General features: G+C 43.9%; 1 protein-coding gene and 1 long non-coding RNA gene across 13 annotated transcripts; both read right to left on the bottom strand.

Moving 5' to 3' along the window:
* Positions 1 to 24,375: 24,375 nt before the first annotated feature.
* LOC120995261 lies at positions 24,376 to 27,204 on the bottom strand. Its single transcript, XR_005777556.1, has 2 exons — positions 26,019 to 27,204; positions 24,376 to 25,163 (listed from the first exon to the last, which is right to left on the bottom strand). It is a non-coding gene; the product is annotated as an uncharacterized LOC120995261 (long non-coding RNA).
* A 20,446-nt stretch (positions 27,205 to 47,650) lies between these two features.
* Positions 47,651 to 251,959, bottom strand: LOC120995258 (protein 4.1-like). Of its 12 annotated transcripts, none has more exons than XM_040424342.1 (24): positions 251,808 to 251,959; positions 148,979 to 149,438; positions 147,235 to 147,435; positions 141,299 to 141,403; positions 138,179 to 138,221; positions 118,802 to 118,877; positions 117,552 to 117,770; positions 117,094 to 117,181; positions 113,760 to 113,912; positions 113,354 to 113,451; positions 111,767 to 111,939; positions 102,185 to 102,298; positions 99,415 to 99,417; positions 98,097 to 98,198; positions 94,161 to 94,324; positions 93,995 to 94,054; positions 89,800 to 89,841; positions 88,293 to 88,355; positions 77,102 to 77,281; positions 53,908 to 54,036; positions 53,480 to 53,581; positions 49,472 to 49,552; positions 49,250 to 49,357; positions 47,651 to 48,397 (listed from the first exon to the last, which is right to left on the bottom strand). In XM_040424342.1, the coding sequence occupies exons 1-23, from the start codon at positions 251,942 to 251,944 to the stop codon at positions 49,259 to 49,261; spliced, it is 2,892 nt and encodes a 963-aa protein (XP_040280276.1). In that variant the 5' UTR covers positions 251,945 to 251,959; the 3' UTR covers positions 47,651 to 48,397; positions 49,250 to 49,258. The 12 variants fall into 12 exon arrangements, with proteins under 12 accessions (XP_040280276.1, XP_040280281.1, XP_040280280.1 ...); XM_040424347.1 differs by lacking the exon at positions 251,808 to 251,959 and adding an exon at positions 181,137 to 181,231; XM_040424346.1 differs by lacking the exon at positions 251,808 to 251,959 and adding an exon at positions 181,127 to 181,149.
* Positions 251,960 to 269,499: the final 17,540 nt, after the last annotated feature.

Below are 269,499 nucleotides of genomic sequence, written 5' to 3'. Positions count from 1 at the left end.
TGGACCATTGCATTTACCCTCGTCAATGGCTCCATTTTGCGACCCACAAGTGGAACACAACTGACAAAATGGAAATTGGGCAACCACAAACATTACTGTCATCTTCCACATTATGCCATGTATTCAGATGTACATGCAGAATCCACGCAGTTTTTTTGTATTGGAGGTTTTTGCAAGGTGGACATGGCTATAGCAAAATGGTATCGATGTATTTTAGTCCCATCTGATGATGCAGGACCCTATTCACAGTCTCACTGACTGCACTCTCAGAAAGCATTACTGTGCCACCTCTTCTCATGGTTCTGTAGTGCTTGCAACTAGCAAGGTCTCTAAATGTCTACATCATTCCCTATTATAAATGGAAAGGGATGTAGATTCTGGAGTACCTGGAGATAATATCCTGGCTTCCTTTAGGCAGTCAACTTCAGGTGCCAATTTCCTATGCAATACAGCCACCTAGCAGGTCAAGTTTTCTTCTAAAGCCATGAACCTGTCTGCAGCTGTCAGACGCTCCCTCTGGTTCAAACCTTGAGTGGCTCAAACAATATTTTCAAATTGCATCTTTGTGGTCTCCCATATGTGCCAGGTAGGTTCTTTGGAGATAGTTTGATAGGCTCATTGAAGGTCTTGCGGGCAAAAAAAGGGTAAATCCCTTCTGCAGTCCTTTCAAGGCAGAAAGAAGCAGCGTAGGAGAAATAGATCTCCGTCAAGATCCAACAAGCATCCCGGTTTTACCAGGGATCGTAGTCCCACAAAGAGACTACTCACAGAACCAGATGCAATCGTGAGGAGAGAAAGACTGAATTCTGATGTCAGATGTTCTCACTTAGATCCAGTGCCCAATTAGTTTCTGGTTGGAGGTCGTCTACACTACCTCCTAGATGTATTTAGTAGACTTACGGAAGATTCGGGTATTTAGTAGACTTACGGAAGATTCCTCAGAACAGGTTTGTCTGGACCATCCTCTTTCCACCTGCAGGAGAATCTATTCTAGAGAACTATATAGAGGAAAAGGAAAGAAAATATCACCCCCCCCCCCCCCCCCCCCAATCCCCGGCACCTTTACAAAGCAGCATCTCTGAGGATTTAAAAACTATCTACAGTACCATACATGCAGCCAGCCACTCAGAAAAAGTTTTTGGGGTTGGTTATAGGCCATCTAGACATGTCTCTTTCTTTAACTTCCACAATGCAAGAGAGGATTTTGGCAGCTGCAAGATTTCTGTTGATACCTTGACAGACAACTATGAGAACCCTCAACGTATGTCAGCATCCACAGATGCGGTCCCTTTCAGAAAGAAGTGCACTTGGGACTGCAGCCAGGGAGGGTTACACAGCAGGGGCTCCATTGCTGTCTGTTGCTCTCTCCTATGGTGGTGCCATTTAAGAGATGGGAATTGCTGTGTCCAGCCATTCTGGACTAGATGCATCCCTAGTGGGTTGGGAAGCTCACGTAGATAGAATGCCAGTACAAGGCACTTGGGAGTCTGCAGGACAGAACATTGTCCTCAAATTTGAGGGAACTGTCATCTGTCAAGTCCTAGTACACTTTTCTCCTAAAAGGGGGGAGGCTGTCAGTACCAGGTCAGACAACATGACCTCAGTCTTATTTCTTTTCTGTTAATAAAAAAAACAAAAACAGTGACGTTGTACACTCCTGTTGCATATCATAATGCAAACAAGTATAACAAATCTTTTATCCCGTTACTCTAATCACCCACTGCGAACCCCCTATCTCTGACGGTTTTTGCAATGTATAATACATTCATGTGACCCCATTTAAATCGACTGAACCATGGACCCTTGAGCTGTTGATAACGCTTGCCACAGTCTCGAGGTTGAGTACATCATTGCGGGTGACCCACAGGACAGGCCCCAAACCTTTTCGAATTTTTGAGGTTTATCGCGGTGTTTAAACACCAACACTATATACTGTATGGTAGAATCTGATTTACCTGTGATTTTCACATGGACAAGTTCGGTGTATTGGGGTTGTACCATCTGAAAGCTATACATTTACGTGCCATAAATAGCGACTCCCTCAAAAATATTGTCATGTAATGATCCCGGTTATCTTAGCTCAATATTCCCAGCAGGCACACTTCGGGGGTGCATGCCACCTGGACCGGCAGCAAGCTAGAAAGGAAAGCAGTCACTTCCCCCAGAGTGTGGCAATCGGGCTGCATCTCCACATCATGTGCCAGAAATCTTCCTCCAGTTCCCCACACCGTGGACATGCTGTGGATGACGCTCTGCCCATTCTATATAGTCTGGTTGGTGTGAGATATGTTTGATGGATGATGTATGGTTGAATCATTTTATTATTAACTGCTGGTGATACTTGTAAATGTGATTCCAATAAATCTGTTATGGATTCCTCTGTAAGTGTAGGTATCAGTCTTTTCCATTTATCTATGACTGTGAGGGAATTGGCTCTGATCTTTGCTTGCACTAAATGTGAGTAGATTACTGATACTAGTCCTCTGGGTCCTTGAGTTTTGACGATTCCTATGAGTGGGTACTTAGAGACCGTGGTGTTAGTGGTCGGGAATTTGCTCTGTATGGATTATCTAAGTTGTAAGTATGAAAAGAAGTGAGTACTGGCGATGTTGTATTTCTGAGCTAATGCCTCAAATGTCATTAACACTCCTTGGTCATATATATCTCCAAGGGTTTTGACCTTTGCCGACTGCCGTCTATCCACCCCCATAACCACCTGCATATGCGGCAATGATTGGTTAGCCTACAGAGGTACTTCGGATACTATTGCCGTAAATTGGGTCAATAATTTAGCCTCTTTCCAGACCATTTGTGCCAGTCTATGCAGCGGGAGCAGCGGTTTCTGGAATTTAGGGGGTATTTCCAGGACTGTACATAGTTTGTAGCAATTTAGGTAGCACTTTAAAAAGTACTCGAGGTGGGTAAATCTTCAGATGTATACCAGGTATTGGTGAGCCATACCTCCGCTTAGTTTAACGCGGGATCTGCTCCATATAAAAACTCTAGTGAGGGAATCTATCTCTCTAAATACCAATTTGGGTATGTGCACCTCTGAGTGCTGAAGGGCATACAGAGCCTTGGGAAAAATGATCATTTTAATTAAGTTAATGCTTCCTGCTACTGAGATGGGCAATGTCTTTCAACTTTGAAGCTTGCTCCTGATCTGCTCAGTTAAAGGGTTTCTACCACTTCGTTTCACATAATTAGCTGTCAGACACTAGCGATCCGCTAGTGTCTGCTCTGCCAAACCATCCTAATATAATTGCTTTTGGGGCAGCCGTTTCGCTAAAAAAAATGCGATCCGGAATGCGATCCTCCCTGTGAGCGCCTGTATTCGGCGCATGCGCGGTGAATGTCTGACCGCTTCCCTGCTCAGACATCTCCACTGCGCCTGCGCCGATGACGTCATAGTGCTCCGAGGAACAGGCGCAGTGGAGATGTCTGACCGCTTCCCTGCTCAGACATTCACCGCGCATGCGCCGAATACATACGCTCACAGGGAGGATTGCATTCCAGAGGAGATGGGCGGGCTGGAGGGACGCGCTCGGCGGCGGCAGTTTGTGAAGGTAGACCGAGCCTCTAGGTGCTAATGACGCCCCCATAGCACCTAGAGGCTCATTAGCATATCAATAAAAGTTTTTTTTTTTGCGAAACGGCTGCCCCAAAAGCAATTATATTAGGATGGTTTGGCAGAGCAGACACTAGCGGAAACCCTTTAAGGGATGGATATTGAATGACAGGGCCTGGAAATATTTTTGGGTAATATTTACTCCCAGGTACTTGACTGTATCTACCACATTTAATTGTTTCACGTGGAAGGGACTGGTCCAATCTGCCCTGCCCAATGGCATGTATACTGATTTCTCCCAGTTGATTCGTACACCCGAGAATTCCCCAAACTTGTCTATCAGAGCCATGGTATTATTAAGGGATGTAACTGTTGAAGATAAATATAAAATCATATCATTCTATACGGACTTTTCTCTCTCCCATGGTTACTCCAGTTATATTATTACTGCTTCTATTCCTGATTGATAGTGTCTCAACTGCCAGGGCAAACAAGAGCGGCAACAGGGGGCAGCCCTGTCTCGTTCCTCTATAGAGAGGGAAGTTTTCTGATAGTTCCCCATTTATCAATAGCCTGCTTACTGGGTTGCTGTACAGGATAGCAATCCATCTGAGGAACTGTGGACCAAACCCAAATCCTTTTAGGCAGTTAGTCAAATAGGTCCATTCTATGGAGTAAAATGCCTTGGCTGCATCTGCATTTGGAGAGTATCCCATCTGCGTAACTACCTGAACCCGTCTAATATTTTCAGTAGTAGATTTCCCTGGCACGAATCCTGTCTGGTCCTGGTGGACCAAAGACAGAATTACCTGATTTAGGCGAGTGATTAGAATTCTGGTCAGGAGTTTTTAATCTACATTGAGCAGTGCTATGGGTCTATAGGAGCTGCATTCTAGAGGATTTTTATCTGGTTTAAGTAGAAGTATAATAGTGGTTTCCATAGATGATTCTGGCAGGTGTCCCAATTCCAGTGCCGAACGGAGGGTGGCTAACAATTGAGGGCCTAGTACCTCTGCATACCTGGCATATACCTCTTTTGGGAGGCCATCTGGGCAAGGAGACTTCCCATTGTTAAGGTATGATATGGCTTGCTTTATTTCTTCCAAGCTAATTGGTAGGTCTAGTTGATTTTGTTGAGCTATAGTAAGTTTGGGGAGGGATATGTCCTCTAAGTACGTGGCCATCTCCATTTCAGATACTGTTATGCTGGATCTATATAAGTCTTTGTAGAAGTGTGTAAAAGTGTGAAGAATTGCTTCTTGTGTGCAGAGTTCCTGTCCTGCAGAGTTCTTCATTGCTAAGACTGCCATATCATTTCTTCCGTATGCCTCAAAGCTACTTGAACAACATGTCCATTCAGAACTGTCCTCTCACCTCTCCTCCTGCTCCCTTTTTGACCGGCTACAATCTGGCTTCCTGACTTCCGACCCCACCACTTGACTGAGACTGCCCTAAGTCACCAATGACCTACTAACAGCCAAAACCAAAAAACATTACTCTGTCCTCCTTCTCCTTGACCTGTCCTCTGCCTTCGACACTGTTAACCACCAGTGATGACCAGTTCACATTGTTCGCCCGCGAACATATGCGGGCTGCCATCTTTTTTCACAAGACCGGCGAGGCACAGGTAAGCCCTTACCTGTGCGCGAGCCGGTCTGAAAACAAGTGCGGTCAGCGGAAGTAGGCAGTTCCGAGGACAGCCACCGGGGGCCTTCATCGGGCTGTTCTCAGAACTGCCTGCTCCCGGTGACCGCATTTGTTTTCAGACCGGCTCGCGGCACAAGTAAGGGCTTACCTGTGCCTCGCCGGACTTGTAAAAAAAAGATGGCAGCCCGCATATGTTCGCGGGCGAACAATGCGAACTGGCCATCACTGCTGACCACTCCCTTCTGTTGCAAACTCTCTCATCTCTTGGCATCACTGACCTGGCCCTCTCCTGGATCAGACCGGACGTTTAGCGTCTCCCACTCTCGCACCACCTCCTCGTCTCATTCACTCTCTGTTGGTGTCCCGCAAGGCTCTGTCCTAAGACCCCTGCTCTTCTCTATCTACACTTTTGGCCTGGGACATCTCATAGAGTCCCATGGCTTTCAGTAACACTCTTATGCTGATGACACACAAATCTACCTCTCTGGTCCACACATCACCACCTTACTATCCAGAATCCCACAATGTCTATCTTCTATACCATCCTTCTTCTCCTTTCGCTTTCTAAAACTTAACATGGATAAAACAGAATTCATCATCTTTCCCCCATGTTGCTCAACCCCCCTAACAGACCTATCTATCACTATCAATGGCTGCACACACTCCCCGGTCAACCAAGTCCACTGCCTTGGAGTGACCTTGGATTCTTCCCTCTCCTTCCGACCGCACATCCAAGCCCTTTCCACCACCGGCCGCCTCCAACTCAAAAACATCTCACGCATCCACGCTTTCCTTAACTTTGAATCTGCGAAAATGCTTGTACATGCCCTCATCATCTCCCATCTAGACTACTGCAACATTCTCCTCTGTGGCCTTCCATCTAGCACTTTTGCATCCCTCCAATCTATCCTTAACTCTGCTGCCCGACTAATCCACCTCTCACCCTGTTACTTGTCTGCCTCTCCCCTCTGCCAATCCCTTCACTGGCTCCCCATTGCCCAGCGAATTCACTTCAAAGTACTAACAAATACATACAAGGCCGCCCACAACCTGTCCCCTCCCTACATCTCTGAGCTACTTTCCGAATACATCCCCACACTCAATCTCCGATCCTCACAAGACCTCCTTCTCTCCTCTCCTCTTATCACCTCTTCTCACAATCGCCTCCAAGATTTCTCCCGTGCATCCCCCACACTCTGGAACTCGCTACCCCAACATATCAGACCTACAGTGGAATCCTTCAAAAGAAACCTGAAAACCCACCTCTTCATACAAGCCTACAACCAGTGACCCTGCTGCCTCTATACCGCCATGACCAACTTCACCCGAACCTACTTTGTCCTTCTCCTATACCATGTAGATTGTAAGCCCTCACGGCAGGGCCCTCTCTCCTTCTGTACCAGTTTGTAACTCGTCTTGTTTATGATTAGTGCAATTGTCTGTATTATGTATGTATACCCCTTTTCATATGTACAGTGCTATGTAATGAATGGTGCTTTAATAATAAATAATAATAATTGTTGGAGGGTAAATTATGACTGATTAATTGGGCCAGTAGTTTAGCTGACTGCCCAGCTCAAACGCTGCCTGTTTCATAAAAAAATGTTTCCTATCTGCTTTGTCCTTAAGTATTGCTAGATATTGTCTGCCTACTTTGAGCCAAGCATTCCTATTAGTGTCTGTCGGATGTTGGATATATTGCCGCTCCAGTGTAGTGCATTGAGATTCCAGCTCCAACTCTGAGCGTTTAGTGTCTTTTTTTAAATATAGGATATACTGGAGTGTAGGGAACCGCGAAGAAACGCCTTTAAGGTATCCCATACTAGGGCAAAATTGGGTTCACCTGCATGTATTTTCAAGAACTCGTTTAGCTGGTAAGAAGTCCCATCTGCCGAGCCTAAAAGATTCAGCCAAAATGGATGTATGTTCATTCTATACATTACTTAAGGAGCGCCACGCATTAGGGTACCTAGTATCGGTGAGTGATTTGATATCCCCTTAGGTAAGTATAATATAGATTGGAGATTTAGCATCTATTCGGGTTAGGGAGTTGTGACCTCCGCTGTGGCAAAGGGAGTCTGGGGTATTTAGCTCTCCAGAGATCCAGACATCTAAATTCAGTTAGGAACCTGTTGAGTCGCGAGGGGCTCACTGCATCTGCCGGGTCTGCCGTATCTAGTAAGCGGTCTAGAGAAGAGTTTAACATCATGTTTACTCGGATAAGCATAATACACCGGTAAACCTATACCCCCCAGCCAGGATCGCCTCAAGATGGTGAAAGATGAAGGCAGCCACAGACAGGATGCTTCTGTTCAACTTTCTTTATTCTAATGTATAAAATCCGACTCAACGCGTTTCGGGACCAGGTGTCCCTTCATCAGGAGCAGGCAAACTGCTCCTGATGAACGGACACCTGGTCCCGAAACGCGTTGACTGATTTTATACATTAGATTAACAGTGATGCTCAACCTGCGGCCCTCCAGCTGTTGTAAAACTACAACTCCCACGATGCCCTTCTGTAAGATGATACCTGTAGGCTGTCAAGGAATGAGGGGAGTTGTAGTTTTGCAACAGCTGGAGGGCCGCAGGTTGAGCATGCCTGCATTAGAATAAAGAAAGCTGAACAGAAGCCTCCTGCATCTTGAGGCGATCCTGGCTGGGGGGTATAAGTTTATCGGTGTATTATGCTTATCCGAGTAACCCCTCCCCCATGAAGTGAGTAGAATCTTATTTATATATATATATATATATATATATATATATATATATATATACAGAAGTATATATTTCCCACCACCAGTTGGTGATTTTAACATTGTTTTTACCCCACACCGAATCTTTCATTTTTTAATCTAACCCTTTAATACATTGTTTTATTTGCTTTTATGGTTTATTGTGCAATACTGTACCCAAAGATATTCTCCAGTATTACAGACCACCGTTCTACCTGCTAGTATACTTATTGGACTGGCGCTCTCCCAGGGTCACCTCTGTGGGACATTGGGGGTGCTCCTACACCCAATTCTCCTGCCCCTTCTGTATCAGGAGTAGACCATAGTGCAGTTGGCGTATCAGTGTGTGACAGTGTATCATAAATAACTGTATTAAACCGATAAAACATAGTTATTGTAAAACCAGAAAAACAACCTAGAATTCCTGACCTTGTGCTACTGCAGGTGTAGTGGTATGTCTGGAGTAGTTCTTACTCCAGACTGTAGGCCAGTAAAACCGGGATGCCTCTGCCTACGATGATGATTGGCAGAAGTATGCGGGCTGCATCTACAGTATTAGTGTAACAATTTAAGTAATTGTATATAGACATTAAGGTCCTATATCATTAGCTAGTGTAAGATTAGATGTAATCAAGAAACTGCAGTGAAGTATATCTGAACTTATCAAGTAAACCAAACCAGTCTGTTGATGTCGTCTGAACAGACCCTAGATAATGCCGAGAGTCTCAGCGTCTTGGGGATCTTCTCCGTAAGGCCAGCCATTCAGAGACTTCTCCAGGAGAGGTACAGAAGACCGCTCTGTTGTCGTCCACCACTCTGAGTCTTGCCGGGTAGCCCATGGAGTACGGGATGTTGGCTTCTCTCAGGCGCTTCTTGACATCCATGAAAGTGGCACATTGTTTCTGTAATTCCATGGAAAAATCTGGAAAGATGGATACCCTGGCGTTGTCATATATATTTTTTTTAACTCGTTTTATTGAAGTATAACAAGTAAGACATGCAACAGATACAAATAAAGCCTCATTGCATCAAAAAGTATATTATGTGCATAGAATAATATCCATTATGTGTTTTCTGTTACAATGTGTTATTTATACATACAAGTACATTTATACCGGCGTTGTCATATTTAATTTCTTGCTGTCTTCTGGCTAAGGCCAGTATCCTGTCCCTATCTTTGCAGTTGAGAAACCTGGCAAGCATGGGACGAGGTGGGGGAGGTTTTGCTGGTACTTTGTGGGCCCTTTCTACCGCATATGCTGAGGAGAAATCTGCATCCGAAAAAAGTTCCTTCATCCATTTTTCTATAAACTCATCTGGTGCGCGACCTTCTGCTCTTTCAAGCAAACCGATGATATTAGTGTTTCTACGGAGCCTGTTTTCTAGATCATCTGCTTTCTGTTTCCAGAGCTCCGCTTTGGTATTTAGGTCAGATATGGATCTTGGAACAGTAGCAGTACCATCTTCAATGTGTGATATACGCTCCTCAGTGTGTTGGACTGTTTGTCTCAGGTTATGCAGATCTTGGCGTAGCAGTTCCAGATCAATTTTAACTTTGTCTTACATGCAGTAATGACTTCCAGGACTTGTGCGGATACTTGTTTGAGAGTGGGTTCTTCATGGTCTTCCTCATGGGAAGTTATAGTAGTTGGCAATTCCGATGCTGTGCTTGCCCTGGTGTGCACATTCCGCTGCGGTAGTGGTGACCGCGCACCTTCATCTGGTTGTCTAGCGAATTCACACAGTTTTTCAGTGGCGCGCTGTGTTTTTTGTGGCCCCATTGTTATATCAAAATAGTAACCGGCAAGCAATAGAAGAGGCAGATTCCAGGGCTCTAGATAGTGCAGTGTAGTTCACTATAGTAAATCTGCTGGCAAATTCAGGGTATGCACCCTGGAGTTGTCTTGTGCTGTTGTATGCAAAGCAGCAATCTGGTTTTCTTGTCAGGCAGTCTATATTCACTTCTTTAATGATTTGTGCAATAGAGTGTATCTGCGTTATATAGTGAGGGGGGGTGCTGTGCACTTTGCTGAAGTAGGAGCCTGAGTCTGCCGGGGTTCCTTCCCCCTCCCCCCAGCGATGCGGAGGTGCTGTTAAAATGGCTGACTGGCGGGAAACTGAGAAGGCCTGCATGTGTGGCCGGTATTCTCTCCTTTACCTCAGATATCATGCCCACTGCCTCCCGATATTCCCCCCTTTGCTTCTCACTGGTCCGGTGCATCTGGGTGCACTGCAGGTCCTCCACCTAGAGCTCCGATGCGGCTCACTGTCCCCTGCTCTCAGCGCAGCTCCCTCCGTGCCTCCATCAGATAATTCCGTTCTGCACTGGGTTCTATGTACTGCAGGGCACGATCAGGGGTCTGTGTCGGCTGTAATGGCTATATATTGGCCAGGATTTCTCCGGTTCTGCAGTGCTGGCCGCGGAGCTCCTTTTACATGCGTCGTGCCATCTTGGCTGCTGCCCCCCATTTGTGAAAGTTATTGTTTTACAGAGCATGTATTTATTATTATTCATTATGGATTAATAATTTATACTGAACTTCCCTCCCATGTGGGCTGGATTGGTATTTATATGACAATTGTTGGTCTCTTTCATATCAGCGTTCATAATTTCCATCCTTCTGCTCTGTTATAGGAGCAGAACAACTAAAATCGGAAGTGCCAGATTCGGCACATAACTGACAGGAATGAAGCAAAACAGATCCCATTGTCTATAATGGGATCCATTCACTTTCAGTTTGGGAGAATGCTATTTTTTATTCTTAATTTAAAGAGAAAAAAAGGCCTACATGCAGCCAATTCTCTATTATTTGGATCTATTTTGATTTGCTTTTAGTCATCCGCTTCATTTTTTGACCAAAAAGTGGGAGACAGTAGGTGACAAAGTAGAAATTAAGCTCCCACAATTGTTGCTAATATTTCAAAACGCAGGAAGAGTAGGAATAGTCCAGAAGCTTGCTCTTGCAGCATCTGCTGTTCATTACTTTCCTACTCCGGTGTATCACTTTATAGGCTGCTCAGATGCAACTCATTGTCTTGAACAGGTAGGTTGTGGGAGGAGGAAGAAGAAGAGGTCTGGCAACAGATACGGAAGGCAGGAAATATATCTATACACAATATCTTGTTGTAAAAAAAGAAAATATTTTTCAGTGCCTAACACCTTCCCAACATGTTGTGCATTGAATTCTACACTTATTGCACCCAGATAGAAATGCTGGATTACTGCAAAACTGGGCATGCACCTATGTCTCAGGCACATAGGTAAATTATTACAGGTGAGGTCTGACTGGGTCTTGTAGCAAAATGGTGTAAAAGTGCTTCCCCTGATGCCCTATAAAAAGTATCTCAGAGGCTACTTTTGGGTAGTGTACTTCTTGGTGAAAGAATGTTTACTGCTAGATACTCCTCTACAACGCACTTGAAGACATTTTGCTCAGTTGACAGACTTTGAGAAGGGGCACATCATTAGACTGATGGAAGCAAGATAGTTATTTTGACGAATTGCCTGCCATCTAGGCCATTCTGACCTTTCTGTTGAGAGGTGTTGATAGCAGTGGTTACATGAGGGCATACACACTTAGCGAAGAGGCTAGACAGACCACCACTAGAGAGTATCGTTTGATCCACTCACAAGCACAAGCAGCTCCCACAGTTTCATTGTCCAACATCCAGACACAGGTAGCACCTTTATTATACCACCCTTGTCTCTGACCAGACCGGTTTTAGGTGCTTAGCAGAAGGCACTTCAGTGTCCTGCCATTGACAGCCAGCCACTTTTGTTTGCAGTGGTGTCATGAACGGGAAACCTGGACTCCTATGGACTGGAACCGTATCATCTTTAGTGACGAATCCAGCTCAGTGATATGTGGATGCGGCTCACAACTTTATCCTACCTCACAGTGCATTGGTGATACCACTATGGAGGCATGTGAGAGTCTGGCTGTGAGTTGATTTCTAGCACTGATTCAGACCCTGTTCACACACCACGGGCAGTTGAGTGGTAGGACCCTATGCGTGCTGAGACACCGTGACGTGGTGCATGAGGGGCTCCGATATGTTCCTGACTGGAAGATATTGGCAAAGTTCTCCGTTTTTTCAATCGGCCTGAGGAATTAGCTAGTATTGTCAGTTGCGTATAATTTTGGTGCATTTTTTGCAGTGATTTTTGTATGTATATTTTTTCATCTGTACAATGTATCATTTTGCATAAGATGTTCTTGTGGTGCATGCGGTCCACCCTGGCATCCTCCATTGTATGCATTTTTTTTGCTGGGGATTGCCGTTGTCTGTGGACCGCATGCGGAGGAATTGCTCCCCCGGTTATAGACACGCTACAGTGTCTGGGTTTGGAGCGTTTTCACCCGTTTATGCCACTTTATTTTGTTGGTAACGTTCTTTTGCACCTGGTAGCTTCTGTGTCACATGGTCTGTTGTGGGTGCAGCTCACAGCTTTATTTTACCTCACAATGTATTGGTGATACCACTATGGAGGCATGTGAGAGCCTGGCTGTGAGTTGGTTTCTAGCACTGATTCAGACCCTGTTCACACACCACGGGCAGTTGAATGGTAAGACCCCATGCATGCTGAGACACCGTGACGTGGTGCATGAGGGGCTCCGATATGTTCCTGACTGGAAGATATTGGCAGAGTTCTCAGTTTTTAACATCGGCCTGAGGAATTAGCGAGTATTGTCAGTTGCGTATAATTTTGGTGCATTTTTTGCAGTGATTTTTGTGAGCACATCCTGCAGCCACATGTGTTGCGCCTCATAGCAGGGCTTCCAACTGGCATTTTCCAGCAAGATAATGCTTACTCACACACAGCAAGGGTTTCTCAGGAATGTCTCCACCAGATTGCAACACTTCCTTGGCCTTCCTGGTCTCCAGGTTTATCGGCAATTATGCATTTATGGGATGAACTGGGACCCAGCTTCAGCAATCTACGAGTGTGCAGGATATACAAGACCAGCTGCAACATCTGTAGGCAAATGTGCTGCAAGATACCACACAGAAGATGTATCTCTCCATGCCCAACCATATGTCATCTTGTATCCAAGCTAGAGGCGGCTCAACGGGGTGCTAGAGCCTTCTTTCAATTGAAAAGTTTTCCCCAATAAACCTAATCTATCATTCTAATATTGTAATCACTTACATACTGTATATTATCATTACATTCACACTTATGAAGTTTAATTCAATTCCAACAACTCCTTGTTGGTGCATTATTTATTTTTTGTCAATGAGTGTATTTCCATGCTATAGATGATGCACACCCTTGGTTTGCTGTGTGCATATGCCCTCCCCGTCCCTCCTCACAGCATGGCTTATCTGCCATGTATGGCTACAGTCATGGCCATAAATGTTGGCACCCCTGCTGTGATCTTGGTTAGATTTGGCCCACTGAAGTGCAAACAAACGTATTTTATTTTTTATCACTACATAACCGTTTTGGCGATGCTCATTCACCATGTCTGCTACATGTTTTTCGAGTTCTGGCCAATGTGGGGTGCCTCTTCTTACTGCACACTTAGCCCTTAGCATACTCTTTAATGCTTTTTCATTTGCTTTCCAGTCCCGAACCATCTTTTCTGTTACTCCATATTGTCTTGCAGCAGCGCAGTTATTATGTTCCATGGCAAAGTTTACAACTTTGTTTGAAACTGGCTCCATATTTCTTTCTTCTTGCAGGTAGAGCCATGATGTGGTCTTGACTGTTAGCCATTTGTATACTGTACTGTATGTACTGGTGCTGTACTGTATGAACCAGTACAGATACTGGTGCTGTATTGTATTCACCACCGCATGTATCTGCTCCCCAGATAGACACAGATAAGATGCACACCAAACTTCATTAGAGATCCGCCGTTCCAACATTAGAATTGGCTGAAGTGCAGATGCTCCTGCTTCCCCCTGCCTTCCCTCAGAATCACCAATCCAACCCAGTATACAATAACCAGCCAACCACGGCAAGCGATGTACCTGTATTTTCTGTGCACACTGCATACAAAGCCTGCTTGGATTGGGTGGGTCAGTTCTCCCTCCTTGCCAAGCCCTCCCTGTCCTCAAGACGATCTGAGCGGTAGTACGCAATGTGATACTGTCAGAATGAGAAAACCACTGAGAGCAGGGAAAGGGGGCTGCTTCAGGAGCGGCTGGCCGGGATGCAGCACACAGTGGCTCATCTAGAGGGCACCTGTCCCTGAAGCTGGAGAAGGACATCTTCTCCAGTCCGGCTAAGAAGTAAGTTTTAGCACGCCGTATACAGGCATATAAGACGAAACCCGGCGTATAAGACAACCCCCGACTTTTGAGAAGATTTTCTTGTGTTAAAAAGTAGTCTTATACGCAGGAAAATACAGTATTTCTCACAGAAAAGTATTGCAGTAACACATGTTTTGCTATACACATGTTTATTCCCTTTGTGTGTATTGGAACAAAACCAAAAAGGGAGGAAAAAAAGCAAATTGGACATAATGTCACACCAAACTCCAAAAATGGGCTGGACACAATTATTGTCACCCTTTGAAAATTGTGGATAAATAAGATTGTTTCAAAAATGTGATGCTTCTTTAAACTCACCTAGGGCAAGTAACAGGTGTGGACAATATAAAAATCACACATGAAAGCAGATAAAAAGGAGAGAAGTTCACTTAGTCTTTGCATTGTGTGTCTGTGTGCGCCACATTAAGCACGGACAACAGAAAGAGGAGAAGAGAACTGTCTGAGGACTTGAGAACCAAAATTGTGGAAAAATATCAACAATCTCAAGGTTACAAGTCCATCTCCAGATACAGTGGGATGCGAAAGTTTGGGCAACCTTGTTAATCGTCATGATTTTCCTGTATAAATCGTTGTTTGTTTACGATAAAAAATGTCAGTTAAATATATCATATAGGAGACACACACAGTGATATTTGAGAAGTGAAATGAGGTTTATTGGATTTACAGAAAGTGTGCTATAATTGTTTAAACAAAATTAGGCAGGTACATAAATTTGGGCACTGTTGTCATTTTATTGATTTCAAAACCTTTAGAACAAATTATTGGAACTCAAATTGGCTTGGTAAGCTCAGTGACCCCTAACCTACATACACAGGTGAATTATGAGAAAGAGTATTTAAGGGGGTCAATTGTAAGTTTCCCTCCTCTTTTAATTTTCTCTGAAGAGTAGCAACATGGGGGTCTCAAAACAACTCTCAAATGACCTGAAGACAAAGATTGTTCACCATCATGGTTTAGGGGAACGATACAGAAAGCTGTCTCAGAGATTTCAGCTGTCTGTTTCCACAGTTAGGAACATATTGAGGAAATGGAAGACCACAGGCTCAGTTCAAGTTAAGGCTCGAAGTGGCAGACCAAGAAAAATCTCGGATAGATAGAAGCGGCGAATGGTGAGAACAGTCAGAGTCAACCCACAGACCAGCACCAAAGACCTACAACATCATCTTGCTGCAGATGGAGTCACTGTGCATTGTTCAACCATTCAGCGCACTTTACACAAGGAGATGCTGTATGTGAGAGTGATGCAGAGGAAGCCTTTTCTCCGCCCACAGCACAAAAAGTGCCGCTTGAGGTGGGCTAAAGCACATTTGGACAAGCCAGCTTAATTTTGGAATAAGGTGCTGTGGACTTATGAAACTAAAATTGAGTTATTTGGCCATAACAAGGGGCGTTATGCATGGAGGAAAAAGAACACAGCATTCCAAGAAAAACACCTGCTACCTACAGTAAAATATGGTGGTGGTTCCATCATGCTGTGGGGCTGTGTGGCCAGTGCAGGGACTGGGAATCTTGTCAAAGTTGAGGGACGCATGGATTCCACTCAGTATCAGCAGATTCTGGAGACCAATGTCCAGGAATCAGTGACAAAGCTGAAGCTGCGTCGGGGCTGGATCTTTCAACAAAACAACGACCCTAAACACTGCTCAAAATCCACTAAGGCATTTATGCAGAGGAACAAGTACAACGTTATGGAATGGCCATCTCAGTCCCCAGACCTGAATATAATTGAAAATCTGTGGTGTGACTTAAAGAGAGCTTTCCATGCTCGGAAGCCATCAAACCTGAATGAACTAAAGATGTTTTGTAAAGAGGAATGGTCCAAAATACCTTCAACCAGAATCCAGACTCTCATTGGAACCTACAGGAAGCGTTTAGAGGCTGTAATTTCTGTAAAAGGAGGATCTACTAAATATTGATTTCATTTCTTTTTTGTGGTGCCCAAATGTATGCACCTGCCTAATTTGTTTAAACAATTATAGCACACTTTCTGTAAATCCAATAAACTGCATTTCACTTCTCAAATATCACTGTGTGTGTCTCCTATATGATATATTTAACTGACATCATTTATCGTAACAACCAACGATTTATACAGGAAAATCATGACGATTAACAAGGTTGCCCAAACTTTAGCATCCCACTGTATCTAGATTTGCCTTTGTCCACAGTGCGCAACATTATCAAGAAGTTTGCAACCCATGACACTGTAGCTAATCCCCCTGGGCATGGACGGAAGGTGTCAAATTTATGAAAGGTGTCAACGCAGGATAGTCCGGATGGTGGATAAGCATCCCTAAACAAGTTCCAAAGATATTCAAGCTGTCCTACAGGCTCAGGGAGCATCAGTGTCAGCGCGAACTATCCGTCGACATTTAAATTAAATTAAACACTATGGTAGGAGACCCAGGAGGACCCCACTGCTGACACAGAGACATAAAAAAGCAGGACTACATTTTGCAAAAATGAACTTGAGTAAGCCAAAATCTTTCTGGGAAAACGTCTTGTGGACAGCTTTTTGGTAGAGCACATCATTCTACTGTTTACCGAAAATGGAATAAGGCCTACAAAAGAACACAGTACCTACAGTGAAATATGGTGGAGGTTCATTAATGTTTTGGGGTTGTTTTGCTGCCTCTGGCACTGGGTGCCTTGAATGTGTGCAAGGCATCATGAAATCTGAGGATTACCAACGGATTTTGGGTCGCACTGTAGAGCCCAGTGTCAGAAAGCTGGGTTTGCGTCCGAGATCTTGGGTCTTCCAGCAGGACAATGATCCCAAACATAGGTCAAAAAGCACCCAGAAATGGATAGCAACAAAGCGCTGGAGAGTTCTGAAGTGGCCAGCAATGAGTCCAGATCTAAATCCCATTGAACACCTGTGGAGAGATCTTAAAATTGCTGTTGGGAAAAGGCACCCTTCCAATAAGAGAGACCTGGAGCAGTTTGCTAAGGAAGAGTGGTCCAAAATTCCAGTTGAGAGGTGTCAGAAGCTTATTGATGGTTATAGGAAGCGACTTATTTCAGTTATTTGTTTCCAAAGGGTGTGCAACCAAATATTAAGTTAAGGGTGGCAATAATTTTGTCCAGCCAATTTTTGGAGTTTGTTGTAATATTATGTCCAATTTGCTTTTTTTCCTCGCTATTTTGGTTTTGTTCCAATACACACAAAGGGAATAAACATGTGTATAGCAAAACATGTGTTACTGCAATACTTTTCTGTAAGAAATACTTCATTTTCTTGAAAAATTTCAGGGGTGCCAACATTTACGGCCATGACTGTATATAGCTAGCTGATTGACCAATTTAATTGTGTGATGGCTGCTCAGCACAGATGTTGCTGAGGAGCTTCATTGTGAATGTCAATCCCCACTTTGATGTGGACTAGGGCAGGGGGACAGAACAGCTTAAAAAATTAAGCAATTATACGTAATTGTTGAAATCTTCTACAATATGCTACTGTATGTGTCTTGGTGTGCATGCAGCATCCATGTAGTTTCTTTGCATTCAAGGTTCTTACAAGGTGGGTACATGTTGCTTTAAAATGCAGGAAGGGTAGGGATTAGTGTTGGTGCTCTAGTAGAACACCTCGGGATGCTCGGTGGAGGTCAATGGGAGAACCCGAGCATTAAACTGGTCTGGTTCATAGGAAAAGGTCAGGAATTGATGGAAACACCACTGAAATGGTTCGGGAACAGCATGGGTTGGATGTCAGGATGCATCTTGGACTCCCAGGTCGCTGCAGGGAACGATGTTGTCTGAGTAGTACGCCACTTTTACAGACTGACAATAATACCGAAGATAAAATCGATTTTAGAGGACAAATTGTTAGGAAACATTCTTTCCTGTATATTTACTTGTAAATAAAGTGCAAGTGCTGCCAAAAATTACAAGGAAGAGGCACTCCGATACAACCTGTATATCACATAAAGGAGGGCCTCATTCATATTGTGGTACAATTGTTCAGGTAGTGGGACTCATACACTCAAAGTCTATGCACTAAGGGAAAGGGCTGCCAAAAATTACAAGGAACATGCACTCCAATACACCCTTTATTACACATAAAGGAGCGTATCATACACACCCTTGAAAAATTATGATTGATGGCCTGCTGGTGACCCCCAAAAACATTAGGAGCGGCCTGTTGGTGACCCTCTAAAACATTAGGGGCGAGGGCCTGCTGCTGATCTGACCATGTAAAACATTAGTGGTGAGGGCCTGCTGCCAAACTGACCATCTAAAAAATTTTGTGGGGGAGGGCCTGCTGCCGAGCTGACCATCTAAAATTTTTTGTGGGCGAGGGCCTGCTGCCGAGCTAACCATCTAAAAAGTTTTGTTGGTGAGGGCCTGCTGCCGAGCTGACCATCTAAAACATTATGGACGAGGGCCTGCTGCTGATCTGACCATCTAAAACATAAGTGGTGAGGGCCTGCTGCCAAACTGACCACCCAAAAAAATTTGTGGGCGAGGGCCTGCTGCCGAGCTAACCATCTAAAAAAATTTGTGGGTGAAGGCCTGCTGCCGAGCTGACCATCTAAAAAATGTTGTGGGCAAGGGCCTGCTGCCGAGCCGACCTTCTAAAACATTATGGACAAGGGCCTGCTGCCGAGCTGACCATCTAAAAATTTAGGGATAAGGTTCTGCTGCTGAGCTGACCCTCTAAAACATTATGGTTGAGGGCCTGCTGGTGACCCTCAAAAACATTATGGGTGAGGACCTGCTGCTGAGCTGACCCTCTAAAACATTAGGAGCGAGGGCAGCCTAATAAGCATTTTGATAAGATGGAGGAGGAGGACAAGAAAAGGGAGATTGAACCATATACCCTTTTTAGTGGTGGAAGGGGTGCATGGGAATACAGTGTATTCAATACACCATAAAAGCCACATTTAGAGTGCCTTTATGTTCAGCCGCTTTCCTCCGATGGAGTAGAGAAGTCAGGGGCAATCCAGGCCTTGATCATTTTTATAAGAGTCAATCAGTCAGCATTTTCAGTGGACAGGCGGATCCGCTTATCAGTTATTATGCCCCCAGCAGCACTAAATACACGCTCTGACAAAACGCCAGCACCTCTGAGGCGTAGAGCGCAAGTTGGTGCCACGTGTCCAGTTTGGACACCCAATAGTTGTAAGGCACACAGGGATCACTGAGGACGCTGACACGGTCTGCTACGTACTCCTTCACCATCTTCCAAAATCTTTCCTTCCTTGTGACACTAGGCCGCACATCAGGTTGAGGGTGCTGGCGGGGTGTCATAAAACTGTCCCAGGCCTTGGGGAATGTTGCCCTGCCTCTGTTGGAACTGCTGTGTGTTCCCCTCGTCCCCCCTCCTAGGTTGGCCAAGGAACTACGTACTCTGCAGCCAGCGTTGTCAGCTGCAAATTTTTGGAGCAATTTTTCCACAAGGACCTTCTTGCACCATTTTGCTCGTCCTCTCCACCACAGGAATGAGAGATGAGAAGTTCTCTTTGTAGCGGGGGTCGAGAAGGGTGAACAACCAGTAATCAGTGTTGGTCAAAATGCGTACAACGCGAGGGTCATGGGAAAGGCAGCCTAACATAAAGTTAGCCATGTGTGCCAGAGTCCAAACAGACAAGACTTCGCTGTCCTCATCAGGAGGATGACTCTCAATCTCCTCTTCTACCCATCCACGCTGAACAGATGGAATAAAACTTCCATGGGTATTACTACCCTTTGTAGCAGAGGCAACTGTCTCCTGCTCCTCCTCCTCCTCATCATACAATTTGCACTGAGAAGACAACTGAGGGTGATCTGGCTATCACCCTGTGTACTGTCTTCCCCCATTTCCACCTCTTCCACATGCAAAGCGTCTGCCTTAATTGTGAGCAGTGAGCGTTTGAGTAGACACAGAAGTGGGATGGTTACGCTGATAATAGCGTTATCGCCACTCACCATCTGTTTTGATTTCTCAAAGTTGCATACCTCACAGAGGTCAGACATCAATCCCCAACCGTCGCTTGTGAAGAGTGGAAGCTGACTGGAAAGGTGATGACCATGTTGCAGCTGGTATTCCACTACTGCCCTCCGCTGCTCACAAAGCCGGGCCAACATGTGGAACGTGGAGTTCAAGCGCATGCTCACGTCGCACAACAGTCGGTGAGCTGGCAATTGCAAGCGCTGCTGCAGTGTTTCCAGACCGGTGGAATCTGTCCATGACTTGCGGAAATGGGTACACACGTGGTGCACCTTCACCAGTAGCTCAGGCAAATTGGGGTAGGTTTTGAGAAACCGCTGAACCACTAGGTTGAACACATGGGCTAGGCATGGTATGTGTATGAGCTTGCCGAGCTCCAAAGCCGCGACCAAGTTACAGCCATTATCAGACACAACCATGCCTGGTTGTAGGTTGAGTGGCGAGAGTCACAGCTCAGTCTGGTCCCTTATCCCCTGCCACAGCTCTGTGGCGGTGTGCTGTTTGTTACCTAAGAAGATCAGTTTAAGCACGGCCTGTTGCCGCTTCCCCACTGCAGTGCTACATTGCTTCCAGCTACTGACTGATGGCTGACTGGTGCTACAAGATGATAATTCAGAGGCGGAAGTGGAGGAGGATGCGGAAGAGGAGAAATGGGGGTTGCAGCTACTAACGTAGGTGGTGGCGGAAACCCTGATGGAAGTAGGGCCCGCAATTCTTGGCGTCGGTAGCACCTGTGCCATCCCAGGGTACGACTCGCTCCCGGCCTCCACAACGTTCACGCAGTGTGCCGTCAGGGAAATGTAGTGTCCCTGGCCAAAAGCACTTGTCCATGTGTCAGTCGTTAAGTGGACCTACCCAATAACTGCGTTGGTCAGGGCACGGGTGATGTTACGGGACACATGCTGGTGTAAAGCTGGGACTGCACACCGTGAAAAATATTGGCGGCTGGGGACAGAGTACCGCGGGACAGCCGCCGCCATCAGGCTGCAGAAAGCCTCAGTATCCACAAGCCTAAATGGCAACATTTCCAGGGACAGCAATTTGGAAAGGTGCGCATTTAGTGCTATGGTCTGTGGGTGGGTGGGTGGTTGGGTATTTGTGCTGTCGTTTAAAGGCCTGGGGAATAGACATCTGTACGCTGTGCTGGGACACAGAAGTGGATGTGCTAGTTGATGATGCTTGCGAAGGTCCAGGTACATGGAGGGAGGCATCCGGGCCTGTGTCTTGGATAGGGGATTGGCAAGCACGTAACACAGGGGAAGAGGAGGCAGTGGTGTGACCCGCAGACACTGGTTGTGGACCCAGGCGTTTCGGCCCACATATTAGGGTGCTTTGATGCCATTTGGCGGATCATGCTGGTGGTGGTAAGGTTTTTAGTGTTCATGTCCCTGCTCATTTTGGTACGGCACGGGTTGCAAATGACAATTCTTTTCTCGTCCGCACTTTCCTCAAAAAAGCGACAGACTGCGGAACACCTACCCCTTGGCAAGGGAGATTGCCACAAGGGGGTGCTCCGGGGAACAGTTGCGGGCCTGTTTGGTGTGGCCCGCCTTCTCCCTTTTGCCACCCCACTGCCTCTTCCAGCCTGTTGCGGTGCTGCGGATCCCTCCCCCTCTGTACTGCTGTACTCGCTCAGCTTGCCACCTTACCAGGTTGGGTCAGTGACTTCATCATCCAGAACCTCCTCTTCCACTCCTCACTCTGGTCATCCTCCTGACTTGTTGACCTAACAACAACCTCAGTTATTGACAACTGTGTCTCATCCTCATCATGAACCTCTTGAGACACTAATTGCGGTTGACTAATTGGCAACTGTGTCTCATGATCATCCACCTCGTGAAACACTAATTGCCGTTCCCCACCATCATCTTCTTCTGACTGTGGATGCTCCAGAGTTTGGGAATCAGGGCACAAGATCTCCTCATGTCCCTCTTCAAGTGGGCTTGGTGAGAGGCCCAAATTAATGAATGGCGATGAAAACAGCTCCTCGGAATATCCGAGTGCGGGATCACTTGTTTGCCAAGACTCTCCATGCTGGGTGGAAGGAGTATCAGGGTGAGGATTCTGTTGACCGGACTCTTGGCTACTGAGACTGGACTTTCTGGAAGACAGGGTGGTGCTTAACTGACTGGAAGCTTTATCTGCTGCAATCCAACCGACCACCTGGTCGCACTGGTCTGACTTCGAGAGTGGTGTCCTGCGCCGCCCTGCAAACTGGGACATGAAGCTAGGTATCGTGGATGAGTGTTTCTTGTGCTCTAGCAGCAGGCACAGTTTCACCGCGCCCAGGGCCCCGGCCTCTGCGTGCACCATCAGCAGCATGGCCATTTCCCCCGTCCCTTACTGCTCACCTTGCGCATATTAAATGGTATATATGCTTGCAAGTATGTCACACGTACAGTAGCGCAGGTTTTAAAAGTGTATGCGCAAATAAAGTACACAGAATGTCACAGATATTTTTAGGATGCGCACACGTTAAACAGGAGGTATAGCGCAAGTAATGTCGCTGTCACCACCGCCTAATAAAAAATTACACTGAATGAATGTCACTGATATTTAGGATGCACAAACGTTATACAGGAGGTATAGCGCAAGTAATGTCGCTGTCACCAGCGGCTGATAAAAAATTACACTGAATGAATGTCACTGATATTTAGGATGGGCAAACATTATACAGGAGATGTAGCGCAGGTAATGTCGCTGCCACCAGCAGCAAAAAAGTTAGACTGAATGTCACTGATATTTCGAATACGGAAACGTTATACCGGAGATGTAGCGCAGGTAATGTAACTGTCTGCCACGGACACAGTCTACGGAAAAAGTACACTGGATGTCACAGATATTTTTAGGCTGCGCACACGTTAGACAGGAGATGTAGCGCAGATAATGTTGCTGTCTGCAGCTGCCAAACAATTGCAAGCTATTTAGTGCAGGTTGCGCTAAAAATATATATTGCTACCAGATACAACTATAGTCCTTAAAAGGACTTTTAGGTCTCTAACAAGTTTTAGCAATTTAGTGCAGGTTGTACTAAAAATATATATTGCTGCCACACAATAGTCCTTAAAAGGACTTTTGGGTCTATAACAAGTATTAAAACGAAAATATTGCTATTTCAATAAACGAGTGGGGAGGAGACTCAAGCATCGCTCTCGAGCACATGCGGTATTTGGCCGAACACCGCAATGTGCCGAGCATGCTCTCCCAACACTAGTAGGGATGGTCCATGCAGTTTCAAAGGGACAGATACTAACTTGCTTTACCTGCAGCCCCAGTATATTGCTAACATTACCTCTCCATCCAGGTATATCAGGTAGTGGGCTGATCTGATCATTACTTACGACACCATTCTTTCACACTATTGATAAAATGTTATCAGCATGCCCATGGTGGCCATAGTGTGGCTTTAGAGACTGATATAGATAACTGTCCTTTTTCATATAGCTTTTGGCTACAACTGCATGCCAGTGTTCAACTAGGCAGTAATGTCATATTTGTAGCCCTTTGTACCTACGGTAAATTGTCTTCTTCAGAGTTGACCTCTAACAGTAGATTGGTAGAGGAAGAGATTACTACATTCAGGGGCTGCTAATTGGTTCATGGCAAGTTCCTGTTGGACACGTAAGGACAATGCAGGACCATGGAGGAGGCTAGTGTGTTATAGAAGCACGTTAGATGGTATCAATGGTTAGTAACTTCTTAGCTGTATAACAGCCATTTGAAAACAGCCCAATCTGACATAATGACTGGAAAAATTGTGATAGCTCCGCACTTATTCAGAAACAGAGCAGCAGGATTTATAGCCGAGACTCCTCATTTTTTTTTTTTTTAAGCTATCATTGTGAGGTTCACTACCCTTACAAAAAAAGTATACACCTTTTTGTAGAATTTGACAGCTCATAATCTATCAGTCCTTTTCAAGCCAGAATTCAGTGTAAAGCTTTTTGTGAAGACTGTAGCACAGAATTAGTGGCACTGAGTAATTTACAACACAGAGGAAAACCATATGTGTTTCTGTCTCTTTAACACTGCCCTCCTCCCTTCTTCCCCATGTCTTGCCTCCTCCCAGTTCCAGAAACTTTGATTCTTAACCCAAACTGTTAGTCCTGGAACAGTTGCAAAAAGAGTACGGATACAGTATAAAAAGAAGATGAAAGTAATGTTTTTTGCTGTCTGGATATGAAGACTATACCTGGGAAAGAAGTAACCTTATGCAGAATTTTTAAATAATATTTAGTGTAGTACTTTACAGGAGAACCAGCTGCTGGCACACAATCTGGAATAGATTCATGTAGCGCACACAAAAGGTATGTACAAGTTTGTGTATTTGCATGTTTCTGAATATGTAGACAGTAACAGAAGCGTGCTCTGCCAAGACTAAATGTTCCTTCCTTAAGTTGGTGGCTATTAATTATTCAGGACTATAAAGCAGTGATATATGACGGGTATAGAAATGGGCATTTTCTTACGGTTATCAATCACAGGTTTGGGTTCTTCCTCTGAGTATATAAATGATTGTTACACAATCATTCAAGAGAGCAAACAATAGAGGGACATACAGCACTGTCCATCTAGTGTAATACACTTAGTTTGGTTTTCTGAGATTACAGTATTGCTGTCTCAGGCCATATGTATGTGGCCTGACACTGTTTCTGACTGTGATCCCACAGCATTGGTAGCTCTCAATTCCAGCTTCACATTCTTCCATATTGAAGCTTCAATCCACATGCATCTATGTCATTCAAATGCCAGTTCTGAAATCCTCTCTCTCCATAACGCCATATAAGGTCCTTTTTATGGCATTTCCCTGGACACAGCTGACCCACATATGTGGGAATGTTCTATTCCTAAAGATAAATGGCTGGTGGTTAGACAGTGTGTTTGGTTTCCATTACTATTCCAATTTTAACTTCCAAGTTGGTCTATATAGAGCAATATCTGTTCTTTATTGAGGTGTTTCAACCAAATTGGATTGGCACCAACTACATATTAATATAAGACGCACCTGTCCAAATGTGGAAAAATAAAAAAACAAAGCAAAAAATAACCATAATTAGTAGGTAACCTCTAGTGGTGCTATAGTTTAACAAAGTGAGCACTGCAGCAGAAGAACAACTTTCTGATTTTAGAAATATACAGAAATTGTCACTGTACATTTGAAGTGTGTCCACCATCAGAAATATGGATGGTGAGCTTCAAAAGCAGAGCACAAACTGAGGCCAAGCATGCCAGTTTAATAGGACACTTCCTAGACTGTGGTGTATGTAACATTAAATGAAGTATGTATATTAGTCAATGACAACTCTAGTGTTAGAATAGGCAAATTATTGCCTGGCATGGTAAGAATTTTGAAAAAACATACAATTACAAGATTTTATGTAGTTTTGAATGATATATTATTTAATGTAGTTTTGACTGTACTGTCTTGCCACTTGGGATTAAAAGGAACATTTTTTCCTCAGTAGAGATGCCTTGTGGATTTATTTTCCTTTCTCTGAGACAATAGTTGTAAAATTGACCTCTTCGTTCCCTTCATCCATGTCCACTCCCTCGATTGAACATGATGGACATGTGTCTTTTGCAAGAGTACTAAGTATCTGCGCAAATACATTTTTTTTTGTCATGTTAACCCATAAAAAGGGTTTTTGCATCACAGAGAACAGCCAACATAAATTAGTGTTAAATTAAGAAATTACCAAGACACTGGACTGTGTAGAGTGGAGTGTCAGTGAGACTATGACTAGCTACGATTGGAACTGGATATATACAAATCTCTTGTCCTCGTATTCCTAAAGTTGGGAATCTCTATTTCTTTGTCTCCAAACAGCCCTGTTTAATCATGAAACGTTTAACGACTCACCATCTGGAAATGCCCTTCTTCCCTCGGTTTTTAAGTCTGTTTAGAAGATGCCGATCTTCTCCTCAACCACTTGACACACCTCCTACAGGGAAACTACGTCTTCGCTCACTTCCTGGAGCTTTTGTATTTGTAGGTATATTTATTGTACTAACTGGCCTAACTGTGGCTGTCATTGGCTACTGGCCTCACAAATCCAACAGCCAATTGCCATCAATGCCTTCTTCACAATCCCAGCAATCTGTAGAGAGACTGAAGCTGATTGGTCCTGTCATCATGGGATTTGGTCTGTTTGTATTCATATGTGCTAATACCCTTCTCTATGAAAACCGGGACATGGAAACAAGACGGCTCCTCCAAATCAGTACAGTCACACAGGGACACGGTAACATGGGTATATCTCCTAATAGTAGGATGAAAGTTCAAGCCCAGAATACATGGAGTGATAGTTCTGGAGAGCTGGACAACAGAAGGAATATATTAATAAGGGCACAGCTTTTGTGTCCACCCATTAATGACCTCTCTCTTTCTCTTGTGAGCATACATTCTGATCCCTGTATTTCATCCTTACCCCAAATGGGAGAGAGAATAAACCTCAGGGAAGAAACAGAGAGGTGTTACAGCTCTGATGTCAAATTAAATATGAGTATGAGACCAGTAAAAGAAGGTATTATGGAGGTTCCTCATAGAGGTCAAAAGTGTCGCAGTTGGCCAAGACTGGAAATTGTTGATGATTGTTGCACAAAAGTACAAAAAGCCTCAGAGGAAGTGTTAAAGGAGAGCAGAGAGAGTAGCCAAGAGACTGTACCTGAAATGGCATGAAATTTTACAATACATACGAAGATAATGGAGAACTTGGGCTATATTCCCTTGCCTTTCCTATAAACTATCCCTGCTCATGATGCCAAAAAGAAACCACTGAATGAAACACTATTTAAAAACATGACTTTGTTATATTTTTTCTACAGTATGTATAGTCTTTATAGACCCGCAGCAGTCCCATGTTCACAATGTTAGGCATCATGAGATCTGCAGCATGCACACAGCCAAAGGCACTTCATTGACTGTAGTATGGAGCCATATTATGGAGGTGTACTCCCTTAAAAGCAATGCTTCCAAGGTAGAATATGTCTGTAACACGGCATGCATGCCATGATTTCCTAATGGAGTCTGTAAATTGTGTTTGTGTGTGTGTATATATATATATATATATATATATATATATATAGCAATTCCCTAACATGAGTGGCTCATAAGTGCAGAATGAATTAAATCCTAACAGACCATCTGGCTCCAATTTCCTCTATACAATGGGTCATCATCCTAGACATTCACATACTTTTCACCTTATTGGATTAAACCATTTGTTCAATAAAGATATTAAACTCTAATGTGTGCTGTTAAATTAGGCTGCGTTTCATTATGAAGATGTAGGCCCATTACCACAATGATGCTATATCCTGTTCATTGTGCTTCCCAGAAGATATGTCCCCAACTATATTACTAAGAAGGGGATTATCATATCTGACAAGACTGTTTAGAGTACAATATAGCTATAGGCAAATTAGCTCTAATTCATTAGGAAGAAAACTATAGGCAGGGTCGACCTTAGGTTATGTGGCGGCCTGTGCGAGAAGTCTTTTTGACCCCTCCCCACACACACATAATGCACAGCTGGTTATCCCATCTGGGACATTTATGATACATCTATAGGATAGGCAATACATGTCAGACAGGTGGGGGACCCTCTCCTATCTCAATAATGGGGCCCCAAAGTGAATAGAGAGCAAGTGACACATGTGTGACCACCCCTGAATTCACCGCTTTGTGACTTTTTGAAAATAGCTGAATGCTGGCTCAGCTATATTCTGAAGTCCCACAGAAGTAAATGGAGAGGACGCAGTGCAAGATATACTGTAGTAATAGTGGTGTCATACAGTATGAAAAACAAGTATAGTACATAAATACAGCACTAGAACCAAGCCAATTATATAAATAGAGCACCAGAACCAAGCACGGTACATATATACAGCACAACAACCAAGCTTGTTACTTATATACAGCATCATAACCAAGCTCATTACATAAATACAGAACCAGAAACAAGCTCATTACATAAGTAAAGCATCATAACCAAGCTCATTATATAAATACAGAACCAGAACCAAGCTCATTACATAAGTACAGCATCATAACCAAGCTCATTACATAAGTACAGCATCATAACCAAGCTCATTACATAAGTACAGCATCATAACCAAGCTCATTACATAAATGCAGAACCAGAACAATAAAAGCACACAGAGCTATGGGGACTGGGTATTGCAGATGTGCTAGCGGCCATCTAGCAACCCATGTCCTCAGCTCTATACACAAAATCCTGGTGACAGGTTCCCTTTAATAAAGTGTGTTGAAATTGCTATCAACATCCTAACACATCAGTCAGCATTTCCATACTTTTAACTCATTTTTTACATTTTGGTTATTTTTTAGCATGTCGGGTGGAATATGGGGGTTGGTTGAACTGGATTAATTATCTGCAGACAGCTTTTTTTTTTTTGCTCTTCATCATTACAGAAGCTGGTTTCAGGCTGGCTGGGTGGGTGAGACATTTATATCTTTCTATGAGACAATTACAAACGGAGAATAAAAAAAATTGCGTCACTGTGACTAAGGCTTTGAAAAAGAAATTGTGTTTATTATGCCTATTCTGTGAATTATTTGCCAAAACATTGTATTCCATGGTTCAGGTCATAGGTTTTAAACAAGTGATATTCCTTTAACACAGATTGTGAAGTGAAAAAAACTGGATATGAACAATGTAAGCTTTTATTTTTTGAGCATTAGCTTGCACTGTAAGGTAGTCTATGGGTACTGTACAGCACTGGTTAAATGGCATAAGCAGTCAGTGCTGGAAGATTTAGGAACATTTCATAGGCGCCCCATCTGGGAGGAAGTGATTGGATCCAGATGTGGAATCTATGCTTCCCAGTTACATAGGCCTACATTTGTGGAGTTTTAGAGGTTTTCTTAACTATGTCAGTTCTGGTCTACACCATTAAATAAGCCAAATTTTTATGACAATACTGTATCCCCTATTTAAAAAATGTGCTTTAAAACTTTAGTTACACCAGCTACTGCAATATGCATTTTGGTAGAAGTAGAATATATATTATATTATATATTTATACCATATTTTTCGCCCCATAAGATGGGGGAAGTGGGGGAAAAATGCCCCTGCATCTTATAGGGCGAATACTAATGAAACGCTTCCATTTTGGAAGCGCTCATTAGTACCTGAGAACCGGTGAAGGTTATGTACTCACCGCTTCCTGGTCCTTGGCTGTCAGCTGTGAAGGCTGCACACAGTGTGAGGGCGCGCTGGGTCACAGCACAGCCGACAGCAGGAAGAAGACAGCGCGCGCTGGAGGTGAGGAGCGGCGGCGTCCAGGAGCAGGAGAGGTAAGTGGGTTTTTTATTTTATTTTATTTGCTCTGTGGCACTGGGGCTCATACTTGTGGCATAATAAATGGCACTGGAGGCACATAATGGGGGCTCATAAATGGCATAGGGGCTGATCTGAGGTCTTATTAACATTGGGGGTCTGATATGAGGTCTGATTAAGGGGCTTATTAACATTGGGGTCTTATTGGGGCTGTCCGAATAGGTCTGATTAACATTGGGGGTCTGATTGCTGGCCTGATCTGAGATCTAATGAAAAATATTTCTTATTCTAAAACCTAGGTGCGTCTTATAGGGCGAAACAAACCTTGTATAGATATATATTTGTATCTATCTATACATATCTAGCTATATATATATATATATTTTCTTCTGTTAGAACTATGAATATATATATATATATATATATATATATATATATTTTCTTCTATCTATATCCCATGCATTATAATTCCCCCATGGCTATTACAACCAGTTTGCAGCCACAGCAACTGCGATTAGTCCCAGTAGATGAGGAGCCCTAGAACAGGAACCTCAGAGAACAGGTACAATAAGTAAACACTGTGGATGGTACAGGGTAAGGCTACTTTCACACCAGTGTTAGGAGACATCCAGCACAATGTTTCAGCATATATGCCAGGATTCAGCTAGACAAAAACCATGGTGTGCAGCAACTTTTGTCTGTCCGAAACCCGACATATATACTGATGGTTCTCATTATAGTCAAAGGGGTCCAGTAGGCAGGTGGCACTTTCCGGCTATGCCATATCTAGAGACCTCCGGCCAGCTATTATCTGCTAGAACAGCCTGACTGGTTTCTCTAACACTGGTGTGAAACTAGCCTTAGGGTACTTTCACACTTGCGGCAGAGGATTCCGGCAGGCAGTTCCGTCGCCGGAAACTGCCTGCCGTATCCGTCAAAACGTATGCAAACTGATGGCATTTGTCAGACGGATCAGAATCCTGATCCGTATGACAAATGCATTGAAATGCCAGATCCGTCTCTCCAGTGTCATCCGGAAAAACGAATCAGTTTTGCCGGAACTAATGCATTTCAATGTGAAAAAATGCCGGATCCGGCATGTGTTCCGGAATTCTGGACGGAGATAAAACCGCAGCATGCTGCGGTATTATCTCCGTCCTGAAAAGGCAAAAAGACTGAATTGAAAATATCCTGATGCATCCTGAATGGATTGCTCTCCATTCAGAATGCATTAGGATAAAACTGATCAGTTATTTTCCGGTATTGAGCCCTTAGGACGGAACTCAATGCTGGAAAAGAATAATGCTAGTGTGAAAGTACCCGAAGAGAATATCAGCAGGATATTGAATTGAGATGTCCGAGAAGACAATGAAGGAGGAGGAAGACACACTGCGTAATGTAAAGACCAAAATAAGGCCTCATGCACACGACCGTTGTTGGTTTCCGCATCTGTTCCGCCGATTTTAGCGGTTTAGATGCGGACCCATTCATTTCTATGGAGCCATTGAAAATGTGGATAGTCCACCGATTGCCATCCGTGTCCGTGGTCTGTGGTTCCAGTCCGTCAAAAAAATATAACCTGTCCTATTCTTGTCTGCAAAAAACGGTTTGCGGACCCATTCAAGTCAATGGGACCGCTAAAAAATGCGGAGGCACACCTGATTGTCATCCGCGTCTGCGTCCGTTTTATTCCTATCATTTGCATGGCAAACCTTACTTTTTTTTCCCTTCCTTTTTTTCTGGTGGTCCTCCAAAAAAAACGGAAGACACACGGAAAGACAATGGAAACAAAAATAGAGACAGAACAACGGAACCCCAATTTGCGGAATGGAAAACAACAACGGTCGTGTGCATGAAGCCTAAATCCGTGCTTTTCATAGCTTGACCTCATCTGCTGCTGTTGTTGGTGTCATAGTTAAGGTCATTTTCACACAGTATTTGGTCAATTTTTTGCATCAGTATCTATGTTCTCCCTCAACAGATTATGTCAGGGGAGAACAGGATTGTGTGCAGTGGATTTACATTAAGAGAAGGGTATACACGACGTGCGCTTCATGCCGCCGCTGCTGTACAGTGATACACTCGTATGATCTATACGAGTGTATTACTGTACAGCAGCGGCGGCATGAAGCTCACTGCGTCATAGCAACCAATGACACCGTGCGCTCCTGCTGTCAGCAGGAATCCCGGCCGGGTTACCACGGACCGCTCTCGGCCGCGGAACACGGCCGTGTGCATGAGGCCTAACAGTGAACGTGGAATACAGATGACACACAGAGAGCAAAAGGTGGACACACGGATCCTTCACGAACATCTTCTCTGATCAACCACTGACCATCTTACGGATCCTTCATGGACATCTTCTCTGATCAACCACTGACCATCTTGTCAAGGATGTCTTCATAGACACGGACCTGTGAATAAGGCCTTAGGCAATGAGGAGAGGCCCTATAGCACACTAGGGAACAAGGATAGGTAAATATAGTGTACAGTTCACTATCTATTGGGGCACTTTGGGGGGCACATACAGTATATTGTTTCCCCTCATGAGTTCGTCAAATATTCCCAGGGAACACAGAACAAAAAGCGTGACTCCCTAGATTTCTGCTAAAGTTATGTTTAAGTGTTCTTAAATAATTTTAAAAAAACTCCCACCGTATAACCGACTTTATCCGACTTCTATAGCAGAACAAGTGGAACAGCCGCCTCATAAATATGGAGTTTATTGTGACCACCAATTTTCAAATATACAGCAGATGTCTGGCATAAATACAATGATTCATCTCCTTCACACAGCATATTATTAAACTGTCTGCCTGCAGCCACCACTAGGGGAGCTCAGTGCATGGGAATTTATACAGTTACAATTTATATCAATGGAAGCTGTAAATAATCTCTTTGAACTAAACTTCTTCTAATGTTGGCTACCAGAAAATGGCATGAATCTCTGTCAGGCACAGGAGAAGCACTTCAGTGCTGTGCCCTCCCTCCGCCTGGCCACAAAGTAGTCACGTAGTATACCTCCACGATGGGGTTGTCAGGAATGTATTGGCTCCGCTGAGGCAATCTTCTTATTGCCACCAGAAACACGAGACTTGTTTAGTCTCATGCCTGGACCATTACAGTAAGTTTCTGCGAATACATAACCATTTCAAAATATGAACCGGGACTTAGGTTTGTGGCTCATTAACAAACCTGAGTTCAGATTTTGAAATAGTTTCTGCGCATACATTAATAACTGTAACAGACAAGGCACAAGACTAAACAGGTCTTGCGTTACTGGTGGCAATAAGAAGATTGCCTCAGTGGAGCCAATACATTCCTGACAGCTCATACACACTAATTATAGCTCAATTAACCGATAGCAAATTTGTATATTGTGTTTATGGGCTGTGATAAGTTCAGAGATAAGAGTTTCACATGAGGCGTAAGGGCTTCTATCTGTTGGGACTGTAAACAGAAATCTTGCTACTCTGCAAATACACAGAGACTGACATCTGTACTGAGAAAAGGGCTGAAAATACTTTATAAAGACAAACTGAAAAAATTATTTGTAGCCCAAATAGAGTAGAGAATAATGGTAGAAAATTGCCCCCAAAGGTGTCAATAGTTTTTAACCATTTGTGTACTGCCCACAGCCTTTAAGTGGTTCTCCAAGCATTTCATTTAATTAGTACTTCGTACTAACCTGTGGAAGGAGACTCTTTCAGAAACGGTACCTGTCTCTCGCACCCCTGATGCCGCTGTCTTCACTGCACTGCACAGGCTCTTTCACCCAGTTTCCTACCTGGTGTGTGTGCTTATTTTCCTGTCTAGCCGTATTATAGTAAATGCAGCTAAACAGTAAAAGGAGCGCACACATTCAGTTGGCACCCGGAGAGTCAGCAGCTTGCGTCAGTGTAGTGGAGATGGCAGTGTTCTAGCAACCACTATGGCATACTTTGCAACCTATAAGCCACTTTGAATATGTAAATAGAAAGGCGCTTCTCTGGCTATTAGTGGTACTAGGTTACTCGTTTTACTGGTGTGTGTTTCTCAGTACAACAGTTTTCAAAGATCACTGTAAAGTTAGTAAGTGTCTAAGTACAATAGCAGTATCTTTGCTCCCTTTTTTGTTTCACAGTCCCCTGATGAGTCTAGATATTGAAGACAGAAATGTGGCACATTGGGCAGGGTAAGAGGGTTCTATCAGGGTCAAGGCCGTCCTAGGGACAGGTTCAGGACGGCGTTGCCCCTGTCGGGGCGGACGCTCCGTATAGATAGGAAGGGTATTCTAGGGACTAGGGACAGCTTGACTGCAGCTACTGCCTGCTTACGGATGTACCTGTACCACATGGTCCTCATCTATTCACCCGCCGGGACCATGACATCGGTATCCTATTTGACAACCTCTTTCCTTGGATCCATTAAGCCAATTTATTTTATCCTATTTTTTGGTCACTCAGGATAGACTGTCAGACAAGTGACTAAACGTGCCTGTTGTAACATTTTTTGCACTAGTGTTATACTGGGAAATATTCACTTATGCTGAGAATGCTTTACCATTAGACAATGACCCTCAACTACTATAATGTGTGGAAAGCTGAGGAAACAAAGATTCCAACAACGTAATTACCACCTGTAAACCCACTGTATTCCCCCGCAGAAAGCCAGCAAACGGTCCTTGCTGTGCACTGTAAAGCATCCAGCACTCCAGAGCTCCGACAAACTGCACAGTGCACTCCTGAACACTTCATCAGCGCGATGGCTCCCCTCACTACAGAGGACAGAGTCGAGACAGGTCCATAGACCTGATCAAGATCAAGCCCATCTCGTGCCGAAAGGGGAGAGATCACGCTATGCATGTGCTTCTCTTCCCCCGTTCTAAGAATCGATGGCGCTCAGATTCCCACACATCTTATCTTATGATTTGATGTCTCTATGACATATCAAAAGTTTATCAAAAAAGTTAGTGACCCTTTAAGGAATTGTGTAGATCAGTTATGTGATGTATTGAGCATGATATTTAAATGGAGTTTAAACATGCAAAAAGTGCTGGTTAAGTGGAAAACATTGTGTTGTGCCTGTTTCTAAGGTAACTGCACCGACAAGTGTAAGGACAGCAGAGACACGGAGCACTAACATGATTGATAATGCTCTGTGCCTCTCTGTGACCTTTTTACTACAAAATCACAGTGAGATAAAGTTGTCACCTTGATTTTGTAGTAAAAATTTCACAGAGAGGCACAGAGCCTTACCAATCATGTTATTGCTCCGTGTCTCTGCTGTTCGGAACGGGGCTTGGCTCTTTCACGCAGCAGATTACCCCCACAGGATCCGCTCATGTGAAAGAGCCCTAAGGCTGCTGGCAGACAGTACAGCTCTGACATGCACTCAGGATGCAGTTTTCAATTTAGCCAGTTTAGCAGCCTCATTAACCCCTGGTGTTCTGCATTGTGGGAATGATTTAGGCTACTTTCACACCTGCGTTTAGGTGCAGATCCGTCTGGTATCTGCACAGACGGATCCGCACCTATAATGCAAACGCTTGTATCCGTTCAGAACGGATCCGTTTGCATTACCATGAACAAAAAAATAAAAATGTTCATGATCCGTTTTGACTTTCAATGTAAGTCAATGGGAGGCGGATCAGTTTTCAATTGCACTATATTGTGTCAGTAAAAACGGATCCGTCCCCATTGACTTACATTGTGTGTCAGGACGGATCAGTTTGGCTCAGTTTCGTCAGACGGACATCAAAACGATGCAAGCAGCGTTTTGGTGTCCGCCTCCAGAGCGGGATGGAGGCTGAACGGAGGCAAACTGATACATTCTGAACGGATCCTTATCCATTCAGAATGCATTGGGGCTGAACTGATCCGTTTTGGGCCGCTTGTGAGAGCCTTGAAATGGATCTCACAAACTGAATTCAAAACGCCAGAGGGAAAGTAGCCTTAATTAATTTCAGCTAGCTACAATAAAAAAAAGTGCATCCTGAATGCATGTCAAAACAGCGCTGTGTGCCAGCACCCTAAGGCTACTTTCACACTGGCGTTTTGGCTTTCCGTTTGTGAGATCCGTTCAGGGCTCTCACAAGCGGTCCAAAACGGATCAGTTTTGCCCTAATGCATTCTTATTGATAAAGGGTCCGCTCAGAATTCATCAGTTTGCCTCCGTTCTGTCTCCATTCCGCTTTGGAGGCGGACACCAAAACGCTGCTTGCAGCGTCCATCTGACGAAACTGAGCCAAACGGATCAGTTTCTACACACAATGTAAGTCAATGGGGACTGATCCGTTTTCTATGACACAATCTAACACAATAGAAAACGGATTCGTCCTCCATTGACTTTCAATGGTGTTCAAGAGGGATCCATCTTGGCTATGTTACAGATAATACAAACTGATCCGTTCTGAACGGATGCAGACGGTTGTATTATCTGAACGGATCAGTCTGTGCAGATCCATGACGGATCCGCACCAAACGCGAGTGTGAAAGTAGCCTAAGTAAATACAGACTTTGAGCTAACCCCACACGTTATGGAAGTGTTTGAAAGAATAGTGTTGGGTCAGCTGGTAGATGTGGTGGGATGAAATGTGGATAATCTGCATGGATGTTAAGGACACAGTTATTTATCTGTTACAGAGTGTGTACTGCTATTTGGAGGGAAGAGGCAATGAGTATGGCCCCTTTCACACGGGCAAGTATTCCGAGCGGGTGCAATGCGTGAGGTGAACGCATTGCACCCGCACTGAATCCGGACCCATTCATTTCTATGGGGCTGTGCACATGAGCGGTGATTTTCACGCATCACTTGTGCGTTGCGTGAAAATCGCAGCAAGCTCTATATTCTGCGTTTTTCACACGATGCAAGCCCCATAGAAGTGAATGGGGCCGCGTGAAAATCGCAAGCATCCGCAAGCAAGTGCGGATGTGGTGCGATTTTCACGCATGGTTGCTAGGTGACGATCGGGCTGGGGACCCGATCTGTATTATTTTCCCTTATAACATGGTTATAAGGGAAAATAATAGCATTCTGAATACAGAAGGCAAAGTAAAAAGAAAAAAAAATTAACTCACGAGTGCACGTGATCGCGTAGTTGCGGATCTCTGTCTTCTTCTGTAATGTTGAGCTGCCGGCTAAGGACCTGTGGTGACGTCACATCACATGATCCAATCACATGGTCCCTCACCATGGTGATGAACCATGTGATTGGGCCATGTGATGAGCACAGTGACGTCATCAAAGGTCCTATTCCTGTGCACAGCAAAGAAGAAGACAGAAGAGATGCCGGCTGCGCGATCAAGTGGATTAAGGTGAGTTAAATTATTATTATTTTTTAACCCCTCCAGCCCTATTGTACTATGCATTCTGTATTAAGAATGCTATTATTTTCCCTTATAACCATGTTATAAGGAAAAATAATACAATCTACAGAACACCTAACCCAAACCCGAACTTCTGTGAAGAAGTTCGGGTTTGGGTACCAAACATGCAGATTTTTCTCACGTGCGTACAAAACGCATTAAAATGTTTTGCACTCGCGTGGAAAAATCGCGCATTTTCCCGCAACGCACCCGCATCTTATCCGGGCAAAAAACATGACGCCCGTGTGAAAGAGGCCTATAAAAGGTCTCATGCACATGATCCGGGTCTGCAAACCACAGATTTACAATACACGGATCCTGGCCATGCCCATGCCAACAATTTTCTTTACTCCTGTAGAAATGTCCCATCTATGTCCTCAAAACAGACAAGAATAGGACATTCTAACTTTTTGAACAGTGTGCTGTCTGCATCTTTTAGAGCCCCATTGAAATGAATTGTGTGCATGAGCCCTAAAATTGGAGATTTAGATATACGTAAATCAATGATAAATTGGATTTTTGGATTATCTTCTGGATAGACCACAGGCTAGGTCAGTGTACACTGCGTGCAGAATTATTAGGCAAATGAGTATTTTGACCACATCATCCTCTTTATGCATGTTGTCTTACTCCAAGCTGTATAGGCTCGAAAGCCTACTACCAATTAAGCATATTAGGTGATGTGCATCTCTGTAATGAGAAGGGGTGTGGTCTAATGACATCAACACCCTATATTAGGTGTGCATAATTATTAGGCAACTTCCTTTCCTTTGGCAAAATGGGTCAAAAGAAGGACTTGACAGGCTCAGAAAAGTCAAAAATAGTGAGATATCTTGCAGAGGGATGCAGCACTCTTAAAATTGCAAAGCTTCTGAAGCGTGATCATCGAACAATCAAGCGTTTCATTCAAAAGAGTCAACAGGGTCGCAAGAAGCGTGTGGAAAAACCAAGGCGCAAAATAACTGCCCATGAACTGAGAAAAGTCAAGCGTGCAGCTGCCAAGATGCCACTTGCCACCAGTTTGGCCATATTTCAGAGCTGCAACATCACTGGAGTGCCCAAAAGCACAAGGTGTGCAATACTCACAGACATGGCCAAGGTAAGAAAGACTGAAAGACGACCACCACTGAACAAAACACACAAGCTGAAACGTCAAGACTGGGCCAAGAAATATCTCAAGACTGATTTTTCTAAGGTTTTATGGACTGATGAAATGAGAGTGAGTCTTGATGGGCCCGTGGCTGGATTGGTAAAGGGCAGAGAGCTCCAGTCCGACTCAGACGCCAGCAAGGTGGAGGTGGAGTACTGGTTTGGGCTGGTATCATCAAAGATGAGCTTGTGGGGCCTTTTCGGGTTGAGGATGGAGTCAAGCTCAACTCCCAGTCCTACTGCCAGTTTCTGGAAGACACCTTCTTCAAGCAGTGGTACAGGAAGAAGTCTGCATCCTTCAAGAAAAACATGATTTTCATGCAGGACAATGCTCCATCACACGCGTCCAAGTACTCCACAGCGTGGCTGGCAAGAAAGGGTATAAAAGAAGAAAATCTAATGACATGGCCTCCTTGTTCACCTGATCTGAACCCCATTGAGAACCTGTGGTCCATCATCAAATGTGAGATTTACAAGGAGGGAAAACAGTACACCTCTCTGAACAGTGTCTGGGAGGCTGTGGTTGCTGCTGCACGCAATGTTGATGGTGAACAGATCAAAACACTGACAGAATCCATGGATGGCAGGCTTTTGAGTGTCCTTGCAAAGAAAGGTGGCTATATTGGTCACTGATTTGTTTTTGTTTTGATTTTGAATGTCAGAAATGTATATTTGTGAATGTTGAGATGTTATATTGGTTTCACTGGTAAAAATAAATAATTGAAATGGGTATATATTTGTTTTTTGTTAAGTTGCCTAATAATTATGCACAGTAATAGTCACCTGCACACACAGATATCCCCCTAAAATAGCTAAAACTTAAAACAAACTAAAAACTACTTCCAAAAATATTCAGCTTTGATATTAATGAGTTTTTTAGGTTCATTGAGAACATGGTTGTTGTTCAATAATAAAATTAATCCTCAAAAATACAACTTGCCTAATAATTCTGCACTCCCTGTATTTTGGAAACCCAGGTCTGCAGCATTGGTGTTCCTCAAGGAAGAGTTTTGTCGTCAATACTTTTTTCCTTGTACACTTTTTACTTTATACACAACTTTGACCAGTGTTGCCTACAAATATTCTCTAATGACTCGGTTATGGTTGGGTGTATTAAAGATGGAGAAGAGAAGGAGTATAGGCAATTGGTGCACAAGTTCGTTGATTGGTATACAGAAAATCATTTGGTGCTTGTAGCAAAGATGAAGGAGATGATCGTGAACTCTGGTAAGAAGGAATCAGTGCAGTTGGTTATTAGTAGTTATAAATATTTGAGGGTTTATTTGGATAAAAAGCTGATGGGTGGATGAATGTGGATAAGATTTATGAAAAGGGGCGAGTAGGTTGTACTTTTTGAGGAAGTTGAGATCCTTCAACGTTTGCAGTAAGATGTTGGAGATATTTTATCATTTAGTGATCAGCAAGTGCTATATTTTTTGCAGCAGTGTGTTGTTGGGGTAGTAGTGTTAGGCTGAGTTCACACGGGCGTGACTAATTTGTTCAGGATGCGTCCCGGGTGTACTGCGGCAAACCCGCGCGAGTAGGTACCCAATTGCAGTCAGTTTTGACTGCGATTGCGTTCCGTTGTTCAGTTTTTATCGCGCGGGTTCAATGTGTTTTGCACGCGCGTGATAAAAAACTGACTGTGGTACCCAGACCCGAACTTCTTCACTGAAGTTCAGGTTTGGGTTCGGTGTTGTGTAGATGTTATTATTATAACATGGTTATAAGGGAAAATAATAGCATTCTTTAATACAGAATGCTTAGTAGGTGGTCAATTGAGGGTTAAAAAATAAAAAATAATTAACTCACCTTCTCCTCTTGATCGCGTAGCTGCCGGTCTCTTCTTACTTCTTTAATCATGAGCTGCCGGCTAAAGGACCTATGGTGACGTCAGATCACATGGTCCAATAACATGGTCCATCACCACGGTGATGGACCATGTGATGTGATGTCACCACAGGTCCTTTAGCCGGCAGCTCATGATTAAAGAAGTAAAAAGAGACCGGCAGCTACGCGATCAAGAGGAGAAGGAGAGTTAATTATTTTTTAACCCTCAATTGACCACCTACTAGGCATTCTGTTTTAAAGAATGCTATTATTTTCCCTTATAACCATGTTATAAGGGAAAATAATACAGTGAATAGACTGTCATCTTAGCAACCATGCGTGAAAATCGCACCGCATCCGCACTTGATTGCGGATGCTTGCAATTTTCACTCGGCCCCATTCACTGCCATGGGGCCTGCGTTGCGTGATAAACGCACAATATAGAGCATGCTGCGATTTTTACGCAACGCATAAGTGATGCGTGAAAATCACCGCTCATGTGCACAGCCCCATAGAAGTGAATGGGTCCGGATTCAGTGCGGGTGCAATGCGTTCACCTCACGCATTGAACCCGCGCGGAAATCTTGCCCGTGTGAACTCAGCCTTAGAGGGACAGAAGGGAATAAGATTTGCTAACTGATTAAGAAAGCTGGAAGTGTAGGGGGTATTCAATTGCCACAGTTTGAGTTAGCGTTGGAGAGAAGGATCTCAGAGAGGTCTAGGAGTATTAATAATCAGTGCCATCCCTTACATTTATTGGTGCTGAGTCACTGGAGTAGTTTTAGTTAGAGGTTTATCTAGATAAAGCATGAAATGGATAGGTTTAGGAAGTCCTTTGTGCCAATGGTTATTGCCCTTTATAGTAGGCAGCTGCGGTGAGTTATTGACTGGTATTGGGAATGGGTTAAAGTATTGGGATTAATGTGTTGATACTGGTTATATTGATAACGGTTTTTTATAGCTAATTGTATTGTTTCATGTGTATTGGGCTGTTATTTTATATGATTATACACTGCTCAAAAAAATAAAGGGAACACAAAAATAACACATCCTAGATCTGAATTAATAAAATATTCTTCTGAAATACTTTGTTCTTTACATAGTTGAATGTGCTGACAATAAAATCACACAAAAATTAAAAATGGAAATCAAAATTTTTCAACCCATGGAGGTCTGGATTTGGAGTCACACTCAAAATTAAAGTGGAAAAACACACTACAGGCTGATCCAACTTTGATGTAATGTCCTTAAAAGTCAAAATGAGGCTCAGTAGTGTGTGTCGCCTCCACTTGCCTGTATGACCTGCCTACAACGCCTGTGCATGCTCCTGATGAGGTGGCGGACGGTCTCCTGAGGGATCTCCTCCCAGACCTGGACTAAAGCATCTGCCAACTCCTGGACAGTCTGTGGTGGATAGAGCGAGACATGATGTCCCAGATGTGCTCAATTGGATTCAGGTCTGGGGAACAGGCGGGCCAGTCCATAGCATCAATGCCTTCGTCTTGCAGGAACTGCTGACACACTTCAGCCACATGAGGTCTAGCATTGTCTTGCATTAGGAGGAACCCAGGGCCAACCGCACCAGCATATGGTCTCACAAGGGGTCTGAGGATCTCATCTCGGTACCTAATGGCAGTCAGGCTACCTCTGGCGAGTACATGGAGGGCTGTGCGGCCCTCCAAAGAAATGCCACCCCACACCATTACTGACCCAATGCCAAACCGGTCATGCTGGAGGATGTTGCAGGCAGCAGAACGTTCTCTGTGGCGTCTCAAGACTCTGTCACGTCTGTCACATGTGCTCAGTGTGAACCTGCTTTCATCTGTGAAGAGCACAGGGCGCCAGTGGCGAATTTGCCAATCTTGGTGTTCTCTGGCAAATGCCAAACGTCCTGCACGGTGTTGGGCTGTAAGCACAACCCCCACCTGTGGACGTCGGGCCCTCATATCACCCTCATGGAGTCTGTTTCTGACCGTTTGAGCAGACACATGCACATTTGTGGCCTGCTGGAGGTCATTTTGCAGGGCTCTGGCAGTGCTCCTCCTGTTCCTCCTTGCACATAGGCGGAGGTAGAGGTCCTGCTGCTGGTTTGTTGCCCTCCTACGGCCTCCTCCACGTCTCCTGATGTACTGACCTGTCTCCTGGTAGCGCCTCCATGCTCTGGATACTACGCTGACAGACACAGCAAACCTTCTTGCCACAACTCGCATTGATGTGCCATCCTGGATAAGCTGCCCTACCTGAGCCACTTGTGTGGGTTGTAGACTCCGTCTCATGCTACCACTAGAGTGAAAGCACCGCCAGCATTCAAAAGTGCCCAAAACATCACCCATTAAGCATAGGAGCTGAGAAGTGGTCTGTGGTAACCACCTGCAGAACCACTCCTTTATTGGGGTTGTCTTGCTAATTGCCTATAATTTCCACCTGTTGTCTATACCATTTGCACAGCAGCATGTGAAATTGATTGTCACTTAGTATTGCTTCCTAAGTGGACAGTTTGATTTCACAGAAGTGTGATTGACTTGGAGTTACATTGTGTTGTTTAAGTGTTCCCTTTATTTTTTTGAGCAGTGTATATTTACTGATCTATATCTCTATCTACATATATATTATCTCATCAGCCCTCATATGAACCCACATGCCTCTCATCAGAAAAAAAAATCTATATTTTCTTTTACATTTTCTGAGAGCCATAGGTTTTCAATTTTTCTGTTAAAATGTATTATGTGGGGGCTTGCTTTTTGGCGGGCAGAGGTGACTTTTCCTCTGGTACTATTTTGTGGTAAGACTTTTTGGTTGCTTGGTGTTACTCTGTTTGTGGTGGATGGTGACCCAAAATTGGCTTTTTATTTTTTTTAAAGTTCATCTGATGGGGTACATCATGTGATATTTTTAAAGAGTTAGTTGTTACGGATGTGGCAAATTATTATATTTTTCCCAATTTTTTACAATAGGAATACATGTTGTTACGTCAGCTGTCGCGGATCGAGTGGGCGCAGCTCCTGCAACCACCTGATTACAGCACCCTACTGCGCTGGGCGGCAAGTTACATCCCGCTGCTCCATACACGTATGGCTCTGGCCTGGAAGGGGTTAAATAGAGGACAAACTTGTGATCCTAAGGGCCCATTCACACAAACGTATGGCTGTGGTGACTGTATTGCAGAACCCAAGTAGTGGTCCGCAAAACACGGTCACCAAACATGTGAACTGCATGTCACGGATGGAGATGCAATGACTTGAATTGCTCCATGATGTACAAGATATGGCAAAACATAGGGTATGTCTTATCTTTTTGCGTATTTTGTGGATTGCAGACCCATTCAAGTCAACGGGTCTGCATCCGTGAAAAGGGATTCACACAGCTGGTGCATGTGTATATTGCAGACCGCTATTTGCAGTTCGCAACACGGGAACAGCGACCATATGGTTGTATGAATGAGCTCTTAGAAGTAACATATAATGCAGGTAAACCTGGATTCTTATTTTTTTTACACCATTTACAGTGGTTGCCATAGCATTGCACTACCATTGCACACAGTGCTGCTACACATCCACTACACAAATTTGCTGAGCGCATTACACACGCAGCTCTGCTACACAAACACATGCATTATCAGCACTGCACGCACAACACATACAGATTTAGTGCACACATACACAGCTCTGCAACACAACCACTATATATAGATTTGTAGCACACATACAGCTCTGCTACACAACCACTGCACAGATTTGCTGCACATGTTACACACAACCACTATACATACAATTGGTGCACACATTACACACAGCTCTGGTACACAAACACATGCATGCAATCAGCACTGCACAGACAACACTACACATATATATAATGCACACATTACACACACAGCCCTACTACACAACCACTGCACAGATTTGATGCACGTTACAAACACTACACATGGATTTGCTGTACAGATTACACACACAGCTCTGCTACAAAACTAGACAAAGATATGCTGCACACATGCCACTACACATAGGCTTCTTTCACACCACGTGACACACATAGATTTGCTGCACACATTACAAAACCAGCTCTGCATGCATCAGCAACCTTATGCACACGCTCACACACACCACTACTGCAGTCACGACACACAAAGCTCTGCTGCATGAACAAGTCACTCCCCCATTTATCCACACCAAGCGTCCTACCAAATGGCCCTCCCTCAAGTCATGTGACTGATCACATGACCGTGACGTCACCGAAGGCCCTCTCTCCCCCATGTGGGGATCATTGGTTTCCAGCTCTAGGATTGGCTGCTGAAACTCCTGCAGGTCAGGTATAGGGACTACGACTCCCACCATTCTGTGCCAATGCATGCTGGGGCTTGTAGTCTCATCTCAGTTCTGGTTCTAGTCACTGATGGGCATAGATTTACTTTTGTCTGGTTGTTGGGGGTGGCTTTGATGGCAGGGGATCGGCTGTGTCTCACTGCCGAAATGATTTCACACTGCTGCCGGCACTGGTAGGGATCGCGCATGCGCGATCCCTCACAAAAGCCGGCCGGTAGCCAGATGAGAGAGAGGGGGCCGGGCACACATGCTCTGTCTTTTCGTGTACAGAGCCGGGCCACTCCCTAAGGCAGGAATAAAGTCTGTACACGAAACGTCACCACAGGAGCCTGGTGGATGACGTTGGGGGTCACGTGACTCGCATCGTCCGTGCAGAAACATGGCATAATACAAGAAGTGAGTAAATTAGAAATGTATTTTTAGGAATATTATAAGCCACATTAACATATATACATACTGTATAACTCTGACAACCCCTTTAAGTGTACCTAGAAAAACAAATGCTGTTTTGAAGGCAAAGAGTGGTCACACCAAATATTGACTTCATTTACATTTCTCCTTTGTTCATTCACATAGCATTTTGTTAATTGATAAATTTAACCTATTAACACTTCTATTTTTTTTTAAAGCAGTCTTACTTTGCAGCATTTTTTCCACCACCTGACAATATAGTGTAGGGGCCCTTAGTGTCAACAGAACACCTCTGACCCGTTGGATCATGGACTCCACAAGACCTCTGAAGGTGTTTTGTGATAGGTTAACACCTTGATGCAAGCTATTACACGGAGTGATTTTCGTGCCAATTATTGGGGGGGGGGGAAATACATGGGAATGCTCATTCCAGATAATTGGCGGGTAGAATCATGCTGCCGACCAGACGATAAGTTTATTTGCATCAGAATGCAAGAGGTCCAGTTATCAACAGAACATCTTGAAAAATGGCAAAAAAATCATATTTTACATTGTTGGATCTTAACAAGGTTCCAAGTAGAGCTTCAACATGCAACAAGAAGAAATGAGAGTGAGACAAAACATTTTTTGAGCATTCAATTAATTGAAAATAACAATTAAACTGAAACAGGCTGTTTTTCAGCTGATCCAAATTTTAGGACCATATGCCTTTAAAAGGCCAAATCTATGCAAAGATGTGGATTCATTGTCATTTTCTGTCAGGTAGTCACACGTTGTGATGGCAAAGGCAAAAAAACTCTCCCTTTTTGAACGTGGTCGGGTTGTTGAACTGCATAAGCAGGGTCTCTCACAGCGCGCCATCGCTGCTGAGGTGGGACGCAGTAAGACAGTCATTTGGAATTTCTTAAATGATCCTGAGGGTTATGGAACAAAAAAGTCAAGTGGAAGACCCAAAAAATGTCATCAGCACTGAGCCGGAGGATCCAATTGGCTGTCCGTGAAGACACTGGAAGATCCTCGACCCAAATTAAGGCCCTTACTGGTGCTGACTGCAGCCCCATAACCATCAGACGGCATCTGAGACTGAAGGGCTTCAAAAACAAAAAACGTCTTCAAAGACCTTGTCTCCTTGAACACCACAGAACTGCTTGTTTGGACTTTGCAAGAGAGCACCAAACATGGGACATTTAAAAGGTGGAAGAAATTTTTATTCTCAGATGAGATTTTTTTTTACCTTGATGGTCCTGATGGTTTCCAACGTTACTGGCATGACAAGCAGATCCCACCTGAGATGTTTTCTACGCGCCACAGTGGAGCAGGCGCCATAATAGTCTGGGATGCTTTTTCCTTCAGTGGAACAATGGAGCTTCAGGAAGTGCAGGGGCGTCAAACGGTCGCTGGCTATGTCCAGATGTTGCAGAGAGCATTCCTCATGACTGAGGGCCCTCGTCTGTGTGGTAACGACTGGGTTTTTCAACAGGAAAACGCTACAGTACACAATGACCGCAGGACAAGGGACTTCTTCCAGGAGAATAACATCACTCTTTTGGCCCATCCTGCGTGTTCCCCTGATCTAAATCCAATTGAGAACCTTTGGGGATTGATGGCAAGGGAAGTTTACAAAAATGGACAACAGTTCCAGACAGTAGATGGCCTTCGTGCGGCCGTCTTCACCACTTGGAGAAATGTTCCCACTCACCTCATGGAAACGCTTGCATCAAGCATGCCAAAACAAATTTTTGAAGTGATAAACAATAACGGCGGAGCTACTCATTACCGAGTTCATGTTTGGAAGTGTTCTGTTTTGGGGGGTTTAGTTTTTTTTTGGGAGGTGTGGTCCTAAACTTTTCATCAGCTGAAAAATAGCCTGTTTCAGTTTATTTGTTGTTTTCATTAAATTGAATGCTCAAAAAATGTTTTGTCTCACTCCCATTTCTTCTTGTTGCATGTTGAAGCTCTACTTGGAACCTTGTTAAGATCCAGCCATGCTAAATAGGATTTTTTGCCATTTTTTAAGTGGTCTTAAACTTTTGATCAGGACTGTATATGCTAGATGGGGGATGAACTACTGTAGCAGCTGTTCCTCTCCCATATACTTTCCATCTGCTGCATAATGGGTCGACACAATCACGTTTATTGTCAATCTGAACAAGAGGCAGTGTTACAAGCCCCTTAGCAGCAGATCCTGTGAGTAGCTATTCTATGTGATCACACCAGATGCGCCAGTCTTTGCACTACTTGCACATCAATGACTTTTTCTCTGGCTGTCCTTTAATCAATTTTGGTTAGACCAAGTGTTTTATAGAATAAAATCAAAAAGTAGAAAAGGCACACACATTTCAGAAGCTACAAATATTTACTTCAATGTGCAATCCTGCAACAACATGATGAGAACTTTACTTGTCACACCTCAAAAGCCAATAAAATGTGCTAAAATACGACCTATCACACCTTATTATATATAAAAATTGAATTAAACCACATTTACAAATATCCTTCATTATTTAAAAGTAGAAAATAATACATCATGAGTGGTTTTATTTGTAAATTCCTCTGAATGAGATTCAGTTATTGTAAATATATCTGAAAATGTTTAAAAAAAAAAGCTGATTTCGCACACATTTGTTTCATTACAAGGAACCTCACCCCTGTATCCTCCTTACCATGTAAATCGAGATCAAGATGGTTTATGAAACATTCATGAATCCCATGGTCTCAGAATACAAAGAGGAGAAGATGAGCTACACCAATGATACTGTGAAGTATGCCTGTAGCTGAAATCTTGGACTAAGGCCTCATGCACACGACCGTTGCTTTATTCCGTGTCCGTTGCGCCGTTTTTCGTGATTTTCTGCGGATCCATTGATTTTCAATGGGTCGTTGAAAACTCGGCTAATGCACCGTTTGCCATCCGCGTCCGTGATCCATGGTTCTAGTCCGTCAAAAAAATATAACCTGTCCAAATATTTTCGCGAAAAACGGTTCCCGGACCCATTCAAGTCAATGGGACCGCTAAAAAACGCGGAGGCACACAAGATTGTTATCCGCGTATCCGTTTTTTTCCTATAATTTGCATGGCAAACCTGTCAGACTTTTTTTTACATTCCTTTATGTCTGGTGATCCTCCAAAAATAAAGGAAGATACACGGAAACAAAAACGTAAAACGGATCACGGAACAACGGAACCCCATTTTGCGGAACGGAACACAACAATGGTCGTGTGCATGAGGCCTAAAACTGATACAGCGACTTATGGAACGTGTTAGACCAGTAATGTGACAGATGCAGGGAGATGATCTAGAACATTAAGCAGTAATACAGGTGACACACTAAATTTGAACTATTGTGAATCATTATTTGTCACCAAACACAGAGTGTTAAATTAATGGTATATCACTTACAAGGATGATAAATACAATTACTTCTCTATACCAGTCGTGGACCCCTACAGAAGTATTTTAATATCCAATATCTGTACTGCAAGCAATAGCACCTGTGTTTCCTACAGATAACATTTCTGTCAAGTCCTCAGACACCGCAACTCCATGAACGGTCTCTAAAGCTACATATCCAGTGTTTTCAGTGTAATAGTCACATTCATTATTCACAGTACACAAATAACTTCCAGGTGAGTTAGAAATCTTCAAGAACTCTCCAGATATGTGGAGAGGCCTCCCATTCACGTCATTTCTATTCCATTATAAAAACGTGGGTGTACAAAACTGGTGGTTCTGTTAAAGCAATGGTCAAGTGTCTGAAAAGTTATCTTTGCCAGGGCTCTGGGGAGACAGTCCAGGGGCGGGGGCATCTTTGCTGGTTTTCTGTGAAAAAAAAAGTCTTTGTCCATGGTCCCAATTAAAGGCTTGTAATAAAAACCTGAAAAGAGAAGCATTCGGTAGTTTTCTTGTTTGCCAAGTGTGCAGAATAATACCAGTGTTGATGCCATAATAGCAATTAAAAGCAATGACCTTTATCCAAGACAGTACTGCATTACTCTACTCATCTTTATAGGGGCACTCTGACGCTCCACTGATGGCAGATGTCGGGGAAATGAAGAAACTAAATGAAAACATGGCAGAATCTTCCTTTCCCCAAAAGCCAATCCTTTCGTTTTTCCAGGAGTTAAAGAGGACCTGTCACCACGAAACACAATGCAATCTGCAGGCAGCATGTTATAGAGCAGGAGAAGCTGAGCAGACTGATAATATTGTGGGACGTTATTTAGTAATTTATACATTTAAATCTCTGCCATTTCATTCATCAGTGACTGACATACACACACAGAATGCCATCACACTCTGGTAACACCTCCCGCATGCACAGCTGAGGTCAGAAAGAGGATAGATCTTTCTGACTGTAATCTATAAATTACAAGTTTTACTGAATCTTTTCCCATAAAACTGTATAACAACCTGCTCAGCTCCTCCTGCTCTATAACATTCTGCCTGCAGGCTGCGCTGCATTTTGTGGTTACAGATCTTCTTTAAGTAGCAATAAGAGTTGTCTACATGCATCCAGCCAAGCAACCATGCTTGTGGTGAAGTCAAGAGACATGGAAATATTACAGTTTCTAAATCTTCCGAACTGCTTTGTAGCTCGTCAGTAGTGAAGCGATTAAGCAGGTTTGTGGAATTTATGGAAATAACATACAATGGTAAAATCAATATGCAAAACACTGGGTGAGACCGTTCACTCATCTGCACCTATGATTTGTGAATTGATCCCTACCTTTTATATTTATTCCTCTGCAATTTCCGTCTCCTGATGAACTACCACCTTGGTCACCGACATGTCTGGATGTTGCTCCTTTGCTTCTTTGATAGCTTGCACCAGGACCTAAGGACAGGAGAAACACTTAGAGATAACTACGAAATAACTTTTGAATTCTAAAATATATGCCATTTCCTCAGTTAAACCAGTAAACAACCCACTGGTAGTGGACTATATTACCTGGTCATGATCCAAGTCTCCGTCACCTGTAATAACTATCCTCTTTTCTATTCGAGTTTCTGAGATGCCCCCTTTCACTGTCTGGAGGAGAAGAATTAAAGCAGATTTAGACAAGAAAGTAGAGTAACCTATTGCGATTAGAAATATAATATCCATTAACTAACATGTCATTTAATTTAATAAAGGATATGTATAAATTTCTGATTGCTGTGCCTATGTCAAGAACGAGGAGGCCTGCCTGATGAGGTGACTTCCGACCACTGCATCCAGGTGGAGAATGAAAGGAGAGGTGGTCGTGCATGTGCACGGCTCTCCATTCACTTCTATGGGAGTCTCAAAAAAAAACAAGCATGCTTCCAGCTTGCTGGAAGAATAATAAAAAAAAAAAAATGATAACATGCAGGATTTAGTTTTCAGTTTACCAAAGTGTTCATTTTCAAGTTACCAAGTGTTCAGATATCAGCATAAAAAAAAGATTGGAAGTCATTGGCTTTTTTTCCATGGTCATGGCCCCTTCATGCTGAAGCTAACATTCATGTACAATATGTAGCCTGCTGTTTGATTGCATGTTGCTAACTAGTGTTCCCTGCTTCATGTTTTACTTAAATTTTAACAAAATACATAATGAACCATTATACTTCTGCTATATATTAGAAGGTCTCAAACTCTCAATTAAAGCGAGTTTGTTAGCAGTATGAACCCCTTAAAACTGCTGACAAAACTGCATAGAAGATAGAAAGCGGTGCAGACATAACTCGTGATAGTCATGCAGATTACATAACAGAAATCTGAGCCTTAATCACCCCAGCACTGCTACCACAAGTACTATTTCGTTACAGTGGCTCTACCATCCCAAATCTACACACCAGGTGCACTCTCCACGGCACACCCACTGCCGATAAAATCACAGTAAGGGTCCATTCACACGTCCGCAAATGGGTCACCATCCGTTCCGCAATATCGGGAACGGGTGCGGACCCATTCATTCTCAATGGGGCAGAACGGGATGCATCCGCATTTCCGGAGCGCGACCCCGAATTTGCGGGACGCAGCTCCGCAAAGAAATAGAACATGTCCTATTCTTGTCCGCAATTGCGGACAAGAATAGGCAGTTCTATGGGGGGTGCCGGCCGGGTGTATTGTGGATCCGCAATTTGCGGATCTGCAATACACCACGGATGTGTGAATGGACCCTAATAAATATCAATAGTTTGGAGGGCACTCAACTATCTGGTCTTGCAAGGAACCGTCAAATACATAAATGCACATAAACCATTTATTCCAATATATACATAAAAAAATAAGTGAACATTTATAAAATAAAAAAATAAATAAAAATATCAGTGATATCAATGATTGATAAAGTACAATATGGTAAAAAGTAAAATAAAAAGTACAATCGCAATAGTGACAATATCGATGGGATAATATATATACTGTATATACTGGCGTATAAGACTACTTTTGAGCCCTAGAAAATATTTTCTAGAATGGGGGGTCGTCTTATACACCGGGTATGGCGGGCGCTGCAGTGCCGGGACGCCCGAATTATCAACAGAGAGAGCCCGGGCTATTGCCTTGTATCCCCAGCAGCTGAGAGCTGCGATGTAACCCACGGCATATGCCCCCCCTGCTCTGTACCTTGTATGCTCCTTGTACCGCCATCCTCCCGGCCGCTCGCATCTCGCTCCTGCGCATGTGCGAGATCTCTGTGCGGCGTATCTAAGTGCGGCGCAGATGTGCATATGTGAATGTGAATATGAAGAATAACATAACAAAAACATGTTCAGGGTATAGGTGGCACATGTTTAGGGTCTGGAAGGCAGGGAGGGAGGACAAGGAAGGTGGTGGGATGCAGGGATGGTGGTGATACCATTGGATGGCGGTGGTACCTAGGGATGGTGGTGGGATGCAGGGATGGCAGTGGTACCCAGGGATGGTGGTGGGATGCCGGGATGGCAGTGGTACCCAGGGATGGTGGTGGGATTCAGGGATGGCAGAGGTACCCAGGGATGGTGGTGGGATGCAGTAATGTACTGCTGTGTGTTGAAAAAGGGGTAGTCTTATACGGCGAGTATATCCCAAACTCTATATTTTCTGTGTAAAAGTTGGGGGTCGTCTTACACGCCGGCATATACGGTACCTTATTAAACCATTAGACCTATATTAAAAAATGTTTATCAAATTAAAAAACACGATTGTTGCATTTATAAATACATAATAAATATGCTCATAAATCCCATGATTTGCAATTTCATGATTCCATGGTATAATTAATAATTCGTATTATCATGTGATATAAGTAATATCTGAAAAAGCAAATCGGTGATATTCTCAAATAAAATAAATCAAGTTACAGTGATTATTCAAACGGCGCTATCAACATAAATGACTCAATATGTGATATGTTTTAGTTGGTTTTCATGTAATTGGCCAGCTGGTATTGAAATGTAATAATATGTAAGGTCACAGTTTCTGTATATGTAAGATTATATGTTCATGTTTCCTCTCAATCTGAAGATTGACATACGAGGCATTAAATTATCATCTATACAACTAAGAAAATCCAGTCCACACTTTCACATGAACATGGACTACAACAAATACCTCCCCCAAATAAGGAATCACCTTTAAAAATGACCCATTAGGATGTTCACTGCTGACCACTGAGGGAGCACGTGGCTCCGAAACGCATTTGATGTATATTGCGCTGACAGTGAACAGGAGAGTGGCTATAACTTGCTTGTAGACTATTATATCACGGAGACGGACTGGTTGTTCTTTTACAACTGAACTTTTTACAATTAAACTTTCCATAGTAAGAGGAGCAACCCACGTCAACTACTTACTTGCTGGTTTCTTGCGGCCGATCAAACTAACCGCCTCCAAACACGTGGGAAGCCATAAGAGCCGAGCCAGCACAGCTCCACTCCGGACGCATAGTCTCCTCACTATACAAAGGATTGGTAACGTAATTGCAAGTTTATGTTATACTAACCACAATTAACAATTAATAATTTGATCAAATGACAGTTATCCAAAGAATACTAATATACTGACGTCAGCGAAACTGAGAATTATACAAGGGGAGTTATACGAGATAAACTGTGACCTTACATATTATTAAATTTCAATACCAGCTGGCCAATTACATGAAAACCAACTAAAACATATCACATATTGAGTCATTTATGTTGATAGCGCCGTTTGAATAATCACTGTAACTTGATTTATTTTATTTGAGAATATCACCGATTTGCTTTTTCAGATATTACTTATATCACATGATAATACGAATTATTAATTATACCATGGAATCATTAAATTGCAAATCATGCGATTTATGAGCATATTTAGAATGTATTTATAAATGCAACAATCATGTTTTTTAATTTGATAAACATTTTTTTATAGGTCTAATAAGGTATATATATTATCCCATCGATATTGTCACTACTGCGATTGTACTTTTTATTTAACTTTTTACCATATTGTACTTTATCAATCCATTGATATCACTGATATATTTTTTTATTGGATCTGTTCACTTATTTTTTCTGTATATATTGGAATAAATGGTTTATGTGCATTTATGTATTTGACGGTTCCTTGCAACAGCAGATAGTTGAGTGCCCTCCAAACTATTGATATTTATTATTCTGCTACCACAAGTGCCTAGGAGGTGGCCCCTTCACATTCAGTGTCCGAGGTTCTCTGCACTGAATACTTTCCTGCCCCGTTCCTCTGAGTGACAATTCTAGAGATACAATTGGATACTAGGTTTGTGATACAGAGGAGGAGCTGGGAAGCGTTCAGCGCAGAGAGTCAAGGCACTGTACACTTCCACGAATCTGGAGCATCAAAACCTCAACTTCTCTAACATGTATCCTGTTGAACCATCACAAGAGCCATCTGTGCTCTCCCGGTCACTTCTATGGTGCTGTCAGCAGTTTTGAGACGTTAAAACTGCTGATGGACTACCTTTAAGCTGATAATGTATTACGTTACCTTGGTGATTTGGGTTGTTGTGGTGCTGCTGGTTGTTTCAGAGGTAATGGTGTGTGCAGCAAGCAGGATGCCAGGTTCTTGGTCAAAGTTAACATCTTCATTCTATAGATTTAAACGTTTGCATTTATAAAACTTAAAAGGCACATTGAAGCCTAATCTCTAATAGGGCAAGTACTGTTACTGGAACACGTTCCTTCCATTATATGGATCATGCGCCCATTACACTTCTTGCACAAGGCAGTGTAGCAAGGCTGTGAAATGATGTAATAGCAGCACTTTATTGGATAAATTTAGGAGAACCTCTGGTTGTTGTACTTTCTCTAGTTGAGGTATGATGAAGCTTTACTCTTCCAATGGGAAAAAAAGAACCTTAAAATATGTCGTGAATTACATATACACATAATTTTAGGCCGAAGCAGAATACTTACTTTTGCTGCTTCATAAGTGATAGTCTTGGTCTCTGTGTGTACCAAGGGGACTTCTTTAGTGGGGATTTGTCCCTTTTCACTGGTTGAAGCGTTGGAGATGGTTACGGTCTGTGTTTTCACCAAAGGTGGCTATGAGGAAAAGTCAGAATTAATGAAAACATGTTCAGTCGACTGCACTGTAACAGGCCAATTGTTGGGTAACCTAACCTTTGTATTTTCTTGTAGTAGTAATCTAGGTTATTGAGGTATTACATGTCTTTAGTGTTGTCAGACTGCAAAAATGAGCCGATACCATACACACTATTCTCCAGCTTAAGCATTGCTTCTTAAAGAGCCCAACCAGAAGAAAAGAAAATGGTCTATTAAAAAGGCAAAACCATTTGTAATATCCAATTTCTATGTGGTGATACAGACCGAAACCCTACAGATGCACTGCTAAGAGAAACCAGGAGGGTCATGTTGTCATAAGACTCTATTAACCCCTTAAGGACACAGCCTTTTTACACCTTAGGACCAGGCCATTTTTTGAAAATCTGACCAGAGTCCCTTTAAGTGCTGATAACTTTAAAACGCTTTGACTTATCCAGGCCGTTCTGAGATAGTTTTTTCGTCACATATTGTACTTCATGACACTGGTAAAATGGAGTCAAAAAAAAAATTTTTTTTGCACCAAAAAATACCTAATTTAACAAAAATTTGGAAAAATTTGGAAAAATTAGCAAATTTCAAAGTTTCAGTTTCTCTACTTCTGTAATACATAGTAATAACCCCAAAAATTGTGATGACTTTACATTCCCCATATGTCTACTTCATGTTTGAATTGTTTTGGGAATGATATTTTATTTTTTGGGGATGTTACAAGGCTTAGAAGTTTAGAAGCAAATCTTGAAATTTTTCAGAAATTTACAAAAACTCAATTTTTAGAGACCAGTTCAGGTCTCAAGTCACTTTGCGAGGCTTACATTATAGAAACCACCCAAAAATGACCCCATCTAAGAAACTACACCCCTCAAGGTATTCAAAACTGATTTTGCATACGTTGTTAACCCTTTAGGTGTTGCACAAGAGTTATTGGCAAATGGGGAGGAAATTTGAGAATTTCATTTTTTTGTCAAATTTTCATTTTAACCCATTTTTTCCACTAACAAACCAAGGGTTAACATCCAAACAAGACTGTATCTTTATTGCCCTGACTCTGCCGTTTACAGAAACACCCAATATGTGGCCGTAAACTACTGTACGGCCACACAGCGGGGCGTAGAGTGAAAGGTGCGCCGTTTGGTTTTTGGAAGGCTGATTTTTATGGACTGGTTTATTTACACCATGTCCCATTTGAAGCCCCCTGATGCACCCCTAGAGGAGAAACTCCCTAAAAGTGACCCCATCTAAGAAACTACACCCCTCAAGGTATTCAAAACTGATTTTACATACGTCGTTAACCCTTTAGGTGTTGCACAAGAGTTATTGGCAAATGGGGATGAAATTTGAGAATTTCATTTTTTTGTCTAAATTTCCATTTTAACCCATTTTTTCCACTAACAAAGCAAGGGTTAACAGCCAAACAAGACTGTATCTTTATTGCCCTGACTCTGCCGTTTACAGAAACACCCAATATGTGGCCGTAAACTACTGTACGGCCACACAGCGGGGCGTAGAGTGAAAGGTGCGCCGTTTGGTTTTTGGAAGGCTGATTTTTATGGACTGGTTTATTTACACCATGTCCCATTTGAAGCCCCCTGATGCACCCCTAGAGGAGAAACTCCCTAAAAGTGACCCCATCTAAGAAACTACACCCCTCAAGGTATTCAAAACTGATTTTACATACGTCGTTAACCCTTTAGGTGTTGCACAAGAGTTATTGGCAAATGGCGATGAAATTTGAGAATTTCATTGTTTTGCCTAATTTTCCATTTTAACCCATTTTTTCCACTAACAAAGCAAGGGTTAACAGCCAAACAAGACTGTATCTTTATTGCCCTGACTCTGCTGTTTACAGAAACACCCCATATGTGGCCGTAAACTACTATACGGGCACACAGCGGGGCGTAGAGTGAAAGGTGCGCCGTTTGGTTTTTGGAGGGCTGATTTTGCTGGACTGTTTTTTTGGCACCATGTCCCATTTGAAGCCCCCCTGATGCACCCCTAGATTATAAACTCCATAAAAGTGACCCCATCTAAGAAACTACACCCCTCAAGGTATTCAAAACTGATTTTACAAACTTTGTTAACCCTTTAGGTGTTGCACAAGATTTAATGGAAAATAGAGATACAATTTCAAAATTTCACTTTTTTGGAAGATTTTCCATTTTAATATTTTTTTTCCAGTTACAAAGCAAGGGTTAACAGCCAAACAAAACTCATTATTTATGGCCCTAATTCTGTAGTTTACAGAAACACCCCAGATGTGGCCGTAAACTACTGTACGGGCACACGGCAGGGCGCAGAAGGAAAGGAATGCCATACGGTTTTTGGAAGGCAGGTTTTGCTGGACAGTTTTTTTTTTACACCATGTCCCATTTGAAGCCCCCCTGATGCACCCCTAGAGTAGAAACTCCAAAAAAGTGACCCCATTTTAGAAACTACGGGATAGGGTGGCAGTTTTGTTGGTACTAGTTTAGGGTACATATGATTTTTGGTTGCTCTATATTACACTTTTTGTGCGGCAAGGTAACAAGAAATAGCTTTTTTGGCACCGTTTTTTTTTTTTTTTGTTATTTACAACATTCATCTGACAGGTTAGATCATGTGGTAATTTTATAGAGCAGGTTGTCACGGACGTGGCGATACCTAATATGTATACAATTTTTTTTATTTATGTAAGTTTTACACAATGATTTCATTTTTAAAACAAAAAAAATGTTTTAGTGTCTCCATAGTCTAAGAGCCATAGTTTTTTCAGTTTTTGGGCGATTATCTTAAGTAGGGTCTCATTTTTTGCGGGATGAGATGACGGTTTTATTGGCATCTATTTTGGGGTGCGTATGACTTTTTGATTGCTTGCTATTACACTTTTTGTGACGTAAGATGACAAAAAATTGCTTTTTTTTACACCGTTTTTATTTTTATTTTTTTACGGTGGTCATCTGAGGGGTTAGATCATGTGATATTTTTATAGAGCCGGGCGATACGGACACGGCGATACCTAATATGTATACTTTTTTTTTATTTATGTAAGTTTTACACAATGATTTCATTTTTGAAACAAAAAAAAATCATGTTTTAGTGTTTCCATAGTCTAAGAGCCATAGTTTTTTTAGTTTTTGGGCGATTATCTTGGGTAGGGTATGATTTTTGCGGGATGAGATGACGGTTTGATTGTTACAATTTTGGCGTACATGCGACTTTTTTGATCACTTTTATTACCTTTTTTGGGAAGTAAGGTGGGCAAAATTTCAATTTCATCATAGTTTTTTATTTTTTATTTTTATGGCGTTCACCGTTCGGGTAAAGTAACATGACCGTTTTATAGATCAGGTCGTTACGGACGCGGCGATACCAAACATGTGTAGGGAATTTTATTTTTTCATTTTTTATCAGTGATAAATGTGTTTTTTGATTTTTACTTTTTTTTCACTTTTATTCACTTTTTTTTGACCCAGACCCACTTGGTTCTCGAAGATCCAGTGGGTCTGATGTCTGTATAATACAGTACAGAACAATATATATTGTACTGCACTGTATTTTACTTACACTGAACAGATCTATGCCTTCAGCACAGATCTGTTCAGCACCATGGACAGCAGGATGCCTGAGAGGCGTCCTGTTGCCATGGGAACCTTCCCCGTCTGCTCAGTTCTGGTCAGAACTTCGCAGACGGGGAAGGGTAAGGAGGGGATCTGTCGGGGGGCTGTCTGGGGGCTCTCTCCCTCCCCATCGGGGGGCTGCAAAGGCACAGCAGCCCCCCGATGGGAGAGGGAGGGAGCTCCCTGCGCTGTTAACCTTTTCCATACAGCGGTCCGTACGGACCGCTGTATGGAAAGGGTTAAACGGCTGACATCGCATCGCAGATGTCAGCCGTTTATACCAGGGTGCCAGCAATGTGCTGGCACCCTGGTATACCCACTAGAAACCAACGATTATACCAGGCGAGGCGGGCGGGGGATCGCGATCCCGCCTGCCGCACCGCCCGCCTCCCGCAACCCTCCCCCTGCACCTCCCGCCAGCATAAAATCATTCGGGGGTGCAGGGGGGGGGGGGGGGGGGGTGAATAAAACGTTTTTTTAGGCATATAAAGTTTCTGATCCCCGCGGTCCAGAAACTGCAGAAATTGCAGGTCTGAATTGACCTGCGGTTTGCCGCGATCGCCGACATGGGGGGGGTCAAGGGACCGCCCCGCGCATTTAGCCTAGGTGCCTGCTCAATGATTTGAGCAGGCACCGGGTTCCGATCACTGCCAGCCGCACGGCAGTGATCGAAAATACACAGGGCGTACATGTACGCCCTGTGTCCTTAAGTACCAGGGCACAAGGGCGTACCTGTACGCCCTATGTCCTTAAGAGGTTAAGGGTACTTTCACACTTGCGTTGTTGGATTCCGGCAGGTAGTTCCCTCGCCGGAACTGCCTGCCGGATCCAGCAATCTGTATGCAAATTGATAACATTTGTAGACGGATCCGGATGCGGATCCGTCTCACAAATGCATTGTAATACCGGATCTGTTTCCAAACGGATCTGGTATTTATCTTTATCACATTTTTAAAGATCTGCGCATGCGCAGACTGCAAAAACCAGATCCGTTTTTCCGGAACACTTGGGGACGGATCCGGCATTAATGCATTTCAATGGAAAATAATGCAAGTGTTACCGAATTTTGGACAGAGAAAATACCACAGCATGCTGCATCCTGATTAGAGTTGAGCGAACCCGAACTGTAAAGTTCGGGTTCGTACCGAACTTTAGGCTTTTCGGCACCCGGACCTGAACATTTAAGTAAAAGTTCGGGTTCGGTGCTCGGCGCTTTCTTGGTGCTTTTTGAAAGGCTGCACAGCAGCCAATCAACAAGCGTCATACTACTTGCCCGAAAAGGCCATCACAGCCATGCCTACTATTGGCATGGCTGTGATTGGCCAACTGCAGCATGTGACCCAGCCTCTATGTAAGCTGGAGTCACGTAGCGCCGCCCGTGACTCTGCTCGGATTAGTGTAGGGAGAGGCTGCAGCTGCTGTGAGGGAGAGATCAGGGAGAAATCTTACCAAGAACTGCTTTTTTTACTCAGCAATCTACAGCAAATGTGTTTTGTGGGTGCAGTGCACAATTTTTTTAAACCTGCCCTGAGCCAACTACTGCTGAAAACGAACTTTTTTTTACTTCAGTTTGTCAATATCAATACATAATCAGCAGCCATTTTATGCAACGATAGTGCACCAGCACAGGCTATCTGCATGTCTGCAAGTCCAGAAATACAGCTTTTTGCTTACTGGGGTAAAAATTATTATTTTTTTTCATATACTGCACATCTGGGATTAGATGTGCATAAGTGACTGTCACATTTAGGCCAGAAATACATCTTTTTGCTTACTGGGGTGGAAAAAACCCTCTAATATACTGCATATCTGGGATTAGACGTGCATAAGTTACTGTGAAATTTAGGCCACAAATACCGCTGTCATATAGAGTTAAAAAAAAATAATTTAGTGCAATAACCTACATCAGGGTTTTTATTGGCGGTTAATTATTTTTAACAGACTTAACCACTTTTTACTTTGCTTTGTGAACGCCAACTATGAGGCAAACATGTAGTAAGGGACGCGGTCGTGGAGCCTCTGGTGCAGGGAGAGGACGTGGCCGTTCTGCCACAGCTATACGTCCTACTGAAACTACTACCTCAGGTCCCAGTAGCCGCCAGAATCTACAGCGATATTTGGTCGGGCCTAATGCTGCAGATGTTAAGGCCTGAGCAAGTACAGGCGCTAGTCAATTGGGTGGCCGACAGTGAATCCAGCACGTTCACATCATCTCCCACCCAGTCTTCTGCAGAAAGCGCACAGGTGGCGCCTGAAACCCATGCCCATCAGTCTGTCACATCACCCCCGTGCATATCGGGGAACCTGTCTGAGCCTCAAGTCATGCAGCAGTCTCTTATGCTGTTTGAAGCCTCTGCTGGCAGGGTTTCCCAAGGGCATTCACCTAGCCCTTCCCCAGGGGTGGAAGACATAGAATGCACTGACGCACAACCACTTATGTTTCCTGATGAGGACATGGGAATACCACCTCAGCACGTCTCTGATGATGACGAAACACAGGTGCCAACTGCTGCGTCTTTCTGCAGTGTGCAGACCGAAAAGGAGGTCAGGGAGGAAGACTGGGTGGAAGACGATGCAGGGGACGATGAGGTCCTAGACCCCACATGGAATGAAGGTCGTGCCACTGACTTACAGAGTTCGGAGGAAGAGGCAGTGGTGAGACCGAGCCAACAGCGTAGCAAAATCGGGAGCAGGGTGCAAAAGCAGAGCAGCAGTCGCCAAAACAGTTCGCCTGCTACTGGCCACCGTCACCAGGGACCGAGCACACCAAAGGCAGGTTCAAGGAGTACCCTGGCATGGCACTTTTTCACACAATGTGCTGACGACAAGACCCGAGTGGTTTGCACGCTGTGCCATCAAAGCCTGAAGCGGGGCATTAACGTTCTGAACCTTAGCACAACCTGCATGACCAGGCATCTACATGCGAGACACGGCTGCAGTGGAGTAAGCACCTTCAAAACCAAGAAAGGGCTCAGGCCCCTCCTGCTCCCTTTTCTGCTGCTGCCTCGGCCTCTTCCTCCGCCTCTGGAGGAATGTTGGCACCTGCCGCCCAGCAAACAGAGGATGTGCCACCAACAACACCACCTCTGTCACCAAGCATCTCCACCATGTCACACGGAAGCATTCAGCTCTCCATCTCACAAACCTTTGAGAGAAAGCGTAAATTCCCACCTAGCCACCCTCGATCCCTGGCCCTGAATGCCAGCAGTTCTAAACTACTGGCCTTTGAAATGCGGTCATTCAGGCTGGTGGAGACGGACAGCTTCAAACAGCTCATGTCGCTTGCTGTCCCACAGTACGTCGTTCCCAGCCGCCACTACTTCTCCAGGAGAGCCGTGCCCTCCCTGCACAACCAAGTATCGGATAAAATCAAGCGTGCACTGCGCAACGCCATCTGTGGAAAGGTCCACCTAACCACAGATACGTGGACCAGTAAGCACGGCCAGGGACACTATATCTCCCCAACTGCACACTGGGTAAATGTAGTGGCGGCTGGGCCCCAGGCGGAGAGCTGTTTGGCGCACGTCCTTCCTCCGCCAAGGATCGCAGGGCATCATTCTTTGCCTCCTCTTCCTACTCCGCTTCCTCCTCCTCCTCTTCTACCACCTCTTCATCCGGTCAGCGACAGACCTTCACCACCAACTTCAGCACAGCCAGGGGTAAACGTCAGCAGGCCGTTCTGAAACTGATGTGTTTGGGGGACAGGCCCCACACCGCGCGGGAGTTGTGGCGGGGTATAGAACAAGAGACCGACGAGTGGTTGCTGCCAGTGAGCCTCAAGCCTGGCCTGGTGGTGTGCGATAATGGGCGAAATCTCGTTGCAGCTCTGGGACTAGCCGGTTTGACGCACATCCCTTGCCTGGCGCACGTGCTGAATTTGGTGGTGCAGAAATTAATTCACAACTACCCCGACATGTCAGAGCTGCTGCGTAAAGTGCAGGCCGTCTGTGCGCGCTCTCGGCGTTCTCATCCTGCTGCCGCTTGGCTGTCTGCTCTACAGCGTAACTTCGGCCTTCCCGCTCACTGCCTCATATGCGACGTGCCTACCAGGTGGAACTCCACCTTGCACATGCTGGAGAGACTGTGCGAGCAGCAGCAGGCCATAGTGGAGTTTCAGCTGCAGAACGCACGGGTGAGTCGCACTGCGGAACAGCACCACTTCACCACCAATGACTGGGCCTCCATGCGGGACCTGTGTGCCCTGTTTCGAGTACTCCACCAACATGGCCAGTGGCGATGACGCCGTTATCAGCGTTACAATACCACTTCTATGTCTCCTTGAGAAAACACTTAGGGCGATGATGGAAGAGGATGTGGCCCAGGACGAGGGGTCACCTCTAACACTTTCAGGCCAGTCTTTTAGAAGTGGCTCAGAAAGAGGATTTTTGAGGAGGAGGAGGAGGATTTTTGAGGAGGAGGAGGATTTTTGAGGTGTCCGCTCAACTCTAATCCTCATGCATCCTGAATAGATCACTCTCCATTCAGAATGCATTAGGATAAAACTGATCCGTTTTTTTCCGGTATTGAGCCCTTAGGACGAAACTCAATGCCGGAAAAGAAAAACGCTAGTGTGAAAGTACCCTAAGGACTGGCTTCAATAGTTAGCATTAAAGGCTCATTCACACTTTTATATTACCAATCTGTATTAATAAAAAAAAATTACCACTAAAAAAGTGATGCAGATACAGTTACTGTATATGTTTTTTTTCAAATATCCATTTTTTTAAATACACACTGCTTTTATGCACGTCTTTTTTCAACATGCAGCATGTTCCAATGAATCCATACTGGTACTGTTTTTAGCCTATTAAAGTCATAGGTTGAATTTAAAAATGAAAGTTCCGTAATTCTATACTTCGCATTTGTGTATGTGTTCTCGTTTATTTCATCCACACTTCAGTATTATAAAAATATATATAATTCCTTAAAAAAAAAAGTAAATGAAAACACAGACGAAAAACTGACAAATTTATGGTATAAAAAACAGATGCAATACAGAACAAAATGGTTAAGAAAATTGTAGAAGGAGCCCTTATATGTGTAAATGTGCAAACACTGTATGCTGTATTTCATTTACTAATTTATGCCAGTGATTGCCTGCAGTGGTCACGTGTGGTTGATGTGACTTCAGTGCTGCAGATGGTAAAACAAAGCAACAGAGCAGCAGCACTGGAATAGAAGAGTAATTTCCCAGGTGAATACTGCAACTTTTATTATTTTAGCATCCCCACCCCCCACAGACAGATTTATCCATTCCTGGAATATCCCTTTAAATGGAATCCGTCAAGTCCTAATAAGTGCCTTATAAAACACCTGCCACTTACTTCATATTAGTAATATGTATGTGAACAGTCACCTCCATTCCCCCACTACAGGCCTGCAAACCAGCCAAGGAATGCATTGAGGGATCTGCTGTGCATGCGCATATAATGGACAGGACTCCAGGAGAAGACCTCGTTATGCATTTCATGGCCGTTTTATGGGAACATAGCAGAGGAATGTGGGTGGGTATTGACAAATTACTGATCTGGAGTCAACGGCAGGTGTTACTGTACTTAATAGGGCTTAAAAGATTCCCTTTAATCTATGACAATTTATTAGTGGAATTTCAGTGTGGTGAATTTTGCTCAGTAAATTTCCACCTTAAGGCCTAGTTCACACGACCGTATGGCTTTTATTGTTTTTTGCGGTCCGTTTTTCACGGATCCGTTGTTCCGTTTTTGAGTTCCGTGGTGTTTCCGTTTCCTTTCCGTTTTTCCGTTCCGTTTTTCCGTATGGCATATACAGTATACAGTAATTACATAGAAAAAATTGGGCTGGCCATAACATTTTCAATAGATGGTTCAGAAAAAACGGAACAGAAACGGAAGACATACGGATGCATTTCCGTATGTGTTCCGTTTTTTTTGCGGACCCATTGACTTGAATGGAGCCACGACCCGTGATTTACGGCCAAATATAGGACAAGCTCTATCTTTCAACGGAACGGAAAAACGGAAACGGAATGCATACGGAACACATTCCGTTTTTTTTTGCGGAACCATTGAAATGAATGGTTCCGTATACGGAACACAAAAAAAATGGCCCGTACACCCGCAAAAAAAACGTTCATGTGAACTAGGCCTAAGTTTGTTTTCCTCAAAGGGTTCGGGCTCAATTACAACACCCAGCCAGTGGCTATGAGTTTCAAATTTTTCTATATAATGAAGAATTATGCAAACTCCTACATCGGTGGGACATGAAAGTTATAAGATATTCTAGATCACTGATGGTGAACCTTTTACAGACCGAGTGCCAAAAGTGTAACCCAAAATCCCACAACTTTATCGCAAAGTGCCAACGCGGCAATGTAACCTGAATACTACAGCCCAATACAGTATATCTTCCATGTACTTTATCATTTAGCTATAATAGCCTGCCTGCATTCAGTGCGCTGCCTGTGCCGTTCATAGTGTGCCCTGCGCTGATGAAAGGCATATTGGTACACCATAGACTATTTCCAGGGTGCGGGTGCCCACAGAGAGGGCTCTGAGTGCCGCCTCTGGCACCAGTGCCATAGGTTTGCCACCACTGTTCTAGATTATTGTATATACTAATCACTTGTAATAGATTTTATCAGACTTTCTGAATTATTGGATGCTCGACTAAAGGGATTTTGTCCTACAATGAATAAGCTTTATTTAGATACAGGATATTTAGATATCAGGGGCGGACTAGAAACAAAGTGGAAAAAACACAAAAATTGGCCCCATGTAGGCAGTTCCAAATTGACAGAAGGTTGGGCAACACAAGTAGATAGGGACAGCATAAGCAGGAAGGGCAAGCAATACCACAGTCCTGCACAAAACACCCCCTTCAGCAGAACCAAATACCATAGTGCAGCACAAAATACTGCAGACCTCCCCACAATATTCAATTAATGCTGAGACCATCAGATCATTATGCACCCAGCCAGTGGCTATGAGGAGGGCTCTTGGTGATGGCCCACCATAAAATTTCCTTGTAGGGTCTATGGCCAGTCCGCCCATGTAAACAATTCAAGGTCAGATACATACGTAAAGAAGTGCTCAGAGGTCTGGTTGATGCTTTGGAATTAGCTCAATGGCCCACTCTCACGTATCCCCTATGGCTCGTATGTCCCCAATACTTTCTGCTTCCTCGTTGGTACTCAACGTCGAGAAATGTCTGCTCAGCCAGTCCCTAGCTGAGGCAGGTCACGGCTTTGATCGGTCGTCGGCATCTCCTGTGTCTTGTGAATGGACCAGGAAGCAGAGCGTATAGGGGACCCAGGAGCATCATAGGATCAGTATCCTTTATTCCACTATCACGTATCCCCTATGGCTCGTATGTCCCCAATACTTTCTGCTTCCTCGTTGGTACTCAACGTCGAGAAATGTCTGCTCAGCCAGTCCCTAGCTGAGGCAGGTCACGGCTTTGATCGGTCGTCGGCATCTCCTGTGTCTTGTGAATGGACCAGGAAGCAGAGCGTATAGGGGACCCAGGAGCATCATAGGATCAGTATCCTTTATTCCACTATCACGTATCCCCTATGGCTCGTATGTCCCCAATACTTTCTGGTTCCTCGTTGGTACTCAACGTCGAGAAATGTCTGCTCAGCCAGTCCCTAGCTGAGGCAGGTCACGGCTTTGATCGGTCATCGGCAGAGTAGGCATCTCCTGTGTCTTGTGAATGGACCAGGAAGCAGAGAGTATAGGGGACCCAGGAGCATCATAGTATCAGTGAGGAGGTGTATTCTTTATTCCACTCTGAGCCCTTTCTGCACCTCCGCCACTGGACAACCCCTGTAATCAACCAGCCTCATAGATTTCCAATCACAATTCAGATTCTTAACACATCATTTCACTCACTGACTAATCAATAAATGATTGCACAAACAACTAGAATATCAAAACACTATTTATTTCCTGTCAGCATAAATACAATGACATTTCAGTTTTTTCCGCCGCATTGTCGTGTATGAAAGTTAGTGATATAAACACATAATATCTTACATCTGGAATTGATGAAAGGACAGTAAAAAAAAAACTAACATCTGGGCACCGTAAGTACTGAAATAAAGTAGATATACAAAAAGCAATAAAAATGACATTAAAAGGCTAGTATCATTAAAAAGTTAAAACATACCAAAAATAAAAAAAGAATAAAAGCAAACAAACTGAAAATACCGTCTCAAAATACTGAGCAGCTTGTGGAAATTCTGTAAACAGTTACAGGACAGAAAAGATAGAGATCGGACACCAATTTTTACTCGACCATAGAAATTTGGCAGGACCAATAAGAAACAAGTTGTGGCTAGGCCAGTAAACAACGACAAACTACCTGAGGAATACTCTACCCACGGACAAGGTATAACCAGTAAGGAACTAGGCTAACATTAAGTTCAAGCAGCAGGCAACTAAGTAAATACGTCATGGCTTGTAAATTAGACCCATAAATATGCCATGTGGGGTTTCTTTCAGATAATCCATTTTTACTGATATGTCAATCCAAGATCACTAAAGATAATCCAATAAATCAAAAGATTATGAAAATGTTCCCGTTTCCAATAAGGCTACTTTCACACTCGCGTCTGGTGCAGATCTGTCATGGATCTGCACAGACGGATCCATTCAGATGATACAACCGCATGCATCCGTCATGAACGTATATCCGTTTGTATTATCTTTATCATAGCCAAGACGGATCCGTCTTGAACACCACTGAAAGTCAATGGAGGACGGATCCGTTTTCTATTGTGCTTGTGTCATAGAAAACGGATCCGTCCCCATTGACTTACATTGTGTGTCAGAACAGATCCGTTTGGCTCAGTTTCGTCAGACTGACACCAAAATGCTGCAAGCAGCGCTTTCGTGTCTGCCTCCAAAGTGGAATGGAGACGGAACGGAGGCAAACTGATGCATTCTGAGCGGATCCTTTTCCATTCAGAATACATTAGGGCAAAATTGATCCGTTTTGGACCGCTTGTGAGAGCCCTGAACAGATCACACAAACGGAAAGCCAAAACGGCAGTGTGAACATAGGCTTATATTGTATCCTAAAGCTTCCTACTGCTGTAGAGGCAATTTGCAAATACCAAAAGCATCACTTTATGTTATAATATATTTTTTACTTATTTAAACACCTTATAAAGGATCACACAAAAAATAAATACAGCAAAATTCGCCTTCACTTGATCGCTCTCATTACAAATCTGCAAAAAGGCACTATAATTTATTACATAAAGTGTCCTCCTGAAAGCCATTTTTCACTGTTAATAATTACACTTTATAGAAGATATATGTCAAAATCTCAAATGTTGTATTCCATACAAGTAGACGATAAAACGTCCCGTACTTTTAAGCCACAAGAATAAATACCAGTGCACATCATACTAGGCAGCTTCAAGTCTGATGTGTGAAGACATACAGTAGTACAGGAGCAACAAGCGATATCCAGTACAGAGCGGACACATTTGGTTTATACGGGCTCTCTGTTTTAGGTCTGCTAAACTGCAGGAAAATAAGCAAGTCATCAATCTATTTTCAGCAAATATACTTCAGTAGCCATAAATACCATTAAAGCACTTGCAGTCTTTTCAGAGATGGGGGAGAGTACGCAGTCCATTGTGTATGAGAGTCCTATATTATCAGAGGAGTTTCTAGGCCTTGGAAACATGGGGACACGTAGGCATGCGGTAATGAAGAGGCGCAGAACTAATATATATATATATATATATATATATACACACACACACACACACACAACACACCTATTCTTCTCTTCTGGAAAAGTCCTCATTTAGAAAATGAAACAAATTGGAAGCACACGAAACATTAGAAATACATCACAAGGAAGAAGAAGAAAAAAGCTATAAAAGCAAAAAAGGATACAGAGGCAAGTATTTGAAAGGTAGAATCTTCTTAGCAGCCCGCACATAAAGGGATGTTGGAAACAATTCCATTGCATTTGTGTAAAGGGGTGTTTTTATACAGCAAAAGGGCCGCAGGAATACTCAGCCATACGTACAATGAATGAGATGGAACTCCCGCGGTATGAGCGCTCATAAGAACACTAGCCACCAGAGCGTCACTGCCAAGAATAGTACAAAAGACATGAGGAAAGGGATGGGAGAGTTTGGTAGTAAAAGTGATTGCAGACGACACTTTTCCATAGACTTCTCCTCTGGCATAGGGATGGAGACTTTCGGGAGGTTTCCCCGATGGTCTGTCCCAGGCGGTTTTACAAAGTCTTCGTCCTGCCCTGGAGGCTCATGTTGAGTCTGCCCACAGAGGGACGGCAGAAGAGAAAGAGACAGGTGAAACCGAAAAAAAAAAATACAGATGGCAAATGGAACAGGAGAATAGAAGTATTTGTTAGGTATGTGCAAAGTACTTGGCTGGTTATGTGTGAAAATGGGATCTGGCCTATAAAAGTATATTAGGGCCACTGACAAACTGCAGTGAGATTTAAGTGGTAACTATTAATAAGAAAATCTGCCAGTGGCAGTAGTATTTATCCTGTCTCCTCAATTAATAGCAGAGACAGGGAATTTAATGTCTATAAAGTCATGTTTTACAGAATAAAAGGGTTGTGTCACGTCAAATATTAGTGAATTATCGCTAGGAAATGCGGCCTCTGGGACCCACACCTATCTCTAGAGCTCCCAAAGTGCACAGATCCCAAAATAAATCAAGGACACGCATGCGCTCTCCTTCACTTTGAGCACTCCGTTCTAGAGTTAGGTGGGACCTGTACCCATCTGTTGATGGTGGCATATCCTAGCATTATGCCACTAATGTTTGAGGTGAGACAGCCCCTATAAGTCAAAATGATGAAAGGCAAGAAGTGGGGAATGGCTACTTTCACACTTGGGTTTTTGCTGGATCCGGCAGGGTTTAGTAACAACGCTTCTGTTACTGACAATACAACCATCTGCATCCATTATGAACAGATCCAGTCAGAGAAAACGTCTGTCTCTGTTGACTTGCATTGTGGGTCATGACGGATCTGTCTTGCTCCGCATCCCAGGACGGAAAGCAAACCACAACATGGTATGAGAACGGAACAGAATGCATTTTGGAGCATTCCGTTCTGTTCAGTTACGTTTTGTCCCCATTGACAATGAATGGGGACAAAACTGAAGCATTTTTTTCCCGGTATTGAGACCCAATGACAGATCTCAATACCGGAAAATAGAAATGCTAGTGTGAAAGTAGCCCAAGAGCTTAGAGCTTTTGCTCCCAGTATATTCTGACCATTTACAAAGCCTTGCATAGTCTCTAAGATAAAAAGAACTGTGATCTCAATTCCCTCAGGGGGACGGCTTTAGGAGGGTTAATTTGTGGACTTTCGGTTGGATCTTTGCACATCCCTGAATAACATTTCTCTGCAACATTACGGCCAGATGGCTGAGCAGCGCCAACAAACAGAGATTAGAATTAAAACATAAAAAAGAAGCAAATGAAAAACATTTAAAAAGTTGGTGTCAAAAAAAAAAAAAAAAAGAATAATAAAGATGGCAGGAAACAGAGTGAAAGAAAAAGAAAAGAGAAGGGAACAGTTATAGTCAGCATCGCAAGGTGTGAAAACATAGGAGATCCTTTAAGTGATGTAGAAGATGGTTTACCATTACCAAACCAAGAAAAAGCCTCAAGACCTGGACTAGGTGGTAACCCATCTCCTGCAGTCCTAAATGTGATCGGGATTTTTTGCGCGGCAGGAATTGTCAGAGTAAAATGCTGCAGAAGCCCAAAGCACACAGCTAAATGATAGCGCTGGAGTGCCCCAAGCATACAATCCGAATTCCCAATCTGCTACTTTCTTGCGCAGGAGCCTTGTCAATACATCCATAAACTAATACAGATTTACAAAAGTTTTTCCACATCATATCCAATAATGAAACAGGTGTAAACAAAAAAAAGGCTCTAATTGGCTTTTTATGAGAATGTTAACTAAACAGTTTCTTGGGAGGCATATCTGCTTCTCAGGCCTGTCAACGCATTACTGAAATCTGGCACAGGGATTTGAACCACTGTTTAAAGGCTCGTTCACACGAACGTATTTTGCGTTCCAATTTTCTGCGTTACGCATACGGTCCGTATACGGAACCATTCATTTCAATAGATCCGCAAAAGATGCGGACAGCACTCTGTGTGCTGTCCGCATCCGTTGCTCTGTTCCATGGCCCCGCAAAAATTATGAATGCTGTCCTATTCTTGTCCGTTTTGCGGACAAGAATAGGCATTTCTATAATGGCCTCCTGTTCCGTTCCACAAATTGCAGAAGGCACACGGGCGGCATCCACTTTTTGTGGACAGCAAAAAACGGAACGGTCGTGTGAACGAGCCCTAAAGGACATCTGTCAGCAGATTTGTACGTGGCTGACCTATTACATGTGCACTTGGCAGCTGAAGGCATCTGTGTTGGTTCCATATTCATATGTGATGTTTTAACCGTTTGCCTCTGCAGACAGTTTTGGCTTTAATGACCAAGCCCTATTTTTCGAATCCGACGTGTCACTTTATGTGGTAATAACTTTGGAATGCTTTTACTTATCTAAGCCAGTGGTGCCCAACCATTTTTCGTCTGAGGGCCACACTAGACTTGGTATAAATTTCGCGGGCCGGAAGCAGGTAGCTTTGCCAGAAAAAAATACAAACGCTATGAGGGGGCACGGGTGAGCATTACTACTGTGAAGAGGGCACATATCTGGCATAACTACTGTGAGGGGGCACATATCTGAGCATAACTACTGTGAGGAGGGCACATATCAGGGTATAACTACTGTGAGGAGGGTACATATCAGGGCATAACTACTGTGAGGGGGCACGAGTGAGCATTACTACTGTGAAGAGGGCACATATCTGGCATAACTACTGTGAGGGGGCACATATCTAGGCATAACTACTGTGAGGAGGCACATATCAGGGCATAACTACTGTGAGGAGGCACATATCAGGGCATAACTACTGTGAGGAGGCACATATCAGGGCATAACTACTGTGAGGAGGGCACATATCAGGGCATAACTACTGTGAGGAGGGCACATATCTGGGCATAACTACTGTGAGGGGGCACATATCTGGGCATAATTACTGTGAGGGGGCACATATCTGGGCATAACTACTGTGAGTGGGCACATATCTGGGCATAACTACTGTGAGGGGGCATGTGTGAGCATTACATCTGTGAAGAGGGCACATATCTTGGCATTATTACTGTGAGGGGGCATGTGATGTATACATGTGTGTAATGTATGTAGTGCAGTATGTGATGATCACACACTGCACTACATACATTACACACATGTATACATCACATACTGCGCTGTCACCTTCTTCTTCAGGTCTACCTTGATGTCTGGTCTTTAGGCTTCAGTCAGATCCTCCACCGCCATGCTTGCGCCGTGTGCCCGACACCACCAGGAGCTGGCCCCTCCTCCTTTCATCTCCCGCCGGCTTCTCCTACAGCAGGGCGCTCTACCGCTCCAGTGCCCGCCCAATCTTAACAATCAGGGGCGTAGCTAGAAATGACTGGGCCCCATAGCAAAATAAATTATGGGGCCCCCCACCTCCCGGATCTCCCACCCCCACATACCTATCGGACCTCCCACCCCTTCCAGAGCTCCCACCCAAACGCCGCTCCAGGAGGTGTTCCACAGGAATTAAAGGGAAAATTTCATTTTTTTGTGTGCAGGTTTTCCATTTTAATCCATTTTTCCTGTAGCACAGAAAGGGTTAACAGCAAAACAAATCTACTTATTACCCCGATTCTGCAGTTTACAGTAACAACCCTTATGTGGTCGCAAACTGCTGTATGGGCACATGGCAGGACGCAGGCCATTTTTGCTGGAATGGTTTTCAGGCACCATGTTGCATTTGAAGAGACCCTGAGATACCCCAACAGTGGAAACTCCAAAATAGTGACCCAATTTGGAAACTACACCCCTCAAGGAAATTATTGAGGGGAGCAGTGAGTGATATGACTTGGCAAGCGTTTCAAAGAATTTAGAAACTTTATAATGTCACAGCCCTGGTTAACAGTTCGGCGTCTGATTGCAGCATACAATCAAGACGCACCACTACGTCCATTTGCAGCAAGGGTTTAATAAAAGCAAATGAGCCTCTAGGAACAACCGGAGTGTTGCCATTACACCTGGAGGCTCCGCTCTCTCTGCTACTGCCATACCCTCTCCACTTAGATTGACAAGGCCAGTCGTGATGATGTTTTCACCTATCAAAAGTACAGAGGAAGCGAGTAATCCAGAGAGAGCTGAGCCTCTAGGTATACTTGCAATGCCCTTCTTGCTCCTAGAGGTTAATTTGCATTTATTAAAAAGTAATTTTTCTCAGCAGTGCGGACACATATGAACATGGGACCAACACAGAGGTCTTCAGCTGCCAAGTGCACATGTAACAGGTCAGCCAGGTTCAGAGGCACAAATCTGCTGACGGATGCCCTTTATAGACTGATATTTGTAACTTTATATCCAAAACTGCTCAATGTTGGAAATTCCATTGAGGCAAATGATTCTCAACTTCCTCTAGCACAGGGGTGGCTAACCCGTGGCTCTTGAGCCGCATGCGGCTCTTTGCTTCTTCAAGTGCGGCTCTAGCTGTGGAGCCGGGAAGCAGTCAGGTCGCCTCACTCTCCACCCCATGCTCAGATCTCTTTTCCTGATCGGGCACTGTTGCTACTTTGCAGCTCCAGCTCACTCTCCACTACGTCCTGATGCACAGTGCGAGAACGTAGTACGTGGAGACACGCAGTATGACCTGACGTTGTGCTCATCAGGTCACAGTGGAGAGCGTGTCAGACCTGCAGAGTAGCAGGTAAATTATAGAAGTGAGCATGGGGCTCTGATCTAAGCATGGGAGGTTCTGATGTGAGCATGGTGGGGGGTCCTGATCTGGGCAATGGGGTTCTAATCTGAGCAATGGGGGCTTGGGGGGGATCTGAGCATGGGGGTTTAGAGCTGAGCATGGGGGGCAGATCTGAGCATGGGTTTGTCAGGTCTGAGCATAGGGGGGCAGATCTGAGAAGGGGGGGGGGAGATCTGAGCACTGAGGGTCTGACACTGGGAGTCTGATTTATGTTGACTGATCTGAGCATTGGGGGTCTGATGAGGTTTGGGGATCTTATTTTAGGTCAGATGAGGATTGGGGATCTGATTTAGGAGTCCGACCTGAGGTCTGATAAAAAATATAATTTTTTTCTCTGCTAATGAAAAATAAGAAAAAAATATTTTTATCAGACCTCAGATCAGATGAAAAATATTTTTTTCTCTTATTTTTCTTTGTTAAAACCTAGGTGCATCTTGTAGGGCGAAAAATACGGTGACTCGTGTGTAAATGTATAGCTTGTGGCTCCTGGTAGTCATAGTTTTTTTTTTTTGGTTCTTTGTGTCTGTAAGGTTGGCCACCTGAAAAGACTATACTGACATTTGAGAATTTGACTCTATATTTTATCATATCACCACAATAGTCATTATATTTTATCATATCACCACAATAGTCACAAATGATATACTACTATCAGATATAATACCAAATATACCCTTCGGCATGAAATACAGGCTCCTGCGAAAAAGCATCATCGGTTTGGGTCCCATTAGCATTTTGCAGGTGCTGAAACCAAACATGCAACCCATCTGTCAGCAGCAAAGAGCTTACAGCCCATAGAAGCCAACCTCCCCTCCGCAGTCCTTGATATATGCCATGCAAATATTCAATTTTTACACACTTATGTGAAATGGCAGCAACAGCGCACTAATGCAGCCTTTACAATCCCTGCTTCTATTGGACAAAAAAAAGCTAGGAATGGATTGCACAATGCCAGCCTGGCCAGCACATGATCTTAGCATGGGCTTTACCTCTGACCCACATACTTTCCGCTCAGTGGGTAAAACAAGAGCGCGTTTAACCTAGATCCATAGGAACAATAAAAGCAAATATGAATATAATAGTATGAACAGTTAAATTAACAATGCAATCATGTCACAAACACGTCTACCACGAATAAGAAGTAAAGCACAATGGAATTATCACTCCGCATTTTAGTCTAAAGTCCTTTATAAAGGAAATGTATTACTACAATAACTAGCCATGAAGTGAGACATGCAGAGGTCATTGGTGGGAACCTGCGATCATAGAACCCCACCCTCATGATCGTTAAAAGGGCCACGGTTAGTGGACTCCCACCTCAACATCTCTCAGTGACATGACAAACATGGGCACAGGCAAAGAGATATGCAGTGCACATGCGCCTTGCATATCTCTTTGCCTGTGTCCGCAGTGGGCAGAACACATGCCAAGGCCTGTTGGTGATGCACAAAGGGGCTACAGGGAAATATCTTGTCACAAAGACACAGGGCTGGCTGGAGCTTACCGAGGGGCGGAGGTAGGCGCGAATAAGGCAGGGGAACCTGAGCACCTGCGATGGCTCATTAGCATATCATAAACATTTCTTTTTTGGGCAATTTGGAGATTCTGAAAAACTAAACACAGGTATCACACTAGTGTTAAAGTTTTCCGGTATTGAGTTCCGTCATAGGGGCTCAATACCGGGAAAGAAAAAAAAAAATCGCTTCAGTTTTGTCCCAATGCATTCTGAATGGAAAGCAATCCGTTCAGTATGCATCAAGATGTCTTCAGTTCAGTCCCTCTTACGGTATTTGGCTGCATTTTCTCTGGGCAAAATTCCGAAACACTTGCCAGAATGCCGGATTTGGCATTAATTTCCATTGGAATGTATTAATGCCGGATCCGGTACCTAGTGTTCCGGAAAGACGGATCCGGTTTCCTGGACTGCGCATGTGCAGACCTTTAAATCTGTAAAAAATTAAAATAAACAACGGATCCGGTTTTCTGGATGACACCAGAGAGACACCGGTATTGCAATGCATTTGTTAGACGGATCCGGAAACAAATGATATCCATTTGTATACAGATTTCCGGATCCGGCAGGCAATTCCGGCAACGGAACTGCCTGCCAGATTCTTCTGACGCGAGTGTGAAAGTACCCTTATGTCTTTGTGCCCCACTGAACTATGTGCTCAGTTTAAAACCGGTCAGGTTGGTGACAGACGCCCTTTTAAAAGGAACCTGTGAGCTCCCATGTCACTTCAAAACAATGCTTGGTAAGGTTGTCTCCCTTATTATACTTTTAGATTCCAAATTTTATGCTGCAACGTTGAGAAATTCAAGTTTTAATCCTTATGCAAAAAAAGGAATAGAGTACACCCTAGATGGGCCTGAGCCGCTCGGTGCACCATTGCTCCCCTGCTTTCGCCTCCCACACTGGTTTGATTGACAGACCCCAGCATAATTGCTCCTAGCCCTTAAATCCCACAACTGCGTGATAGTTCAAAATTCAGTACAGGAGCAGATCAATCATATGTCCTAGTCTGACCTCAATAGACTGTACTGCATACTCTTTAACGTTTGCACAGTTTCAGGCCCATGTGCAATAATGCTGGAGGAATTGTTGCCCTGTCAATTAAGCGGGAGCAGGAGGCCCTGGCAGGCAAAACATGCAGAGCTATGACGCACCAAGTGGCTTGGGCCTGCCCGGGTGCCCATGATGCCTAATTTGTAAGCATAAAAACATTCATTTCTCCACACTGCAAGATCACTTCTGAGAGCTAAAGGTGTGGGTACAATATGGGAGACAGCGCTACCACACATTGGCCCAGATTTACTAATGCTAAAGATGGCGCAAGCTTAGACAGGCTGTCTAGACCGGCACCACAATTATGACTGGGGCTCAGGCTGGATAATACTAGTGCAGGGGCAGAGACTTTTCACATACTTTATACCATATTGGCTTATTTTGTGACAGATTTTTACATCAGAATTGCCCCAAACTTTGGTACAATATGGCACATTTTAGGTCCCATCCCATCCCTGTGAAGCCCCGCGCAGTTTGCTCCCCATCTTCAAACATGATGGAAAAAAATGTGGCAACCCTAGATGCGCCAAATTGCACCACTTTTTAGACAGACTTTTGATGCATATACATTATTAAATCCAGGCCATTGTTCTTGGTTTTAAAGTGATCTGTCAGCTGACAGACCCGCTTTAAAGTGTACACCAATCACAGTGTACAGTGACAGCCACGGACCCCAAGGAGAAGACGAATTATTACCACTTCTGTCTACTTCTTTCTTCTGTACATAGCACTCAATGAGCGCTATGCAGTGAACAGAGATATATTAGGCCTGGCAATTGCCTGGTGTCTCAGGCAGAGCAGAGCTGCTGGGTCTTAGCATGCCCTGACCAGCTCTGCCTGTATATAAATGCATCCGCAGGGAGATGTTTCCCCCTATAACTGGGGCTCCTTTAGATGCCCTAGTGCCTAAATACACTGAAAAACTGCAAAATACATATTTGCCAAAACATATTAAAAAAATTAAAATAAAATACAAATAAAAGAAAAAAATACCCACAATAACCAAAACAGTTGCCATGGTTGCCCCGTGCATGCAAAACTATGCATATATCAAAAAGACCAACATAAAATAGGGAACCCATTTCAGTTTGCATATTTAAAAGGGGTTTTCTGAGATATTTTTAGTAGGGGTCCAACATCTGGGACACTCGCTGATTAGCTTTTTGAGAAGACACTGAAGCAAATGGGGCTGAGCGCGATACCAAGCACATCCGCTATTCTATGTAAAGCGTTGGACTTGATAAGCGTCGAGAAGGAGGACCACCGGTGCCTTCTTAAACAGCTGATGGGGGTACCAGATGTTGGACCCCCACTGATCAGATATTGATGACCTATCCAGAGAATAGGTCATCAGTATTAAAGTCTTGGAAAACCCTTTTAAACAATACGAAGCTACAGTTCGGAATAAAACTAAGAAAATCTCTAAAAAAACATTAATAAAAAGCCCTAGGTGTCACATGAAAAATGTAGCCAAACTTATTTGGTTAGTCTAACCAATAATAACGTTAGGACAGTTTTACCACGACGTGCGCTAAATCACGAAAAAGTGTCTGGTCATTAAAGCCTTTGCAGGCCTGGCAATTAAAGGGATAATAATCAAATACATATGTAAGTGGACACCAAATAATGGGAAGCTTTGACCAATTCCATAATAAATACTGTTACTGAGACCTGGTCTTGTTACAGATAAGACTGTAAAAAACCATAACACTATGAATTGTAACAAGACACAGACACATATATCCCAGTCTATCGGTGAAAAAAACAAAGACGAAAATGGCTGTCACACTTAATAGATGAAATACAATTGTTTTGTAAGCATATTAGATCCCATCTGCACCAGTCACTGTGGTGAAATCACTCCGATCTGCTAATATTATGGTAACTATTCTTATTTAGTGACAAACCAAAGTTTAAAAATGAAAACACTTGTTTAAAAACTACTAAATAAACTTTACATTTTACTAAACCATAATTGATTGGATGTCTGTATTCAGACTTACCCCATCACTGCCTGTTTGGACCTGTCCATTGAAACTGAAAGTACGGAAAGGAGAGTGGGAAGAAAGGCGTTTATCCCACTCACTGGGGCGTGGTGCGGGAACAGACTCCATGAAACTTTTCTTCAGCTCACGGATACTGGCATGGTGGCGAATTATTTCGTCTTGCGTCTTCTCCAAGTCCTAACAGAATTTGATGGTATAGTGGATAGTAAGATCAATGGGATAAGAAATGCAAAGAGTCGAGATGCCCATCACAACAAAAAAGAGTCAGAAAAAGGGAAGCAAAGAAAAGGAGACTGTTAAGCTTTTAAGAGCTTGAGGCCACAGAACCCAGGAACATGAGTATACTGCAGTAAAAGCAAGGTTAAATCACCTGTAACATTATATGGCCACTGCCCAGAAAATGGCAAATGCGCTAAGCAAGTTATATTGTGCCAAACACACGGGTAAGAAAGCAACATAAAGCAACATGTAACTCTTAAGGGCAGTCACACAATCTTGGGGCCGCCGTGCCCATGTTGCGGACTGTGGCACTGGCCATCTGTGCTCTGCATAGTGGAGCAGACCCACCGACGACAATGGGTACACGATCCACAGGTTGCGGTAAAAGATAAAACATGTCCTATCTTTTGCAGTGCAGGGCACGAATCGGGAAGCCAACAGAAAACAAGGAGGCCCTTCCGTGGGCTTCCGGGTCCGTGCCGCAAAAGATATAACATGTCTTATCTTTTGACACCTCTTGCAGATGGTTGACCCATTGAAGTCATCATAGTATGGCAGCCCCGCGATCGTGTTAATGCCCCATTATAAAGTTCCCAGTGAAAGCAGAGGTTGAAGATTTACCTACATATAATTCATCACTTAACTGCACTGTCTGCCGAGTAAATAGGTAAATTTCTATTTTTAAAGCAGTTGTCTGAAGAAGAGAGGGCAACACTGACCTATTATATACATGAACACTCTAGAGCTTCTGGTTTTCTTAAGGACATATACACACAAGGGGTCATTTACTAAAAAAAAACTATGCCAGTTTTTGACGTAAAAAAATTAAGGACCCAATTTTGAGACTTTTTAAATGCCTGCGCAGAGTTTTGGTGAGTGGTGGGGGCCAGGACATCAACCCTGAAAAATTCACCAACATTAGCGTCTGGAAATGACCGAAAACTATTCCAGTTAGGGACTGGAGTAGGTTTCCATCTAGGAAAATGGACTGCTGGAGGAGGTGCGTCTCGTCATAAATTAGGCGCATCCTTCAGCAGCGTCGAAGCCATCAAAGGCCAGCCTTGGTCTTTGATAAATGACCCCCAATATCCATTTGCAGTTCTAGGCACAAGATGAAACTGTTCTTATGATGACACATACTGGAGTTCAGAGGCAAGCCTTTATAAATTATGTTCAGTCCTGCCACATTTGTTACAATTCTCGTCTGTATGAAATGACTACTTCTCTACAATGTTTCGTCCTTTCTTTGGGTTGTCACACATTATAGCTTTATAGTAAATACTTTAGTCTTTTTTTTTAATAGTTCCAAACCAAAAGCCGCCTAATAAGAGAATATGGGATGTAATAGAAGAGAGTTCTCTATTTTAACACTAATCCAAAAAGAATACTCTAGATAGTTTCCAGCTGCATATAATAGCTACTAAGTGAATATATCTGCTATCTATTTCCCAGTGTATAAACCAGTAAGTTGTGCTGCTATATCTTGCTATATTGGAACTGCACTGGTGTTGGCTGAGCATACTTTTAAATGCAGGCTAGCTGAAAGAGTTTCACAAAACGTGAGCGATAAGTAGGTTTTATTTCCTCACCACAGAGAAACAAAGTGAAAAATGTAGAAATTCAGAAAACTGATTAACTCTTTACCGTTATCAAGTGTAATCCGAACTGTAAGCTCTAACCAGTAGCCAAATGATGGCTGGTGTGGGCGGCTGCCATTGACTGGACAATGCATCACAGTAGGTGTATCTCTACTTCTGAACATTAACAATTGTATTGTAAGGATATGTTTAAAGGGAATCTGTCACCTGGTTTGAGCATATTAACCACCTCAGCCCCTATAGCTTAAACACCCTGAAAGACCAGGCCACTTTTTACACTTCTGACCTACCCTACTTTCACCGTTTATTGCTCGGTCATGCAACTTACCACCCAAATGAATTTTACCTCCTTTTCTTCTCACTAATAGAGCTTTCATTTGGTGGTATTTCATTGCTGCTGACATTTTTACTTTTTTTGTTATTAATCGAAATTTAACGATTTTTTTGCAAAAAAATGACATTTTTCACTTTCAGTTGTAAAATTTCGCAAAAAAAAACGACATCCATATATAAATTTTTCTCTAAATTTATTGTTCTACATGTCTTTGATAAAAAAAAAAATGGTTGGGTAAAAAAAAAAATGGTTTGGGCAAAAGTTATAGCGTTTACAAACTATGGTACAAAAATGTGAATTTCCGCTTTTTGAAGCAGCTCTGACTTTCTGAGCACCTGTCATGTTTCCTGAGGTTCTACAATGGCCAGACAGTACAAACACCCCACAAATGACCCTATTTCGGAAAGTAGACACCCTAAGGTATTCGCTGATGGGCATAGTGAGTTCATAGAACTTTTTATTTTTTGTCACAAGTCAGCGGAAAATGATGATTTTTATTTATTTTTTCTTACAAAGTCTCATATTCCATTAACTTGTGACAAAAAATAAAAACTTCTATGAACTCACTATGCCCATCAGCAAATACCTTGGGGTGTCTTCTTTCCAAAATGGGGTCACTTGTGGGGTAGTTATACTGCCCTGGCATTCTAGGGGCCCAAATGTGTGGTAAGTAATTTGAAATCAAAATCTGTAAAAAATGGCCGGTGAAATCCGAAAGGTGCTCTTTGGAATGTGGGCCCCTTCGCCCACCTAGGCTGCAAAAAAGTGTCACACATGTGGTATCCCCGTACTCAGGAGAAGTTGGGCAATGTGTTTTGGGGTGTCATTTTACATATACCCATGCTGGGTGAGATAAATATCTTGGTCAAATGCCAACTTTGTATAAAAAAATGGGAAAAGTTGTCTTTTGCCAAGATATTTCTCTCACCCAGCATGGGTATATGTAAAATGACACCCCAAAACACATTGCCCAACTTCTCCTGAGTACAGCGATACCACATGTGTGACACTTTTTTGCAGCCTAGGTGGGCAAAGGAGCCCAGATTCCAAAGAGCACCTTTCGGATTTCACCGGCCATTTTTTACAGATTTTGATTTCAAACCACTTCTCACGCATTTGGCCCCTAAAATGCCAGGGCAGTATACCTACCCCACAAGTGACCCCATTTTGGAAAGAAGACACTCCAAGGTATTTCGTGATGGGCATAGTGAGTTCATGGAAGTTTTTATTTTTTGTCACAAGTTAGTGGAATATGAGACTTTGTAAGAAAAAAAAAAAAATCATCATTTTCCGCTAACTTGTGACAAAAAATATAAAATTCTAGGAACTCGCCATGCCCCTCACGGAATACCTTGGGGTGTCTTCTTTCCAAAATGGGGTCACTTGTGGGGTAGTTATACTGCCCTGGCATTTTCCAGGGGCCCTAATGTGTGGTAAGTAGGTAAATGACCTGTGAAATCCTAAAGGTGCTCTTTGGAATGTGGACCCCTTTGCCCACCTAGGCTGCAAAAAAGTGTCACACATGTGGTATCTCCGTACTCAGGAGAAGTTGGGCAATGTGTTTTGGGGTGTCATTTTACATATACCCATGCTGGGTGAGATAAATATCTTGGTCAAATGCCAACTTTGTATAAAAAAAAAAAATGGGAAAAGTTGTCTTTTGCCAAGATATTTCTCTCACCCAGCATGGGTATATGTAAAATGACACCCCAAAACACATTGCCCAACTTCTCCTGAGTACGGAGATACCACATGTGTGACACTTTTTTGCAGCCTAGATGCGCAAAGGGGCCCACATTCATTTTATGAGGGCATTTTTAGACATTTGGATCCCAGACTTCTTCTCACGCTTTAGGGCCCCTAGAATGCCAGGGCAGTATAAATACCCCACATGTGACCCCATTTTGGAAAGAAGACACCCCAAGGTATTCAATGAGGGGCATGGCGAGTTCATAGAATTTTTTTTTTTTTTGAACAAGTTAGCGGAAATTGATATTTTTTTTTTTTCTCACAAAGTCTCCCTTTCCGCTAACTTGGGACAAAAATTTCAATCTTTCATGGACTCGATATGCCCCTCACGGAATACCTTGGGGTGTCTTCTTTCCGAAATGGGGTCACATGTGGGGTATTTATACTGCCCTGGCATTCTAGGGGCCCTAAAGCGTGAGAAGAAGTCTGGAATATAAATGTCTAAAAATTTTTACGCATTTGGATTCCGTGAGGGGTATGGCGAGTTCATGTGAGATTTTATTTTTTGACACGCCTGTGTGCGCGCGTTCACAGGAAATCTCGCGTCTCGCGAGATGACGCATATATGCGTGACTGCGCAGGGCTGCCGCCTCGGGAACGCGATCCTGCCTTAGGCGGTCCGGAGGCGGTTAATGTGTTACTACTGCCATGTACAATAAGATACCTTATTTATTGCTGTAGTCTTCATTTGTTGTTTCATCATTAGCGATAAAAATCCACTTTTTATGTTATTCAAATAAGTGTCCAAGGCCGAGCCCAGTGACAAATGTAAAGCTATTGCCCTCAGGAGCTTCTACATCGCGCAGGCAGTTTGCGGTACTGCGCCTGCGTGAGATTTCACATAGCGGACGGGGGCGGCGCAAAGAGTTTGGGTGTGGGCAGTTACTTATGCTGGAAGAGGCGTGCTTTGGCTCTAAAAGAAGGCGGGCTGGGCACTGTACGGGGGAGTTCCTGGGCTCCAGATTAGGATAATAAAGCCCCTCTGGGCACCTTGGACACTCATTTGCATAACATAAAAAGGATTTTATCGCTAATGAAACCACAAAACACAAAATGAAGACTACAGCAAGAAATAAGGTATTTTATTGTACATGGCAGTAGTAACACCTTAACCGCTTCACGTCCGCCCATAGGATATAAACGTCCTATGGGTGGACGTCTATTTCTGAAAGCACGTTCTAAAACGTCCTTTCAGAAATAGCAGCTGCACGCTAATCGTGCAGCTGCTGATCGGGTTGCCCGCTGTCAGTGACAGCAGGGCAACCCTAAGACAAGGCAGGGACAGTGCCCAGGTGTCCCTGCCTTCTAGATCGCTGCAGACACAGCGCTCACCGAGCGCTGTGTCTGCAGAGAAGGAAGCGTTGTGCGCTTCCTGTTCCGGCCCGGCGGTCATGTGACCGCCGTGACCGGAGTGTGCAGGGGCTGTGTGAGGTCTCTCAGAGACCTCGATCAGCCCTGCTGTGAGGCTGTACAGCGCAGAATTATGCTGTACAGCCTCTATAGGGGTGTATTTGTCCTGTAACTGGGGCTACTATGTCAGCCCCAGTTACAGGAGAAATCAACAGTGGAAAAAAAAAAAAAAAAAAGTGAAGTAAATGTCCCCCAGAGGTCTTGTATGACCTTATGGGGGACGAAAAGTGTAAAATAAAAAAAATAAAAATAAAAATAAAAGGTTGAAAATAAAAAAAATAAAAAAAGTTTCACATGTAAAAAAAAAAAAAAGTCCCCAAGTAAGGAATGAAAAAAAAAAAATTAAAAATAGAAAAAATAAAAAAAGTATACATATTAGGTATTGCCGCGTCCGTAAAAACCAGCTCTATAAAAATATCACATGACCTAACCCCTCGGATGAACACCGTAAAAAAAAAAAAAAAAAAACTGTGTCAAAACAAGCAATTTTTGTCACCTTGCATCACAAAAAGTGCAACACCAAGTGATCAAAAACGCGTATGTCCCACAAAATAGTACCAATAAAACCTTCACCTCATCCCGCAAAAAATGAGCCCCTACATAAGAAAATCTCTCAAAAATGAAAAAAAAACTATAGCTCTTAGAACATGGACACTAAAACATCATTTTTTTGTGTTTCAAAAATGCTATTATTGTGTTAAAGTGAAACAAATAAAAAAAAGTATACATATTAGGTATTGCCGCGTCCGTAAAAACCAGCTCTATAAAAATATCACATCACCTAACCCCTCGGGTGAACGCCGGAAAAAAATAAAAAAAAACTGGCAAAACAAGCAATTTTTGTCACCTTGCATCACAAAAGGTGCAACACCAAGTGATCAAAAACGCGTATGTCCCACAAAATAGTACCAATAAAACCATCACCTCATCCCGCAAAAAATGAGCCCCTACATAAGAAAATCTCTCAAAAAATAAAAAAACTATAGCTCTCAGAACATGGATACATTAAAACATAATTTTTTTGTTTCAAAAATGCTATTATTGTGTAAAACTTTAATAAATGAGAAAAAGTATACATATTAGGTATCGCCACGTCCGTAACGATCTGCTCTATAAAAATGTCACTTGACTGAACCCCTCAGGTGAACGCTGTAAAAATAAATAAATAGAAACTGTGCTAAAACAACCAATTTTTTGGTTACCTTGCCCCATAAAGTGTTATAATGAATGATCAAAAAATCATATGTACCCAAAAATAGTACTAATAAAACTGGCACCTTATCCCCTAGTTTCCAAAATGGGGTCACTTCTTGGGAGTTTCTACTGTAAGGGTGCATCAGGGGGCTTCAAATGGGACATGGCATCTAAAAACCATGTGGAGTTCCTTTTCTTCTGCGCCCTGCTGTGTGCCCATACAGCAGTTTATGACCACATGTGGGGTGTTTCTGTAAACCGCAGAATCTGGGTAATAAATATTGAGTTTTGTTTGGCTGTTAACCATCGATGTGTTAAAGAAAAAAATTGATTAAAATGGAAAATCTGCCAAAAAAGTGAAATTTAAAAATTTGATCTCCATTTTCCTTTAATTCTTGTGGAACGCCTAAAGGGTTAACAAAGTTTGTAAAATCGGTTTTGAATACCTTGAGGGGTGTAGTTTCTACAATGGGGTCGTTTATGGGGGTATCCACTATGTAGGCCCCACAAAGTGACTTCAGACCTGAACTGGTCCTTATAAAGTGGGTTTTGGCAATTTTCTTATAAATTTGAAGAATTGCTTCTAAACTTCTAAGCCTTCTAACGTTCTAAAAAAATAAAATGACATTTCCAAAATGATGCCAACATAAAGTAGACATATGGGGAATGTTAAATAATAAATATTTTATGAGGTATCACTTTCTGTTTTAAAAGCAGAGAAATTGAAATTTAGAAAACTGCGAATTTTTTAAATTTTTGGGTAAATTTGGGATTTTTTCATAAATAAAGGTGAAATATTTTGACTCAAATTTATGATTATCATGAAGTACAATGTGTCACGAGAAAACAATCTCTGAATGACTTGGATAAATAAAGGCGTTCCAAAGTTATTACCACATAAAGTGAGATATGTCAGTTTTTCAAAATTTGGCCTGGTCAGGAAGGGGGCAAATGGCCCAGATGGGAAGTGGTTAATATGCTCAAACCAGGTGACAGATTCCCTTTAAAGGGAGTCTGTCACCTCCATATGGCCATATACAGTGCTTACAATGTCCTATAGCACACCTATACATGAATGCTATGGTACCTTTCTCTTTGTCTTTACACTTTCAGAAGGTGGAAAAACGAACTTTGATTGATATGCAATGAGCACTGGCAAGTGCCCAGGGGCGGCGTTCACTGTGTTGGTGCCCAGGCTGCCCTGCTTTTTTTCATTGTTCCCCCGCCCCAGCCTCTGCATATGCCCGCCCTCCTATTCCCTTGCGTCATCCCAAGGTCTGGCCGAGATCCCGCGACTGTGCACTGCCTCGCCGGACCGGAGCATGCGCACTGCGATGCCCATTGTGGGCATTGCATCGCTTTAACTACTGCACATGCGCCGGAAAACACAACATTGCCGCTGGTTTTGCGCCGTTCGCTGGAGCATGCGCAGTAGTTAAAGCGATGCCGTGCCAACAATGGGGATCGCAGTGCGCATGCTCCGGCCCGGCGAGGCAGTGCACAGTCGCGGGATCTCGGCCAGACCTTGGGATGACTTAAGGGAATAGGAGGGCGGGCATATGCAGAGGCTGGGGCGTTTTTTCCACCTTCTGCAAGTGTAAAGACAATGAGAAAGGTACCATAACATTCATGTATAGGTGTGCTATAGGGCAATGTAAGCACTGTATATGGCCATATGGAGGTGACAGACTCCCTTTAAGTACTGATTGGTTCTCCCCTTTAATTCTATTTAATACTCTGTGTAATAATTTATAAGTTTCCTTGTAATGAAGTGGGTTAGAGATAGTACCCATCCCCAATTGTGCTGATAAAACCACATTCCTGAGTGATCTCAGAGACATGTGTGCTGCACACTGGAGGAGGGGCTAACAGGTTTAAAACTGTGACACACATTCCCTCAGGAAACTCCATTTGAAGACTTTACCCTAGGTAGGATGTAGGTATGACTTGCCCTATCTCTTGTCCACCCTTGGGTGTCGGTCATATGTTATAACGTGGTAAACAGCCATGGGTTATAGCATGATCGACAGAGTCCCCACCCCATTTAGGCTAGTGATATTTATTTACTTTTTATCTGTATGTGATTTGTGTTATTGTATATTTAATCACACTTAGTAGATATATTTATTCACTAAGCCTGCGTAAGCTCATTCAGTCTCAAATCTTTAGAATTCACGTTACGTTACAACAATATCTACAAAGAATGATGTAAACCCTAAATCTCTGTCACGTGAAAAACAACAGGGTGCACACTATGCTTTCAATATACATTGGTTAAGGTAACATGACACCAGAACTGTGAATGCAGACTTGTATAGGATAACTATAGGGCATACTGAATAAGGGTCCATTCCCACGTCCGCAAGTGTTTTGCGGTCCGCAAATTGCGGATCTGCAAAACACCGACACTGGCGGACCGCACATGCCAGGCACTTTAATAGAAATGCCTTTTCTTGTCCGTGTCTGTGGACAAGAATAGGACATGTTCTATTTTTTTGCGGAACGGAACTGCGGATGCGGACAGCTCACTGTGTGCTGTCCGCATCTTTTCCGGCCCCACTGAAAATGAATGGGTCCACCCCTGTTCCGCAAAATTGTGGAACGGATGCAGACGTGTAAATGGACCCTAAGAGTAGTAAAGTAAAGTTCATTTTTTTTTATGCAGTTTCTATGTAAAAGTTAACATTCAATATAGCAATTGCGTATTTGGTGGATGGATCTTTCCAATAGCCGCGAAGGTCAATCATATTGAGGTCACGCATATTGTAATGATACCAATCTTTTACTACATTTCTTTCCACTACTACCAATTACACAATGGTATAACTTCAGTTCAAATATTTCCTGAGGCTTAAAAAACCACAATGCTATAATATATATTTTAAAGGACAGGTAACAGATAAAAGTTGTTTCAAATTATTACAATGCTGTTACAAAAGCCCAGGTACAGGTTATGTATTATTAGCATGCGTTAGCTTGACATCACAAGATTACCGGCTGGAACACATGTATCCTGTTATATAACATGTAGAAGCACAGAAATGCTAAACACAAAGTTATGACCAGCTTCACAACAGCAATCAAACACAAAGCAACCCATAAAATAGAAACAAAGCAGCAGAGGTCCAACAGAAAAACACAATGTATTACATCCCTATAAAAATTTGCCTGCTCCAGAACTTGGCCCCAAATGTCTGCCAAAAGTGGACAGAGATATAGCTCAGGCCCATCATCCTTCAACACACAAAAGGTCAAAAAGGAAACATTCACGAAGCTTTTTAAAAAGGGTAAGGCCTCATGCACATGAACGTGTGCCGGCTGGGCCCGTGCTGCGGACCACAAATTGCGCTCCGCAATGCACAGGCACAGTCTGTAGGGCTGCTGCATGCAGACGTGGACCCATTCACTTGTATTGAGGGCTGTTGGAAAAAAAAAAAAGCAAGGGGTCTCACATTTTTACATCATTGTTTCAGTGAGTTTTCCAGTAGGAAAACACCTGGAAGAAAACACAAAGACCATACCCAGAACAAGCTGCACAAGAAAAAACAAACAAACATGAAATGCGAGAAAAATAAAGTCCATAAAAAAAAAAACACACAGTTTGTAGTGCATTCCACAATTCCCTATTGCTTTGTAGCATAAACATGTCCTTTTTATTTATTTTTTGCAGCAAGAGCGCAGTTTTTCCTAAAACTGCTATTTTATGGTCTTATCCTTACTCTTGTCGTCTGTTTCCATTCTTACTTTAAAAGAAATATAAAAAAAAACTGGCAGAAGGGAGAATGGGCCACTAAATAGGCTTAAAGAGAACCTGACACCAATAAAAAGCAGTGCAATATGCAGGCAACTGGTTACAGAGCAGAGCGATATATAGTCTTGATTCAGTATAACTTGGATTTTATTCATCAAAAACATTGCTCTTTCTATGCATAGTCAGTGATTGACAACCATCTCTGTATACACAGTCATATAGGTAATGCCATCAATCACTAAGTTAGGACCATCCATATAACTCCTAGGCATAGGAAGACCAGGCATTCTGTGTATCAATCTGCTCAGCTCCTCCTGCTCTATAACCTGCTACTAGCTGTTCATGCTACATTTCCATGGTGACAAGTTCCCTTTAAAGGGAACTAAACAGCTTAGCAACAGCATTTTTCACTGCCCCAATGCAATTAAAATGAAAAAATACAGCAACGTAAAAGCTCTATTCTTTCGGTTCAGTTCGTGTAAATCTATGTCTCCATGGTAAAAGACAAGAAATAAACCCTGTGTAGTCTGCTTCTGCAGTCATACACTTTTCCCTACCCCCTACTTCTTTCTAACCTACCAAATGTATTTCAGAGTAAAATGCTGGAAACAGATGGAATGAATCAGACTACACAAAGCTTGTTTGTTGTCTGTTACCATAGCAATGGATAGGTTTGCATAAGATCTGTAAAAACCTAGCCGTAGATTTTTTATTTTTTATTGTAGTGCTGGGAACAATTGAAAACTAAGCTCAGGAGCAGTCAAATATTTACTGGATAAAATTAGTCACATGGAACGCTCTGCTTTGGAAACATGCAACAAAGATTCAAAACTAAGTGTGAAAAACATGCAAAAATGAACAAACATGCAGACAAGGTCTGCACAAACAAAAAATAAGATGAAAAAAAAGTAAGCTGCATGATTTAATACCAACCTCCAACATTAAATTGCTATGCCTGATATATATGTTTTCACCCTCTAGTTTCTTTGCTCTTTTCTGTGAACGTGAACAAAAATAAAATAGAAAAACATTTAAATTAAAGCTAGTTAAGCCTACAGTGGGGAACGTGACAGAAATGAAAGCCAAATCATTTTTTCTTTATTTCCCTCCATACACTAGAAAATGTAATGCCGCAAAAAATGTCTCCACTAAACGGTCATATAAAAAGGAAAGAGTAACTGTGTTAAAATATTTTTATTTATTTATTTTACAACATATCCGGTCACTCCTATTTTTATGTTTTTAGGTCTCGGACAACCCCTTTAATATTATATTTGCATTCATATATGAGAGACCTTTCCCAGAGCCATCGGATTCCAGCTTTCCAGTACAGACCACCTAGGTCCTGTGGACAAATCCTCCCTTTTTGTCTTCACAAGATGCTGACATTTAAACATCTTAATCCATAAAATATAAAAAGGAGGGACTTACAGGAACACTTCACCTGATTCAAACACAGGGTCACTTACCTTTTTTGTCCAGTCATTTTCTTTAGCAGCTCCAGTGGAGTCCATTCAATGATGTGCACATGCAGCGGAGTCCTTGTATTCGGAAGCTCCTGGCTCCCCAGCCATTGAATGGAAAAGGCTGCTTTTACCATGTACATAGCATGGGAAGAAAGCTGTCAATCATCCATGTCAGGGCAGGTGGAGCTGTGGCTCATGGATACAAGGACCTCACCGCTCAGGTCCTGCTCAACAACATTTTTTAACGTAACCCTGCGTTTGAATCCACCACTAGTTCATACTCGTGAAAGATTCCCTTTAAATAATCTGGTTTGGAAAGACCTGTGTTTCCCTAGAATATATTATAGAATCCTCTCCCCTTTATCGCACTGCATTTATTTAATATTTTAATAAATAAATATGTTAAGAAGCTAATTAACTGGATCAATTTAACTGCTCAAGCAAAAGCTGCTTAAAAAATTGAAAATAATAAAACAAAAAAACAAAACGTAGGCACATGCAAAGTTATCTTTGAGAATTTTGCATGTCATGTAAATGTAGAATGAGAATACAGGAGTATAAGAATATATAAAGTAGGCTTTGTGTTTTTTTTGCAATATCTATGCTTTAGTGTGGCTATCAACAGGTAAATATTGACCCTCAGTTATCAAAACTGTAAGGCTGGCCATATATATTCCATGTACTGCCAATTTCAGTGGGACTAGCCGACCATCTAATGTGTATGAGGGCCTCCCAACTCTAGCAGACATCTGGATTTCAATAAGCCCAATCCTTCAGGAAGATAAGGTGCTGTTAGAGATGTCTGGCAGCACTTTCTCCCATCTCCCCATTCAGAAGACAAGCATGCTTAGAGGATCCAAGTGTGTTGTGAAGGGGGTGGGGTTCAAGGATAGCTTGCCTTGTTGCCCATAGAAACCAATCACCAAGACTGAGTCATAAACACATTGTAATTTTAAAACCAACATTTTGCTAACCTTCCTCATGCGAATTATCTCTTCCTCTTTCTCAGCTGGTTGCTGTAAAGACCATGGGAGAAATGAAAAAGACAAATTAAGACTTGTACACATCAATAAAATATATAAATATAGTAGAAAGGGTTAAAGTAATGGTGATTACCAATGTATAACACCTCAGGCTTACAGCAGCCTCCAGGTAGGGAATGGTCTGATCTGTAGCCATTTCCATCTTTTGATATTAAGGCTACATTAACACGACCATATCAGAAATCTAATATATAAAGCCGAGTGTGTGTGTGTGTGTGTGTGTCCGCTAAAGAAATCGGCACGGTCGCATTCACAATCATAAAATTTGGCACACCGGTACATACATCATGTGTCCGGAAAGGTTTTAGACAGGGTCTCAGCTCTCTAGCACATATCATTCCTGAGATATTCCCAAAAAATGCAAATATGGCACATCACATGACCTACATTAGCTAATAGAAGCCTCCAGGTCCTTAGTCTCCACATACACACAGTTTTACTCCAGGTTTCCATAACAACCCAGCCATTTTTCTTCACTGCTGTAGGTCAGCTTTAAAGGGGCAGGGAGCTCTGGATGACACTGTTAAGGGAGCAGAGTGCTGTGGAGGTCACAGTTTAGAGGGCAAGTAGGTTGGCCATTTAGGCCACCCACAAAAGAACTTAAAAACAACGCCCCTAGGTCCCGCCAAGCCACACCCGACCGGTTAGGCCACGCCTCCTCCCACTCCACAATCGACGGAGATTGAAAAAAATGAAGGTAAAAATCAACTTCTGTCAGCTGCAGGGGTGGGAGCGACGGTGACTTTCTCCCTGCAGCTCACGCTCAGACAGCACAGTGCTGCTGTCTGAGAGTGAGCAGTTCAAAAAGACATCCCTGTGTCCGTCCAGGCCCTGCACTGGACGGAGGACAGGGAGTCTGAAAGCCAGACTGTCTGGCCTAAAACCGGACCTCTGGCTACCCTAGGGGCAGGCTGCTGTGGAGGTCACAGATAAGGGGAAGGTCTGCTATAGAGGTCAGTGTTAAGGGGCATATTGCTGTAGAGGCCACTGTTAAGGGGACGTGGTGTTGTGGAAATCACTGTTAAGGAGATGGGGTACTGTGGAGGTCACTAATAAAGGGGCGGCCGCTGTGGAGGTCACTGTTAAGGGGGTGGGACGCTGTGGAGGTCACTGTTAAGGGGGCAGGGAACGGTGGGGGTAACAGTTAAGGGGACGTTCCACTATAGAGTTCAGTGTTATGGGGCGGGCTGTTGTGGAAGTCACATTTTACGTGAACGGAGCTCTGTGGAGGTCACTGTTAAAGGGGTGGGTTATTGTGGAAATCAATATTAACGAGACAGGGTACTGTGGAGGTCACTAATAAAGGGGCACCACTGTGAAGGTTACTGTTAAAGGGGAGGGCTCTGTGGATGTTACTGTTAAGGGGGAAGGCCGTTGTGGAGGTCACTGTTAAGGGAGGAGGGGACTGTGGAGGCCACTATTAAAGGGGCAGCGGGGTACTGTAAGGTCACTGTTAAGGCAGCGGGGTACTGTGAGGTCACTGTTAAGGCAGCGGGGTACTGTTACAGTCAATGTTAAAGGGGCAGTCTCTGTGGAGGTCTCTGTTAAGGGGGCCAGGAATGGTGGAAGTAAGTTAAGGGGACTGTAACCTATGGTCAGTGTTAAGTGGTAGGTGCTGTAGAGGTCACTGTTAAGGGGGCGGGCCCCTGTGGAGGTCACTGTCAAGGGGGTGGGGTGCTGTGGAACTCACTGTTAAAGGGGCAGGCTGCTGTGGAGGTCCCATTTTAAGGAGACGGAGCACTGGGGGGGGGGGTGTCGTCAGTGTTAAGGGGCGGGGGCTGTGGAGGTCACCGTTATAGTGGATACTGTCGATATCTTTTCACGACACACACTAACATTAAATCAAATAGATTAAATATACCTGTGCGAAGCAAAATATGGATATGGATGCAGGCCCCATTGTAAAAAGGTCTATTCTTGTCTGGAAAATGGACAAGAATAGGACATGCTCTATAATTTGAGGCAAGGCAACGTGGATGCGGCCAGCACACGGGTGATATCCGTGTGCTGTCCGCATTTTTGCAGCCCCACAGAAATGAATGGGTTGGCATGCGATCCGCAAAAGATGTGGATTGGATGTGGACCAAAAATACGGTCATGGGAATGTAGCTTTAGTGTCCCTTTAAAGTGCATGTATACATGTATACATTTATAACAACTGACATGCTTAGTGAAGACACAGCTATACAAGTGAATGGGAGCTGAGCTGCTGTAAACTTGCGCGGCCATTACACTATGAAAACAGCTGATTGACGTGGTGCTGAGTGTTGGACCCCCACCAATCTGTTATTGATGGCTTCTCCTGACGAGAGGTCAAAAAAATATGTAGGAGCAGCACACGAAGGTCTCAACAACCGCACCAGAATGCACCAGCCACACCACAACCGCAGATCCTCAGCAGTCCGGTAAATAAGTAAAAGGCGACGGCAGAATCTCCGGTATCTTCTGTATTGATAGTACTTCAATAAATGTGCACACACAGCGACAAATGCAATGTTTCGGCTACATTGTAGCCTATGTCAAGCATAATAAACACATCTAAATGCCCAATCTAATATAGTGCAAAAAGAACCTCCCTCACTTGTAAGGTAACCAATCCGTTAAACAACACAACACCCACTTCATTTAAACTAACCAATATACAACCAGGTATACTCGTCCTTATTTACATGGCATTATATATCATTAAAAATACCTGTGTTGTCGTGCAAAAGAAGGGTGAAACTTGCGATTGTGAACACATCGATTACCTGGACTCCATGATCACGTCTCCTGGTGTTCACTGCGCATGTCCATATTGTTAGTAATTGGCCAGAATGCGGATGACGCCACAGTCACCTGATAATCACACGATTGTTTAACCCCGCCTTATCGAGCTAACCTATACACCAGTAAAACATCCTGTTGTCATAGATACCGACTATCACAGGAGATGAATCTCCATATCACACATTACCTATGCACTTCCCCAAATCATATATAGTGTGCAAGGAGTAATTTCATTAAAATAAAGATATCCTGCACCACCCTGCAATATCATACCATATATTCAATGCGGGCATAACATATGGGGAGCGTGCGTCAAAAAGTATATAATGGCTGGAGTAAATTAACCACCACTATACAATCACGGCAATCGGCCACAAAATCCTACCAAATGGTCAGTCAGCAGTGGAGTCCAGGTATCTCAGTCCACACCGTCGCATTATACCCAGAATCTATAAAAAGGAGGGAGAGAGAAAAAGTGACATTTTTGGACGCACTGTCCCCATATGTTATGCCCGCATTGAATATATGGTATGATATTGCGAGGCGGTGCAGGATATCTTTATTTTAATAGAATTACTCCTTGCACGCTATATAGGATTTTGGGAAGTGCATAGGTAATGTGTGATTTGGAGATTCATCTCCTGTGATAGCGTCGGTATCTATGACAACAGGATGTTTTCCTGGTGTATAGGTTAGCTCGATAAGGCGGAGTTAAACAATCATGTGATTATCAGGTGACTGTGGCGTCATCCGCATTCTGGCCAATTACTAACAATATGGACATGCGCAGTGAACACCGGGAGACGCGATCATGGAGTCCAGGTAATCGATGTGTTCACCATTTTGCACGACAACACAGGTATTTTTAATGATATATAATGCCATGTAAATAAGGACGAGTATACCTGGTTGTACATTGGTTAGTTTAAAGGAAGTGGGTGTTGTGTTGTTTAATGGATTGGTTACCTTACAAGTGAGGCTCTAGGCATTTAGATGTGTTATTATGCTTGACATAGGCTACGATGTAGCGGAAACGTTGCATTTGTCGCTGTGTGTGCACATTCATTGAAGTACTATCAATACAGAAGATACCGGAGATGCTGCCGTCGCCTTTTACTTATTATCCTGAGGAGAGGTCATAACTATCGTGAGCCTGGAAGGCCTCTCAAACAATGCATTCAGCACGCAGCTTTAATGACATTGACATGCTGGTGTCAATAAAGGGTTTCTGGGTGACAAAAAAAGGGAACTGTTGCGATAAAGGTTTGCAGAGGTTACAGATCTTCAATGGCTGTATTACACATTTCAAGACAAATATCATTCTATACCATTTAAAATATGCATTACATAAACTAACCTGCGCTTGATCTCCATTGACTGTGGGAGAGGAATTCTTCTGTGGTGGAGTTTTTGCCTCCTAGGTGAAGAAGCATAATACAATTACAAAGCATAAAAGACAGGCATAAAATGAGCTCACACTGAAACCATCTACAATAATGGATGCTAGGAAATGTGTCAGTCACCTTAGGGGAGCTCCTTGGCTCCTTGACTTGGTCCTGTGGTTTCTTCTCCTCATTCTTCGTTGAGGATTCCTCTCTGGATCGTGCAGGTTGTATAACAATTTGACTCTGAGTGATGACAGGAGCAGAGACTGGACGGGCATTGCGTTCAGGTGTTGCCACTGCAGCTATCAAATGCAAGAAAGAAGATTAGGGTGGCAATAAGCCATATTCCGGACACCAACAGCCATTGGCTATAATGGGGTGGGTCAGATTTCCATAATACCATTGCATTTACTGGCATTTCATCCCGCTTTCCCACTGGAATCTGCGACAGAGGCTTCTAACATAACCTCCTCCACAGATGTGCAGAATATTCAGTTTTCTAGTCTTAAGTGTTTTAAACAAATGTGACTCGAACTAGATGTATGGAAGAAAATCTTTATGCCAATGAATACAATTATAGCGTAGCAAAAATAAATAAAAAAGCAAAATGGCTTGCAATGCATCTGTATGGATCTTTAGGCTGTAGGCTGGGTTAACTGAACAGCATGGATAATGGACTGGCTGCACATGAAAGCACAGTAGATTATGCGTTTAGGATTATGTCATATTCATACAGCGTTTTTAGGGGTGGTGCTAAGGCCTCATGCTCACGGCCGTGCCCGTATTGTGGCCAGCAAACAGCGGGTGCACAATATACAGGCATCGGCCGCTTGTGCACCGCACTTGAATGGGTCCGCAATCTGAAAGGTGCGGTGCTGAACGGAGTACATCTCCGTGCCCCCGCACCGCAAAAAAACAGAACTTGTTCTATTTTTTTGCAGCGCAGGCAGATCACAGACAATGGGTCTGGATTTGTCTGCGGCAGCCGCATGGATGTTGCCCGGACATTGGGGACCGCAAATTGTGGTCCCCGATGCACAGAACAGCCGAGCAACGGCCGTGTGCATGAGGCCTAAAGCAACATTTCCCCCTGTTTGTAATCAGAAATGCGGAAGGAGACCTATAATGACATGTAATTAGAAATGTGTACCCATTGTGATCTAGCAGGCACCCCCAAATGCTGTACACTGCACAGAGCTCACGTGAATAACAGATCTGCTGCTGCTCTTCAAAAATTTCCCAAACAGACCCAATGCACAAGTCTATACTGCCTCAATTCTCCATGTGAAGGCATGTTAGCTTCATGGCTTAAAGGGGTTTCCCGGGAAGCATCAAGATCCTTTAAAATAATCGGGTAGCTGTAATTTTCTATCTTCTGTTCTGGGCTGTGGTCACATGACTATGTCCATGCAGAAGAGTGTCTATGTAACTAGCTGGGAGGGAGGAGGTATAAACTAGCTGGGCGTTAATAGGGGCGGTGCTGATACAGGATTCAGATAAATCCTGGAAACCCCTTTAAAACCATGCCCAATTTGGTTTGAAAGAATGCAGTAAAATTATTCACACTAACGTACAGTGAGAAAAAGGAGTTTGTCTTCACAGCATTCATAATATCTAAAGTAATTCTGTTTAGTGAAAGCCAGCATAAATCTAGTCATGTAAAATGTATTTCCGGTAGTTGTGGTAATAATTTACAGAGGACTGGAAGGTGTCACCATGTGATCGTCTTCAAGAGCAGCAGTCAACAAAAGGAGTCCTGCACCTCTCATTTTGGAATGATATAATAAATATCTTAATGACATTGGCTGCATAGATTCATTAGGGGCTCTTTGAATATGAAATTTAGCAGATTCCTTTACAAGGATTTGGCTGATTTCACATTTACTGCTAAGCAACACTGAATAAAACTGGCCAAAGCCTACAAAGACATTTCCCAGCCTTTTCCCTCTCAGAGGCAGGATCCACCCATTCATACGCTGCTTAGTAAAAGGTGACCATACACTTTTGGCCTACCACCCCAATCCTCCATATAAGTGCACGATGGGTTCAGCCCAGCATGCACATGTTTCCAGTGGAAAGAGGGGAACAAGCAGCAGACAAGCTTCTCTAGCAGCAGCCTCTCTCCTACAGGAACAAAGTATACTGCATGCTGAAATCCAAGGTCTATACTAGGCCAGTCCTGCAAAATTTGATGGATTCAGCAAACTGAGCATACCCTTAAAAGGGATGAACCAGTATTTTATTATCCCACACACACGCGCCGATCAACTGTTCCAGAGAAGCTCTGCATCTACACACATCTGTCCATTGCACGGTGGATGGAGCAGGTAACTACACAAATGCCTCTGCGTGCTGTTATATTAGCAGGACAACGAAAATAATAGAAGTGCTAGATACATAATTTGAGGGACACCAAGTGCACCTTACAGACCTCCGATTGTAATGGGGCCCGCCAGGTTTCCATCATTTTCATGGACTAATTAGTGCAACATGCTCCTGCATGTTCAATGGAGCCTCCAATGCATATGTGAACTAGCCCTTACCCGATAACCATTACAAAAGGGGGAAGAGCTACACATTTTTCTGGGAACGGTGTATTACATCATAATATACTTATAAGGTCATAAAATAGTTGCTGTATGTAATCATGACTGCACATAATACATCTAAAGACTATGTACACATCCCGGAATAATTTTTTTATGATTGCATTTTACTCATTTTGGGTTAAAAATAATTTTTTCAATTGGTCTTTTAAAACAAATATTCAGCCGTTCCGTCACAAAGGGTTAAGTGTTTTGCTGTGTGCTTTGTGTCAGTCATCTAATAACCCTCATCTCTAAACTAATAAAAGCCACATTCTTATCAGAAAGATAAGCATTGGGCTATAATGAGCATTTAGGCCTGTGATGGCTAACCTCCAACACTCCAGCTGTGGTAAAACTACGACTCCCAAGATGCCCCCTTGCTTGGCTGCTCTCAGAACTCCACAGAAATGAATGGAGCATGCTGGGAGTCATAGTTTCAGGATAAGGAGCCCTCAGCTGAGCTGACTGACGAAACAGAGTGAAAACAGACAGCATGCTACCAGAGAATCTCAAGGCTGTACACTGAAAAGGGCTCAAAATTTTTAATAGATACCAAGTGAAAAATGATTAGCTCAAAAGGAATACAATGTAATAAAAAAAAATGGTCCCCAAAGGGATCCATAGCCTTTAAAGCGTATGAACACAGTGGGAACAAATTTTTTTAATATTGAATTCTCATTTTGGTTTAAAAATCATTTTTCAAAAGTATTCTTTATTAAAAATTTTCAATAGTTGTTCTGACACCTTTCACGTAAAGTGCATCTGTAAACTCTTAGGTTGTTTCACAGTGACTCCTCAGAGAGCTGCTCTGACGGCTCCATGTTTAGCCATTATCTTTGATCTCCTGACAGCTTATAAACACTCCCTTGCTAAATTATTATGATCAGCTTTGAAACTCTGTAAATCTGTTCCTACAGAAGAACAGACTACCGGAGGTACCGTATCCACCATTGCCGGACACAACCGGATCCTTATTTACTATAATGGGATCTGATGGATTTCCTGCACAAACATAGCCTTCTGTCTGACATGGGAATAACCCTTTAAAAGTGGATGCGATCAGAAAAACTGTTGACATTTTTTATAAAGACTAATTGAAAAAAATTATTTTTAGACCAAAATAAAAAATAAATAAATATAATTGTTCCCGAGGACGTCCATATTTTTTTAAGCTTGGATGCAAAACAGGATGGCAAAAGAGGTTCCTCACAGGACAGCCATAAAGCACTTATTTCATGCATGTGCTTAGTACACTTCAGCTCATACCAAGTGACCAGCTACAGCAGCAGAGCAATGTAAGTAACACCTAAAACAACACTTATGCGATTCTGTTATTGACGTGAAGTCCATCTATTTAATAGACGTTGGTATATTTTAAAAGACGGACAATGGCGTGAATTTACTTTAGGAAAATGCATGGCTTTCTAGTATAGCAGGGGCTAATGTTAGTAGACAGCCACAAGGATCAGTCTTCACACACTGGTACCTTTCTGCTCAGTCTCTACATATATTTTGCGGGTCTGCTCAACCACACTCATCTCCTCCGGCTTCTTGAGACCAGCCTTGTCAATGTTTTCCAATTCGATCTCTGGAAGCAATTTGATGACATTACAATAGTGGGACGCAGAAATTTCCTTATGTCACACCCTACTAGATGTGATAACTAAAGAAGCAATCCCAGACCCACAGCCTTGGCACGATGGAAAAACTAATAATAATTATGGCACAAGCAGATTATATTGCAAGTGGAGACTGCTTAATACTAAGTACTGAATCCAATGCAACACTTCAGAAGGCAGTTTAATATTTTGTGTAACACACACAGAATTAGAGCAAAACGCAACAATCAATTTCAGCCTGTTTTGGGCCTTATTCACGCAGGAATTGGGACATGTTGTAGTTTTTATTTGGCACAATTTGTGGGTACACATAACTTCTGGAGGGGGGGATGGGAAAAAACAGCAACACTGCCATTGAGTTTTTATGTTATAAATTTTGAAGCGTACATTTTTTTGGCTTAAATAACAATGTTATTCTCTGCATAAGTACGATTGCAGCAATACCAAATTCATGCATTTTTTTTGTATTACTAGTTTTGCACAATAAAACCTCTTTAAAAAAATATTATATATTTTTTCTTATTTTTGCATCGCTGCCAACTCAGAACGTTTATATTTTTTCCTTCTACGGAGCTGTATGACAGCTTGATTTTCGCAGGACGATTCGTAATAGCTTTCATTGGTATCATTTTGGGGCACAACACTTTTCAATTTGTTTGGTTGGTGAATAAGCAAAAAACAGCAATTTGGGCAATTTTTTAAAGTGCATTTACTGTGTGGGGGAAAAACTGGCATTCCTTTTTTAACTTGAATATTTTTATTATTTGCTAAAACTTCATTTGACTTTTTACAATTATTATCATTTAAACTTTTCACAATTTATCAGTCCACGAGGGGACTTTGACTAGTGATCTTCTGAACACTTCCATAACATACTGTACTGCTAAAGCAGTACAGTGTATTATAGTGTCAATACTATACAGACAGGCACTGCACCTCTGCCACATCCTGATAAGGAATACACTGCAGGCAGACCTGGGGGGCCTTCATTAGACCCCTGGTCCCATGCTAAGACATTGGAGGCAGAGATTGCATTTGCAGGTTGCTGATACCTCACAGGGGGAGCTCTCGTCCTCTAAACCACTTAGCTGCCTCAGTAGTTACTGACCACGGCATCCAAGAGGTTAAACAACACTGCCATTCCAGACCATTAAAGCAGGGGCCTAGCTCTAATATGAGAGCGGCCCTCTTGCCCTGCACGGCAGGCCTGCGCAAAAAGGCAGTGGCCTAGCCCAAGGCCCATTAGTGACCGCCGTAAAAAGGCCTATCGGTTGTCACTAACATTTGGTTATATGAACAGGGGACTCCAGAATTTGACGCAATTAGGGCATATAGCCATGAAAAAGGCGGTTCCCTCGCTCACAACCCTCCTCTATGAGCTTGAATGTGTCCCGTTCTGGCAAACTTGATGTGTTTTTGTTACAAAGCCCGCCATTTACTTGATTGGCTTCATTGAGCTCACCTCAGCAAAATCAGTTCATTGCCCCAGGGGCTACATTCTGAGAGGTGTTGTCTCTGATGTGACAACCCCTTTAAAACTTGAAGCCAAGGTCTATAAAATGTATGACCCTTCCTGCTCTGTAGGCAAGTTTACTGTTCAGTAGATATCCCTTATGAGCAGTCATCTCATTGTTATCACAGGCAAGATCACAATGGTAAGACCTCCACTACAATACTAGAGAAAGATAAAGGGTCCACTGCTGACAATTGTTGATGGGGACAACTGACAGAGCATGCCCATAAAACTCTCCTACCGATGTCAATGAGTCAACTCTAGACACCAGTTTCCTATGTCCATGTGGCTTCTAAAAAAACAAATATTTGAACTGTTGACCCAGCAGGGCAGCAGCTCAGGCAAGATGGCTGCTCCTGTATTCATGCCCAAAAATAAAATACACAGATCTACTACAAGAAATAAATACAGATTAGAAAAAAGTACGGTATGTAAAAGTAGCAGATTTTAATTAGTAGAAAAAATGTGATCCCTTCAACCTAATCAACTCCTTAGCCTACATGCAACAGGTAGCCTACCATCATATACACTCACCTAAAGAATTATTAGGAACACCATATTAATATGGTGTTGGACCCCCTTTTGCCTTCAGAACTGCCTTAATTCTATGTGGCATTGATTCAACAAGGTGCTGATTGCATTCTTTAGAAATGTTGGCCCATATTGATAGGATAGCATCTTGCAGTTGATGGAGATTTGAGGGATGCACATCCAGGGCACGAAGCTCCCGTTCCATCACATCCCAAAGATGCTCTATTGGGTTGAGATCTGGTGACTGTGGGGGCCATTTTAGTACAGTGAACTCATTGTCATGTTCAAGAAACCAATTTGAAATGATTCGAGCTTTGTGACATGGTGCATTATCCTGCTGGAAGTAGCCATCAGAGGATGGATACATGTTCTCATTCTGTTTACGCCAAATTCGGACTCTACCATTTGAATGTCTCAACAGAAATCGAGACTTATCAGACCAGGCAACATTTTTCCAGTCTTCAACAGTCCAATTTTGGTGAGCTCGTGCAAATTGTAGCCTCTTTTTCCTATTTGTAGTGGAGATGAGTGGTACCCGGTGGGGTCTTCTGCTGTTGAAGACCATCCGCCTCAAGGTTGTGCGTGTTGTGGCTTCACAAATGCTTTGCTGCATACCTCGGTTGTAACGAGTGGTTATTTCAGTCAACGTTGCTCTTCTATCAGCTTGAATCAGTCGGCCCATTCTCCTCTGACCTCTAGCATCCACAAGGCATTTTTGCCCACAGGACTGCCGCATACTGGATGTTTTTCCCTTTTCACACCATTCTTTGTAAACCCTAGAAATGGTTGTGCGTGAAAATCCCAGTAACTGAGCAGATTGTGAAATACTCAGACCGGCCCGTCTGGCACCAACAACCATGCCACGCTCAAAATTGCTTAAATCACCTTTCTTTCCCATTCTGACATTCAGTTTGGAGTTCAGGAGACTGTCTTGACCAGGACCACCCCCCTAAATGCATTGAAGCAACTGTCATGTGATTGGTTGACTAGATATTTGCATTAATGAGAAATAGAACAGGTGTTCCTAATAATTCTTTAGGTGAGTGTATGTGCAGTGCAGTGATGGTGTGGACTCGGGAGCAAAAAATTAAACCCAAAGTGAAACCAAGGAAAGCTTCAACTTATCTCGTCAAAAAAATAAAAATAAAAAAAGCTCTCCTACAGCTCAGTTTATGGAAAAATAAAAAAAAGTTGTGGCCCTCAAAAGCAAAATAATTATTCTCACCCACCATGCCCTACATTTGAGGTAAAAGTGGGTGAGAAGGTCAAGGCTGGGATTGCTGTTTTTTTTCTGACTTGATTTCCGATTTCCAAGTTAACGGTGTATAAGAATTTTTTGTTGTTTTTTGTTAAAGGCGTGGTCTGGGATTTTGATATTAATGGCCTATTCTCAGGAAAGGTCATCAATACCTGATCAGTGGGGGTCCGGCTTCCATTAACCCCACTGGATAGGGGTTTTAAGAGGCTGCTACACCCAAGTAAGCGCTGTGGTCTCCTCACAGCTTACCAAGCACAGTGCCGTACACCATATAGAAGCTGTGTTTGGGATTGTCGCTCAGGTTCATTCACTTGAAAGGGACTGAGCTGTGCCCAGGCCATGTGACCAATGAACGTGAAGTCACTGGCCTGCGAAGCAGTTGCAGCGCTATTGCTGATCCGTGGGGATGCCAGACCCGCACTGATCAGTGACATCAAGGAGCAGTGACATTATTTCAGCCGATAAGCAAAACTACAAAACAAAAGAAGAACATACATTGGCTTAAAAAATATTAGCTTAGCCGCCTGTACAGTAAGAGCAGCCGCACAGTAGGAAATGCACAAAATGTAGCAAAGAGAAAACGTGCAGAAAAATAGGAAAAGCAGCATGTGCAAAAAAAATAAAAAAAAGATACCCAAAAATGTCTATTATACCTTTGTGCGACACGGTTGCTGGCACAGCATGAATTGGTATCTTTAATTCAATCACTTCAACATCATTATCCTCTTCGGAGGCAATGAATTTATATGCTGGGCGCCCTTTTTTAACTAAGGCAAAAAAAATTGTTGGAAGTTGTACAAATTATTAACACTTGTGTGGGAATGGTGTATTAGGCAGGAAAAACTACACAGGGACTACACTATACACTATAGGATATGGATACAATCAACTGTCACTATAATATGCCCTTTTGGGCTACATGCATACATTGGTGTGGGAAAAAAGCCTGTAGCAGTGTGCAATACAACAAACTGCATACAAATCCACATTTAGGCCTCTTTCACACGGGCGTTGCGGGAAAAGGTGCGGGTGCGTTACAGGAACACCCGCGATTTTTTCACGCAAATGCAAAAGATTGTAATGCGTTTTGCACTCGCGTGAGAAAAATCGCGCATGTTTGGTACCCAAACCCAAACTTCTTCACAGAAGTTCGGGCTTGGGATCGGTGTTCTGTAGATTGTATTATTTTCCCTTATAACATGGTTATAAGGGAAAATAATAGCATTCTGAATACAGAATGCATAGTAAAATAGCGCTGGAGGGGTAAAAAATAAATATTTAACTCACCTTAATCCACTTGATCGCGAAGCCCGGCTTCTCGTCTGTCTCCTTTGTTGAACAGGACCTGTGGTGAGCATTAATTACAGGAAAAGGACCTGTGATGACGTCACACCGGTCATCACATGATCCATCCCCATGGTAAAAGATCATGTGATGACCGGAGTGACGTCATCACAGGTCCTTTTCCTGTAATTAATGCTCACCACAGGTCCTGTTCAACAAAGGAGACAGACGAGAAGCCGGACTTCGCGTTTAAGTGGATTAAGGTGAGTTAAATTATTTTTATTTATTTTTTTAACCCCTCCAGCGCTATTTTACTATGCATTCTGTATTAAGAATGCTATTATTTTCCCTTATAACCATGTTATAAGAGGAAATAATAATGATCGGGTCTCCATCCTGATCGTCTCCTAGCAACCGTGCGTGAAAATCGCACCGCATCCGCACTTGCTTGCGGATGCATGCGATTTTAACACAAAACACATTCACTTCTATGGGGCCTGCGTTGCGTGAAAAACGCAGAATATAGAGCATGCTGCGATTTTCACGCAACGCACAAGTGATGCGTGAAAATCACCGCTCATGTGAACAGCCCCATAGAAATGAATGGGTCGGTATTCTGTGCGGGTGCAATGCGTTCAACTCACGCATCGCATCCGCGCGGAATACTCGCCCGTGTTAAAGGGGCCTTAAGGATATCCTATATGTGCACAGGAAACTGCATTGTGCACCTGCAGAGGAATAACACACCTGTGCTCAGCACCCTCCCAGCCCTCACTGCAACACAAGGAATAGTACTGTCACGCTGGGACCAGAGCTGGAAAAGTGCCCAGGGAAGGCTAGTTATTGCTCTTCTCTAAGAAAAGTTATGTGATCATGGGAACTACGCCATGACAAAAAAATGCCAAAAATAAGCCTGGGAAAGAAAAATGAACAGCAATAAGAGTCATCAGCAAGAAACCCACGTCAGATAGATCCTCCTAATGATCTACATTTCTGCACGCACAACTAAATATATCACTTCTATTCCATAGTGTGTGAATAGCATTCTGAAAAGACTCATTCCCTTGAATTGAAAGCATTTTTATTCTAGGTTTCCAGTGTGCGAGTCCAGAATATCCTCAATCTTAACTTTGGTAAGAAGTTAAACATGGTGTCCAAGCATGCCATACCAGTGTTTTTCACTTGCTGCATGCATCAGGGAGTATGCAGTGTTGAGTTAGACTATTTCCACATGTGATGGCTTAAAGGGATTTTCTGGGGGTTCAATATAGATGGCCTATCCTGAGAAAAGGTGATCAATATTTGGGCGTGGGGGTCCGGCGCCGACATCCTGTTCGTTGGTCACATGCCCTATTTGCAGCTCAGTCCCATTCATTGCCATACTGAGCACAGGTGTCGGTCCCCCACCAATTAGATGTTGAAGACCTGCCCTGAGGATAGGCCTTCGATATCAAGCTCCCAGAAAAAACACTTTGATTTATGGCTTTAGGGTCCATTCAAACGTCCGCAAATGGGTCCGCATCCGTTTAGCAATATCAGGAACGGGTGTGGACCCATTCATTCTCTATGGGGCCGGAAGAGATGCGGAGAGCACACTATGTGCTCTCCACATCCGCATTTCCGGAGGGTGGCCCCGAACTTCCGGGCTTCAGCCCCGAACTTTCGGGCCACGGCACCGCAAAAAAATAGAACATGTCCTATTCTTGTCCGCAATTGCGGACAAGAATAGGCAGTTCTATGGGGGGTGCGGGCCGGGTGTATTGCGGATCCGTAATACACCACGGACGTGTGAATGGACCCTTTTAAAGTGATTTTTGCAAAATCCCAGCATCATGTTTGAAGACCGGATGAGTAGTCCACATAGGTCCACGTCTTCTGATTAAGAAAATGGCTTTATGCTCCAACATCCTGACCTACAGAGGAAGGAACATGCAAGTATGGCTACATGCACACGACCGTGGTGTGTTTTGCGATCCGCAAAACACGGATGGCGTCCGTGCGCGTTCTGCAATTTGCGGAACGGCACGGACAGCCTTTAATATAACTGCCTATTCTTGTCCGCAAAGCACAGACAAGAATAGGACATTGCGGGGCCACGGAACGGACCAACGGATGCGGACAGCACACGGAGTGCTGTCCGCATCTTTTGCGGCCCCATTTTAGTGAATGGGTCCACATCCGAGCCACCAAAACGGCGGCTCGGATGCGGACCAAAACAACGGCCGTGTGCATGAGGCCTATACCTGTGTGTATGTATACCTGAACATTTTGATATGCCTAGTAAAAATTGATATTAGGACTTACTTCAACATTGAAGTTTTGTCTATTTTTTTTTAGACAATTTTTTAGTAAAACTGCTGCCAAAAATGTGACAAAACCCCAGCATTTCAATAAGCTCAACAACAATTTTATAAGGCATATCTACCAAGTCGGATGACTAGGACCTCCACCGACTCTGGGAACAGGGGTCCACTGACATCCATTGTTGGATCTGAACCAGCAAGAAAGGGACAAAGAGGCCATTATTTTTGTCACATGAATTAATAGGGAGTGACAGTTTCCATAACTCCTCATTGACTTCAAACAGATTAGCATTCATGGCAAAAATATCAACGGACTCCCAAGACCAGCGGTCAGAACCTAGCTATTCAAACAATTACTACATTTCATGTGGATTTATTTGATTTCAATTGTACTAGATGAAGCAACATTAAGGCCTCTTTCACACGGGCGTCATGTTTTTGGCCCGGATAAGATGCGGGTGCGTCGCGGGAAAATGCGTGATTTTTCCGCGCGAGTGCAAAACATTGTAATGCGTTTTGCTCGCGCGTGAGAAAAATCGGCATGTTTGGTACCCAAACCCGAACTTCTTCACAGAAGTTTTGGTTAGGTGTTGTGTGGATTGTATTATTTTCCCTTAAAACATGGTTATAAGGGAAAATAATAGCATTCTGAATACAGAATGCATAGTACAATAGGGCTGGAGGGGTTAAAAATAATTTAACTCCCCTTAATCCACTTGTTCATGCAGCCCGGCTTCTCTTCTGTCTTCTTCTTTGAGGAATAGGACCTTTGATGACGTCACTGCGCTAATCACATGGTCCATAACATGATCTTTTACCATGGTGATGGATCATGTGACGGACCATGTGATGAGCGTAGTGACGTCACCACAGGTTCTTTTCCTACTGCACAGCAAAGATAAAGACAGAAGAGAAGCTGAGCTGCGCGAACAAGTGGATTAAGGGGAGTTAAATTATTATTTTTTTTAACCCCTCCAGCCCTATTGTACTATGCATTCTGTATTAAGAATGCTATTATTTTCCCTTATAACCATGTTATAAGAGAAAATAATAATAATCGGGTCCCCATCCCGATCGTCTCCTAGCAACCGTGCGTGAAAATCGCACCACATCCGCACTTGCTTGCGGATGTTTGCGATTTTCACGCAGCCCCATTCACTTCTATAGGGCCTGCGTTGTGTGGAAAACGCACAAAGAGGAGCATGCTGCGATTTTCACGCAACGCACAAGTGATGCGTGAAAATCACCGCTCATGTGCATAGCCCCATAGAAATGAATGGGTCCGGATTCAGTGTGGGTGCAATGCGTTCACCTCACGCATCGCACCCGCGCGGAAATCTCGCCCGTGTGAAAGAGGCCTAACTGCATTATTTGTGCTGCTGGTGGTACTATTAATTGTGGGTGGGGGATTTAACTGCATTTAAGCGCGTAGTTTTGATATTAGGCTACTTTTACACTCTCGTTTGGTGCGGATCAGTCATGGATCTGCACAGATGGATCCATTCAGATGATACAACCGTCTGCATTTGTTCTGAACTGATCCGTTTGTATTATCTTTAACATAGCCAAGACTGATCCGTCTTGAACACCATTGAAAGTCAATAGAGGAAGGATCCGTTTTCTATTGTGCCAGATTGTGTCATAGAAAATGGATCCGTCGTCATTGACTTACATTGTGTGTCAGAACAGATCCGTTTGGCTCAGTTTCGCTGCAAGCAGCGTTTTGGTGTCCGTCTCCAGAGCAGAATGGTGACTGAACGGAGACAAACTGATGCATTCTGAGCGGATCCTTTTCCATTCAGAATGCATTAGGGCAAAACTGATCCAAAACGCCAGTGTGAAAGTAGCCTTAGTTGTAATGTAGTCAGCAAAATAATTGTTCTGGATTCATTTTGGAGTGGATGGCGGTGTTCATTGACCACTAGATAGCTGCATTTATTGTATTGAGCATACTAGCATTAAATGTGGAATGAACGGAATAAATATTGAGCATTGTACTGGGTACTATGAAGACAATGTATGGCGGTTGTAATGAGAAGAGGCACATGACTGTATATTGTATACGCTTGTGGCTAATTTTGTACTAAAATGCAAATGTGATCGCACACTACATCCAGCACTCTGCCCTCCATGCTGGATGAGACATTGGTTTATATTTTGGCCAAAGCATAGTAAGCCACTCACCGCGTCAAGGTCGTCTCATGAGTGGTCCCTAACTCTTGTTCCTACCTGTTCATGGGCCATGACAGCCACATAAAATCCAGGGAATGCAGGTCAGCATGCAAGCCAAGTACACTTTGCTTGTAACCCCGTCCGGTGCCATTACAGCTTTCATCGGATCCAGGGATGCAAGTACCAACATGCATGCTGAACCCACCATATACTTCTCCTGGAGCCAGATGGCTAATGGTAGTTTCTATACAAGCAGACTCAGTTTTATACTGACTTTAAAACCAGCCTCAAGGACAGATTAACTGGTCAGGTGTGCTTGACTCCAAGGAGATCGCCACGCCTCCAATATATGCTACAAAGAAAAAAGAGAATTGGACACTATAGTACTATTTATCTGGAAGCTATGTGGCTTATGTATAGCTAGATTAGATGCCGTTGAGGATTGGTTGAATTGTGGCCAAATCGAATTGTGTGGTTTGTGACCAAAAATCCTTCAAAGTTGGATTTTTTTTGTGACTGTTGCATTACAGTCAACCCCACACTGTGATCTTTTCATGACACTGTGCAGCCTTAGGACTTGTTCACACGAACGTAAGGGCTCCGTGCCCGTGCTGTGGACCGCAAATTGTGGTCCACAATGCACCAGCACCGACCGTGGGGCAGCCGCATTTGGATTGCAGACCCATTCACTTGAATGGGGTCCGCGATCTGTCCGTTCCGCAAAAAGATAGAACAAGTTCTATCTTTTTGCGGAACGGAAGCATGGAACGGAACACCCCAGAAGCATTCCGTAGTGCTTCCGTGGGGTTCCGTTCCGCACCTCCAGATTCGTGGACCCATTCAAATAAATGGGTCCGCAACCGTGATGCAGAATGCACACGGCTGGTGACCTGTGTATTGCGGAAACGCCGTGTGAGGCCTGCAACACGGGCACAGAGCCCTTACATTCGTGTGAACAAGCCCTTATCCTGTGCAACAAAATGGCCATGGGATAGGCACAAGGCCATCCTTCATATAAGATAGGGCCAGGGGCTATTCATAGTATTCAGTATATTGGGCAGACTAGATGGGCCAAATGGTTCTTATCTGCCGACACATTCTATGTTTCTATTCCCCTTAGACAAGCTTGGTGCACTGGATTTTTCAAAAACTAGGTTGGCACACTTTACAACAAGGTCTAGCTGCAATCACATTAGTAAATGTGAGCCAATTTCTTTGTTGCCTACATGTTGAAGCATTTATGTTTCATGCATTTCCACAGTTTTTCCAGATGTTTTATTGAGTTAGGGCTCATTCACAAGACCGTAATTTTGCGGAACGGATGCGGACTCATTCATTTAAATGGGGCTGCAAAATATGCAGGCACCATACACCATGTGCTGTCCGCATCCGTAATTCCGTTCCATGGCCCTGCAAAAAATATAGAGCATGTCCTATTCTTGCCCACAATTGCAAGAATAGGCATTACTATCATAGGGCTGGATGGTATCCGTGTTTTCTGGACCGCAAAACACATACAGTCGTCTGAATGAGCCCTTATACTGGGAAGCCTATGGGGAAAAGTCTGAAATAACAAAATATCTCCCGCAAGTTAAAGGGATTATCCCATGACTAGTACATGACAGCCTCTTTCTAACATAGCTAGAACCAGCCCTGTACCTCACATGGATCCAGATATATCCCCATTCATTGCTCTGCTAGATTTATATCAGGCTGACAGCTCAAGGGGAGTGTCTTTTCTGCTGCAGCTCTGGTGGTGAGCAGGTGAAGGTATACAGATATATTTTGTTGAATAACTCAGGTCCAGGGTGCTGGTTTGAAAACTGTAGAATATTATTCATGGGACAACCCCTTTAAATTTCATTAAACACTGCAAACTACAAAGTTATGTATGTCGCCATTTTTATATTTTACTATACACTTTCAGCTGGCTGCAGCATTTTAAGAAAAAAAAAATGCCAAAAGCTGCAGGTGAACCTGACCACAAACTCGTGATGAAGAGTGGCGATGGCATGACCAAAAACTGTCTGTACAGCTCTACACTTTCTTGTGCTTTGTTTTACTAAGATCTTCATGTTTTCACATCCTTTAGCCTCATCAGCTGACCTGACATGTTCGTTTTACTGCGTACATGTATCTAATCATAAAAAATAACAATTGTGGTGCAGCGTTTCGGAAATCTACCTTGTGTCTGAATTAAATGACCATTATAATTCCTTTTGTCAAACTGTTGATAGTGCCATGGGGCTGCCACACATTCACTGCATCAAAAAGCCTGAATGTGTGGCGGAACACTGTTAAATTTACCTTTAAAGGGGTTCTCTGGATTTTTTTTTTTTTAAACTGTCATTTCTTCTAAATCATGGAAGAAAGACAGTTTGGTTAATCCTTAACACTGGATTTACACGGCCTGAATATCGGGAACTAACGTTCTACTAAAGGTGCCGCAGATACAGCACTTCAGCTCCTCTTAATAAGCAGCCAACTGCCGGGAAGGAACGCTTCCTTCCTGACAATCTGCTTTTCCTCGCCCGATACAAATGCAACTTTAATCTTCCCTCGTTTTGCCAATGCCACCCGTCCCCACTCTTTTGCCCGGGTCCCGACCAGATGTGTGCACTTCTTTTCCTGTTCAGCTGCATTTACTATTATGCAGGTACACAGGAAGAGAAGGGCACAAATGCGACCAGGACCCGAGCAGAAGAGCCCGCAGCCTGTGTGAGTGAGGTGGGCACATCAGAGAAAGGATGAGTAAGGGTACTTTCACACTAGTGTTTTTCTTTTCCGGCACCGAGTTCCGTCAAAAGGGCTCAATGCCAGAAAAGAACTGATCAGGTATATCCCCATGCATTATGAATGGAGAGTAATCCGTTCAGGATGCATCAGGATGTCTTCAGTTCAGTCATTTTGACTGATCAGGCAAAAGAGAAAACCGTAGCAAGTTACGGTTTTATCTCCGGCGAAAAAAAACTGAAGACTTGCTTCAAAATACCAGGCAGTTCCGGCGACTTGGTCGGATCACTCTGCCGCAAGTGTGAAAGTAGAAAGTATTAACCAAACTGTCTTTTCTTCCACAGGTTAGAAGAAAGGCAGTTTTTATAAGAAGCCCAGAGAACACCTTTAAAGGGGTTCTCCAGGAATACAGATTTTTTAGCAAGTGCCTGCATTCCGCCTCTGTAAACAGAAGATTCATACTTATCTGCTCCATGCCGCTCCTTTACTGTGTTCATGTTCCAGTTTGTGGCTTATTTTTTGCTGGTTCTGCATGGTCATCGTCATATGAATTGCTGCAGCCAATGATTGCCTTCAGCGGTGACATAGCCAGAAGCCAGTCATCTGCAGCAGTGAAGCATGTGAACATGCCCATGCATCAGCAACAGCAGAATACAAGCCACGGACTGGAACATAGACACAGCGGAGGATCAAAGTGGCGAGGAGCAGGTAAGTATGAATCTCCTATTTTTGGAGGTCGGCTGCGGGCTGAAAAATCAGTATGTACAACCCCTTTAATGCAATACTTCTTCATAATTTATTTTTTGCCGTTTTCACATATTGTGTGCTTTGTTAATATTAGGTGCCATACATGGAAAAATGTCTTGTGACTATCGTCAGGGCTGATCAATCACGTTAATGTGATAGTGTTAGATCACTATATGATTTTGCATGCAATGTATCCCTATGAAATTGTAGGTGTACATTGGATAACATTCACTTGAGAAAAAAAAAAATAAACTATGTTGGATTACTTTGTGATAACTGGAAACATACAATTCCACCCCCACATACAATTTTCTGCAGTGCAATATTACATAATATCACACATGATTTTATGGTGTCATCTCTGACGAGATTGTGTTGTAAATGAAACGGCAAGGTGATACTTCACATCTAGTGCAGTGCGATACAGATCTGTAAGAACTGGCCTGCTTAATGAGGGTTACAAGGAGTCAAAGAAACAAATCTAAATGAAAATAGCAAAGACAGTAATGAGGGCATATTACAAAATAGATAGAAACGGGGGGTTACAAACTCACTCCAGGAAGGGGGTGGAGTACAAAAAATACAAAAATTCTAGACAAAAGTGTTAGAGTCAAAGATGCACCAAATTTACCAAGCAGTGCGCAATATTTAATAAATCTGGGGAAAAGTTCTCCAGTTCAGCCTCAATTAATATTACCTTCATGATAAATGTCCCCCATTATCTTTTATTGTATAAGCCAATGTTAACTAAAAAACTTAATATAAAGTGCCGAAGGAGAAATATTTATGTTAAAAGCATCCTAAAGGACATCTAAAATAAGTAGGGTCTTCAGATAAAGAGGGTTGGAAGGACAATCCTTTCAGCCAATTACATCTCTGAAATCAGAGTCAATTTTAAAGCAAATGCACAATAAACACCATATATTGCAGTGGTTGATCAGGAACAAAAGGTAGGACATAAGAGACAACCAATATGAATGCCTTGGGTGAAGTTACCTCCATCCAGGCTGCGTGTGGCTCTCTTGCTAGCAGTTCGCTCAAACTGGGGAGCAGGTCGGTCAATGAGGGCACTGGCATGCCTTGTCTGGGCCTGTGTCCGCCCACTGTAACGAAATTTGGAACCCAGTGACAGGAGCCTGTTTTTAGGAATGGTCTCTGTAGATGTTAACCTAAAAAACAAAGAATATAAGTTTAATATTTAATGGATAGTAAAAAAGAACAACGCAGGGGGTGCACAACGGTTTCTGGTCTGAAGGCCATATTGTCAGATAGCACCACTCCCTAAGGCTGCGACAGAAGGCTAAAGAGGTACTTTCATCGGAAACATTTATGGCATAACCACAGGGTGTCAGAAATATCTAATGGGTGTGATTTTTCTATCGGGAAGATGGGAGTCTCCTGAACTCTTATTCAGCATGTCAGAGGAGGAGATGAGGTGGAGAAGTGACTGTATTTGGTATATAGAAGTATCTATGTTCTCTGGGTACATTCATAGAATACACCATCAATATTTCAGAAATGCTACAAATGGATATACCACTTTAAAGTATGCACCAGATTTATCACAGGGCCTCAGGCTGGATGAGAAATGTGGTGCAGGCATAGACACTTTCTATGACTCTATACCAACCATTGACTGGCTTACTTGGAGACAGAATTCTACCTCTAGTTGTGCCAAAATGAGCTAACATTGATCCAATTTGCACCATTTGGGCCACTGTGTTGCAAGGATAGACAGGTGGTTTTTGACACACAGATTCAGAGAGCGCCAAAGAGAACATTTTTCATCGACTGCCCTCAAGGCCTGCAATAGGCATAACATATTAACAGTTTAGTGAGGATTGTTCTTAAAGGGGTTCTGCAGTTCTTTTAACCTGATGATCTATCCTCTGGATAGATCATCAGCATCTGATCGGTGGGGGTCCGACACCCACGACCCCTGCTGATCAGCTGTTTGAGAAGGTAGCGGCGCTGGCAGTAGCATGGCAGCCTTCTCGCTGTTTACCGCAGGCCCAGTGACGTCACGACTATTATCACTGGCCTGGGCGGGGCTAAGCTCTGTTCAGTTTAAAAGAACTGCAGAACACCTTTAAGTTGCTTAAAACAGAATTCACACAGCACCTAACAGTGCCCTCTCAGTAATGCCAGCCATGCACAACCACTACCCAAAACAGTGACCGCCAGACAGTGCCCTCACCCGAACCACCACCATACTGTGCCTCTGAAACAGTGCCCGTCACAGTGTCCACCATAAGTGCCAGTCTGTGCCCTTCCATTACTGCCAGCCACATACCTCAGCTCCACCTACCGGTACCTGCTTCTGTGCAGCTCCACTTTCCTCTGACATTAAAGATACATGTGAGAAGTGTTAACCGCCATCTGCTCTCTGATATTTTGGGCTATCTAGGGAAGAAAGAACTGAGCACCCCATTTTCTACATATGGAGGATGCAGATTACCTTTGACAGTTGTTTCTTTCTGAACTACTAATGACTGACTATCCCACAGAATGGCATCACAGGCTGCATGTGGCCTCAGGTTCTCAGGCTGTGCACCCCTTACTACAACTTAAATTCTAACTTACCTGAAAAACGTATGATGTTCAACACAGACTTTCCAAAGTTTCTTTGCTGCTCTGTAACTTGGTAACTTAAATCCTATTGTACTTTCATATTGCTCCTGCTACAAAGGAAAAACGAATTGGGGTAAGTTTGGCAAACCTGGTGGACATATTTCAAAAAAAAAAAAAAAAAAAAAAAAGGCTCACAACCGTTCCATCAAAAATAATCAGTAATTTCTGTCATGATTCCTGTAAACGATGCAAATGGAAACCATGACATCAGTTTGAAAACAGCCTTGAGTAATACAGAGAATTTACTTTGTATATACAAACTTTAGAGTTCTTTCTTTGCTCAGCTATTTCATGAAAATGTGAAGCAAAAAAGTTAGCTTCAAGTATAAATCATAACAAGCAAGCGCAATTTTCATACCTCACCAGGGCGAATCTTAATGAAAAAGCTGCTTCTTTTATATGAGATTTTCAAGACTTTAGGCCAAGGGAAACGGTTGATCCTCAGGTTATCTTTGAAGACCATGAGACCACCAGAACAGACTCCAAGTTTTATGTCTACTCCCTCCAAGTCCTGGATAAACATTAGATAACACCATTTAGAATATATACCACAGTTAGGCAGAAATGACACATACTAACATTTTCAGCTGCATGCTTGACAGGTACAGAACAAAAAAAAAAGCAGTCCTTGTATTACTCATGAATCCTAACATAATTTCACCCAGGCAGCCCCCCTGATGTTAGCATCAGGGCATTTCATGATCTGATGCTCTCCTTTGCCCTGCGCTAGATCGCGCAGGACAAGGGCTCTTATTTACAATAACAGCAGTGTGTTCAGTGACGTCACCGGCTCTGATGGACGGGCTTTAGCGCTGCCCTAGCCGTTTTACAGGCTAGGGTACCAATAAAGCCCGCCCATCAGTGCCGGTGACGTCACCGGGCTCAATGCTGGGCGGAAGCCTCCGCCTGGCAGCCCCATGGAAAGCTCGGTACGTCACAGGGACTCCAGAAAATGCCTTTTTTGCGCAGGGCAAAGGAGAGCATCAAAGCATGAACTCCTCCGATGCTCAAGTCAGGGGGGCTGCCTGGGTGAAAATGGGGATATGTCCGGGTTCAGCTCTGAACCCAGACAACCCCTTTAAGTGTAGCCCCATTTAGACAGTGCCACTGAGTTGGAAGGGGACCTCACCAAAAATAGCATTACAAGTAGTCCGACTGAAGGAATCCCAGCTATGAGATGTAAACTGGGGAGGAACCCGCAGCTGGCACAACTCCCAAACCACTCAGCCTTATCGGCGGCACATCATTCCGGCAGGCTAATCCGGCAGAGAACAGCACTTGCCGGATGCTACCGGAATGCCTGCCAGCCCCATTATCTATAATCGGATCCGGTGGAAATCCGGCCGCAACCCAGCAAAAATGCCAAGAGCTGTCTGGACAGAAAGCGCTTTTTGTCCAGCCGATTCCCGGCATCCCACACTGGAAGAGCCTGCCGGAAGGCTGTAGCGCATATGTGAAAGTATCCTTGGACAGCTAGACCTGTAGTTCCACACTGTCTGTTCACAGGTGCTGCTCAGTGCTAAATAGGTTTCTAAGTGACAGATGAAGAAATACCCAGCATTCACTGGTATGAGCCACTACAGTCGGCATTTTCAGTGTTACAGACATATGAATCTGTCATCGCCCATTTCACATCTATGGACACTTTGTCAAGGCCTTGAAGAAATGTCAGTATCCTATGTGTCTGCATTCTTATGCGTCTGTATCCTATATAGCACTAGAAATACAGACTGCCGTGGCCCATACCAGGGAATTCTTTGGATTGCTTCGCCTATAAACTCCTTCTGCATCACCACCAAAGAGAAAATTAAAAATTACATAGTTCGCAATGAAATCCATAGGCTGTCCAAGTAACACTTGAACATGATGGGTTCCTCAGAGAATGAGGCCCTTTTTGTAGCCACTCTGCAATGGCTAACAGACAGAGACCTCTTTCAGGTGCCTCATCTAAGGCTTCATGCACACGACCGTTGTTGTTGTCGTCCGCATCTGAGCCGCATTTTTTGCGGCTCGGGTGTGACCCATTCACTTCAATGTGCTGTCCACATCCGTTGCTCCGTTCTGTGGCCCCACGAAAAAAATATAGCATGTCCTATTCTTTTCAGTTTTGCGGACAAGAATAGGCATTTCTACAATGGGCCGCCCGTTCCGCAAATTGCACACGGGCGGCTGGTCCGCAAAAAACAGAACGGTCGTGTGCATGTAGCCTAAGGCCTAGTTCACATGTCAGTGTTTTGGTCAGTGGTCTCCATCAGGGATTGTGACCCAAAACCAGGAGCGCAGCCTACAAAAACATATGGTATAATGGGCAGACATATTGCACATCTTCTCTATTTTGACCCACACCTGTTTCTGGCTCACAATAACTGACAGAAATCACTGACCAAACACTGACATATGAACTAGGTCAAACTCAAACTTTCAAGTTTACACTCTCTTCACATGCCTTTTTCCTGCACGTTTCAGTGGGGTTGGCATAAAACAGCACTCTTCAGTCTTTAGAAGGAACACAGATTTGCTCACTTCTATAACCTTTAGGCAGAAACATGGAGGATATTTTTTTTATTTTAAACTAAAGAATGTGTAACCTACAGGTATAGGGAGTGATGTCCAGACAGCCCTTTTAGTAATTAGTGAGGGAGTCCCAGTGATCGGACCTTCACCAATAAGATTTCTTGTGTATCCTATTAAATGTGCCATAAATCTACCAGGTAAGGCTTTTAAACCCTATACACCTAGAGGCTCTGATTTCTCAGCAACTGCCGTGCCCTCTGCATTGTGATTGACAGGGCCAGCCAATGAAAATATTATCACACCTGCCTGGCCTTGTCAAAGTGTAGAGGAAACAACAGTTGCAGAGAGAGCAGAGCCTCTAGGTGTAATGACAACGCCCCCGTTGCTCCTAGAGGCTCATTTGCATGTATTAAAACATTTTTCTCAGCAGTGCGGACACATATGAACATGGGACCAACACAGATGCCTTCAGCTGCCAAGAGCACATGTAACAGGTCAGCCAGTGTCATAGGTACAAATCTGCTGACAGATGCCCTTTGAAGGAAATCTGTCAGCTCTGGAACACCCCCCAAACTAGAGTAAGTGGTAAATAGTGTAGGTGCTGCAGAGTCTGTTTATGTAATTTTTATCTTCATACTTGCCTTCTGATGCTATGTTCCTACAAACAGCAGTAATATGCATTGAGAGGACTCCCGAGCTCACGCACATAATGGAGAAGACTCAAAGAGGAGTCCTACCAATACATTTTACTGCTGGTAAGTGGGAGCACAGTGTCAGAATGACACAGTATGAAAAAAACAAAAACAAAGCACCAATTACACTATACATAACTTACTCTAGTTTGGGGGGGGGGGGGGTGGAGCTGACAGATTCCCCTTATCAAAAGTTTACATCGGTGGTGGTCTGAGCGGAGATTCCTAGAACAAGGAGAGGAGTGCGCACATAGTGCTCTCTCTCTCCTCGCAGGTGAGGACAAAATAGACTTCAATGCAGCTTGTCTTGTGCAGTGAGGAGAGATGGTGCCATGCTTCTACGTCTACGTCCAGGGATCAGTGGGTATCTCAGCGCTCACACCCACCGATCTAAACTTCTGATATGGCTTTACGACAAAGTTTTTTTTTGAAAAGCTCTTTAAATTAGAATATCTAATAGGAAAACAGTTGAACATATGAACACACCTTGGCTTGGTGAATATCCACACCATACATGGTCAGCTTTTTGGCATTTTCCAGAAACTCCAAGTCAGCTTGCGCTGGAGTCATTGACCTGATCAATACAAATAATAGAAATTACTAAAAAATAAGGCCTCCTCTTAGTGATATTACAAAGACACAAATCGTAGCTTTTAAAGTCAATCTCCTCACCTGTTCTTCAGCACCAGACTACAATCTACCGCTTAGTGCATGCAGTATTGAATGTTGACTGACTTGATTCCATATCAGGCCTTTAGCTTATGCCTCTATAGGCATACTATACCAAGCAATACAAATGAATATCATTGATTACTACCTTGTGTCATAATTCAATGAGTAAAAACCATTCAGTGATGAGCAAGGCAGAGACATATTTTGCTGATGATTTTGTAATAAAGATAAAAAAAGCTAATTAGACTGTGACAATTGCTATGCATGTTTACCTGTAGGACTTATGTAGCTCTGCAACTTTGGCTTCAAGATCCTTTGTCTGATTGGGACTCAGTTTAAACTCGCTCACATAATCTGTGCCATGAAGATCTTCATCATAATCTCCCACTTCTGACTGGACAGTGTACGAACCCAAAAGGGCAAGAGTGGCAAAGGAGCATGGCAGGCGGCCACTGAGGATGTCCTGACGTAGCTGGAGGCACAGGTAATATCTGTGAAAGCATAAGAACCACAGTAAGCAACTACCACTTGTATGACACTTAAAACAGACAATTCCTGCCCCATACCTACAGAGATCATATTATAAGACTGTATAAGAAATATAAACTGACAAATAAGATGCAAATCACTACTGCGGAGCTGTGGATCAGTCATGAATCTGCAAATATGCTTCTGTTACAATAATACAACCGCATGCATCCGTCATGAACACTACTAAAAACGGATCCGTCCCCATTGACTTACATTGTGTGCGAGTCTTGCAGGGTTTTCTGTCCGCGATGGGGAGGAAACCAAGCAGAACGGAATGCATTCCGTTTCGTTCAGTTCAGTCCCCATTGACAATGAATTGGGACAAAACTGAAGAGTTTTCTTCCGCTATTGAGACCCTATGACGAATCTCAATAGCGGAATTGAAAACGCTAATGTGAAAGTAGCCCAATATCCTTTATGTACATTTCTTAGAAAACACACTTGCAACTATTTTTTTTTGCTCCAGATTACATAAAAAAATAAAAATAAATTGACTTTCATTTTAAATACCCTACCATGTCATATCCACCCTTCCTAGGCATATCTAAGTGTCTCCAAGGTTACAGAGCAGAAACAAACCCTGTATCATCCGATTCTGAAGTCAAACTCCCTCCTATCTGTTCACAATTCTTGCTAACCTTGTAAATCTTAGATCAAGCTTTATCCGCAGTGCCTTATGGGGCTTCATTAGGATCTCAATGAAGCAGTGTGCAGTCAAAATCTCGTCATCAAGAGTCAATGTGGTCTGTTAGAGTCCATCTGGATATTGCGGAAAAATCCATCATGACTCCAATTTTAACAAAAGTAGGACATTAGTGTGATAAGGGGTTTACCACAAAGGGCATTTGTCACTAAAACACAGCACTTAGATGTTTGTCAGTCTAGCAGCCTTTGAATGGAAAGGCAGCATACAAGGTAGACCGCTGCTCCGCTCCTCACCTCAAAACATGTGCAGTCAGACATTTAGAAAAAAGGACGCAGTAAATATTACCTTGTTATGTCTTCTGTAAGCTGAGCAGGGTCTGGTGGATAAAATTTTACATTGAAGGTGAAATCCCATGGGGCCCCTGTGAATAAATAAACATTTACATATGTTAAATTAAAACAAAAACAAAAAACTAAACACAAAAAAACCCCCACAAAAACAGATAGTAAATAAACCTACGCTGCTCTGATGCTAGCAAAGTGATAGAAAGTAACAAATATAAACAAAAATTATTTTTTTTTAAACTCGCTTTATTGAAAAATAGCAAGCAAAGTGTGATACAAAGCAATCAGCAAAGTATGCAATGGTGTACATAACCCTCGAGACATATCAGAATATTACATCGTGGCCATTGAGAATAAAGATACATCAGTAGTCTAGTATGTTAATAACGCATCTATATCAACAGTTTCATAGTAAATGGTGATTCCCATAGTGAGTAGATTCCTAAATTCTGAAATGAGGGGTAGGAAGATAAAAAGGTGTCTAAGCAATAGAGTAAGTGGGCCGTCGTAACAGTCAGCAGAGAGGCACACCACGGTCCCCATATCTTTTGGAATTTTTGAGGACATCCCCTGCGGGAATAAATAATCTTCTCCAAGGGAATAATGTTGTTAACGAAGACCTTCCATTGGCCAACCGTGGGGGGCCTGTCCGCCATCTACCTGAAAGCTATCGCCTTTCTGGCAAGAAAAAGAGTTTCCCTAATAAAGGTGAGTGTATAGTGTGAACGTGAGTCGTCCTCAAGTATCCCCAGGAGACAAGCTTTGGGGCATACCTCTAGGGTATCCGGGATCATGGTAGACATAACATCCACCACTGCCCCGCAGAATGGGCGAATGTGGCTGCAGTCCCATATGAGGTGCCAGAAATCCGCATTCAGCTGCGCACACCTGTGGCATCCCGTATGGGGCCTCCTGCCCATTTTAAAAAGTCTGGTCGGAGTGAGGTAGCATCTATGTAAAATAAAGAGTTGAGTCAGCCTATTAGTGAGAGATGGTGACACAGCTACCGGGGCATCTAGAGTCTCACTCCATTCCTCAGCTGATAAATTGGGTATGTTACTTTTCCACTTGCCCTCCGCTCCCAAGGGAGAGATAGAGATCCTGAGATTGAGCAAATGAGTATAAAGGGCAGCAATTAGACCTCTTGGCCCCTGAGTTCTGAAAACCCCGATGAGTGGGTAGGCTGAGACTGACCTTTTGAGAGCCCGTAATTGGGCCTGAAGGGCATGTCTCAGCTGCAAATATCTAAAGAAATGTGGACACAAAATTCCAACCTTGGTCTGCAGCTGAGAAAAGGAGAATAGAATACCATTTTCATATAGATCTTTCAGATAGTGTACCCCATATCCTTTCCAAACATTCTCCCCTTCACAATGTAACAGATGGGACATCATCTGGTAGGTCACTGTACTGTTGCAGTTTTGCAGCCCTTCAAACCTGATGCGCAAGTCTATGGATCTGCAGGAGTGAGCCCGATATAGGACGGGCCAGAGATTGGAGAGCAGCAAATGTGCTTGTAGATAGTATTCAGAGTTAGGAAGCACATCCCAGGTCACCCATGGCACCAAATATCGCAACTGACCAGCAAGGAAGTACAAATATAGGTCTGGCAAGGCCGCCCCCCCTTTATCCCAGCTCCTCTGCAGAGACTGTATAGCCAGTTTCCGTCTATTCTTGCCCCATATGAACGTCGCCATAATTGAGTGCAATTTATCAAAAAAATGTGCGGGGGATCGGGACACAGGCGTGTTCTATCAAGTATAGGGCTTTAGGTTGGAGAATCATTTTGATTAGGTTTAGCCGTCCCATAGTGGACAACGGTAGGGTGTTCCAGGATTTGAATTTATCCGTGAAATAGGACACCAGGGGGATTGTGTTTAGTTCATGTGACATAAGTGGTTCTTTTGTGATAATAACACCCAGGTACTTGAATCTGTCTACTACTATCAAGTTACAATAAAAGGATGGCCAATCTGAGGACCATAAAAGGCATGATGGCCGATTTTGCCCAATTTATGTGAAGTCCAGAAAAGGATCCGAACTGTTCAATAAGGGTTATTGCCCTTGGGCAATGTAGACTACAGTGTCCATGTATAAAATGAGGTCATCAGCATACAAGCCTAGCCGATCCTCTCTGTTCCCCAGAGAAATTCCTTTAAATGTATCGTCCTGGCAGATCCTTAGTGCTAGGTGCTCAATAGCCACCGCAAATAAAAGGGGAGACAGGGGGCATCCCTGCCTGGTTCCTCTATATAGCTTAAATGTTGTTGACAGGGAGCCATTTATCATGATATTCGCGGATGGAGATTTGAACAGGATATTAATCCAGCTGATGAATGCAGGGCCGAAGCCAAAGTACCTGAGGACCTTTACTAAGTAAGGCCATTCTACTGAATCGAACACCTTGGCCGTGTCTAGCGCAGCCAAAGCCCATTGTTTTCAGTCCGCACATCCAAGCTGAGCAATAACCTGAGCCCTTCTTATGTTACTAGAAGTGGAACGACCGGGAATAAAGCCGGATTGGTTATCGTGTATTATGGATGATATCACCTTATTTAAAACTATTCGCTAAAATCTTAGCCAGTATTTTATAGTCCAGATTTAACAGTGATATAGGGCGATATGACCCACATTCCAGAGGGTCTTTGTCAGGTTTTAACAGAACCACAATGGAGGCCTCATACATTGATTCCGGGAGCACCCCACTATCCAGGGACGCCCAATACATACGCAGAAGCTGCGGTCCCAGAATCTACACATATTTAGAATAAACTTCCAGCAGTATCCCATCCGGCCCCGGGGCCTTTCCCAAATTTAACCCCTTGATCGCCTCGGTCACCTCCTCCAATGTGATCTCCCTGTCCAACAGCTCTCTATCCAGGGTAGATAACTGCGGATGAGAAACCTCTTAGAGGTATTCCTCCAATGCAGGAGCAGAGTATTGAGCAAGAGATCTATATAAGTCCTGATAAAATTCCCCCAAAGCGGTCTAATATTTCCTCGGGTTCAGTTATCACTACCCCACTATTATCCGCAATACGTAGTATCGGTGGAGTCATATTGTTCCTACGAACTACCTGCGCCAGCACCCTTCCCACTATGCTACCTTGCTCAAAGGTCTGTTGTTGCAGGAATAGCATTTTACGGTCACTCTTTTCTTGCATGAGAGTCATGTATTGTCTGCCCTTCAACATTCAGTCCACCCTATTCTCTTCCGTAGGATTAGTGACATACGTGAGTTCTGCATTCTTGCACTGTATGCCTAGGTCCTCCTCCCTGCGGCGGGAGAATTTCTTGATATAAGAGATGGAAGACCGAAGGCAGCCGCGCAGAAAGGCCTTCAGAGTCTCCCACAGTAGGGCCGGGTCAGGGTCAGCTAAATTAATTGCGAGGAAAGTTTGGAGCTGGTCAGGTACCCTATCGTTTAGGGACATTAAAGACAACCAGAACGGGTGAATGCGTTGCTTGGGGATTCGAGCAGCAGTGTCAGGGTTAGCGACCGAGGCCATTATAGGTGCGTGGTCAGATGGACCCTGGGATCCATAATGTACGTCCCGTATTGCCATAAAGGTGCCAGGGGTGCCCAGGAGGTAATCAACCCTAGATAGAGCTCCCCTAGAGGGAGTGAAGCAAGAAAATTCAATTCGGTCCAGAAACCTCTCCCTCCAAATGTCAATCCATCCCAGCTCAGACAGTAGGAGCGCCAGAGCAGTACTAGGCGACAGACAGATAGAGCTGTTGGATGGGTTGCGGAACCTGTCCCTTAATTCGTCCAACGGCAGGTTAAGATTTCCCATGCCGAGAATCCTGGCTGATGGGAATTGTGCCGCAAACTCCGCCGATGTCTGAAGCAGCGAGAGATTAGCTGGAGGAGGGTTATACATATTTAGTAGTACGTACGGCATCCCATTAATATGAGCATATACAAAAACATATTTCCCCTCTGGGTCAGTACTCGTGTGATGTGGTTCCCAACGGACTGCTCGGTGTATCAAAAGGGAGACACCTTTAGAGTATGAGTTACCATAAGCACTCTCCACCCACTGTGCCCAAGGTTTCTTGACTCTCCCTCCAGTTTCCATGGTAAGATGAGTTTCCTGCGACCCTAGAATATGCGGAGCATAACCACGGACATGTGTGAATACTGCCATTCGCTTCCTGGGCCCCCAAACCCCTCACATTCCATGACATTACTCTAAGATCCGCCATAGTGGAATCCAGGCCATTTAGTGAGAATAGGCACCTAGCCACTGGAGTTCACAATGGCGGGAAAGGTACATGATAGCTTGAACACTCATTGCTTGATTACAATATACTCCAGCTGTAGCATATAACATGAGAAGTACTCTGAACATCCCAAACATTGGGTTAACTATTAGAACATAAGCATAACCAAGATAACAAATGGCCATGTGCGCGGGGGACCTGCACGGTGTAGGAAGATGGAGTTCCAGTGCAGGTAAAGTAGCTGGCTCCCCACAATAACAGTGACACTTGCAAGTTTCATAGGTGCGTTCAGTGTTGAACGGCAAGTAGGTAAACCTCAGTGTCCCCGAGTCCACACATATATTTAGTGCTATACATTACCGAACCATGAACCAAGAAAAACAAGGATCAGTAGTCCCAGCACAGACCTTGCAGGATTCTTTTCATCCCCCTTTCAACATATCAATGGAGACCATATCTTCAGAAAGGATTACTTGGGAGGAGAACTGCAAGGCCTCCTGGATAGCCAGTCCTCCGCCTCTACAGGGTTGGAGAAAAAGAGTGACTTGTCGCCGTCCATGACACGCAGGCGTGCTGGATATGCCATTGAATACTTGAGATGGAGCTCTCCAAGACGTCGTTTAATGGAGACAAAAGGTAGCGTGCCTTTTCTGTAGGTCAGTAGAGAAATCCGGATACAGGGAAACCTTCGCTGACCCCAGCGTGATGGTCTGTGTGATCCTAGCTTGCGCCAGAATAAGATCTCTGTCGCGCCAATTCAACATGCAGGTGTCACGACTGTGACTGATCCAGACAGGTCTGGGAGGAGAAGGTCGCAGCGACTTGCTACTCGCGATAGCTTGTGAGTTTGCTCCGTGGTTCAGGGTATGTCATCTGGGTTTTGCCTTGTGAACCTTTTTGTCCTGACTGGAAGTTTGTAGGCATCCTTCTCAGGTGAGTCCTGTCTGCCACTCCCAGCTACTATATTAGTTTCACTTTCACTTGCAGTCATTGCCAGATATAGTCTTTACTTCCAGTTCTATTCTGACCTTTGAAGGAGATCGTTTGATGGTGTTGCTGTGGAGCTCTTGTCCGGCGTGGACTGTCGTGATTGGGATCGCCTTCTCTGCTCGTGACTGGATAAGTCTATCTCTGATATAGTTTGTTTGTTGCTGTCTTCCCCTGCTGTTCTCCTAGACATGAGTGATGGTGACTAGTGCTCCCATCGGCCTTTCCCCACTCTAGGCTTTTTAGGGTGACTGAGGGTTTAGGCATCCTGCTCGCCGCACGGGTTCACACCCCGTCTAGGGTATCAGGGCAGACAGGTGCCAGCTTAGGGTTAGTCAGGGGTGGCCATACTATTCCCATCCGTAGATAAGGGTCCCCCTTCCCCTCCGTCTGGTGCGACACGACTGCTGCTGGGGTAGCGGTCGTGACAGCGGGCTAGGAGAGGCCTTGGAGGGGCGTCGGGAGGAAGTGATCTGGCTGGAACACTGTGCGCCCTTTCCACTGTATATGCGGATGAAAAAACTGCGTTAAGGAACACCGATTTGAACCACCCCTCCAAGAAGGCCGCTGGGTCTGAGCCCTCTGCCCGCTCCGGCATGCCGATAATGCGCACGTTATTGCACCGTGCGCGGTTTTCAAGATAGTCACATTTTTGACAGCACAAATCCATAGACGCCTCCAGAGCAGCGAGTCTTGCCGGCATGGGGCCAGTCAGGACTTCCAGGTCCGACACACGCGTCTCTAAGTCTGACTCTCTCGCGCAGCTGTTGTACGTCCTGGCGTAGGAGACCCAGGTCCACTCTGACCTCTTCTATCTTCCCAGTTAGGGAGACTTGACATCTGGTAATAGCTGCCATTAGTTGTTGGTGCGAGGCTTGCAAAGTGAGCTCTGGCTCAGGCTCATCATCAGGATGTGGCTGCTGTGCCGCTTGACTTCTGGTGCTGTTCGCATGTGTCGGCGAGGAGGCTGCAGCACCATGTTGGGAGTCTTGTCTGGCGTATTCCTTAAGACGCTCCACCGCCAACTGAGCTTTGCTGGGGCTCATGATTCTACTCCAGCACTCCTGGGGACCCAGGAACACCTCTCGGGTAAAAAATTTAGCAAGTGTGCAGGTCAGAATGGCTCAGGATTGAGGATGGGAGCCGGAGCTGCTCTCAGATGCGTCCAGCTATAACGGCAGTTGGCCACGCCCCAAACAAAAATATTCTTAACCATCAATAAATACGAATTCTGGGTTGATCAAAAAAAGGGCCTCCTAATCAATCCCCCGCCGCTACTATTCTCCACTTCATCTTCACTGGCTCAACATGATGGATTGGCCTGCCTGCTCAACCAATCACTGGCCACATCAGTGACCAGCATCAAACAGTGATTGCCTAAGCGGGAAGTCCAAGCATTTTCCGGTGTGTTGAGCCAAATAAAAGCAGGTGCAGAGGAGGGAGAGTAGAGCGGGCAAATGGGGGATAGATAAGTGCTCCAAATTATATGTATGTAATACATTGCAATAATTTACCAGAGACACTACATCTTTCTGCTCTGCTTCCAAACAAAAAGGTGACCAAAAAAAAATAAAAAAATTTAAAAAAAATGCAGATAAACGAATGAAACTAACCATAAGACTGTGTTTTTAATACTTTTTGTCTAATCTAATCACCTCTACAGCCTAATCAAGTCACTTGTCATATGAATTGTAGTGATTCTTTTTACCTTCAAAATTGTGATTTGTTTATAATGTGACACAGTGAGAGGTTTTGTCTGGGAAGTCAGGTATCTTCCTCCCAGCATGTGCCTCTGGGCTGGTTTCCAGCCAGGTGAGGTCAAATACCGGACTTAAAGTGCCGGTCCGGGTTTTGGCAGTACCTGGCTGTCCTTAAATAGGCAGCTGGGCCCAGAAGACAGGTCTCTGTTTTTGTGCCGTGCTGGAGGGCTGAGAGCCGCATGCTGGGGAAACAGGCCCCCTAAAGCCTGCTGTGGACTACTGGAGGCAGAACTGCCAGCAAGGTGACTTGTGTTATATGAACTTTCCATTGTGTGTGAATCAACACCAAGACTGCAAAGTTACGTGCTGTTTTGTGCAATTGCCTCAAGTGTGAATAAACACTGAAGTTTTGAGTTAACCCCTTCCCGACACGACGTACTATTACGTCATGGAAGCCACTGCGTTCCCGCAATTTGACGTAATAGTACGTCATGGTGATCGGGCGGGCACCGGATTTGTGCGCGCGCGATCACTGCAGGGGCCCGGCCGTGCCTGGTAGCTGGGCCCTTGTTGAATCTGCCAGCATTGCTGTAAAAGCCGATGTCGGCGGATTAACCCCTTCTATGCCGCGGTCCGCGCTGACCGCAACATAGAAGGGGTTTGTGTCGGGTAAGGGAAACGCATAGAGTCCCCACGCTGCTGAGGCGGGGACTCAATGTGTCAGAAGGCAGCCCGATGCCATGCAGAGGCTGCCCAATGCCTTGCACATCATCAGGACCTGTCTTCTATGGGTGCAGAGGAGATCCAGCCTCAGGCTGGGTCTCCTAGGCAACCTGTTAGTGTACTACTCACTGTAGTACACGCACAGGCAATGCATTACGATACAGATGTATTGTAATACATTGCAGAGGGGATCAGACCCTTAAAAGTGAACATCAGAAATAAAAGTAAAGTAAAGAAAAAAAAAAACAAAGAAAAAAAAAAAAACACGCCCCTTTCCCCTTATTTTATAGTAAAAAAATATTATTTTTGTTTCAAAATTGCTATTATTGTGCTAAAGTGAAATACATAAAATAATAATAATATATATATTATTGGAATAAAGTTTGGGGTCCTCACCCGTCCACCTAAAGCTGGAAGTGCTGCCTCGTCATTTTGCTAAGTATACATCGTGGAGGAAGGGCCGACCTCTGTGGGGAATTGCACCCAGTTCACTAATTCTGACTGTGCTGCTGCACTATTTGTGTTATATATATATATATATATTTATATTTATTAGGTATCGCCACGTCCGTAACAACCAGCTCTATAAAAATACCACATGACTTAACCCCTCAGAAGAACACCGTAGGGAAAAAATTTTTTTTAAAAAAAAGCTGTAAAAAAGCAATTTTTGTCACCTTACATCACAAAAATTGCAACACCAAGTGATCAAAAAGGCATATACCCCCCCCCCCCCAAAAAATATTACCAATTAAACAGTCACCTCATCCCGCAATAAAGGAGTCCATACCCAAGACAATTAATCAAAAAAAAAAAAGCTATGGCTCTCAGACTATGGATACACTAAAATATCATTATTTCTGTTTTAAAAATGCTATTATTGTGTAAAACTTAAATAAATAAGAAAAAGTAGACATATTAGGTATTGCCACGTCCGTAACGATCTGCTCTATAAAAAAAAGTCACATGACCTAATCCCTCAGGTAAACCCTGTAAAAATAAATAAATAAATAAATAAATAAAAACTGTGCCAAAACAACCAACTTTTTGGTCACCTTGCCCCATAAATTGTAATCATGAATATTGTACCCAAAAATAGTACCAATACCAACGTCAACTCTTCCTGCAAAAAACGAGCCCCTGCACAAGACGATCGGCAGAAAAATAAAAAATATAGGGCGTTCAGAAAATGGAGATCTAAAAAACAAATTTTTCGTTTTCAAAAATGCTTTATTATGTAAAACTGAAACAAACATCATGGAAAGTAGACATATTTGATATAATTGCGTCCGTAACAACCTGCTCTATAAAAATAGCGCATGATCTAACCTGTCAGATGAATGCTGTTAAAAATAAAAACGGTGCCAAAACATAAATTTTTTGGTTACCTTGCCTCACAAAAAACTTAATATAGAGCAATTAAAAATCATATGTACCCCCAAAATAGTACCAATAAAACTGGCAACTTATCCCGTAGTTTCCAAACTGCGGTCACTTTTTTGAGTTTCTACTGTAAGGCCTCTTTCACACGGGCGTCATGGATTTGGTCCGGATAAGATGCGGGTGCGTCGCAGGAAAATGCGAGATTTTTCCGCGCGAGTGCAAAACATTTTAATGCGTGGTTATAAGGGAAAATAATAGCATTCTTAATACAGAATGCTTAGTAAAATAGGGCACTCGCGCGGAAAAATCTCGCATTGTCCTGCGACGCACCCACATGCGTGAAAATCATGTGCACAGCCCCATAGAAATGAATGGGTCCGGATTCAGTGCGGGTGCAATGCGTTGACTTCACGCATTGCAGCCGCGCGGAACTCTCGGCCGTGTGAAAAAGAGGCCTAAGGGTGCATCAAGTGGGCTTCAAATGAGACATGGCATCTAAAAACCAGTTCAGCTAAATCTACCTTCCAAAAACCATATGGCGTTCCTTTCCTACTGCACCCCGGCGTGTGGCCATATAGCAGTTTTTGACCACATGTGGGGTGTTTCTCTAAACCGAAGAATCAGGGTAATAAATATTGAGTTTTGTTTGGCTGTTAACCCTTGCTTTGCTACTGGAGAAAAATTGATTAAAATGTAAAATTTGCCAAAAAAGTGAAATTCTGAAATTTCATCTCCGTTTTTCATTAATTCTTCTGGAACACCTAAAGGGTTAACAAAGTTTGTTAAATCAGTTTTGAATACCTTGAGGGGTGTAGTTTCTAAAATTGGGTCATTTTTGGGTGTTTTCTATTATGTAAGCCTCACAAAGTGACTTAAGACCTGAACTGGTCCTTAAAAAGTGGGCTTTGGAAATTTTCCCAACAATTTCAAGATTTGCTTCCAAACTTCAAAAAATAAAATGTCATTTTTAAAATGATCCAAACATGAAGTAGACATATGGGAAATGTAAAGTAATAACTATTATATGAGGTATCACTATCTATTATAAAAGTAGAGAAATTGAAATGTGAAAATTTGGGAATTTTTCAAAATTTTGGGTAAATTTGAGATTTTTTTCACAAATAAAAAAATGGAATATATTGACTCAAATTTATGACTATCATGAAGTACAAGGTGTACCAAGAAAACAATCTCAGAATGGCTTGGATAAGTAAAAGTGTTCCAAAGCTATTACCACATAAAGTGACACGTCAGATTTGCAAAAAATAACCTGGGCAGAAGAGCGAAAACTGGCCCGGGGTAGAAGGGGTTAAGAACTTGTAATTTTGCCTCTGTACTGCGCCCGCTTACCCTATATACCAGAGCGAAACCCCATAATATGCATGTAGACAGCAGCATGATCCTGAATGTCTTATAAGCTAATTGATAGTTTATACCAAAATGTATCTCTAGTACAAACCTGTATTTGTGATTTCTATTTCCTATTCCTGCCTGACCGTGGGTTTACTGTACTTCACTCATATAATGCTGTGAGTACAATACACAAGTGAGGCAGGAACTCACAGCACCAAGTCATTATGATGCTGTGAGTTTGAGTCACAGGAACAGTGCTCGGACTGGGAAATGCAGCCATCACGTGGATTGTGTTCCCAGACTAAATAGGTCTTGAAATTGGCTTAAGGGCTCATGCACACAAACATTTTTTTCTGGCCCGAATGAAGATCTTTTCACTTCAATGGGTCAGCATAAAAAAAATATATACTCCGTGTGCATTACATTTCCAATGGCCGTTCTGCAGAAAAATGGAACATGTTCTATTATTGTCTGTATTACGGACAAGGATAGGACTGTTCTATTATGCAAAATGCACACGGCCGGTATCTGTGTTTTGTCGGTCGCAAAACAAGCAACAGTCGTGTGCATGAGCCCTTAGGCTACTTTCACACTCACGTTTGGTGCGGATCCGTCATGGATCTGCACAGATGGATCAGTTCAGATAATACAACCGCATGCATCCGTTCAGAACGGATCTGTTTGTATTATCTTTAACATAGCCAAGACGGATCCATTTTCTATTGTGCCAGATTGTGTCATAGAAAGCGGATCCGTCCCCATTAACTTACAGACGGACACCAAAATGCTGCAAGCAGTGTTTTGGTGTCCGCCTCCAAAGCAGAATGGAGACGGAACGGAGGCAAACTGATACATTCTGAGCAGATCCTTTTCTATTCAGAATGCATTAGGTCAAACTGATCCGTTTTGAATCGCTTGTGAGAGCCCTGAATGGATCTCACAAATGGAAAGCCAAAACGCCAGTGTGAAAGTAGCCCTTAGGCCTCATGCACACGACCGTGACGTTCTTTGCGGTCCGCAAACCGCGGATCGCAAAAAACGGAACCCGATCGTGTGCCTTCTGCAATTTGCGGAACGGAACGGGCGGCCCATTGTAGAAATGCCTATTCTTGTCCGCAAAACGGACAAGAATAGGACATGCTATATTTTTTTTGCGGGGCCACGGAACATAGCAAAGGATGCAGACAGCACACAGAGTGCTGTCCGCATCTTTTGCGACCCCATTGAAGTGAATGGGTCCACACCCGAGCTGCCAAAACTGCGGCTCAGATGCGGACCCGAACTACGGTCGTGTGCATGAAGCCTTAGGCTGATTTTCCATCTTTTTTTTTTGTATTTTGTTTTTGCCAAGGCCAAAAGGAAAGACTGAGTTTGACAGTTTTTAAACAACTCCTGGTTTTGAGTTAAAGTCATAAAAAAAAACTGAGCATGGAAACATACTCTAAGGCCACTTTCACATAGTCCGTATTTGGTCAGTATTTTGCATCAGTATTTATAAGCCAAAAACAGGCACAGATCTATTATACTTTTCTCTGTAGGATCCACTCCTGGCTTTGGTTTACAAGTACTGATGAAAAATACAGACCATGTGAAAGTGGCCAAAAGCAGACACTGCAATGCTCACAGCTGACTAATGCCGCAGAGATCCAGAATGTTGCCAGAGAGGTCAATACTTCCAAAAGCCATTGGATATTCAAAACCTAAAGTTTTCTTTAGAACTGCCAAGTGCTTTAAATCAAGGTCCTATTTTTAAAAAAGAGAGCGCATACTGAGTAATCTCATATTTTTGCTTATAGACAAAACAGAAATATACCTGCTTTGCAGCATTTAGTTTTAATTTTATAAGAAAGGATGTAAACAAATGATCATCCGTTTCAATCTGTCTGTACATCAAGTAAGAAAAAAAAGGAGATAGGAGATCAAAGACTACAACTACACACTGTTACTCAGAACATGTTACAAGACTGGAGGAACACTACGAAGGCAGCATCAAAATAATGTCCATTAAATCAATTGATGCATCTGGTTTAGGTCAAAACATTTAAACTCCTCAAGGGTACATCCACAAGTGGCAGATATGCTGGAGGTGCAGAATATCAGCAGCATCAAGGTGGATGTGATTTTAAAAAGCTGGAAAACTGCCCATCATCATGACCTGTATGGAGCTTGCAAAGAGAAACGGTACACTTGGAGTAAAGCCCTCTGTAAATGGTGTTTAGTCCACTAGGTGTCACCATAATCTTCCTGTAGAATCCGTTGGAACCGATGCATTAAAGCAGGCCTCCTCAAACTGCGGCCCTCCAGCTGTTGCAAAACTACAACTCCCAGCATGCCCGAACAGCCTACAGGTATCAGCCTACAGCAGGGCATGGTGGGAGTTGTAGTTTTACAACAGCTGGAGGGCCGCAGTTTGAGGATGCCTGCATTAAAACCTGATCGTGTGAGCATCAGGGTCAACATTATCCAACAGAAAGCGTAGATAGTAAAAATGGTGAGGAGACAAAACAAAAGTACTTTAGGTCTCGTCCACACATCAGAGTTTGATCAGTATTTTGCATTTGGTTTTAAAGCCTAAAGAATACGTAAATGGAGGGGCATAGAGAAAACACATTCAAAAATAAGACAAACAAGTTGTTACATGCAGTGCTGCAATTACAGTTTTACACCGAAGCAATCATTTATTTAGAAAATTACTTACTTAATGGGGTATTTCCACCATAGACATTTATGGCTCATCTCCAGAGACGGGACCCGTACCAATCTCCAGTACAGGGGTCCCCTAACCCCATCCTTTCTCTTGACGTGTCCACCACGCCCAATGGAGAGTTGATCCCACGTGTATGCGGCTCTCTCCATTAATTTCTATGGCAGTCACAGAAACAGCAGGGCACCAGCCATTCATCGTCTGCTGGGATGAGGTGGCTGCCTTGCCAGGTGGAACAGGGCTTGTATGTGTGAGTCGTGTATATCCGACATATATCCTATTTTTATGCCATAAACAGCTAAGGTTTGAATATCCCCTTAAGATGACACTCTCCTCAAACTGTGTTAGGAAGCTAAAGTCTGGGCTTAGACCAGTGAAATTTCCTGGTGTCAAACGTGATGCCTTGATGTACACCACCATATACAGCAACCAATGGTTGCCATAAAAAAAATAAAAAAAATATTTGGGATGACAGCTGCATATGAAAATGCAGCGAGATTAAGCTTTTCTATACATCATTAAGAGATCAAGTATGCTGACCTTTACCTGCCTAGTGAATGTCAAAAGGACCCTGGACCCTCCTAACATCTTCGAGGTCTATGGACCTGTCAATGCAGACGCTGAATGGATACATAGAACAAAGTTTAGAGCACTGACGGCCACAACCTAACCCTAATTATGTAATGTGGCTTCAGTGTCCAATGGCTGCTGTAGCAGTGCTGAATTTTAACAGTCAAAAAATACAACTTGGATTACAGAACAGAGTTTGTGCAAAAAGGAAATTGCATGCTCCGTGTTGAAATCCTCACAAGATCAGATGGCTGATTTTTCATGCTGACAAACCAGATGCTTATTTGAAAGAAACTCTGCTGCAGAAATCCAAGGCTAAGGCTTCATGCACACGACCGTGTGTCGGTCTTACCTGTGCTGCGGACGTAACTACAGTGCGCGATGTATGGGCCCCCGACTGGCCAGCGTCTGCAGACACAGACTCATTCACTTGAATCGGGTCCACGATCCGCACTTCTAAAAAGTAATGCATACACTATTTTTATGCGTTGCGGAGGAATGGACAGAAAAACCCACGGAAGCACTTCCGATCCATGCCTCTGTTCTGCAACGCATCTCCCTGATTGCGAACCCATTTAAGCAAAGGGGTCTGCATTCATGGTAAGATGCGCACATGGCTGGTGCTCATATAATGTGGACCCGAGGTTTGCGGGCCACAATAGGAGCACGGCTGGGCAACGGCCTTGTGCATGAGGCCTAACCCTTGGATTTCTGCTGTTGGTGTTAATGGGGCTCCTCCATGTATGGCTACTAGTTTCTGTAAAAACTAATGCAAGTGTGTTTTTTTTTTTTTTTTGTGACATGGAGTTGCAATCTGCAGGCAGAAAAATCGAAGCCATAAAAAACCAACACTGCTTTGAACTAAACACTATTAACAGCATTGAAATTCACGTGGAAAATCAGCCAAGTGAACATACCCCTAAGGCTTCTTGCACGCGGCAGTTCCGTGGTGCATTGGGGACCGCAATTTGTGGCCCCCAACGCACAAGCACCATACGTGCGGCTGCCGTGAAGGATCCAGGCTCAATGAACTTGAATGCGTCCATGAACAAGTTCTATTTTTTGCGGTGCGGAGGCACAGACAGAAACCCTACGGAAGCACTCCATAGTTCCTCCATTCAAGTGAATGAATGGGGCCACATCCGTGATGCGGTGAGCACATGGCCAGTGCTGCATATTGCAGACCGCATAAAACCTAAAACCTAAGGGTGCCTGCACATGGTGCAATGTGTGTACAGAAAAGCTGTAGCAAACCTGCACACAAAAAAAACCACACACACACCAAAATCTTTTTTTTTGTTTTTATGCGTTTTTGGTGCGGATTTTTGTCAACCTCATTGAAGTCTATGGGGAAAAGCACTCTACAGAAGGTGCGGAATCGCACAAATAATGGACATGCTGCAGATTTTAAAATCCACACAACAGGTCAATTTCCGCACAGAAGGAAAAAGCAAAGTGTACATGAGATTTGTCAAATCTCATTCACTTTGCTGGTACTGTATTATGCAGAGTTTTTTGGGCTGTGTGCAGGAACCTTAAAAGTAAATGTGAACAGTGATGGTCAGTTCGCAGTGTTCGCCAGCGAACACATGCGGGCTGCCATCTTTACTAAGGTAGACTCACCCGTCCGGCGATGCACCGGTAAGCCCTTACCTGTGTCGGGAGCCGGTCTGAAATCAAATGCAGTCACAGGGAGCAGGCAGTTCCGAGAACAGCCGCCGGGGGCTCTTAATGATGTATAGAAAAGCTTAATCTCGCTGCATTTTCATATGCAGTTGTCATCCCAAATATGTTTTTGCTATTTTTTTTATGGCAACCATTGGTTGCTGTATATGGTGGTGTACATCAAGGCATCACGTTTGACACTAGGAAATTTCGCTGGTCTAAGCCCAGACTTTAGCTTCCTAACACAGTTTAAAGAGAGTGTCATCTTAAGGGGATATTCAAACCATAGCTGTTTATGGCATAAAAATAGGATATATGTCGGATATACGCGAGTCACACATACAAGCCCTGTTCCACCTGGCAAGGCAGCCACCTCATCCCAGCAGACGATGAAAGGCTGGTGCGCTGCTGTTTCTGTGACTGCCATAGAAATTAATGGAGAGAGCCGCATACACGTGGGATCAACTCTCCATTGGGCGTGGTGGACACGTCAAGAGAAAGGATGGGGTTAGGGGACCCCTGTACTGGAGATTGGTACGGGTCCTGTCTCTGGGGATAAGCCATAAATGTCACCGGGAGCAGGCAGTTCCGAGAACAGCCCGATGAAGGCCCCCGGCAGCTGTTCTCGGAACTGCCTGCTCCCGGTGACTGCATTTGATTTCAGACTGGCTCCAGGCACAGGTAAAGGCTTACCTGTGCATTGCCGGACGGGTGAGTCTACCTTACTAAAGATGGCAGCCCGCATGTGTTCGCTGGCGAACACACCATCACTGAATGTGAACAGTTAACCAATAAGCAAGTGGGTAATGAAAGTTTACACTAGGTGTGGGGGGTTTATGCCACATATTACGACAGACATTGCACAAGCTTCACACTATTTCTTGGAACACCTTCTGGAATAAGTTGCGTCTACCAAAAGCAGCAGAACGGCATTTATTTATGTGGGTATGCAGTGTTTTTGGTGTGGCTTTGGGAATGATTTGTATAAAGACCAGGGCAACTATGAGAAAAATGAATTCCCGATTTCAGTCTTTGGATCCTGTTAACCAACTATAGAACGTTATGGGTTGCTTTCTGTTAAAATCACTCCTGCTTCATGTACATTTTAATGCAGAGTATGATTAGGATACAGTATTAGCAAATGGAACTTACTGTGAAATATGAAAAACCACTAAATATAAAAGGCCTAGAGGTTCAGTATGGAGTTGAACTACAGTCCAATGATTGCTCACTAAACAATGATAAATGGATCAGGATTATGAGCACCAACTCAGCCAAAATATATAGGAAATAATTAGGGGTGACTGGGCTGCTAGCTTCCTCACCACCACTTATGTACTCCGTATGGGGTACGGACCGTCAGAACACACTATGCAGAATATTAAATGAGTCTTTAAAGGCCTTTCTCAAAAGCACCGCTCATAAATGTAAAATCATCACTAGAAAATGCAAATCATTTAAGCCACCCTGGCTAAAAACTCGCATTATGATTACAATGTAAGCTAGCATATCTTTTAAAATCAGAAAGGGACACGAGTATAAGAAAATACCACACTGTACTGTGGCAGAAAAGGGGGCATAGATAAAGGGAAAGGAGGCCAGCTTATGGTGCAAACTCATCTTGAAACAACACGGGCGACTGATCAGCTAAAGAGGCTTAAACCTCGAGGCCGTTGAGCCATCTGGAAAGGGATCAGTGTTGTCCGCTCCCTCCCAGCCAACCATTTTCCACAGAGATCTGTGCCAAAGGTTTAAGCAACCCCTCCCATCCCATCATCACTAAGCTGCATCATGCTGATTACAAAGCCCCAAAAATGAGAGCACAACTGCAAAGTTAAAACTAGTTTTATTATCGTATAATGTGGGCACGTGCTCCTAGAGCATAAGGACACGACTAGAAAGCACATGACACACATCAATCTAGCTAAAAGCTTTTCATACGCTCTGCAGTAACAAGAAACGCTAAATAATGTGGTCATATAAGATACATACACACCATCTTAAAGATCTCTGCTTGCTGTGAGGTGCCTAAGGCCCTCCAGTAAAATCCATTTTGGGGGCCCACTGTAAAAGTCTACCTGCTAACACTGCAGCCACTTCAAGAAGGCAGGTCCCTTGGGGAAAGAGAATACTGTCTGGCCTGCCTCTGTACCTAGAGGTCATCTCAGATCCCCAATGCATCAATAATAATCTACAGTTTTTATATGAACATAGACTGGTTGAGATGCTGCATGCTACCTATCTATATGTAGTGCAGTCTACTGTGCCATGTGCTATTTGCACAGAGCGTTGAGGACTAGTGGTCAGCCAAGGGATTCACCTGTTCCCCTGTGGGCCAGTCTGACTAAAGCACCATAAATGTAGGGCACATGGTGAGCGCAGGTACAGGAGCTGAAAGCAATGAAAGCTACAATAAAACAAACCCTCAAAGCTTTGTCGATGGTAAATTTGAAAGGAGGAAAAAGAAGAAGAAGAAAAAAAAAAAAAAAAAAAGCTATAGGGGTCAGTACAGAGATCTATCCCATCAGCTATTTATCCCCAGGACTGTGACTGTGAAGATGGGACATCCTCTGCGTCTGGAGGAAAGAAGGTTTGTACACAAACATAGAAGAGGATTCTTTACGGTAAGAGCAGTGAGACTATGGAACTCTCTGCCTGAGGAGGTGGTGATGGTGAGTACAATAAAGGAATTCAAGAAGGGCCTGGATGTATTTCTGGAGTGTAATAATATTACAGGCTATAGCTACTAGAGAGGGGTCGTTGATCCAGGGAGTTAGTCTGATTGCCTGATTGGAGTCGGGAAGAAATTTTTTATTCCCCTAAAGTGGGGGAAATTAGCTTCTACCTCACAGGAGTTTTTTGCCTTCCTCTGGATCAACTTAACCGGATAACAGGCCGAACTGGATGGACAGATGTCTTTTTTCAGCCTTATAAACTATGTTACTATGTAGATCTCAAAATGTTATGGCAAATATTTTTGAAGATATGCTTTTTTTCTATGCTAATAAACTTGGTAAGAAGTCATCTTAAGGACCCACATGTCACTTACAGCGCATGGCAAGCGTGTATCGGGGAATCGAGAGCAATAGCTGCTGGACGAGCCAGCTACTGAAGAGGTCTAGACATCTCGTACAAAGTCCAGCAGAAGGTACCTTGGTGTGACACCAATAATGCTCGTGTTAAAGAGACACTGACAGGCCCAATAAACATAAATATACATATATATATATATACACACACATATATATATATATATATATATACACACACACACATATATACATGCACAGGTCTTCTAATGTGTATTAAAAACATATAAGTATATTCCCTGTCCACCTTATGGATATTGCAAACTCATGTTTTATAACCTGAAGAAATCGCTTTTCTTTCAGCCCAAGGGGCGGCGTTTCAGATTCACTTCTGCCCAGCCAGCCGCCCTCCAACCGCCGTTTTGAAGTGCCGCCTAGCTCATCAATATTCCCTTCGCTGGGCAGCTTCTGCTGTCCCCGACGTTCCGAGATCCCGCGCATGCCCAATAGAAAGCTATGGGCATCGGACTCACTTTCAGCTTCTGCGCATGCACCCGGCACCCTCACTCGCCAGGATCACATCGCGCCTGCGTCCCCTCTGCTTCTTTGAGGCCGCTTCAGCCTCTCCGTTCTGCGCCGGGCACAAATGGCCAGCACACAGAAGCCGCTCAGCGAAGTGAATATTGATGAGCTAAGCGGCGCTTCAAAACGGCGGTTGGGGCGCGGCTGGCTGGGCAGAAGTGAAGCTGAAACGCCGCCCCTTGGGCAGAAAGAAGAGCGATTACATCAGGTTATAAAACATGAGTTTGCTGTATTTATAAGGTGGACAGGGGTTATACTTATATGTTTTTAATACACATTAGAAGACCTGTGCATGTGTATATATATATATATATATATATATATATAGATAATTATGCTTATTGGGCCTGTCAGTGTCCCTTTAAAACTAAGTCTGTTTGGTACTTGATTGCTCGAATCAGTACTCACTCCTAACCCAAACCAACCTTTAACAAGAGGCCACAAAATATACTCACCATGCACCTGTTTCCTGATGTCCTTCACCACGTCGATCCAGATCTAAAATGGGAGAAATCATTATTTTCATTCATTCATTTTTTTATTTCATACAAAGAGGACCATAAACTTCATGGAGTCAGAATGTACTGCAAGAATGCAAATATTTTTCCTTACCATTTAAATACCAATTTTTAATCTGTCCTCCCACCACATTATGAGATACAACACAGTACTCTACATGCTCTGAGCCTTTGAAACATTTCCTGCCAATACTCTGGTTCAGGTGTAGCAGGCCAGAACAATGGAGACCGACACCAATACTGTTTATCAGTGACGATTATACCCGTACACATATGAAATCTTTTTATCTAAGGGGTAAAAGAAGAATGGAAAAATAACTAGATTTGTAGTTCTGTACACTCTAATAGAATGCCGGCCTGATGCAGATATGCAGGGATAAAAACAGCCTGACGTGTGATGCCCTTACTGAACTTCATCTTTTAGGTTTTTGACAGTTTCTTTGGAAAAAATAATAGAGAAATCTTCCTCCTGATTTCTGCTCCACCTGTAGGAGGAAACAGGTAGAACGAAGAAGACTCTCGGGGTTATGTGTCATGTGCTTAGCTGTTTCAGTCACTCTCATAGAGTTTGGATGGAGCAGCAGAATACAACAAGCTCATCTGCAATTCCATGAAAACGCCATTTTAGTTTCAGACGTAGGCAAGGGTTGTGGCGGCGTTTTATTCAAGGGAAGGGTGCATAGAGGATCAGGGTCCTCCAGTCTCTGGTTTAGTGGTGGTGTCACCGGACAGGTGATAAATGTCTGTGGTGGTAATATCTCCAAGTGGCACACCAAGTCACATCGGTGCAGCTAATCACTGGTATTTTGTCTTCTATGTAGGGTTCGGCTCGTTCCTGATAAAAGTGATAGGAATTGTATACCTCAGAACAATTCAGCTATAGTCTCTTTTATTGGACAGGAAACCTACATAATCGCTTTGCCCAGATATTGTTTGGTATTCCATAAAAGCAAGTACCGGTAATTCACACTGGTACAAACAGCTGTATTTACACCGCCTCACCAGTACAAAGTACATGGCGTGCAGGTAAACACTGAAGACAACGCAGCGCTCGCATGAGTGGCGCGGCCCCTTAAAACAGCTGATCGGTGGCAGTGCAGAGAGTCGGACCACCACTGATTGGATATTGATCACTTATGCTGAGCAAAGGTAACCAATATCATGAAGTCAGACAATCCCTTTGAAGAGAGCCTAGTAACTACCTGCATCCCCATATAATAAAATATATGGAGCATCTATTCCTATGATTATGTTGTGCAGTACCTCTATTCCTTGTACATACTGATTAATCACCCAGCTGGACCTTTATTGAGAGATTCATTCGTAAACTTCTAGAAGGAATAATAAAGGAATGGCACAACATAGAGTGATCTAAAAGATGCTCCAGAATTGGTATTACACGGGGAATGCAAGTAGCTACTAAAACAGACATGTCAGGAGCGGTGAAAGTTCTCTTTAACTATAAATATAAAACTGTTCTGCCGCCATAAACTGCAAAGAGATAAACATACAATTAAAGTGCCGTTATACTTTTTGGTAACCCACATATTCCTTATTCTCCATAAGAAAAATCTGTTTATTTTCCCATTTACTTAAAATCCACACTTTCTTTTTAAAGAAGTTTAGCTTTTTTTTCCCTTTGGTGCACTTTTTTTTTTTTTCTTTCATCGACACAGTAATGTCGACAAATATTTCTTCTCTTCTGGTTTTACATCTGATACTTCTTGGAACGAAAAACATCTAGTTTAAAAAAATAAAACCTCTCTCATTCCCAATACACATATACCTCCCCCCCCCCCCCCCCTCTTTACGGTACACTATTTTTGCATTTAGTTTTTTATAGAAACAATACCGTTCAGGTCCATTACCGCTTTGCCTTATTTCAGGCAATAGTGAAATCAATGCTACATCTGCAATGTTTATCACACAATTATTTTTTTTAAATAAATAAAAAGAGGACCTGTCATCTCTCCTGACATGTCCGTTTTAGTAAATACTCTCATTCCCCATGTAATAACCATTCTGGAGCATTTAAAGTATCTATTGTGCCATTCCTGTATTATTCCTACTAGAGGTTTACATATAAATTGCAGTCAAGGTACTGCTGGGTATTACCAGTAGCTGGTGTGTCTGAATTGGTCTAAGCAGTGCTGCTAATGTCAGACTGTGCAGGGACACAGCCTCAACTGGTAACACCCATCTGTACCTTTAAAAAAAAAAAAAATAATCTTTCTACTGCATTCTGAACAAAAGAGCCAAGTGAAACATTATTAAATGCCACTCGGTGATTAACTCTTTGGGAATGTTTACTTAAAGCCAAAACTCTTAACAAAGCAATTTTTCAGCATTGCATTGAGCTACAGCCTTTAAACAAGATGTCTGTATCTGTTAATCAAAGTCTACTGAATGATGCTGAGCAGAGCTGTACAGACAGAAGGGGTCTCTGTGCCTGCTGCAGAAGTGCGGTCAACCATGCGCAAGCTCATCCTGTATAGATTAATCTGGTGGACAATGAGGTCTGAAAGGAAGGACTGGTGGGAGCTAATTAAAGGACACTGGCTCTCTGCAAAACCAGACAATGAATGAACAATGAAAATGCAACTCAGAGCATCACAGTTTACACAAGAGAGTAACTGAATTTGACCCGAAAAGACTTAAATGGGTTGTCCAGGAGAAAAAACAACTTATTAATATGTCTACGCTTTGGGAAAATAGATAAAGACAGGCACAATCGCCTCAGAGAGGATGCCTGGTTTCCCACCATTCTCATCCCAACAAAAGACACCTGTGATCACACCAATGACTGGCTGCAGCGGTCACATGTCTCTATTGCGATGACAATGTCCCGACATAGTAAGTAGCAAATGGTGGTGGTGGTGGTGGTGGTTGTGGATCAGTCATCTTCAGAAGGGAATTGATAAAGAGAGTACTTTTTTATTTTTTAAGTGTATTTTCACCATGCTGAGAAGTTTTAAATATCTTTCCCGGATAATCCTTTAACTGATGTTTAACTGTTTTGCACCATAGAACGATCTGCTATGCTGACCCCTCGCTTACCTTGTTAGAAGGGGACTCCCATATGGCAAGACCAAAATAATCCTCCTCGAGAATATTCAAGTGGCTACACACTTTCTTAAAAAGATCCTGCCCCTTAGCATGTTTCTACAAGAGAAAACAAAAAGAAATCATCTTGTGAATTGAACGTAATATGTTGTTGTGTGTGAACACTGCACAAAACCGTTTGCTGAATTCACAATAAGTTGCTGACACTGGTTCAGGACACTTTACCAATGCCCTAACGCCAACATTCTTGGAGTACAGTCAGCAGGGAAACGGTGGCTTTCTGTGGATTTACTTTATATCCTTTTCTGTTCTGTCCGGAAGTGCACTAAAGAAAAAGCTGACATGGCAATCCAACCCAGCATTAATGTACCAAGCTCCTGACATGGGTATTTGTAGTCTAGGAGCTGGCATCAGCTTGTGTTCTAAGCCATGAATGTCAGAGTCCATATCTCTGATGGCTAACCTCCGGCACTCCAGCTGTGGTACAACTCCCAAGATGCCCCCTTGCTTGCTGTTCTCAGAACTCCACAGAAATGAATGAAGCATGCTGGGAGTTGTAGTTTCACCACAGCTGGAGTGCCGGAGGTTAGCCATCACTGCTCTATAGTCTTTAACTCTCCTTCTTGAAAGTCTTAACCCTTTTGAGACCAGGTAAATTCTTTATTATATTATCTTTTTTTTTTTTCACTTTTCCATTCACATTGCCATTTGACGGCTTGTTTTTGCAGGCCAAATTGTATTTATTTCAATGGCATGATTTGCGATATCTTGTAGTGCATCACCAGAGCATCGCAGTTTCTTCAAACTACTGGACCACGAATATCAAAATGTCAGAAAACCCTTTAGAAGCTGAATAAAATTGATGAATCAAGTGTACTTTTGAAAAACAAATAAATGTATCCTTTCACAAGTGCAAAGTGTAACAACCTCTGGGCCTCTGCCTTAGACCTTTAGCATACAGAAACAGAGAAGAATGATGGCAGAGAAAGATCATAAGGTCCATCTACTTTGCCCTCATACTATTTCCTTTTAAATTAAGTTACTATAGGATTTTCCAACCACATTTACTAGAAGTTAGTTCAAAGCATCTACTACGCATCAATACTTAGTAGCACATATAATAGCAGACCATTGAGACTGTGTGCATGATGGTCAACTGTGATACACATTACCCTTCGCCATTAATTTCTGCTTCAAAAAGTGTTAGCGTAGTAAGAAAATGCTAAACTGTCTATATTCCCATAACCTGCATCACAGTACTCTTTATAAAGACACAGGGGGTCCTTCACTAAGACCAGCTTTTTACGCCGATCTTAGATTCCCCCTATACTCTGTCAGAAAATTTAGGCGCCTTGTTGTAAATTAGGCCCCTGACTTGAGTGATTTTTTGACAATATTTACACTCGTTTCCAGGTGTAAATGTTAGTAAAACTAGCAATTTCTATCAGCACAAGCCTAAAAGAAATGCCTATTCCTATCTGCAATTGCGGACAAGAATAGGACATACTCTACCTTTTTTGCAGGTGCCGTGGAACGGATATATGGATGCTGACAGTACACAGTGTGCTGTCCGCATCTTTTGCTGCCCAAATGAAATTAATGGGTCCGCATCCGCTCTGCGATGCAGCCACATAAATACGGTCGCCTGAATGAGCCCTAAAACAGTCAGTCCAACTAAATATTGTTGCACGGTTGGTAAAAAAATTGAAAGTCCCATTTATTTAAGACTAAAACAATCACAAATGCCTTAATAAGTGACCCACACAAAGTAGCTCACTTTCCTAATTTCCTAGCAGCCATGTATCCATTGTGCCTCAAACTGTACATGAATTCCCCATTTTATTGCATTTTCAGTAACACTAGAAATGTAAACTAATCTAGGATATGTATCCCTGAAGGAACGCACAACAAAATGGCACAGCTAGAGAGAAAAAAATGATGACTTGACAAATCGACATACAAATTCAAAATGCATTTATACGCTCCAAACTGAAATAGCTAAATGTCTTCATTTAATATACATTTTTAATATAAGATGAGCAGCAAATCTGCCTAGTTATGCATCAATACAGAAATAAGATGTGTTACTGAATAGACAGACTAACAGACCCGCCAAGGGCTGACTACTTCTATGGGAGCTGTAATACTGCTCCATATTATTTGTTACCAGATTATCCAGAAACAGATATAAAAGGGGTCTAAGACCTAAGGGGACATTTGCATAAGTCTATTTTACGCAGTATTTCTCATAAACCTATATCTATCCATCCAATAACAAGTAGTGGGGCACACTTACCAATAATGGTGGGCATGAAAGTAAATATGTCAATCTGAATATGCATTAGCTTCAGACACCCCCCACTCCCCCCGATAAAATACATGGATTCTGGGAAAGAAGGCGTAAAATACTGGACTGGGATGAACAAAGCTACTTTTCTGCAGAAGGCAGTGATGGCCAAACTCTCTTTTTACTAGGCAGAAAGCAAAATTATTTTCCTTCTGTTGACATTTACATAGATATGTAGAACATTCTTTATCAACGTGTTTATTTTCATCATACTCACGGCAAATGACCACACCTATCAGATTGCCTTTGTGCCCAAACATACTGTTCTTCTTTTACATAGAGACAAATCAGCATTTTCTATAATGAGAAATCTAGACTCTGCTCCCTAACAGTGAAAGGAAGCACCTGCCCTCTCCATCTGCCTGAGGGGGAGCAGCTGGATGGCCAGGGGATATTAGGGACTAAATAGCTTGCCTTTTTATTTAACCTCTCTCATTTCCCACCTCTTGGCGACTGAAATTAATTGAGGCGGTCGGAATTCTGAGAGGTTAAAGACACAAAACCCCAGCAAGAAACAAAGAGCAAAAATAATCAGTGTGAGGGGACACAAAAATTATATACATATAAAAGAGTCAAAATAAATCAACAGATTAGCAAACCGAGGGACAGCTGTTGCCTGACTTAAAGGGATTTGCAGCCTCAACAAGCCAGGACAAAACAAATCATTTGGACATCAGAAATGCTTAGACGTGAGATTTATCAGAGCAGGATGCAGCACCTAGCTCTTCCGTAGAGGCCAAGAAAAATCGGATTTTCAAGCGGTAATGACATGTTCGGAAGGAGATGTAAATGTGAGGGTGTGAGGAGCACATCAAGACATGAGGAAAACAGAAGAGCCGGTGGTTTGTAGTACAAAAGGTCATGGAAATCTCAAATATAAACTCTGCAGGAAATATTTATTTACTGGTGCCCTCCCTTCTGGAGATACCAGAGGCAAATGTGTATTTTACTTGTTTCCTCTAAGATCAGGTCTGATTTTTTTGGGAATACAATAAGGGAGAAGATATGTTTTCTGTCTCACTGGCTTCAACACCAGAGACCTCTGCTACAAATTGAAAGTGCATAAATAATGAAACTTTGAGACAAGACCTATTCTAGCCAAAATAATGACATGGAAATGATATGTATGGGAAAATAAGAAAGCTCCAGTAATAGTCACACATAGTTCACCTCCGTTATGATGATCTGTAATCAATGATTAAAAGATACTTGGAAGAGGAAAAAAGAGCTGACAAAAATCCTGAAGTTGCCATAACCAACCAGCATTTACAGAACTTATGTTAACCCTATTTTCATATATATATTACTGGAAAAGGGGCAACCTTGACATGGAAAAAATAACCTTTACACATGTCAGTGGTTATTTTAAGTTAAAACATGTAATTCTGCAATCTCCCTTCATTTATTTGTAGGCACCATGATATTCAGTTGTCCAGGATGCTGCTGCCTTCCCTAGCTCTCATGCGTCAGCATAGATTCATTCCTGCACTTATGCCTCTTTCTACATCTCATCTCTTCTGCACGGACAGTTATTGATGCTGAGGAATGTGTGATTCCTCTTCCCCGGCAATGTTTGCCAGTGGTGCTCTGCTTTCTTTTCACACGTGCATACAAAGTCTATGTAATTCTCATCCTTCACTATGGGGAGAGCAGAGTGTAGATATAGCAGGAGTAGCATGCAGTTGGATATACACTGAGCAAAAATATAAACGCAACACTTTCGGTTTTCCTCCCATTTTGCATGAGCTGAACTCAAAGATCTGAAACATTATCTACACACACAAAAGACTCATTACTCTCAAATATTGTTCACAAATCTGTCTAAGTCTGTGTTAGTGAGCACTTCTCCTTTGCCGAGATAATCCATCCCACCTCACAGGTGTGGCATTATCAAGGTGCTGATTAGACAGCATGAATATTGCACAGGTGTGCCTTAGACTGCCCACAATAAAAGGGGGGGGGGGGGGGGGGGGGGGGGGTCAGAAAACCAGCCAGTATCTGGTGTGGCCACCATTTGCCTCACGCACTGCAACACATCTCCGTCGCATACAGTTGATCAGGTTGCTGATTGTGGCCTGTGGAATGTTGGTCCACTCCTCTTCAATAGCTGTGCGAAGTTGCAGAATATTGGCAGGAACTGGAACATGCTGTCGTATACGCCGATCCAGAGCATCCCAAACCTGCTCAATGGGTGACATATCCGGTGAGTATGCTAGCCATGCAAGAACTAGGATGATTTCAGCTTCCAGGAATTGTGTACAGATCCTTGCAATATGGGGCCGTGCATTATCATGCTGCAACATGAGGTGATGGTCGTGGATGAATGGCACAACAATGGGCCTCAGGATCTAGTCACGGTATCTCTGTGCATTCAAAATGGCATCATGCACCTGTGTTCATTGTCCATAACATACTCCTGCCCATACCATAACCCCACCGCCACCATGGGCCACTCGATCCACAACGTTGACGTCAGCAAACCGCTCACCCACACAACGCCACACACGCTGTCTGCCATCTGCCCTGAACGGTGAAAATCGGGACTCATCCGTGAACAGAACGCCTCTCCAACGTGCCATACGCCATCAAATGTAAGCATTTGCCCACTCAAGTCAGTTACTACGACGTACTGCAGTCAGGTCCAGACCCCGATGAGGACGACGAGCATGCAGATGAGCTTCTCCAAAACGGCTTCTGACAGTTTGTGCAGAAATTCTTTGGTTATGCAAACAGATTGTTGCTGCAGCTGTCCGGGTGGCTGGTCTCAGACTATCATGGAGGTGAACATGCTGAATGTGGAAGTCCTGGGCTGGTGTGGTTACACATGGTCTGCGGTTGTGAGGCCGGTTGGATGTACTGCCAAATTCTCTGAAACGGCTGATGGTAGAGAAATGAACATTCATTGCACGGGCAAGATCTCTGGTAGACATACCTGGAGTCAGCATGCCAATTGCACGTTCCCTCAAACGTTGCGACATCTGTGGCATTGTGCTATGTGATCAAACTGCACATTTCAGAGTGGCCTTTTATTGTGGGCAGTCTAAAGCACCTTGATATGCCACACCTGTCAGGTGGGATGGATTATCTCGGCAAAGGAGAAGTGCTCATTAACACAGATTTAGACAGATTTGTGAACAATATTTGAGAGTAATGGGTCTTTTGTGTATGTAGAAAATGTTTCAGATCTTTGAGTTCAGCTCATGCAAAATGGGAGCAAAACCGAAAGTGTTGCGTTTATATTTTTGCTCAGTGTATATCAGATTCAGCGCCAGCACTAGCTAGATGAAGGACTTACACATGCATACATTATGCAGCATCTAAATGGTAGTACATCATTAGTTTAACAATTCTTTTGCATTACTCAAAGGAATCTCAAATACATAATAAAGCAACTTTGCAAACAGTCTTCCCCAGAAACCCCTAAGTTTTGTGTCTACAGGTATAATGAATACCTAGGATACATAGTTGTGTGTGTGTGTGTGTTCATGATTACAGATCACATTTTGTTGATGGACTGAATAAAAAAAAGGCTTGCACCTTAGCCTTTAACATGTGAAAACAATCAACATGCAAGTGCTCTTACCTCCAGTTCACATTCATACACTGTGTCATCAAGAAGGGTAACTTTGCAACGCATGTTGGCGGACCTCCTAACCACTTTTTGACTACTCTTTGCGTCTTCGGTTTTTGTGAGCTTCTGTTCTGAGTTAACTTCAACAGTGTCCTCCTCGTCCTCAGGATTTGCTTCAGGGTCTTGATCGTCTTTTCTATCCTCCTGTGCGGGCTAAAAATTATTTTTTTTAAATGGAGTAATACAACCTTATTAGTACCATACCAGGCAAACTCAATAGTACCACTTAAAGTGGTTATGCCATTATTGATGTAAAAATTTTAATCAAAAATCACAAAGTACATGATAATCTCTTTCTAACAAAGCTAGAATCAGCCCTGTACCTCACATGGATCCAAAGCTCTCCCAATTCATTGGCCCAACTGCTCTGAGACATTCTTTTCAGGCCGGCAACTCAAAAAGTGTATGATTCTGCTGCAGCACTCTTCCCATCACAGCTCAGGGGCATGACCTTTCTGCTGCAGCGCTCTCCCTAACTGTCACAGCTTTTAACTGTAGATACAGCTAGCATAGTTGAAGGATGGAATTGAGCATGTGCAACCACCTCAGTAGGTGGACGTGCACCTTACTATACAGATTAAACACCATGGGGCATCATTATAATGAAGAGAATATCTCATAAGTTACAAAAGTAACTAGGTTTTCAGGCTGGATTATATTAAAATAGAATTTTAATAGTGGTATAACCCCTTTAATGGGAAAATGGTGGCTAGTCTTTCATTCTGCATTTCCTTATTAGTATATTTTTGTGTATTTTACACAAATCAGGCTAAGAGTAAAATATTTTTGCTTCATATCTACACATCATGCTTTAGGCCTCTTTCACACTTGCGTTGTCCGGATCAGTCGTGTACTCCATTTGCCGAAGGTGCCCGCCGGATCCGTAACAACGCAAGTGAACTGAAAGCATTTGAAGACGGATCCGTAACAACGCAAGTGAACTGAAAGCATTTGAAGACGGAACCGTCTTCCAAATGCTTTCAGTGTTACTATGGCACCCAGGACGCTATTAAAGTCCTGGTTGCCATAGTAGTAGTGGGGAGCGGGGGAGCAGTATACTTACAGTCAGTGCGGCTCCCGGGGCGCTCCAGAATGACGTCAGAGCGCCCCATGCGCATGGATGACGTGTTCCATGCGATCACGTCTTCCATGCGCGTGGGGCGCCCTGACGTCACTCTGAAGCGCCCCGGGAGCCGCACGGACGGTAAGTATACTGCTCCCCCGCTCCCCACTACACTTTACCATGGCAAACAGGACTTTAGCGTCCTTGCAGCCATGGTAACCATTCAGAAAAAGCTAAACGTCGGATCCGGTAATGCGCCGAAACGAAGTTTAACTTAAGGCCTGATCCGGATTAATGCCTTTCAATGGGCATTAATTCCGGATCCGGCCTTGCGGCAAGTGTTCAGGATTTTTGGCCGGAGCAAAAAGTGCAGCATGCTGCGGTATTTTCTCCGGCCAAAAAAGCGTTCCGTTCCGGTCCAGAACTGAAGACATCCTGATTCATCCTGAACGGATTTCTCTCCATTCAGAATGCATAGGGATAATCCTGATCAGGATTCTTCCGGCATAGAGCCCCGAAGACGGAACTCTATGCTGAAACAAAACAACGCAAGTGTGAAAGAGCCCTTACTTATAAAAGCAGTTTAACCTTAGGGCAGATGCTAGCAGTAGCTGTTTGAACAATACACATCACCTGGGTTTCTGCACTGCTCAGAGAATGTAGGTCAAGAGATGGGTCAGTTCGCAGTTCAGGTTCTGGAGCTGCTATAGGAGCCTTCAAAAAAACTTCATCATCCAACTGCTCTCCCAACCCTTCATCCAACTCCTTTTGTTCTGCTGCTCCTTTTTCTGAAGACGATTGAACGTCTTTGTCTTCTTCGGTCACCTGAGATTTTGGTCTTTTAAGAAAGGAAGAGAAAAGTCTTGACAAACGCTTGCCTTCAGAATTCCGGTCTTTACTCCTACGGGTGCTGGGTGAATCTGTGGAAGGAGAACCCTGGGTTTCTACAGTCTCCGGTTTATCCCCTGTGACAATTTCCTCCGGGACACTTTTGCATGCCCCTTCTTCCTCTTGTTCCTTCCCTTCCTGCTTTTGGTCCTGGGGAGGACTTTCTGCCTCAGCAACAACACTCTTCTCTGTTGTCATTTTTAAACTGTAAAAAGAAGTGAGAGCAATGCATTAGCAGATAAAATAGTTCAAGACTTAGCAGTTTGTGCTAAAAAACATTTCAATATGGCATAATAAGCACATTCCTTTCCAGACGAGCATTTATCAAAAACAGAGAAAAATGATCTACTCAGCATTTTAGCACCACGAGAAAAGGTTGAAGGACCAACCTCATCTGACATCAGTATTTTTCTGTAAATAGGATGAACAAATGATGATTAAGTGATCGTTCCAAGCCTTTAATGAAGGGCACACGTCAGGAAGTTATTTTTCTTTAAGTTAAAATTCAAAGAAAACTCTTTTTTTTAGAATTTTTCTTCTTTTAAATTTAGGCAATACTCTACCACTGAAAATGATATCCTTCTGTAACTGTCAGCACAGAGAGATAAAACTGTAGACAAGATAGGAAATCCATCATCAGTTTACTGCTGCTGTGAAGGAACGATGCTATCTGCTAGTATAATCACACATGTAGAATTATGCTCTCTTAATTAGGGATAAGCGAACTTCAAGTTTTGAAGTTTGAGTTCGGTCACATGCTGAATTGTGTTATGGATTCCACTACCACGGCCCATAACGCAATTCCATGACGGAATGCAGTCCTTCATAACAGAAGTCTATGGCCAGAATAACGGATCTGTCCGGTTTCCGTTATGCAGGAGTCCTCTCTTGCATTGCCTCGCTAGTCCTCCTGGATGGGCTCTATTTGCCCGACTACCGCGATGACACCACGTCGACAGCCTGTAACTGCTGCATTCAATCACTGGCCCCAAAACCTGTAATCCCACTGTATTATTACCCCTTTATGAATTCTGTGCAGGTTCACAACTCAAAACCAAGGCACATTTATTACATGTGGAGGAAAGGTGATTTAGATATCAATATAGGAAAGGGATTTTTTTAAAAAGTTAGAGCAGTCAAACGATGGACTGAACCTTTTTTTTAACCAATAGAACTAGGGTACAGTGCGGGGGGGGACAAACCCACAACAAATCTCAATGCTTATGACTACTACAATGAACGCAATAATACATCAGTTTTAAAAGCAAGCTACTCCTTAGTGAAATTAAACAGTTATGGGCAACTGGCAGCTCATGGATGCTCACCTTACAGCCCTAGCCCCTCTTCCAGAGTTCTGCAGCTTAGCATCATTACTAAAAGGGATTTTTCGTTACAAAAGTGGCCACATGTTAAAGGTTTTCTGATGCAGTTTTTAAATTCAAAACCAGGAGTGGATTAAAACACATCTGTGCCCACCTACCCGTGCCACTGTTGTCTCAGTCAGGCAGGTCCTACTCTAAACCTACCTATGCCATTGGGCATCTACTAGGAGAGCAGACCCTGCACATATAGTGTGCTGCTCCTAGTAACCTCTGTGTGCACCAAGCAACCAATGAGAGGAGGAGCACACACAGCTATATGTACCACCTTAATCGAGGTTGCCTATTAGGTAGGTGGGGCAACTGCATAGATAGGTTTAGTGTAGGACCTGCCTGACTGAGACCACCGTGGTGTGGGTAGGTGGGCACAGATGTGTTTTGTTCAAAATATATTGGCTAAGAGTCTCAGATTTTATCATTAGTCAGGGCTTAGTCCATATATAATGTTTGCATCTATTGTTTTAGTGCATTATTTTCCACGACTTTATAAATTTAGCCATGCACATCCGCATATTTACTATCATATCGTGCAGGATGTTTTGTATCTTTTTCAGTAATATTTATGTGACAGATGTACAGTGACGTCACATAGCCTAGGAAGAGGCCATGGTGCTTACAGAGCGCCAGCCTCTTCTAACAGCTGACCGACAGGGGTTCCAGGTCTCGGACCCCCACTGATCTGATATTTATAACCTATCCAGAGGTCATCAGTAGAAATTCCTGGTTAAACCCCTTATACTTTCTCTAATTTTATGATCCACTCCTGACTTTGGCTTTAAAAACTGCACCAAAAAACCTGAACATGTGGCAGCAAGTTGACAGTTTAAAAGCGTTAACGACGATTTATACTGCCCGATTGTCGGGAACAAATGTTACTATGAATGCTCATTCCTTATAACAGGTCCATGTACAGTAAATGTGCTGCCGGTCTCCGGATGAACGTACGTTTAAATGAGCTTTCGTGAAGCACATTAAATCATTTCTGGGTGAACAGCAATCTGCTGCCCAGAAACAATGAACCTGTATGAGGAAAAGTAATGGAAGTAGCCATCCCTTATCCCCATACATATCAATATCAGATTTACCTCCAATAAGGAGCAGGCAGTTAGTTGGGAAGCAATGGTCACTTCTCGATAATTGACAACCAGTTGGGCAGATAGATTGCTGGATGTTTATGCCCACGCCCTGACAAAGTAATGACCAGTCTTCCTGTAAATAATATTTTTATCCCTGTTTATTAAATTATCCTCATTATACAAGGATGCCTGATGTCATTTTAGCTCACAGGGGCACATTTATTAATATCCTGCTCTTTTAAAAGGATCTGTCAGCTGCACCATCTGAAGTCAACAACCAGTAAAGTGCTGGAAAGAAGCAAACACTGCAAATACGCACAATAGTCACACTCCAGCACTCCTTTATTTGAAAAGCCAGACCTTGACCACAGATTTCATAAAAGCACATTGTCAACTATTAAATTGGTTTGTAGGAATGCTCTAAACTCTAATGCTGGACGTACATATAAAATCATCACTGGCTGTAATGCGGCCGATTGATCTCGCATGGAATCGTCATACGAATGTTCGACAGACACAGGCGAGACTGATCTGGCCAACCAGGGAGTCCATCATAAAAAGAAACTGACTCCCTATGACTAGTGCAGTGTCAAAAGGTTGACCCCGAAACTCTGGCAATTAAGCCACGCGCTTGTAGCTTTGGCCAGGCACGGTGTTATTTTTGGTGGGAGAAAGTTCTGTGAGGAGGACTTTTTCTCCCATTAAAACCAGATCTCTGATGGAACTGACTAAAACAGATGCACAAGGAATGCTCAAAATAAGGGATCTGCTTATCGTAAATGTTTCTGTTCTTCTGCAGGATCAGCAGAAAAGAAAATGAAATGGTGATAGGAACACTGCCTAAGGCACAATCGTATGTCCACAAGCATGGGTCAGTCTTGTTATTTCATAGAAGTTTCATTTTCTATTTTTCAGAAGAATGAAAAATGAAATGGTGACGTCAACACGGCTTTAAGTTTACTGTAGCATCATAATAAAAAAAAAGTACACACTTCTCTGAATTCTGTGGTTTAGGTATCAGGACTTAAAGGGGTTGTCTCACTTCAGCAAATGCCATTTATTATGTAGAGAAAGTGAATACAAGGCACTTACTAATGTATTGTTATTATCCAATACCCATATTGCCTCCTTTCCTGGCTGGATTCCTTTTTCCATCACATTATACACTGCTCGTTTCCATAGTTACGACCACCCTGCAATCCATCAGTGGAGGCCGTACTTGCACACAATAGGAAAAAGTGCCGACATATTCGTCCACTTAGGGTCCCAGCCACCAAAAAGGCCAGCCGCCTTTTCCTATATTGTGCAAGCACGGCCACCACTGATAGATTGTAGGGTGGTCGTAACCATGGAAACGAGCAGTGTATAATGTGGTGGAAAAATGAATCCAGCCAGAAAAGGAAGCAATATGGATAATAACAATACATTAGTAAGTGCCTTGTATCAAATTTCTCTATATAATAAATGCCATTTACTGAAGTGAGACAGCCCCTTTAATTAAAATAACACAGTAGTAGTATCTATCGTTACCAATTTCTCTACTTCTGTGATTCACACCTAATTTAGTCTTAAAAAGCATGAACATGTGGCTGCCCCCTCATTGCTTCTATAGGAATTGAGAGGGTAAGTAACATCCAGGTGCTGCTAATCAAATGCTCTTGACTAAAAGAAGAAGTTTTGGCAGTCTGCTGGTCTGGAGTATTCAAATGTGTGTTAACACAGTGCCAAGTACGAAAAAAAAATCAGCGTCTCTAAAGGAGATCATACACCTTAGGCTACTTTCACACTGGCGTTTTGAATTCCGTTTGTGAGATCCGTTTTAGGGCTCTCACAAACGGTTCAAAACGGATCAGTTCAGCCCCAATGCATTCTGAATGGATAAGGATCCGTTCAGAATGCATCAGTTTCACTCCGTTCCGCCTCCATTCCGCTCTGGAGGCGGACACCAAAACACTGCTTGCAGCGTTTTGGTGTCCGCCTTGTGATGCGGAGCCAAACGGATCTGTCCTCACTTACAATGTAAGTCAATGGGGATGGATCCGTTTTCACTGACACAATATGGTGCAATTGAAAACGGATCCGTCCCTCATTGACTTTCAATGTAAGTCAGGACGGATCCGTTTTGACTTAGACTTTTTTTTAAAAAGAATAATGCAAACGGATTCGTTCTGAACGGATACAAGTGTTTGCATTATAGGTGCGGATCAGTCTGTGCAGATACCAGACGGATCCGCACCTAACGCAGGTGTGAAAGTAGCCTTAGGTATGTGCCAGCCAATGCAGGCCTTTTATTTCAGCTCATCTCCCTTGAGAATAAAGGATCGGGTATGTTAAAATCCGACATGCCTTAACCTCACGGGGAAAGCTGGGACACTACCATATGCATAAAACGGTCGTCTGATGTTTGACTAATATGTATGGCCAACTTAAAGGGTTTTCGCACAAAAACACCTATCTTCAAGAGCTGTATAGTTCTACTGCAGTCCTATAGAGCTAAACGGTACCATAGCGGACATGTCGGACCGCCACTCCATTCAAAGAGGCAAGAATGAGACCCCATTCTTTTAAAATCTCTGGGACCCCTCAGACCCTTGCCAATCTGTGTTTTATTGGGGAAAAAAAACCTTTAAAGGCTAGGGCTCCGTAGAGTCACCTATCACCTTCTCACATGAAACTTATTGGGAGTGAACCCTTTCTGAATTTAACCCTTGTGATGCCCTGATCAACAGCAATCACAGCATCATATGGGGCCTTGCCTCAGATAGTCCCTGGTATAGTGATAGCCAGGATTAGCGGTTTTGGAGTACATCCCTGGGCCTACCAAAGTCCTATGCATTTTACAGTAATACACTGGAATACATGGAAATGCTAAAGTATCATCATTAAAAATAAAATCCCTATCTGGGCAAAGAAAGAACACAAAACACACAAATAAAAGTCCAAACTAATGGATGAAAATCCCACAAAAAAAAGGATTTGAATGGTATGGATGTGCTAAAAATAGCTGCAGACAGAAGCAAATCTAGGAAGCGTAGTACATAATTTATGAGCACACAAATATGCCACAGCGCCAGCCGTGAGCACAGCCAGCTGCAAGGAGCAGAATTTCTTATTTTCAGCACGGATAATATAAATGTAAATAACCGGTTTATAACATGAAGGGACATAAGTGACAGCTAGTCTGGTGACACCCAACCCATCCGCATAGGCAACAAGAATCCATGTGCAGATGCATTTTCTATAAGATTTTCATGTAGAAGGTGGCCTAGAAATAACACTACATGGACTGCTTGGGTGTTACAGTGAATGTATGCCGAGGGGATGAGTCTGGATCACCCGCAGCATTTCATTTGTCATAGAAAACATTTTTTTAACGCTGTTCTGTAAGGCCAGGTCCACATGCAGCGGATATGGCTATTGATTACACCCCTCTATGTTGAAAGGGGTAAGGCCTGCATGAAAAGCCATAGCAGATATTGACACTAAGAACTGGCGGGCTATGCAAGGAGATCTAGCACCTCCAGAGAGCCATATCAAAGGCTTCACACCTGACCAACCAGCGACGAGGGGATGGACCCCAGAATACCAGTCTATAGAAGGCAGTCTCTTCCTTTAGGGATAAGACTCTGCCTTTATTTTATTTGTTAAATAGAATCTTTATTATTATATAAATACCAAACATGTGGTTACAGTCATATAATCAATCATGTCCCCAAATCCCTTCCAAAGTCCAACTCTGCAGCAGAGAGGTAGAAAAATTATAAATAAATAAAAACCAGAGTGGACTTTTCTTCATCATCTAAGGCTACTTTCACACTTGCGGCAGAGTGATCCGGCAAGCAGTTCCGTCGCCGGAACTGCCTGCCAGATCCGGCAAAACCTATGCCAACTGATGGCATTTGTAAGTCTGATCAGGATCCTGATCAGTCTTAAAAATGCCAGCAAAAACTTTCCAGTGTCATCCGGCAAAACGGATCCAAAACGGATTTATTTTTTTCACCTTTTTTCGGTCTGCGCATGCCGAATGCCGGATCCGGCACTAATACATTCCTATGGAATCCGGCATTCAGGCAAGTCTTCCGTTTTTTTGGCCGGAGATAAAACCGTAGCATGCTGCGGTTTTATCTTTGTCATGATCAGGCAAAAAGACTGAACTGAAGACATCCTGAACAGATTGCTCTCCATTCAGAATGCAGGGGGGTAAAACTGATAAATTTTTATTTATTTTTTTAAACACTTTTAAAAGAAATTTGCTGTCAGAAAATGACCAATTGTTTAAAGGAGTAACGCCAAAATGAAATATTACTTTTAGATCCGATTTTCAACAGAAATCATTTTTATAAACTGTCCCCGAGTGTGGATATTGCTGTTACACCCCTGGTGTGTTAATTCCCTGGCAGAATCTGCAGGTGAGAAGCAGTTTGTAGTCTGCACATTCTTACTGGCTGCAGGAATGACTCTTCTGCACATGTACAAGTGAACACAGGGGGAAGATATCAGCGACTGAGCATGTATGTCCACTAGCAGATTATTAAAACAATTTCAATTAACAAAAAAATCTTAAATTTTGCAAAACAGAGAAATTAAAGATTGAATCATCTGGCAACCCATCTAGAAATCAAGCTTTCATGCAGGCCCCAAAATTCAACATAACATGAAAGGCAACATGTTTATTACAAATCTGGCAAGAGAGAACACTGAAAAGCACCAATCAGTATTGGGGCCATCTCACCTCCACCGATAGCCCCCCTTAGGCCTGAACAGTGACCACAACAATCTCCCTTACAGGTGACTTCACACACAGCAGATGTTGTAGCACAAAATTTCTGCAACTGAAAATCCGTGCCATTCATCTGAAAGGGCTTGCTCTGGCTGGAACCCGCATCCAGGGCATTTGCAATAAAAAAAATGATAATCAAGGGAGCAAAAATGCAAAGAAAGAGTCTTAAAACACTACCATATAAAATTGCAGTATTTGCAGGTCGTTTATAATATCATATTGGCCAGCATGTAACATCTGGCCATGGCTAATTTGGCTCAAAAATGTAAAAAAAAAAAAAAAAACATGAAGCATGAACCCAAGTGACAATTTTTTCACGTGTTCCTGAAATACCTTCTTTCCAAAGGCTAATAAAAGCTAAATGAAACAACAAAGAGGTGTATATATGAAAATAATTAAAACATTTGAGATTATTGCACTGAAATTGCTTAAATGGGTTTTCCAAGACTATTAAATGCCCCCATATGTCCGGGCCCTTCACAATGAATTTACTTACCTTGCTCCCTGCTCTGCTCCTGATCCCCGCACAGATGAAAACATCCGGTGTTGGGGGACGAGCAGCCAATGGCAGACAGGGACGAGCCTCCCTAGCGTCACCTGTGATGCTAGGGAGGCTCGTCCGTCCCCCTTTCCTGACACCGGATGTTTTCATCTACGCACGGGGAGAAGCAGCGGCGGCGGTGCGGGGACCAGAAGCAGCGCAGGGAGCAAGGTAAGTATATTCATTGTGAGGGGTATTTAATAGTCTTGGATAACCCCTTTAAACTGAACTGCCAAAATTGAACCTCTTAAAAGAAACTAAACATAAAATCCTGTGTGTCTAAATTCTCACCAGATGATGCCAACAAAGCAGTACATTTGTTCTGATGCTGCCAGAGCTTGCTGTGGGTGGAATCCCCAATGTAAAGAAAACTACAGTTACCATGATTCCCATCCCCTCTCACACACACTGCCTCCATTTACAGCTGCCTGCATACACCTCTATTACAAGATGTAATGGGGCATTTCAGTTACAGAAAGTCTCCTGTCTCTCAAACATCTCAGATGCCATGGTTGCTACTGACATAGCAGTTAAGGGGTTAAACAAGTGCCCTGATGCACAAAGCTGTTAGAAGCAGCTTAGGCATTGAGATTGCACATTGCATAGTGACGCAACATTCATCTGAAGAACCACCCTAAGAAGGCAGTGCATCAGAAGTCTTTGAACAGCCACCATAAAAACACTACAGTGCAATTGCTAAGGAGTTAAAAACTAAAAGGAACTGAAAGACAGTATATAAAAATTTTTACTATTTTTTTAATATACAATGAATAACATTTGTGCAAACAAAAATCCCTCTAATTCAAGTCAGGGGAAAATAAAAAATAAAAAATAGCAATATTTTGTAGGTAAAACAAAAAAAATTGGAAATTCAATCTAATCAAACTTTAAAAGGACTGTTAAAAAAGGCAAAAGACAAGTTCAATAGGTGGGCGTTCTGTTGATATAACTTAATTTCCTTCAAGATGCTTTACACATCTTCCTCCTTGCCAAATGTTAGAATATACTTTGCAAGTACTCATTTAAAATAGGATACAACATCAACTACTGAATAGTGTGGATCTGAATGCAAAAAGGAATATAAAAAAAGAAGTAAAAATAAAATGATGTGACTGCATATGGTGGCACAAAAAAAAAAATTCATGCTTTTTTTTTTTAAATGAGACTTTTAATTATTTAAAAGTAATGAAACAAAAACTACAAAAATGTTGGTACTGTCATTTATGGAACTCTCTGCCTGAGGAGGTGGTGATGGTGAGTACAATAAAGGAATTCAAGAGGGGCCTGGATGTGTTTCTGGAGTGTAATAATATTACAGGCTATAGCTACTAGAGAGGGGTCGTTGATCCAGGGAGTTATCTGACTGTCTAATTGGAGTCGGGAAGGAATTTTTCTTCCTCTGGATCAGCTTGCAAGATAACAGGCCGAACTGGATGGACAAATGTCTAAGGGTACTTTCACACTAGCGTTTTTGTTTTCCGGTATTGAGTTCCGTCACAGGGGCTCAATACTGGAAAAAAACTGTTTTATCCTAATGCATTCTGAATAGAGAGTATTTTGTTCAGGATGCATCAGGATGTCTTCAGTTCAGTCCCTTTAAAAAAATTTGGACAGAAAATACTGCAGCATGCTGCGGTTTTATCTCCGGCCAAAAATACTGAACACTTGCCGGAATGCCGAATTCATTTACATTGAAGTGTATTAGTGCCGGCATTAAGGCCCCTTTCACACGGGCGAGTATTCCGCGCGGATGCGCGAGGTGAACGCATTGCACCCGCACTGAATACCGACCCATTCATTTCTATGGGGCTGTTCACATGAGCGGTGATTTTCACGCATCACTTATGCGTTGCGTGAAAATCGCAGCATGCTCTATATTCTGCGTTTTTCACGCAACGCAGGCCCCATAGAAGTGAATGGGGTTGCGTGAAAATCGCAAGCATCCGCAAGCAAGTGCGGATGCGGTGCGATTTTCACGCACGGTTGCTATGAGACGATCGGGATGGAGACCCAATCATTATTATTTTCCCTTATAACATGGTTATAAGGGAAAATAAATGCATTCTGAATACAGAATGCATAGTAAAACAGCGCTGGTGGGGTTAAAAAAATAATAATAATAATTTAACTCGCCTTAATCCACTTGATCGCGTAGCCCGGCATCTCCTTCTGTCTCCTTTGTTGAATAGGAACTGTGGTGAGCATTAAATACAAGAACAGGACCTTTGATGACGTCACTCCGGTCATCACATGGTACGTCACATGATCTTTTACCATGGTGATGGATCATGTGATGACAGGAGTGACGTCATCAAAGGTCCTGTTCCTGTAATTAATGCTCACCACAGGTCCTATTCAACAAAGGAGACAGAAGGAGATGGCGGGCTACGCGATCAAGTGGACTTAGGTGAGTTAAATTATTTTTTATTTTTTTTAACCCCTCTAGTGCTGTTTTACTATGCATTCTGTATTCAGAATGCTATTATTTTCCCTTATAACCATGTTATAAGGGAAAATAATACAATCTACAGAACACCGATCCCAAGCCCGAACGTCAGAAGTTTGGGTACCAAACATGCGCGATTTTTCTCACGTGAGTGCAAAACGCATTACAATGTTTTGCACTCGCGGGTGTTCCCGCAACGCACCCGCACATTTTCCCGCAAAGCCCGTGTGAAAGAGGCCTAAGTGTTTTCGGCAAAACGGATCCGACTTTTTAAAAAAATGCCCCCAAAAAATAATTTATACCGGATCCGTTTTTTCCAGATGACACGGGAGAGACAGATCCGGTATTGCAATGCAGATCCGGTATTGGATGCAGATCCGTCTGACAAATGCCATAAGTTTGCGTCCGGATTGCCGGATCTGGTAGGCAGTTCCGGCGACGGAACTGCCTGCCGGAATCCTCTGCGCAAGTGTGAAAGTACCCTTATTTTCAGCCTTATTAACTATGTTATTTTTATTGAACCATAAACACTGTAAAAGCGAAAACCCAAAAACAAATGTGGAATTGCAAGAATTTTTTCCCCTTATTTCAACCCCACAAATTCCTGTTATTTTTTTTAACAATTTTTGAATACAATAAATCATTTTTCCACAAAAAAAATACAACTCGCCCCAGAAATAAATTTCTCCTATATGTATATTGACGGAAAAACAAAATTATAACACTAAAGGCAGTGAGGGAAAAATGAAAATGTTACCCCCAAAATGTGCTTGATCCTTAAGGTGATAAACTATTTTCTCATTCACAGACAGAAAGAATATTGCAGAAGTTTCCATAAATGATTAAACAGAACCCACCATCACATCCCCAAGTGCCCACAATACCTCACAGCTATAGTCATGTCTCCAACTAGGTCTTGTCCATTTCACTACTTGGAAAACTTTGCCAAAATACAACTTTATGAAAATTGTCATCTTCAGGTCAAGAGAGTAGCATTCTTGATGCTCCAATTCACGCTAAGCACACCCCCATCTTGCCTCTTTCCCCTTTTGAGGGCTTAGTGCTTTTTATCTTCAGACATGATGTGCCCGAGATTGTTAGAGGCATGAGGACTATATCTATGAGGAACTGTGGGTGGTTTGGGAGGCATTATGGTAATGTTATTTTTCCTTTAAATGATTTGCCAAGAATCTGTGTAAGCTCCTTTGCCCAACTAGCTGCCTGGTCAAATGTGGACCCACTGTGTGTCACGAGGGTGTCAAGAGTCACGCCTGACTCCGTTATACCCGGGGTCAGGAAGTCGCAGCGGGTGGCTGCGCGCTCTATGTATAAAGATAGGGCTGATTCTTAATGGTAGCTTTCTGGGTTTGCCTTGCAACCCTTTTTGGCTCATTCAGGTATCCGTAGCATCTTCTCCTCAGCTGTTTCTTGTCCAGCAATCCCAACCTCCTTATATTCCCCTCTCCCACCTTCTCTGGTTGCCAGATATAGAGCTTCCTGCCTGGACTTCTATACTGACCCACTGGAGCTGTGTAGCTGTGTTCCCTGGTTGTTGTTCCAGAGCGTTACCCTCTGGATCCCTGTTGGACTTATGTTGTCCGCTGTTGTCGCCCACCTGGGATTATATGTTTGTCTGTATTGTCTGTCCTCTCCTTGGTGTTTCCCTTTAGTGTTAGTGGTGCGGACTAGTGTTCCCACCGCCCCGTTCACTACAAAGGGCTCATCTTAGGGAAAGCCAGGGTTTAGGCACGTGATCGGCGTACGGGTGAGGAACCCGTCTAGGGACGTCAGGGCAGTCAGGTGCCAGCCTCAAGGTGAGTCAGGGGTCACCACCTTTCCCTCTCCCTTAGACAGGGCCTTCCCATTTCCCTCCCTTTGCGTCATGACACTGTGCCAACTAACTGGTTTAGATTTGGGCTAAACCCAATGGCGTTGTCCTGGCAATCCCCTGGCATTTACCCTTTAACCCCTATACAGAGATCTGGGCTCTGCTGCAGGGAACCAACCAGGCCGCTGGAATAGTCAGAGTGTAGTTGGCAGCAGACTCATGGGGTCAGAGAAACCATTGCGAAGCAGCAAAGGTTCAGCCAATACTCGTAGTCAGAAATAGGCTGAGGTCGGGGCAGGCAGAGTTTGTGCCTATCCTTGAAACTGGTCTAAGGTCAGGGCAGGCAGCATAGATTCAATACAGCAGTTAGGCTATAGTTAAGGACATGCAGCGGATACAGTACAATACAGTACACAGGAACACAAGGATAACCACACATTCATCCTAGAAATCTAGGAACCTAAAGCTCAAGCACCTTCTGCCTGGGAAAGGTGCCTCAAATTGACATAAGTGACTAGCCATTAGCTGGAAGCAACTAGGGTACATGTGCTCTGGCCCTTTAAGAACCAAGAAGACATGCCTTAAAGACAGGCATGGAGGACTTTACAGAGAAGTGCAGGCCACAGCCTGAAGATCAAAAGGAACGCCAGTGGACTAGACTGCCACTGGCGAGTAGCAGGGGGGAATGGATTATATGTGAAACTCCCTTTTACCATGTCAAAGATGCACAAGGCAATGTATACCTAAGGCAATGTATACCACCTTCAGGCTTCTGCTAGAAAGCTGAACATGAAGAGGAACTTCATCTTTCAGCATGACAACTACCCAAAGCATACATCCAAATCAACAAAGGAATGGCTTCACCAGGAGATTAAAGTTTTGGAATGGTCCAGCCAGAGCCCAGACCTGAATCCAATTGAAAATCTGTTGGGTGATCTGAAGAGGGCCGTGCACAGGAGATGCCCTCGCAATCTGACAGATTTGGAGTGTTTCTGAAACAAGAGTGGGCAAATCTTGGCAAGTCAAAATGTGCCATGCTGATAGACTCATACCCAAAAAGACTGAGTACTGTAATAAAATCAAAAGGTGCTTCAACAAAGTATTAGGGGTGTGCACACTTATGCAACCATATTTAATTTTTTTTCTTCCCTCTACCTAAGGCTACTTTCACATTAGCGTTTTTCTTTTCCGGCATAGAGTTCCGTCACAGGGGCTCTATACCGGAAAAGAACTGATCAGGCATATCCCCATGCATTCTGAATGGAGAGCAATCCGTTCAGGATGCATCAGGATGTCTTCAGTTCAGTCATTTTGACTGATCAGGCAAAAGAGAAAACCGTAACATGCTACGGTTTTATCTCCGGCAAAAAAAACTGAAGATTTGCCTGTCTGCCGAATCCAACATTTTTTTTCCATAGGAATGTATTAGTGCCGGATCCGGCATTCAAAATACCGGAATGCCGGATCCGTCCTGCGCATGCGCAGACCTTTAAAAATGAGAAGAAGAAAATATACCGGATCCGTTTTGCCTGATGACACCGGAAAAACGGATCCGGTATTGCAATGCATTTTTCTGACTGATCAGGATCCTGAGCAGTCTAAAAAATGCCTGAGCAGTCTAAAAAATGCCTGATCAGTCTGAAAAATGTCTGATCAGTCTGAAAAAATGCCGGAATCAAACAACGCAAGTGTGAAAGTACCCTAAAAGATTTCAGTTTGTTTTTCAATTGAGTTGTACAGTTTATAGGTCACATTAAGGCCTCTTTCACACGACCGTTGTGTGCACCCGTGGCCGTTGTGCCGTTTTCCGTTTTTTTTCGCGGACCCCATGACTTTCAATGGGTCCGTGGAAAAAACGGAAAATGCCACGTTTTGCAGCCGCATCCGAGATCCGTGTTTCCTGGCCGTGAAATAAATATGACCTGTCCTATTTTTTTCACGGCCAACGGTTCACGGACCCATTCAAGTCAATGGGTCCGTGAAAGAACACGGATGCACACAAGATTGGCATCCATGTCCGTGATCCGTAGGTTAATTTTTATACAGACGGATCCGAAGATCCGTCTGCATAAAAGCTTTTTCATAGCTGAGTTTTCACTTCGTGAAAACTCAGAACCGACAGTATATTCTAACACAGAGGCGTCCCCATGGTGATGGGGACGCTTCTAGTTAGAATACACTACAAACTGTGTACAAGACTGCCCCCTGCTGCCTGGCAGCACCCGATCTCTTACAGGGGGCCGTGATCAGCACAATTAACCCCTTCAGGTGCAGCACATGAAGGGGTTAATTGTACTATCATATCCCCCTGTAAGAGATCAGGGCTGCCAGGCAGCAGACCCTCCCCAGTTTGAATATCATTGGTGGCCAGTGCGGCCCCCCCCCCCTCTATTGTAATAATAGGTTGGTGGCCAGTGCGGCCCCCCCCCTCCCTTTATTGTAATTATTCGTTGGTGGCACAGTGTGCGCCCCCCTCTATTGTAATAATTCGTTGGTGGCACAGTGTGCGCCCCCCATCGGCCCCCCCTCCCTCTATAGCATTAACAACATTGGTGGCCAGTGTGCGGCCTCCCATCTCCCCCCCCCCCCCCCATCATTGGTGGCAGTGGAGTTCCGATCGGAGTCCCAGTTTAATCTCTGGGGCTCCGATCGGTAACCATGGCAACCAGGACGCTACTACAGTCCTGGTTGCCATGGTTACTTAGCAATAGTACAATAGTAGAAGATGTTTCATGTTTTTTTCACGTGGACGTGTCATGGCTCAGTCTTACAGGCCAGCACAGCGCCCCCTGCTGGTGATTTCACAGGAGCAGTCACCATCCCTTCCTTATGTGATTATTCTTTTTCTCCATCACCACAGGGACCTTGTTCTGGATCCAGTGGACATCACGCCGATGCCAGTGACACCCTGGATGCGGTAGGACCAAATTTTATTAGGACTGGGTGAGTGTAGCCATGCATTGGGCTTAGGGCTCTTTCACATGAGCGGATGCCGTGCGGGTAATCTGCTGCGTGAAAGAGAGCCAAGCCACGCTCTGGACAGCAGAGACACCGAGCAGTAACATGATTGATAATGCTCCGTGCCTCTCTGTGATCTTTTTACTACAAAATCACAGTGACACTGTATGTTTTGTATTGCTATAAGTAATGTTAGGATGGAATTGGTTATGTTGAGAACTTGGCTTGGAGGGGAGGGGGCCCAGGCACATTCTTTGCACAGGGGCCCTCTGCTGTCTGTGTCCGCCCCTGGCCCCATCCAAGGTGTAACCAAAATTTTCTCATGATTAAAGGGGTCAAATGTTTAAAACATGCCCCCCAATCCCCAGGCCCTTCATATAGATTATGCTCACCCCACAATGCATGGATCAAAACATCCGGTGACGAGGGAGCAGCCAATATCAGGCCACGACGAGGATGAGCCTCCACAATGGTAGGGAGGCTCGTCCCCGTTGCAGCCTGCTATTGGCTGCTCCCCCTGTCGCCAGATGTTTTGATCCGCGTGACAAGGAGATGCAGTGGCAGCAGTGTGGGGATCAGGAGTGGGTAAGTATAATCTATATGAGGGGCATGTTTTAGGCTTTGGATAACCTCTTTAAAAGGACTGGATTTTTACAAGGTAAAGCTACCTGGAAGTGTAGTGGTGAATGCACAACTCTCGGCTGCTCAAAAAATAGTAGAGTATAATACAAATCTATGGAATTCTTCAAATGCAATCTACATGCTGCAAATTTTTCATGCTGATCAGGCTTTCATATGTGCAGCATGCCCATTGTCTTTAGTATTGTTCATAGACTAATTCCATTACCTACAGTAGAGTTTAACTCTGCTATACAAAAAAAAAATATGTGTTTACAGCATATAATACAGACCACCAACACCATACAGTAAGGACTATAGGCACACATATTCAAATCCTGCTTAAAACTTGCAACCAGTTATCAAAAGCCTATAATTTGTGTGTAATATATATATATATATATATATATATATATATATATATATACACACATACATACACACACACACACATGCATACACACACACACACACACACACACATATACACACACAGATTATTTTCTCTTGAAGTGCCAGTTCTCCCGACATTGTCCTGCTTTATATTGTAAAGATGTCATCACTCTCAGTGGACTTGTGACACAAAATACCATCTGCCTGATGGAGAGAAGTCTCAAAGCTGTCACGTCTGTGTCTCAGGTGCATGATCTGCCTAAACATTCAAGTATCTTATTAGGAGATGTACACTCCAGCTGCGAGAAGTCTAAGAAAGATTTCTGTCCTAGGAAGACAAATGGACTAGTACACAAAGGAGGGTGACAATAACTCTGCTGGACAAATGTGGGAGGGTGGACATTGATGCCAGATAAAGATTATATCACTTTGCCTGTGTCATTTCAAGTTTTTAACATGAATGAGATATAGGTTACCCAGTCTCTGTACTAAAGAGAACACTACCATAGGATTAAAAAGAAAATTTTAAAATAAAAAATAAAAAATTATCATTCCACAACCCAGAATTAAAGGGTGCATATCAGAAACATAATATAATTTTTAATGCACAAAGAAATCTGAAAAAAACTTTTATACAATGAAAATATTAAGTAGTCGTGGACATGACATTTTTCTACTGTACTATGCAAGTTTAAGATGGAATAACAGATCTCCTTTGGGAGATAACACAACACTGAATTATTTTTCGGCTGCAAACAGCAGCAGCCTACATTTCTATACAAAGCCTTTGAAAATATGTAAACTAACACCACTTTCTTTTGGTGGCGTCATTGCATGTGCTAAGCAGACAGATAGTATGACAGTCTTATAAAAATTATATTTAAGTGATTACACACTAAGCTTACCAGTAAGTGATATTCCCTCTGGGGCCACAATTCTATGCATGCACTGAAAAGTGCAACCAGGCAATGAGGAGACAGCAATAATCTTTGCTAAACCCACACCCAGGAAAAGCCCTCCCTGAACAATAGCTCACCCACATTGCAAAAAGCCTTCTCAAGCAAATATTCTATCCAGTCACCTCCGGTGCAGACACTTCCTATTTCTCTCCTCTCTTTCAGTACGCACTCAAAAGCTAAAACAACTATATATAAACCATATCTTCTAGACATCACTTCTTCTGACAGCAGTCAGGTGCCTGAAGAGCGTACCACCACTGATGCACTGAACAAAGGGGCAAACACTCAAAATGTTGACCAACAGTGAACTAGAAGAAAACGGAGTTAAAGAGGACCTTTCATCGATCCTGACATTGTGAACTAAGTATCATGACATATACAGCGGCGCCCAGGGATCTCACTGCACTTACTATTATCCCTGGGCGCCGCTCCGTTCTCCCGTTATGTCCTCTGGTATGTTCGGGGACTTGGTTATTGTAGGCGGAGTCTGCCGATGTTCTGCTGGGCGTCTCCTTCTCCCAGGCTGTAGCACTGGCCAATCGCATCGCAGAGCTCACAGCCTGGGAGAAAAAACCTTGGGATCGGTGTTCTGTAGATTGTATTATTTCCCCTTATAACATAGTTATAAGGGAAAATAATAGCATTCTGAATACAGAATGCATAGTAAAATAGCACTGGAGGGGTTAAAAAAAAAAATATAATAATTTAACTCACCTTAGTCCACTTGATCGCGATGCCCGGCATCTCCTTCTGTCTCCTTTACTGAACAGGACCTGTGGTGAACATTCATTACAGGTCAAGGACCTGTGGTGACGTCACTCCGGTCATCACATGATCCATCACCATGGTAAAAGATCATGTGATGGATCATGTGATGGATCATGTGATGACCGGAGTGACGTCACCACAGGTCCTTGACCTGTAATTAATGCTCACTACAGGTCCTGTTCAGTAAAGGAGACAGAAGGAGATGCCGGGCATCGCGATCAAGTGGATCAAGGTGAGTTAAATTTTTTATTTTTATTTTTTTTAACCCCTCCAGCGCTATTTTACTATGCATTCTGTATTCAGAATGCTATTATTTTCCCTTATAACCATGTTATAAGGGAAAATAATAATGATCGGATCCCCATCCCGATAGTCTCTTAGCAACCGTGCGTGAAAATCGCACCGCATCCGCTTGCGGATGCTTGCGATTTTCACGCAACCCCATTCACTTCTATGGGGCCTGCGTTGTGTGAAAAACGCTGAATATAGAGCATGCTGCGATTTTCACGCAACGCACAAGTGATGCGTGAAAATCACCGCTCGTGAACAGCCCCATAGAAATGAATGGGTCGGTATTCAGTGCGGGTGCAATGCATTCAACTCACGCATCGCATCCGCGCGGAATACTCGCCCATGTGAAAGGGGCCTTAATGCTGCATGGATTTCTTCCCCAGCGTGTCGAAGGGGTTTCATCGCACTGTAATGTGTTGCATACTTTCTGCAGCAAAGACTCTTATGTGAAGTTGAAGCCTTCAAGTTAGGCTATGGTGACAGTAGCGTTGTGATCCGACAGGCTGTTCCTGCATAAATGCCGTCTGTCAGCCAGACAAAAATTTCTGCATGCAGTTAGTTGTATTTGTCCGGCCCAGACCCGGCATATATGCTGGAAAAGCGTCTGGATCCCAAGGTACATGGTTGTAGCCGGCATTGCCAGATACAGTGAGCTCCAGTACATTGATCCTCAGCCACATCAGGCTAGCGGAATTCAAGCCTAACTGAACGGGGCCTAAGAGACACAAGATTGTTCTCATGGTGTATACTGGTAAAGTGGCTTTCCCTAAAACTGAAATGGTTAGTGCAATAGAAAGAACAAGCAAGAATATTAAAAAGTCACACGGTCAGTGAAAACCTTCAGCTGGGGAAATAGGGGTGTACATACAACCTCACCCATGATTGACTGCAGTTATTTTAAGCAATGACTGGACTACAAAATAATCAAACTAGACCTTCATTTTGCCAAGGCCATATCCTTTTAAATGAGAAAAGGATAACAAGAACGTGCAATTTACAAGAACACTACAGTAAAACTTGCCAAGTAGAATCCTTAGATAAGCTTGTTTCTCTGCACTTCCAAAAGCACAAACACGATAATACGTTCTAACATTGAAACACTTTTTAGGCTGGGTATGGTGCCATTTGCCCACTGTGGTTTTAAGTATTTTACACCGGAATGGTTAGGAAGTCTTAAAAAAACCCACAAACAATCACAACACTGAGACATCCTACTGGCACCCCTGCTCAGTCACACTAACAGCAGAGGCCACAAAATGGCTGCAGCAGTCACATTCTAGTATGGTACATCATTGCTGGCAGCCGGTAAACAAACACTGGCCAGGAGGCTCTGGAGCATGTGCACTGACCTGGCAGGGTATTAAAGTGGTAATTACCGTTTCCTTTTCCCCAGACAACCCTTTTAAAAAAGCAGGTTATGAACCTCGGGGTTGTCCACCTTGGGTTGTCCACCTTTTATTAGGTGGTGGTGTCTACTTTGTAGTGAACTGAGCTATTCAATGAAGAGCTATTCCTATAGAAATGAATGAAAGCGTAGGATAGCTGAAAAGCTGATCTGCAGAGGTGCGGGGTGTCAGACCCCCACGGATCAGCTAGTGATGCCCTATCCTGAGTATAAACTGTAACTTAATAAACCAGACCATATACTTTTATGCCAAATCCAGGCATTTCAGAGCTATCAAAACAGTAGAGCAGGGGGAAAAGAATCAGGAATGTTAGATTTCAATGGTATCTGGCAGCAACCTATCCCCCCCTCCCCATTAGAATATCCATGCTTCTTGTGAAGTCGCAAGAATAACAGTTTCTAACACCTATCCCAAGTATATGGCTGGCATTAAAGTTCTGTAACTGCAGCTCAACAAGTTCTGCATTGACATGATTCATCAGACTTGGGTCAGAATTTTGTTTCTGTTCTAACAATCTTTAGTCTTATTTGTCACTCAGCATAATAGGCGTTTTATATAACTCCAGCATAACAGATCTGCCCCATAGTTTCGGCACTTAATATGTACACTATTTACAGCAGCCTCTAATCTATATTCGTTATGCCATACATCCGTATACATCACACTACCACTTATCCCCGCTGCACATCAGAAGACCTCCAGGTGCCCATCAGTAGGTTATAGCGGTCATTCAGCGGCGTGCACACGGCCACTCCTTTTATATTGATGGCCTAACCTCAGAACTGGCCATCAATAGTTGTATGGTGGAGGTCTGACACCCTGAACCCCGGTCAATCAGCTGTTCAGGAGTCGTTTTGAGGCTGGAACTATGCAGCTCTGTCTATTGTGTAGCGGACAGAGCTGGAGACTGTCAATCAGTATAGGATACGCCAGCAATATAAAATGAGTAAACAACCCTTTTTAAAGGGGTTTTCTGGTAATAATAATTTTAAGCAAGTGCCCACAGTCTCCTGCTTTCTCCATCTTCCATCCCTGCACGGTTTACATCCGGCAGTGCATGGGTATGGTCACATGCACGGCTCCAGTGGCGACATGCTGCTTGTGGCCACATCACTAGTCATTGACTGGAGTGATAAGTGTGACCATGCAGACACACTACCAGATGTACAAAGTGCGCGGACTGGAAGATGGTCGAAATGTCACCCCATTAGCTTTATTAGCTATCTAAGGCCCAACAGCCATAGCCGGAGCCTAAAAATGCTGCAAACTATTTGCAGCATAAAGCATAACACAACTGTGCCAGGCTGGTCCATGCCCCACTGAAGAGGAGTCTGAATATATAAATATATAAAATACACACAAATAGGAATATGGCCCAAAACAGAAATAACAGTTTGTGGAGTTCAAATGCCTTGGCATTCCACCGTAGGCCGGATTACATCCTTAAAGTAACCCAAGACATCTGGAATGGCTGATAACATGCCCGATTCAAGATAAAGCAGATTGTAGAACATGTAAACAAGAGGCGGCTTTTAACTGCCACAGCTAAACATTGCCTGAAGCAAATGGCCAGTATCAAGATTCAGGAAGCCTCTGTTCACATCATGCCAGTGGAATATGTCGGGGGTATTCTACTCTATAACCGTTGGTCATCCAAATCTGCTTTGGGTTGTTACTTTGAGAATGGTGTTTAGATGAGGTCTACTGACATGCCTGACACAAACACATCAAATGCTCCTGACCTTAAAACGTGCATCTCCCATACTCCGGAACTCGCTACCCCAGCACATCAGACTCTCCCCCAAAATCAACTGAAAACCCACCTCTTCAGGAAAGCCTACCACCTGAAATAAGCATGCGTCCACAGCACAGCCAGATGGGCAGCATTTCCCCCTTCCCTTGTCGATTGGAAGCCCTTGTGGGCAGGTTCCGCTCCCCCTCTGTACCAGTTTATTAGTTTTACATTTATCGTATTTGTATTTTTTTTTTATTATGTATGTGTAATTCTTTTGATGTACAGTGCCATGGAACTAATGACGCTTTCAAATAATAATAATAAAATGCTCACAGTCAGTATTAGTAAGCCAAATCCCGGAGTGGTCCAAATCTCAGAAGAGGAACAAATCTTTCCATTAGATTTTTCTCTTTTACTGGCTTTAGTATAATACTGACCAAACACTTCCATTCTACAATAAACCTTGACAGCACCTTATGTATAAGCCCTACTCCCTATACTAATGTCTCTCTTTACATGTACACAACAAACCCACACGTACGGGTGGGCGATATGCACGATATTAATCTGTGCAACGATATAGATTTTGTCCATATCGCCGGACCGTGATATGACCACGGAGCGGTAGTGAATTGAAGAAGCTTCTCACCGCTCCGTGGCTCCGGCTCCCGACTCCGCAGTCTGCACCGCGCTGTACTGGAGTGGCCAGGGCCTGGCGTGCACACAGCGTCAGCTCACCCAATGCATGCTGGGAAGAAGACTCAACACCTGCGGACTGCTGAGCACCCTGCAGGAAAGGTAAGTATAGCGATTATTCTGGGGGGGGGATCTATTTGCAAAGGATGGCCATGGGGCTTGGGCACTGACTCTGGGGGACAAGGACATGTCTGATGGCAGATGATGGCAAATGCCTTGGGGCTGATGGCACTGGCTCTGGGGGACATGTCTGATGGCAGTTTTGTCATTTGTATTTTTTGTATACATACAGAAGAAAATAATATATCACAATATAGATTTTAGGCCATATCGCCCTCCCCTAAAGTATACTTAGTATTTTGCTAATTTGATCTACTATTTCTGAGTACACGGGGGAGGTGTTCAGTCATTGATCGCATTCTCTCTGTAAAGATGGCCACTTTAGTCAAAAAGTTGATCAAAACAGACAATTTCAACCAAAAACAATCATTTGTCAGGTGAAATTTAACAATTTATGTTTAACTACCAGCCAACATGTATACCACCTTTGGTGTGCACACAAGGGTTGCTACAGTCACTGATAACACCTCCCCTGTGAAAAATGAAATCAGGAATAGCAGGGATTAAATTAAATAAATGACAACTTTTACTGAATCTTTTCCCACCAATATATATCAATCTGCTCAGCTCGTCCTGCTCTATAACATGGTGCCTGCAGATTGCCCTGCGTTTCGTGGTGACAGGTCCTCTTCAACCTCAGGGAGGATCATTTAACCTCTGTAACACAGAACATTTTATCTGTTCTCCACTCCAATTTACTAATTACTTCCCATTAAAAAATAAGTGTAAAACACTGACTCATCAATAGGTCTATAGAGGGAAGGATTGTGTCCTTTTGCATCATTTTCCCAACAAGTAGGAATATTTCTGGGTGCCATCAGAAATACAATATTATATTAAATATACATAAAGCCTACTCCTCCTCGAGCACTAGATCAAGTTGTACAACTTGTATATGTAGAGTATGTTAAGGCCTCCTGCACACGACCATATGGTTTTGCGGTCTGTTTTAAACTGATCTGTTTTTCCGTTTCAGTAGTGTTTCAGTTTCGCCGTTCCATTTTTCCGTTTGTGATCTGTTTTCTTGCGGATCGCAAACTGAAACATACAATAATGGTTAATCAGTAAGTACATTAAAAAATTGGGCTGGGCGTAAAATTTTCAATAGAGGGTGTCGCAAAAACAGAACGGATACGGAAGACATACGGATGCATTCCATTTTTTTTGCGGACCCATTGACTTGAATGGAGCCACGGAACGTGATTTGCGGGCAATAATAAGACATGTCCTATGTTTGCACGGAACGGAAATACGGAAACGAAAGGCATATGGAGTACCTTCCGCGTTTTTTTGCGGATCTATTGAAATAAATGGTTCCGTATACGGTCCGCAAAAAACTGAACGTTCGTGTGCAGGAGGCCTAAGAGTGCATTTACACCAACAGATTATCTGACCAATAGTTGGGGTGTAAAAAAAGATGTGTGTAAATGGCCATCTGACCAATGATTGGTCAGAAAATCTGTTGGTGTAAATGCTCCCTTAGGCCTCTTGCACACCAACTTTTTTTTTTTCCGTTTCCGTTCTTGCAAATTCCGTTTGCGGAACCTTTCATTTCAATGGTTCCGCAAAAAAAAAAAAAAAAAAAAAAATTATGAACTCCGTATGCATTCCATTTCCGTATATCCGTTCTGCTCCATTCAAGTCAATGGGTCTGCAAAAAATAAGGAATGCATACGGAACACATCCATATGTCATCCGTTTTTTGCGGATCCATGCCCACTTTGCCCTTGTGTATACTGTTAAAACACATTACATTAAAGATTTAAAATGTCATGTTTCAGTTTGCGATCCGCATACGGAAACCATCTGGATATTTTTGCGGAACTACGGAACAGAGACAGAAACACAACAGAAACAAAAAACTGAACAACGGATCCGTGAAAAACGGACCACTAAATACAGAAAAAGCCATACGGTTGTGTGCAAGAGGCCTTGCCACTGATCAAGTTTGACTGACTTTTTTATGTTATGGACTATAAAGTGATGAACTATATAAAATAACAGCAGCACTGCATGATCACAGAGGCACAAAAGCTGGCTTTTTTCTGTCAATGCTAGAAAAACAACAAGCGGCTAAGAAATAAAACTATATTAAGTCAAATACACATCCAAATTAGCGAATAGCTTCCAAGCAGCGGCGATACAACCCGTACATAATACTAATAAAAATAGCTATCACCTATGAAGGATCATATAGTAAGATGAGAGTGCTGCGTACACTGAAAGTGTCAGCGTGAGCGCAGATCCAAACATTCCCCAAAGCCAACACATGGCTCAAAAGGCTGCATTGTTTAAATGGAGAAATGTCCCTGTGACCGAGGATCAGCTATTCCCCTTCAAAGGGCACCAGCTTTTGTTTGAGATAATTCCAGCATTACTAGATCGGAGACAACTGAACTCTCAAACAGGGATGCAATGCAACCGAAAGTGCTACAGTAAGGGGACTACGATGGAGATGCAACCATATATACAAAAGAAACGTACACAACAAGTGGGCTGGCAGCTACCATACTTAGAAGTCATAAACCATTTATAGGTGGACAAAACAGAAGATAGACTTGTGACTGCATTTCCAATGACGGTACAAGACATCTGGAAATAACACCAGAGAACGTGACACCAACCTTCAAGCGCAGAGCATCAGCAATGGGTATCTTCTCCTCTTGCCAGCTACACCCCAGCTGCTAAACCAGTTAATAGGTTATCATACCTCTACCAACGCCTCCTCTCCACCTCTCTGGATTGAATTTCTTGATGCCCCCAGGAAAGCAGAGGGGAGGAGATGAATTTATTCCTGAAACCTTGCGTCTCCTGCATGCACTCTCTGGAGTCTTCACACTATTTAGCTGCAATCCAGTCCCTTCCCAGCTATTGTCCTGCTGCTTTATCTTCCACACTATGGGAATATTTTACCGGAATACAAAAGAGGATCTAGCGCGAGACAGTGTTATGGAGGAGTAAGGGGCGTATCAAAGTGGGGGAGGTGGCTGAGGAGGCTTTGTTTACCATGGATAAAGGAGGGTTTATTTATTTGGATGGAGTTCAGGCTCAGCTGTAACCTGCAGTCCCCAGAGAGGTGGAAGAGGCATAGAATAACCCTGCCATGCAGCACCATGATGGATTGGTGGCAGACGGCACATGGCGGCGACAGGCAAATCCATCACATATTAATACATGACATATTCCAGGGTCTTCATCTTTTCAGAAACTTGCAGTAGCTTCAGTATGTAAGGATAAAACACTAGTGTCACAATGAGTGTGGCACAAACCGCAGACCAGTAAAATACGAATACGGCCACGAGCATCCCGCACTTTCCACAGGTCACATTGTGGAAATGCCTTTCCTGGTCTGCAAAACGGACAAGAACAGGACATGTTTTATAATCTGCGGAACGGCTGCACGCACACGAAAGAACATGGATCACATCCGAGTTATGTATGCATTCTTTGTGGGCACGTGGATCTGTATACGATCTGCTATGTTTGTCCACATCCTAAGATCTGAAAATGACCTGGAAATACATTCAGGACTTTTCCTATGGTGTATTCCTCCAGGACTCCAATATTAATTACCCATCTTCAGTTCAGGTCATCAATATCAGTTCGCCAGGTCCAACGCTGGAAACTATACAGTGGACAGGGTGCTCCATCCGGTGTGCTGGTGTATTACAGTTCACTTGGTGGGGTAAAAATGCTAATAAAGAAATGAATTACAATTTTTGCCACAAAAAAGTACTTGCACCAAAACTTGCCACTTTTGTACACCAGAAATCTGACATCGAAAAATGACACACTTCCCAGAGTCTTCTCTGTTACAATCCACTCTGGGCTTTGCTTTAAAAAAAACCTGAACAAGAAAACCCAGCCTTACCGGTCAGTGGTTTTAATGGTTAAAGGGGTTAGCCATCCATTGGGGTTTTTTGGCAACACCTCACCCCTTTCCTGGGCAGACCTGCAAAGGGAAGCATACTTACCTGCTCCCCAACGCGGGTTCCTTCGCCTCGGCTGCCTCACTTAGGTCCCCTGCTGTCCGCTTTGATACTGCTGCAGCCAATTTCTGGTTGCAGCTGTGACCTCCTCATCCCCCCACATCACGTAACCAATGGACAAGACGCAAGAGGAGCAGTGATTAACTGCAGCGGGTCAAAGCGGATGTTGACAGTAGGGGACCTGAGTGAAACAGGAGTGAAGGAGCTGGGCCCTAGTGTTGGGGAGCAGGCAAGTAGGCTTCCCTTTTCCAGTCTGCCCAGGAAGTGTTGCAAAAAAAAAGAAAAAAAATGCTAAAAAAGGTGGCCAACCCCTTTAGGGCTGATCAGAGTATATTAAGACGCAGTCACATGTGGCCATTTCATTCAATAAAAAATCCCTACACAACAAAGTTAGATGTTCAATCTTTCCCAGCAACCTACTGTAGCTCCACTACTGTCACATGAAGGGTTGACATGAGGTGACATCCCACAATGTGACATGTGGAAAGACCAAACAAATCCTAAGCATATTGGAGAGATTTAGACAGAACCTTGGCTAATAAATGTATGTTCTGTCAGGGGCTTCAGTCACAGACTCCCGTAAAATAGCCAGACAAAATATCACAGAACAGAAAGAATTGGTGTAGGCCACAGCCTCTGTAAAGCCATATCTAAGGCTATTTTCACACTAGCGGCAGGACGTTCACCCTGTCGGATCCATTCTGCCGCTATTTCGCCGTGCCGCCGCTCCGTCCCCCATTGACTATAATGGGGACGGGGGCGGAGCCCCGGCGCAACACGGCGAAAGGCCGCCGGACTAAAAGTACTGTATGTCCGACTTTTTTGTCCGGCGGCCTCTCACCACGAACTGCCGTGCTGCGCCGGAGCTCCGCCCCCATTATAGTCAATGGGAAAGGAGTAGCGGTCCGGCGAAATAGCGGAAGGACGGATCCGACAGGGTGAACAGCCTGTCGGACCCGTCCTGCCGCTAGTGTGAAAGTACCCTAACATGTCTTCCTTATTGTACATTAAGGCCCTGTTCCATCTTGGCTAAATTCATACAGTGCACGCAACAAACCTATGGAACTATATACACTTCGGCCATCAACTCCTATTCTACCAAAGATATATTGTAATTATATACACACACACACATATATATATAGACACACAGAGACACCATTGATGGATCCGTTTACCACAGGCTCATGCAGGTTTCCAATAAAATAAAAAAGAAAGTACATTTCTTCAGAGCTGATGTATGAGGCTTATCCGGCAGTAGGGACAAGTGGCATGATGTACAAGAGCAGGGTTGAATTGTTGCACTTTTCCTGGACCTGTGGATTTGGCTAGCACGGCCTATACATGCATCTGCAGCAGCGCCATCTCTGAACCTGCTCCTCCGGGTACATCGCTTCCTCAACAGGAAATAAACTGTTGCACGATGTGTGTAATCTTGTGACATCAACTTCTGTGACACCGTCCGGATACTTCAAAGCATCTATAAAGATCCTAGGTTTCTCCTAGAGCAGGGATGGAAAACCACAACTCCCACCATGCCCTGCTGTAGGCAGTCTGGGCATGCTGGGAGTTGTAGTTTTGCAACAGCTGGAGGGCCACAGGTTAGCCATCCCTGCACTAAAGGATTAAACCAGCATGGACCGCGAGCAGTCCTCATGGAAACAGCATACAGGTGATACACTAGGAGGAGAAGGTCACAGTAAGGCTACTTTCACACTTGCGCTGTTAATTCCGGTATTGAGATCCGGCAGAGGATCTCAGTACCAGAATTAAACGGATCAGTTTTGATTCTGCACATCAGGATGCATCCGTTCCGTTAGAATGTGGTTGTACGAAATCAAAACTAAAAAAAACAGATCCGTCACGAAATACCTTGAAAGTCAAATGGGTGACAAATCGTTTTTTTTAGGCTCCTTAAAAAAATATGTAAAAAAATAAAAACACGGTCACCGTTGACTTACATTGTTTTCAGTGCCGGTCCGTTTTTGTAACCGGACACAAAACTGCAGCTCCGATCGGTTACCATGGCAGCCAGGATGTTACTGAAGCCCTGGCTGCCATGGTAACCTCCCTGCTGCTGTGTGCACTATGCACAGGGCAGCAGGGAGAGTGTGAAGTCCTGTTCACCATAATAGAGCTCTATCAGGGTGAGGCCTCATGCACAGCGCGGTTCCTGGCATTATGGACCGCAATTTGCAGGCCCCAATGCACGGGCAATGTCAGTGTGCAGGCCAGGACGGATCGAGACCAATTCAACTTGAATAGGTCCATGATCTGTCTGCACCGCAAAATAAAAACACTTTTTTTTGCAGTTCGGAGGCACAGACAGAAACACCACGTGAATGGGGCAATATGGCCACGGCCGGGCAACGGCCTGAATAGGACAAGGGTTCTAGCCCCTAAGGAGGCTAATAGCTAGTAAATAAAAAGCAAAATGAAAAGTAGAAAAAATTTATATTAAGTTTAAATCACCCCCTTTCCCAATTTCACATATAAATAATAAACAAACATATTACATATCTCCACGTCAGAAAAGTCCAAACTATTAAAATATATCTCCTATGCGATAAACTCTGTAACAGAAAAAAAATGATAATAAAAACCGGGTGATTTGCAATTTTTTTGTCACCTTGTCCCCCCAAAAAATAGGACAGGACTGTTCTATTATGGGCCGGACGTACCATAAAATGCGGAATGCACGCAGCTTTTTTGGTGTTTTATTTTTTTCGTGTGGTATCAAGTATCGCCATACTTTTTTATGGTAAAATCGAATCAAAATTTTAGTATGGTAACAATCCTACACACATGGACATTTTCCATACGGGAGAGGTTACCATGGCAACCAATCAGCTTTCTATTTCCCAAAGTGTCTCTGCAAGGCCTCTTTCAGACGGGCGTTGCAGGAAAATGTGCGGGTGCGTTGTGCATTGTAATGCATTTTGCACTCACGTGAGAAAAATGGCGCATGTTTGGTACCCAAACCCGAACGTCTTCACAGAAGTTCGGGCTTGTGATCGGTGTTCTGTAGATTGTATTATTTTCCCTTATAACATGGTTATAAGTGAAAAAAATAGCATTCTGAATACAGAATGCATAGTAAAATAGCGCTGGAGGGGTTAAAAAAATATATATATAAAATTTAACTCACCTTAGTCCACTTGATCGCGCTGCCCAGCTTCTCGTCTGTCTCCTTTGTTGAACAGGATCTGTGGTGAGCATTAATTACAGGAACAGGACCTGTGGTGACGTCACTCCGGTCATCACATGATCCATCACCATGGTAAAAGATCATGTGATGGATCATGTGATGACCGGAGTGACGTCATCAAAGGTCCTGTAACTGTAATTAATGCTCATCACAGGTCCTGTTCAACAAAGGAGACAGAAGGAGATGCCGGCTGCGCGATCAAGTGGACTAAGGGGAGTTAAAATAATTTTTTTTAACCCCTCCAGCGCTATTTTACTATGCATTCTGTATTCAGAATGCTATTATTTTCCCTTATAACCATTTTATAAGGGAAAATAATAATGATCGGGGCTCCATCCCGATCGTCTCCTAGCAACCGTGCGTGAAAATCGCACCGCATCCGCACTTGCTTGCGATTTTCACACAACCACATTCGCTTCTATGGGGCCTGCGTTGCGTGAAAAACGCAGAATATAGAGCATGCTGCGATTTTCACGCAACGCACAAGTGATGCGTGAAAATCACCGCTGATGTGAACAGCCCCATAGAAATGAATGGGTCGGTATTCAGTGCGGGTGCAATGCATTCAACTCACGCATCGCATCCGCGCGGAATACTCGCCCGTGTGAAAGGGGCCTAAGGGTACTTTCACACTTGCGGCAGAGGATTCCAGCAGGCAGTTCTGTCACCGGCAATCCGGACGCAAACGGATGCATTTGTGAGAAGGATTCGGATGCGGATCCGTCCGACAAATGCATTGCAATACCGGATCCGTCTTTCCGGTGTCATCCGGAAAAACGGATCCGGTATAAAAAGAATTATTCACGCAGACCGGAAAGCCAGATCCGTTTTGCCGGGAACACTTAATGCCGGATCCGGCACTAATACACTTCAATGTAAATTAATGCCAGATCCGGCATTGCGGCAAGTGTTCAGTATTTTTGGCCGGAGAGAAAACTGCAGCATGCTGCGTTATTTTCTCCGTCCAAAAAACGTGAGAGGGACTGAACTGATGCATCCTGAACGGATTGCTCTCCATTCAGAATGCAATAGGATAAAACTGATCAGTTCTTTTCCGGTATTGAGCCCCTAGGACGGAACTCAATACCGGAAAACTTTAACACTAGTGTGAAAGTAAGAAAAGGGGTAAAAGCCAGCTCACCCATATTAATCCTGTGGAGCGGTGCACGGAACGGACCCAAGCCAGTCCTGGAGTATATCCACATGAAAAGAAAAAAAAGAGGCTCCAGCACCAATTGTAGACGTTTTTCCGGTCCCAAACTTTATTCACCAAATTTGTTCAGAGTATATACAGCATACAGTGGCACTGATTCCCACTCTTCCCCAGTTGATTTACGCGTTTCGAACGATGATGTGCTTAGGGAATCAGTGCCACTGTATGCTGTATATACTCTGAACAAATTTGGTGAATAAAGTTAGGGATCGGAAAAACGTCTACAATTGGTGCTGAGCCTCTTTTTTTTCTTTTAGTGTGAAAGTACCCTAACATGAGAGATGGAATCTGATTGGTTACTACATGTGGGAAATACACGCATACCGAATTTTATTGGGGTTTTACGCTCTTTAGAAATTCGATAGATCATCAATATCAGATTGGGAGCTGAACTGCAGTACCCCAGCATGGCCACCAGTGGACGGACCTTCTGTCTCCAATGCTGTCGGCTGCTGAAAAGAGCAGATCACTGATCGGATATTCATCAATATCTGAAGGGTGGAAACCCCCTTTAACTTTGCTCATCTCTAATTTGAAAAATTGCTAATCAAAATGATACAAAATCTATCTCCTGGAGCACCAAGGGGCTGGCCCCACTACTCAGGACACTGCCCTAAGACCCCCAGACATCTGGACTGGCCCTGTCGATCTCTGGGTACACCTGGAGGTGGAGGAGGCGCTCCGACCTGAACAAATTCGATTTGATAGAATCCATTCACTCATCTCCATTTTTGATAAATCTCTCAGTCTTTGGCCTCATGCACATGACCGTTGTTTGTTTCCGCGTCCGTTCCGACGATTTTAGCGTTTCAGATGCGGACCCATTCATTTCTATGGAGCCGTTGAAAATGCAGATAGTCCACCGTTATCCGCGTCCGTGGTTTCAGTCCGCCTCAAAAAATATAACCTCTCCTATTCTTGTCCGCAAAAAACTATTAACGGACCCATTCAAGTCAATGGGACCGCAAAAAAAAAAATGCAGATGCACAACTGTATGTCATCGCGTCTGGTTTTTGTAGAAACAGTTGCCTGGCAACCTGTCTGCCAGACCTTGGGGCAATAAAATTCAAATCCTGGGTGGAGATATTAAAATGACACTTTTTTTTTACCTTCCTTTTTTTGGGGGCGGTCCGCAACGGAAACACAACAGAAACAAAAACAGCAACAGACAACGGATCCCCAATTTGTGGACCGCAAAGAAACTGACGTGTGCTGGCCTTTCGCAAATGAGAACTGCAAATGGCAACGCAGCTTATTGTGTGAACATAGCCTATAAATAAAGCATTCTTCCACTGATTTTTTCTGAATCCTGTCCACTTGTTGGTGCGCAGTGTGACAGCCTTAGTACCACACGGCTCCACATAAGCCTAGCCGGTCTTTATTACTGGGCTCAGTAGCCATATTACGGCAGGTCTAGCGATAACACACAAGGGGCGGGAAATCAGCAGCAGCGGCAACAGCACACCGAACAGCATCACCTCACACACACCAGTACATACGGGTCTCAGAAGTGGGCCCCGGTTTGCCGCGCTTCGCTGTAGCCCACGTGATCTCCGCACCTCTACCTCCGCCGCCAAGCAACAAGCGATTCGCGCCCCCGGCCAGTAAACACTGGAGTAGACGCTTATTGGCCGGGGGTCTGCTCATTACTAGAGGGGCGTCACTACCGAGCCATTGTGTGAAGCGAAGGCGTGCATAACAGCGGAGGGGTGCGAGAGTACCTGCAACAGCCATGTTTATGTGGGGGGGGACCTATACAGAGAGACATTGGCTTGTGTGAAGGGGGACTTTATGCTATCAGCCATATTGAGAAACATTCACTCCCACGTAAACATGTCAGTGTTCAGGTGGCTGCATGAGCAGCAGGTTAATCTCCGCCAGCCCGGAGTTTGTCCTCTACTGCCGCCACTCGGAGACTCTAGGAACTGCACCGCCTATTGCGTTATCTATCGGATCTGGCGCCATTATACAGTCAGCTGGTAAATCGTCACGCGATATGACCATTGTGTACGTGTAATGAGCAAAGATGAATTGAAGTACTCACCAGCAGCAGCAGGGCACAGGATATTGGGTCAGGACAGGTGCATGAAAAGACAAAAATATATGGTTAATCCAAATATTCCTCACAAAGATGTAACAACATTGATGCAGCAAACATGATTATCAGTCAAAAGTGCATATGAGTGTCCTTACATACATGATGTTTTTATTTTTTTGTGGTAAAAAAAAACTCCAAACACATTTTTACCCACTGGTGTTTGGGGGTAATTTACTAAGTACCAGTTCACGCTTAAAAATCAGCACATGTCTTTTTACACAACCAATAGAAATATATGGATCCACAGAGTATCACCAAAAATACAAGTACAAAAAATTGAATAATTAAATAATTTACTCTGGATCCATATATTTCTATTGGTTGTGTGGTTTATAATATATAGGTTTAATACTATTGGACAGGAAATATTTTGGGTAGCCCCACATGTCTTTTTAACCGCTTTTTATTTTTTTTTACCAATGGGTTTAATACTAAGCTGAATTTTCTGCATCAGAATTTTAAGCAGATCTGTGCCAAAAACACGTGGACTTACACAGAGCTGTTTTTTTCTGCTTCCCATTTTTTGCAATGGGAGATTCAGCGCAGATTCCGCCCCAAGATAGGGCGTACTGCATCTTTTTTACATGTGTAAAAAATTAAATAAAATGCCACTTCCCATTAAAATGAATGGGAGGCTGTTTTGTTGTTCAATCATTTTATTAAGGTTGGATATGTAACAACATGTACAAGTACAATGTGGAAATCAAATCACACAAATATTATCAATAATAGGGTTACACAATCTGAACATAGGTGATCGTACATTTACTAAACCCTCGACAGAGTATTTCCTGAAACCTATGCGTGAACATGTAAACGAGACATACGGGTCAGACAAACTCAAACAACACACATAAGGGTAAAGACAGACAACAAGGTATCTTCCCTAAAAACAAACAGCATCATTCTGAGATAACCGGAGATGAACTGGTCCGTTCCAGCCAATCAGAAAACTCCTGGGACCCTTTGAACAAAAGCCATGGCGTCCATAATTTCACATATTTCTGATCTAGTCCTGCATCTTCAGCAATCAATTCCTCCATTCTACGCATATTCTCGAACGTCTCTAGCCATTCCTTCATCTTTGGGACATCCTGAGATTTCCAATGTCTCGGCAACACCAAACGAGCTGCCTGCACAAAAAAATCTCAGGAGGCCCTTCCTAGCTACCTGAATGGAGCCGGCAAACATTGATAGCAAAGCTTCCTCCGGAGTCCATACAGTTGTCGAGCCCGACACATAGTTGTACAACTCGTTTAGAGCAGACCAGAAGGGAACAATTTTCTTACACTGCCACCATATATGGAACATTGTACCAACCTCCTCCAAACATCTCCAACACAAGTCAGAGCACTCCGGAAAAAAGGAATGTAGAATAGCGGGAGTCCTATACCACCTAGAAAGGACCTTAAAATTCTTTTCTTGCCCCCCACAGCATATGGAGGACTTGTGAGACAACATAAATGATTTCGCCCATTGATCAGTAGAGAATACTTTTCCAAGTTCACTCTCCCAGGCCCGAACGTAAGGCAAGGAAGAGGGAGGTCCAACATTCTCCTGAAGCAGCCCGTACACCAGAGACACTAAATGGGTAGGTGGAGAAGATTGTAAGCATACTGCCTCAAAAGGGATTCAGATCCCTAGCAAGAGCTTCCAACGATCCTAAGGATAGTATGAAATTCCTCAGCCCATTATACAGAATCCACGCCCCTTTATTCCCACAACCTGGCAAGTCATCTAAAGTACGGATAGAGGTCCCCGAGATCAGTTGACGTACTCTAATACCTTCCTCCTTGCGAAAACTCAGTATTTCCCTCCTACCCCTACCCAACGGGAAAGCTGGGTTATCAAAAATTGGCGTCATAGGACTCGGGAAGGTCGAGCAACCTAATGCAGCCGCACACCTATCCCAAACTTGCAGCACACCAGCCGTGATAAACGGGAGTCCACCACTACGTGAATTTTTGGGTACCCACAGAAGATTTTGAGGGGGGACTTCTATCTCACTTCTCTCAAACCCAACCCACCTCTTGTTGGAACCGTTATGAAACCAATCTAATATGTACGCAAGAATTGCCGCTCTATGATAAAGCTTAATATCAGGGACACCAACTCCACCCCTGTCCTTAGCTCTGAAGAGGAACCTGATCCCCAGCCTAGGTGACGCCCCAGCCCATATAAAATCTAAAAACATAGATCTCATGGTTTTGAAGAACACACACGGTAGCGGGATGGGGATGGTCCTAAGGAGATATAGAATCCTAGGGAGTACATTTTTATTGCGTGTATTCTACCAAACCACGACAAGGGCAAATGCTTCCATACAGCAAGATCTTTTTTAATCTCCTCTATTATTGCAGAAAAATTCAGCTGATATAGATTCTCTAAACGGGCAGGGATGGACACCCCCAGGTATGATATGTGATCCGTCTTCCATTGAAACGGAAAAGCCTGTTTCAAGGCTTGCACAGTGGTGTGTGGAACCGTGACATTCAATATCTCGGATTTGTGGAAGTTCACTTTGAAGTTGCTTAAGTCCCCAAATGAAGAGAATTTCATGATTTTCCTATTTTATGACGTAAAGTCATGATTTTATTAAAGACACGGAGGCGAGTATTGCTTTCAACTTCCTTTACTGTTACCATAGCAGCAAAGAATGAATATGTCAATCAAAAGAAAAACCATAGTAACCAACTCCTCCCCACTATCCCAGCATATAATGACTCCACACTCTGGGATCATCCTCTTTCTTTGAGCAGCTATTCCAACTGCAGAACTCTTCCGGAAAGTAAGCATCCCGGACTGCAACCGACAACTTGAACCTTCAAACCAAACTCTTCAACAGAAGGAGCAACGGTCTTCGACGGTGTAACGGAATCAACCCCGTACTCTGAACCGGAACTGTAGAGAAAACGACGTCTCAGCCTGTAGGGTGAAAAAATCGAGATAGACTCACAAGGCAATGGAATGAAAATTCAAACCTAAATCTCAAATCAGAAATAAATAAATAATACAGAAAATATGTCAGAACAAGCGATGGAAAAAATAAATCCACATTCAATACAATCCAGGAAGGGGTGGGAAGGGTGGGCAATACTCGCCTCCGTGTCTTTAATAAAATCATGACTTTACGTCATAAAATAGGAAAATCATGAAATTTTATCACAAGACACGGAGGCTTCGTATTGCTAGTTTAAAGCTGAGAAATGACAGAATCAAAAGCATGTGAAGCGGGACGAAAATAAAATTCACGAAAAGTGGAAACCCTAGACCAGTCCGCCAAGCGCATAACGTCCTCCAGACGGGCCCCTGAGGTCGACATGGAGGTTGCAGAGGCACTGCGGACAGAATGAGCCGTGAAGATATTGGTGTCAATACCTGCCTGACTCATGATTTCTTTAACCCAGCGCGACAGGGTCACACTGGAGACTGGAGCATAGGGTCTCCTAAAAGAGATAAATAGATTAGGAAAAGTAGGGGTACGTAGAGAAGCAGTACGAAATTCATACTCCTGTAGGCATGCAACCGGACAAAGTTGCGGGGACTGCCGGAAAGCAGGATAAGAGACTGAACGAATGCCCGTCTTGGTACGTCTGGAAATGTTAAAGAGAACCCCATCCGGGGTAAAAGACCGCGCATCGTAGTCCAGGGCCCGGACATCGGAAACCCTCTTACAAGAGATGAGACATAACAGTGTCACTAACTTCGCTGAAAGCTGGCGAAGGGACAACTGGTCATTAGGAGACCATGAGGATAAAAAATTTAAAACTAACCCCACATCCCAAGTTGTAGAGAACCGAGGTCTGGGAGGTCGAGCCAGACGAGAGCCTTTCAACAAACGACACACTAGAGGATGTTGACCCGCAGGACAACCCTCAAAACCCTCGTGTCTAGAGGATATCGCCGACCTGTAGAGGTTTATCGTACGATAAGCCTTACCGGAATCATACAAGGAAGACAAGAATGACAAGACTGAAACTACAGGGGCTCGAAGGGGATCCAGATCGCGTTCTCCGCACCAACGAGCCCAAGCGTCCCAGGCGGCTCGATAAGCCCGTCTGGTACCGGGAGCCCATGCGTTCTCCAATAAGAAAACAGTTGTGTTCGAAACTCCAGACAGCGAGCCGGAACACCCGAGATCCTGCAAGCGAGAAGGCGAAGTAAACCTGTTTGAATGAGGGGGTGGGCCTCCCCCGACGGGTCCCGCAGCAGAAAAGGGAGATTCGGAAGGAGGAGAGGAGGTTGCACCAACAGGTCCAGGACCAAAGGGAACCAGGGCTGGGATCGCCACAGAGGTAGAACTAGGACCAACTCCGCAGCTTGGTGTTGCACTTGGAGGAGAACCCGGGGAATCAAGGCAAATGGGGGAAAGGCATACATCAATGCTCCCCTCCACTGTTGTAGGAATGCATCTACTGCTTCTGCCAGAGGATCCGGCCGCCAGCTGAAGAACCTGGATATCTGGGCGTTCAAACGATTGGCAAATAAATCCACCGAAGGAGGACCCCAGCGAGATGATATAGCTAGGAATACCTCCTCGTCTAACTTCCAATCGCTGGAATCCGTGAAGTAACGCGAATTCCAGTCTGCCAACGTATTGTGGAGGCCGGGAAGATGTTCCGCTATCACTACAATGCCCTTGGCGAGGCAGAATTCCCAAAAATCCTGAGCTAGGTAGGTGAGAACTGAGGAACGAGTTCCGCCCATCCCGTTGACGTATCGGACCGCGGACACGTTGTCCATCCGCAGTCTGATACAGGTAGTGAGCGTGCCATTGGCGAAACTGCGAATCGCCAGAGACCCTGCCAGCAGTTCTAGGCCGTTGATATGGAGACGAGATTCCTCGGAGGACCAGGGGCCTCCGGTGGAAATCCCATTGCAGTGGGCTCCCCAACCGCGCAGGCTGGCGTCCGACTCTATGATCAAGTCCGGGACCGGACCGAATAAGGCCTTGCCATTCCAGACCGATAGGTTCTGGATCCACCACTGTAGTTCGTCCCTCGTCTCTGAGTCCAGAGTGATCATGTCCGAGTACGTGGCCCCAGTCCGGAGATGGGCAATCTTGAGCCTCTGAAGGGCTCGGTAGTGTAAGGGTGCTGGAAATATGGCCTGGATAGATGCCGCTAGAAGTCCTATTAGACGTGCCAGGTGTCGTAGTGACAATTGAGGTAGGAGTAGTGCATGTCGCAACTCTTTGCGAATGGATCGGACTTTGGACAGAGGGAGGTGAAGGGTCATGGAAACGGAATCTATTCGGAAACCCAGGAATTCCATTGACGTTGATGGTGTGAGGCAAGATTTCTCCTGGTTTATGATAAAACCTAGCCCTGAGAGGAGCCTGGTGGCCATGGAAAGGTGTTTGCGGAGAAGGGACGGATTCTGTGCCATGATAAGAATATCGTCCAGATAAATTATCATGCGTACCCCTCTGCAGCGGAGCCAAGATACCACAGGTTTCATCACCTTGGTGAAACACCAAGGGGCGGACGAGAGGCCGAATGGTAGGCAGGTGAAGCGCCAAATTTGGTCTCCCCAGAGGAAGCGAAGAAGATCCCTGGAGGAAGGGGCCACCGGGACCGTGAGATATGCATCCTTGAGGTCGAGTTTGACCATCCAGTCGCCTGGAAGGAGCATGTCCCTCAAAAGATGGATGCCTTCCATCTTGAAATGGCGATACTGTACCAGTGAGTTGAGGGATTTTAAATTGATAACTGGGCGCATTTGACCGCCTTTTTTCTGTACCAGAAACATATTGCTGATCACGCCTGTGGTGTGAGGGGTAGTACGTTCTATCGCCTGCTTGTGGACTAAGTCCTCTAGTTCCCTGTGTAAGAGCTGTCGGAGCGGCTCGGAGAGGTGAATGGGGTGGGGGGCGGGAAGGAGGTTTGGGGAGGCAACCAAGTCTATGGTGAAACCCTTTATGGTGTCCAGCACCCACCGGTCTGAGGTGATCTCTGACCAGGCATTGAAAAAGAGACGGAGTCTGCCCCCGACATAATCTGTTGAAAAACACATCGTTAGAGCAATTGGAGCACTTACCAACTGGTCGTCGATAGGAGGGAGCTCCACGGAAACCTCTGGAACGTCCTGAAGCGCCCCGGGAGGGGAAAAAGGAAGGCTGGTGCCTGGGATCCTGGAGTGAGGATCTGTAGTTGAAGGAGCCTCTTCCCGTGCCTCGGGAATGAAAGTCGGACCGGCCGGACAGACGGCCCCTAGAACTGCCGGCCCTATTGGAGAAACGGGTGTTAAATACCCTCTTCATGGATGTTTGGGCTTTATCTAGGGCCGTGAATGCTCCAACATATCTACCCAACTCCTTTATGAAGGAGTCTCCAAATAGAAGGCCCTGGGCATTCTTGCCCGCCTCTGATAATGCAAGGTTGGAGAGCTTTGGCTCCACCTTCATCAGAATGGCTTTACGCCGTTCTATGGCTAATGAGGTATTTACATTGCCAGCAATGCATATGGCCCTCTGGACCCATCCCCCCAATTCAATGGGGTCTACAGATCTGCCTTCTGTCTTGGCGGATTCCGCCATGTCAAAGATCCTGGCTAGGGGTCCCGTAATATCCAGGAGTTTATCTTGTACGGCCCGCAAGGCCGAATCTAGCCCTTTTTTAGGGTTAAATCTTGTTTTAGTTAGGAATTGGACCATCTTCGGGTCCACCGTAGGAGTCTCACACACCTTATTGGGAATAAGGGGGCGAGGGCATTCCGCTCGCAACTTGTTGCGTGATTCCTTACTTAAAGGATTGCGGATTTTTGCTTCCAAGTATTGAGCAACGTGAGTGGCGGGGAGCCATTCAGCGGAGCGGGGATGATGGAGCTCGTCAGGATTGAATAGTGGGGTGCCCAGGGAATCAACTAGAATATCATCCAGAGAGGACTGACCCTCTTGTCTAGTAGCCACGGGTGTGGATGGCTTGGGATCGGGCATTAAATCTAAAGGATCAACCGCCACATCCTCAAGCTCGTCTATAGAGTCATAGTGAGACTCAATCAATGCCTCCTCAATCGATTCCTTATCTGAATCAGACAGTGGCTCAGGAAGAGTCCTGGCCGTTTTCCATGCGCGAGATCTTTCTGCCTGTCGCGTGCAGGCTCTTTTTCGCGGGACAACCGCGTGGTCATGTGATGGGTTACCATCGGTCACAGAGGTTCTGGAGGCAGATGGCCTGTTCAGGTCAGCAGAAGACTGAGCGCATATGGCCTGGGATATAGATTGTGAAAGTGCTGAGGACATAGAGCCCATAGCAGCCATGATTGCACAGGATATAGATTGCTGTAGTGCAGCGTTTTGTGCCTCCTGTGAGGTCTCATCCCTGTGGCTGATTACCGCAGATGGAATAGGGGGGGTAATGGGGGCCCCCTGTCTAGGGGTGGAAGGGGCACTGTGGCGAGACATGAGGGTGAAAGGTACAATGAGGCTAACAGTGATGGCAGGAGTAATTCACCCCAGACCACCAGACCTAGCAAGAACCTGGAAAGGAAAGAGAAGCATAATGAGGGTCTGAGACAGAAGGAGAGATAATGGGCGCCGTGGGTGTTTACTTACCTACAAAAAACCGGCACAGAAGGAGGCAGGAGAAGTGTGGTGAAGGCGCGACACGTACCGGTGCAAGGTGCCGAGATCCCGCGAGAACTCAGCGAGATGACGTCAGGGGAACGAGTGGCGCGAAAAGCGGCACAAGAAGCGTCTGAAATCTCGTGTATCGCGAGATTTCGGAAGGGTGGACGGCTCTGTGGATATGAATGGCGGCCGAAGTCTCAGGTGTCGCGAGACTACGGCCGAACAACTGTGATGGGAAAAATTAACAGCCCAGGGAAACGGTAAGCGCCGAGAAAACCAACAAAAAACCTGACCGATGGGGATGGTAGGGAAGGGAGGAATATAAATAATCCCACAAGCTGGTGGCAAAAAAATGACCGGAGGGGGGGGACCTCAGCAAGCAATGCTAGGGAGAGAAAACCTGGATACAGTGCAAACAAGCTAAACAAAGAAGGCTTGTAAAGCAATATAGAAATACATAAAAATGCATAAAACGACACTCATCATAGAGGGTACTTATCTGCCATGGTAGCAGCAAAGAAAGAGGATGATCCCAGAGTGTGGAGTCATTATATGCTGGGATAGTGGGGAGGAGTTGGTTACTATGGTTTTTCTTTTGATTGACATATTCATTCTTTGCTGCTATGGTAACAGTAAAGGAAGTTGAAAGCAATACGAAGCCTCCGTGTCTTGTGATAAAATTCCTTTGTAATATTCGGTAAACTAACCACCGGGTCGGTACAATATATCAATAGGTCATCCGCATATATGCCTATTTTGGATTCCAATGTTCCAAAATAGAGGCCTCTAATGGACTCATTAGCTCTAAGTGCCCTTGCCAGAAACTCCATGACCAAAATGTACAGTAATGGCGATAACGGACACCCCTGACGGGTCCCATTGTGAATCTCAAATGAGGAAGATAAAGCACCATTCACTCTCACCTGAGCCCTTGGTTTATTGTAAAGAGCCATTATCCTAAGTAGCATATTAGGGGCTAATCCAAATGCCAGCAAGGTCTCCCTGAGAAAATCCCAGTCAACGCGGTCAAACGCCTTTTCCGCGTCAACTGAGAGGGAGGCTGTTTTGGAGCAGATTTTGAGGCAAAAACACTCCAAAATCAATGCCCAAAAAAACTAAGTGTAAACTGGCCCTGACTGACTTTTTACACTAGTTTTAAATTCTCGCTAAATTGCCGTAAGATTCAGCTAATTAGGCGCATGTATGACAATGTGCCTGCCATAAAAACTACTCCAGCCCCTGACTAGACCTTCCAGGAGTAAGGGTCCATTCACACGTCCGTGGAATCGGTCCACATCCGTTCCACAATATCCGGAACGGGTGCGGACCCATTCATTCATTCTCAATGGGGCAGGAATGGATGCGGAGAGCACACTATGTGCTCTCCGCATCCGCATTTCCGGAGCACGGCCCCGATCTTACAGCCCCAGAAAAAAAATAGAACATGTCCTAATAGGCAGTTCTATGGGGGTGTCGGCCAGGTGTATTGCGGACTAAATGTTAGTACGTTTTTCAGATCCCCCGACTTGTCCCAATTCCGCCCAACTGTCGAACCCAGGGTAAAACTGTCCATGCCACTAAATATTGTCGCATGGCCAGTCAAAAAATAAGAGAGACTTTATGACTAAGTTCCTTAAAGGGGTTCTCTAGGAATTAAGAAAAATTAAAATAATAAAATATTACTTTATTATAAATGTATTCCCAAATATTAGTACACACAAAACCTGTCCTAATCACACAGCAGGACAAGTTACTTCACAACACTGAGGTAAAGAGTTGCCTTATCCTCCTCTCCTACTTGTCAGGGATGATGATTCTGAATACAGCCGATAAGATCTTCAGCTCAATCTCTGTAGGAATGGAGTTCATGAAGTACAGTGTTGTGAAGTAACTTGTCCTCCTGTGTGATTAGGACAGGTTTTATGTGTACTAATAGGACGGCTGCCATTTTATTTCTCCTAATGATTGCTCCCCAGACAAAACAAGCCATTCTAACTAATGAAAGGTATTTCGGAATATTTATAATAAAGTAATATTTAAGTATTTTTTGTAATTTGGTTTTCTTAATTCCCGGAGAACCCCTTTAACAAATGACCCACAGTGTGTTTTTCCCCCCTATAGAGATGATAGCAAAACATTTGGATAAAAAAAACAAAAAAAAAAACACATGGGCTCCAGCATGCTGCATTTTTGAAAAAAAGCCAGGAAGACGAAAAACTCCACACAAAAATACAAACTTGTGTATCCTGCTTTTCAAATTTCCCATACAAACACAAGTACACAAAAGAGACTTTGTTTGTGTTAACAATTTACTAATGACCCATAATATTTATTTTTTACAAAAACTAGATCAGAGATATACACCTTTCCCAATCCCATAACTCAGTCACATAGGCCGTTCTATCGCTCTGCGAATGAAAGCCAGGGCTGTGCTCAAACACTGCGTCGAATGTCTGCCACACATTACCACAATATCCGCATTATAAAGCCACAAGCAGCTTTACAATGAATACCGAACATACTTGCAGTAAATCCTAAAGTCTGGCAGATTTTTTTCTGGAATGTGTGAATAGCATGTCAAAAACAACATTCACATGCATGGCGGTATTTGCCACGTGAACCAACTTTCAGTAACAGCTTCGTAAAGTAAAGCAATAATTGATTTGTAGGGAACTTTATAATTTCTGACTGATCAACATGTAACATCTGGCTGTGGCAATTCTTGGTCCCCCCCCCCCCCCCCCCCCAAAAAATACAGATTCACTAATGCTGAAGATGGTGTATGGGGCCACAAAAAAATGCAGACAGCACACCATGTACTGTCCACATCCATATGTCTGTCCCACACATACACAAACACACAAAAAAAAAAGGTTTCTACGACCTTTTCTGATTTGTTCAAAAGTGATATGGAAAGAGCCAGGGCCTAAGATGTATTCCACTTCTGGCATAAAATTCTGTCTCAAAGTGATGGTCCTTTTACACAGGTAGATGTTTTAGGAAATCATTGAGAATAAGGCCTCATGCACACAACCGTTGTTTGGGTCCGCATCCGAGCCGCCGTTTCAGCGGTTCGGATGCGGACCCATTCACTTCAATGGGGCCGCAAAAGATGCGGACAGCACTCCGCGTGCTGTCCGCATCCGTGGCTCCGTTCCGCAGCCCCGCAAAAAAAATATAACATGTCCTATTCTTGTACGTGCTTTGCGGACAAGAATAGGCATTTACATTGCCGGCCCCCTTTACGCTCCGCAAATTGCGGAAGGCAACAGGGGCGGCTTCCGTTTTTTGCGGACCGCAAAAAACAGCACAGTCATGTGCATGAGGCCTAAACCAAACATTCCTGATAATTGCTAGCGGGATGAAGCTTTATATACTGTACATGTGGCAATCATCTCCACTCTATGGGGACGAGCGATCACTTGTCTCCATAGAAAACGAGGCAGCAAATTCCTGTTTATACAGGATGTTGTGCTGCCCAGAAACAATGATTTTGGTGCGGGACAAGAGACGCGATCAACTGATAAACTATTGTTTGCTCATCCATCGGGTGGCACCTTTTACGCAGGCCAATAATCGGGAACAAGCCTTTCTACAAACTCACATCCCCAATAAGTGGCCCAATGATTGGTCTGTGTAAAAAGGACCTTCAGCCGACCAATTAGTATAGAGTCAAATGGGGTCATTTAGTAAGACTTAAAGTATAACTAAACTAAAGTATTTTTTTTTTTTTGGAGTATTGGATTGTGGTGATTAATATAACCTTGGTGGCCCCATTTCAACTTTTCACTGTGTATTCAATTACCCCTTAATTCCACAGTTTTGTTCCCTGTACTGCCTACTTTTACCTGTGCTTAAAATAGAGTTGCTAAGCATGGTTCGTCCTTCATAGAAGGAGGAGGACGCTGTGTGCAAGGTCAGATTACTGACAGCCAGGGACTGTAAGTAAATGATTAAAGCCATGTCCTCCCCAGCAGCTGATAACAGTGCCTGGGCTGTGTGCACTTCTCCCTGTCCCTGCGCTTGGCAGACGCTCCCTCACTCAGCAGAGCTGGAGAAGTAGAGTCGAAGCAGAGCAGGGAAGGGAGATCTGCCATCTGCTCAGTGTATAAATGAAAGCAACATGTGGTAAGAGGACCCCTTTGTGCTGCAGGAGATTAACCCTTTAGGGGGGAGGGCTCTGGTTACTGACACTTTTGGGGGGCTATTGTTACTGGCTAGTGAGGGCAGGCGGGATTAGCCTCAGCGAGAATCGGACATCACTGGGCTCGCCGCATGCCCAGTGACGACGATGAAGCTCCTGCCCTCAGTCTCCAGCAAATCGCACTGGCGCAGCCCTCAGTGGGTACTGCGTCTGCGTGAGACTTCGCTCGGCCGTTAGGGAGGGGGAGGAGAGGGATGAGATGCTGTGGGCGGTTAGGGATTCTGGAGGAAGGCGTTTTGGGCACTGTAAGAGGGGCGTTACTGGGCACACAAAGGGGAACATAACACCCCTCTGGGCACCTTCAGGGTTAATTTGCATAAGTCATTTTTCTGCAAAACTACTGGACGGATTACAATATAGAACAGCACAGCCGATTCAAGGTAAGCTGTGGAGCATGACTGGTTTAAAATCAGAATTTGTGTTATGAGAGGTGACAGAATCCCTTTAATTGATTTCACTAGCAAGAAAGAAAGTACCTAGTGTGAGCTACAGAGATTCACTTTCCCCGCCTTCACACAAAAACATTCCTGAGATAAGAGGAGCGGGCAAAAGGAAGAGGGGGGAGGGACTCATGCAGACGAAGAATTGTTCAATAATTTTCTTTCTTCTTTCCCAAGCAGTGTAATGTGGGAATCCAGCTTTTAACAAAATGACTGTATGATTATAACATGTATAGTGTCTTCTTATAAGATTTGATTAATCACAGAGTGAAGACCAGAAGACATTGGAAAACAGCACAACAGCGACAGACCATCAGCAATTCTGGGTGTGGCTTGGCTATCTGTTTCCAGGAAAGCTGTGTTTGTGCTGCAAGTTTTGGGATGAAACAAAAGTAACTATGTGGCTGGCTTGGAAGACATAAATGATTCAGTGGAATGTGAATGGGTGTGGCTTTGAGTTGTAGTTGAGTCGAAAATGTGTGTAGACTGATGGATGTTTTCAGAAGAGCTGTGAATGCAATTCATATTTTATGTATAAGGGCGTGGTTATGAGCTGTTTGTGAAAATGAGTACATGAAAATGTGAATGTGTACGGAGTACGATATTTGTTTTTTAAATAATATGCGCATTGAGGATTTTATTTTATTTTTCTTGGAAGATTTTTGGTTTTTTATTGGTGCCAGTTTTGATTGAGCTGTACATTTTTTTAAATTGAAGTCAATGAAAAGTTTCTTATGGGCCCTTTGTGTGTTCATGTCTGTATTGTCAGATCTGTTTGTTTCAATGTTTGAAGTTACGTGTTACATGTTAAGTGTTGTGATAAACATCAGAGCTCTGTTCTAATGGACAGCTGGCACATTACTGACGGACAAAAGGAGGACCACAGCGTCCGACTGAAAGGGGTGGACTTAGATGACTCAGAGCGGAGGGAGGAGGATAGGGGTGGACGTTCCAGACAACGACAGCCCTTGTGACCATCCCCTAGTTATAAGACACTCCCATGGAAGATGAGAAGTCCTGTTTTCCAGTCTATTAATTCCGCGATATGAAAAGTTGGATACTTCTGTAAGCCAAAATGCAGAGTAACATCAAGCAGCATTGGGTGGTTCAGTGGTGCCAACCATAGGTAGTGTTCCTTTGGCATTGCTTCAGCCCTGATGTCAAACGCCTCATTGAAGTGAGGAAAAAGTAAGTCTGCCACCCTATGATGGGCCTGCAGAGTCTGTGGGACCCAGATTCCAGAAGAAAGAGTGTTGTGCTGTGTGTGGTACTCCTCGTCCACACCACACGAGAGGATTGTATTCTATGTTGACCATGCCCGGATCACTGTCCGTCCCCACAGACACCCATGTTTTTTTGTCATAAGGAGAACACAAAGACAGGTAAGGGGGAGTTAGATCAAGATTAGGAAACAGGAAATCCAGTATCGGCTCTACTTTTAAACATTTTTAGCAGATTCAGTCTGGCCGAATGATATCCCTCACTCTGGGTGATAAAGAAGTAGTCCCGTTTTTGATTGATACTGGAGCAGCCAAGACAGTTGTTCACAGCAAACATGGCCTCCCCTGATTTACTCCCCAAGGACACCAGTCTTTGGGTAGAAATGGATGGGAAAGTAGTACGCTCCCTTTTCAACAGAAACCATCCATATTAGATTTGCCCCTAACCAAGATGCGCTTGCCCGTTTGCTGGTCAGTGGTAACGCCCCTTGTTGCCTCCTGGATGCAGATTTGCTTGCAAAAGTACATGCTGGTATCTCATATCAGGAGGACGGCACTGTGAAGCTTACAGGTGCCCTCAACGACCAGGAACTTTGTTGGCCATTAGTGATAAAATTCCCTGGTCCATGTTTGTATCAGTACTCCTAGAAGCTGAGAAAAGCAAAACCACTCACCATTAGATGGTACATGACCTACATGCCGTTAATGAAGCCACAGTTTCTAACACCCACATCGTGCCCAATACACACACACACCTTGTTGGCTCAGGTTCCCATTACCTCTACTCACTCCACTGTGATTTGTCCTTTAGTCCCTACCGCCTCACAGATGAGGTGGTAGAAGCTTTTTATGCCTAGAACTGGCAATTTTGTGTTCCCCCACACTGGGCCTATCAGATTATTACATTTAGATTGTATTGTTATGAAGTGAGTGGCCATGACTCAGCTGTCCTCACCCAACTGCATGGCCAGCAATAACGCCCCGTAGCATATTATTCAGCCAGACTTGATCCCGTGGCCAGAGGTGCCCCTTTCTGCATCAGAGCTGTAGTAGTCGTACTAGCTATGCTTGATGAAAGCTCTGAGATAGTTCTGAACCACAAAGTGATGGTGATATTACATCTATCCTCATGAACGTACAATCCAAATGATTGTTTTTTTTGCCTGTTATTTGAGACTGCAGTGTTACATTTTGTTGCCTGACAATGTTGCTCTCCAAAAAGGTTTAATACTTTGGACCCAGCCACCCTGTTGCCTCTGGATCAAGGGGGGAGGGAAGAGTTAGAGCACCGCACTTTAACCTTTTCTTCCAGATTCAAAGGAAGAGGCTCCTGACTGTTTGCAGATGATGTCACAAGAGGTAGTGGGATTTGGTAAATGAGCCATTAGGTAATGTAGATCATGTGCTCTTTGTGGATGGATTCAGGTATGGCCATGATGGCAGGTACTACACAGGTTGGCAGTGGTGATTAAACGTGAACTACCACACATCTGCTCAAGAAGTGGAGCTAAAAGACTCTGAAGATGGCTTGCAGATATGCAGATGGAAAAACAGCCAACATTTACACTGATTCCAGGTGTGCTTTTGGGATAGCCCATGACTATGGGCCCATATGGAAAGCCAGAGACTCCTTGATCGCTTCAGGTAAACCCATCGAAAATGGGGAAGCAGTGAGGTCTCTGATGGAAGCCCTCTTGTCACTAACATGAGAGGTGATGATAGCAACGAAAGGCCAGTGTAAACAGATGCAGAGGAGGCAAAGGGGAAAGCCACGGCAGATCAGGCAGCAAAGATGGCTGCCAAATTACCTAAGCAGACCCCTGTCTTAAGTGGCCACAGTTCAGGTCCCTGAAATAACTCCTCCTGTCTCCCGAAAGTTCTTAAGACCTTACAAAACCAGATGGGGAAGGAGACAAGGGACTGGTGGATGGAAAAGGGGGACTACAAATAAGAAGGGAAACTTTACCTTCCCAGGTCCCTCTACTCCACGATGGCACAGGCAACCCATGGAGTGATGCACCAGACAAAAACTGCTATGTGTGATTTAGTACGTAGCATATGGTACGCCCCAGGGTTCAGCACTGTAACAGTCAGACATACTCAAGGATAAATGATTTGTGCCCAGAACAACGTGGGCAAGGTGGTTAAGGTACCCAAGAAACACGTCTTGCTTTTTGTATCTGTTTCAATGTTTGCAGACTACCTTCAACTACCCAAGGTGGGCATGTATGAGTATGTATTGATATGTGATGACTTGTTTTCAGGATGGCCAAATTCGTACCCAAAGAAGTAAAGAAGATTATGGCCGAAGTTGTGTGCAGGTATGGGGTACCTTAGATCATTGAAAGTGACACAGGTGTTGGGTGTAGGACAGGCCTTACATGCTTCGTACCATCCACAAAGCAGCAGTAGAGTAGGGAAAAGGAACTGAACAGGACACTAAAGTTAAAAGATTCAAAAGCCTTAATAGTGCCTGCTGGTAGCCCTCTTTTAGTAAGGTACACGCCTAACTGTGAGACAGGTCTTTGTCCCTATAAGGTCCTTTTTGGGTCAGCCCCTAGGATAGGATTTTATTTCCCACAGCAGCTTCAGATGCAACATGGTTGTCTGGCAGATTATGTGATCAGTTTTGTACAAGCATTTGACTAAAGTACATTTTCGAGTTTTTGCTTCACTTCCAGGTTTTGATAAAGTACCAGGAACCCACCCACTTGTGTCTGGAGATTGGGTGGTAGTAAAGACACGTTAGAAAAGTCCTAAAACCCTGGTTTGATGGTCCATTCCGAGTGTTGTTGACCACAAGCACAGTGAAGCTCAAAGAAAAGCATAATTGGATTGATTTCAAGGAAGTGTTGAGACTGGTTTTCCCTTGTGTGACTGTTGATCATGACTCAAAAGAATATGGAAAAATTGTATGAAAACATCGATCCAGAAAATCAGGAGCATTGATGACCTCCAGTCCCCCCATATAATGTCAACGCCAGTTAGGGAAAGATCATCTGACTTCCCTGTGCTCAAATCCAGTGTCACGGGAGGCTGTTCGCTAGGTATGGCTTGTCATGGAAGCTGGTGAAGAGGATGTCGGAGTATTGGGACAGATGTTTAGGGAGAGAATGAAATTCAAGGGGGACTGTTAAAGATGTGTGAATTTTATTCTATATATTTTGTATCTCTAGGACTGTAATGAGTTAACTTTTTCTTTTTCAAGTGCTTCCCCACCCCCCTCTTTGTTTCAAGGCTGGAGGAGAGGGGGGGGGGGGGGTCAAAGAGCTGTGCTGTGAGAAGTGTCTGTTTTCTCATCCTTGTACAGGTGTCCCAAGGGAGGTATATAGAGTGTGAAGGAGTGCATAAGCCAATCATATGGCTCGATGATATGTATATACACTGCTCAAAAAAATAAAGGGAACACTTAAACAACACAATGTAACTCCAAGTCAATCACACTTCTGTGAAATCAAACTGTCCACTTAGGAAGCAACACTGAGTGACAATCAATTTCACATGCTGTTGTGCAAATGGGATAGACAACAGGTGGAAATTATAGGCAATTAGCAAGACACCCCCAATAAAGGAGTGGTTCTGCAGGTGGTGACCACAGACCAATTCTCAGTTCCTATGCTTCCTGGCTGATGTTTTGGTCACTTTTGAATGCTGGCGGTGCTTTCACTCTAGTGGTAGCATGAGACGGAGTCTACAACCCACACAAGTGGCTCAGGTAGTGCAGCTTATCCAGGATGGCACATCAATGTGAGCTGTGGCAAGAAGGTTTGCTGTGTCTGTCAGCGTAGTGTCCAGAGCATGGAGGCGCTACCAGGAGACAGGCCAGTACATCAGGAGACGTGGAGGAGGCCGTAGGAGGGCAACAACCCAGCAGCAGGACCGCTACCTCCGCCTTTGTGCAAGGAGGAACAGGAGGAGCACTGCCAGAGCCCTGCAAAATGAACTCCAGCAGGCCACAAATGTGCATGTGTCTGCTGAAACGGTCAGAAACAGACTCCATGAGGGCCTGACGTCCACAGGTGGGGGTTGTGCTTACAGCCTAACACTGTGCAGGACGTTTGGCATTTTCCAAAGAACACTGTAACGAGGTTCCGAAGGTGCACTCGGTCTCCTATTAGCCGCAGACCTGCTGCTTAGCTTCGGGAGTGAGGATCTGTGTTTGACCTCGTTCCCAGGGCGGCTTTGCTAGCTGGGAGGCACCCTGCTCCTAAGTCTGCCTTGAGCGCCGAGCTGATCACTCGGTGCTCGACTGGTTGGTCTGTCGGTCATGTGACGCAGGCCACGTCACATGACCCTCACTCCCCACTATAAATACAGGCAGCCTGCTGGCCACAGGTTGCCTGTTAATTTAGGTTCCACCTGTGATTTTCTCTTTCCTGGCGTACTTACCTCCTGCTGAATTCCTGACGATCCTCTGCCTGCTCCTTGTGTACTTTGCTGCTCTCCTGGTATTCTGACCCCGGCCTCCTCCTGACGATCCTCTGCTGACTCCTTTGGTACTTCACGACTCTCCTGGTATTTATGACCCCGGCTTCTCCTGACAATTCTCTGCTTGCTCCATTTGTACTTTGTAGCTTTCCTGGTATTGACTCGGTCCGTTCACGTTCTGTTTGTCTGTCTGTCATCCCTGCACTTATTCTAAGCTAGGGATTGCCGTCCAGTTGTCCCCTGTCATTAGGACTCGCGAGGCAAGTAGGCAGGGCCAGGGGTAAGGGTTCACACTGAGCACATGTGACAGACGTGACAGAGTCTGGAGACGCCGTGGAGAACGTTCTGCTGCCTGCAACATCCTCCAGCATGACCGATTTGGCATTGGGTCAGTAATGGTGTGGGGTGGCATTTCTTTGGAGGGCCGCACTGACCTCCACGTGCTCGCCAGAGGTAGCCTGACTGCCATTAGGTACTGAGATGAGATCCTCAGACCCCTTGTGAGACCATATGCTGGTGCGGTTGGCCCTGGGTTCCTCCTAATGCAGGACAATGCTAGACCTCATGTGGCTGAAGTGTGTCAGCAGTTCCTGCAAGACGAAGGCATTGATGCTATGGACTGGCCCGCCCGTTCCCCAGACCTGAATCCAATTGAGTACATCTGGGACATCATGTCTCGCTCTATCCACCACAGACTGTCCAGGAGTTGGCAGATGCTTTAGTCCAGGTATGGGAGGAGATCCCTCAGGAGACCGTCCGCCACCTCATCAGGAGCATGCACAGGCATTGTAGGGAGGTCATACAGGCACGTGGAGGCCACACACACTACTGAGCCTCATTTTGACTTGTTTTAAGGACATTACATCAAAGTTGGATCAGCCTGTAGTGTTTTTTTCACTTTAATTTTGAGTGTGACTCCAAATCCAGACCTCCATGGTCATGGAAAAATTTGATTTCCATTTTTTTATTTTTGTGTGATTTTGTTGTCAGTACATTCAGCCATGTAAAGAACAAATTATTTCAGAAGAATATTTAATTAACTCAGATCTAGGATGTGTTATTTTTGTGTTCCCTTTATTTTTTTAAGCATTAACACCGAACAGGACAGTATACTACTACAGAGGGATCTGGATAGATTGGAGGCTTGGGCAGATAAGTGGCAGATGAGGTTTAACACTGACAAATGTAAAGTTATGCACATGGGAAGGAATAATGCAAGTCACCCGTACATACTAAATGATAAAACACTCGGCAACACTGACATGGAAAAGGATCTAGGAATTTTAATAAACAGCAAACTAAGTTGCAAAAAACAGTGTCAGGCAGCTGCTGCCAAGGCCAATAAGATAATGGGTTGCATCAAAAGGGGCATAGATGCCCGTGATGAGAACATAGTCCTACTACTTTACAAATCATTAGTCAGACCACACATGGAGTACTGTGTACGTTCTGGGCTCCAGTGAACAAGGCAGACATAGCAGAGCTGGAGAGGGTCCAGAGGAGGGCAACTAAAGTAATAACTGGAATGGGGCAACTACAGTACCCTGAAAGATTATCAAAATTAGGGTTATTCACTTTATAAAAAAGACGACTGAGGGGAGATCTAATTACTATGTATAAATATATCAGGGGGCAGTACAGAGATCTATCCCATCATCTATTTATCCCCAGGACTGTGACTGTGACGAGGGGACATCCTCTGCGTTTGGAGGAAAGAAGGTTTGTACACAAACATAGAAAAGGATTCTTTACGGTAAGAGCAGTGAGACTATGGAACTCTCTGCCTGAGGAGGTGGTGATGGTGAGTACAATAAAGAAATTCAAGAGGGGCCTGGATGTGTTTCTGGAGCGTAATAATATTACAGGCTATAGCTACTAGAGAGGGGTCGTTGATCCAGGGAGTTATTCTAATTGCCTGATTGGAGTCGGGAAGGAATTTGTTATTCCCCTAAAGTGAGGAAAATTGGCTTCTACCTCACAGTTTTTTTTTGCCTTCCTCTGGATCAACTTGCAGGATAACAGGCCGAACTGGATGGACAAATGTCTTTTTTCGGCCTTATGTACTATGTTACTATGTTACAGTGTATTATTCACTGCCTATAGAGAAGCACCTCTTTGAAGTGTCACATATGACGTATGCAGTATTATTGTTAGAATAGAAGCCATTACAAAATGGCGACGGTAACCAGATGTTTACATTAGTTCACATTCCAAAGTAGGGCCCAGTGCGCAGATGCCAGGGTGTTATCTCCTCTCTCTTATTCCTTTTGAGCCAATGGAATAATGCCTGGGTCTCAGAAAGTACTGCCCTTTTCTGAAGATACATATACCACTTACTTTCTGTAATAAATTCGAGATTGCTTTGACCAGCTCCTGTGTCAGTGTCTAGTCTCTCAACCACGCGTAGAGATTAACCCCCTGGGGGTACATTGATTTGGAGCACCAGAGTGTATCTCAAATGCTCTAATTTAGGGAGTCTTCATCAACGTTGACACAATATGGTGCAATTGCAAACGGATCCGTCCCCCATTGACTTTCAAATTAAAGTCAGGAGTTAATATACCATAGGATCGGAGTTTTCTCCAATCCGATGGTATATTTTAACTTGAAGCGTCCCCATCACCATGGGAACACCTCTATGTTAGAATATACCATCGGATTTGAGTTAGATCGTCAAAACTCAGATCCGACAGTATATTCTAACACTGAGGCGTTCCCATAGTGATGGGGATGCTTCAAGTTAGAATATACTAAGAACTGTGTACATGACTGCCCCCTGCTGCCTGGTAGCACCCGATCTCTTACAGGGGGCTGTGATCAGCACAATTAACCCCTCAGGTGCCGCACCTGAGGGGGTAATTGTGCGTATCATAGCCCCCTGTAAGAGATCAGGTGCTGCCAGGCAGCAGACCCCCCTCCCCTGTATTTAACTCAATGGTGGCCAGTGCAGCCCCCCTCCCTCCCCTGTATTTAACTCATTAGTGGCCAGTGCGGCCCCCCTCCCTCCCCAGTATTGTATTTATTGGTGGCCAGTGCGGCCTACCCTTTCCCCACCCCCCACCTAATTAAAATCACCTTCCCCCATCATTGGTGGCAGCGGAGCGTTCTGATCGGAGTCCCAGTTTAATCGCTGGGCTCCGATCGGTAACCATGGCAACCAGGACGCTACTGCAGTCCTGGTTGCCATGGTTACTTAGCAATTTTAGAAGCATTATACTTACCTGCGATGTCTGTGACCGGCCGGGCGCTCCTCCTACTGGTAAGCGAAAGGTCTGTGCGGCGCATTGCCTATAGCACAGACCTGTCACTGGTGGCCAGTGTGGAGGGGAGGCCGCACTGGCCACCAATGATGGGGGAAGGTGATTTTAATTAGGTGGGGGGGGTAGGCCGCACTGGCCACCAATGAATATAATACTGGGGAGGGAGGGGGGCCGCACTGGTCACCAATGAGTTAAATACAGTGGAGGGAGGGGGGCCGCACTGGCCACCAATGAGTTAAATACAGGGGAGGGGGGTCTGCCCCCTCCTGCCTGGCAGCACCTGATCTCTTACAGGGGGCTATGATACGCACAATTAACCTCTCAGGTGCGGCACCTGAGGGGTTAATTGTGCTGATCACAGCCCCCTGTAAGAGATCGGGTGCTGCCAGGCAGCAGGGGGCAGTCATGTACAAAGTTCTTAGTATATTCTAACTTGAAGCGTCCCCATCACCATGGGAACGCCTCTGTGTTAGAATATACTGTCGGATTTGAGTTTTCACGAAGTGAAAACTCAGCTCTGAAAAAGCTTTTGTGCAGACGGATCTGCGATCAGTCTGTGGGAAAGTAGCCTACGGCCACGGACACGGATGCCAATCTTGTGTGCATCCGTGTTTTTTCACGGACCCATTGACTTGAATGGGTCCGTGAACCATTGTCCGTCAAAAAAATAGGACAGGTCATATTATTTTGACGTACAGGAAACACGGATCACGGCCGCGGATGAACAACGGTGCATTTTCCGAGTTTTCAACTGACCCATTGAAAGTCAATGGGTCTGCAGAAAATCACGGAAAACGGAACAACGGTCGTGTGCATGAGGCCTAATAGTAACTGATTCTGGAATATCATGTTATTAGTAACTACATATATGAAAATTGAAATTAGGGTCTAAGTGTGACAGTTATCTTTTAATACCCCTTGCACTGGCGCATGATACACCCAAGTTATGTAGAGGCACCTCTACATAACTCAGGCGCATCCACCGCCAGCCTAAATCTACACCAGCAAGAGAGGCGTAGAAGATGATAAATGACCCCTTCCCCACTCACGCCACACCGTTTATAACTGGTGTACGTGACGTGGATGAAGAAGATGCCGCAGATTCGGTTGCAAATAAATAACCCCCAAAGTTTCTATTCCTTCATCAGATCTATCATCCAGTCCGAACCACTATACTGCAGGTCTAGACAGCCTAAGCCGTCTACAGGCTTAATAAATCAGCCCCAGTGTGTAAAAAATAAAAAATCTGCAAAATGCAGGTAACAACGTCAATGAGGAGCCCTACGCTAAAAGGTAAGGAAAAGATGTACAAGCAAAAATTTTATACCGCTCATCCCTTTTACTTTAAAAAAATATATATGTTGGAAAAAAGGGAAAGCTGCTTCAAGTGCTATGTGCATTATGGACTGCTAAACAATGGCATACTGCAATCCGAAAGGTGCAATTCCGCCAGTTTTCCCTATGCGGTAAAACTGATCTGTGCCCTTCATTCTCTGTCAGTATGATTAAACGATACCACGTTTAGATTAGTTTTTCTTGTGTTTTATTACTGGGGGAAAAAAGAAAAAAAAAAAACTTTGGAAAAATTTATTTTCCATTCCATCCACCTTGACGGCCATAATGAGCGATAATACTTGACCTCTGTAGGGGTGAAGTATAGCAAGTATTTACCTTCATCCCCTGCTGCCTTCCCGCGGCAGGAACTAAGGCTGGGCAGCAGTGGGCAACGTGTACACTCGCCCCGGCTTAAGCTGGGACCTGTGCTACTTTCTGTTTCACTGTCTCCCTTCCACTTTGTGTCGGAAGCAGACCGCTGATGCCGAATCCATGTGGGATGCGCGCGCGAGCTGGTGAGCGCGGTGTCCCTCTGATCTTAAGGCCAGCAGGCGGGGTGAGGCGGAGCCTGGGCGCAGAGTTGATGACGCGCCAAGATGACGTCATAAACCGGGAAGTGTTTAAAAAGAGGCGCTCATACAGCATGGAGCTGTGCATCACCCCACTATGTCCACTCCTGAGACTCCAGCATCCCGTCAGGAGGGTTCTGACCCCTCTCCGGCTGCTCCTACTGCGAGTTACCCTAAAGGGGAGTATGGTTATTCTTATTTTTACATATATTATGTTATAAATATGCTTATATTTGGTTGCTCTCCTTTAGGCCTCATGCACACGGCCGTTGTTCTGGTCCGCATCCGAGCCGCCTCTCCGTGTGCTTTCCGCATCCGTTGCTCCGTTCCATGGCCCCGCTAAAAAAATATAACATGTCCTATTCTTGTCCGGGCTTTGCGGACAAGAATAGGCATTTATATTGAAGGCTGTCCGTGCCGTTCCGCAAATTGCGGAACGCGCACGGACGCCATCCGTGTTTTGCGGATCTGCGATTTGCGGACTGCAAAACACACCACGGTCGTGTGCATGCGGCCTTACTCATTAGGGAACAAGAGATACTAAATCTAAGTCTAAATCCCTAAAGTGCGCAACCTGTACCAGGAGACTTCCTGATAACTATAAAAAGAAGTTGTGCAAACAATGCATTTCTGACGTCTTAAAAGAGGAGCAACCATCTATCCTGTCTGAGATTAAATAGTTTATCCAGGATGAGATTAAATCTTCCCTAGCATCTCTGACTACTTCTAGTACGCCTATCCCGCCTGCCAAAAAACCTAGATTATCCATTCAATCCTCCTCTGAGGCCGAGGACATTGATGAGGATACCTCTGCCTCTCGACGAGTACTTGAGGAAGAACTTTTCTCAGAGGGTGAAATTATAGAGGATGATAAAAAATAAAAAAATTTCCCCCTCGGATGAAATGGAAGGTTTACTGAAAGCAGTTAGGTCTACCATGGGCATAGAGGATATGCCCAAACCTCATACGGTACAGGACGAGATATTCGGGGGTTTACGTACAAAAAGAACAAAAGTATTTCCCATCAATGAAAATATCAAAGAAATTATATTGGATGAGTAGATTGATCCTGAAAAAAGACTAGGGGTGTCCAAAGAATTCAGGAACAGACTACGATTCGATCAAGCTGAATGTAAGGTCTTTGATGAAATACCTAAAATTGATATTCAGGTGGCAAAGGTAGTCAAAAAGACAGCCTTACCATTCGAAGATGTATCACAACTTAGCGATCCAATGAAGCACAAAGCAGATTTGTTACTAAGGAAGGCTTGGGAGGCATCTATGGGGTAAAAACCAACATTGCTGCTACATCCGTGGCAAGGGCCATGTACTTCTGGTTATCAGAATTATAAGATCACCTAAAGCACAAAACCCCCAGAGAAGATTAATTCCTTGTGGGGGATTGGGTCAGCACAACCCGTATGTAGGTGCACATCACTATGGCGAAATACATATACAAACGGAAAATGCAAATGTGATCGCACACTACATCCAGCACTCTGCCCTGCCTCCATGCTGGATGAGACATTGGTGTACATTTTGGCCAAAGCGTATTAAGCCACTCACCGCGTCAAGGTCGTCTCATTTGAGTGGTCCCTATCACTAGTTCCTACCTGTTCATGGGCCATGACAGCCACACAAAGTCCAGGGAATGCAGGTCAGCATGCAAGCCAAGCACACTCTGCTTTTAACCCCGTCCGGTGCCATTACAGCTTTCATCGGATCCAGGGATGCAAGTACCAACATGCATGCTGAGCCCACCATATACTTCTCCTGGAGCCAAATGGCTACTGGTAGGTTCTATATAAGCAGACTCAGTTTTATACTGACTTTAAAACCAGCCTCCAGGACAGATTGACTGTGCATGACTCAAAGGAGATCGCCACGCCTCCAATATATGCTACAAAGAAAAAATGTGGGGGATTGGGTCAGCACAACCCGTATGTAGGTGCACATCACTATGGCGAAATACATATACAAACGGAAAATGGCAGGGCAGAGTGCTGGATGTAGTGTGCGATCACATTTGCATTTTCCGTAAGATTAATTCCTTACCATTGTTAAAATCAGCAACGGCTTTTTTATCAGATGCCTCAGCTGAATTGGTACGCTTTGCCGCAAGGATGTAGCCCTTTCCAATGCAGCTAGAAGAGCTTTATGGATGAAGGCATGGTCAGGGGATAAAACGTCCAAGTCTAAACTATGCTCTATTCCCTTCTCAGGGGAATTTGTTTTTGGGCCAGTGTTAGATAAAATACTGGAAAAAGCGGCTGATAAAAAGGAGTTTCCGGAGGAAAAAGAAATAAAGAAAAGGCCCTTTCGTCAATTCCCTTTACAATCCAGGCCTTACAGGGGTAAAGGTAAAACGGGTCGCTGGAGCTACCCAAAAGGTGGATTCTTTCTTAATCCCCAAAACAAACAGAACAATAAACAATGACGCCAAAGTGGGAGGCAGGTTGAAGAGTTTTCTAACCCAGTGGAATCAGGTTACGTCAAACCCATGGGCACTAAATATCATAGCTCAGGGATACAAAATAGAATTCTCAAAAAACCAGACGACACATTCCGCACAATAATAAACCTATAGCCATTAAACAGATCCATAATATACAGAAGATTCAAGATGGAGTCAATCGCATCTACGATTCCGCTGATTCCAAAGGGTGCCTGTAACGGCATACAAGGGAATGCTCCAAACTCCGAACGGAACCTCACGAATAGCTGCTAGCAGACGAATAGGAAACGCACCCAAGCGGCTTACACTCCTAGCAATCAGTCTCTAACAGCATACAGTGAATCCCCCCCAAGAACGAGACGAGGCTCCGTGTTGAGGGTCAAGCAGTGGTCACACAGAGCTGTGGGTTTATTGTTCTTATATAACATTGGTACACATCAGTACCACCCACAGGGTTTTGTAAAAACAACCAATAAACACGTACAATACAGTAAAACACTCCCACACAAAATCCTCCCCTCTGCCTGTGATACAATTACCTTACACAATGGGTTGATGTAATTATCACAGGCAGGAGAATACACAATGTCTTCTGTCCTGCAGACAACCGAGGAGTAATTCAATTATCTCTCAGGACAAAAGGAAATTGCCAATACACACGTGGGGACAATTGGACAGACATCACTATTTAAATATACAATGTCCCAACCATTACAGTAACATAGACATTTAACATATCCCCAGATGGCTTGGATCTGAGCGCTCAAAATATCCAAACAGCACTCAGATGCCACAAACACAGTCAAATCGCCATGGGGTTTTAGCTTAGCATGGGCTGATGAGAGGGCCCATAATCCTGGGGCAAGAGGCTGGCAACCAGGCCCCTCCAAAACACAGTGGTGAGGTTAGTTTTGCCACAGTGCCTTTATGACATCAGTAGAGCTAAAAGACGCCTACTATCACGTACTGATTCATCAGGCCTCCCAGAAATATCTAAGATTTGCAATAAGAGATCCTGGGGGACTCCATCACTTTCAGTACGTAGCCCTCCCCTTTGGTATCTCATCAGCTCCCAGAACATTTACCAAACTGGTGGTGGAAATTATCGCTTTTCTGCGCAGAAAGGGAACCAATATCATCCCCTACCTAGACGATTTCCTAATAATTGGCAATTCAAAAGAAGAAACCTTCAGGACTACAGAAAAAGTTATAAGTACCCTTTCAGATTTAGGATGGATGATAAAAAATAAAAATAAATAATAATAGGAAAAAAAATCAATACTCAACCCATCTACAAAAATAAGGTTCCTGGGCGTAGAGTTAGATTCTGTATCCCGAACAACCTATCTACCCCAGGACAAAGTAAGATCTCTCAAAAACAAAATAAGTCGCTTTCAAAAATCCCACAGGTGTTCCATTCGGGGGGCAATGATGAGCCTGTTAGGAAACCTAACCGCATGCATAAACTCGGTTCCATGGAGTCAGGCCCATACAAGAATCATGCAGTCATGGATCTTGAAAGAATGGGACAGGAAGCAGACGTCCTTAGACAGGATAATACAGGTACCATCAACAGTCAAAATAGATCTGGACTGGTGGAAGGAAGAGAAAAAGCTGCTCCAAGGCATAAAATGGCTCAAGATCCCAGAGGCTCAGGTCATAACAGATGCCAGCTCTTCAGGCTGGAATGCAAAGATAGGCAACCATTTTTTCCAGGGAGACTGGCCAAACAGCCTAAAAGGAAGATCCTCAAACTTCAGAGAACTGAATGCAGTCCTTATGACACTCACAGAAGCAGTAGACCTATTAAAGAACAGGCATCTGAAGGTCCTCTCGGACAACATCACTACAGTGGCGTACCTAAAACACCAAAGGGGCACAAGGTCCGATTCACTGGGGGGGGGGGGGGGGGGGGGGAGTAGCAAAAAGAAAATTTTCCTGGGCAGAAACAAATAATCTCTCCTTAACAGCAGTCCAGGGTCAGAGAACCTAGAGGCGGACTTCTTAAGTCGTAAAAAAATAGATCCAGGAGAATGGACATTAAACAACGACATATTTCACGAGATCACTGCCAGGTGGGGACTACCAAAGATAGACCTGTTTGCCTCCAGGGAAGATGCCCAGATCCGACGCTTCTATTCAATAAATCCAAGAGACAGACCATGGGCAATAGATGCTTTATCAATAAGATGGGAGTGGGACCTAGTCTATGCGTTTCCACCCTTTCCGCTGATTACAGAAAGAAACAACGATGATCTAGCTCCCCACTGGCCAAAAAGAAGCTGGTTCTCAATCCTGAGACAGTGGGCATTAGAAGAACCATGGAAAATACCCTACAGGGAAAACCTGCTCTATCAGGGCCCGATAAACCACCCAAACCCCCAAATCTACAATTTGGCGGTCTGGATCCTGAGAGTGAATCACTAAGAAGACAAGGCCTTTCAGACAAAGTAATCCTTACCCTTAAAGCTAGTAGGAAGAAAATTACATCAGCCATTTATCTCAAAGTCTGGAAAAGATTTTGCAGTTGGCTAGGGGAGGAGCACCCGAACACTTCTCCGCCAATTAATAAAATACTAGATTTTCTGCAAAATGGGCTAGAAATAGGCCTGAGGCCAAGTATCCTTAAAGTCCAAATATCGGCCTTAAGCACCTTTTACGATACTAGTCTCGCAGAGGACAGATGGATAAGGAGATTTATTAGAGCAGCTTCTAGGTTAAGGCCAACCTTAAGATCTAGGATTCCTCAGTGGGACTTTAATACAGTATTAGAGGGGCTAACTAATTCTCCTTTCTCTCCCTTATCTGAAATCTCTATAAAACATCTGTCGTTCAAAACGGCTTTCCTGATGGCCATCACTTCTGCAATACGTCTAAGTGAGATACAAGCACTCTCCTGTAAAGAACCATATCTTAGAATTTTCGAGGATCAAATTGTGCTAAGACCAGATACAGGTTTTCTCCCCAAGGTGGTTTCAAATTTTCATTGTGAACAAGAGATAGTATTACCATCTGTCACCAGCCACCCAGGAGAGGAGATAGAAGAGAAGATGCAACTCCTAGATGTTAGAAACACCATAAGGCCTATTGCACACGACCGTATGGCTTTTTCAGTGTTTTGCGGTACGTTTTTCACGGATCCGTTGTTCAGTTTCCGTTGTGTTTCCGTTTCTGTTTCGTTTTTCCGTTCCGTTTTTCCGTATGGCATATACAGTATACAGTAATTACATAGATAAAATTGGGCTGGGCATAACATTTTCAATAGATGGTTCAGCAAAAAACGGAACGGAAACGGAAGACATACGGATGCATTTCCGTATGTGTTCAGTTTTTTTTGCGGACCCATTGACTTGAATGGAGCCACGGAACGTGATTTGCGGGCAATAATAGGACATGTTCTATGCAAAAACACAAATGCAATAGCACTCTGCAACCAGCACTCTGCCCTGCCTCTATGCTGGATGTTGAATGAGGCATTACAGGTAGGAACTAGTGTTAGGGACCACTCATAGAGGCGACCTTGACGTGGTGAGTGGCTTATTACGCTTTGGCCAAAATGTACACCAATGCCTCATTCAACATCCAGCATAGAGGCAGGGCAGAGTGGTGGTTGCAGAGTGCTATTGCATTTGTGTTTTTGCGTTTGTATGTGTATTTCACCATAGCGATGTGCACCTGCATACAGGGTTGTGCTGACTGAATCCCCCACAGGACATGTTCTATGTTAGAACGGAATGGAAAAACGGAAATACGGAATGCATACGGAGTACATTCCGTTTTTTTTGCGGAACCATTGAAATGAATGGTTCCGTATACGTAACGCAAAAAACGGCCGTGTGCAGGAGGCCTAATACTGTATCTAGACGCAACAAAAAAAATTCAGAATAGATGATAATCTCCTAATCCAGTTTGGTGGCCGAAATAAGGGGGAAAAAACTTTCCAAAGCTTCGAGAGCTAGGTGGATCAGATCCACTATAGAATGTAGCTACTCGCTTCAGAACAAACCTTGTCCGGAAGGTATAAAAGCCCATTCTACCAGGGCTACTGCCTCTTCTTGGGCAGAAAGAGCTGGTGTCTCACTAGACTAGATTTGCAATGCGGCTACCTGGTCAAGTCTAAACACCTTTGTAAAATATTATCGCCTTAATCTTACTGCATCTGCAGATTTAGTTTTTGGCCGAAAGATTCTGCAGGCGGCTTTCCACCCTATTTAAAGTATTTGTTAGTTTTCATTGTGGCAGTCATGGTGGATGTAATGGAAAACCGTAATTATACTTACCGGTAACTGTTTCCTTGAATCCACCATGACGGCCCATATATTCCCTTCCCAAAAAAAAATATTATTATTTTTTGCATATATATTATCCAATAGAAGTCTCTATTTTTGTATGAAGTAATACTCAAAGGGGACACACATAATATTGCTCACCTACTTGGTAAGTTTATAAAAGCACTGAGGGGGAGGAGGGGTGGGGGCAATTTAAACTCTCTCTGTGTATTCCTGCCCCCTTCAGAGGTCAAGGGTTATCTCTCATTGTGGCCGTCATGGTGGATTCAAGGAAACAGAATTACCGGTAAGTCTAATTATGTTTTTTTTTTCTTTTCGCCATATTCTGACCCCCATAAACAACTTTTTTATAATTACATCAAGGGAGCTATGTAAGGGCTCCTTTTTTGAGGGACGATCTGTAGTTTTTATTGATACCATTTTAGAATGTGAATGACTTCTTGATCACCTTCCCCAAAAAATTGGAGAATCAGCCATTTTTATTTTTTCCCCATTACGCTGTATGGGATAAATATTTTTATATTTTAATATTACGGGCATTTATTTTCATTTTAAACACTATAATTAGATTAGATTTGCTATTTCTGTTCAGTAATAGAATTCAATCCATTACTGAATAGAAGATTTAGTATATTCCAATGCAGTGCTGCCACCTGCAGGCCTGTATTGGAATATACCAGTAACAGTACAGATTCAGGCCTATTCCTAGTAAGGACCTCCTTCCCCGATCTCAGCCAGGAGAAGGCGTCCCAGCCCAATGTTTGACCACAGCATCTGAGGGGTTAATTGTCTGCGATCGGCTAATATTAGCCATGGGTGTCTGCTGTTTAAACAGGAGCTAACACTTCAGCTATGGCACCCTCTGCACTTAAACCCTGCACTTCCGCCGTACATGTATGGCGGCGGTACTGAAGGTATTAAACACTCAACAACCCCTTTAATTAAAAAAAAATATATATAAAAAAATAATAATAATAGAGGAAGACAGACCAACTTTATTAAAAGGTGCAGGTCTCAGAAGAAAAGAAATTGCAACAGAGACACACAGAGTAGGAAGGGAGAATGCTGCTGTAGGAAAAACAATACGTTTTCTCTGAAAAGATATATTGCTGAGTTTCTTGTACTCGCCTGTATTAATGAGCGCTCTTTTGGGCAGTCAGTTTACACACAGATCTGCTGCACAGAAATGATGATTCTTGGTGCTGGACGAAATACACACTCGTTCATCAGGTGATTGCTAGCATCTTTACATGGACCAATAAGCCGTGTTTCTACAAATGTTAATGGTCTGTGCAAAAAGACATTGGGGGAGATTTCTCAAAAGTGGTGCAAAGGAAAATGGAAGCATCGATCTGACTGGTTGCTATGGACGACAAAGCCAGTTTTCCTTTGCTCTCCTATAAAGTCACATCCTTTACAGGTTAAAGCTCCATTCACACGTCCGCAAAATGGGTCCGCATCCATTCCGCAATTTTGCGGAACGGGTGCGGACCTATTCATTCTCTATGGGGACGGAATGGATGCGGACTGCACACAGTGTGCTGTCTGCAGCCGCAATTGCGGAGCGCGGCCCCGATTTTGGGTCCGCAGCTCCGCAAAAAGATAGAGCATGTCCTATTCTTGTCCGCAGCTTGCTGACAAGAATAGGCATTTCTATGGGGGTGACGGGCTGGTGTGTTGCGGACCCGCAATTTGCAGGTCCGCAACACACCACGGACGTGTGAATGTAGCCTAGCACTGGCTCAATAAACACAATCGTATTGCTGATGCATAATACAGCGCTGTACATGGTGCCTAGAACTTGATTGTTTTCTTCTTGCTATTTTGGTTGGTTACATTTCACAAAGTCTGAATGTGGCACCTACAATTAGTAGTTACATGGACAGGTAGTAATTTGAAAATACAAGCTTAGCAACAATGACCCAAATATTAGGAATAGGAATGTACTGCAGATAAATTTGGAAAATCCATTAGAGCAACTCCTTGGTGGCCGTGATCAGGTACCTGCAAATCGACTGACTGAATAGCAAGATTTGAAATATAAGGCTACTTTCACATCAGCGTTTTTGCTGGATCCGTCATGGATCAGCAAAAACACATCCATTCTGAACGGATCCGGTTGTATTATCTGTAACATAGCCAAGACGGATCCGTCATGAATTCCATTGAAAGTCAATGGGGGACGGATCCGTTTTCTATTGTGTCAGACGGATCCATCATGACACACAATGTAGGTCAATGGGGATGGATCCGTCTTGCTCCGCATCACATCGCAGACAAAAAAATGCTGCTTGCAGCGTTATTCTGTCCGCAATGGGGACGCAACCAAACGGAACGGAATGCATTCTGGGGCATTCAGTTTTGTCACCATTGATAATGAATAGGGACAAAACAGAGATCCTATGACGGATCTCAATAGCGGAAAGGGAAAGCGCGAGAAAGTAGCCTTAGTAGAATAATAGCAGAAAACATTTTTCATCTAGTATTGTCTTCAGCTTTTTTTGGAAGATTTCCCCTTTCTCCAGACCTCCCAGACATTTTCGGAGACACATAACTGATTACACTGATGAAGAACTCACTATAGATTTTCCTCTAAATGCAAAAAAAAAAAAAGCAAGCCTTCAATGTGCGTGTCAAACATTTTACTGGGAAAAATACCGGAATAGTAAAATATACTATGAAAAACCTCCTGGGGAATGGCTATAGGGAACTCATTGGGTTCTCCAACGGATTTTGTTTTCACAGTAGAGAGAGCATTATGATTTGACAAGTCAGAGTTTGTTCAGGTTTAGGCCTCATGCACACGATCGTGTGCCGGCTGTGCACGTGCTGCGAACCAGAAATGTGCGGTCCGCAATGCACGGGGCGCAGACCCATTCACTTGAATGGGGTCCGCAATCCGTATCCAACGGTCCGCACTGCAAAAAAAATGCATGCACTGCTTTTTTGCAGTGCGGAGGCATGGACAGAAAACCCACGGAAGGATACCATAGTGCTTCTGATCTGTGCCTCCATTCCACACCGTATTTACCGGATTGTGGACCCATTCAAGTAAATAGGTCCACATCCATGATGCAGTGCGCACAAGGGCACTGCAATACGGGCACCAACTTGCTGTGGTCGTGTGCATGACGCCTCAATTGTTGACTTTTCCCTTCCCCACCCAGCCCTCTCCCTTTACTTGTCTGCAAGTAAATCATCGAGCTGTCTAAACAGCATTCTGCTGCCCAGAGACAATGTAGTTGAATGAAAAGTGCTTGTTTTGTACAATGGTCCAGCCATCTTTACAAAATAGTACATATAAAGCTGCATGAGCCAGTTGAATGGTGAAGCAGGGAGCTGTCAACTCAACTGTCTATGCTTCCTTTGGAGTTGAGAGTGGGACATGACACAGCTGTCCTAGGACCGTGGGACAGCCATCAAAATCAGAGACTGTCCTGCCGGACCCGGGACAATTGGGAGGTGTGGTCTAATGACAGACAACTTTTGAATCTATGGTGAAAAAGTATTCATAACCCTTTTCCATGTTACATCCTCAAACTTAGGCCTCATGCACATGGTCGTTGTTTTGGTCCGCATCCAAGCCGCAGTTTTGGCGGCTCGGATGCGGATCTATTCACTTCAATGGGGCCGCAAAAGATGCAGACAGCACTCTGTGTGCTGTCCACATCCGTTGCTCCATTCCATGGTCCGCAAGAAAAATATAACCTGTCCTATTCTTGTCCGCGTTTTGCGACTAATAGTTGTCCTGTGGAGAGATTCTCCCACTTGAGCTGTGGATCTCTGCATCTCCTCCAGAGTGACTATGGGCCTCTTGGCTGCTTCTCTAATTAGTGCTCTTCTTGAGGTGGACAGCCATTTCTCGGTAGGTTTGCAGTTCTAACATACGCCTTCCATTTTCGGATTATGGATTGAACAGTGCTCCATGACATGTTAAGAGCTTGGGATATATATTTTTTTTTAATAGCCTTACCCTACTTTACACTTACAACTTTATCCCTGACCTGCCTGTTGTGTTCCTTGGTTTTCAGGATGCTGTTTGATCATTAATGTTCTCTAACAAACATCTGAGGCCTTAACAGAACAGCTGTAGTTATACTGAGAATACATTACACACATGTGGACTCTGTTTACTAATTAGGTGACTACTGAAGGCAATTGGTCACACTGCATTTTATTCAGTGGTAGAGTACAGGGGGCTGAAAATAAATGCACGCCACACTTTCCAGATGTTTAAATTTATGAAATATTTTGAAAATCATGTATCATTTTCTTTTTACTTCACACATACTTGCTACTTTGTATTGGTCTATCACATAAAATACATTTAAGTTTGTGGGTGTAACATGAAAAAAAAAAAAGAGAGGAACAGTTCAAGGGGTGTGATTACTTTTTTCAAGGTACTGTATATCTAAATTCATAATCACAACTGATTTGCCACTATAAGGCTATTTTCACACATGTGGCTGGGTGTTTGTCATAGCTGTGTCATGGTCTGGTGGCAGTGGACCGTGACACTTTAGCCGTGCATGCTTGTTGCCGGTGGCAACATGTAGGGTTTAGCATGTTTTTTAGGCAGGAGAAAGACAGGGCGATATGTATAGGTCTCTGGTGTAAGAGATTCTATACCACTGACTGATAAAAAACAATTAGGCAAGTCCTAGTATATTGGATACAAGTTGTACACATGAATACTGGCCACTGACCCTGGAATTGTCACTCCTGAAGGTTTTAACCTTTTTTGTTCCCAAGTAATATGTTGGTTTTAAAGGATTATAATAAAATTGAGTTGTTTTATATTATTAGTCGGAGGAGTTGCAAAAATACGCTTGGTCCTAGTGACCGTTAAAAATTAAAAATTTGGTAAATATTTGCGTAGCAACTCCTTTGAGGGATTTCTTTGTTTGTCATATTTGATAGCATGTTTTAACACTTCACCTTTAACCACCTCCGGACCGCCTAACGCAGGATCGCGTTCCGGAGGTGGCAGCGCTGCGCACAGTCACGCATATACGCGTCATCTCGCGAGACGCGAGACTTCCTGTGAACGCGCGCACACAGGCGCGCGCGCTCACAGGAACGGAAGGTAAGAGAGTTGATCTCCAGCCTGCCAGCGGCGATCGTTCGCTGGCAGGCTGGAGATGTGTTTTTTTTAACCCCTAACAGGTATATTAGACGCTGTTTTGATAACAGCGTCTAATATACCTGCTACCTGGTCCTCTGGTGGTCCCCTTTGTTTGGATCGACCACCAGAGGACACAGGCAGCTCAGTAAAGTAGCACCAAGCACCACTACACTACACTACACACCCCCCCCCCGTCACTTATTAACCCCTTATTAGCCCCTGATCACCCCTAATCACCCCTGATCACCCCATATAGACTCCCTGATCACCCCCCTGTCATTGATTACCCCCCTGTCATTGATCAACCCCCTGTAAAGCTCCATTCAGACGTCCGCATGATTTTTACGGATCCACTGAGAGATGGATCGGATCCGCAAAACGCATCCGGACGTCTGAATGAAGCCTTACAGGGGCGTGATCAATGACTGTGGTGATCACCCCATATAGACTCCCTGATCACCCCCCTGTCATTGATTACCCCCCTGTCATTGATTACCCCCCTGTAAAGCTCCATTCAGATGTCCGCATGATTTTTACGGATGCACTGATACATGGATCGGATCCGCAAAACGCATCCGGTCGTCTGAATGAAGCCTTACAGGGGCATGATCAATGACTGTGGTGATCACCCCCCTGTCATTGATTACCCCCCTGTAAAGCTCCATTCAGATGTCCGCATGATTTTTACGGATGCACTGATAGATGGATCGGATCCGCAAAACGCATCCGGACGTCTGAATGAAGCCTTACAGGGGCATGATCCATGACTGTGGTGATCACCCCATATAGACTCCCTGATCACCCCCCTGTCATTGATTACCCCCCTGTCATTGATTACCCCCCTGTAAAGCTCCATTCAGATGTCCGCATGATTTTTACGGATGCACTGATACATGGATCGGATCCGCAAAACGCATCCGGTCGTCTGAATGAAGCCTTACAGGGGCATGATCAATGACTGTGGTGATCACCCCCCTGTCATTGATTACCCCCCTGTAAAGCTCCATTCAGATGTCCGCATGATTTTTACGGATGCACTGATAGATGGATCGGATCCGCAAAACGCATCCGGACGTCTGAATGAAGCCTTACAGGGGCATGATCAATGACTGTGGTGATCACCCCATATAGACTCCCTGATCACCCCCCTGTAAAGCTCCATTCAGATGTCCGCATGATTTTTACGGATGCACTGATACATGGATCGGATCCGCAAAACGCATCCGGTCGTCTGAATGAAGCCTTACAGGGGCATGATCAATGACTGTGGTGATCACCCCCCTGTCATTGATTACCCCCCTGTAAAGCTCCATTCAGATGTCCGCATGATTTTTACGGATGCACTGATACATGGATCGGATCCGCAAAACGCATCCGGTCGTCTGAATGAAGCCTTACAGGGGCATGATCAATGACTGTGGTGATCACCCCATATAGACTCCCTGATCACCCCCCTGTCATTGATTACCCCCCTGTAAAGCTCCATTCAGATGTCCGCATGATTTTTACGGATGCACTGATAGATGGATCGGATCCGCAAAACGCATCCGGACTTCTGAATGAAGCCTTACACGGGCGTGATCAATGACTGTGGTTATCACCCCATATAGACTCCCTGATCACCCCCCTGTCATTGATCACCCCCCTGTCATTGATCACCCCTCTGTAAGGCTCCATTCAGATATTTTTTTGGCCCAAGTTAGCGGAATTTTTTTTTTTTTTTCTTACAAAGTCTCATATTCCACTAACTTGTGTCAAAAAATAAAATCTCACATGAACTCACCATACCCCTCACGGAATCCAAATGCGTAAAATTTTTTAGACATTTATATTCCAGACTTCTTCTCACGCTTTAGGGCCCCTAGAATGCCAGGGCAGTATAAATACCCCACATGTGACCCCATTTCGGAAAGAAGACACCCCCAGGTATTCCGTGAGGGGCATATTGAGTCCATGAAAGATTGAAATTTTTGTCCCAAGTTAGCGGAACGGGAGACTTTGTGAGAAAAAAATTAAAAATATCAATTTCTGCTAACTTGTGCCAAAAAAAAAAAATTTCTATGAACTCGCCATGCCCCTCATTGAATACCTTGGGGTGTCTTCTTTCCAAAATGGGGTCACATGTGGGGTATTTATACTGCCCTGGCATTCTAGGGGCCCCAAAGCGTGAGAAGAAGTCTGGTATCCAAATGTCTAAAAATGCCCTCCTAAAAGGAATTTGGGCACCTTTGCGCATCTAGGCTGCAAAAAAGTGTCACACATCTGGTATCGCCGTACTCAGGAGAAGTTGGGGAATGTGTTTTGGGGTGTCATTTTACATATACCCATGCTGGGTGAGAGAAATATCTTGGTCAAATGCCAACTTTGTATAAAAAAATGGGAAAAGTTGTCTTTTGCCAAGATATTTCTCTCACCCAGCATGGGTATATGTAAAATGACACCCCAAAACACATTCCCCAACTTCTCCTAAATACGGCGATACCACATGTGTGACACTTTTTTGCAGCCTAGGTGGGCAAAGGGGCCCATATTCCAAAGAGCACCTTTAGGATTTCACAGGTCATTTACCTACTTACCACACATTAGGGCCCCTGGAAAATGCCAGGGCAGTATAACTACCCCACAAGTGACCCCATTTTGGAAAGAAGACACCCCAAGGTATTCCGTGAGGGGCATGGCGAGTTCCTAGAATTTTTTATTTTTTGTCACAAGTTAGTGGAAAATGCTTATTTTTTTTTTTTTTTTCATACAAAGTCTCATATTCCACTAACTTGTGACAAAAAATAAAAACTTCCATGAACTCACTATGCCCATCAGCGAATACCTTGGGGTCTCTTCTTTCCAAAATGGGGTCACTTGTGGGGTAGTTATACTGCCCTGGCATTCTAGGGGCCCAAATGTGTGGTAAGGAGTTTGAAATCAAATTCTGTAAAAAATGACCTGTGAAATCCGAAAGGTGCTCTTTTGAATATGGGCCCCTTTGCCCACCTCGGCTGCAAAAAAGTGTCACACATCTGGTATCTCCGTAATCGGGAGAAGTTGGGGAATGTGTTTTGGGGTGTCATTTTACATATACCCATGCTGGGTGAGAGAAATATCTTGGCAAAAGACAACTTTTCCCATTTTTTTATACAAAGTTGGCATTTGACCAAGATATTTATCTCACCCAGCATGGGTATATGTAAAAAGACACCCCAAAACACATTCCCCAACTTCTCCCGAGTACGGAGATACCAGATGTGTGACACTTTTTTGCAGCCTAGGTGGGCAAAGGGGCCCACATTCCAAAGAGCACCTTTCGGATTTCACAGGTCATTTACCTACTTACCACACATTTGGGCCCCTAGAATGCCAGGGCAGTATAACTACCCCACAAGTGACCCCATTTTGGAAAGAAGAGACCCCAAGGTATTCGCTGATGGGCATAGTGAGTTCATGGAAGTTTTTATTTTTTGTCACAAGTTTGTGGAATATGAGACTTTGTATGAAAAAAAAAAAAAAAAATCATCATTTTCCACTAACTTGTGACAAAAAATAAAAAATTCTAGGAACTCGCCATGCCCCTCACGGAATACCTTGGGGTGTCTTCTTTCCAAAATGGGGTCACTTGTGGGGTAGTTATACTGCCCTGGTATTCTAGGGGCCCAAATGTGTGGTAAGGAGTTTGAAATCAAATTCAGGAAAAAATGAGGAGTGAAATCCGAAAGGTGCTCTTTGGAATATGGGCCCCTTTGCCCACCTAGGCTGCAAAAAAGTGTCACACATCTGGTATCCCCGTACTCAGGAGAAGTTGAGGAATGTGTTTTGGGGTGTCTTTTTACATATACCCATGCTGGGTGAGATAAATATCTTGGTCAAATGACAACTTTGTATAAAAAAAAATGGGAAAAGTTGTCTTTTGCCAAGATATTTCTCTCACCCAGCATGGGTATATATAAAATGACACCCCAAAACACATTCCCCACCTTCTCCTGAGTACGGAGATACCAGATGTGTGACACTTTTTTGCAGCCTAGGTGGGCAAAGGGGCCAATATTACAAAGAGCACCTTTCGGATTTCACAGGTAATTTTTTACAGAATTTGATTTCAAACTCCTTACCACACATTTGGGCCCCTAGAATGCCAGGGCAGTATAACTACCCCACAAGTGACCCCATTTTGGAAAGAAGAGACCCCAAGGTATTCGCTGATGGGAATAGTGAGTTCATAGAACTTTTTATTTTTTGTCACAAGTTAGTGGAATATGAGACTTTGTAAGAAAAAAAAAAAAAAAAAATCATCATTTTCCGCTAACTTGTGACAAAAAATAAAAAGTTCTATGAACTCACTATGCCCATCAGCGAATACCTTAGGGTGTGTACTTTCAGAAATGGGGTCATTTGTGGGGTGTTTGTACTGTCTGGGCATTGTAGAACCTCAGGAAACATGACAGGTGCTCAGAAAGTCAGAGCTGCTTCAAAAAGCGGAAATTCACATTTTTGTACCATAGTTTGTAAACGCTATAACTTTTACCCAAACCATTTTTTTTTTACCCAAACATTTTTTTTTTATCAAAGACATGTAGAACTATAAATTTAGAGCAAAATTTCTATATGGATGTCGTTTTTTTTTGCAAAATTTTACAACTGAAAGTGAAAAATGTCATTTTTTTGCAAAAAAATCGTTAAATTTCGATTAATAACAAAAAAAGTAAAAATGTCAGCAGCAATGAAATACCACCAAATGAAAGCTCTATTAGTGAGAAGAAAAGGAGGTAAAATTCATTTGGGTGGTAAGTTGCATGACCGAGCAATAAACGGTGAAAGTAGTGTAGGTCAGAAGTGTAAAAAGTGGCCTGGTCTTTCAGGGTGTTTAAGCTATGGGGGCTGAGGTGGTTAAGGTTGTTGTCCCTTCCCATTCTGGTGGGTTTAAGTGTGAGCAAGGAGGAGCTGGGTGTGGGTTCTTATAGTACTTGGGCTTCGAACCTGAGGTTTGTGGGACTTTAGCTTCTTGTGGAGCTGGAGTTATGCTGCCATCCTGGACCTTACCATCTGTCCAGTTTGAGGGCCACCTTGTTGGACATAGATTGTCATCCCTTATGTATCCTCCATGATCCCTACCTTACTTGTGTTGATGTTTGGTGTAGGTTTATGTTCAGGGTGTGGTGTACATCTTTTTGTAGTTTCAGGTCTGGTCTTTTGGTGTTGTTCGTCCAGCATGTATGCAAGGTGTTTCCCTGTGCGTTGTGCCTGCGGAAGTGGGCTCCAGGTTTTCCGGGGGGGGGGGGGGGTATTGGACCACTTTATTCCTGTTTCGAGGCCTAGTGGCATATGCTGCCAACCTACATTGTACGGTGTGGAGTTTTCCCCCACTCCCCACCGTGACAGTATGCCAGCCAGCAGGTCTGACAGAGTCTCTGCATATTTGCAGGGTAATGGCCGAATCTCTGCCAGACCCCATTACAATCAATGGGGTCCGACGGGAAGGTGGTAGTATCCAGCATGCCAGGACCGGAGTTCCCTGGCGCAGGTGTGAAACTAACCTAATTCCATCAAAGTCAATATTTATTCGTAATCCTTCGGTTTAGTATTCAGCGCAGGGAGTGAAGGACGCTTTCCTGCTGCCGGCTTCACTCACTGCGCCGAATACTAAACGGAACGACGCAGGATTTTACGGGCACAGAGGAGAACTAGCACATCAATCAACTGGACATGGGCGTGCCAAAGGGTGAGAAGACGGAGCCTCTGGGTGCTGAAGCAACGCCCCACTAACACCCAGAGGCTCATTAGCATATTATAAGTCTTTATTTTGAGGGAACGGCGGGAGGCAGGGAGTTAAAAAGCATACTGTTATGTATTGCTGACATAAGCACATCGCTAATGTCAGTCAGCTACATAACGATTTTTCTGATGACAGAAACCCTTTAAGCATACATTTTGCTCAGTTATGCACATTTTGGATCCGTTTTAGACATTTCCGTCAGATCTATTATTTTAGACAGAAAAAAAAAGTGCAGCATGTATAACTGAGCACGATGCTTAAAATACAAGATCCGTTTTTGCTGTTTATTTTTCTGTTCTTCTGATGGATCAGACAAACAGAAAACTAAATGCTGATGTGAACACGGCATAAAGATCCATGCAGAATACCCATATAATAGTGTCAAGCAAAAATGAAAATTACAACCCCTACCCCACCTTGCATGGAAATACCAGGCACAGTGCCCATAAAATGGAAAGAATGAAGAGTATACAACAAGCATATCCCTTTTTTAGAGTTACGTTTACGCTACAGCTCTGCAAAAGGTTCCCATCCCCCTTTCCCACACCTCATTCATGATTGTATAGTCTGACATGTAGTTTGAGCCTCTAGCAGGATATGACTGGCTCAGTATAACATATAAAAATGAGTGGTTCAGGTACTGTATATGACGCCATCACACTGGACAGGAGCAAGAACCACACCCAGGCCCATGACACAAAGGGACACTTCGATCAAAAAATTATCATATATTAAACAGCCAATATGGGAATATTCTGTGTATTGCTTTGGTGGATGGTTTTCTGGTTATGTAGAACAAATTTGTTCACACCGGGTTTTCTCCGCTGTGTATAGGGTTCCCACCCCAGAGTGTAGTATAACAAAAATCACAGCAGTGAGAGGTATTCTTTGATTTGCAATTTATTTTTGCAGGTAATATGCGACATTCATGTGAACGCGTTTTCGGCTGTATTAGCCTTCATCAGACACACCGCAAACCACTGGTGCTGACAGCACCTGATCTACACCTGTGTGTCCTCCATTCTCTCCCTCAATCTTCAGCGGCAATGTGTCTGATGAAGGCTAATACAGCCGAAAACGCGTTCACATGAATGTCGCATATTACCTGCAAAAATAAATTGCAAATCAAAGAATACCTCTCACTGCTGTGATTTTTGTTATACTGGTTTTCTGGTTATACAGTCATTTTATTAATTCACTCCATGTATTCTACTTCCTGATCTGGCTCTTTGGGCTTTTAGCACAGCAGGCAGTCTCGCATAACTTTGTCAGTCAGGCCATGACTGGGACCAGGAAGGGAAAGAGGATGAGTGACTCAATTAAACCATCACACATTACACTAAGTGCAATGCTCTTCTGTGGGCATCTTTATTTATCAAGAGAGCAATAGGTACTGTTATCCCAATTCTAAACCTACTATTATAATTATTACTTTGCAGATAACGTCTTCCCCTCACAGCAACAGTAATATATATATTGGCCCTGTAGGGCCAGTGGGGACATATGGGTCCCCTGTATGTGGGCCCAGTATATATGGGTATATATGTGGGCTTATATTTGCCCATTTATGCCCCAGGTTTCATATATATATATATATATATATATATATATATATATATATATATATATATATATATATACACACACACACACACACACACACATATACCCCAAGTGTGTGTGTGTGTGTGTGTATGTGTATGTGTATATATATATATATATATATATATATATATATATATATATACACACACACACACACACACACACACATACATACATACATACATATACACACACACACACACTCACCTAAAGAATTATTAGGAACACCTGTTCTATTTCTCATTAATGCAATTATCTAGTCAACCAATCACATGGCAGTTGCTTCAATGCATTTAGGGGTGTGGTACTGGTCAAGACAATCTCCTGAACTCCAAACTGAATGTCAGAATGGGAAAGAAAGGTGATTTAAGCAATTTTAAGCGTGGCATGGTTATTGGTGCCAGACGGGCCGGTCTGAGTATTTCACAATCTGCTCAGTTACCGGGATTTTCACGCACAACCATTTCTAGGGTTTACAAAGAATGGTGTGAAAAGGGAAAAACATCCAGTATGCGGCAGTCCTGTGGGCAAAAATGCCTTGTGGATGCTAGAGGTCAGAGGAAAATGGGCCGACTGATTCAAGCTGATAGAAGAGCAACGTTGACTGAAATAACCACTCGTTACAACCGAGGTATGCAGCAAAGTATTTGTGAAGCCACAACACGCACAACCTTGAGGCGGATGGGCTACAACAGCAGAAGACCCCACCGGGTACCACTCATCTCCACTACAAATAGGAAAAAGAGGCTACAATTTGCACGAGCTCACCAAAATTGGACTGTTGAAGACTGGAAAATCGTTGCCTGGTCTGAGGAGTCTCGATTTCTGTTGAGACATTCAAATGGTAGAGTCTGAATTTGGCGTAAACAGAATGAGAACATGTATCCATCATGCCTTGTTACCACTGTGCAGGCTGGTTGTGGTGGTGGTGTAATGGTGTGGGGGATGTTTTCTGGGCACACTTTAGGCCCCTTAGTGCCAATTGGGCATCGTTTAAATGCCACGGGCTACCTGAGCATTGTTTCTGACCATGTCCATCCCTTCATGACCACCATGTACCCATCCTCTGATGGCTACTTCCAGCAGGATAATGCACCATGTCACAAAGCTTGAATCATTTCAAATTAGTTTCTTGAACATGACAATGAGTTCACTGTACTAAAATGGCCCCCACAGTCACCAGATCTCAACCCAATATAGCATCTTTGGGATGTGGTGGAACGGGAGCTTCGTGCCCTGGATGTGCATCCCTCAAATCTCCATCAACTGCAAGATGCTATCCTATCAATATGGGCCAACATTTCTAAAGAATGCTATCAGCACCTTGTTGAATCAATGCCACATAGAATTAAGGCAGTTCTGAAGGCAAAAGGGGGTCCAACACCGTATTAGTATGGTGTTCCTAATAATTCTTTAGGTGAGTGTATATATATATATATATATATATATATATATATTTTTTTTATGTTATGTTATGTGGCCAATATTCCCCCCAGTCACGGGTGCCCCCCCCCCTCTAGTATGTGCCTGCAGGAGAGAGAGGCCGACAACTGGACAATTAAGTCCAGTTTCGGCCACTTCAAAAGGACAGAGGATCCTCTGCCCGCCCCTTTGATAACATTTCCGGCAGCGCATAACAGGGACAAGGGAACAAAGAGCTCCCCTGACCCTGTATGCCACGTACCTCCGGCGCCAGAGGAATGCAATATCTTCAACAGGCGGGAGGATCAAAGGATTCCCCCCTCCTGGAAGCGCACGTCCAGGACACGCGGGCTGGTGCGGTGAGGTCATATTACCACGCCAGCCCACGTGGACTTGGCTGCAGGCGTGCGTGTGCACGCCTGCAGCGAGGGAAGATGGAAGCGAGCACGTCAGGGTTTAAATACCCCGACCATGCGGCGCTCAAGAGAGAAGTCCGGACACGGCCCATAAGAGAGCGCAGGCAGCGCTCAGGAAGCAGCCCCCAGCCCCAGGAGGAAACCGCAGGCTGCGTTGTGCTGGAGGAGAGCGGAGGAACGAGGAGGCAGCATTTAACCCAGGATAGCTGAGTATATCATCCCCCTATACCACTAATATTCCCCCAACCATTCTCCCCTGCAGTGCTATTATGCCCTGCCATTGCCCACAGACCCTATATAACCATTAACCCTTCCATCCCTGCCATGATCCCACTGCCCACAGACCCTATCTACCCCTGCAGATTAACTCCTGCAATCCCTGAACCACAGCTATACTTCTGCACTGCTACCTTGATGGAGCCTCAGCATTAACCCCTGCTGAACCTCTGTACCCTGTAGCAGCCTTCAGCTGGGGTTATCCGTGTCCTGCATTAACCCTTGCAGTGCCACCATCAACCCGGATTTACCCCTGGCTTGCATGTGTTAACCTTGGCAGTGCCTATAGGGACAGTGTACATAGCCAAGTTGGGTGGGCTGCTGCGCACGTGTGTAAGTGAGTGTAATGTTTAGGTAGATTTGTGGGGTGGAATTGTGTATTGTACTTTGTGTAGAGTAGTGATATATCACTAATTAGACTGTAAACTTGTTGTTGTGTTAATAAATTCCTTTATTATTCATAACGCAGTGTATAGTCATTTATAGTCCCCGCCGCAGTAGTCACATATAGTTCAGTGTAGAGTGAGGCAATAAAGGTAGTTTCTTTTAAGGTATAAATAGGCGGAGTCATGAATAGATGATTCTACGCCTATTTATGAATATTAATTATTGATCTTAACCAAAATTTTAATAATTTATATTTCCTTTTACACATTCTCCTTCTTCAAACAGCTCTTGTAGTGCGATATTCTGACACCGGCGCAATGTCTGTTGGGGCGTCCTGCAGTGTAGATCACGGGGAACGCGTGACTATGAGGCACCAGAGAGATCTGAAGCTGGATATTTCAGGAGCGCAGGCAAACATGGGCTGTTTGGAGTAGAAGAAATTAGGAGGACCTGCCTTCTTCTACCCTAATTTCTCCTAACGCCTATTTTCTTCTACCCCAATTATCCTACACAAGCGGACACATTTGACAAACCCTTGAGCAGCCTATGTACTATTCTATCTCCTCCACACCACTCCTATAAACCCCTGGCGCCTCAAGTTTTTCAGATCCAGTGGAGTCTATTCCATCAGATCTGACTAACCCTCAAACCTTCTTTTATACCAAACATGGGTTGTGCCAAGCACTATACAGGACGATTTGGAAAGAGGGAGCCAAGAGCAGAAAAGTCAGCTGTAAGTGAGGGGAAATCAGAAGAGATTTGTACCAGTTCAAGCATCCGATTTAAAAAATATAAAAATAACAAAGCAACCAGCTGTCTTCCTATTATCCATACTTTACATTAACATTTCATGGTGGATTTGCTGCCGTGGCATTGGCAGAATTATGCAGGATGTACTTATAGCCACAGAAACATTTATGGACCCACTGGGAAGAGGAAGATATCATATCCTTGGCAGTCGGATTGTCAGGAACAACCATTTACATGTCGCTGAATAGGTGCCTTTTCAACCTTCATTCAATTAATCGGATTTTTCAAAATCTCATTCACATTTTGTCGAAAACTCTGCACAGTTTTGGACGTGCTGTGTCATTTTCTAATCCACAGCATGTTCTATTTATTCAGTGCTTAATTTGCATGGCTATTTCTGAAGATTTCACCTATTTAAAACTGGATGGAAAAAGCTGTAAATCCTTATTAAAAAAAAATGCTCTGGGAACTTACTCCCTACAAGCTCTGTACAACCCAAATTCCCAGAAATTTGGGAAGCTGTGTAAAATGTGAATAAGGCCTCATGCACACAGCCGTTGTTTTGGTCCGCATCCGAGCTGAGTTTTGGCGGCTCGGATGTGGACCCATTCACTTCAATGGGGCCGCAAAAGATGCGGATAGCACTCAGTGTGCTGTCCGCATCCATTGCTCCGTTCCGTGGCCCCGCAAAAAAACTATAACCTGTCCTATTCCGGTCCGCGTTTTGCAGACAAGAATAGGCAGTTATATTAACGGCTGTCCGTGCCGTTCCGCAAATTGCAGAACGCACACGGACACCATCCGTGTTTTGCGGACCGCAAAACACACAGCGGTTGTGTACATGAGGCCTAAATGTGAATAAAAACAGAATGCCACGATTTGTAAATTTCAGAGCCCTGTTTTATTCACAATAGATCATAGAACACATATCAGATGTTGGAAGGGAGACATTTTACCATTTCATGATAAAAAAAATAAACTCTTTTAGAACTTGATGGCAGCAACACATCTCAAAAAAGTTAAGATACGGCCATGTCTACCATTGTGTAGCATCCCCTAGTGTCACCCGCGATGCTAGGGAGGCTCGTCCCCGTCCGCCATTGGCTGCTCCCCCCCCCCCCCCTCCCAACACTGGATGTTTTCACATGGGGAGAAGCAGCAGCGGTGGTGTGGGGACCAGGAGCGGCACAGGGAGTGGGGCAAGTATATTCCCTCTGAGGGGCCCAGCCCATGGCGGGGCTGGTTATGATATTGGATAACCCCTTTAATAATAAAAAAGCATGAAGGGCCATGGTTTTCCGGTGAGCACTGCAGCCTCTTCACAGCCACTACAGACCATACAGCACTGTTACTGGTAACGCAGAGACCACACCGCTTGCTTAAGTGCTTTGGCCCCATCAAAGAGCTAATCAGCAGAGGCCCCAAGAGTCAGACCACCCACCTATCTAATATTGATTCCCTATCCTAATGGTCCCTTTACACGGGACGACGGTCTAGCAGATTGTCGTGAAGGAAGCGTTCCTTCCCAACAATCTGCTGATCGCTAGCAGAGGAGACCGGTACATTTACATGCACCGATCTCCTCCAGAGTATGGAGAGGAGTGATGGCTAATGCCATCGCTGTTCCCCATGCTGTCTAGTTCTTTCCCAGCAGCAGATTGTGTTCGCACCTAGCCTTTCTGGTGCCTAAGGCGAAAACTGAAACAGCACCCCAATCCCCCAATGCCAATTTACTAACCTAACCCCTTCCTCCCAGCCCTACTATTAAAGACATACTTGGAAAACATTACATACAGCGCTACAAAACATACAGGGTAATACAGCACCACATACTGTGCTACTCAATATTACACTGCCTCATTGGTGGTGCACCCCTGTATGAAAAGTCCCGCAGATCATCCGATGAACTAGCAAAACGCGCGGTAATTGAGTGAAGTGATCTTTCATGCACCTCAATCATCGTTTATGGGCAGCAGATTGTGCTGTTTTGGTCAGTGATCTTCTTCCCTGAAACAATGCTTCTGTATGGGGACGAGCGATAGCAATAGTCATTGCTCATTCCCATACAGTGGAGGGGATCGCTGCATGTGAATTTAACACTTCACCTCCACTCACGAGCAGGCAATTGTCTGGAAGGAACACTGCTCGTTAGTGGAGATGAAGCGCTGCATTTACATGGCTACGGCCATCGCTCTTCCTCATACAGCTGCACTGTTTCTGGGCAGCAGATCGCTGTTTAGACAGCACGAACCCGTGCCCAGAAATAATAATTTAGGTGTCCACATGAACACATCTTTTACCCAATAAACAAGCGTTTTGCTGGTTTATTAGGTGACCTGAGGAACTTTTAGACGGGAAGATTATGGGGAATAAGCATTCCTAGGAATGTTTGTCCCCAATAATCTGCCTTAATCCTCATGTAGATCAATAAAAATGCAATAAATAAATAAATAAATAAATACAATGCAATGTGCAATAAATATGAGTAAATGGATCTCAATAAGGAGAAGTTAAATGGAGTCTGTCACCAGTTTTGACCATGCTGTATAGCAGCTCACTGCAGTGAGAACTTCAGTTATGCACTGCCCCAGGCACTTCCAAGAGCAGAATAAAACTGCATATTTACACTATTCCTGATGATAAAAGCTTCACAAAAAAGAGGTGTTTGCACTGCTCTCCCCAGGCCATACTTAATGGTAAAAACTGCAGACTCCTTTTAAAAGGCGTTCTCCAGGAATAATGAGTTTCAACAAATGCCTGCAGCAGTCCTCTTTAAAAACAGAAGATTCAAACTTATCTGCTCCCCACCGTTCTGGTCCTCTGCTCTTCCACCACTATGTCCATGTTCCGGTCCCCGCAGTGTTGACATCTGGCACAGCATGGTCACATGCTCCACTGCAGCAGGTGAATGGCTTCAGCATTGATTTACTGCTTTTGGCCACACCGCTGAATCCAGTCATTGGCTGCAGGAGAGCATGTGACCATGCTGCGCCGGATGTCAACACAGTGTGGACCGGAACATAGACAAAACTGACGCAGCACAGTGGACCATGGCGGTGGAGAGCATGAATCTTCTGTTTAGAGATGCAGGTACTTGCTTAAAAACTCATTATCCCCAGAGAACCCCTTTAAGTAAGCACAAGTAACACAAACTTACTGGCTCATAAGGCACATTATGAGTAGCAAAGAGCTCAGACATCACATCTTCAGTACTACGACTCAATATATGTTCTCCTATTTCAGGCCCCATTTTGTGGTTATTCCGCATCAAGGCCAAATATATTAGGCAAGAGTTCTATGACCAGTGGTTCTTGGGCTGCCTGCATGTAGGTCCTCAGCTGATGGCAATTCTAAATACTACTGGGCTGTAGGGGCACCAGTAGGGCTTAAACGATTACTCTATTGACTCAAGTAATTCGACACAAAAAAAATCCTCTATGCAAATTTTTTTCATCGAGGATTCGTTTGTGTCATGTGATCACTGAGCGGGAGTGAAGCTCTTGCTATTACTTGCCGCTCTGTGGTCATCTGCTGGCCGTATCCGGGGGGACAGCCGGCAATGGATGGCATGGAGGGGCAGATGGGAGTGGGGGACATGAAGGGGCTAACTGATGGCACTGGGGGAGTAGGAGACATGGAGAGGCTGATCTCATGGCATAGGAGGAGTGGGGGACATGGAGGGGCTGATCTGATGGCACTGGGGGACATGGCAATGGATGGCATGGAGGGGCTGATAGAACTGAGGGAGTGGAGCTGAAGGCACTGGGGGAACTGTTGCACTTGGGCTGATCGCACCAGGGGGAACGAAGGGTGTTTGGGACTGATGGCAGGGGGTCTGATGAGTTTTTATAAAGGAAAACAGTCTATTAATTCATTTTTTCTTATTAGAGTACTCGATTAATCATAAAAAAATAAAATCTATAGAATACTCAATTACTGAAATAATCGTTTACTGCAGCCCTAGGCACCAGTGAAGTTATACTACTGAAACTTGGCACAAGGGTTAAAACCATATCAATGTCAGTTGATACTAGAGCAAGTTCCAAGTGACTGTCATATCTTTAACAGACTTTTCCTTTTAATATCCATATTTGATAGTGGTTTATAAATCATTTTTGTTTTTTCACACAATGTGGCATAATGTATTTTTCACCCCATAAGACACATTTCCCCCCTGGCTGTGCACTCTGTGACGTCAAGCTGTGCGCAGCCTTCACAGCACAGCTGACAGCAGGATGATGCAGATTGCGCTGGAGGAGAGGCGGATGGACATTTCTGGGGGCTGGTGAGAGGCACTGGGGGCTGATGGAGACGCTACTGGGGGCTGCTATGAGAGGCATGGGGCTCTTATCTGAGGTCTGATTGGGGGTCATTTATATTGGGGTCTGAGCTGAGGTCTGATTGGGGGTCTGATTAACATTGGGGATCTTATTGGGGCTGTTAGCTGAGGTCTGACCTGAGGTATAATGAAAAAAATTTTTTTTTCTTATTGACCCCCTCTAAAACTTAGGTGCATCTTATAGGGCGAAAAATACGGTATATAGCTACAGCTTTTCTAGGACATGATGCGGTTTTTCACAGTGCAGCATGCCAGCTCCTTCTTGATTACTGCGGATTCCCCAGTTTCCACTAAGGCCCCTAACTTCCCCAATCGTCAAGACATAACTCTCTCCTCCAGCCCCTGAAGTAGTCACAGCAGGCATGAAAGAGTAGGATTTATTACTAAGTGCATTCATACTATTTAATCAAATTACAATATGCCATGTCCATTTTTAGTTTTTTCCTTGTGTATTTGGCACAAGGAGTAAGCAAGCACAGCAATAAATTTAGCACAATCCATGTGCTTCATTTTTGGGCACATTTTGGTTAAAAAACCTCCCTAGTATATATTTTGTAATGTAAAAACCTGCACTTCTTTTAGGCTACTTTCACACTTGCGGCAGAGGATTCCGGCAGACAGTTCCGTCGCCGAAACTGTCCGGCAATCCAGACGCAAATGGATGCATTTTTTCACATTTTTAAAGGTCTGCGCATGCGCGGACCGGAAGAACGGATCCGTCAATTTTAATGCTGGATTCAGCACTAATACATTTCAATGGAAATTAATGCCGGATCCGGCATTCAAGCAAGTGTTCAGGATTTTTGGCCGGAGAAAAAAATGCAGCATGCTTTTCTCCGGCCAAAAAATGTAAGAGGGACTGAACTGATGCATCCTGAACGGATTGCTCTCCATTCAGAATGCATTGGGATAAAACTGATCAGTTTTTTTCCGGTATTGAGCCCCTAGGATGGAACTCAATACTGGAAAAGAAAAACGCTAGTGTGAAAGTACCCTCACAATCCAAGGTCATCTGAGTCTTGCCAAAACTAGCTCTGAAAAGTTAGACTATTAGTATCTCATGATCTGTCAAGTGATCCCTGGGATGTCAATAGGATTTGGGAGGGAGCACAGGGAGAGAACCCTGCTTCTGCATTCTGTATCCCTCTGTACAATTCCTTGTGAAAGTGTGCCATACATATTCAATGCCATGGGTTTATAGCCCAGTATATTTACAGCATGTAGTCATTCATAGGTTAAACATATTGTATTGTACTGCACTGTAATGTCCTGAATCTGATTTCTGTTCAGTCAAAGAATAGGTATTTTTAAACTTAGGCCTCATGCACACAGCCGTACCCTGTTTTGTGGTCCGCAAATCGTGGATCCGTAAAACACGGAGACCATAGATCAGTCCTATTCTTGTCCGTAATATGGACAAAAATAGGACACATTCTATTTTTTTTTTGCAGGGCTATGGAAAGGAGGAACAAATGCAGATGGCACCATTTGTAGCCCCATTGAAGTGGACATGTCTGCATCAGAGCCATAAAAAACCCGGCTCGGATGCAGACCCAAACTAAAATTGTGTGCATGAGGCCTTATACTGAGGAAACATGACCTATCTACAGTACTGTGCAAAGGTTTAGGGAAAGTGTTAGGCCCCTTTCACACGAGCGAGTATTCCGCGCAGGTGTAATGCATGATGCGAACGAATTGCACCCGCACTGAATCCAGACACATTCATTTCAATGGGTCTGTGTACATGAGCGTTGGTTTTCACACATCACTTGCGCGATGCGTCAAAATCTCAGCATGTTCTATATTCTGCTATTTTCACGCAACGCTGACCCCATAGAAGTGAATGGGGCTGGGTGAGAAATCGCATCCGCAAGTTGTTTGTATACCTTCAGTTTTTTTATCACGCGTGTGCAAAAAGCATTAAATTGCATTGCACCCACGCGATAAAAACTGAACAGCTGAACGTGATCGCATACAAAACTGAATGAACTTGCTTGCGAAATAGCGCATTTTTCACTGAACGCATCCAGACCTATTCCGCTCACGCTCGTCTGCAAGGGGCCTTAGAAAAATGCTTTCAAAAATTGAAGTCATAATAGTTTATTTTTAACAATTACCAAAATGCAAAGTGAATGAACTAAAAGTAAGTGGTTGCCAAGAACCAACATCATAATCATTGGAGCCCAGGTCTTGAAAAGAGTCAGATCTACCTGAGAAGAGTCATGGTTATTCATAATCTCCTGTTCTCCCGACCATCTGCTGAAGATTGGCAGTTCTCTCCTAGAGAGAAAACGAGGTAGAAGACTGTGATTTATCAGCAGGTGGGCAGGAGAGCAGGAAGTCATGAATAACCATGACTCTTCTCAGGTGGCCATGACTCTTTTCAAGGCCTGGGCTCCAATGATTATGATGCTGGTTCTTGGCCACCAGTGATGGCCAGTTCACAGTGTTCGCTGACGAACACATGCGATCTGCCATCTTCACTCACAAGTCTGGCGATGCAGAGGCAAGTCCTTACCTGAGCCTGTTCGTGAGCCGGTCTGAAACACATGCGGTCACCGGGAGCAAGCAGTTCCGAGAACAGCCACCGGGGGACTTACCTCTGCATCGCCGGACTTGGGAGTGAAGATGGCAGATCACATGTGTTTGTCGGCGAACACTGCGAACTGGCCATCACTGTTGGCAACCACTTACTTTTAGCTGATGAGTGCCAACATCCACAGAAGAGCTGGGTTTAATTCTCCAAGATGTTTGGAAAACCTTTAGCACAGTACTGTACATAATAGGCACAACAACTGGGGGGACCATCAAGAAAAGTTTATAATATTTTTCCCATATTAGGCTCTTCTCGCATTGCATCTACAGTGTCTGCCTGAGGAAAAACTGCTACAAGAGGACATAGTTTGAAATTAGAGGGGCAAAGGTTTAAAAGTAATATCAGGAAGTATTACTTTACTGAGAGAGTAGTGGATGCATGGAATAGCCTTCCTGCAGAAGTGGTAGCTGCAAATACAGTGGAGGAGTTTAAGCATGCATGGGATAGGCATAAGGCCATCCTTCATATAAGATAGGGCCAGGGGCTATCCATAGTATTTAGTATATTGGGCAGACTGGATGGGCCAAATGGTTCTTATCTGCCGACACATTCTATGTTTCTATGTTTCTATGTTTCTATGTTTCCATTGGGAGTATTTCCTAATCGAAACCTCACATGTATTTGTTCAGACGCTACTTAGTGGCACCCATAAGAGCTAGTTTAAAAGAATAGGAACGATATATATAGATGTCTGTGGTGGAGCGAATCAACTTGGGACGTGCACCCACAAAAGCCATTAGTGGATGAGTGCTGTGGTCTTTGATTCACAAGATACAGTTCGAGGGGGATATTTTTCAGAAAGGCACCCGTGAAAAATGGACCATTTTACCGTTTTTAACTGACTGTTGTGTGAATGAGGCCTTTAATCATATGCATCAGCAGCTTTCATGGTGCAGACGCAGCATAGATAGAGCTAAAGGCAGGGCATCACAGAAGATAGCAAGAACTGTCACTTCACAGCAGGCAGGCAAATGCAGCCTGAACATAGAGGCTGGGTATAGGTACAAGGAAAGCAATCAATAAATCCAGACAATAATATAAAATTATTTTCCTCCAATACACAAACAGGAACAAAAATATTTTTAAAGGGTTCCCATACATCATACGGTTGGAAATTACTAACCAGAATATAGCAGGTTACCTGAAAAATAGAGAATGACTAAGATCCTACAGCTTTCCTGAGGTAGATATCAGTAGAGACATATTTATCATGAGGGGAATTTGAAATTTGAAAGTCAGTTTTGCTTTTAGTCTGTGTTGCCATAATTTGCGCCAAATTGAATCAAATGGCACATGTTTTTGACAGACTTGGCAAACCCTTTTGTCTCAGGCCTCAAGCACATGAGCGTCTCTATTTTGCAGTCTGTAAGCCGCAGATCTGCAGAATACAGATACTGGCAGTAGGGATCGACCGATTATCGGTTTGGCCGATATTATCGGCCGATATTGAGGATTTTGAACGTTATCGGTATCGGCATCTATTTTGCCGATATGCCGATAACGTATTGGGAACACAGATCGCGCTGCTCTCAGCGCTCTGTGTTCCCTCCGCAGCACAGGGAAGAAGGAAGCAGTGTCTCCCTCCCCCTGTGCTGCTGCTGCCGCTGCCGCCAATGACAGGAGAGAAGATAAGAGGAGGGTAGGGGCTGTGGCCGCTGTGCCACCAATGAAGAGGAGTCTTTCATTCATTCATATACAGGAGGCGGGAGCTGGCTGCAGAATCACATAGCCGGCTCCCGACCTCTATGAGTGTTAGCTGCGATCCGCGGTAGTTAACTACTCAGGTGCCGAGGATCGGAGCTACCGCTCATAGAGGTCGGGAGCCGGCTATGTGATTCTGCAGCCAGCTCCTGCCTCCTGTATATGAATGATTGAGAGACTTATCTTCATTGGTGGCGCAGTGCGCCCCCCCCCAAGCCCCCCAGTATTAATCATTGGTGGCGCAGTGCGCCCCCCCCCCACCCAGTATTACTCATTGGTGGCAGTGGCCACAGGATCCCCTCTCCCCTGCTCCTCCGATCGGAGCCCCAGCAGTGTAAGCCTGGGGCTCCGATCAGTTACCATGGCAGCCAGGACGCTATTGAAGCCCTGGCTGCCATGGTAAGATCCATGCTGCTGTGTGCACAAAGCACAGAGCAGCAGGGACAGTGTGAGCTCCTATTCACCCTGATAGAGATCTATCAGGGGGAATAGGACAAGGGTTCTAGTCCCTAAGGGGGCTAAAAGTTAGTAAAAAAAAAAAAAAAACACAAAAATATTAAGTATAAATGAAAAAGATTTCTAAAAAAAAAATACACATTAACAATAAACAAAAAAATACACATTAACAATAAACATATTAATTTTCAGCAGATTTGTGTAGGAATTTTTTTTTTTTCCAAAAATGAAAATTCCCAGAATATCGGTATAAATTATCGGCTATCGGCCTGAAAGTTCACAAATTATCGGTATCGGTATCGGCCCTAAAAAATCAATATCGGTCGATCCCTAACTGGCAGTCTGCATGCCGTATTTTCCTAACAGAACTGCCTATTCTTCTCCGCAAAATGGTCAAGAATAGGGTATGTTCTATAATTTGCGGAACTGCCACACAGATCCATAGAAATGAACGAGTCCATGTGCAAACCGCAAAAAATGCGGACTGGATGCAGACCCAAACGACTGTAGTGTGCATGAGGCCTGTGTGTACCATCAGGTTGTGTACAATCCTCCTACCGGACTAAGAGTTTGCATTTTTTCAACTTTTAGACACCTAATTAACATAGTTAAAAATGCCCAATTTTGGGGCGTGGCTTGGCTGCCGAAGCTCTCAGCTCCGCACATAGCGGTTCAATAAGCGAGGTCCCTCGTCTCAATCAAGTCGAAATTCCCCCAAAAGTACCCTGACAGGCCCTCACAAGATGCCTAGAGGGAAAAGAATCCTGCCAAAGCAAGGCAAGTTGGCGCACAACCGCCATCTTGCCGACAAGCTCCGGCGACTCCGTATCCCTCTCCTACAAAGGCTCTCTCTCCCAACAGAGACCTCGGCTCATCGCCATCAGTGAACTCCCCTACCTCGGCTCAACGGGGAACGGCAGACTCCTCATCACCCAACAAAGCGTGTAGGAGTACAGATATTCTAAATTCCCTACTGGGGTTATCTCTACAACAAGTGGTTGAGGAGCCAACCCGGAGGGAGGCCATTTTGGATTTGGTATTCACAAACGGGGATTCGGTATATGATGTCATTGTAGGCGAAACCTTGGGATCTAGTGATCACCAGTCAGTGTGGTTTAATATAAGAACTGTGAAAGAGTCCCACCACACAAAAACAAAAGTTTTAGATTTTAGAAAAACAGACTTTTCAAAAATGAAATTAGTCATAAATGAGTCCTTATCAGACTGGAACGGATTACATGGAGTCCAGGAGAAATGGGACTACTTAAAAGGTGCATTATTGAAGGCAACAGAAAATTGCATTAGACTCGTCAGTAAAAGCAAAAAAAGGAGGAGACCAATGTGGTACTCAGCAGAAGTGGCCCAAATCATTAAAAATAAAAAGCTAGCATTTTGTAATTATAAAAAAACCCAGAGAAATGAAGATAAGGAAATCTACAAGATTAGGCAGAGAGAGGCCAAGCAAGTTATAAGAACTTCTAAAGCGCAGGCAGAAGAAAAACTAGCTCAGTCTATGAAAAAAGGGGATAAGACATTCTTCAGATATATAAATGAAAAAAGGAAATTAAAACAAGGAATAACTAAATTAAAAACAAAGGACGGAAGGTATGTAGAAGAGAATAAAGGGCTAGCCGACTGCCTTAATGAATACTTCTGTTCAGTTTTTACAAAAGAAAAAGGAGAAGGACCTCCACTAGAAAGAATGACTATTAAATTGTTTGATGCATGTATCTTTACAGAGGAAGATGTTCTAAGTTTGCTGTCTAAGGTGAAGACAGATAAGTCACAGGGGCCTGATGAGATACACCCAAAATTATTAAAAGAGCTTAGTGGTGAGCTGGCAAAACCGTTAACAGATTTATTTAACCAATCATTAGTAACAGGAGTCGTCCCGGAAGATTGGAAATTGGCAAATGTCGTGCCCATTCACAAGAAAGGTAGTAGGGAGGAATCGAGCAACTATAGACCAGTGAGTCTGACATCAATAGTAGGCAAATTAATGGAAACCCTATTAAAGGATAGGATTGTGGAACATCTAAAATCCCATGGATTGCAAGATGAAAAACAACATGGGTTTACTTCAGGGAGATCATGTCAAACAAATCTTATAGATTTTTTTGACTGGGTGAATAAAATAATAGACGGTGGAGGTGCAGTAGACATCGCATATCTAGATTTTAGTAAGGCTTTTGACACTGTCCCACATAGAAGACTTATCAATAAACTGCAGTCATTGAGCATGGACTCCCATATTGTTGAGTGGATTAGGCAGTGGCTGAGTGACAGACAACAGAGGGTTGTAGTCAATGGAGAACATTCAAAACAAGGTAATGTTACCAGTGGGGTTCCACAGGGATCTGTACTGGGACCGATTTTGTTTAATATCTTCATAAGTGATATTGCAAAAGGCCTCGCTGGTAAGGTTTGTCTTTTTGCTGATGACACAAAGATATGTAACAGGGTTGATGTTCCTGGAGGGAAACGCCAAATGGAAAAGGATTTAGGAAAACTAGAAGAATGGTCAGAACTCTGGAAACTGAAATTTAATGTGGATAAGTGCAAGATAATGCACCTGGGGCGTAAAAACCCAAGGGCAGAATATAGAATATTTGACACAGTCCTGACCTCAGTATCTGAGGAAAGGGATTTAGGAGTAATTATTTCAGAAGACTTAAAGGTGGGAAGACAATGTAATAGAGCAGCACGAAATGCCAGCAGAATGCTTGGATGTATAGGGAGAGGTATAAGCAGTAGAAAGAGTGAAGTGCTTATGCCGCTGTACAGAACACTGGTGAGACCTCACTTGGAGTATTGTGCGCAGTACTGGAGGCCATATCTCCAGAAGGATATAGATACTCTAGAGAGAGTTCAGAGAAGAGCTACTAAACTAGTACATGGATTGCAGGATAAAACTTACCAGGAAAGGTTAAAGGACCTTAATATGTATAGCTTGGAAGAAAGAAGAGACAGAGGGGATATGATAGAAACTTTTAAATACATAAAGGGAATCAACTCGGTAAAGGAAGAGAGCATATTTAAAAGAAGAAAAACTACCACAAGAGGACACAGTTTTAAATTAGAGGGGCAAAGGTTTAAAAGTAATATAAGGAAGTATTACTTTACTGAGAGAGTAGTGGATGCATGGAATAGCCTTCCTGCAGAAGTGGTAGCTGCAAATACAGTGAAGGGGTTTAAGCATGCATGGGATAGGCATAAGGCCATCCTTCATATAAGATAGGGCCGGGGGCTATCCATAGTATTCAGTATATTGGGCAGACTAGATGGGCCAAATGGTTCTTATCTGCCGACACATTCTATGTTTCTATGTTTCTATGTTTCTAAAGCCTGAACATCTCTAGCTTCTCCGCCATCTCCACCCAGAGAGAGTCGGGCAGAACAGAGGCCGTGGTTCCAAGAGGAGGAAACACAAGAGGTAGGCCCAGCTTCTGAGCAATACCCAGCAAGCCACCTAGCAGGCATACTCCAAAGCCTTTCTACTGTATATGTGACCGTCCTGCATCTGGCAACCTAATGAAGGATATGCTGTTTGCCTTTAGCTCTACATTGCACAAGGACTTTTCCACATTACTCTCCGCTCCTCCATCACGGCGGTTGAGACACGTGTCTCCTATGTTGAAAGCAAGATGGGTGAATTCGCAGCATCCCATAACCATCTTATAGATTCCCATGAGGAAATGGTTATTGATATTGATAACATCAAGGCTAAACTTATCGACCTAGAAGATCGCTATAGGCGCAATAACATAAAATTTAGAGGGATTCCTGAATATATAAGCCCATCTGCATTGACAGCATACTTGCAAGCTATTTTAAAACAACTTCTCCCCACTAGCTCAGCTATGGACTTCACCATTGATAGGGCCCATAGAATTCCAAGACCCAGGCATCTTCCAGAAACAGCGCCCCGGGACACCTTGGCGCATATACATTTTTATCACATAAATGCCTGAATTGCCTGCACCTTACCAAACGGTTAAATTGTATGCAGATCTCTCAGCAGCCACCCAGCGTTAACGCCAGGCTCTCGGCCCAATCACTACAGCTCTCAGAGACCACAACGTGGCCTACAAATGGGGGTTCCCAGTAAAAATCCTACTCACTCTGAGTGGGAAGCAATACAGCATCTCTTCAGTGGTGGAGGGCCGCCGGTTATTGGAGACCTGGAACATCTCAGTCGGAGATCCTCCCGCTAACCATAAGAACTTACCGCAGCATCTGGAACCAGAATGGTGTACAGTTAACGCCCGCCAAGGGACCAAACATTAAAGGGGTTCTGCAGTTTGTTTAAACTGATGATCTATCCTCTGGATTGATCAACAGCAACTGACCGGCGAGGGTCCGACACCCGGGAACCCCGCCAATCAGCTGTTTGAGAAGGCAGCGGCGCTCCAGCAGTGCCGCAGCCTTCTTACTGTTTGCCGCAGACCCAGTGACGTCACGACTAGTATCACTGGCCTGGGCGCGGCTAAGCTCTGTTAACTTGAATGGAGCTTAGAAACATAGAATGTGTCGGCAGATAAGAACCATTTGGCCATTCTAGTCTGCCCAATATACTGAATACTATGGATAGCCCCTGGCCCTATCTTATATGAAGGATGGCCTTATGCCTATCCCACTTCTGCAGGAAGGCTATTCTATGCATCCACTACTCTCTCAGTAAAGTAATACTTCCTGATATTACTTTTAAACCTTTGCCCCTCTAATTTAAAACTATGTCCTCTTGTAGCAGTTTTTCTTCTTTTAAATATTCTCTCCTCTTTTACCATTATGTATTTAAAAGTTTCTATCATATCCCTTCTGTCTCGTCTTTCTTCCAAGCTATACATGTTAAGGTCCTTTAATCTTTCCTGGTAAGTTTTATCCTGCAATCCATGTACCAGTTTAGTAGCTCTTCTCTGAACTCTCTCCAAAGTATCAATATCCTTCTGGAGATATGGTCTCCAGTAGTGAGCACAATACTCCAAATGAGGTCTCACTAGTGCTCTGTGGAGCGGCATGAGCACCTCCCTCTTTCTACTGGTAATGCCTCTCCCTATACACCCAAGCATTCTGCTAGCATTTCCTGCTGCTCTATGACATTGTCTGCCTACCTTTAAGTCTTCTGAAATAATGACCCCTAAATCCCTTTCCTCAGATACTGAGGTTAGGACTGTATCACTGATTTTATATTCTGCTCTTGGGTTTTTACGCCCCAGGTGCATTATCTTGCACTTATCAACATTACATTTTAGTTGCCAGATTTTTGACCATTCCTCTAGTTTTCCTAAATCCTTTTCCATTTAGTGTATCCCTCCAGGAACATCAACCCTGTTACACATCTTTGTGTCATCAGCAAAAAGACACACCTTACCATCGAGGCCTTCTGCAATTTCGCCGATAAAGATATTAAACAATATGGATCCCAGAACAGATCCCTGAGGTACCCCACTGGTAACAAGACCTTGGTGTGAATATACTCAATTGACTACAACCCTCTGTTGCCTGTCCTTCAGCCACTGCCTAATCCATTCAATAATATGGGAGTCCAAGCCCAAAGACTGCAATTTATTGATAAGCCTTCTATGTGGGACAGTATCAAAAGCCTTACTTAAGTCTAGATAAGCGATGTCTACAGCACCTCCTCCATCTATTATTTTAGTCACCCAATCAAAAAAAATCAATAAGATTAGTTTGACATGATCTCCCTGAAGTAAACCCATGCTGTTTTTTATCTTTCAATCCATGGGATTTTAGATTTTCCACAATCCTCTCCTTAAGTATGGTTTCCATTAATTTCCCCACTATTGATGTCAGGCTTACTGGCCTATAGTTGCCCGATTCCTCCCTACTACCTTTCTTGTGAATGGGCACAACATTTGCTAATTTCCAATCTTCTGGGACGACTCCTGTTGCCAGTGATTGGTTAAATAAATCTGTTAATGGTTTTGCTAGTTCACAGCTGAGCTCTTTTAATAGCTTTGGGTGTATCCCATCAGGCCCCTGTGACTTATTTGTATTAATTTTAGACAGCTGACTTAGAACCTCTTCCTCTGTAAAGACACATGCATCAAAAGATTCATTAGTCTTCTTTCCTAACTGAGGTCCTTTTCCTTCATAAAAACTGAACAGAAGTATTCATTGAGGCAGTCAGCTAGTTCTTTATCTTCTTCCATATACCTTCCTTCTTTTGTTTTTAATTTGGTAATTCCTTGTTTTAGTTTCCTTTTTTCATTTATGTATCTGAAGAATGCCTTATCGCCTTTTTTTCCTGACTGAGCTAATTTCTCTTCTGCCTGTGCTTTAGAAGCTCTTATAACTTGTTTGGCCTTTCTCTGCCTAATTTTATAAATTTTCCTGTCATCCTCTTTTTTTTGTTTTTGTTTTTATAATTCCTAAATGCTATCTTTTTGTTTTTAATGATTTTGGCTACTTTTGCTGAGTACCCACAGTGGTCTCTTCCTTTTTTTGCTTTTACTGACAAGCCTAATGCAATTTTCTGTTGCTTTCAATAGTGGCACTTTTAAGTAGTCCCATTTCTCCTGGACTCCAATGAAACTGTTCCAATCTGATAGGGACTCTTATACCACTAATCTAATTTTAGAAAAGTCAGTTTTTCTAAAATCTAAAACTTGTGTTTTTGTGTGGTGTGACTCAGTCACTGTACATATAGTAAACCACACTGACTGGTGATCACCAGATCCCAAGCTTTCCCCTACAGTAATATCAGATACCAAATTCCCATTTGTGAATACTATATCTAAAATGGCCTCCTTCTGGGTTGGCTCCTCAACTACTTGCTGTAGAGATAATCCCAGTAGGGAATTTAGAATATCTGTACTCCTGGCAGAACTAGATATTTTGGTTTTCCAGTTGACATCTGGAAGATTGAAGTCTCCCATAATGATAGCTAAAATGACATTGAAGGGGGAAGTTATTTCCCAGGCCAGTTGATACTAGTCGTGACATCACTGGGCCACGGGAAAACAGTGAGAAGGCCGCGGCGCTGCTGGAGCGCCGCTGCCTTCTCAAACAGCTGATTGCCAGGGGTCCTGGGTGTCGGACCCCCACCAATCAGATTCTGATGATCTATCCAGAGGATAGATCAGTTTAAACAAACTGCAGAACCCCTTTAACTGTTGTTCCTCCTACATATGTGCCACGGAATGTCACTTTAATAAGTGGCTTCAGCACAGATTCTGATCCCCAAATTCCTACTCATCCAGTGCTAGGATGACGAATCCAGTCCAACTACTGTATGGACTGTTATTACCACAGATAAGATTTTTGTTATGTTCTTGTCATTCTATAGATTTACGGCCATGTTTTACAGTGTATATCTCAAATCAGGGTAATTTCTACACAACTCCTTTCCTCATCCTTGTAATGTTAGTCACAGCACAACCAAATTACATCATGGTAATTAAATTTGGGTCCCTAAATGCTAAAGGCCTAAATAGCCCTCAAAAACGCTCTTACATGTGGAGAGAAGCAATACAACTCCACGCTGATGTCCTTTGTGTTCAGGAATCGCATGTGGTGCTGCAAGATGCCCATAGATTAGCTCACCACCTCTTCCCCCATATTGTGCATTCTCATTATCACAAAAACAAAGAGGGGTTATGTTAGCCTTTAAATCATAAATTGCCTCCCAACCTATTGCATCGATTATAGACCCAAAAGGCAGATATAGAATACAAATATGCAGCTTAAATAATATCACACACTGTAGTGGCAGTTTATGCCCCTAACAAGCACCAGATGCGATTCCTCAATAGGCTTCTGGCCAAAGTGGCTGGGATAAAACAGGGTCACACATTGCTTTGTGGAGACTTTAGCATGGTCCCGGATGCAGTGGTGGACTCTACAGCCCCTTCTAGAACTCGCAGTGAGGTCCTGGGTCCAAGTGCGTAGGGAAGAATTATATGACATATGGAGGATTCACCACCTGCAGGAACGGGATTTTTCATTTTTCTCAAATGCACACAATACGTATTCCCGCATTGACCTATTTGTCTTAGGTAGATCTCTCTTACAATTAGCTTCGCATTCTACTATTGAAACTATTAAATGGTCAGACCACGCCGTGATCTCGTTATCTATTGAAGAAACATATAATGTCAGAGATGAAGAAGGCTCTAACTAAATACTTCTCCATAAACAACGGTTCTGTCTCCAGTCCATTTAATCTTTGGAACGCACATAAAGCCTTTATAAGGGGCATCTTTATTAAACTGGGACATCGTGCAAAGAAAGATAGAGAAAAACTGATTGATTCCATTATCTCCAAGCTATCCACCTTAGAGTCCATCAGGGCCGGTGCAAGGATTTTTGCCGCCCTAGGCAAAGATCCATTTTGCCGCCCCCTTATGTCACTCACACACTGACAGACACACACACACAGACACTCACTGAATGACGTACACAGAAACTCACTGACAGACACACATACACCTACCCACTGAAACACACACACGGAAACTCACTGACAGACACTCACTCACTGGCAGACAAACACACAGACACTTACTGACCGACAGACATCCACACTGACTGACATACACTCACTCACTGACACTCAATGACAGACACACATACATTTACTGACAGAAAGACAGACATACACTACATACACTCACTCACTCACATAAATACACAGGCAGACACTCACTCAGTCAAACACTTAAACACTCACCTCCCTGGGATCCAGTGTGGTGCAGCTCCTCAGTCCTCCAGCGCGCCGTTTAGCATGCCAGGGCCGGAATGACGTCATATTACGACATCACAGAGGGCGAAATGGGAGGAGTGGGGAGCTGCTAGAACAGCCTCCCTTGCCACCCGCCTCCTCTGGTAATTTACTGGCAGAGCAGGCACACCTGCCATCAGGGTAAGCAGATGCCTGCTCTGCCATATTTAAGAAGGACCTCCACCTCCTGGCCCCCCTATAACGGCGCTGGGGGCGGCTCAAGAGCCGCTCGCCCAGGGCTGCAGCCCCAGTCAGGGGGGGCCCACCAGGGTGCCCCCAGCAGGCCGGCGCCCTAGGCGAACGCCTAGTTCGCCTATATGGTTGCGCCGGCCCTGGAGTCCATAAACAAAACCTCCTTTACTGAAGAACGTAAAACACAAGTCAACACACTGAGATTACAACTCAAAGAATGTTTGCTATACCGATACGAGAAACATCTCAACTCAGTGAAAGCCCGCTATTACACTCGAAATAACAGAGCAGGGAAACTGCTAGCTAACTGTATTAAAAAAAAACAATTAGCTAAATCCAGGATTCTATTTTTACTACAGTCAGATAATAAAAGCAAACTATATAATTCTAAAGATATCGCTAACCAATTTATGGAGTACTACTGCCCTGGCTGTACAATCTAAATAAATCTCAACATACCTACCTCAGGGCTGCCCACTATCCCCCCCTTATTTTCATACTAGCCATAGAACCCCTAGCCCAAGCCATTAGGCAACATCCTGAGATCTCGGGTATTAACATAGGCAATAAACATCACTATATACAGATGACATCCTGCTAACCCTATCATCTCCACAGACCTCATTAAAAATAATCCTACCACTCCTAGCTGAATTTGTCCGTCTATCCTACTACAAAGTCAATGAAAGTAAATCCTAACTCCTACCCTTCCACATACCTCCCCAACAATTACCAGACTTAAAACCTCGATACCCTTTTGACTGGCAATTCACCCATATTAAATACTTAGGCATTAACATTACTTCATCCACTCACCTCTTGTTCCAATACAACTATCTCCCCCTCTTAGACACCATCAAACAAGACATTTCCAACTATGGAAAATTTTAAATATCATGGAGAGCTCGTATAGCTACATTTCAAATGATGACGCTACCTAAACTCCTATTTATTTTCCGCTCAGTCCCAATTAAAGTGCCACCACACTTCTTCACTAAAGCTCAGAGCCTTCTCAAATCTTTTGTTTGGGCAGGACGCAAACCACGTGCATCTTCTACACTATTATGCAAAACCAAAAAAGAGGAGGGGGCTTAGGCCTTCCAAATTTAGCTGACTATTTTTTAGCAACACAAATCAACCTTCTTTCTGGTTGGTGGGTGGGAGACACCTCTATTCCATGGATTCAAATTGAATCCTCTCTTGCCCCTAAAAATCACCTCCGAACTCTACTTATCGATAGCCTAAACCCCCTTGCAAAGACACGCACGGGCCCCTACCTTTTGGGAGGGGCCCTAGACCACTGGCTCTCCTTCTACAGCAGATGTACCCACGCACCTATAAGCATTACATCCGTTTCTCCACTGCAAATGTTAGAGTGGAAACTCCCAGACACAGATCTCTCAAATTGGAGACTGCGAGGCCTCCAGTGGATTTCCCAATTATATAATGGAGGACAACTCTGGTCCTTTTAAGAGCTCCAACAAGAGTTTGAGTTGCCAAATAGAGATTGCCACTTATTACAAGTTTATAAACCATGTGAAATCATCGCCAATAGACAGGTATTGGAGTTATGGACATCTGCCGCAAAATCCGTGCCGTCACCTAGCCTTAGACCACTGTATATGAGTCTGGGAGATAAACAGTCTTTCCATAAAATAACACCCTTTTTAACTTGGGACAAGGAAATGAATACATCATTATCTATAACCAAATGAGTCCCAGCTCTGAGATTTATCTCGAGTACCTTTTTTAGCGTGTCTCTATATGAGGCCGCTATTAAGACCAGTTTGAGATGGTACCTAACCCCAGATAGGCTAAGTAAAATATATCCTAGCTCTTCCCACCTCTGCTGGCGAAATTGTGGAGCCAAAGGTATATTGTTACATATCCTCTGGTCTTGCTCTAGGCTGACGGACCTATGGAATAGTGTTTTTAACTTAGCCTCCAGATTCTGCGGCATGTCCCTGGAACCTTCGCCCCATAGAGCTTTACTCTTCATGGATATGCAGGCTATCCCCATATCGCCCATTTATTCATAGTAACTAAACTCATTATCACCAGGAACTGGAAGCCCACGGGAATCCCAACCTTGTCGGAAAATTATCACTCATGTACAACAAAATTGCGTATATGAAAGGATGATGGCCTACAAAGACCATAAACCTGACAAATTCCGCAGAAATTGGCAAGCCTGGCTTTACTTTGTGCCCATAATATCCAGCCCGCTCACAAATGTAAATCAAGATACCCTCTGAGAATAGTTTGTGTGTTTGTTTAGGTTACCTGAGGTTGTTAACCCTATTTTATTTTCTCACTTACTTATGTAACATTATACGCTTTAACATTGATGCAGACAAGCTATTGTAACTTTTGTTTAGCCATGCGTTGAATAGTTAAAAATCTGTGATTACGAGATGTATCCTGTTACATTAGTCTGTGTCTTCTTGAACACTGTAAGAATGTGAAAAGCAATAAAAACTATTGAAACAAACAAAAAAAATGCCCAATTTTCCAAAGTGACGAGAGCATCCTAAAATCAGGAAAAAAAAACAAAAAAAAAAACAAACAATTTTTGTACAACAATGGAGTGCGCCAAAATTTGTGACTTTCTCCTGACAGAATTCTGGCACAAAGGAATTCCTCCCCCATTTTGAATCTGCTACCAGATTTCACAGTGCAAACTTCATACGTTATTGAAGAGCCTAGGTCATCAGGATCAACCCTTTTAAGGGCTCTTTCACACTTGCGTTCTTTTCTTCCGGCATAGAGTTCCGTCGTCGGGGCTCTATGCCGGAAGAATCCTGATCAGGATTATCCTAATGCATTCTGAATGGAGAGAAATCCGTTCAGGATGCATCAGGATGTCTTCAGTTCCGGAACGGAACGTTTGTTGGCCGGAGAAAATACCGCAGCATGCTGCGCTTTTTGCTCCGGCCAAAAATCCGGAACACTTGCCGCAAGGCCGGATCCGGAATTAATGCCCATTGGAAGGCATTGATCCGTATCCGGCCTTAAGCTAAACGTCGTTTCGGCGCATTGCCGGAGCCGACATTTAGCTTTTTCAGAGTGGTTACCATGGCTGCCGGGACGCTAAAGTCCTGGCAGCCATGGTAAAGTGTAGCGGGGAGCGGGGGAGCAGCATACTTACAGTCCGTGCGGCTCCCGGGGCGCTCCAGAGTGACGTCAGGGCGCCCCAAGCGCATGGATCATGTGATCGCATGGATCACGTCATCCATGCGCATGGGGCGCTCTGACGTCATTCTGGAGCGCCCCGGGAGCCGCACGGACTGTAAGTATACCGCTCCCCCGATCCCCGCTCCTACTATGGCAACCAGGACTTTAATAGCGTCCTGGGTGCCATAGTAACACTGAAAGCATTTGGAAGACTGTTCCGTCTTCAAATGCTTTCAGTACACTTGCGTTTTTCCGGATCCGGCGGGCACCTCCGGCAACGGAAGTGCATGCCGGATCCCAACAACGCAAGTGTGAAAGAGGCCTAAACCAGATATAATGGATGGTAGAATTGATCCTGCCGAATAAACCGATATCTCATGTACGTCACTCCCTTGCACCTTTCTGAGAAAAATATATTTTATGTAAGGCTACTTTCACACTCGCGTTTTGTGCGGATCCGTCATGGACGGATCTGTTCAGATAATACAACTGTCTGCATCCGTTCAGAACGGATCCGTTTGTATTATCTTTAACATAGCCAAGACAGATCCGTCCTGAACACCATTGAAAGTCAATGGAGGATGGATCCGTTTTCTATTGTGCCAGATTGTGTCAGCGAAAACAGTGCTTGCAGTTTTTTGGTGTCCGTCTGATGAAACTGAGCCAAACTGATCCGTCCTGGCACACAATGTAAGTCAATGGAGACGGATCCGTTTGGCTCAGTTTCATCAGACGGACACCAAAACACTGCAAGCAGCGCTTTGGTGCCCGCCTCCAAAGCGGAATGGAGATGGAACCGAGGCAAACTGATGTATTCTGAGCGGATCCTTTTCCATTCAGAATACATTAGGGCAAAACTGATCAGTTTTGGACCGCTTGTGAGAGCCCTGAACGGATCTCAAACAAAAAGCCAAAACGCCAGTGTGAAAGTAACCTAAATTAGGTCTTCAGTGCACTAAGAAGAGGTGCCCATGCAACAATGATGTCTTCCTCCACCTGAAAGAGGAGACACTCAGCTTTGTTTGGGTGGAAGATGATGGGTATTGGCGCAGTAGTCCTTTGCGATGCTGGGGAAGAAGAGACAGATGCCCTGCACATGTGCTGATACCACAGACTACGTCACAGGTGAAGGATTCCAGGGCCAGGCAATCAAGGGTACAAGGGTAGTGGCTCTAAGTGCAGAGCAGAGGAGTATTCCTATGAGATGCTCAAGGTGACATTCTCAGGCTTTCATGTCCACACAACGCTGCAGGATTCAGTTAGTCACAGTGCGGGCCACGTGATGTAATGGTAGACCCAAGCAAATCTCATAATTCTACAATAATGTGGCCTGTATGGCTTGTTGTGTCGGGCAGTTCTTTTGGGGGGGAAACAGGACAACTGATAAACATATATGTGCACTTAAAGCATGGGTCAGGGGTCTATAGGCTAAAGGCACTTTACAGATGTCACATGGCCTAGGAAAAGAACTAAGCTCTCACAGAGCGCTATGGCCTATTCATACAGCTGATCGGCATATGGGAGTCAGACCCTCCTCGCCAATCGGATATTAATGACTTATCCAGAAGATAGGAGACCCCCTTTAAATATGATGCTAAGACCTGACAAGGTGGGCCTACTTTGAAAATCCATGCCAGCTTGATAATAAAATGCTCTTTATAATAACAGGTGGGATAATGGATTGTTCCGATATGGATTTTCAAGGCAAGTACACCAGTCTCATCAGGTCTAAGATCTATTTAATAATCTATGCAGTTCAGGGGTGGACTGGCCATATATCCTGAAGATAAATTTCCCGGTGCACTGACGCTAGAGGGCCACCTGAGCCCTCAGCATTAATTCATTAATGTAGGAGCATCAGGTACTTATACACCTCGGGCGCCCTTCTGAATTAGCATCCTCAGGACAGTCACAGTTAAATACTGTGGAGAGGGCGACAGTATTTTGTGGTACACAGTGGTATTCAGTGTCTGACTGGGGTGCCTAGGGCCCACCAGTAAAATTTATTTTGAGGACCCACCGTATGGATACATTTAAACAGATAGCAGCAAGATGCTACAAGATAATCGATTATGGGGGTCCCCACAGTGAATTTGAGAAGGTGGGTTTCTGGCAAAAGAAGATACTAGCTGGCGGCCTCTGTGCCTAGAAGTCATGTCAGCTACCGGATAGCGTCAATAATAATAAAATGGGTAGTTTCTTAAATTATCTACCCAGTATCTTATATGAACATAGGCTGGTTGTGGTGCTGTACTATCTTTATCTAGTGCAGTAACTATACTGTGTCATGAGCCACTTGTGCAGGGGGTGGAAGACTAGGGGCCCACCGGGGGATTCACCTGTACCCCTGTGGGCCAGTCCGAGCCTGGTGGTATTTGTATCTGCTGGGGCAGTAGTCCGTGCTGCACTGTGGTATTGCTGACCCCCCTACTTGTGTTGCCCTGTCTTCTGTCAATTTGGACCCTCCTACAACATGGGGCCACTTTTAGTTTTGTTTTTTTCCCAGGGCCCCTTTAAGTTCCCAGTCCATTATGAAATCTGGTGACAGAGGGTGGCCAGAGCAGAATGGCTTGATGGCACCCACATGCATAGGGCAGAAATGGTCACAAGTTGTACTGTCAGCAGCACTGAAGGGTAAGGAGACTGCTGGCTCTACCACCATGCTGCCATCAGGCCATAGACAGATCACATGGCATTACATATTGCTGCTGATGGGATGGTTTTCTGCATCCAGACTCGTCTACAGCAGCGATCAGCTAGACAAGTCTGAAGTGAGGTGGAAGTTGTAGGGAATAATATAGAGGCTGGGGCATGTACAGATCCTCGGCCCAGGACTGTCTCTACAGCAATGAGAACTTGCTGCGCTCACAAATAATAGGCTGCTGCATCTATTCTGGGACACGCACTAGTAGGCTCCCTGCGATCGCATAATCACTAGAATGATAGCTCCCTGCGATCGCCCCGATTACCGGAATGACAGCTCCCTGCGATCGCCCCGATTACCGGAATGACGGCTCCCTGCGATCGCCCCGATTACCGGAATGCCGGCTCCCTGCGATCGCCCCAATTACCGGAATGACGGCTCCCTGCGATCGCCCCAATTACCGCAATGATGCAAACACACAACCAGACTACTTACAGCAGGGGCGACGTGACAGGTGCCCCGCAGTGACTGCCTGTCAGGATCCCTCCAAACTACACAGCAGAGGGGGCGCCATACCGTTCAAACTCCAACCACTCCGCAGCGTCTCCGAGTTTCAGCCTAAGAAATCCCCAAATGACTGCAAAACTTGGATGGCACACCGCACACAGGATATCAACATGCCCAGCTCCGCCCAGTCCTACAGAAGGGCACCTACCTGACTGACGTCATCAAGGTGCTCATGGGGTCACTACTAGCTGACAGCTCGGGCCCCTTCCACCTGCACTGAAGCCGTCCTTGTCTGACGTCATTGCCCCGCACCGCCCCCTTGGAGGAGAAGGCAACGCCCACCATAGCTTTTCTCCGCTTGGATTTGCAGGGGCTAGGAGGGGCTCGACAGCTGCGGATCTGCCTTGATTGGCTGCCCGTCCCACGTAGGCGGAGCTATATGCAGCTCTTTGCTGCAGTGACTTTAGGTGTTAACCCATTAACTACAGATCCAAGACGAAGAATGTTAGACTTGTAGCTGGGGAGCATTGGAGTGGTCAGCGATCGATCCTCCAGTCTGCACTTTCCACAAGTCCTTGTGCATTTCTCTAAGCTGCTTGGGGTGGTTAATGCTTCCAGGTGCCAGGCACTCATTTGGCATCCTTATGAAGTTACTGGGGTCCTACCGGACAACCTAGGAGAATTTCATGTCTTCCTAAATTAGTTTTCTATGTTTTTTATATTCTTCCAGAAAACTGGAGCAGATTCCAGTAGAAAGGCTTGGGATAAATTATTGGTGAGCAGGGGTGCACCAGTCCACCAATTAGGCCAGGTGAGGCGATCGCCTCGGGGGGCAGCAGGGCAATGAGCACTTTCATTGTGGAAATGCTCATCTCTACATGGGGCACAGGCGCAATGTCTCCCTGGCCCACCGTTTCCTCTAACAGAAGCCGGTGTCGTCATTATCGCGCTGCCTGAGCCGGGCGTTTCAGTTTTCGCCTCAGACAGCAGAAAGGCTAGGTGCACCCCTGTTGGTGAGGGTTGGGCACCAAGGACTTCAAGCAGGGTTTTCTATTTCTTATTTCTAGGCTACGCCATCACTTTATTATTGTTGGGTCCCTCCTCTGAGACCCCCAAGGATCATGAGAATGGAGGGGGGGGGGGAAGGGGGGCAGCACCGTGCACGGCCTGGCCACTTGGCTGTAAAGTTCCATTCACTTGAATGGCTCCTGCTACAGTTCCCAGCAAAGCCAGGGGGACACAGTGCTTAAGGTGATTAGGAATGAGCGAATTGACTTCCGATGAAACATCCGTAGTCGATTCGCATCAAACTTTGTTTCAATAATGTACGGAGCAAGCTCTCCATACAGTATTAGAATGTATTGGCTCCGATGAGCCGAAGTTATTACTTTGTGAAGTCTCACGGGACTTCGCATAATAACTTCAGAAATTGATTAATACTGTAAAAAAACACTTCCCGAACTCGGGTTTGGTTCCAAGGTACCACCTGGAACCGAACCCGAGTTCGATACAAAGGTCTTTTACAGTAGAAATTAATTTCCGAAGTTATTACCCGAAGTCTCACGAGACTTCACAAAGTAATAACTTTGGCTCATCGGAGCCAATACATTCTAATACTGTATGGAGAGCTCGCTCCGTACATTATTTTAAGTTTCATGCGAATGGACTTCGGATGAAGCATCCGAAGTCGATTCGCTCATCCCTACTGTACATACCTAGGCCAATAAAGCATGTCATAGACTGGTTTCTGTAGGAACCTGACAGATAAATCTGTGTTCATCTCTGTATGTACAGTAGAGGGCTCATGCACCCTGTGGAAGCCCTAATACATCTCCTTACAAAACAGCTGTGTGTATGAGCCCTTAAAGGGCTTTTCTTTCATAGTGAAACGTAGGGACAAAAAAAAAAAAAAAAAAAAAAGGACGAGAAAAACTGACAGTTTAACCATTTTCTCTTTGTGTGACTGTAGCCTAGTGGATATACCGAGTCCATTGTGGTAATGTCCTGGGTGGATCACACTGCATTTCAGAATATAAAGATGGCTGCTTTAGTGTAAGAGGTCCATGCACATTGACTTTCCCATGAAATACGTAGATGGAAAAACCTCTGAGCACCCTCACTTGGAGGTTGCCGTAATTGCTATTAATTTCAGTGGCAATAAACAACGTATAGGTAGCTACCTCTCCTATGAAACAGTGGGGGTCCCAGCCGCTAGAACACACGTTTCCAAGGCTACTTTTTACATTTGCGGCAGAGTGATCCGGCAAGCAGCTCCGTCGCCGGAACTGCCTGCCGGATCCAGCAAAACGTATGCCAACTGATGGCATTTGTAAGACTGATCAGGATCCTGATTAGTCTTAAAAATGCCTGATCAGTCAGAAAAATGCATTGAAATGCTGGATCCGTCTTTCCGGTGTCATCCGGAAAAACGGATCCGGTATTTTTTATTTTTTTTTAATTTCCGGTCTGCGCAAGGACGGATCCGGCATTAATACATTCCTATGGAGAAAAATGCCGGCATTCAGGCAAGTCTTTCGTTTTTTTGGCCGGAGATAAAACCGTAGCATGCTGCGGTTTTATCTTTGTCCTGATCAGTCAAAAAGACTGAACTGAAGACATCCTGAACGGAATACTCTCCATTCAGAATGCATAGGGATAAAACTGATCAGTTCTTTTCCGGTATAGAGCCCCTAGGACGGAACTCAATGCTGGAAAAGAAAAACGCTAATGTGAAAGTACCCTGACATGTCTGTTCCTGAATGCCTCTTAAGGGAGCAGTGACTCGTTCATGTCATTAACAGGGGTTCAAAACCTGTGCTGTATATGACTGAGTTTCTCAGTATTTTATGCAGTCTTAGATGCCTTTCTTGGAATATACTGGGCGTACTAAACAGCCCTAATATTATCCTTTTCTAAACAAGCGTGGGCATGTGAGCCCTGCTGGCATGTCTTACAGCCATGATGCGGTCATATGATGGCCTCTTTCAGCTGCTCAAGCTCAATACCACAAGAAGCGTCTATGAGGGCTTCCATGACTGTATTTACATACAGTGCAAGTTGATTTCAGTTTTGGCGCAAGGACATTGGAAGATGTGACAAATTTATTGAGACGTGCACCTCTTGATAATTGGTCAGATCTTCACCCAGCGAGGTTTTTATTAAGACTATCATGTGAAACACTAGTCTTTGGGCTCATTCACACGGCCGTTGTTCGGAATATGTGGGGACCGGCTGTGTGCACACCACATCACGGATGCGGACCCATTCACTTGAATGGGTCCGCAATCTGGAAGGTCAGTGCAGAACGGAGGCACGGAACCCCACGGAAACACTACGGAGTGCTTCCCCGGGGGTTTCTTTCCGTGCCTCCGCACCACAAAAAATATAACGTTCTATTTTTTTGAGGTGCGCACGAATCACGGACCCATTCAAGATGAATGAGTCTGGATCCGTTGCGGCCGCCGCACGCAGGGGGGCACCACCAATGACGCCAGGTGAGGCGATCACCTCAGGCAGCACCAGGTAGGGGCAAGAGGGGGGCAGCAGAAGGACCATGGGCAATGAACACTTTCATTGTGGCAAAGGGGTTAGGTTAAGAAATTGGTATGGTGGACGGTGCCGTTTCAGTTTTCGGCTCAGGCAGCAGAAAGGTTATGTGCACCCCTGGCCGCGCGGATGGTGCCAGTGAATTGAGGACCGCAAATTGTGGCTCCCAATGCACGAAACTGCCGAACAACGGCCGTGTGAATGAGCCTTTAGTAAATACCCCATATTATCTTCCCTTTGAGAGAGCACTCTGTCTAATGAAGATCAGAAACCAGATGCACAATATATAAAAGCACAAATGTGACTTATTTTTCACATTCACCAAGGAAAAAGAATACAACCGTTTCTACGTAGTAGCAAGACATCGCTGTCTTATATTACAGTCACTTCTAAGAGTTCTTCCCCATATGTCTGATGATCCGGCTCTGAAAACAGAACTGATCATATTCATGTGAAGCCTTACCTACCATGCCAGATGTCAAATAGCGCAAGAAAAGAGAAAAGAAAAAAAAGTAGCAGCACTTACGAATCTATAGCAAAAAGTCTCTATGGTGGTGGTGGTATTTTTGATGTATTCTAGATGTCAAATAACGCCAGACAGAAAAATGCTGCATATTATGTTTCCCCTGTGTACAGACAGCAGACCTGTGCCCTAATACACATATATATCAGTTGTGTCCGGCTGTGCAATGACACAACCAATGTATGTGCACCCAGCCTAAAGCCTCTTGCACACGACCGTATGTATTTTGCGGTCCGCAAAAACCGGATCCACCAAAAATAAGGATGACATCCGTGTGCATTCCATATTTTGTGGAACGGAACAGCTGGCCCCTATTATAACATGATCATCCTTGTCTGTGATGCGGACAATAATAGGACATGTTCTATTTTTTTCCGGAACGAAATGCACGGAACCTTCCGTTTTTTTTTTTGCGTACCCATTGAAATGAATGGTTTCGTATATGGTCCGCAAAAAACTGAATGAAAATAAGTTTGTGTGCAAGAGGTCTAAGTAGTAACTAATGAGGTAGGTTTTGTGTGGGGTACAGGACATTCAGCATATATCAGTAATTCACAGTTTCATAGCCACATATAGGGTGCAATTTGCACCAGAACTGACCATAATTATACTGTTCATTAGAATTGCGCAACGCCTCATTAAAATGAATTACCTCCTTATTTATGATGAGACACGAAGCACGTCAGTGACAGAGCCTTCAAGTGCTGTTTATCCAGTAGTGATCGCCTCACCCCACCCTTCTCCTGGAAAGAGCTATCGCCATGTACCACATGTAGCTGACTCACTGCCGAGGTACTGACTCATGCTTAACCCTTGAATTCCTGAGGTAAGCCAGGGATAAAAGAACAAGGCAGTAATGGTGCTGACACACGTTCAGGTTTGCAGTTTTTGAAGCCAAAACCTGGAGTGGATTAAATAAAAAAACTCAAGTTTTATGTGCCCTTTTAATACTTTCTTTCATGTTATGATTTACTCCTGATTTTGGCTTCAAAAACTGCATCAAAAAGCGCCCCAAGGACCCTAGAATGTTGACTTTTGGGTGACTGTGCCTTTGAAGAATTGTCAAGGGAATTGTGTCTGGAGGACAGTTACTTTTTAGCTAAATTAACACTATGAACACATTGCTTATATACATATGGATTTGGGCCTTTCTGGATAGAGGAACTTGTAAATATATATATATATATATATATATATATATATATATATATATATATCCATCTCTCGTCCCCACCTCCTGCACAAGTGGCACATGATACAGTAGACTGACTGCACAGCATACAGCCTATACACTCACCTAAAGAATTATTAGGAACACCATACTAATACGGTGTTGGACCCCCTTTTGCCTTCAGAACTGCCTTAATTCTACGTGGCATTGATTCAACAAGGTGCTGATAGCATTCTTTAGAAATGTTGGCCCATATTGATAGGATAGCATCTTGCAGTTGATGGAGATTTGAGGGATGCACATCCAGGGCACGAAGCTCCCGTTCCACCACATCCCAAAGATGCTCTATTGGGTTGAGATCTGGTGACTGTGGGGGCCATTTTAGTACAGTTAACTCATTGTCATGTTCAAGAAACCAATTTGAAATGATTCGAGCTTTGTGACATGGTGCATTATCCTGCTGGAAGTAGCCATCAGAGGATGGATACATGTTCTCATTCTGTTTACGCCAAATTCGGACTCTACCATTTGAATGTCTCAACAGAAATCGAGACTCATCAGACCAGGCAACATTTTTCCAGTCTTCAACAGTCCAATTTTGGTGAGCTTGTGCAAATTGTAGCCTCTTTTTCCTATTTGTAGTGGAGATGAGTGGTACCCGGTGGGGTCTGCTGTTGTAGCCCATCCGCCTCAAGGTTGTGCGTGTTGTGGCTTCACAAATGCTTTGCTGCATACCTCGGTTGTAACGAGTGGTTATTTCAGTCAACGTTGCTCTTCTATCAGCTTGAATCAGTCGGCCCATTCGCCTCTGACCTCTAGCATCCACAAGGCATTTTCGCCCACAGGACTGCCGCATACTGGATGTTTTTCCCTTTTCACACCATTCTTTGTAAACCCTAGAAATGGTTGTGCGTGAAAATCCCAGTAACTGAGCAGATTGTGAAATACTCAGACCGGCCCGTCTGGCACCAACAACCATGCCACGCTCAAAATTGCTTAAATCACCTTTCTTTCCCATTCTGACATTCAGTTTGGAGTTCAGGAGATTGTCTTGACCAGGACCACACCCCTAAATGCATTGAAGCAACTGCCATGTGATTGGTTGACTAGATAATTGCATTAATAAGAAATAGAAAAGGTGTTCCTAATAATTCTTTAGGTGAGTGTGTGTATATATATATATATATATATATATATACAGTACAGACCAAAAGTTTGGACACACCTTCTCATTCAAAGAGTTTTCTTTATTTTCATGACTATGAAAATTGTAGATTCACATTGAAGGCATAAAAACTATGAATTAACACATGTGGAATTATAAACATAAAAAACAAGTGTGAAACAACTGAAAATATGTCATATTCTAGGTTCTTCAAAGTAGACACCTTTTGCTTTGATTACTGCTTTGTACACTCTTGGCATTCTCTTGATGAGCTTCAAGAGGTAGTCCCCTGAAATGGTTTTCACTTCACAGGTGTGCCCTGTCAGGTTTAATAAGTGGGATTTCTTGCCTTATAAATGGGGTTGGGACCATCAGTTGCGTTAAGGAGAAGTCAGGTGGATACACAGCTGATAGTCCTACTGAATAGAATGTTAGAATTTGTATTATGGCAAGAAAAAAGCAGCTAAGTAAAGAAAAACGAGTGGCCATCATTACTTTAAGAAATGAAGGTCAGTCAGTCAGCCGAAAAATTGGGAATACTTTGAAAGTAAGGGCTATTTAACCATGAAGGAGAGTGATGGGGTGCTGCGCCAGATGACCTGGCCTCCACAGTCACCGGACCTGAATCCAATCAAGATGGTTTGGAGTGAGCTGGACCGCAGAGTGAAGGCAAAAGGGCCAACAAGTGCTAAGCATCTCTGGGAACTCCTTCAAGACTGTTGGAAGACCATTTCAGGGGACTACCTCTTAAAGCTCATCAAGAGAATGCCAAGAGTGTGCAAAGCAGTAATCAAAGCAAAAGGTGGCTACTTTGAAGAACCTAGAATATGACATATTTTCAGTTGTTTCACACTTGTTTGTTATGTATATAATTCCACATGTGTTAATTCATAGTTTTGATGCCTTCATAGTCATGAAAATAAAGAAAACTCTTTGAATGAGAAGGTGTGTCCAAACTTTTGGTCTGTACTGTATATATATATAAAAAGAAGGACGTACATATGTATGTATGTTCCGCGATCACTCGGAACCATCAATTTCAACGAAACTTGGTCGCATATCCCTTGCTACCTGGAAAGAAATCTTGTGGGGATCACAGCTCTCTAGGACGTACCATTACTGAGATATTCCCCAAAAATGACCTGCAATAGCCAATACAAGCCTGCAAGTCTTTCTCTTCATATCCCAACTGCCATACACATGGTCACATGTCCCTTATCAGCCAATAGAAGCTCACAGGCCCTTAGTCTCCACATACACACAGTTTTACTCCAGGTTTCCATAACAACCCAGCTATTTTTCTTCACTGCTGTAGGTCAGCTTTGGGCTAGGGCTACACGATGACAACAAGTTGCACAACTACACTGCTACATATGTCGCACGACAATTTTATAATGATAATCTATGGTGTTGCACTGCGACGCTACAGTCGCAGAAAAATCCATCTTGGATGGATTTTTTGCAACTGTCATGTCGCAGTATGTCACATGTCGGAGTGCGACACCATAGCCTACCATTATAAAAATTGTTGAGACAAAATGTTGCGTGACACATGTTGTCATGTAGCCCTAGAATTAAAGGGGCAGGGCGCTGTGGAGGTCACTGTTAAAGGGGTGGGCACTGTGGAGGTCACTGTTAAAGAGGCGTTCACTGTGGATGTTACTGTAAGGCCTCTTTCACACTGGCGTGTGCGCCCCGTTGCCATATTGCGGACCGCATTTGCGGATCCACAATACACGGGTGCCGTTCTGTGGGCATTCCGCATCACGGATGCGGACCCATTCATTTGAATGGGTTCGCAAATCCGGAGATGCGGAACGGAACCCTACGGAAGCACTACAGAGTGCTTCCGTGGGGTTTCGCCCCGTACTTCCGTTCCACAAAAAGATAGAACATGTCTTATCTTTTTGCAGAACGGCCGGATTGCGGACCCATTCAAGTGAATGGGTCCGCAATCCGCTGCGGCTGCCCCACGGACTGTGCTCGTATATTGCGGGCCGCAATACGGCAACGGGCCGCACACGCCAGTGTGAAAGAGGCCTTAAGGGGGCAGGCCGCTGTGGAGGTCACTGTTAAGGGGGCAGGGGCCGCTATTAAATGGGCAACTGCTGTGGAGGTTACTGTTAAGGCAGCAGGGTACTGTAGAGGTCACTGTTAAGGGGGCGGGCCCCTGAAGAGGTCACTGTTAAGGGAGTGGGGTGCTGTGAAACTCACTGTTAAAGGGGATGGCTGCTGTGAAGGTCAACGTTACGGGGATGGGCTACTGTGGAGGTCCCATTTTAAAGTGGCGGGGCACTGTGGGGGGTCAGTGTTAAGCGGTGGGGGACTGTGGAGTTCACTGTTAAAGGGGCGGAGTGCTGTAGAGGTCACTGTTATGGGGGATACTGTTGATATCTTTTAACGACACACACAAACATTCAATGAAATAGATGAAATATACCTATGCAAAGCCGGGTCCTTCTGCTGGTGTTCATATAAAACTAGGTAGATTATTTAGCAAACTCCTCAGTTTATTCCTATAGATGCCTCAGGTGGCTGAGATGACTTCTAGGTATAGAGACAGGCCAGCCAGTATCATCTTTCCTTAGAAACCTGCCTTCTTAGGGCTCATGCACACGGCCATAGTTTCAGTCAGCATCCGATCAGCGTTTTTTGCGGACCGGATGCAGATCCATTTATCTCAGAAAAATAGAACATGCCCTATTCTTGTTCATTTCATTGACAAGGATTAGACATTTTTACAGAAGTTAAAAAAAAAAATTGTGGCATGCACTCGGCCAGGATCTCTGTGTTATAGATCCGTGTTTTGCGTACCGCACTTATGGCCGTGTGCATGAGCCCTTAAGGGGAACCTGTCACCACGAAATGCAGTGCAATCTGCAGGCAGAAGGTTATAGGGCAGGAGAAACTGAGCAGATTGATATACAGCTTTGTGGGGAAAAATTCTATAAAACGTATAATTTATTCATCTAAGGCTCCTTTCACATGATTGATACGGATTGTGTCCAGAACTGTTCAGGGGAAAAAAAGATGGTTTTGCACACAGGTGCAGTCAGTTTTGTCTGCAATTGCGTTTAGTGGTTCAGTTTTTTTTTCTCCAGTGGATGCTATCAGTTTTGATGCGTTTTTCACGCACGTGAAAAAAAACTGAAAAATTACAAACAAAATCTCAACCATCGGTAAAAAACACTTTGAATCCGGATACAATGCGTTTTTCACAGAAGCCCCTTTCACTTCTATGGGACCAGGGATGCGTGCAAAACGCAGAATAATAATGAAGGGGGATCGACAGGAAAGAGCGTTAGCTCCGACACCCTACGGATGGAAGTGATTGCCACCAAAAAGGCCACCTTGTAGGACAGAAAGGCTCAAACGGAGCCACCCTGGTGGTGCAGATTTGCGACTGCCGTGGAGTTGTTGGGTTGAACCCGAACTGGATACCTCCGGAGACGGTCCGTCCAATGAACCAGAGAGACGAATCACCTGCAATTCCAGGATATTGATCGGAAGTTGGCGTTCCTCACGGGACCAGGAGCCCTGGACTGAGAGATTGTCCAGAATTACCCCCTAGCCCCAGAGACTGGCGTCAGTCGTCAACACTACCCAGCATCGGGGGAGGAAAGAGCAGCCCGACATCAGCATCGGAGACATCAACCACCACCGACGGTCTCGTGCGTTGGGGCAGGTAGAAAGATGAGTCGATCCAGGGATGCTGGGGAATGGTCCCAAATGGTCAGAATGCACCGCTTAGAAGGAAGAGACCATGTGGCCCAGTGCCCTCATGCACTGGCGAATGGGAAGAGGCTGAGGCCGCAACAAGTTGAGGATCTGACAACGGAGAGTGGAGAGTTTGTCCGAGGGCAATAATATCTTGGCCCGATCAGTGTCGAACAGCATGTCAGAAAAATCAGCTGCCGAGATGGATGAAGACATGACTTTGATAGGTTTAGAACCCATCCGAAGCGTTTTAGGGTGTCCCGGACGATGCGCAGGCTGTCCGCCGTTGCCTGGAATGATGGACCCTTGATCAGGATATCGTCCAAGTATGGAATCGCCACTATCCCACTGGCATGAAGCAGAGCCATGACTGAGGCCAAAATCTTGGTAAAGACTCTGGGAGCTGTGGCAAGACCGAACGGGAGGGCCAAAAACTGATAATGAAAAGGTCCCACTGCGAACCAAAGATATTTCTGGTGACCGACGCAGATGGGAACATGGAGGTAAGCGGGGTCCATGTATGCAATGACCGAACGCAGGGACTCCATCCGGAAGCGGCCGAAGGAATCGGTTGAGGGCTTTGACGTCTAGGATGGGACGGACCGTACCCTCGTTCTTGGGGTCTACAAAAAGATTGGAGTAGAATCCGCGAAAATGCTCTTGAGGCGGAACCGGAACAATCACTCCCTGCCGCAGAAGCCTGAAAAACAAGATTTTTGGGAACTCACCTGTAAAATCTCTTTCTCGTTTTATTCATTGGGGGACACAGGACCGTGGGTATAGCTTGCTGCTGCCACTAGGAGGCGACACTAGGCTGAAAACTGTTAGCTCCACCCCTGCCAGCAATACCCCCTCTAGCCTGGAGAGAGAATATCAGCTTGTGCTCCAGCAGTAGGAGAAGCAGAAATTAAAATTAAAACCAAACAAGAAATGCACACTGCCATAAGACCAAACCAAAAACAAGGTCCCAACTGGCAAACCATGGACCCCACATGCCGCACTAAGAACATTTGGGTGGGTGCTGTGTCCCCAAATGAATAAAGCGAGAAAGAGATTTTACAGATGAGTTCACAAAAATCTAATTTTCTCACTCATATCATTGGGGGACACAGGACCGTGGGACGTCCTAAAGCAGTCCCCGGGGAGGGAAGACAAAACCCCTAAGAAAGCAACTCCCTCATGGAAGTCACTACATTGCAGCCTGCAAGACCCTGCGGCCTGCAAGACCCTGCAGGAGTTCTGAAACCCTCTGGATAGATGTAATGGCCACTAAAAAGGCCACTTTCCAGGAGAGCAAGCGAAGGGAGACCTCTCTCATAGGTTCAAACGGAGCGGCCTGGTGTGAACCCAGAACTAAGTTCAGGTACCAAGAATGCAAGGGGGGACGATAAGGAGGCACTGTGTGAGCCACCTCCTGCATAAAGGTCTTGATCTTACCTAACCCGGCCAGGGGCCTCTGGAAAAAAATGGACAGGGCAGAGACCTGTCCCTTCAACGAACTAAGCGCCAGCTCCAATCCGGACTACAGAAATGCCAGTATATTAGGAAGGAAAAACCGTCTGGGAGGAAGATCACGCTCATCACAGAAGCACAGGAAGGACTTCCAAGTCCTGTATTAAATCTTGGATGAGGAGGGTTTCCTGGCTCTAATCATAGTCCGAACGACCGCATCAGAGAAACCCTTGTCTCAAAATGAAGGTTTCAATAGCCACACCGTTAAACGTAGTGTATCCAAATTCTGGTGGAAGACTGAACCTTGTGAAAGAAGGTCGGTCCTGAGTGGAAGGGGCCACGGCGCGTCCCCTAGAAGAAGAATGAGCTCTGAATACCAGGCTCAGCGAGGCCATCGCCTGGATGTTCTCCATCCTGATTCTGCGCAGAATCCGGGGCAGGAGTGGGAAGACGTACAGGAACGAAAAGTCGTCCCATGGCGCCACGAGAGCATCCACGCTGTGTGCCTCGGGATCTCTTGCATGAGAGAAGAAGCACGGGAGCTTGCGATTGAGCCTGGACGCCATCAAGTCCATGTCCGGACGTCCACACAGAGAGCCTCGAACACCTCCTGATGGAGAATCCACTCCCCAAGGTCCGCCGTCGTCCGGCTAAGAAATTTTGCCGTCCAATTGTCCACTCCCAGAATGTAGACCGCAGATATCACCAGAACGTGGTCTTCCGCCCACTGCAGAATCTTCGCAGATTCCTTCATCACCGCCAGGCTGTGGGTCCCCCCTTGGTGGTTGATATAAGCCACCGCCGTGGCATTGTTCGATTGCACGCTAATCAGATGGCCCTGCAGGAGGGGAGTCCAATGACGAAGGGATAGATAAATGGCCCGGAGCTCCAAGATGTTGATGGGCAGTTTGGACTCTGATTGAGACCAAACGCTATGGACCGTCCGGGTGGCAAAGACTCCGCCCCAACCATGAAGACTGGCGTCGGTTGTAATAACCGTCCATGTGACTGGGAGAAAAGGATTTCCCCATATCCAGGTGTGATCCACCAACTGAGTGCCGACCATACCTGCCAAGACAGGTGAACCGCGAATCCAGAAATGTGTTTCAAGAGGACAAAATGGCATGCTGAAAGGACCTGGTGGGGAACTGAGCGAATGGGACTGCCTCGAAGGAGGCCATCACCCCCATACATGTGCGGATTGACGTACTGCGGCACCGGAGTAGCAGACGCACCGACCACTGGACGTCCAGTCTCTTGTCCTGTGGTAGACATACCAATGCCGTGCCCGAATCCAGCGTCATGCCGAGGAATCTGATCTGGGTGGAAGGATTGAGGGAAGATTTCCGCAGATTCACTATCCAGCCGAAGTGGGAGAGAGTGTCCAGGGTGATCCGAAGACTTTCCTCGCACTGAGTGACTGTCGGAGCCTTGATCAGAATGTCGTCCAGATAAGGGAGAAAAGTAATGCCCCTGGACCGCAGAAGGCCCAGGAGGGGAGCGAGTACCTTCGTGAATACCCGCGGAGCTGTTGCCAGGCCGAATGGCAGGGCGAATAATTGGTAATGGCAAACGTTGGTGAACGGCTGCGATGGGGAAGTGCAGGTAGGCGTCCTGAATGTCTATGGACGCCATGAATTTCCCTTGGACCAATGAGGCAACCACAGAGCGAAGGACTTTATTCTGAACCGTTGAATCCGGAGGATGCGGTTTACCAGCTTGAGGTCCAGCACCGGAAGGACGTAGTGGATGCATGGAATATCCTTCCTGCAGAAGTGGTAGCTGCAAATACAATGAAGGAGTTTAAGCATGCATGGGATAGGCATAAGGCCATCCTTCATATAAGATAGGGCCAGGGGCTAGCCATAGTATTCAGCATATTGGGCAGACTAGATGGGCCGTTTTTCTTCTTTTGTAGCAGTTTTTCTTATTTTAAATATTCTCTCCTCTTTTCCCTTGTTGATTCCCTTTATGTATTTAAAAGTTTCTATCATATCCCCTCTGTCTCGTCTTTCTTCCAAGCTATACACGTTAAAGTCCTTTAGCCTCCATTCACACGTCCGCAAAATGGGTCCGCATACGTTCCGCAATTTTGCGGAACGGGTGCGGACCCATCCATTCTCTATGGGGACGGAATGGATGCGGACAGCACACAGTGTGCTATCCGCATTTGCGGAGCGTGGTCCCGCAGCTCCGCAAAAAGATAGAGCATGTCCTATTCTTGTCCGCAGCTGCGGACAATAGGCATTTCTATAGGGGTGCCGGGCGGGTGTGTTGCAGATCCGCAATTTGCGGGTCCGCAACACACCACGGACGTGTGAATGGAGCCTTAATCTTTCCTGGTAACTTTTATCCTGCAATCCATGTACCAGTTTAGTAGCTCTTCTCTGAACTCTCTCCAAAGTATCAATATCCTTCTGGAGATATGGTCTCCAGTACTGAGCACAATACTCCAAATGAGGTCTCACTAGTGCTCTGTAGAGCGGCATGAGCACCTCCCTCTTTCTACTGGTAATTCCTCTCCCTATACACCCAAGCATTCTGCTAGCATTTCCTGCTGCTCTATGACATTGTCTGCCTACCTTTAAGTCTTCTGAAATAATGACCCCTAAATCCCTTTCCTCAGAGACTGTATCACTGATTTTATATTCTGCTCTTGGGTTTTTACGCCCCAGGTGCATTATCTTGCACTTATCAACATTACATTTTAGTTGCCAGATTTTTGACCATTCCTCTAGTTTTCCGAAATCCTTTTCCATTTGGTGTATCCCTTCAGGAACATCAACCCTGTTACAAATCTTTGTGTCATCAGCAAAAAGACACACCTTACCATCGAGGCCTTCTGCAATTTCGCTGATAAAGATATTAAACAATATCGGTCCCAGAACAGATCCCTGAGGTACCCCACTGGTAACAAGACCTTGGTCTGAATATACTCCATTGACTACAACCCTCTGTTGCTTGTCTCTCAGCCACTGCCTAATCCATTCAACAATATGGGAGTCCAAGCCCAAAGACTGCAATTTATTGATAAGCCTTCTATGTGGGACAGTATCAAAAGCCTTACTAAAGTCTAGATAAGCGATGTCTACTGCACCTCCTCCATCTATTATTTTAGTCACCCAATCAAAAAAATCAATAAGATTAGTTTGACATGATCTCCCTGAAGTAAACCCATGCTGTTTTTCATCTTTCAATCCATGGGATTTTAGATGTTCCACAATCTTCTCCTTTAGTATGGTTTCCATTAATTTCCCCACTATTGATGTCAGGCTTACTGGCCTATAGTTGCCCGATTCCTCCCTACTACCTTTCTTGTGAATGGGCACAACATTTGCTAATTTCCAATCTTCTGGGACGACTCCTGTTGCCAGTGATTGGTTAAATAAATCTGTTAATGGTTTTGCTAGTTCACCGCTGAGATCTTTTAATAGCTTTGGGTGTATCCCATCAGGCCCCTGTGACTTATTTGTATTAATTTTAGACAGCTGACTTAGAACCTCTTCCTCTGTAAAGACACATGCATCAAAAGATTCATTAGTCTTCTTTCCTAACTGAGGTCCTTTCCCTTCATTTTCCTTTGTAAAAACTGAACAGAAGTATTCATTGAGGCAGTCAGCTAGTTCTTTATCTTCTTCCATATACCTTCCTTCTTTTGTTTTTAATTTGGTAATTCCTTGTTTTAGTTTCCTTTTTTAATTTGGCCTGATGGAATGAAGAATGCCTTATCGCCTTTTCCCTGACTGAGCTAATTTCTCTTCTGCCTGTGCTTTAGAAGCTCTTATAACTTGTTTGGCCTCTCTCTGTCTAATCTTAAAAATTTGCCTGTCATCCTCTTTTTTTTTTATAATTCCTAAATGCTATCTTTTTGTTTTTAATGATTTTGCCCACTTCTGCTGAGTACCACAGTGGTCTCTTCCTTTTTTTGCTTTTACTGACAAGCCTAATGCAATTTTCTGTTGCCTTCAATAGTGCCACTTTTAAGTAGTACCATTTCTCCTGGACTCCAATGAAACTGTTCCAATCTGATAGGGACTCGTATACCACTAATCTAAAACTTTTGTTTTTGTGTGGTGTGACTCAGTCACTGTACTTATAGTAAACCACACTGACTGGTGATCACTAGATCCCAAGCTTTCCCCTACAGTAATATCATATACCAAATTCCCATTTGTGAATACTAAATCTAAAATGGCCTCCTTCCAGGTTAGCTCCTCAACTACTTGCTGTAGAGATAATCCCAGTTTTTGGCTCTATACACCACCACAATGGATTTCAAAAGAAACAAACAAGATGTGCTTTAACTGCAGACAGCTTTAATTTGAGGGCATTTACATCCAAATCAGGTGAACGGTGTAGTAATTACAACAGTTTGCATATGTGCCTCCCACTTGTTAGGTGACCAAAAGTAATGGAACAATTGGCTTCTCAGCTGTTCCATAGCCAGGTGTGTGTTATTCCCTCATTATCCCAATTATAATGAGCAGTTAAAAGGTCCAGAGTTCATTTCAAGTGTGCTATTTGCATTTGGAATCTGTTGCTGTTAACTCTCAAGATCAGATCCAAAGAGCTGTCACTATCAGTGAAGCAAGCCATCATTAGGCTGAAAAAACAAAACAAACCCATCAGAGATAGCAAAAACATTAGTCGTGGCCAAAACAACTGTTTGAAACATTCTTAAAAAGAAGGAACGCACCGGTGAGCTCAGCAACACCAAAAGACCCGGAAGACCACGGAAAACAACTGTGGTGGATGACCGAATAATTCTTTCCCTGGTGAAGAAAACACCCTTCACAACAGTTGGTCAGATCAAGAACACTCTCCAGGAGGTAGATGTATGTGTGTCAAAGTCAACAATCAAGAGAAGACTTTACCAGAGTGAATACAGAGGGTTCACCACAAGATGTAAACCATTGGTGAGCCTCAAAAACAGGAAGGCCAGATTAGAGTTTGGCAAACAACATCTAAAAAAGCCGCCACAGTTCTGGAGCAACATCCTATGGCCAGATGAGACCAAGATCAACTTGTACCAGAGTGATAGGAAAAGAATAGTATAGAGAAGTAAAGGAACTGCTCATGATCCTAAGCATACCACCTCATCAGTGAAGCATGGTGGTGGTAGTGTCATTGCGTGGGCATGTATGGCTGCCAATGGAACTGGTTCTCTTGTATTTATTGATGATGTGACTGCTGACAGAAGCAGCAGGATAAATTCTGAAGTGTTTCGGGCAATATTATCTGCTCATATTCAGCCAAATGCTTCAGAACTCATTTGACGGCGCTTCACAGTGCAGATGGACAATGACCCAAAGCATACTGCAAAAGCAACAAGAGAGTTTTTTTTTTGTTTTTTTTTAAGGGAAAGAAGTGGAATGTTATGCAATGGACAAGTCAATCACCTGACCTGAATCCGATTGAGCATGCATTGCACTTTCTGAAGACAAAACTGAAGGGAAAATGCCCCAAGAACAAGCAGTAACTGAAGACAGTTGCAGTAGAGGCCTGGCAGAGCTTCACCAGGGATGAAACCCAGCGTCTGGTGATGTCTATGTGTTCCAGACTTCAGGCTGCAATTGACTGCAAAGGATTTGCAACAAAGTATTAAAAAGTAAAAGTTTGATTTATTTATGATTATTCTGTCCCATTACTTTTGGTCACCTAACAAGTAGGAGGCACATATGCAAACTGTTGTAATTCCTACACCGTTCACCTGATTTGGATGTAAATACCCTCAAATTTAAGCTGACAGTCTGCAGTTAAAACACATCTTGTTTGTTTCTTTTCAAATCCATTGTGGTGATGTATAGAGCCAAAAATGTTGGAATTGCATCGATGTCCCAATATTTATGGACCTGACAAATTTCTTCCCGGAGGGTACCAGCTGCTAAATGACTTTACATCTGATTGATCCAGACAGAAAGGGACCTAGCCGCAATAGCAGGCCTAAACATAGCAGATCCCGTCTCCCAAGATTTCTAAAGGAGACCCTCACTTTTTTTTGTCCATGGTGTCCTTCAGTAACCCAATGTCCTCAAAGGGGAGGGAAGATTTATTTTTAAATGGGTCTTTTCATTCCCTAGATATAATATCCTTTGTTATCATGAATAGGGAATACCCATCTTTTCTTTCAAGCCTTGAAACATTTGGTTATAGATACGGGTTCTTTAACATCTTCTAATTTCATACTTGCCTGTACAGTTAACAAAAAATGAGTATCCTCAGGGGAACATAACGGACAACCGGAGCAGAGGCCCCAGAGAAAAGTTCTCCTTCAAACTCAAATACATCCAGGGAAGGATCAATGGATTTTGAGGTAGATGGATGGG

Source organism: Bufo bufo, chromosome 3, assembly GCF_905171765.1.
Source record: "Bufo bufo chromosome 3, aBufBuf1.1, whole genome shotgun sequence".
Classification (NCBI taxonomy): domain Eukaryota; kingdom Metazoa; phylum Chordata; class Amphibia; order Anura; family Bufonidae; genus Bufo; species Bufo bufo.
Note: the sequence above shows the minus strand (reverse complement) of the source record. Positions and strands in the feature narration are given on the sequence as shown.

Coding starts and splice junctions, on each gene's coding strand:
- LOC120995258 (XM_040424342.1), bottom strand. CDS start 251,944: ATGGTGGGCGTTGCCTTCTCCTCCAAGGGGGCGGTGCGGGGCAATGAC. Junction 147,436..148,978: donor TGAGCAGTGCAGAAACCCAG/GTGATGTGTATT, acceptor AATAATTTTTAG/CCCGCACAGGAGGATAGAAA. Junction 138,222..141,298: donor GGGAGTCCCCTTCTAACAAG/GTAAGCGAGGGG, acceptor CTCCCATTTTAG/ATCTGGATCGACGTGGTGAA.